Source organism: Bos indicus x Bos taurus, chromosome 15 (assembly GCF_003369695.1).
Source record: "Bos indicus x Bos taurus breed Angus x Brahman F1 hybrid chromosome 15, Bos_hybrid_MaternalHap_v2.0, whole genome shotgun sequence".
Classification (NCBI taxonomy): Eukaryota; Metazoa; Chordata; class Mammalia; order Artiodactyla; family Bovidae; genus Bos; species Bos indicus x Bos taurus.
The window spans coordinates 14,454,091-14,742,448 of record NC_040090.1 but is presented as its reverse complement, the minus strand read 5'-3'; positions in this window follow the sequence as shown (position 1 = coordinate 14,742,448).

The following is a 288,358-nucleotide window of genomic DNA, read 5'->3' as shown; positions in this document are numbered from 1 at the left end:
TCGTGTCTGACTCTTTGTGACCCCATGAATCGCAGCACGTCAGGCCTCCCTGTCCATCACCAACTCCTGGAGTTCACTGAGACTCACGTCCATCGAGTCAGTGATGCCATCCAGCCATCTCATCCTCTCTCGTCCCCTTCTCCTCCTGCCCCCAATCCCTCCCAGCATCAGAGTCTTTTCCAATGAATCAACTCTTTGCATGAGGTGGCCAAAGTACAGGAGTTTCAGCTTCAACATCATTCCTTCCAAAGAAATCCCAGGGCTGATCTCCTTCAGAATGGACTGGTTGGATCTCCTTGCAGTCCAAGGGACTCTCAAGAGTCTTCTCCAACACCACACTTCAAAAGCATCAACACAGTCCAACTCTCACATCCATACATGACCACAGGGAAAACCATAGCCTTGACTAGATGAACCTTTGTTGGCAAAGTAACGTCTCTGCTTTCGAATATGCTATCTAGGTTGGTCACAACTTTCCTTCCAAGGAGTAAGCATCTTTTAATTTCACGGCTGCAGTCACCATCTGTAGTGATTTACACACACACATATAAGACATATATATATATATATATATATATATATATAAGACATTCTTCTTCTATTCATCAGTCTTTCAAGGAAAAAAAAAATAAAACTCAAGATGTAAAAAGAAAGGAAAGACAGTAATTGTAAAGCATAGTGGAGTAAAATGGTCAAGATTTTAGCTTCTTACTCCCTCTTATTTTTTCAAGTTTGGTAACCTTGTACATGTTACTTAACCTCTCACTGTAAATATCATTTTTCCAATCTCTAACAGGAAGAAGGTGGCCTCTAACTATAAAGGATTGCTACTGCTGGATCATATAATAGTTCTGTTTTTAGTTTTTTAAGAAAGTTCATAATGTTTTTCACAGTAGCTGCACCAATTTACATTCTCACCAACAGTGTACCAGAGCTCCCTTTTCTCTACATCCTCACCAACATTTGTATTTGTAGACTTAAAAAATAATTTTTTTTATTTTTATTTTTTGGCTATGCTGTGTCTTGGTTGATATGCGTGGACTTTCTCTAGTTGCAGTCCATGCGCTTCTCATCGTGGTGGCTTCTCTTGTTGCGAATCACACGCTGTCTCCAGGCCATGCGGGCTTCAGTACCTGCTGTGCATGGGATCCATAGTTGTGGTTCACAGGTTCCGGAGCACAGTCTCAGTAGTTGTGGCACATGAACTCAGGTGTTGTGCAACACGTGGGACCCTCCTGGCCTAGGGATTGAATCAATATCCTCTTCATTGCAAGGCAGACTCTTAACCATGGGACTACCAGGGAAACCTTGTAGACTTTTTGACGACAGCCATTCTGACAGATGTGAGGTAATGTCTGGTGCTTGTAATTTGCATTTTGTTAATGATTAGCAATGCCGAACATCTTCTCATGTACCTGTTGGCCATCTGTATATCTTCTTTGAAAAAATGTCGATTGAAGCTTTCTGCCTATTTTTAAATTGGCTAACATTTTTTTATATTGAGGTGTTTATATATTTTAAATATTATCAATTGGTCATGTCATTTGCAAATATTTTGTCCCCTTCTATATGTTGTCTTTTCATTTTGCTGATGGTTTCCTTTGCTGTGCAAAACCTTTGAAGTTTAATTAAGTCCCCTTTGTTTATCTTTGCTTTGTCTTAAGAAATAGGTCTAAAAAATATTGCTACAATATGTCAGTGTTCTGTGTGTATTTTCTTCTAGGAGGTTTATGATTTTTACTCTTACATTTAGGTCTTTAAGCTACTTTGAGTTTATTTCTGTATATGTTGTGAGAAAATATTCTAATTTCATTATTTTTCATTCTTGTGCATCTATCTGAAGAAAATGAAAAGACTAATTCAGAAAGATACGAAGCACCCCGGTGTTTGAAGCAACATTATTTATAGCAGCCGTGATATGGAAGCAAATTAATTGTCCATCAACAGATGAACAGGTAAAGAAGATATTTTATAAACATATATATATATATATATATATATAGACAGAGAGAGAGAGAGGGTCCCTGATGTCCCTGATTCTGGGAAAGATTGAGGGCAGAAGGAGAAGAGGGCATCAGTGGATGAGATGGCTAGATGGCATCACTGATGCAATGGACATGAACTTGGACAAACTTCATTAGATGGTGAAGGACAGGGAGGCCTGGCATGCTGCAGACCATGGGGTCACAAGAGTCAGACATGACTGGGTGACTGAACAATGACAGCAACAATATCACACACACACACTTATATATACACAGACACATATATAGACATATATGTATGTATGTATGCTGCTGCTGCTGCTGCTAAGTCGCTTCGATAGTGTCCGATTCTGTGTGACCCCATAGACGGTGGCCCAGAAAGCTCCCCCGTCCCGGGGATTCTCCAAGCAAGAACACTGGAGTGGGTTGCCATTTCCTTCTCCAGTGCATGAAAGGGAAAAGTGAAAGTGAAGTCGCTCAGTCATGTCCAACTCTTCGCGACCCCATGCACTGCAGCCTACCAGGCTCCTCTGTCCATGGGATTTTCCAGGCAAGAGTACTGGAGTGGGGTGCCATTGCCTTCCCCAGTATGTATGTATACACACACACACAATTGAATATCGCATGACCATAAAAAGAATGAAATTCTGGCATTTTCAGCAGCATGAATTGACCAAGAGGGTATTTGCTTAGTGAAGTATGTCAGATAGAGAAAGGTAAATACTGTATATTATCACTTATATGTGGAATCTTAAAATACATGAATGAATGTAACAAAACAATGTAACAAAGCAATAGACCCACAGAAACATGTAAGAAAATAATGGTTACTGGAGGGAAGAAGAAAGGAGGGAGCATTAAGATAGGAATGGAAAATTAAGAGGCACAAACTTCTACATGTAAAATATGTAAGCTGCAATGTATATTGTATAATACAGGAAATACAGTTAATATTTTTAAATGACTTTAAACGGTGTACAATCTATAAAAATATTGAATCACTATATTGTACACTTGAAACTAATATTATATTGTAAATCAACTGTGAAAGTGAAGTGAAAGTGAAAGTGACTCAGTTGTGTCCGACTCTTTGCCACCCCATGGACTATATAGTCCATGGAATTCTCCAGGCCAGAATACTGGAGTGGGTAGCCTTTCCCTTCCCCAAGGAAATCAACTGTACTTCAATAAAAAATAAAATTAAAAGGGTTGTTCTTAAGATTAAATAATAATATATGTTGTAATCTAGAATATGTTTCAAGCACATTTTGATTCTTTATTTAGAACTTCTTTTTATAATCTATAAAATAGTCATAATATGCACAGCACAACTACATCAGAGAGAAAAGTAAAATAATGCATATAATGTCTTTGGAAGATTTAAAATGTAATTATTTTAATAAAATTTAACTCATTCTCCCCACATAGCAAAGTCTTAAGTGATTATTATATCCCAATGAAAGATAGCTATTAAAACTAAATTAGTCTGACTATAAAGTCTCCTTTAAATGGGAAATTTTGTTAGGTTTATAATGATAGAAATATTTATTTTAGTATTATCCTGGCCAAAAAAAATCTGTGTTCCTGGAACAAGAATCTTCATGTCAGAAGGAAAATTTGAGTTCTTTCTTTTGTCTAATTCCTTTATTTTACAGTTGACAAAAATTGAAATTCAGGTAAATTTAATATTAAGGTCTTGCAGCTAGCAGATTTTGCATTAGTCTTTTCATTGTTTATTTCCTCCCTGAGTAGTATCTGAAAAATTTTAAAAAGCCATTAAAACATAAAAAGCAAGATATTACAACAGCAAAAATTACTATAAGATTACTATACTTACTCAGTTATTATAAGATTAACAGAAACTCATTAGAGGGAGTTTCCTTAAGCGAGTAAAGTACTTTACAGAATGCATGTTGATGTGAAATAAATTTCTGTTATTTTCCCAAGTATTTATAACTGTGTATTTTATGGTCAACTTAGATACAGGCAGGGTCTTAATCAAATAGTGATGATCTGACTCATTTAGAGCCAATAGAAAAAATACACACGCACACAACACACACACACACACACACACACACACACAGAGGCACCCACACCTGACCCACCGCACGCTGGAATACTCTAGAACATAGAGAAAATAAAAATATATGTAGTAATACCGTGTGAATCCTATCCAGATGTCGATTGTAATTATTTTATCCACAAATAAGAATGGTGTTAATGCCAATCGAGTGTGTATAAAGATATGTAGGAAATCTCTTGCCTTCAGAAATGACTGAATCAGAACCCTAAATTCAAGCATGTATGTTTTCAAACTCCCTGTTTTCCCCATTGAACTGCACTCCCTCTGTGAGTAGGTGAGCACAGGCTCCCCCACCCCTGCTTCTGCAGAAACACTCCTCCATTGTCTTTGCTCTACTGGATTTTGCAAGTTCCTTCTCCTGTATTCCAGTTCCCTTAGTGTCTTTCATACCTACTCTGTTTCAAGCTGTTTCCTATATCAGCCATTAAATTTACTTTGGCAGCAACTGTATTTCCACTTTAGCTTATCCCCGTAAAAGTTCACTCTGGTTTATAATACAGAAAAAAGATTAAATAGATATTGGGTTGTTTTTAAAATGCATAAGAGGACTTGCCAGTTTTGCTCAAGGCAAAGCTGCTAGCAACAAATCCAAAACCACAGCCGTGAACTAGTCTGAAGAGGAAACACCTGCTGCTGCCATCGGGCTGAAGAACTTCCAAACTTAGATTGGCTCTCTAATGTGAGCAGTGGTACTCAATGAAAATGCTCACACTTTATGTTATTTATTATTATTTTCAATTTTCTGTAACTTAAAATATGTGTTCTCTGAAATATTTTTAAAATATAGTAAATTGCAGACTAATGTAATACCCTATCACCAATCTATTCAACTTTACCATAATCTAATAGTTTGCTATTTTTTAAAAGAAATAAAACATGAAAACTACTGTTAAATTCCTTCTTAGAGCTTGTTAACTGGCCTTCTATTTCTCATTCTTTATTTCTCCTTATTAATATTCATATGCATTATTATAATGTATTATTGTACTTTTACTGCATATGTATGTGTCCCTGATGTTACTTATGTTCTTAGCTCTTTGTTTGTTTGCTTGTTTTTCTAAATTTTCTAGTAATTGTCATGAGATACTTCTCAGTATGGTCATACATCCTTTCCTCTGAAAACCTGAGTGTAGTTACTACTGATTCTTTCAACATGGCTGGAATGGAATACATATATTTTTGGTATATCTGAATCTCAGGCTTACAATTCCAGGTCGGGACTTGGTACAGCTGATTGGCTAAATCATTTGAGGTGTCTGTTTTAGGTGTAGGAGAACTTGGTAAAATAGATGCCCAGCTTTACATCTTCTGTTGAGAGGGAGACTCTGTTTTAAGTGACTGGGGATTTCCACAGTATTGAACGGGACATCAGTTTCTGAGTGGCTAAAATAATTGTGAATGGCCACTACATTCTGATACTGGCTTATTTTTAGGAAACCTCTTGTCATTCATAATCAATTGTATTCATTCATCAAGATTCACACACAGAAGCAACATAATTAAGTGAAAAGAAATTGGGAAATAAAGTTTTAATCCCATCTCCAATATTTATGATATTGATATTGATCTCCAATATTGATCTAGATGATTGAATGTCATGAATGTGAAAATCAATATCAAGTTTTAATTTTCACTTAGAAAGTCACCAGTTAGATACTTTTTTATGAATTATCAGCATTTTACAAGCTTTCATTTGATAGTTATGCTTCAAAAAATTAAGCCAAAGTCTAATTGAAATGTTTCAAAATAGTGAATTTCTGTCATTTAATCTTCACCAAACAAGGGGAAAATGTATGGACAAAATGTAAGATATAGTGAAGAGATGGAGATTAAAAGATTATCGCCTTTGTATTCAAGCTGAGTTTTGAAAGTTCTGAGTGGAGTTATATTAGATTCCATCCATAATGTACCCATCTATATTTTTAATACATCACAGTCTCAAATTCCTCAAGAGAGCATTCTGGCTCCATGTCTACCTGTCCACTTATTATTAAAATGTGTAGTATTAAGATAATTAATATTGATAGAAAATAACAAAAATAAAGATGTGTTGATTTACTTCAAGTTCAGTTAGTTCAGTTCAGTTCAGTCGCTCAGTTGTGTACGACTCTTTGCGACCCCATGAATCACAGCATGCCAGGCCTCCCTGTCCGTCACCAACTCCTGGAATTCACTCAGACTCACATCCATCGAGTCAGTGATGGCATCCAGCCATCTCATCCTCTGTCGTCCCTTTCTCCTCCTGCCTCCAGTCCCTCCCAGCATCAGAGTCTTTTCCAATGAGTCAACTCTTCGCATGAGGTGGCCAAAGTACTGGAGTTTCAGCTTTAGCATCATTCCTTCCAAAGAACACCCAGGGCTGATCTCCTTCAGAATGGACTGGTTGGATCTCCTTATTTAAGAGTTAGAAGTCTGATTAGGATTTTTAATTTATGTATTGGATATTGGATTGAAACAGTTGACTACAGGAAGGAATTATACTTAAGACATTGGTGAAGAAGTAATCCGTGAACATATCCTTTTGCTTTAAAAGAATGTGGCATACTTTACAAGATGAAATGAGTCCCTTTTTTATGAGTATACCTCAAACTGAATTTGTAGGAAGAAAATGTGTTACTCACTAACAGAAACTGCAGAAATAAGTTATTAGCTGATAGAATGTATTTATCCAGTCAGCCAACAAATATTTTGGACTTTATATGCTGTGGAAAATGCATGCATATACTCTGCTTGACCTACTATAATATTACACTCAAAAGTATAATATGTGATACTGGTTTGACTATCTTAGGGAACATTTTGAACAGGTGCTCCTTTTTTTGCAAAATAGGAATTCTAATTATTATAATTATTTAGAAAATAGAGGTGTCCATAATAACCCATTATAAGTTTGATGTTCATGTGTGTTCAATTTTCGAGGAAGTGTTCCATGAATAGATAATATTTCATATACCTATGCCTGGAGAATCCCAGGGACCGGGGAGCCTGGTGGGCTGCCGTCTATGGGGTCGCACAGAGTCGGCCACGACTGAAGTGACTTAGCAGCAGCAGCAGCAGCAGCATGTACCTAGGATACCAGTTCAGATTGAAAATCAGCACAGTGCAGTGATATTTTTTCAAATTCTAAGGTGATGAGGGCCATATATTGTAAGTGAAGGACAACTGCTAAAAAGTGATTGCTTTGTGAGGGAAAGATCTTTGAGAAAAATGCTTACATTCACTCAAGTATATCACAGTATTACATAAGTGGTGCAGTTTGTATTGACAGCATCTGTTCTTTGTCAGTCTAGAGGGTGTCAAACCCAGGTATAAATTCAAAAATGCAAATTTTATTGCTCCTTTTCAAAGCTAAATTTTTACATGATATCTCAAGCCATGAATAAATTCTATAGATTTATACTTTCTTCCCCTTCATCCGATCATTAATCCTCTTTATTCATGGAAAATATGCTTGACTCTCTCTATAGATATACTTTTAATTTCAATTTTATTAACATACTGAACAGAGGTACATTTGTAATTCTAAAAATGATGATGATGGCAGTGATCATAATGATGATAAAGAAAAATGATTTTGAGGAAAACAATTAGAATAATGATGTTGTTTCTGATAGCACTTCCAAGTTCTTTCTTGTGTCTACACTGTTTGGAGAGAGGCTAAAAACACATTAGTATTATCAGATGGTGTGGCGAATTAGCATATCAGGAAGAAGACACTCTCATAAATATACTTTATATCCATTTTTATGATTTTCACTGGCATCATTAATTTCTCTGCACATAGTTTGATTCATTCATTCATCCATTCAATACACACTTTTCAGGCACAAATGAGGTGTTGGAATAACACGGAAAGCAAACACAGCCATAGCAGTTATCTTCATGGACCCTTAGTCTAGTGAAGTATGTGGAGCTTAGTTCTGTACTAACTGAGAAGGTGCCTGTGTGTTAGATGCTCTGAGTGAAAGTGACACCATGCCTCTAAAGCTTATAAAAGAAGATTTGGGTACAAATGTGAACAAGGAATAAGTGAAGTGTAGAAGTTAAGAGAAGAGCAAAGGCCCAGAGGTCAGAGAAAGCATGATGTGAATATTAGCAATTGAAAGTTAATAATTTGAATTAGAGAAAGTAAGGGAGTAGTGGTTCTATCAGTAGATATAGCTAGAAAAGTAGGTAGAACCATACCAAGCAGAGCCCTGTTGTCTTACATTACAGGAAAGGGGAAATGATCAACTAGTGCCCTGATAGGATTTGCGTTTTGAAAAGGGGGGGCTCTGGCTTGATTACTCTCTGAAGAATTAGTTGGAAGTGGACAAACTTATTCTATGAAAAGTTACAGAATTATTATTTTTTAAATCTTGGATTTGGCATGGCCAAGTACTCTCTTTTAATAAAAAAAAATTAAAAACAGAGAGAGAAAATAACTTTTATAATTAGTGTCAGAACTTGATTTAAAACAAACCAAACTTACATTATTAATTTCAAAAAGGTCCTTTCCATGAGACTCAGGCATGCATTGATTAAATATTCTAGCCAAACTTTCTTTCTGAAGAAAGTTATCATGTGTGTCACCTTTTACCCTGTATGCTCAGTTGCTCAGTCATGTCCAGCTCTTTGAGACCCCATAAACTGAAGCCCATCAGTCTCCTCTGTTCATAGAATACTACATGCAAGAACACTGGGGTGAGTTGCCATTTCCCCACCCAAGGATTAAACCTGCATCTCATGTGTCTCCTTCATTGCAGATGGATTCATTACTTACTGAACCATCAGGGAAACAACTTTTACTTTAATGTCCTTTATACTTTCTTTTTTTCCCTACCATCTCTTGCTTATCCTCTCCACTGCTAAACAAAAACATCATCTTGCCATTCTGAACTATAAAGAAATTTCTGTCACCTTAAGGCTGGGCTGGAAGAAGCACAAGATAGAATCAAGATTGCCAGGAGAAATATCAATAACCTCAGATATGCAGATGACACCACCCTTATGGCAGAAAGTGAAGAGGAACTAAAAAGACTCTTGATGAAAGTGAAAGCGGAGAGTGAAAAAGTTGGCTTAAAGCTTAACATTCAGAAAACAAAGATCATGGCCTCTGGTCCCATCACTTCATGGGAAATAGATGGGGAAACAGTGGAAACAGTGTCAGACTTTATTTTTATTTATTTATTTTTTTTCTGGTCTCCAAAATCACTGCAGATGGTGATTGCAGCCATGAAATTAAAAGATGCTTACTCCTTGGAAGGAAAGTTATGACCAACCTAGATAGCATATTCAAAAGCAGAGACATTACTTTGCCAACAAAGGTCCATCTAGTCAAGGCTACGGTTTTTCCAGTGGTCATGTATGGATGTGAGAGTTGGACTGTGAAGAAAGCTGAGCACCGGAGAATTGGTGCTTTTGAACTGTGGTGTTGGGGAAAACTCTTGAGAGTCCCTTGGACTGCAAGGAGATCCAACCAGTCCATTCTAAAGGAGATCAGTCCAGGGTGATCATTGGAAGGAATGATGCTGAAGCTGAAACTCCAGTAATTTGGCCACCTCATGTAGACTCTAGGAGTTGGTGATGGACAGAGAAGCCTGGTGTGCTGCGATTCATCGGATTGCAAAGAGTTGGACACCACTGAGTGACTGAACTGATAGAACTGTGAAATGAGAGCCTTTCAGTTCAATTCAGTCGCTCAGTTGTGTCCGACTCCCAGAGTCTACTCAAACTCATGTCCATCGAGTCAGTGATGCCATCCAGCCATCTCATCCTCTGTTGTCCCCTTCTCCTCCTGCCCCCAATCCCTCCCAGCATCAGAGTCTTTTCCAATGAGTCAACTCTTTGCATGAGGCGGCCAAAGTATTGGAGTTTCAGCTTCAGCATCAGTCCTTCCAATGAACACCCAGGACTGATCTCCTTTAGAATGGACTGGTTGTATCTCCTTGCAATCCAAGGGACTCGCAAGAGTCTTCTCCAACACCACAGTTCAAAAGCATCAATGCTTCTGTGCTCAGCCTTCTTCACAGTCCAACTCTCACATCCATACATGACCACAGGAAAAACCATAGCCTTGACTAGATGGACCTTTTTTGGCAAAGTAATGTCTCTGTTTTTGAATATGCTATCTAGGTTGGTCATAACTTTCCTTCCAAGGAGTAAGCGTCTTTTAATTTCATGGCTGCAGTCACCATCTGCAGTGATTTTGGAGCCCAGAAAAAAAATAAATAAATAAAAATAAAGTCTGACACTGTTTCCACTGTTTCCCCATCTATTTCCCATGAAGTGATGGGACTAGATGCCATGATCTTCATTTTCTGAATGTTGAGCTTTAAGCCAATTTTTTCACTCTCCTCTTTCACTTTCATCAAGAGGCATTTTAGTTCCTCTTCACTTTCTGCCATAAGGGTGGTGTCATCTGCATATCTGAGGTTATTGATATTTCTTCTGGCAATCTTGATTCCAGCTTGTGTTTCTTCCAGTCCAGTGTTTCTCATGATGTACTCTGCATAGAAGTTAAATAAGCAGGGTGAGAATAGACAACCTTGACATACTCCTTTTCCTATTTGGAACCAGTCTATTGTTCCATGTCCAGTTCTAACTGTAGCTTCCTGACCTGCATATAGGTTTCTTAAGAGGCAGGTCAGGTGGTCTTGTATTCCCATCTCTTTCAGAATTTGTTTACCTTCCACTATTTCTGATTTGATGCATGTAATAGATGTATAAATAGAGATGATACTGAAAAATTTCAATGTTTTTTATAAATGTATTACTATATATTGTATTACTGTATATTATGTAGTTCTGTCTAAATTATTATGTTTCTGTCTAAATTAAACATTTTTCCTTAATAAATAACAAAAAATAAGTTACCTTAGTTTTATTAGTGAAAAATGAACCTAATGCTAAGGTGTGTGTTTGTGTTAGTATTCATGGCCAAATCCGAAAGGCCTAGAGGGAAAAGATAGGATCTATGGATTCAGTAAGTCCCTTTTGGCCTCATAACGATTTGTTGAGATGTCATATATTTTTTTGACCTTTTCATAATTTGAGAGAATTATAATATAGCCACAAAATTCAGTTATTCTAAAAGATCAAATAAATTTGGTTAAATAAATATTTTTAATAAATAAAATAAAAAGGTGAATGAATTAACACTATGAACCTACTTAAAACTCTTCAGAGAATTCTCAAAAGATGTACCTAAAATCCAAATTCTTTGCTACATGTGAAATACCCTTCGGGATGAAGCCTCCCATCTCCTGTTCTATGGCTCCTCCCTCAATCACTGTGCATCAACCAGTGGATCTTCTCTCAATTTCTCAAACTTTATGAGCTCACCTCTGCCTCAGAGTCTTTGTACTTGTTCTTTCTCACTCAACTTTTCTTCCTACCAGCCTCATGGGTCTGATATCTCCTCATCATTTAGATCTCCACGGAGTTATAAGTTGCTCAGGGAAGATTTCTCTGACCACCTCTCTACTTCCAATCATACTCTGTCACATTCTACCATTATATACTCTTCCCAAGACTTATTATGTGAAATGATCATATTTATGCATTTGGTTATTATCTTTTTTCTATGAATATAAATTCCATTAAAACAGAAAATATGTCTGTCTTGTGCATTATTTTATCCAGAGAACTGAATATCACCTGACACCTGGAAGGTACTCAGTAAATATTTTTTTAGATAAGGGAATATTCTAATGAGCAGCTAAAGAAATATTTAAATAAGGCTTCTGCTGTATCTCCACACCAAAGCAGCTATCAGCACACAAGATTCCAGCTCTTTCTTTCATCGGTAGAATTCACAACACCTACATTACTTTTCAATTTATGATGAGATGGGTTCAGAAACAAATATACAGAATTTTATGGCATTGCTTGGAAAAAAAAATCAAAGAGCTCAAAATAATAACTACTTTCCTCTAATGGTGGTTCAATTTATGTTAACATACTTTAGAAAATTTGACTATTAAGCAGTCAGTGCCTTTACAGAAGTACGAAGTGTTGCTGTTAAAAATAATGTGACTTTGGATAATGTGACTTTGTATTCACAAGTGTATATTAACAGGTTTACTCTTTATAAGAACTCTTCAGGAAAACTGTTATTATCTCCATTCAACAGACTAAGGAACTTGCCTCATCTAAAACCTTGTAGGAGCCAAAATTTGAATGTTGACAGTCTATCTAGAGATCTAGACCCTTGGTCATTGTTCTGTACCACCTCTCACACAATCCTCTTCTGTCTGAAAATCAATCACATGCATGTAAAATCAAGTTAAACACAGCTAATGATGTGGGGGATTTTAAAGTCAGATACAGAACATTGGAACATTGGGAAATAGAATAAGAACATAAACTTTTAAATGATGCAAAGAAATTCAGTTGAGTTTCAAAGAGATTGTCTTACTTTAGGCTGCTATAACAAAAATACCACAGAGTGGGTGACTAATAATCAACAGAAATTTAATTCTCAGTTTCTGTAGGCTGGAAAGTACGTGATCAGAGCACCAATATATTTGATGTCTGCTGGAGTTGGTGATGGACAGGGAGGCCTGGCGTGCTGCAATTCATGGGGTTGCAAAGAGTCGGACACAACTGAGCGACTGAACTGAACTGAACTGAGGATACACATCCTATGTTTTCCCATGAAAGAAGGGATAAGGAAGCTCTCTGGGCTTTCTTCTAAAAGGGTTTTTGTATCATTCAGGAGGACTCCACCCCATGACCATTCACCTCCCAAAGACTCTACCTCCAAGCATCCTTCCATTGGAGATTAGGTTTCAACATACTAATTTTAGGAGGGTCACAAACATTCAGTCTAGAACAGGGATAGATTTTGGTCGCTTTCTCTGTAATATGCACAGTACAACCTAGACTTATGAACAGATTTGTTAATTTTTGCAAAGGAAAACATGTCACTTTAAGATAACTATGCTGTATCTGTTACTTTAAACTCCTCAGTCATAAATTCAAAACCACTTTGTAATAATTACAATACCGTGGTCTAAACACATTTATGAGACTATTATTCTTGAAAAAAGTATGTGATCTATTTTACTTGATTTTATACATATTTACAAATACACTCCTCATTTGCATCTATTGAAGATATATTCAAAATTGCATAGTGGGATGTGAAAAAAACTATATATGCCAGCTCCAGCTCTGTTACCTACAACAAATGAAACTTTTAACAAAATACTTAGCTGAATTCAGACTCTAATTCTCTTATATTTAACCATGAAATATTCTTTCTTACTTTCATCTGTTCAGTAATTTTTTGGGGGAATTTTCCATATTTTTTTCTTTTTATTCTGTTGGGTTTTATACTGATGAGATCACTACATCTTACAACATTAAGATGTTACTAAGGCAATCTAATTTTTTTCTGTCTTTAACTCATTCTGTAACTTTCTAGGAAATTTCATTTGTTGGGATACACCCAGGACAAGAAAACAGCTAGAAATAAGTTAATTTGTAGCGCTGTGGAATAAGGTGCCCTAGTCCCTGATACTATGCTCTCTAAACATATCCTATGTCTTCTGTTTCCGAAAGACTGAGTGATTCTTCCTATTCTGTGATGTATACCATATCTTTCCTCAAAGTCACTATATTTATGCTTAAATAAATTAGGACACTTTCTGTTACTTGTTGTCAAGGAAACAGTGATACTTGGGAAATAATTCCTATCCTAATGACCTTCAGACTAATTTGTAGTGTAATAAAAAAATTTAATATTTATACCAGGGAAATAATTTTTATTTTTGTAAAATTTAACCATTAGAGTAGTTGGATACATTTCATTCACAGTTATAAAGTGTTGAGATTGAACAATGCTAAAATTAACTAATATATACATAAATATATATATATATGTATATATAATTCTCAGTAACTAGCTGCATGACACCAAAATAGTTAAACATTTTTGTATTTCTCCTTCTTCATATCTTGAAAACTTCAATTTTTGTCCTTTAATCTCATTGGGCAGGGGTGAGTATAAAACGTGAATTCCTTGAAAATGTGAAAATACTGTAAAGTTATGTAAATCAATATTATTGCTCTTATTATTGTAATTATATTCTTAATCATTCTTTAGCCATCAAATATCCAGGATGGGCCAGTCAGCTAAACTTTTAGAGTTTGAAGTTTTTGCTAAAGCACTTTTAATTAAATATAATTAGAGAAAAAATTTTGAATGATTTATAAATTCCAGATAATAAGACATATGTTTCTGACCAGAGATTCTGTTTTGATAATTTGACATTATCAGAGATGCCTAGTATATTTTTGGGCATGTGATACTAACTAAAATCACTAAAACTTTGTCCTATGGTACCTCCTTTATCTAACATTAAAGGTGGTACTTTGCTTAAGGAAATGGGTTCATTTATGTTCATATATATATTGGTTATTACTTAGAAACTTTGAGTGCATGCTTCTTATTGCTACATTTTGACTTGCCATACCTTTGAAATTTCTCTGATTCTTTATTCTTGAAATGAAGGTTTAAACTCCCTAATTTTTCTAAGGATATGTAGCTATAAAAGAGCACTGCAGGATAAATTTTTTCATATGTTGAGTTAACACCATTAGGTACTGCCATGAAAGCTGGTGAGCAGCATTAATCATAGAATCCTACAGCTGGAAGGGAACTCCAAAGGTCACATAGTTAATTCTCTTGACTCCATGTAGACTGCCTTGAAATTAACTTAGACAAATAGGTGTCTGTCCAAGAACTTAAAGGTCAAATGGCATCATGAATGTATGAACATTTGTAGCCAAGTGGAGTATGAGGGGATAATTTAGGTAATTCAAGTACAATATCTTCATATTGGTTCAATCTTCTGAATATATGAATATTTTCATTTGGACAGCAGTGTAGTTTAACAAGAGAAAATGATTTGAAGTATGAAAGGCTGTATTAGGGACGTTTTCTGAGACTAGCAAGAGAGACTACATGTGTAATGCCTGTATCTACTTGTGTGTGACAAAGTACCACAAAACCTCATGACTTATAAAAACATGACAATTTATTACTTACGATTACACCACTTAGACAGGGCTCACTGGGAATGAATCATCTCTACTCCACGTGGTATTGGCTGCGGCATGTTGACTCGAATGGTAGGACATGTGATAGCCTCACTCACTTGTCTGGCACAACAGATGGGATTGTTGGAATTAGGGGGAGCTAGCTGAATCTCTGTGTCTTTGTGGCCTCTGCAGAAGAAGAGTCTTCACATTTTACATGGAGGCTTACTATCAAAATGACAAAAATGGAATATTCAGGCCTTTTAAAACCCAGGGATGGAACTGTCAGAGTGTCCTATCTGTTGTACTGCATTGGTTCAATAAGTCTTAAAGGTCAGTGGTCATTCATAAGAGAAGTAGAATACCTTTCTTAGGCAAGCAGTCTGGGGAAGGGTCAGAATTCTAGGATCCAATCCCAGGAAGATCTACCACAAGAAGCCATGTCTTTGTCATGCAAAACAAACAAACAAACAAACCTACCTATTTGCTTCCAACACCTCCACAAAACTTATCTCATTATAACATTAGGCTTGTTGTAACAAGTCCACAGCTTGTTACCTGCATCAGGACTGGGTTTAGATAAGGCTTCCTGGGTATAAGTTCAGTTCCTCTAGAGAAATGATAATTTAAAACACTAGTTATCTGTGCCTAGTGTTATTCATGAGATAGGGGAAAAACAGTAGAGACACTCTTTTTCAAAGAGAGGAAGAGTAGGTGGCATACAGTACTTTCTGCTCCATAGTAATTCTAAAATCTAGCCATCACTTGATTTCAGAGCCTCCTCCTGCGCACAGGAAATATTCCTCTAATAAAACCTAGTTTTGATCTGTGAGGATGAATCACTGACCCATGGCCAACCCCAGCCTTTGGCTTTATCTTCTGAGGTATTAGCCTTGCTCTCTTAATATGCCATTTCTTTATCATAAGAAATAACTGCAATTTGCTGCTGAGTAGTGTTTTCTTCCTGATATACTAAACACTTGCTGGCTGCATGCTAGAAGCCTCCTTTCATTTTGAGATGTCTTAATCTCCTTTAGTCGAAGCTAGTATAAGGAGTCTAATAACTTTGTATTAAGTTAATGCATCAAATTATAATTCATTTCATTAGATAAAAGCCATACCTGCAACACCTTCAAGACCAACCCTGCTCAGCTTTGGGCTGCAAGCCATGTTTCTAAGGGGTGTTGCCCTTAGTATTCTAAGAAGACATTTTTTACTCTGGGAGAATGCAATATAAAACTCCTTCAGTCTTTCCGAGGTTTTAAAAAGAGTCTTACAGAACAACCCTTGATTTGATCTTTTTACTGCCAGTGCCCTGCATTTGATCTTTGCTGGAGGCTATTTCTATCTTTGAGGCTGGAGATTAGAAAAATATTTATTTTCTAACCTAGAAAGTCCTAAAATGGAATATTTTCTCTAAATTCTGTTTCAACATTGAATATTTCCTCCTTTAGCTCATAAAACTTTTTAAAAATGTTTTCTCATACACAGGTAATCAAGTTAATTGGCACTGTTGAAATTCTGCACAGATATGTCCTAAATCAGATACATTTTTTTTTTTTTTTTTTTTCTGTAATTTGTACTAAGTCAGCAACTTTGCCAGTTTCCCGTCAATACTTAGCACTGGATTTCTTTCCTCCTAGCACAGCCACTTTATTGCTTCTCTTGTCTCAACCAACAGTCTCCTTATTGCCCATCCAGCTTCTTGCAATCACCTGGATCCAAGGCCTGTGTTATGCAGTTTCTGTTATGCAGCTCTTCACTTCCAGGTATCAAAGTCTGCCTCATTTATATATTACTGAGGAGATAATCACTAAATACTTGGTTACGTAAAACCACTGTAATTTGCCATTTCTGATAATTGAGGGTAAGACTCTGATAGGTGTGTTTTCTGCTCAATTTTGTGTTGGCTGTAGTCACTTACCTACTTAGTGACTGGTACATATAACTGGGAGGAAGGTTGATGCAGGAATTTGTAAGATGACCTTAATCACATATGCAGTACTTCAGCTAGGGCAGATGGAATATCTGGTATTGACCGGGGCTGTCTCCACATAGTCTATAAGTATTCAGTAGGAGAGCTTCTTTACGTGGCAGCCAGATTCCAAAAGAATTAAACTGGATGCTGTTAGTCCTCTGGAGATATAAATGCAGATCTGGCAGAGTGTCTTCTTCACTGCCTTCTATTGCTAAATGATAGCCACAAGGCAAGGTTAAATTCTAGAGGAATTACCATATCCACCTATTGATGAGATTTAGGTATGTACATACAGAGGGTGAGGAATTCTTAGAAGTCATCTTTAAACACCAGTCACCACCGGCCAGTGTAATTCTGGATGTACAGTTGGTGATTAACAAGTGTCAGTTGCCTCTCAGTCACACCCCCATGTGATGCATGTGTTACTCCTCTTTTATAATGAGCATATTTATGAAATAGCAATTTATAAAATAAAATGAATTTTGCTCTCAGTTTACTTGTTATAAAAATCATACTCAGTTTTAAATTTCTCCTTTTTTAAGTAAAAAGGAATATCTTCAATGACAAGTGATTTTGGGGAGATTAAGTAGTATGCTAATTTCAAAGATGATCTGGGATTTTGCAGTTACAAGGTCATTGTACCACTTGTCCTTTTATATGTCCTGAACCTTTTCATTATGCTGAGAGGTAAAGAAGGCTGAGAGCTGGTTGAATCTGTGAAGAAGAACTCTTTAAACTATAATACTTAATGTAGGATACGGGGGAAAGGATTTATTGTGAAGGAAGTCTTATTTCATTCCCTCAGCTTTATCTACTTATATGTAAGGAATTTAAATTTAACAATTTAGAAGTTATGTGAGCTTCCCACTCCCTCTTTGTTCGTTCTTTGATTATGTTACTTGTTCCAGCCAATAAAGATATGTACTGTGTAGGTGAGATGGAGTCATCTAAATAATGATGTAGGTGAGATGAAGTCATCATTATATTTTATACGGACATAGGCAACACTTGAGGAGAAGGTAGAATTTTAAACTAATCCTGTATGTCCTGATTTTTATGCTTTTTTCATTTTTAAACAGGGAAGTTTTGTTTTGCTTAATTTTGTTTCCTAAACATTCCTTCAGATTATAGGCTAAGAAATTTCTAGACGAGTATATTCAGGAGTATTGACATCTTGTTCTATTGCTGTCAAGCTTCAGGGAATGAGTTTAAAGGTTCTGGAAACACCATGGTTAGGCAACTCACGCTGACATATTGGCCACGACGAAAGAAGCTCTATGCACAGTGTCAGCAGTAGTGGCAGTAACTGGTTCTGGCAGGGTGGTCTCTGCCACCGAGTGATGAGGCACTTTTGTCTTTATGAATGTCAGAGGCATTTCAGAAAGTATTTAGAAAGCTCTGTGTTGGCAATACAGAGAAAGAGAACATCAAAATGTGTTTTCAGGAATGACAGCAGAGATCGCCTCTGCTCACCAAAAGCTCTACAGGGAGTAGGGAAGAGAGTTTTGTGTTTTTGTCGTTTCCCCCACTTGTGTCACTCAGTCTACACAGTGGTGTTCACAGGTGAAGGGAAAGAGAAAGGAGTAAAGGGGGCCCTAGGACAGGGATAAGGGTAGTGATATGCGCCAACTGGAGTCTTCACTGAATCCAACTCAGGTGCACAGATCAGAAGCAGCTTAGAATGATGATGATAATAGATCATGCATTTTAGGTTATTGGAGAGCAGAGGCTGAAAGGACATTCCTGTAGAGTTAAGTTGAACCAAAGACTGAGGCTTCAGGTACATCAGTGGAAGGAAAGGAACTTTCATGAACTAGCCTCTGAGTTTATATAAGTGATATGAGAAACCACAAAGGAAAGGATCAGTGTAGGATGTGAAGGGAGTGGGGAGTGGACTCTGCCAAACTACTGAAAATAAAATGCATGGTGATTAAGAAAAAAGCAAAGAGAAGTTTGGGGAATGATGAAAAATAAACAAATGTAAAGGCTCTTGTGTTTTATTCAGGCAACACATATATTAAAGTTCTTCCTTTATGTCAGTTACTGTACGTGGCAAAAAAGAGAACAGTTCTAAAATTTTAGGTACGTAACCCTCCATGTTATAAAGATGGGCATGCAAACAAATAATTATAATTCAGTGCTCAGAATACTAAAACATATAGAATTATAAATTATCTCCATTCTTAGTTCACATCAATGTGCAGCATCTTCTAAGTATTTTTTTCCTGGAAGAGATTATATTTGCAAACATAAAAATGTCAGTAAGGAAATGAATTTATGCAATGTTCGTGAATTTTTATCTTCTAATGTGGGTGTCATCCCATACTTCTTTTCATTTGTTATTTGTGGGATGAAATTGTTGACAATCCATTTTATCCATGGAGTTATTTTCACCCTGAGACAGATATATTTTTAAAATTTTCATGTTCATGTTATATATTTCTGCCTTTATAAATAACTTACCTCTACCAGGCCAGTGTTTTTTAGTTAATCACATATAGGCATAAATCTGCTGTTGATACTATACACTTGAATTTTCTTGAAACTTTCCTTTCCATTCTTAGGTCAAGTTGCTATTTCAAAAACATATTTGAATGTTTATAAACACAAATAATTAATATCATCAAAAAGAACACAAATAACAAATGTTGGAACAAATATAGAAAAAAGGGAACCCTCATACACCACTGGGGGGAATGTAAACTGGTACAGCCTCTGTGGAAAACCGTATAGAGATTCTTCAAAAAGCTAAAATTAGAATGACCAGAAATTTCACTCCTATGTAAATATCAAAAAAAAAAAAAAGAAATCAAAAGCACTTGTTAAAAGATACATGCACCCCAATATTTATAGCTGCACTATTTAATAGCCAAGGCATGAAAGAAATCTACAAGTCCAGAGGAATGAGTAAAGAAAATATGGTACATATATACAATGAAACACTACTCAGCTATGAAAAAGAAGGAAATAATGCCATTTGCAGCAATGTGGATAGATCTGGAGGGCATTATGCTAAGCGAAATGTCAGACAAATATTGTATGATATAACTTATATGTGGAATCTAAAAAAAAATACAATAAACTAGTGAGTATAACAGAAAGGCAGACTCACAGATAGAGAGGACAGGTTAGTGATTCCCACTGGCAAGCTGGGAGGCAATACAGGTATGAGAGCATGAGAGGTGCAAACTCTGGGGTCTAAGATATGCTACATGGATGTATTGTACTACATGGGCAGTATAGCCAGTTTTCTGTAATAACTGCAAATGGAAAGAAACTTTTAAAATTGCATATACATGTTTTAAAAATCAAAGTTAAATAAAAGGAATAGAATAAAGAACAAGGTAAGTTATATAAAAACAACAATTTAGCATTTATATCCACTGTGTAGATGGCTGGATGGCATCACGGACTCAATGGACATGAGTTTGAGCAAAACTCCGGGAGATAGTGAAGCACAGGAAAGCCTGGAGTGCTGCAGGCCATGGGTTTGCAGAGTCAGACATGACTTAGCGACTGAACAAAAGTGCAATAACACGATAAAAGTCCACGTGTCATCATATCTAATATTTCCAACAACCTGAGTATAATGTTAATTTTCAGTCTTATACATGAGGAAATAAAATTTAGGTGAGATAAAGCAAGTTGACCAGTATTAAAGATCCAATATGTGATGCACTGAACTTAAAGACTTACACACTGTGTCATGCATAGTTACCTTTTCACCAAGCGTAACATTCTGTCATGTAAAATTGAGAATATAAAAAGATGGTTGAGGAACACTATCTATCAGTCATAATTCTATTTAAGTGCTATGTAATGCTTAGATCTCCAGCAGCAGCACAGTTCAGGCCAGTGAAGAGAAGTAGTTTGGCCTTCCAAACCAAAATGTTCAGTTGAAGCTAATAACTATTCATTTTTAAATAAAAGTATATTATATTTCTGCTTCTAGGAATGTGGAGCAGATGTACTTTCCCCATTCCTCTTCCTAAACAGATTTCAGTTTTAGTTCAACTAAAAGCCATGGGCCTTTATTTTTTCTTTCTTTAAAAAAGAAGAAAGATGAAGAGAAGAAAGAAGACCAGCTAGAAATTTCAGGACCCAAAGATCAACATGGGGTTTCTCTTTGCATCATATCACAGGCTTGCAGAGGAAAGACTGACACCACCAACGGACACAAATAAATGTCTCCCCAACAAACACTTGCTCTCTGTAGCCAAAAATTAGGAAAGAGATTTTAGACCATAATGCTCAACTAGAGCCAAGAGAAAAATCTATGACTACCATACTCCAAGATTCGAGAAATTTTGCTTTGCCTTTGAGTGAAGCTAATTAGTAAACACACATGGCCTGAAATCTGCCCCACATTCCCAGCTCTTGAAGATCCCCTACTTTTTCCTTTCAGTGTGGCTGAGTGTACATTGCAGTGTGGTCTTTCTGCTCTATTGCAATAGCTGTGAAGTGTTCCTTGCTCATTGAACTTTGATGTAATCTTTGTTTCAACACTGGCTAAAACATGCTGTCTCATAAAATAGTACAACAATGTTCAGGTTTAAAGCAAAAAGCACACATCATATCATGAACCATGAAGATATAAAGAGAATGAGAAACAAAGCAATAAATGCCAGGAGCAAGATAATAGAAACATTAAAATTACTGATACATATTTTAAAGTAATCCTGAAAAGTTTTAATGGACAATTAAGAACACACTTGAAGCAAAAGATAAATAAATACAAATAAGAAGTTTCAGCACATAAATAGAAATTATTAGCAAAGAAAATATATAAAGACCGATCTGAAGGAAATTTTAGAACTGAAAATACAATAGTCAAAATAAAAATTTAGTGGATGGTCTCAGTAGTATAGTATAGTCTCAGGAGGTATAGTATTTCTACATTTGTTAGAATCATTGTGCTATTGGTACTTATTTTATTTTACCAAATGCTTAAAAGAGGGATACTATAACTGGCCTATCAAAGTAATCAGAACTTATTAAAAGAATTATTGGGAAAATGGCCCCTAGATGAAACTGCTCTATTTAATTGGACTGATGAAGATTTTTAATTTGCTGAAACTACTATTTCAAATTTGTGTAATTGTCAAAATGCATTGGCGGGTACTGTATTAAACATTTTATGTTGATCATTTTAATGTTTCACAAAGTATGGGACACATTTGTTGTTATAGGATATACACAGACAGAAAAAGTACTTCTTTCCATTTTTCTGACCTTATTGAGTCAAAGAGAACATCTCTGTTTGGTACCACAGTTTCTTTATAATTTTTCCCTTTTGTAACAAAGTTAAATCTTCAGGCTCAAAATCTTCAGCTGACTCAATATTTAGGTATTTAGATAGGACTTTGTAGCATTGCTTCATTTTCAAAATGTTAATTTTTTGGTTGTCTGCTGTTTATGAAAGCATCCTTGTTTCCCATTGTAATGTTAGTATAATTTTTTTAATGAAATACCTTTAATTTTCTAAAAATTAAGGTGAAACAAAAATAATAAGCAATAAGAATTCATATATAATGAGAACATAGCAAAACTCATGAGGGCATTATGCTAATGCAGAATTTTAATTACTATGTGTTAACTCATTGTTTTTCCCATTAACTATGAGATTAATGTCTCAGTTTCATAAGTGTGGGGCCTGAAGCTAAGTGATTTATTCCAGATTTTTCAGAGAGTTATAGATAGTTCCTGCGTCTTTAGAGACTCAGTTCAGTTCAGTTTAGTCACTCAGTCATGTCCCACTCTTTGCGACCCCATGAGCCGCATCACTCCAGGCCTCCCTGTCTATCACCAACTCCTGGAGTCCACCCAAACCCATGTCCATTGAGTCACTGATGCTATCAAACCATCTCATCCTCTGTTGTCCCCTTCCCCCCCTCCCCCTCTCAACCTTTCCCAGCATAAGGGTCTTTTCAAATGAGTCAGCTCTTTGCATCAGGTAGCCAAAGTATTGGAGTTTCAGCTTCAACATCAGTCCTACCAATGAACATCCAGGACTGATCTCCTTTAGGATGGACTAGTTGGATCTCCTTGCAGTCCAAGGGACTCTCAAGAGTCTTCTCCAACACCACAGTTCAAAAGCATCAATTCTTCTGCACTCAGCTTTCTTTATAGTCCAACTCTCACACCCATACATGACCATTGGAAAAACCATAGCCTTGACTAGATGGACTTTTGGTGACTCAGCTTGTCAGCAAATGCCCCTTCTTTACAACAATGCCTACAAAAATTAAGACACTAAACTTCTCCTCCATAGAAATTCTAGCCCCAGTTATGTGGTTCGTCGTCTCTGACGTTGACAAAATGACTGTGGGAATTGTCAATCTGTAACAAATAGTCTGTCAGATATTTCTTCAACCAATATTTGTTTATTCAGGTTCCATGGAGAACTGCGGTCAAGGGTCTGCAATCATGACTAGCTAAAGGCAGTTCTCAGAAAGGCAGGGGAAAGAGAATGCTTTTACAGAGGGACAGAGAAGTTGAGAAAGTTGTAGTAGACAAAGAGTCCATGGCTTCTTACTGGATGAGTTTTGCTCAGAAAGAGGAGGAGTCTTTCTTCTTCCTGTTGGGCTCTACTGTCTCAGGGCATGAGAGCGTCCCCTTATGGATTTTAAAATCTGTTTAATTTAAGTTTCTATTAATTTTTTAATGTAGCTTTAAGTAACTCTATCTTTTAAAAAAATGTAATTCAGAAGTAATCACTGACCTGGGGGTATAAATAAATGGAAATGGTTTATGTATAATCCCTTTAAAAACTCCTCAGATAAACTTATTTTGTTGATTGTAGCAATGCATATCACTTGCATGTCAGGCAGATAACTTAAGGGATTCTCATCTTCTTTCTTCTGATATCATCCATTTGTAAAGATTATAACTCAGAAAAAAAATTAAATGAAGATACTATTAAAAGAGAAGTCCTAAATAAGTCTAAAACTTTCCATTTAATAAATGACTCAATAAAGTCTACAAGATTGAAAACCTTTGGCTAGATGGGTTAGGAGAGAATGCAAAATAATATATTTGCATAAGTTTTGCTCCAGAATTGAATTAGATGTTACATCTTCTCAAAGTTCAGGGCAAAAATCACAGATGTAGCTATCACTAGAGAATTGAGATGGATAGCTTTTATTATTCAAAGAATAGATTGTGATATTACTCAAAAGAAACCAAAGAGAATACATTTCACTTATTTGATGAGCATATTTGGACAGATTTGAATGTACACAATGGAAACAACCATATAAAAAATTTCAGTTCCATTCATCCCAGCTCTGTTGATACATAAATCATGTTTGGTTAAAATACTCATTTAAGTATTAAAGTCTTAGGTTTTTCTTTGTAACTATAGAATTGTATTGAAAGACATTTTTAATGGATTGACTTTTACCAAAATTCCATATCATATCTCCTGAGATGAGGGTTTTTTTTTTTTTTTTTTGACCCTTTTTTAGAAAGTCATAAGGACAAGAAAAATGGTATCTGGTTATTGTTTTCATCATTTGTTTACATTCTTTGCTTCAAAACGACTAAGAGCTTTGCCTACATGAGGAAAATAGCTTGCCTGTGTTGCTCCAATTAAGGACAGAGAAAGAAAGCAAATCAGTTATTAGGTTTAAGCAACTATAGTAAAAATTTCCTGAATTTATTCTTTTACCTCTGTGGTGTACTTAGGATGCATGCTATGTTATCATCTGTTGAATATATAGACTATAAAAGATATGGGACATAATTTGGGGTTTTATTAAGGACTATTGGTAAAAATAATAATAATAATAAGACCTACAAGGTGATGTAAATTCATTGAAAGTGTAGTGGAACCACTTTACTTAGAGGTCTGTAGTTAATAATTATATAATGTGGTCAAATGCCATCTATATAGTATATGTGAGATTCTAAGGCATTAAAATCAAATTAATGTTGATACTGGTACTCCATAAATCTTAAGGAAATTCTAGTAGAACAATTCTAGTAGAAATTTAGCAGACTAGCAAAGGTATGTGAAGAGTTGAAGTCTTTCCCAAGAAATATGAAATGGATGTGATCAATCTAATTTTCAGAAACATTCTCAGTTAAGTAAATTAAATGAAAAAAAAAAAAACTAAGTGCAGTTAAGTTTTTCTAAGAGGGCACCCCCCAAATAATGTTTCTACTGCCTTAATTATGATATTTAAGAGGAACTCTGGTCTACTTTATTATGTATCCTGTGTACAAGCTTAAGCTTATTTCTTTTCTGATGTCAGGCAGCATTTCAGAACAAAATGAGGATAGAATTAGAATAAGGATTTTCAGCATATAAGATCAAGTTCTTATTAATAACAAAGTTTGGGACCAATTAGCCAATTTTGACCCAAGACAAATGGAAAACTTAGCAGGCACATGAAAATGACTGGGGTAAGTTAGAATCATCAGGCCTCAAGTTACAAATGAGCCATGTCACCCATAGCTTTAATTCAGAATCCATCTTCTTATCACTATCTCAACACATAATAAATACATATCAGTATTGTGGCTTCGTTTATATTGACTAGCCCTAGCCAAAGAGAAGAAAAAAAATATTTTAAAAAAGAGAGCAAATTTTTGCACTTGAAGAGAGAAGCGCAAAATTAGTAGGAGGACAGAGAGAAAGTCATTTTCTGAAAACCACAGAAGTCTGTGGGATAAAGAGTGGAACACCAATATGGTTTAAATATATTTGAGATACTTATAGAGGGTATCAAACATTGCTACTTTTTTTAGGTTGGTTAGATGTCAATACCTGTTTTGGGTAAAGATATCCTGACGTTAATTATATATGTAACATAATGACTGATGACAGTATAGTATTGAATGACATAAGCTTGTAGCCATTACCACCTAACCTAAACATTATTTCAGAAGAAAAAGAACAGAGTCCAAGAATTTTCAACTAAGGATGTGGTCTTACCATTTATTGATAAATAATTGACTAATCCATAAGGATTTGAAAAAATAAAGAGGCAAACAAAATACTAATGGCTGTTAATACCCAAAATTTATATATTTAACTCATATTAAACCTGAATATTCAGAAATAAAGAGCATCAGAAAGGAAGATCCAGAGTTCACAGTTTCAGTTTTATGTTTTAATCTTTTCTTATGCTTGGCAGTGTGTTCTTTGTGCCTGGCAAGAACCTCATCCCCTGCAGCACTGTGCTGTTATGCATGAAGAGGTCTAAGTAAGCCTTTCAAGAATATGTAGTACTGTTTTCAGTGTGCCAAATAGTTTGGGAAAGGTCACATACTACAAAAATAAGAAAAATTAACATAATGTAAAAGTAGTAGATTTTACATTATATTTTATATAAGATAAAGGTACATACACTAGAATTGTTTAGTTTGTATATAACATAAGCATAATATCACCATTCTCTTTTTTTTTTTGCCTAGCTCTTACTAGAGCATTGTCAATACGATTTCAACTATCCATGCGTGACCTATTTCCTTTCCAATAGCCTGTGTCTCTTACAGACCTTCATATTTCTTAAATTTTATACTTACCACCTTCCTCTTAAAACATTGTGATTATACCTGAATCTTAAATAAGGTACTGTTTGTTTTTACTTGTATTAGATTTTTATGTAAATGGTATCATATTGTGGTTATATTCTGTGACTTTTTCTTCAAGAGTATCTTTATATGATACCTGTTATTTGTGTCTGGTTGCAATTCATTTTTCATTTGTATGCAATATTCCACCAAATGACTTGTCTTAATTTACTTTTGGATTTTTCTTATGATGTTTCAGTTTTTTATTAAAATTATATGCTTTAATAAATTGTGCTTCTAAAACCTGTCCAATGCATGTTTGTTGGTGTTCACATGTAAGAATTCCCACAATACATGTGTAAGAAGAGATTGTTCTTGTTTAGTTGCTAAGTTGTGTCCCCAGAGTGGGGAGGAGCAATGTGGAAGCAGGGACAACAGTTGTAACTAGGTGACCCGGAAAGATGTCTGTCATATTTGGTAAGAGCTCAGGACTAAAACCTACACCCTCATCCCAGTCCCAAACTCCCAATCCCTTTTATCCTTGTTTTTCAGTTGCTTTGTCTGACTCTTTGCTACCCCATAGACTGCAGCATGCCAAGCTCCCCTGTCCTTCACTATCTCCCCGAGTTTTTGCTCAAATACATGTCCACTGAGTTGATGATGCCATCTAACCATCTCATCGTCTGCTGTTCCCTTCTCCTTTTGCATTCAATCTTTCCCAGCGTCAGGGTATTTTCCAGTGACCTGGCTCTTTGCATCAGGTGGCCAAAGTATTGGAATTTCAGCTTCAGCATCCTTAAGGAAATCAGTCCTAAAGGAAATAAATCCTGAATACTCAGAATAGAATCCTGAGCTTCAGCTTCAGCATTAGTCCTTCCAATAAATATTAAGGATTGATTTCATTTAGGACTGACTGATTTGATCTTGCAGTTCAAGGGACTCTCAAGAGTCTTCTGCAGCACCATAATTTGAAAGCATCAATTCTTCATAACTCAGCCTTCTTTATGGTCCTACTCTTATACCCGTGCATGACTACTGGAAAAATCGTAGCTTTGACTATACACACTTTTGTCGGAAAAGTAATGTCTCTGCCTTTTAATACACTGTCTAGTTTTGTCATAGCTTTTTTCCCCAAAGAGCAAGCATCTTTAAATTTCATGGCTGTAGTCATCGTCCACAGTGATTTTGGAGCCAAAAGATAATAAAATCTGTCACTGTTTTTACTTTTTCCCCTTCTATTTGCCATGAAGTGATGGGACCAGATGCCATGATCTTAGTTTTTTGAATGTTGAGTTTTAAGCCAGTGTTTTCACTCTCCTCTTTCATCCTCATCAAGAGGCTATTTAGTTCTTCTTCACTTTCTGCTGTTAGAGGGGTATCGTATGCATATCTGAGGTTGTTGATATTTCTCCTGGCAATCTTGATTCTTGCTTAGTGATAAATTATAGGATATATTACTCCTCTATTTTTTAAGATGATGTCATAGTGTTTTCCAAAGTATTCTTCTAATCTACCTATCGTCCATGTTGTGTAATAGTTTCCATTCATTTACAACGTTCTCTATAATTGGAACTAGGTTTCCTCATTGAAGACTTTCAAGTTGGTATAAAATGGTGCTTATTATGGTCTTCATTTGCATTTCCTTTATAACATGTGTAGTTGAAAAGGTTTTTAGCAATTAGTTAATTATTCTTGCTTCCTTTTTTATAAAATTCCATCTGGATCTTTTATCTATTTTTCTATTAAGTGCTTTGTCTTTTTCTTTGTGATTTATAGATATTCATTATGTGTTTAGTTTGTTACATTTTTGTTAGTTAATAGTGTTACAAATATCTTTCCCCATGTTTTATCCAGTCTTTTCACTTCCTTTATGATTGAAGTATGATAAAATATCAATTTTTATTAAATTGGATTTACCAACATTGTTGTGATTAGCATTTAGTGTCTCTTGTTAAAATGAACTTGTCAAATATGATAAGATCATACTTATGTAATTTCTACTAAATGATAAACTACTACTTTTACATTTAAGTCTTTAAGCTGTCTTACTTTTTTCTTGAAAGTGGTCTGGTAGGATACAAAACCCTATTTTTCCTATTGAAATAAATAATTTTCTCATCTTCATTTACTGAGCATATACTCCTTGATCCAGTAATATGTGATGTCTTCTATATTAAATTCTATATTTCCATATGTAACTGACCTTTCTCTGTATCCTCTCATCCTTTTCCTTTATTAATCTCTGTGTATCTTCAGAAACAACCATTATCTTAGCTTCTAACAACATAAATTAATCCGTCTGATTTTGAAATCCAAGTATGTTTGATAAATATTTACAACTGTATACAGATTACTTCCTCAGAATTATGTTTATGAGACTCAGTCATGTGTGTAGGAGTAGACTTTCTACTTATGACTGTATGCTAAGTCACTTCAGTCGTTTCCGACTCTGTGCAACCCCATAGACGGCAGCCCACCAGGTGCCCCCGTCCCTGGGATTCTCCAGGCAAGAACACTGGAGTGGGTTGCCATTTCCTTCTCCAACGCATGAAAGTGAAGAGTGAAAGTGAAGTCGCTCAGTCGTGTCCGACTCTTAGCGACCCCATGGGTTGCAGCCTAACAGGCTCCTCCGTCCATGGGATTTTCCAAGCAAGAGTACTGGAGTGGGGTGCCATTGCCTTCTCCGAGTGTATAGTATTTAATAAATAGAAGAGCATGCTTGAACATCCTGCCATTCACAGACATTTAGGCTGTATTGAGTTTGGAGCTCTGGCATATAGTGCTTCCGTGAGCACTTTTAAACATGCTTTTTGGTGCACGTATGTCTGCATTACTGTTGGACGCATCCTTATTGCTTTAGCGTTATTTTGTGTTCATTACATTTTTTAATGTAGGGCTGCTGACAACAAATTCTTTCTTCTTTTTCTTTTTGTCAACCTAGGGATATCATTATTTTGCCATACTTTTGAGGGATATTTTCATTGTATATAGAATTCTAAGTTATGAATCATTTTCTTTCAGATTTTCAAGAATTTTATCAGCTTATATTCTGGTTTCCATTATTTCCATTGCGGTAAGTCTTATTGTTGATTCTTTAAATATTGTGTCTTTTTCTCTGGCTACTTTTAAGAATTTCCTTTTGTCTTTTCAGCAGATTTGCCACGATAAGCCTAGGTGTGATTTTCTTTGTTTATATTATGTTTACCCTTCATAGTGGTTTTGAATCTCTGGCATGGTATTTTGTCAGTATTGAAAAATTCTTCATTTTACCTTCAAATATTTTTCTGGCTCATTCTCTTTTTCCTCTTCTTGGACTCTGGCTGAATTTATGTTAATATATTGTTCACATTTCATATATCTCTTGCTTCTTTTATGTTTTAATCATTTTTTTTTCCTTTCATGCTTCAGATTGTTCTCTGTTGTCCTATCTTCCAGGATATGTATCTTCTACCCTGCTGTATTTTACCTACATTAAATCCTTTAGTTCTTGGTGATTGAGGTTTTAGCTATAGAATTCCCATTTACTTCTATTTTTGCAAATATCTGCTTAGATCCTCTGAGATTTTAATATTTTCACAATTTATTCTATTGCTGTTTTTTCCCTTTGTAAATTGCTCTTGCATCTTGGTATGCCTGATTGACAAGTATTGATTGATTAGTGGATCCTGGGCTATGAAACTGAATGGAACATTTAAGGCCCTGAATGGAGTTCTGTTTGACCTAGTAGAACTTTCTTTTGATTTTGGCAGACAAATTATAGCAGTTGCCTCTCTCAATCTGAGTTTGATCTGATTCCAAGCAGGTTTTTAGGCTCTCTGAGGTGTTAACATTTATGCATATGTTGTTTGCTTTCAAGAGTCCCAAAGGAAAGCTGGAAAATGTTTACTAGGTCTCCTAAAAAATGATATTTGTGTTCATCAAGCATTAACAGAAGGTCAAAAGCCCTGTCAGTTCTCAGATTTGTAGCCTACTCAGCTTCTAACCTCTCAGCTGCTGTTTAAGTATTAGCAAATACAAGGAGAGAAGCTAGCCGGGATGTACAGAGATCAATTCAGTATGCATCCCCTCCCTCGAGGATGTTTGCCTATCAAGTCCTTGCCTTCTTAGTTCTCCGATGCCATAAAGTGCTCATTATTTCAATTTATCGAATTTTTCTACTCATCTTCAGTGGAAAGACCCATCATGAATAAGCTATCCAACTTTTTCAAAAAGTGGAAGATTTGACTCTTTAACATACTTTTGAGAATCAACTTGTAAAACCATAAAGTCCTGAAGAATATTATTTGGAATCACATTAAAACTGTAGATCAATCTGTAAATAATAACAGTGTTATAATATTTAATCTTTATACTCGTTAACATGATCTGACTCTATCACTGGCATCTTACTTACCATATCCTAATAATATTTTATAGTTTTGTCTAAGACATAGAAGTCTTAGAGAATTTTTTTTATGATTTAATCCAAAGCACTTTATATTCTTGGAGACTACTTAAATTATTTCTTCTTTCAAATGACCTTTTCTAGTTGTTTGATGCAGCCCTAACTTTATCCTTGTTGATCTTAGACCAGCTGCCTTATAAAACTCTGTTATCTCTTAAAAATTTGTAATTATTTTATGTACATTTATGTGTATAAAAATATTATCCTTAAATAATTAGATTAATTTTAATATATTAGTGCTACAATTTTTACATGCTTTATTTATAGTAACACACTCATAATTATGAGTTTTGTATACTAATATGTTTATCATATTACATCGGCCCATTTTTACAATTTATGAAAAAATATTTTTCAGTCTCTTACTAAACCCATTAGTGTCTTCAGCATTACATCAGCTACTTTTGAATAGTAAAAGTATTACAAAGTACATCCTGTGGTCTTCCGTTGGAGATGTTTGATATACGGAAGTGTTTAAATTCCTACGTGATGCTATCACTTGAAAATTTATCCAGTGTTTTAAGTACCCATCTGCATGTCTTAAAACAATAATCTTGAATAGCCTTGTATACATATTCATTATTTCATGCTGTTAACAACTTGAATTAGGATGATGTGCATTTGTTATAAAGTTGATGAGCCAAAATTGTTATATTGTTATTAACTGACATCCATAGTTTACATTCCAGTTCACTCTTTGTGTTTTATTAATACATACCCTGGGTTTTGACAAAGATATAATGGTATTAATCCATCACTACAGTATCATATAGAATAGTTTCACTGCCTGAGAAAGCTCCTGTGCTCCATCCTTCCCCGCCTTCTTCCTGAATCCTTCACAAAACCCTGATCTTTTAATTATGTCCAGAGTGTTGCCTTTTATAGAAAGTCATATAATGGGACTCATACAGAATGTAACCTTTTCAAATTTGGCTTCTTTCACTTATCAACTAGATGCATTTTAAGTTTCTACTGTGGCTTTTATTCTACCATGTCACTTTTTTATTGCTAAATAATATCTTATTGTAGGGATATACCACAGTTTACCTATTCACCTACCAATGGACATCTTGGTTGCTTCCATGTTTTGGCAACTATCAGTTCAGTTCAGTTCAGTTCAGTCGCTCAGTCGTGTCCGACTCTTTGCGACCCCATGAATCGCAGCACGCCAGGCCTCCCTGTCCACCACCAACTCCCGGAGTTCACTGAGACTCACGTCCATCAAGTAAGGATACCATCCAGCCATTTCATCCTCTGTTGTCCCCTTCTCCTCCTGCCCCCAGTCCCTCCCAGCATCAGAGTCTTTTCCAATGAGTCAACTCTTTGCATGAGGTGGCCAAAGTACTGGAGTTTCAGCTTTAGCATCATTCCTTCCAATTGGCAACTATAAATAAAGCTAAAAACATTAGAAAGTATGTTTCTAGGGTATGTTAGTTTTTGGCTAATTTGGGTAAGTACTAAGAAGCTTATTTACTGGATCATTTGATGAGTACATTTAGTTTTGTAGTAAAGTGTCAAACTGTCTTCCAAAGGAGCTATATAACATTTTGCATTCCCACAAGCAGTGATTGAGAATTCCTGTGATTCTACCTGCTAACCAGGGTTTGATATTGGCAGTGTTTTGGATTTTATTCATCTAACAGGCCCAACAGGTCTATAGTGGTATTTTGTTTTAACCTGCAGTTTCCTAAGGATATATGATGTTGCTCTTTTTTTTCATATGCATGCTTGCAATTGGCAGGGGATTTTTTTAATGAGATATCTGTTTAGATCTTTGATCCATTTATAATTTTGAATTAGATTTTTTTATAGTTGAGCTTTAAGGGTTCTTTGTCTATTTTTGGTAATAGTCCATTCATGTTTTGCTAATATTTTCTTCCAGGCTGTGGCTTGTATTTCAATTCTCATATAATGCTCTGACTTTTTGAATGTTATATATGAACTTTATAATTGTTATCATTTTATACAAGTCATTATTTTTCTATGTTTACGTTTTTATTAGGGCTTCCCAGGTAGCTAAAGTGGTAAAGAATCTGCGTGCAATATCGGAGACCTGAGTTTGATACCTGGGTTGGGACAATTGCACAGAGAAGGACATGGCAATCCACTCCAGTATTCTTGTCTGGACAATTCCATGGGGAGAAGAGCCTGGTGAGCTACAGTCCATTGGGTTGCAAAGAGTCATACATTACTGGCCAAGTAACTTTAACTTTCACCTTTTTATTTAACATTTCTTATTTTCCTTCAGACTGTCCTTCTAGAATTTCCCCCTTTTTCATGAAATGAATTGTTTAGATTCTATTGTCATAGAATCTGCTTGTGATGATCTTTTTAAATTTGCTTATCTGAAAGTGATTTTTCTTTTATCAAAATTCTCTTTTTAAAGTGTATTAATACACATTTAAACACATTAATTTGAAAAAATTACAATTACTCTGAATTTCTCTGTGCCCAGTATTCTAAATGCAACTTTCTCAAGGTTAATAGCATCTCCTTTTTCTGTCTTCTAAATCTCATATTGGTTCTCATTGATAAAATTTTAATCCAATAGCTCTGGGGAAGGTAATTCTTTACAATGTAGTTCTTTTGTTTCTCGTGCCATGCTAAGGCTAACTTAGAAGCAAATGATAAAGCAGCATTTAACCCAATACACATTGTAAGGTTAAGGCCTCACTGAAAAGGTGACATTTGGGCAAAGCCTTGAATGATTTAAAGAAGTAAATCATTAAGTTGTCTGGAGAAAAAGCATGATGCACTGCATGGATCCTGAGATGGGGGCAGTCCTAAGTGTGTTTTAAGCAAGGAGTCTTTGTGGCAGGAGCAGAGTAAGCCAGGGGGAAAGAAGTAGTGGACATGTTCAAAGAAGTAATAGGGACCATAGCATGCAGACACTTCTATGCTTTATTTTATTTTTGCTTTTACTCTTAGTAAGATGGGAAGCTGTTGGAAGGCTTCAAGTAAAGGAGAGATGCTGCTGAAATAATAATTTTCCCTTCATTTGTAAACAACTAATAATTTATCTTTGCATGTGATTAAAAAATTAGTTGTCAAAAACAAGTTTAAATCTCAAAGCAGGCATTAAAGATTTTGATAAACAAAAAGTATGAGTGTTTATTACATTGAAGTATTTTCTTGGATTCTTTCTCCTCAGTAAATGATTTATAAGCTCATGTGAGGCATCAACCCAGTCTTGCTGACTTTCTGTATTAAGTGACAATACAAATATCCCTCTCTTTTTAGAAGTTAGCTTCATGCCACTTCAGTTTTATAAAAGACTTAAATTGGTACCTGTTTTTGCCATCTGGAAGAAATTGTAACAGGAATTTAGGAAAAAAGAAATAAAAATTGCCTTCAGCATTTGTTCTTTGATCTGTAATACAGGTAGTACACACCTTGAGTCTGATTCTGGCATTACCAAGCCCCTCCCCAAGGCCTAGGCTCAGCATCTCAGCACCAAGCCACCATGGCTTTGAATTCTGTGAGCATCTGTGTTTTATCTTGATTTATTATTTTCATCCCATTCTTTAGCAAGGTATGTTCTAAGATGCGTTGCTTCTTCCCATCACGCTGTTTTGGCTCACTGAAGATATTATAGGAATGCTCTTCTTTCAGATAGAGGGGGAAACCTGTAATGATGTTGATGATCATGATGACAGTAATAAAAGCCTTGTGTCACTATTATCACATCTTAGTTACTGATTTCCTACTTTATGCATACATCAATATCTATATCTACATCTATCTGTATCTCTACATTGAGTTCAGCTGGCTAATAAGAAATCAGTAATGAGTGTGCCATACTAATAATAATCATATACATATGTATACACATATACACATATGTATACACTTATACATATATATGTATGTCACAAAGACAGACACCTAATTTTAAGAATATGAGTCAATATGGCATATATACTATTTATATTTTCATAAAGGAATTAATAAAGTAACATATCCAATAGCTGGTGGACTTTGAACAAGACAACCTGCATTCTACCTCCCGAGTTACTTGTGATCACAAAAAATTTTCCTTTGACATGCTGCACATCTTAGTTTTCCTCTTGAGACTGTGACTACGCAATTTGTAGGACAGAAAAAGCTTCTTTTAGGAAATACTGGAAATCTCATCAGCATATTTACACATTCATCACAGAGGATATGCTGCTTTGCCTAAAGTTTAAAAATAATAATGCATATCACTTAGCTAATGAAGATACAGTCTGAAAACTTGGCATTTCTGCAGAGTAAGTTTTATATTATTAGCATTCCACTTATTAAATAAGCATCTTTCTGTATCTTTAAATGTAAATATAAATTACCTAAAGGTTCAAAATTACTATTTTAAAGAAAATAGTATTCAGTAACTCTTTTCATCATGTTGAGCCAATGTAAAATCTGGTGTCTAAAAAATTCTTCTTCATATCAAATTGATTGCATTTAGGTAAAATTTTCTAATTCGTGTACTTCTAAAAGAAGAAATTGTTTCTATGTAATGTTGACAAATATGGTAATAATTTTATAATTATATATATTTTATTTATACTTAAATATAAAGCTAAAAATGAGGAGAATGGCTAAGAAAATACATGTTTGTTTTCATTTAAATATTGGATATCACATACTTATCCATTAATAATGTTTGCTCCATACTTACTCTTTACTTAATCACTCATGATTAATATAAGCAACTTGTTCAGGCCATACTTCTGTTTTAGCGATAGAAATAAACTGTGTTAAGAGAAAGACCATCCCCAGGTTTGGCAACTAATTATGACTACATGATAACCACTTGATTGTGATTTTAATCAGTTAGAAAGCAATTAAAAAGGATCTGGATACTATTTAGTAGGGTTTGAGGAAAATGCATTTACAACTTTTATTTTGTCTTCTGTCTAATGCCACCTGTGTTTAGTTGTGAAAGACAGACACCCAACATGAAATAACTTAAGAAAAATAATTAGCATATTATTCTGGAAATAACTGTAAAAACAGACGGCTTGAGAAATTGTGATTCTACCAAGCACTGCTTTCTTAGGGTACAGAGAGGTATGGTACTAAGGTTATTAATTTTATTTTTGGTCACACCATATAGCTTTTGGGATCTTAGTTCCCCAACCAGGGATTGAACCCCAGGCCTACAGAAGTGAATGCACCAAGTCCTAATCACTGGACTGTCAAGAGAATTCCCCTAAGATTGTTAATAGTTAATTGTTAATTACATATCACGGATTAGACTCACCAGGATTCCTGGAGTTAAGCAGACAAATAACTAGAATTTGAACAGAAACATAACATATAACCTAGCAGTTTGGCTGTCACATGCATTTCTATATAATATAATTATTTAAAAATGATACCTGTAGGTCTGACATGAACTTGAACTGAACTTTTAATTATGAGCGTGACTATTACCATGAAAGCAAACATTTGAATAAGAAAAAAACAACTAATCCATATGATTATTTACACACATGCCTAATATATTAGTAAAAGAAGTTGTGAAAGTTAAATGCTACAGTAAGATTTTTTCTCTGAAGGAAATGAAAACACTAAATCAAAAAGATATTGTATCTCCATGTTCATAGCAATGTTATTTAAAACAAGCAAGATATGGAAACATTCTAAGAGTCCATTGATAGATGAATGAATATATGAATATATATATATGTATAAAGAAATATTATTCAACTGTCAAAGAAACCCTGCTATTTGCAATGATATGGATGGACCTTAGGACTTTATGCTCAATGCAATGTCATAAAATGACTGATACTATACGGTCTCACTTATGTGCGAAATCTGAAACAAAACAACGACCCAGCCCCACTCAAACTCATAGAAAAAGAGATCAAATTTGTGGTTATAGAAGGAGGGGTGTATGGGGGGATTGATAAAAAGGGTCAGAAGGAACCAACTTCCACTCATAAGGTAAATAAATGTGAGGGATATAATGTGCATTGTGATTATAACGTACAACATGCTACACGATATATTTGAAAGTTGCTAAAAAAGTAAATCCTGAAAGTTCTCATCGCAAGGAAAAAAATTTTTTTCAGTTTTGTTTTTGTTTCTATGTGAGGTTATGAATGTTAACTAAACTTAACGTGGTAATCAATAAACAATATACTAGGGCAAGTCAATATGCTTTATACCTTAAACATATACAGGGCAGTCCATTAGCTGTGTCTCAATAAAACTGGAAAATAATGCATTACAATAAAAATTTAATTGTTTTCATCAAACTATTGCATATTAAAAGTTAGGATTCCTATGGCCCAACTTCATTCTGAAGATATTTGTGGATTGCTTAAAGCCAAAAGATTTTGAATAAGGTTAAATAAAAATGTAAAATTTTGTTTCACCAGCATACACCATTCCTAATATTGTTTACATCTTCTTTCTGAAGGGAAAATAGCAGAGGAATTGGGATGATTCCTTTTCTCTATTAATCAATCAGTGACTGAATTGAATGGCCAAACATGGGCGCAGCCAGGGCTTCCCCTGTAGGTAAAGCATTAATAGAAAAAGAAATTAGAAAATAAAATACAATAAATATACTAAACCAGTAACAAATTAAATCTACCTCAAGTATTAAATACATTAAAATACTCCTCAAAACAGTTGTCAGGTAGGTTTTAATTCTTACGTCTATTGATGATTGTCTGGATCTGTACACACAGCAATCAGAAACTTTGCTTTGATTCCTGTAAATCTTGTAGATAATCATCAATTAAAATGAACCATTTAAACATATTTAGCACTAAACAGTGTTTTCAGAAATGCAGGTTACAAATAAATACACGCTGAATGAACAAATTTAAAATATTAAAGTTTTAGTACAAATGCTAATTCTTTGAGCAATTTTATAAACATTTAAAGATTGGTGTGGCTTTCATGTTTCTTTAAATTTTTGCAGTTTTTGTAATTATGTGAATTTGTTGTTGTTGTTTTCATTGCTAAGTCATGTCTGACTCTTTTGTGACCCCATGGACTCTAGTCCATCAGGCCCCTCTGTTCATGGAATTTCCCAGAGAAGTGTACTAGAGTGGGTTGCCATTTCTCCTCCTGACCAAAGAATTGAACCTGTGTCTCCTGTGTTGGCAGACAGATTGTTTACCACTGAACCACCAGGCAAGCCCAAATATGTGAATAGGGCTTATTAATTCTTTGTTTATATTTAAAGAAGTTGAGATTCAGAGAATAAAAGATATTTTACTCAATGGTATTAAACATCTCTTTGGGAACAGGAAGGCTTAGAAACATAAACAACAGTCAAACTAGGGAAGTGAGTTGTATAGAAATATATCTTCTTATAGCCAAAGCATAAAGTGAATTTTATGGACATTTGGGTATTTTTGAAATATATGTTCAACTTGCAAAGTTCTTGAACATACCCAATTGCCAAAAAAATCAATTTGTCTACTACCTCTGATACAATCTTTGTCTCTGAAATTCACAGTAGAAAAATATCAACCAATGATGCATTCTGAACATTTCTTATAAATCCCAGACATTTCCTCACGGCTTTCAAGTCAATCATTGACCTGGCCTAACCTTCTTAGTTACTGAACTGAAGAGATTACGACTCAGGATAGACTTGCCCCAGGCAGACATCAAAAGAGAAGCCACTGAAGAAAATTGGAATTTAGTTACTTGATCTTCATGAGATTGAGGTCTAATCCTTTCCTTTGCCAGAGTCAATGGGCAGTTGTCTAAATTTCAACTTATTTTTAGAGTGATGTAGAGCAGAGATGTGAAACACCATGAAAATATTTCAAAAAAGACACAGTGCAACTGAAATATATATCCAAAAGTAAGATGCTTTCATTAACTTGATAAAGGCAAAGAGGACACCAGTAGACTACAATAGTGTGAAGTGTTAAAAACTATTTTTCTTTGATGATGCCAATAAAGTCCAACCAAAACCATAAACATAATAATAATTTTCAAAATTGTAAGTACATCATAAAGTTAAAAATGACTTTGACTTTATATAGAAGAACTCGAATAGTACATTTAAACAGCACCAGAAATAATATAAGTATTATTATGGACATTAACTTGAATACACTCTGGGAGTTGGTGATGGACAGGAAATCCTGGCATACTGCAAGTTTGTGGGGTCGTAAAGAGTCAGACATGACTGAGTGACTGGAAAAAAAAAACATGTAAGGATAATTGCCTTTGAGACTTTATAGTTTTTTATATTGAGAAAAACATCTTAGTTAAGAATTTTTGAGTCTTCATAGACCAGGCTTTGTGAAGCATTATTTCATTTAAGCCTCAGATAAACCCCATATGGCAGGTATTTTGCCATATGGTAGGTAATATTTTCATGCCCCATTTATAAATGAGTAAAATAAAGCTGAAAAGGAATTTTGATATTGCTTCAATTCTTAAGAGTATGTGGTGAAGGTAGACTGGAGTCACATCACACAGAAGGGCCTGAGGTCTTGACTAGATATTACAGTATAATGTCTCATATGTAAAGAGCTTGTTCTTTATTATTTGTTTTAACTATATTAACTTTAAAATTTTATATGTGTAATACTTTTTCCTAGAAATGATTCTTGCCAATAAATCTTAAAAATTCATAAAATAAAGTAATTAGCCTCTACTTAAAATAAATAAATTTTAAAAAATTCATAAAATAACCAAAGTTAAAGAAAATATCTATTTCTGGGGGAGAGGAAGAAGAACTAAATGATAGGAGATAAAGAGTACAAAGAAATATAGACTCCTGGGGCAACTAAATTCTAATATTCAAATATGTAACATTATACTAATAAAATATATACAAAGGAAAATAAATTGTTTAGGATTTGAAACTTTAAAAAGAAGAATTTTTATGCTATGTTGTATTGTTATCATATTTTTCATTAACAAGAAATTCATGTTTTTAACAAGTCCCAAACCTCATAAGATTTTAATAAGTAAATAAATAAAGTAGGTATTAAAAATATAAGCAATGTTGAAGGACCTTTTTCCTAACTGGCCAGAGAAATAAGGTATAACTGCATTTTTACATTAGGTTCTACAAATTTATAAGCAAGTTAACTGGTTTTTGTTTTCACATTAGAAGACATGTTACTTGGGACAGTCATAAAAGTTAATGTGAGATAATATGAGATAGAAAATACGTACAATTTAAATATAAATCAACAAAGAAATTTTAAAGAAACCAAGATCTAATAAAGCAATAGAGGACCAAAAAATTCCATTATGATAAAACTAATAATTATTCTGAAAGTCACACAAAACAGAACATATGTGACAAAAGTAAAATAGCTAATGAGGAATCACAAGGAATATGAATGAAAACAGAAACTGAAAATGCTTGAGAGATGCTTATATATGTGGATGAAAAAGGAGACTTGACAAGTGTTCTTATAGAGAAAAATAAACTGTAAAAGAACAGAAAAAATATTCAGAAACCAAAAGTATTAAAGAAGGGAGAAAGAACTGAAAGAAGAAATTGAGTATATCTCATTTCAGGAAACATGTACACAGAGTTTGATACAGAGAAATATATATGGAACCATGTTTCTTGAATTTACTGAACTTTTTGAATCATTTAAGTAAAATAAGGAATGTACCTCTTACATTTAACTCAGAAAATACAGCATCTGTGACTCTGTCCTGGAGAGATGGAATCATTTCTTAGAGAAATTGTGAAATCTAGGAAACTTTGTCAAGAAAAAAATAGGTCATTGTAATGGTAAGGATGATTGAAACATTTAAATAACAAAATGTAGATTAAACGACTGGATATTATGAGTCAAAACTAATAATTATTATAAACATTGACAGTGAAAAACTGGCAATAAAGAAAAAAGTCCTCATAAGTTCCTGAATCAGATGATTTAATGATGTATAAAACTGCGAAAAATCCCTACTTGTAGTACATAAGCATAATTTTGTTTTTAATTCAGAAAAAAATTATTAGGACAAACATTTTAAACATGGATATACTTTTATCTGTCAAGTAAAAAATCACCTAGAAGGTAAAATATCACTGAAATATGAAATTACAATTTAGATGGATTTCCAAGAACTCTGGATGTTTTACAGACATAGTTCAAAAAGAAACAATGATTCCAGCATGTTAAAATTTAAAATAATTTCTTTTCACAGCCCAAAAGAAATTCTTTATAAAATAGTTGCATTGTTGAAGAAATAGTCAATTGAAATAGAGTGATATTTTCAACTTCCCAATTGTATGATTTCAAATAAAGATAAATGTATCACTCTGCATTTAGAAACTGAATGTACAGTACAGTATGTTATAAAAACATACCTGTCTGTCTTTCACTTTCTGTTTGTATCTCAATAGATAGATTGAGCAATCCTATCCAAAATTAAAAATGCTAGTTTTAATCAGGGAGAGTTAGGGTGATTTAATTTTTACTTTTCTGTATCCCTTGAATTATTTTAATATGCATTAATTCTATAAAATAATTTACCATATTCAATATGAAAGAAATAATATAGAATAAAATCAGTCACTAAGTCGTGTCTGACTCTTTGCAACCACATGGACTTTAGCACATTGGACTCCTTTGTCCTCCATTATCTCACAGAGTTTTATCAAATTCATGTATATTGCATCCGTGATACTATCTAACCATCTCATCCTCTGCCGCCCCTTCTCCTGTTGCCTTCAGTCCTTCCCAGCATCAGGGTCTTTTCCAGTGAATTGGCTTTGACTATCAGATGGCTTTGACCAGCAGGTGGTCAAAGTATTGGAGCTCCAGTTTCAGCATCAGTCCTTCCAATGAATATTCAGGGTTGATTTCCTTTAGGATTAATTAGTTTGATCCCCTTGCAGTCCACAGGACTTTCAAGAGTCTTCTCCATCACTGCAATTCAAAGGCATCAGTTCTTCTGTGCTCAGCCTTCTTTATGGTCCAACTCTTAAATACACTACTACTGTAAAAACCATAGCTTTGACTATACAGACCTTTGTTGGCAAAATGATAGCTTTCCTTTTTAATATGCTGTCTAGGTTTGTCATAACGTTCTTCCAACAGTAAGTATCTTTTAATTTCATGGCTGCATCACTGTCCACAGTGATTTTGGTGCCCAAGAAAAATTCTGTCACTGCTTCCACTTTTTAATCCATGACCCAATGAATACTGGTAATTTGATCTCTGGTTCCTTTGCCTTTTCTAAACCTATCTAGTCCATCTGGAAGTTCTCGGTTAACGTACTGCTGAATCTTAGCTGGAAGGATTTTGAGCATAACCTTGCTAGCATTTGAAATGAGTGCGATTGTATGGTAGTTTGAACACCCTTTGCATTGCCATTTTTTGGGATTGAAATGAAAACTGGCCTTTTCTAGTCCTGTGGCCACTGCTGAGTTTTCCAAATTTGCTAACATATTAAGTACAGCACTTTAATAGCATCCTCTGGAATTTAAATAGCTCAACTGGAATTCCATTACCTCCATTAGCTTTGTTCACAGTAATTGTTCCTAAGGCCCACTTTTCATGCTCTAGGATGTCTGACTGCAGTTGAGTGACCACAACATCATTTATATTTGGGTCATTAAGACCTTTTAATTGTATAGTTCTTTTATGATTCTCTCCTTACTTAATCTCTGTTTCTGTTATGTGTTCCCAAAGTATTGAGCAAATTATCCAAATATTTAATATTAGAATGCACTTGTAAACAATGAAGTGTAAAACAGTTGTTCCCAGACAGAGTAACTTACATTTATTATCTTTGAAAATGATAAACTTGGATTATGTATGTACAGCCCATGCTATAGCCCATAACGAGTCTCATTATAGGCAATATAGTCAGCTCATCCGTGTATATGATGCTTGGTCATGCAGCAAACCTGCACTTTTTAAAGCTATGGACAGTCATTAACAGTGCTCTGACATAACCCTTTTGCCAAAATGCCAAGTAGCTGTTTCATTTAAGCATAAATTGAGTGACTATTTATTCATTCCAGACTCCATACTCTAAAGAGAAAAGATGCCAAGATTTTATCAACCCTCATTATAAACATTGGTCCACCATTTGTATCTGTTGTGTGATCATTTATTCTATTAATGATCATACACGTTTCCATCAGAGTCAATTGGATGAATAACTAACTACTCTTTAAACAAGGTCATTCTCCCATTACTGAATGCCTTAGCCTCATTAATGATAATAAGAGGGAGGGCTGCTGGCCTGCATCAGCATGAAATAGGCTTAGTGGGAAACATTCAGAGATCAACAATAAAATTATAGCTTTCTAAAAGTTATTATTAAAGAATTCATTCTCTCTAGGAAGCAAAAGTCAAAGCAATTAAACGGCTTATTTTTATTGGATATCAAACTGTACATATTCACTGTATGATACTACATTCAAAAGTTCAAAGTAAATAGCCTGGCTCTTTTATTTTATTGCTATTAATACTTCTGTACTAAAAGAAAAAGAGGAAATTGTTCCTTCTCCTCCATCTTTCAACCCTTATGTTTTTGCTTTTTAATTCAATGTCATATATTTTGGGCCCTAAGATACAGTTAAACTCTAGTGAGCTTTGTTTCTGGCCTGAGGGCCTTCGGTCTAAGTGTCGTTTTTATATTTAAGTTTAGATGTGAATTGAGTGAACACAGATGGGGGTTAATGGCTTACAAGTCTTCATTGTGTGAAACTGAAAGCTTCTTTTAATAAGGTGCCTGTTAAATATTTCCCAGTTGCTACATTTTAAGATAGTTTAATCTAGTTGAATGTTAATTTTACCTTAGAAGTTTACATCATTTGTTCTCAAACAAATACATTAGTGTCACTTGGGGTGCTGGTTATTAATCTACACTTCTAGGTCTCAAACTCAGTGATTTTGATTTAGTAGGGCTTAGGATCAAAAATCTTAAAAGAAGAGGACCATATTTTGAGAAACACTGGTTTAGACGTGTAGTTGTCAATCATACATTATATGTTTTCTGAAATAAAAAATGCCTAATAGTTTTGTTTCTTTAAGATCCAGTTTCTAGCACCCCCTTCTTTTTCCTGCCTCTTCTGAAACTTTGTTTTTGGTAATACATCTGCCAAGGGAATACAAGCATTTCTAAACTTAGCTAATTTTTCCTAGGAAGAAACAATAATGTTCATAAAAATTGACAACTCCATAAAGTCACTCATAGTATATTTGAAATAATTGACTTAATATTTATAGGTTTTGCCCCAACACATGCAGAAAAGTTCAGCCTCTAGCAATAGCTTTTTCATAAGAAGTATATTTGGGTTCCTCATGATCTGAGTGTTCATTTTCCTTTCATATATTATCATGCATACATAGATCTCTTACTCTTATACAATTTAATTAAAACTAGTAATTTGTGGTAATTAGAATTTAGGTGATTTCAGGGGCTTCCATGGTGGTTCCACTGGTAAAGAATCTGCCTGCAATGTTGGAGACGGGGGTTTGATCCCTGGGTTGGGAAGAACCCTGCAGAAGGGAAAGGCTACCCACTCCAATATTCTGGCCTGGAGAATTTCATGGACTGTATAGTCAGTGGGTCACAGAGAGTCAGACACAACTGAGCAACTTTCACTTTCACTTAGGTGATTTCAGGACCCTGGACCTGCCATTTACTAGCTGTGTGAAATTCTGTATATTAATTTACTTTTCTACCAATTCTTCTTTCAAAAATGAAGTTGATAATAACCTATCATAGGATTGCTGTACCTATTCCTGAGGTATTTTATTAAAGCATCTAACAGTTACTAGCACATACAAAACACTCAATAAACATCACCTAGAGTTAATATAATTGTCACTTTCTTAATTATTAAAATGTAATTTTATGATTATATTGATTATATTGAAATTATGTATAGTACATAAATTATTTAAGGAAACTAAACACTCTCTTAATGTAATTAGGTAACATTAACCTCCTTTTTACTGAATGATCCATCCACTACAGAAAGGGTGCCTGCCCTGTTTTGAAGTCCAAAATAAGAAAAACAAGGCAAATGTCAGGCTATATATTGTCACTTGGCATATTTAACTTATGTACAGAGTACATGATACAAAATGCCAGACTGGATGAGTCACAAGCTGGAATCAGCAACCTCAGATATGTAGATGATACACCCTTATGACAGAAAGTGAAGAAGAGCTAAAGAGCCTCTTGATGAAGGTGAAAAAGGAGAGTGAAAAAATTGGCTTAAAACTCAACATTCAAAAAACTAAGATGGTATCCAGTTCCATTATTTCATGGCAAATGGATGGGGAAAAAAAATGAAAACAGTGGCACATTTTCTTTTCCTGGGCTCCAAAATCACTGTAGATAGTGACTTCAGCCATGAAATTAAAAGCTGCTTCCTTCTTGGAAGAAAAGCTATGATCAACCTAGACACCATATTAAAAAGCAGAGACATACTTTGCTGACAAAGGTCCATCTAGTCAAGACATCTTCCAGTAGTCATGTATGGATGTGAGAGTTGGATCATAAAGAAGGCTGAGCACTGAAGAATTGATGCTTTTGAACTGTAGTGTTGGACAAAACTCTTGAAAGTCCCTTGGACTGCAAGGAGATCAAACCAGTCAGTCCTAAACAAATGGTGAAGTTGAAGCTCCACTACTTTGGCCACCTGATACTGGATGGAAAAGACCTGATGCTGGGAAAAATTGAAGGCAGAAGGAGAAGGGGCTGACAGAAAATTAGATGGTTATGTGGCATAACCCACTCAATGGACATGAGTCTGAGCCAACTCTGGGAGATAGTGAAAGATAGGGAAGCCTGGCATGCTGCAGTCTATGGGATCACAGAGTTGGACATGACTTAGTAACTGAACAATAACAAAAATTTTTAAATGACATGAATTCTATATTTATATTACTTTCCAGTAGTCATGTATGGATGTCAAAGTTGGACTGTAAAGAAAGTTGTGTGCCGAAGAATTGATGCTTTTAAACTGTGGTGTTGGAGAAGACTCTTGTGAGTCCCTTGGACTGCAAGGAGATTCAACCAGTCCATTCTAAAGGAGATGAATCCTGGGTGTTCTTTGGAAGGACTGATGCTAAAGCTGAAACTCCAGTACTTTGGCCACCTCATGCGAAGAGTTGACTCATTGGAAAAGACTCTGATACTGAGAGGGATTGGGAGCAGGAGGAGAAGGGGACGTCAGAAGATGAGATGGTTGGATGGCATCACTGACTCGATGGACATGAATCTGAGTGAACTCCGGGAGTTGGTGATGGACAGGGAGGCCTGATGTGCTGCGATTCATGGGGTCACAAAGACTTGGACATGACTGAGTGACTTAACTGAACTGAAGATGGAACATGTTAGAGACATACTTAGAATGTAAGAGGATATAGTGTTAAGCAATGATTACATGTGGTAACATGGTCTGTTCCTGCTGCAGTTTGTATCTGTTACCATATAGAAACTGTCAGGCCATGTAGCAAAGAGGCACAACGTGCTTTTGAGTGATACTCGTAGCAATTTGAAAAGTAGAGACGTGAGTTAGAAATTATTGAAAACAAGATTAAAATTATTCATTTTTTAAATGATTAAAAACAGAAAGAACACTACCCCCCCTCCCACCCCCCTCAAAAAAAAGTAGCTAGAACTAAAATTTACTGTTGTGCTCAGTTGCTTCAGCTGTGTGTTTGACTCTTTGCAGACCTATAGAATGCAGCCTATGATGCTCCTCTGTCCATGCGGTTCTCCAGACAGGAAATCCAGAGTGAGGTGACATTCCCTTCTCCTGGGAATCTTCCTACCCAGGAATTAAAACTGCATATTAAATTAAAAACACAATCAAGTTTAAAGGGATGTTTGTGTTGAAACTTGCTATTTAAATTGTCTTCCTCAACCTTATGGCTGGCGCAAGTACCCAGACAGACATACATATACATGATATGTGTGTGTGTGCTCAATTACCCAGTCATGTCTGACTCTTTGTGACCCCATGGACTGTAGCCCGCCAGATGTCTGTCAGTGTTCTTCCAGGCAGGAATACTGGAGTGGATTACCATTTCCTGCTCCAGGAGATCTTCCTGACCCAGGGATCACACCCGCTTCTCTTTGTATCTCCTGCATTGGCAGCAGATTCTTTACCACTGAGCCACCTGGGAAGATTTCACATATATATCACACTAGTTGCTCTCTTTTCTTGAGTACTTTTAGGAACACATGAACTTTTATAAAATCTAGCATGCTGCAATCAATTGCAATTAGTATTTTTGGAATATTTTGGCCACTGGGAAATAGTGGAATACTTACACATTCCCACCCAAGACCTGTAATTGAATGACTTATACATGATGAGATAAAATATCTTTAATTGTTTAAGAAAGACAATAGTAATTCTGCAAAGAGCAATTTAGAAAACAAACACACTTCTTAAAGGAGAAAGTGGCATATGACCAAATAGTTAATCACAGAGCCCAGTTCAGCCTAATGAGGAACAGCTGTCGACTCCTCTCTTATTCCATAGAAGCATCAACATTTTAACTGAGAAATGTGTCTGGAGATGAGGTTCTCAGAGATTGGTTTCCAAGAGAATCTCCATGGAAAACTCTTGAAAATACAGATTCTAAGCCTGTATGTCTGGGTTGGTGTCTGATAATCCAAAATTTAACAAATATCCCCAAATAATTCTGATGCTGATGATCCATACTTGGGGAAAGATCCAGGAAAACTGTTGGTAAGTTAATAATATTCAGACCACTCGTAGAACGAACAGACTTCAATCTCCTGTCACTTCTCAAGCCTGTTGAGCTCACTGCTCTTAATCCCTGTTTGTAAACCTCCTCATGAACATAGGCTGCCTCAGTTTTGTATCCATCTTCTTTTATTTCTCTGTCTATTCTAGGTAAACCAGACTTCAAGGATCTTGTAGGTCCACTTATCTTCTTCAACTCCCACAGTGGAAATTCCATTTATATTCCCTTAAGCACAATTTGCAAAATGGGATATGAACTTAGTATTGGACCAGTGATTAAAGAATATCTCTATATAGTGTTTATTAAGAAATGTTAGCTTTGATGGCTAGAAAAAGAGATTGAATAGGGATGGGAAGATTCTTTTCCTATAGGTAGCCACATTAGGCATTACTGACAAAATGGAGGCATGGCCCCAGGCCCCCTCTCATTCTGCAAGCTTGGACCTGGGATGAAGGAGTTAGGCCTTGTAATTCTGATTTGTTTTTTTCCTCTCCTTGGCTGAGTTGACTGAAAAGGAATGTTAAGGTGCTTATTGTTCTTGAGAGGAGCATGAGAAGGCACAAAGCCTTCTGCAGCTGTGCTCAGAGAACAATTCATAAACTTAATCTTTGATATTTGTTTAAGGACTTTTACAAAAGAGTGTTCCAGGATGAGCACATAGGCCGCAGCTCAAGGCCATGGGAGAGATTGCTATCTGAAGTCTATTTGTGAGGAAAATGTTTATGGCAAAGGAGTTTACTGACTTTAGGGCTTAGAAATAATTAAAATAGTTAGAAGTTAAAGATTTAAGGAATGTTGTAAAGTTAGCATATTTTACTATAGTTTACAGAAGTTAGGAATTTTTAGAGACACTATAGCTAGAAGCCTTTTTAAGAGACAGTGAGCTCAGGATGTTAGGGGCAAACAGGATTTAGGAAGATAAGTAGTAAACTGAGGAATGTACCATGAGTTACAATGTAATCACAAATTAACTATAGGACACATTAGAGGAGATAGATAATAGATGATAAGGCTGATACCGAGAGAATCCCTGAAGCAGGAACTCTGTTTGAAGAGCATCAGTGATTTATGGAGATAATAAATCTGAGAGAGGGACAACTGAAAATGTCAAATCTCTGACCTAATGTTTTTGTAAAAGTATAAAAGAGAATCTTAAACTTGAAACAAATAGGCAGTCCAAGAAAACTGAGAGACTGCCTCATCGCCAACACCGTTCATCTCTTCAGGTTGAATCCCTGGCTGCTGGAGGTGGACTCTGGCGTTTTCCAATGAGTCAGCTCTTCATATGAGGTGGCCAAAGTTTTGGAGTTTCAGCTTTAGCATCATTCCTTCCAAACAACACCCAGGACTGATCTCCTTTAGAATGGATTGGTTGGATCTCCTTGCAGTCCAAGGAACTCTGAAGAGTCTTCTCCAACACCACAGTTCAAAAGCATCAATTCTTCAGCACTCAGCTTTCTTCACAGTCCAACTCTCACATCCATATATGACCACAGGAAAAACCATAGCCTTGACTGGACGGACCTTTGTTGGCAAAGTAATGTCTCTGCTTTTGAATATGCTGTCTAGGTTGGTCATAACTTTCCTTCCAAGGAGTAAGCATCTTTTAATTTCATGGCTGCAATTACCATATGCAGTGATTTTGGAGCCCCGAAAAATAAAGTCTGACACTGTTTCCATGATTTCCCCATCTATTTCCCATGAAGTGATGGGACCAAATGCCATGATCTTCATTTTCTGAATGTTGGGCTTTAAGCCAACTTTTTCACTCTCCACTTTCACTTTCATCAAGAGGCTTTTTAGTCCCTCTTCACTTTCTGCCATAAGCGTGGTGTCATCTGCATATCTGAGGTTATTGATATTTCCCCCGGCAATCTTGGTTCCAGCTTGTGCTTCTTCCAGGCCAGCATTTCTCATGATGTACTCTGCATAGAAGTTAAATAAGCAGGGTGACAATATACAGCCTTGACGTACTCCTTTTCCTATTTGGAATCAGTCTGTTGTTCCATGTCCAGTTCTAACTGTTGCTTCCTGACCTGCATATAGGTTTCTCAAGAGGCACATCAGGTGGTCTGATATTCCCATCTCTGCAGTATAGGGGACACAATTGAAAAAGCACTGCAGCAAAAGAGATTTGGCTTTAGCATTAAAATGATATATTTGAGAACCTTGTACCTACAAACAAGATGATGGAAAACTAGAATACTACTCTTTGATATTTTTCCTATACCTCAGTATTCTTGCCTTGAGAACCCCATGAAGTGTGAAAAGGCAAAATGATATGACACTGAAAGATGAACTCATTAGGTCAGCAAGTGCCCAATATACTACTGCGAAAGAGTGGATAACTCCAGAAAGAATGAAGAGATGGAGTCAACTGGAAAACAGTGCCCACCTGTGGATGTGACTGGTGATGAAAGTCCAGTGCTATAAAGACCAATATTGCATAGGAATCTAGAATATTAGATACATGAGTCAAGGTAAATTGGAGTGGTCAAACAGGAGATAGCAAATGTGAGCATCAACATTTTAGGAATCAGTGAACTAAAATGGGCCAGAATGGGTGAAATTAATTCAAATGGCCATTATATCCACCCCTGTGGGCAGGACTCCCTTAGAAGAAATGGAGTAGCCCTCATAGTCAACAAGAGAGTCCAAAATGCAGTACTTGGGTGCAATCTCAAAAATGACAGAGTGATCTCTGTTCATTTTCAAGGCAAACTGTTCAATATCACAGTAATTCAAGTCTATGCCCCAACCACTAATACTGAAGAAGTTGAAGATGATATTCTTGACCCAGATAACCATGATGGTGTGACCACTCACATAGAGCCAGATACCCTGGAATGTGATCTCAAGTGGGCTTAGGAAGCATCACTACAAACAAAGCTAGTGGAGGTGATGAAATTCCAGCTGAGCTGTTTCAAATCCCAATAGATAATGCTGTGAAAGTGCTGCATTTAATATACCAGCAAATTTGGAAAACTCAGCAGTGGCCAAAGGACTGGAAAAGGTCAATTTTCATTCCAATCCCAAAGAAAGGCAATGCCAAAGAATGTTCAAACTACCTCACAATTGTACTCATTTCATATGCTAGCAAGGTAATGCAAAATTTTCCAAGCTACACTTCAGTAGGATGTGAACTGAGAACTTCCATATGTTCAAGCTGGATTTAGAAAAGACAGAGTAACCAGAGATCAAACTGCCAACATGTGTTGGATCATAGAAAAAGCAAGAGAATTCCAGAAATACATCTACTTCTGCTTTACTGACTATGCTAAAACCTTTGACTGTGTGGATCACAAAAAACTGTGGAAAATTCTTAAAGAGATGGGAATACCAGACCATCTTACCTGCCTCCTGAAAAACATGAATGCAGGTCAAGAAGCAACAATTAGAACTGGACATGGAACGACAGACTGGTTCCAAACTGGGAAAGGAGTTTGTCAAGACCTTATATTTTCACCCTGCTTATTTAACTTAATGCAGAGTACATCATGTGAAAAGCTGGGCTAGATGAAGAACAAGCTTGAATGAAGACTGCTAGGAGAAATATAAATAACCTCAGATATGCAGATGACACCACTCTTATGGCAGAAAGTGAGGAGGAACTAAAGAGCCTCTTATTGAAAGTGAAAGACGAGAATGAAAAAGCTGGCTTAAAACTGCTGCTGCTGCTGCTACTGCTAAGTCACTTCAGTCGTGCCTGACTCTGTGCGACCCCATAGACAAGAGCCCACCAGGCTTCTCTGTCCCCAGGATTCTCCAGGCAAGAATACTGGAGTGGGTTGCCATTTCCTTCTCCCAGCTTAAAACCAGACATTCAAAAAATGAAGATCATGGCATCTGGTCCCATCACTTCATGGCAAATAGATGGGGAAATGAAGGAGATAGGACAGACTTTCTTTTCTTGGACTCTAAAATCACTGCAAATGGTGACTGCAGTGATGAAATTAAAAGACACTTGCTACTTGGAAGAAATACTATGACCAGCCCAGACAGCATATTAAAAAGCAAAGACATTACTTTGCTGACAAAGATGTGTCTAATCAAAGCTATGATTTTTCCAGTAGTCATGTATGGATGGGAGAGTTGGACCATAAACAAAGATGAGTGCTGAAGAACTGATGATTTTAAACTGTGGTGTTGGAGAAGACTCTTGTGTGTCCCTTGAACTGCATGGAGATCAATCCAGTCAATCCTAAAGGAAATTGATCCTGAATAGTCATTGGAAGGACTGATGATAAAGCCTAACCTCTACTACTTTGGCCATCTGATGCGAAGAGCTGATTCATTAGAAAAGACCCTGATGCTAGGAAAATTTGATGGCAGGAGGAGAAGGGGACAACAGAGGCTGAGATGATTGGATGGCATCACTGATTCAATGGACATGAGTTTGAGCAAGCTCTAGAGTTGGTAATGAACAGGGAAGCCTGGTGTGCTGCAGTCCATGAAGTAGCAAAGAGTTGGACATAACTGAGCGAGTGAACTGAACTGATGCTTATATATCATAGAATTAGATGCAAACCTTGCAAATCCTTGAGGCTTCTTTCAGGATGCATGATGGAAGTTTAAAGTAAGAAAGAAAGGGAAAAAAACACCACCAACAACAGTGAAACCCAAAGTGTGTATAATTGCTGCTAAAAAATCCTTTCATAAAGCCAGCAAAGTCAGGATAGTTCCAAAGCTAGACTCATATTCCGAAGAACTCCAAAGCTTTGTAATCCAGGTTAGAGCACAGAGAATACTTTAAGAATTTAATCTGTCAATTTTCTTGCTAACACTAGAACATTAGAAGTCCAACCTTAATGACAGTTTCTTAATAGCTTTTTTCTTTTTCTGGAACAGCAACTTTGAACTAAATCAAACTCCAAACTGAAGATGGAAACAGAATATATGATGGTTGCCAGTTGAATCTTTGTTTTTGATTTGATTGAATGAATCATTAAATAGTCCAATTTTAATGTATTAATACTTAAATTTTATTAAACCTACTTGGAATTTTTCATGGCTGCTGTGACAACCAAAGATAAAGCATCCTCCTGTCCTATGCACACTATATTTTACTATTTAATTGTACAATGTGTTTTCAGAAACCAAGAACAAACTACAGATAGCAATAGTGTATTGAATTTAAATTATTTTTTGTCAAAATTATGATGCATTGAAGGTTAAGAAAGGTAATGGTGGTTTGTTTCTGGTGAAAATTAATAATCATAATATGAACAAGATAAAGAATAAGAAAAACAATTGAAAAATTTAAGTGACCTTAAATACCCATAATTAGAATGGCAACCATAAATATAAAACCCTTTACTTACACAGATTCTCAACAATGTATTACACCAAAGTATAACTGTTATTTATAAGAACGTAATAGCAAGTAATGCTAATCAAATTTTGCAAAGTTTAGCTTCAATTATAATTTCTTACTATTGACTCATGACATCAGGTTCTCATTCATAGTCATTTCATAAAAATGTTGGCACCACCAAACTTTTAGGAGGTATACACAACTTTAAGTCTTTCTTGTGCTTTTTTCTGTGTATACTTGACTTTTCCTTCACCATAACTCCTTTCCACTTTTTTTTTTTTTCCGCTCAATCAACTCAGCACATCTACCATTTTACGAATCTTCCCTCAGTAGATGGAAAACGATTTAATGATGATTCATAAACAGGAAACCCCCATGTCTTAATTCACTAACCTAAAGCTTTGTTAATATAAAAAATAGACCTGTAGATATTTATACAGAACAGGGCTTCTTTTGAAGTTTTCCCAGGCAATTTGAATTCCTGTGAAGCCTTATACATGCCTTTGAGGTTTTCATGTTTCTGTGCCTGTCTCCTTCCTCAATGTCTCTTTCCCATAATACCTTTATTTGCATGTGCCCAAACCTACCTTCTTAGTCCACTCCCAGAAGAATATTTCTCCAAAGGAGATGGCTTTTTCCTTTGTCCCATTCTGATCTCCTATCTTAAGGTTATTTCAGTATTTCATCATTATTCTAGGCAATCCCATCCGTCTACCCCTTGGTTGTTTTTAATCTTTTCTGGCTTAGTGGGAAATAATTGATGAATAATAATGAAATACTTCCTAAAATGATTAAATGGCAACATGTTTTAAGATAGAAAAACAAGCTCACTCTGACCTCTTAATGATTTTCAGATTTGTAAGAGTACTGTCAACTCAGTAGTTCAGAAATAAAATGAGGTTTATTCAGTTGAGAAACAAGTATATTTTTGATGTTCTTTGGAATAGCACATATACACAAAATCACAAATTATCAATACTTAAAATAGTTGGAAATGTTCAAGAAAACAAGTTCAAAAACTAGAATTATATCTAATGGATTTTATTGTATATGGAGGGTTTTGAATTTTTTTTTCACTAATTCAGCACTTATGCTTATTGAACATAATTTTAGCTTATTGCTTAGTATTTCTACTTCTTTGTATTTAAGAGTATTTGAGAATGATAGGTAAACAGTTATTCAGATGTTTTGTGGATTTGTTTTGAACATCAATTATAAGTATTGAGAGAAATGGAGAAGGGATAATTGTCAAATTGGTTGGAGAATGGAGGAGCAACATCAATTTCCTCTTTTTCTAAGTTGAATTCTTGGCAGGTAATTTGTTGTCAGAACTTTTGTACTGTCACCAATAGATAAACATAAATCTATGGAATTGTGCTATAAAACACTCTGACCATACAAACTAGAATGTAGTTTGATACTTTTTGTTGATACCCAAGTTTCTCAACAATAGTATATTTCCTACCTAAAACAAATTGTTCTAACATAGAGCTTATGACTTATAATAGTTCTATGAACCAGTGCAGCAGTAAGCTTCAGAGATTTGATGAAATACAATGGTGCTGACTGCTGTGTACAAAATAATTGTTTTCACTTGTACTGTCCAAGTTATTTAAATGGAATAAAAATAGTGAGAATAATATATGAAGTATTTCTGGTACAAATATCTCATTATTGATAGTGGGCATTGATTTCGCCAAAAGACTTTAGACGTTTGATAAATCAATTGCCTGGCTGAGATACGGAAGCCTAGCCCTGGCTGCGACTCCAAGGGAGTGCTTAAAAGATATTCAGAATTATTTGTTAAAATAATCAAGTCACATTAATGAATACTTTTTCATTTCATAGTGTATTTGTCCTCGGGCAAACTAGAAGGACTCTCCACCCATACTTTACCATTACCTGAGATATTTTTACCCTGAGCTACTTTTTTTTTTTTTTTTGCTGTTAGAGACTTCTTCCACAGCAATGGCTACCAGAAGCACAGGCTATTTTGTAGTTGTCACTTATCCCTGCTCTTGGGTAGACTTCTGAATTAAATCAGGCAGCAAACATTGATAGGAAAACCCACAGAGGCATTGCTCTGATTATATAAATATAACTAGCAGATTTTATGCAGGGCAGTAGGGGGTGACATACAAATTAATACAATTATGAGAAAACAGGGACATTTGAAATCTTAATTGATGACACAGAAGGGGTTTATTTATTTTGCTTGAAAATGAGAGAGAAGAAAAGGCTGCAGTGCAGATTCAGTGTATCTCTTTTCTAATGCTTAACAAAATGAAGGAAAATAGGCATGAGACAATGGTGACCTGGGTATAAGATGGGGTAGTGGAATCTTTTTTGCTCTTTGGATATTGCCTGGTGAGAACAGGACATGGTAAGGCGGTGGTTGTGTTGGTTATGTGCTTGTTTCTTTTTTTCTTATGGCTAGATTGAGCCCCCATTATTTTCGTGTTTAAATCCTGTGTCCTAGCATAGAGTAGCACCTAAGAGGGACATATCATGAATTCCTGTGACCACTCCTTTTGAATTTCCTTATCAAACACATGCTTTAAGGCTGAAAGTCCTTTTTCGGAAATTAATCTCTGAGTACTGAGTTTAAATTAAACTTTTTTTTTTTTAAACAACAACTTGTGGGCTTATCTGTCTGTGGGGGCTTAGTAGTGTCAGCATCGTTTCTTGCACTAGCAAAGTTTCATCCACTAAATGAAGAAATGCAGGTGAAACAAATGATTTTCTCATGGTTGCATCATTTGGTTTTATCAGACTCAGAAGATCAAGGTTAGTTGATACTGAAGTGGAAAGATCTTAAGGCAGAGAAAAAACACAAAACGTGTAACTCTAAGTTCTCTCTATTTAGCAGCAGATAGGTACAAGTCACGTTGCATTAAGAGTAGTAGCAGAAATTTTATTTGTTTGTGTCTGTAAGGCAGGCAGATCTTTACCTCTGCTCTTTTAGGATCTTCATTTGGACCTGAGAATTAAACTGACATAAGAAAGATTAACAGGGGAAAATGTACCTGTATATAGGAGTTTCATAACAAAATAAAGACCCAGAGAGTGGCTGGACCTAATTGTTTATCTACTAGGCCTAACAAAGAGAGGCAATATGGAAACGTAACTGAAATATTAGGAAGACCACAGGCAGATAAGAGTTACTTTCAACAAGGTCTGTTTGAACAGATTTCTCTCAGCCTTGACTTCCTGTCTCTGGTGATAAGAATGTTTCTTTGCTCCTGGTAAAAAAGAAAGCATCTTTCACGTGGGAGTTTTTTATCTCCTGCTTTCCTAAAGAAAAGGAAGGTCAGAATATCCTTCTTGCATCTGCTGTTTTTCAAGTGTCTTTAGCTCAAAATAATCCCTATGCTAAAGATGCATATTTTGGGGTGGGGGGCATATTCTGCCCCCTTTGGTGTCCCTTTTGTGTACTTCTTAGTTTGTCAAGTCCTCAGTGGTAGCAATCAGTGCTTCAGTCTCTATTTCTCGCTAATTAAGTAATAAGGCCATCTCCTTCTGTTCTTTCCTCAGCCCCTCATGTTGCACAAATGAGAACATACATTAAAAGTACATGTACACATCTGTAAGACTAATGGGGTAGGAGCAAACCGCTTAATGCCCCCTGCCCCATTAAATCCATGGCCCACCTGCTCACACGTCCCTGAAATGATGCACACCAAACAGTACGAATAAATGCTCATGGTCACATTCACATACACACATTTTCTGGGATACCAATTTAGGTTCAGTTGTGAATCTATGCCTAGAAGCACATGAAATTAGATATCTCAGAAAGAGAACATTGGAAAATACACATTAAATTATTCCATTGCAATATTCTGTTCTGGATATCTGTATCATAAATATAACACCGGTAAGCCTATTTTCCTTCAACATAGTAGTTACTGCTGCTGCTGCTGCTAAGTCGCTTCAGTCGTGTCCGACTCTGTGCGACCCCAGAGATGGCAGCCTACCAGGCTCCCCTGTCCCTGGGATTCTCCAGGCAAGAACACTGGAGTGGGTTGCCATTTCCTTCTCCAATGCAGGAAAGTGAAAAGCGAAAGTGAAGTCGCTCAGTTGTATCCGACTCTTAGCGACCCCATGGACTGCAGCCTACGAGGCTCCTCCGCCCATGGGCTTTTCTAGGCAAGAGGACTGGAGTGGGGTGCCATTGCCTTCTCCAGTAGTTACTAAATATATGTTATTGAAAGAATTCTGTATACAATGACTCATATATAGTGTCATATATAGAATGTAATATATTCACCTACTCCTTGCTTCTTCTGGGTCAAAACCCTTTTAATAATATACATTATTAATAATGGTATGGATTGTTGTTCTTTAGTTGCTAAGTTATGTCCTACTCTTTCTGAACCTGTGAACTGTAGCCTGCCAGGCTCCTCTGTCCATGAGATTCCCCAGGCAAGAATACAGGAGTAGGTTGCCATTTCCTTCTGCAGGGGGTCTTCCCAGCCCAGGGATTGAACCTGCATCTCCTGAATTGGCAGGCAGATTCTTTACCACTGAGCCACCAGGGAAGCCAGTGGTATAGATACTGTTTATAAAAAAAGAAAGTGTACATATAGCTCACAAATTTCTTAGAAAGTATTCGTAAGCGATAGAACCCAAGATAAGTTCTCTTAATTTAGTAAAATATCCTTACTTCTCAGAGAATGAAGCAATGACTTTGTTAAGCTACTGGGATAAATTAACATGTCTGGGGTATGAGCCCTAAATCCATGAGATTCAATTTGTTGCCCTTTCTGCCCTACCATTTTCTCTTCCTTCCTTTTGAAGATGAAAAGGAACTTAGTAAAGTAATTCTTAGGATGTCCTAGTAGCAGTAGTCACTCAGGTCTACTTGTGACCTAAAACAAATATTATAATTTTTTTTTTTTTGATCGCTTAGGATAATTTTGATGTCACACATCATTCTCCTTTAAACAGAGCAATAACACCTAACTGGCCAAAATATCCTGAACATGAGGCACTTAATTATTGTATTCATCTCTGTTTCATGTGGTGGTTTAATCACTAAGTCATGTCAGACTCTTGTGACCCCGTAGACTGTAGCCTCAGGTTCCCCTGTCCATGCGATTTCCAGGCAAAAATACTGGAGTGGGTTGCCATTTCCTTCTCCAGGGGATCTTCTTGACCCAGAGATTGAACCTGGGTCTCCTGCCTTACAGGCAGATTCTTTATTGACTGAGCCATCAGGGAAGCCTCTCTATCCCATATATTGAAGAAAAGACTTCTCCTTGCCGGTAGTGGGAGGTGGCAGGGCCATTTAAAGATTTTTGTGGGCTTTACTTACTGGATTTTATAGCCTTACCTCGTATCATATTAAAGTGCAATCATATGGACCATGAAAGAACACTTATGTGTAATTATGTAAGATTTAGTTTGTGATACAAATGTCTGATAGATATAAGTATTACATTTCATAGGCATACAATAATATGTTTATGAAATTTAATTTTGTAATGCATTTCTAGTCCTGAGCCAATACCTTTTTTTAAGCACATTCAAACATTTTTGTGCATCTGTGAAAAGCAACCAGGGCTCAGCATATGCTCACATGACCAGTGAATGAAAGAGTCATGAAGGGAGCTGGCTATTAACTGGAAGGAATGTCCAAAGACTTTACAGTTTAGTGTAGATTGACATCCAGAATAACTGATTATAACTATATAGAAGTGAATATTTTATTCTGCTCAAACACTGGGTGCAATCAAACAAGGTTCTGATTGCAAACATCAGTCTATAAAGACCAGAGAGCTAAAGCTAAAGCTACTTTAGAGTCCTGAACTAAGGAAGTATGTTAGTCTATGTTCTCCAGAGAAATTGAACGAGGAGTGATGGAAGCTGAGAAGCCTTGTGACCTGCAAACTAGAGACTGAGAAATAAAAATGATGTACCCTGGGTACAAAGGCCAAAGAACCTGAGGAGCTGATGGTGTAAATTATAGTCTGAAGATGAGAGAAGATGAGATGTTTCAGCTCACGTAGGCAGGCAGAAAGCGAAAACAGGCAGCTTCTTCCTCTTTTGTTTTATCCAGGCCCTAATTGATTGCAGGATTTCCATCCACAATGTGGAGGGCAGTTTACTGAGTCTGCTGATTCAGATGCTAGTCTCATCCAGAAACACCTTAACATGCAAACCCAGAATCAGTGTTTAACCTGAGCACCCTATGGTCATTTAAGTTGACACATTAAAAACCAACCATCACAGTGAGCAAATATAAAATAGAGGTAACTCAAATATCTGTAACTATTCTATTTGTTAAACATTCTAATCAGGCCATGGGCTCCCCAGGTGGGGCTCGTGGTAAGGAGCCTGCCTATCAATGCAAAAGACATAAGAGATGTGGATTTGATCCTTGGGTTGGGAAGATTCCCTGGAGAAGGAAATGGCAACCCACTCCAGTATTCTTGCCTGGAAAAACCCATGGACAGAGGGGCCTGGTGTGCTACAATCCATAGGATCACAAAGTGATGGACACGGCTGAAGCAGCTTAGCATGCACACACACAATCAAAGCATAATGAGGGCAGACCTTATACATATTCATCACTGAGCTCATTGTTCATGGCAGTTAATAAAAGTGTTTGATATCATATTGATGTAAATTTTAAGGCACTCCAGTCTCCTTCCATTATATGAAAACATAATGAAAACCAGGGTAACCAAATGTTGTGGGCTTGTTGTATTAAACATTGCTACTACTTTACTACTTTACACCAAGACTACCAGTCTCACTCACTACCACATCTGTGAGCCTTGGTAGGTTATTTTAAGTTATTGAGTTTGATTTTTTTCATCAACAGTGGATCAATGTCTTTCCTGCCTGGTTGGTGCAAAGCTTGGGGATAGCATTCAAAGCAACTGGCACCAGGACAGGACTAGGAGGACAGATGTGCAATAAAGGATGGTTACTGTTGCTCTTTTTTTGGATGGGGAAGTTTGACTGAGTGCAGGTTGACCCTTTCTTCTGGAATTGATTCTCCTACTCTTCCTTAGCCTGTAGCCATCCAGATAAGACCACATCTTCTAGCTTCCTTTGCAGCTGTTTGTGGTCTTGAGACTGGGTTCTTGCTAATGAAGAATTACTTGGGAGGTGTGGGCAGCTTTCAACTGACTTAATCAAAATATAATTACTTGCCCAGGGCAATCGCTAGTCTTTATGCAGATTTGAAAATGAATCAAGAGAACCTAACGCTAACCATGAAAATGAACATATTGTTCTATAGGAGGATAGAACAGCATTAAGACAGGAAGAATGAGCATATGCAGAGTACATAATGAGAAACACTGGGCTGGATGAAGCACAAGCTGGAATCAAGATTGCTGGCAGAAATATCAATAACCTCAGATATGCAGATGACACCACCCTTATGGCAGAAAGAGAAGAGGAACTAAAAAGCCTCTCAATGAAAGTGAATGAAGAGAGTGAAAAAGTTGGCTTAAAACTCAACATTCAGAAAACTAAGATCATGGCATCTGGTCCTGTCACATCATGGGCAATAGATGGGAAACTGGAAACAGTGTCAGATTTTATTTTGGGGGGACTTCAAAATCACTGCAGATGGTGACTGCAGCCATGAAATTAAAAGATGCTTACTCCTTGGAAGGAAAGTTATGACCAACCTAGAAAGCACATTAAAAAGCAGAGATATTACTTTGCCAACAAAGGTCCGTCTAGTCAAGGCTATGGTTTTTCCAGTGGTCATGTATGGATGTGAGAGTTGGACTGTGAAGAAAGCTGAGTGCCAAAGAACTGATGCTTTTGAACTGTGGTGTTGGAGAAGACTCTTGAGAGTCCCTTGGACTGCAAGGAGATCCAACCAGTCCATCCTAAAGGAGATCAATCCTGGGTGTTCATTAGAAGGACTGATGCTGAGGCCGAAACTCTAATACTTTGACCATCTCATACGAAGAGTTGACTCATTGGAAAAGACCCTGATGCTGGGAGGGACTGGGGGCAGGAGGAGAAGGGGATGACAGAGGATGAAATGGTTGGATGGCATCACCTACTCGATGCACATGAGTTTGGGTGAACTCTGGGAGTTGGTGATGGACAGGGAGGTCTGGCGTGCTGCTATTCATGGGGTCGCGAAGAGTCGGACACAACTAAGCGACTGAACTGAACTGAAGACAGGAAGATTAAAGTTCTGTGTGATGTTATGGAGTAAGGCTTCTCCATCTGTCTAAACAAGGAAGTGAAAATTAATTATTCTAAATCCATCCTTTTCATATTTTCATGAAATTATAATTATTTATCTCATCAAATTTTATAAAAATTTTATTTTAAATTAATTTATTGAAAGTTTATAATCAGATTAGCAATGATCTTTCTGTACTTTATCCCTTTCATTACTTTTCCTTGGACAATAATAATACAACAGTGACAGATACAGCCAATATAATTTCTGAATATTTATTCTATGTGGGAAATGGTACCTATTACATGTATTGTTTAATTTTCAGAATAATCCTGTGTGGTAAACACTGTTATCATCCTTATTTTACATATGAGGAAATTAAGTCACAGAAAATTTAAATAAATTTCCAATGGTTATTCTGCTTTAAAAAGAATGGGCTTAGGCATCAGAGTGCCTAGGTTCAAAATCTTCAGTTCAGTTCAGTCACTCAGTCGTGTCCAACTCTTTGTGACCCCGTGAATCACAGCATGCCAAGCCTCCCTGTCCATCACCAACTCCCGGAGTTCACTCAGACTCATGTCCACCGAGTCAGTGATGCCATCCAGCCATCTTATCCTCTGTTGTCCCCTTCTCCTCCTGCCCCCAATCCCTCCGAGCACCAGCATCTTTTCCAATGAGACAACTCTTCGCATGAGGTGGCCGAAGTACTGGAGTTTCAGCTTTAGCATCATTTCTTCAGAGAAATCCCAGGGCTGATCTCCTTCAGAATGGACTGATTGGATCTCCTTGCAGTCCAAGGGACTCTCAAGAGTCTTCTCCAACATCACAGTTCAAAAGCATCAATTCTTCAGCACTCAGCCTTATTCACAGTCCAACTCTCACATCCATATATGACCACTGGAAAAACCATAGCCTTGACTAGATGGACCTTTGTTACTATTCTATTTTTTAATTCTTTATTTATAACCTGGGGCTTCATAGGTGGCGCTAGTGGTAAAGAACCTGCCTGACAATACAGGAAACACAAGAGATGCAGATTCAATCCCTGAGTGGGGAAGACCTCCTGGAATAGGGAATAGCAAACCACTCCAGTGTTCTTGCCTGGAAAATCCCATGGACAGAAAAGCCTGGTGGGCTACCATCCATGGGGTCTCAAAGAGGCAGACATAGCTGAGCAACTAAGCAGAAAGCACATGGCACTATTTTATAAGCTGAGTCATTTGAAATTTGCTCAACTTCTCTGTTAAAGAAGCCATTTCAATTTAAATGACTCTGGTATAAAATCATTTTATGAGGTGGGTTTACATGATATAGGCTTCCCTCGTAGCTCACTTGGTAAAGAATCCGCCTGCAATGCAGGAGAGCTCGGTTCAATTCCTGACTCGGGAAGATCCCCTGGAGAAGGGATAGACTACCCACTCCAGTATTTTTGGGCTTCCCTTGTGGCTCAGCTGGTAAAGAATCCACCTGCAATGTAGGAGACCTGGGTTCGATCCCTGCGTTGGGAAGATCCCCTGGAGAAGGGAAAGGCTACCCACTCCAGTATCCTGGCCTGGAGAATTCCATGGACTATATAGTCCATGGGGTCGCAAAGAGTCGGACATGACTGAGCAACTTTCACTTTCACTTTCTTACATGATCTAAAGACAAGACAAATATCTCAATGGCATTGACACTTATAAATATTAGTCCTGATATGAAAGTAGAATTTCTCTGTGTTGCTCCAGAAACTAGAGTAGAATACATAGTAAACTGACAGGGAAGGTGGTTAATGATGAGATACTCTAATGAATAGTGCTGTCAGAAATTACTTGCCTTGTCACAGAGCTGTGAGTTACTCTTCACTGTATTTATTTAAAAATAGTATGAAAATCAGCAAATACTTGAAAAAAGGAATGATTAACCAGAGAGAAAGTAGACCTGAACTCTCACAATCCTGATTTCACAAACATTAATTTTTAGTTGTTGTCTGATCTAACATGCATGGAGCAGGTGTTATCAGTTTGCAAATATACATCATTCTCAATTCTATGCTAGATGAAGGGAACTCCATCTTTTCTGGTTCAGTTGTGTTTTCCTTCCCTGAGCTAAAAGCTGCTGCAGCTGCTAAGTAACTTCAGTCCTGTCCGACTCTGTGAGATCCCATAGACGGCAGCCCACCAGGCTCCCCCGTCCCTGGGATTCTCCAGGCAACAACACTGGAGTGGGTGAACTAAAAGGCTATATTGCTAAAATCTTTAGAATACATTGTATTTTTTTTTCAAAGGGATGGAATTAGTTATGGTTTCATCTTTTGTTTTATTATTACTATCTGAGCTTTCAATTTCAAGATATATTTATTTAATCATATACTATGTATATATGTATGTGTGATACTAATATACATATATATATATATATATATATATATATATATATATTTGTGTATGAATGCTTAATCACTCAGTCTTTTCTGACAAAAGTCCATATAGTCAAAGCTATGGTTTTTCCAGTTCCAGAAGTCATGTAGGATGGGAGAGTTGGACCATAAGGAAGGCTGAGCACCAAAGAATTGATACTTTTGAACTGTGGTATTGGAGAAGACAGACTGGTTCCAAATAGGAAAAGGAGTACGTCAAGGCTGTATATTGTCACCCAGCTTATTTAGCTTATATGCAGAGTACAGCATGAGAAATGCTTGGGCTGGATGAAGCACAAGCTGGAATCAAGATTGCTGGGAGAAATATCAGTAACTTCAGATATACAGATGACACCATCCTTATGGCAGAAAGTGAAAAAGAACTAAAGAGCCTATTGATGAAAGTGAAAGAGGAGAGTGAAAAAGTTGGCTTAAAGCTCAACATTCAGAAAATGAAGATCATGGCATCTGATCCCATCACTTCATGGCAAATAGTTGGGGAAACAGTGGAAACAGTATCAGACTTTATTCTTTTGGGCTCCAAAATCACTGCAGATGGTGACTGCCGCCGTGAAATTAAAAGACAGTTACTCCTTGGAAGGAATGTTATGACCAACCTAGAAGGCATATTAAAAAGCAGAGACATCACTTTGCCAACAAAAGTCTGTCTAGTCAAGGCTATGGTTTTTCAGGTAGTCATGTATGAATGTGAGAGTTGGACTATAAAGAAAGCTGAGCACCAAAGAATTGATGCTTTTGAACTGTGGTGTTGGAGAAGACTCTTGAGAGTCCCTTGGACTGCAAGGAGATCCAACCAGTCCATCCTAAAGGAAATCAGTCCTGAATATTGATTGGAAGGACTGATGCTGAGGCTGAAACTCCAATCTTCGGCCATATGATGCGAAGAACTGACTCATCTGAAAAGACCCTGATGCTGGGAAAGATTGACGGCAGGAGGAGAAGGGGATGACAGAGGATGAGATGGTTGGAAGGCATCACCGACTCAATGGACATGAGTTTGAGTAAGTCCTGGAGTTGGTGATGGTGATGGACAGGGAACCCTGTGTGCTTCATTCCATGGGTTGCAAAGAGTTGGACATGATGGAGCAACTGAATTGAACTGATTGGAGAAGACTCTTGAGAGTCCCTTGGATTGCACAGACATCCAAGCAGTCAATCCTAAAGGAAATGAACCCTGAATATTCATTGGAAGGACTGACGCTGAAGCTCCAGTACCTTGGCCACCTGATGCAAAGGGCTGACTCATTAGAAAAGACCCTAATTATGGGACAGATTGAAGGCAGGAGGAGAAAAGGATGACAGAGGATGAGATGGTTGGATGGCATCACCAACTATATGGACATGAGTTTGAGTAAGCTCTGGGAGTTGGTGATGGACAGGGAAGCCTGGCACGCCTTAGTCTGTGGGGTCAGTAAGAGTTGTACCTGACTGAGCAATTGAACAACAAAAAGTGGCTCAGTCCTGTCTGACTCTTTTCGACTATGTGGACTGTAGCCTGCCAAGGTCCTCTGTCCATGGGATTTCCCATGGTTTTCCATTTCTTTCTCCATACATATATATATATATAAAACTTGGTAGTGGTAAAGAACCTGCTTGCCAATTCAGGAGACATAAGAGATGCAGGTTAAATCCCTGGGTTGGGAAGATTCCCTGGAGGAGAAAATGTCAACCCACTCCAGTATTCTTGCCTAGAGAATCCCATGGATAGAGAAGCCTGGTGGGCTACAGCCCATAGCATTGCAGAAAGTTGGACACAACTTAAGTGACTGAGCACATATATAATTCATTTAGATCATGCAGAATTTCGTAAAACAGTAATAGGCCAGATTTTTGTCTATCCTTGAATTTTATTTATTTGAAAAAAAAGTTCATTTGCAGTATTGACCAATTCATCGCACAATATATTGATTCAGAGTTATTCTTCTTTTCATGAAACTTGAATATGGTAGGTATTAAAACTTAAAACTTATGATAGGGATCAGAAGATGTGGCACATGCAAGAAAATAATGTTTTCACAGTTTTAGTCTAAAACCCAGGGTTTGGTTTTTTTGTTTATTTCTTTTAGTATACATAGTTGCATGTAGCATATTCATGTCCCCAAATCAGATTGTTCTCAGCCCTGTATAAATATGGGATAGTGGACGAATAAGTGTTGAAAAGATACATGCTTGTTATTATCTTTGTTTTGTAATATATGACAGTTGTTTTGTTTTGTCTCTAAATAGTATGAAGTCTCAAAGCACCCAGAAATGACGTTCAATGACTTATAATATTTTTAAACTCACAAAAAATCAGTTGCATGAGAATATAGTTTTCCTTATCTTCCTGAAAATTTAGCATCTGCTAAAATTTCATAAATTTCTTTATTTATAAATGAGCATTTCAATCATAGTTGAAGGATAAAGTGGAAACAATAACATAATTCACACATTGGTTTTCTAAAGTGTCCCCCTTCCTGTTTCAAAAAATTATTAACCTCCTATGAGAAATCTTGTTAAATTATTACCATAGAGTATAAAGAAACTGCAAATAAATCAGTAGGTCATCTGAACTTTGCCCTGATCTCCACATATATTATTGACCACTCAAACCACAGAAGTCTGTTTTCCAGTTAAGATCTGAAACTAACTAGTGATAGTTGCTCAGTCGTGTCTGACTCTTTACAACCCCATGGACTATAGCCCAGCAGGCTCCTCTGTCCATGGAATTCTCCAGGCAAGAATAATGGAGTGGGTAGCCATTCCCTTCTCCAGGGAATTTTTCTGACCCAGAGATCAAACTTTGATTTCCCACATTTCAGGAAGATTCTTTACTGTCTGGGCCACCAGGGCAAATGAAGAAGAGTAAGAATCAAAGGGTACTGAAAATGAGTTCCATATTTCTCTGGATTCTTGGAAATGTGATTGTGCTCAGAGTTTAAAACCCTGATGGACGGTGACACTTGCTACAATGAAAGCATCTACATAGGCAACGATAGCACATTATTACATCTGATTGTCTTTTTCTCTCCAGCGAAAGAATTGAGTTTGTTTGTTACTTTCCTCTCTACCACCTTTCTTCAGCTATTCAGAATTATTTTAGCAAAGTGAATTAATCTCATTATTGAAAAAGATATACAACACACTTCTGTTTTCTTATATTTTGAATAGCCATATTCCTCATACCTGAAGTATATGTTCACAGACAGAAAAAAGGTCATTTATTTAATATCTTTTATAATTATTGAATTGGATCAGTTAAAAAATTAATAGACAAAAATTCAGTCTTCTTTTAGGGTTTTGAAATATACATGCCAATGAATTATAAATACATAGTTTCATTGTGCAGTTTTATGAACTCATGAGAATATTTTCACTAATTTTGATGTACCTATTTATATCATGGCATTGCTTTGTCTTCATAAATAAATTACATACATATATATAACTTAAACCTAAATTGTGTTCTCTAACAAAAAGAGAATTTCTGATGTGAGGTAATAATATTTCCTTTAAAAATGTTTAAATATACATTTAAAACTTTAATAAGTGTCTCTAGGTGCTTGTTCATGCTGTCTTCCTCAACATTTGTCAAAATTCTTTCAGTGAAACTTAATAAATTATGATAAATCATATTGAGTGTTTGAGATTTTAGCTCTGTTGATCACACTAAATCAGAGGGAAGTCTGAAGTAAAAAATGATTTTTTGTGTGTGTGAGAATTTTTATTTTCAAAGGGATAATTGATAAATTGATTTAAAATACTCGACTTTGTGTATAAACTATTCCCGTTAGTGGTGATGTGTAAAATCTCTGTCCACTGCTGCTGCTGCTAAGTCACTTCAGTCGTGTCCGACTCTGTGTGACCCCATAGACGGCAGCCCACCAGGCACCACCGTCCCTGGGATTCTCCAGGCAAGGACACTGGAGTGGGTTGCCATTTCCTTATCCAATGCATGAAAGTGAAAAGTTAAAGTCAAGTCGCTCAGTCATGTTCGACTCTTCGCGACCCCGTGGACTGCAGGCTACCGTAGGCTCCTCCATCCATGGGATTTTCCAGACAAGAGTACTGGAGTGGGGTGCCATTGCCTTCTGCACTCTGTCTACTAGTTTCTATTTAATATTTTGTATTCTCAGATCAATGGAGTAGGTGCCCCACATAGATCATTGCTTTGGGACAACATCCTTGATTCCACAGAATATAATATATGCTATCAAAACCATTCTGTTAAATAGGTAAAACTCCTAGGGGTTATTTATAAGCATCTGTATGTTAATTTCCCATCATTCTTTAACATTGATTTGATGCTGCTCTTTCCTTGACTTTAGATGTGAATGCAGAAAATTTCATTAGATATTTTGGGCATATTTATTGAATAATATCTTCAACTAGTAATAACCAAATTAAGCTCCATGTAGTAATCAGATCTCTGATCTTTTCCTTTTACTCTCCCTTGACTCAGGCTTGGATATGAAGCCTGCCTCACTCACTGCAGTTCATGACTCATCAAAATCTGGGGGTAGACATAGGGGGGTTGCAAGGACCTCAATGTTTACATCCGTTCAACGTTCACATGTAGAAATCCTAATGCCCAGTGCGATAGTATTAGAAGGTGGAGATTTTGGAGATGCTTAGATCATGAGGGTGAAGGCCTCAGGAATGGGATTAATGTTCTTAGAAAAGGGGCCCCAAAGGGCTCCCCAGCTTCTTTCATCATATGAGAGCAAAATTAGAAGTCTCTGATCATGAACCCAGTTGTAACTTATATGCAGAGTACATCATGAGAAACGCAGACTGGAAGAAACACAAACTGGAATCAAGATTGCCGAGAGAAATATCAGTAACCTCAGATATGCAGATGACACCACACTTATGGCAGAAAGTGAAGAACTCAAAAGCCTCTTGATGAAAGTGAAAGTGGAGAGTAAAAAAGTTGGCTTAAAGCTCAACATTCAGAAAACGAAAATCATGGCATCCGGTCCCACCACTTCATTGGAAATAGATGGGGAAACAGTGGAAACAGTGTCAGGCTTTATTTTTCTGGACTCCAAAATCACTACAGATGGTGACTGCAGCCATGAAATTAAAAGACACTCCTTGGAAGGAAAGTTATGACCAACTAGATAGCGTATTCAAAAGCAGAGATATTACTTTGCCAACAAATGTTCGTCTAGTCAAGGCTATGGTTTTTCCTGTGGTCATGTATGGATGTGAGAGTTGGACTGTTAAGAAGGCTGAGCACCGAAGAATTGATGCTTTTGAACTGTGGTGTCGGAGAAGACTCTTGAGAGTCCCTTGGACTGCAAGGAGATCCAACCAGTCCATTCTGAAGGAGATCAGCCCTGGGATTTCTTCGGAAGGAATGATGCTAAAGCTGAAACTCCAGTAGTTTGGCCACCTCATGCGAAGAGTTGACTCATTGGAAAAGACTCTGATGCTGGGAGGGGTTTGGGGCAGGAGGAGAAGGGGACAACAGAGGATGAGATGGCTGGATGGCATCGCTGACTCGATGGTCGTGAGTCTGAGTGAACTCCGGGAGTTGGTGATGGACAGGGAGGCCTGGCGTGCTGTGATTCATGGGGCTGCAAAGAGTCGGACACGACTGAGCAACTGATCTGATCTGACTGTAGTGTTTTTCAAGTAGCCATGTGTTGGCCAGTCATGAGGAATGAGACTTGATAGAAAAATACATCCATCATGAGGAGTGAGATTTGATGGAAAAACATAACCATCATGTTGATATAGCTCAGAGGCTGGATGTTTTAGCTGGTTGAGAATTTAGATAACTCCTTGGATGGAAAGTGAATTATTTTATTGTTCTTCTTGGAGTGAGATGTTTACATTATATATATATATATATATATATATATATATATATATATATATATATAAAACCCATCTTCCCATTTATTCTCAAAATAATGCTATACATATGTATAGCTATACATATGTATACATACATATACATATGCTATACATATATGTATACACACATATGCTCTACATATGTATAGCATCATTTTGAGAATAAATGGGAAGATGGGTTGATGGGCTTATGTAAATGTGTTTCTGTTAGGGAATGGAATGTGAAGCCATTAGTTATTTTTGCCCACCCAAGACTCCTTCTCCTTTCCTTTGTGTAAAAACATTCTAATCATGCTTTAGAGGACTTATTTGTCATTTTTTCACTATACATATATCTTGTATTGGGCTCATTGTATCTCTGAATTTTTAGGATAGGACCATGACTTTAGGCCTGGCTAATCAGAAAACCTTATCTCTGAGCCATAGAAATGAATGTGTGTGTGTGTGTGTATATGTATATATATATATATGTGTGTGTGTGTGTATGTGCATACACATACGTACTTATATACACACACACACACACACACACAAACATACACATATATTATACACACACACTTGGGCAAATTGCATACCATAGGACAATATCAGTGATATTAACCAGAAATGATATTTCACAGTGCTTGAGTTGTGATATGTATATAATGGTGACAAACTGCACATGCATAAAAGCAATCCTTGTAGTAAAATGTACCAGTGAGATAAAGACACGTCTTTATAACAATGTTCAGAATGACTTGATAATGCTTGAAACCTCATATTTCTGTTATAGGGCCCAAATTTCATGCGTTTTGCTTTGCTTTCCTTCTATAACTATGGGTGTACTATCTATCTTCTTATCTATGGTAAACCACCACACGTGTACCTGTCACATGAGTGAAACAATGGCTTCATTGTTGCTTGATAGACACTCCTAAGTTAACTTTACAAAGGTATTGGCTTTAAATTCCAGTGTCCTGAGAATAATGGTGTGTTATCAAGCAATTTCTTGAGATTAACCAAAAAAAAATCTTATATACATTTTAGGTATGTTAGAATTCACACTTTTATTAATAATATTAAATATTAATATATTTGCTTTCTACGTAAAAGAAGTATAAGTAACAAATATTAGTTCATGATGCAGATATATATGTTCCTTGGGCTTCCCTGGTGGCTCAGGGGTAAAGAATCCTCCTGCAGTGGAGGAGCCACAGGAGACATGGGTTTAATCCCTGGGTTGGGAAGATCCTCTGGAGGAGAACATGGCAAATCACTCCAGTATTCTTGCCTAGAGAATTCCATGGACAGAGAAGGCTGGCAGGCTATAGTCCATAGGGTCACAAGCAGTCAGACATGACTGAAGCGACTTAGCTTGCAATCATATATAATCTTTAATAATCTTGAAACTTTGAAACGTGTGAAACACATTTGAAACATCCATATTTTTATTTTATTTATTTTTTTTGAAACATCCATATTTTTAAAGTATAATTCATGTAATCCCTAATAGTTTGAATTTGTTGTATACAATTTACCAATTCATTTTGTTCCTCTACTGAAATATCAGGTTATTTCAAAGCATGAATTTATTGTAAAAAATCAAAGATATTCCATATTTATTTAATTATTTTAATAAGGAATGACCATGACAATTTTTTATATTTAAATATATGTTAGCTGTTTTTAGTACACATGAGAATATTCATTTAAACAAGTAATTATTCAAAGATTAAATTATAGATAGACTATTAACGTTAAAACAAGGGACTCATATACAAATAAACCAGATTACAGAAAAATCATTCTTTATGTAGAACCACAGTTGCTAACACATGCATATTCATATATTTGAAGACAAATATATTGGCTATTTCTTCATCTTTCTGTTCAGTTAATATCAGTCGCTTAGTCGTGTCTGACTCTTAGTGACTCCATGGACTGCACCACGCCAGGCTTCCCTGTCCATCACCAACTTCAGGAGCTTAAACAAACTCATGTCCATCGAATCACTGATGCCATCCAATCATCTCATCCTGTGTTGTCCCCTTCTCCTCCTGCCTTCAATCTTTCCCAGCATTAGAATATTTTCCAGTGACTCAGTTTTTCGCATCAGGGGACCAAAGTATTAGAGTTTCAGCTTCAGCATCAGTCCTTCCAATGAATATTCAGGACTAATTTCCTTTAGGGTTGACTGGTCTTATCTCCTTGCAGTCCAAGGGACTCTCAAGAGTCCTCTCCAACACCACAGTTCAAAAGTATCAATTCTTTGGCGCTCAGCTTTCTTTATAATCCAACTCTATCTTTATCACTTAGAAATGTTTAAGAAAAATCTTGAGCGAGTTAAGTTTTGTGTCTCACTTAAGAACATAAAGGTAACTGAGTATACATAGTATAATCAAAGAACATACATGTTCATATGGTAAAAATATAGGCTTTTTGCATCGTATGTTTGGTCTTTGAAAATATCTCTACTACAGAGTGGAAACACATCTATAATCCCACTTCTGACATGTTATTCTTTCGGCTACCCTGGTGGCTCAGAGGTTAAAGAGTCTGCCTGCAATGCGGGAGACCTGGGCTCAATCCCGGGGTCGGGAAGATCCCCTGGAGAAGGAAATGGCAACCCACTCCAGTATTCTTGCCTGGAGAATCCCATGGATGGATGAGCCTGGTGGGCTACAGTCCACGGGGTCGCAAAGAATCGGACACAACTGAGCGACTTAATTAACTAACTAACAGAGTGAAAACCCATCTATAATAGAAGCCCAGTACTTATTTATCAGTGTTTCAATGTGGCAGTTGTATAAAATTTATTTAGAATATTTAATTTTATCCTTTTAATTTTTATCACTCTTACTGAAAACACTAGGCAGCAGCTGTCTGCACATCTTCTAATTGTTTTTTAAGGCATATTTGTGCCTGTTTAATTGTATACATTCCCAAAGATATCTGTTAGCAAGAAAGTCAATAAAGGTTTTACAGTCAAATTATAATGGTTATAGTCTAGATTGAAAAAATCAGCCATAATAAAAATTATGCCATGGTTTTGTTTTTAAGATATAGATTTTTCTAATGCTTCTAAGATATTTGGAGAATATTGTTGCAAAATGAAATAAGCCATAGCAGATCAATATTTAAGGTAAATAGTCTTCCATCATTTGGTGTAATTGGGTTTTAAGAACAGTGAAAATAATCAGATTTAGAATGCTTAGGCACTTGACTGTTTAAAAGTCTGGCCCAAGTACATCTGAGCATTTTACTTTAAGACTCAATAAATGGAAGAATTTTAATTCATTGCTTTTATGCAGCTTGGAGCACTTCATTCAGGTAATTGATTTCAGTAAATGGAAGAAAAACTGACTTGATTAATTCATGAAATTAGGGCTAGTTTTGGGCACTTGAACCAAAAGAGTTTCTTAAACTAGCTGAGATGATTATGTTTTTGAAAGTAAAAGAAATTCCTCAAAATTGCTGACGAGTACTTCTTAAATACGACAGTGATTATCTTTGCATAGCATTAGACATTAGTGGTTAACTGAGAAAATATGTAGACTACATACAGTTAGCTCCAAAGTGTCACTGTGTTTACTCTGAGTTATAATACCAGGAAATAACTAAATACATGGCGTCCTTACAAGCATTTGCCTGGCATTTTGCTAAGGTCTTTATGTATCTTCTTCACTTTTCCAACACTGCCTTGGAGATGGCACAACATTATCTCATTCTGAAATACAGTCAGCTTTTGATGAAATTGAGAAGATACTAAATGGCTAATGTGGGGTCTGCAATCAGAAAAACGGTGTTATTAATTTCTATGTCCTTAATCACTATTCCGTAATACTATTCACCTTTAACATGAAATTTAATGTTGTAAATAGTATAGAAGGTTTTTTTCCTTGACCTCAATAAATAAGTTATCCATTTGAAGAACTTACAATAAATACAGTCTTATGAGGATCATTAGCAAAAATCTGCTATTTCCTGATATGGAAGAGGAGTGTGCCTAGAAAATGGGGGCCACCGTCTACACACAGGGTGATATGTCCCAGAAGGCACACAGCAAGGTTTGTCTAGAATGAATCGTTACCAGTGCATAGAAACTTAACTGTTCTGGGAAAACATTGTGCCATACTCACCTCTGGAAGGAGGTAAAGTGAAATGAGACAAAACTTTTTACCTTAATTTTTCAACTTTGTAGCATGTCTCTTTGCTTATTTCTAACTCTCTTCTACCTTGTTATAGCCTCAAGTAGAGTTCTAAGTGGCATGGAATTAGTAGAGAAAAGTCATAGCAGACCTTCAATAGAAAATGGAATGGAAGAAAAGACAGAGAGATGGAAGCAGCTGTAGCAGTGGCCCACTAGATATTAAGAAAGTATCTGTGGTGAAACTCTTAAGCCTGATGCATGATTCTGGTTATCATACTACAGATTATTCTAAGGAAAAAAAGTCATCCTAAAGGATCTGAATTCTGCTTTTCAACTGAATACTCCTTTGAAGCTGATGTTGAGAACTTTTTGAAGCCCAACTTTTTCCTCAGCAAAGCACTGTGCTATAATTGTGTGGTCATTGTATGCACAGATAAAATAAATAACTAATTCCATGCTCAATTACTCATTTTCATGGGCAAAGGCCATTTTGCAAGAAATAGCCTCTAGCAGGTGTAAAGAATATTGTTACAAATGCATAGAGAGAAAAAAAATTAGAAGTCTAAATGTTTTAGATGTATGTATTAGAAATATTGGAGAAGGAAATGACAACCCACTCCAGTATTCTTGAGTGGGGATTCCCATGGACAGAGGAGTCTGGCAGACTACAGTCCATGGAGTTGCAAGAGTTAGACACAACTTAGCGACTAAGCCACCACCATTAGAGATATATAGACTGATGACCATTTTGAATATAAGCTAGATCTTTATGCCAAGTTGGTGTCATCAATAATTTTTATCCATCACCAGAAAGTTCAAGAGCTGACATTTTATACTATCATGTGGGAATGTCACAGAAATCTCACCATATTTTACAGGTAAAACTGAAGACCTCAGTTCTGGCTGTTATATGAAGGACAGTGCTATCAACTGAATGTTTGTGCCCCCTGATTTTATTTTGTTGAAATCCTAAATCCTGGTGCTATGGTATGGGGAGGTGTGGACTTCTGTATTTGATTGTCACAAATTGGATTAATGCCCAACAGACCCCAGAGAACTCCTTCACCCTTTATTCCACATGAAGACACTCTGAGAAGATGGCATCTATGAACCAGGAAGTACCAGACACCAAATCAATATCCCCTTGATCTTGGACTTCCCATCTCCAGAAGTGTGAGAAATTAATTTCTGTTGTTTGTAAGCCACCCAGTCTATGGTGTTCAGTTGTAGCAGTCCTAAAGAACTAAGACAGGCAGTGACCTCAGTCTATTGCTTTCCACCAATAAACCCTAAGTCTCTTAGATGACTTGAATTTAAAGAATACTGTTCACAAATCTATAGGGTCTATAAGAGTTGTCAAGTTTCATATTAAATTTTAATTATAGAAATGATACATATTTTATAACAAAATGAGCATATATACGCAGAGATGGTAATTGATAATTCAGCTTTTTTTCAATATTATTTAGTGTTTAGAATAACATACTAGACTGTTTTTAGGTCTCTTAGAGCATTAAAAAGATAAGCTCTCTCAAAAAAAAAAAATTCAGAAGACACGCAGTGTTAAAGCCTTTTATAACACAAAGATGCTCTTTGTAAGCCTCAATGTCCTCATTATGAAGTGTGAAAAACTAAGTGTGTGGGTAAAATTTTGTAGGACCAGGCTGTAAATCATGGTATATCCATCAGGACAGTGACTACCAGAGGAGACCCCATTTGCTAGCCTTTCCTCAAGTATAAATCTTAATTTACTCACTATGTATCACATGCTATCATGTTCAGCTTGGCAATATTAAGTTCTTGCTTTAAAATCAGTAAATGACATCTTATGACCTCAAAATATCAGTCATTTTTATTTTTTGTGATGCATGGTTTCTCTACCCTGAACACTTCACTGTCAGATAATTTTTGCCATTTTAAAGTGAAATTCTAATATTATGCATTATGAAAATCAAAATATTTCTTATATTTTTATGAAAGCCACAATGCCTTGAATGCACTGAGACTTAATTTTATCAGTATTTTTTGGAACAATCTAAATGAATAGTCCTCACATAAAAAAAAAAAAACAAAACAGCTACTCCCTTTTGAATTTACCCATTGAATAATAAAAATGAAACAGGTGCTATATGCTATGTGAGGTACATTTAGAGTACCCCAATACATACTATTGTCTTTGAAGTTCACAATTATTATAATTAAAAAGAAACTTCCATGTATATATATGAACTTAATATATACAAAAATAGTGTAGAAAGAGATAAAAGAAAATATGAAACAAATATGTTAAGCTCTACTACTCCGAAGTGATTTTAACCTACCTCCTCTTATTTGCCTTGAGAAATCTATGTATTAACATTATCATCAACATTTTATGGTTTAAGAAATGATATCAGACTAATTTTAGCTAATTTAGAAATTCACAACTGGTAAGCAACAGAGGTAGGACTCACATTTTCATCAAATTAGTGGTCTTTCTATTCTAGAATGTTAGCTGACTGAAAATATCACACTAAATGAATAAGTGGACAGCTCTAGGACTCGGCAGAGGGGAATAATAATTACATCTAGATGATGAGAGAACTGTCTCTGGAAGAGTCAGTATCTCATCTAAATTGTGAAGGATGAGTTCAAGATTGATAGAATAATCCAGGTGAAAGGATTAGTAGGTTATGGCAATGGTATGGGAATAAATATGGAGACACAACATGTCAATATATTGGAGGAAATCTTATGCATTATAATGTAGTTTTGGCTGAGAATAGGTAATGAAGTCAGGAGCGGTGGGTGATGTAGAGTCATTTCATGGAACCATGTGGTAAGGAAAATGTTTGAAGGCTGGGAAAGGTAATTCAATATTATTGTATAAACAATCATAGAAGGATTTTAGGTAGACGGTTGGTATAAATTGCCTTCAGTTCAGTTCAGTTCAGTCGCTCAGTCGTGTCCGACTCTTTGCGACCCCATGAATTGCAGCACACCAGGACTCCCTGTCCATCACCAACTCCCTGAGTTCACTCAGACTCATGTCCATCGAGTCAGTGATGCCATCCAGCCATCTCATCCTCTGTCATCCCTTTCTCCTTCTGCCCGCAATCCCTCCCAGCATCAGAGTCTTTTCCAATGAGTTAACTCTTCGTATGAGGTAGCCAAAGTACTGGAGCTTCAGCTTTAGCATCATTCCTTCCAAAGAACACACAGGGCTGATCTCCTTCAGAATGGACTGATTGGATCTCCTTGCAGTCCAAGGGACTCTCAAGAGTTTTCTCCAACACCACAGTTCAAAAGCATCAATTCTTCGGTGCTCAGCCTTCCTCACAGTCCAACTCTCACATCCATACATGACCACAGGAAAAACCATAGCCTTGACTAGACGGACCTTTGTTGGCAGAGGAATGTCTCTACTTTTGAATATGCTATCTAGGTTGGTCATAACTTTCCTTCCAAGGAGTAAGCATCTTTTAATTTCATGGCTGCAATCACCATCAGCAGTGATTTTGGAGCCCCCCAAAATAAAGTCTGACACTATTTCCACTGTTTCCCCATCTATTTCCCATGAAGTGATGGGACCGGATGCCATGATCTTCGTTTTCTGAATGTTGAGCTTTAAGCCAACTTTTTCACTCTCCACTTTCACTTTCATCAAGAGGCTTTTGAGTTCCTCTTCACTTTGTGCCATAAGGGTGGTGTCATCTGCATATCTGAGGTTATTGATATTTCTCCTGGCAATCTTGATTCCAGCTTGTATTTCTTCCAGTCCTGCGTTTCTCATGATGTACTCTGCATATAAGCTAAATAAGCAAGGTGATAATATACAGCCTTGATGTACTCCTTTTCCTATTTGGAATCAGTCTGTTGTTCCATGTCCAGTTCTAACTGTTGCTTCCTGACCTGCATATAGGTTTCTCAACAGGCAGGTCAGGTGGTCTTGTATTCCCATCTCTTAAAGAATTTTCCACAGTTTATTGTGATCCACACAGTCAAAGGCTTTGGCATAGTCAATAAAGCAGAAATAGATGTTTTTCTGGAACTCTTGCTTCTTCCATGATCCAGCGGATGTTGGCAATTTTATCTCTGGTTCCTCTCCTTTTCTAAAACCAGCTTTAACATCAGGAAGTTCACGGTTCACATATTGCTGAAGCCTGGCTTGGAGAATATTGAGCATTACTTTACTAGCGTGTGAGATGAGTGCAACTGTGCAGTGGTTTGAGCATTCTTTGGCATTGTCTTTCTTTGGGATTGGAATGAAAACTGACCTTTTACAGTCCTGAGGCCACTGCTGAGCTTTCCAAATTTGCTGGCATATTGAGTGAAGCACTTTCACAGCATCATCTTTTGGATTTAAAATAGCTCAACTGGAATTCCATCATTTCCGCTAGCTTTGTTCTTAGTGATGCTTTCTAAGGCCCACTTGACTTCACATTCCAGGATGTCTGGCTCTAGGTCAGTGATCACACCATCATGATTATCTGGGTCATGAAGATCTTTTTTGTACAGTTCTTCTGTGTATTCTTGCCACCTCTTCTTGATATCTTCTGCCTCTGTTAGGTCCATACCATTTCTGTCCTTTATCGAGCCCATTTTTGCATGAAATGTTCCCTTGGTATCTCTAAATTTTTTTGAAGAGATCCCTAGTCTTTCCCATTCTGTTGTTTTCCTCTATTTCTTTACATTGATTGCTGAAGAAGGCTTTCTTATCTCTTCTTGCTACTCTTTGGAACTCTGCATTCAGATGTTTATATCTTTCCTTTTCTCCTTTGGTTTTTGCTTCTCTTCTTTTCACAGCTATTTGTAAGTCCTCCCCAGACAGCCATTTTGCTTTTTTGCATTTCTTTTCTATGGGAATGGTCTTGATCCCTGTCTCCTGTACAATGTCAGGAACCTCATTCCATAGTTCATCAGGCACTCTATCTATCAGATCTAGGCCCTTAAATCTATTTCTCACTTCCACTGTCTAATTATAAGGGATTTGATTTAGGTCATACCTGAATGGTCTAGTGATTTTCCCTACTTTCTTCAACTGAAGTCTGAATTTGGTAATAAGGAGTTCATGATCTGAGCCACAGTCAGCTCCTGGTCTTGTTTTTGCTGACTGTATACAGCTTCTCCATCTTTGGCTGCAAAGAATATAATCAATCTGATTTTGGTGTTGACCATCTGGTGATGTCCATTTGTAAAGTCTTCTCTTGTGTTGTTACAGAGATATTATTGGGCCTTATGGTAGAGGCAGCGACCTGGCATTTTGCCCCATGGATTACAAGATTGGTAACAAGGATTTGATTTTTAAAAGATTGATATGGGTTGATTGTTACATATAGTCTGTTAACTCTAAAGATGTACTCAGTTTACCCCACCACGACCCACCCACACCTGGTTCAGCTTTAAAATTCAACAGCTACACTGAATTATGTTTGCTCTATAAATCCATCTTTCTACTGAATGAAATATTCAAGGGGATAGGCTTGAGTGAAAGTGTTAGTTTCCCAGTTGTGTCAAACCCCTTGCAACCCCTTAGACTATAGGCTCCCAAGCTCCTCTGTCCATGAAATTGTCCAGGCAAGAGTGGTGGAGTGGGTTGCCATTCCCTTCTCCAAGGGATCTTCCCAATCCAGGGTTTGAATCCAGGTCTCCCACATTGTAGGCAGATTCTTTACTGCCTGAGCCACTAGGGAACTGTTTGCTTTATTAGTTCAAACTTTCTACTGAATGGGTTATTCAAGGGGATAGGATAGAATAGGTTGGGTATCATAGTTCAATTGCCAGAACGGGCTCCAAACATGTATACATATGATCACCTTCAATGATTTAAATATTGTGAGGTAGGAAGCCAGGCTGAACATTGTATGGCAATATCACTTAATCCAAGAAGACTTTCAGAAATTCAAGTGAATGTATTCCTAAATTAGCTACGTTTTTTCCATTTGTATTGTTAGACCAGTTAGAGCACATATCCCAAGGCATATGTTGAAAGACATTATGGAAATATATAAATAGATGCAAGAGTTTATGTTTTGAAGTATATTAATAACTCATTAAAGTCATAGTTTATCCAAAACAAATAATTACATCCGTGTTCAATTAGTTCAACAAATATTTGTTGACTGCAGTTAGCTGGACAAAGGGCGATGGGGAAATAGAAAGGAAAAGACTGTAAATATCCTGCGGACGTGTAATGTGTTTATCTTCTGCCTTTATTTGATGGAGATACAAAAAAGTTTATACATTCTGTAAAAATCTTTCAAAAATGACCAAAAAAATGAACATTGGTATAGAAATCTGATATACTTGATTTTTTAAAATATTTTTATAAATTTCTTTATAATATTTATAATTTCTGATTTTTATAATCCCTCCTGGCACACCTAGCTTAAAAGTCTGCTTGATGTTGATTTTCCAGAGTGGGTGTAGGACTTTGGGAACACTACATGGTGTAATGTGATTCAGCTGAATATATTCGTATTCGTATGTATGTGACATTAGTTTTCCATCAATACTGAGTACCAATCTAGAGGGAGAAGACATATTAGAAAGATAAGAAAAACTTGGAAATCATGGTTGGAGAGTTGGAACATCTTCAGTGTATTTCCTTGGGATTAATCCTTGGGTACTTTGTAGATATTGCCAATTCTTTCCTCTTTTCGCATCTCCACCCAGTCCCTTTTTCTCTTCATACTGATTCAGTCCAGGGTCACTCACAGTCCCTTTCAATTTGGACCAGACATTGTAATAAGAAAGCTAATCACAGCTCTGACTGTTTAGCTAGTGGCTGTTGATGATTTGAGAAATTCTGAGAAATTTCTGAGAAAAATTGATTTTTTATGAAGTTTTCAGAGGGGATGTTAAACCACTTCAAAACAGAATTATCTTTGAGCCTGTAAATACAAAAATGATACAGTGTAAGTTAATATTATTTTTCATTCCTCATTCATAGTAGTGACTTTAATTGGCCACATTTAATTTCTTTTATATATGTTTGAACCAAAAATTTGGAAAATTTATGACACTGTATCATATGTAACAATAGTGTACTTTATTATGATTATGTGTATTATCTTGTGTTTAGATGAATAGAATCAAAAGTGCCTCAAATTTTATTATTTTCCCTAATAAGGTAAATGATTAAATGTCAAATGAAGCTAATAAATATAGTCCTCTGAGATCACAGAGCCATATAGAAAGCTGAATTGCATTTTCATATAAAAAGTTAATTATTTTCTTTTAACATGGATAGCATAGTACCTCAACTTCTTCAAAATATTTTAGAAAAACTAGTTGCAGTCAGAAGTCTGCATTTTGAAAAACAAAAGAATAGTGAATATACATTCAAGGAAAGACAATAAACCACACTGCAGTAACTTATTTTTAACATCCAGAGACAGATGACAGATGGCTTTGATCTCATCTTGGCATTAATAAAACTTTAAGGAAGTTAGCTCCTCCCACCTAATAACATGCCAAAGGTCACTGTCACACTCAAACACCTCCCTATGCAGCCCCTCTTCTGTGCATGTTGATTTTTATCTAGGAATGGTTTCGCTGACTTTCCCACAGGCAAGTTACCCCTTTCACTGTGTTGAGTGTTATTTTAGATGTCTCAAAGACTTCGGCTAGATTGTCTTTTTCTGTTTATCAGTGTAATGGTTTTTCTGGTGTGATATCATTCACCTTATCTTTTAATTTCTTAGAGCCACGGGGTACAACTGTCTGTGATTGTGTCTGTCATGAATGCCTCAGACAGGAAAGATTGTAGTTTGGGACAAGTGCCACAAAGCAGCTTTAGTTCTGCCATCACTCTTATTTCACGGAAATGAGGGCAAGGGCTTAACATTTTTGGATTTCATCTGAATTGGAAAATGTAAATGACCACCTTCAGCATCATATCAATAAAAGGACATATACAAGACTAAAATGGGCTTACCTGGTGATGATGGACCTTCCAGAAATATACAGTGAAATAAAATATCAGTCCAAATGAACAATGAACACTAAATCCTTGTAGGAAGTGATTTGATATGAAAAAGAAACCACTTTGAATGTGATGCTGTCCCTTACACTCTAATTCTGTAGTGGAAGACAATGGGAGCATCAATTTGTTTTTATTTTTATTCTATAAATGTATTGACTTTCACTTTAAAACTTTAAAAAATTGTCTCACATCATTCTCCTTTAGAAAATTCTTCAGCAGCTTTTCACAACATTATTTTCTTTTCTAAATACATATCCTAGTTTTAAAAATGTTGATATCTTAATTTACTACATTTAGGTCTGTCAGTTTCTATTAACTGTTATAGCTATATATGGGCTTCCCTAACAGCTCAGTTGATAAAGAATCTGCCTGCAATGCAAGAGACCCCAGTTTGATTCCTGGGTCCAGAAGATCCCCTGGAGAAGAGAAAGGCTATCCCCTCCAGTATTCTTGAGCTTCCCTTGTGGCTTAGTTGGTAAAAAATCTACCTGCAATGTGGAAGACCTGGGTTTGATCCCTGGGTTGGGAAGATCCCCTGGAGAAGAGAAAGGCTACTCACTCCAGTATTCTGGCCTAGGAATCCCATAGACTCTATAGTAATCTAGTAATACTATGTACTGGGCTTCCCTGGTGGCTCAGAGGTTAAAGCGTCTGCCTGCAATGTAGGAGGCCTGGGTTCGAACCCTGGGTTGGGAGGATCCCCAGGAGAAGGAAATGGCAACCCACTCCAGTATTCTTGCCTGGAGAGTCCCATGGATGGAGGAGCTTGGTGGGCTACAGTCTACAGGGTCGCAAAGAGTCGGAGACGACTGAGTGACTTCACTCGCTCACTCAATGCTATATGGTAAGTTGCTAAGAGGCCATGGAGTGCTGCATATCAGCCTTCCCTATCCTTCATCATCTCCATGAGCTTACTCAAACTCATGTCCATTGACTTGCTGATGTCATACAACCATCTTGTCCTCTGTCGTCCTCTTCTGCTCCTGCCCTTAATCTTGTCCAACATCAGGGTCTTTTCTAATGAGTTGGCTCTTTGCAACAGGTGGCCAAATATTGGAGCTTCAGCTTCAGCATCAGTCCTTCCAATGAACATACAGGGGTTGATTACCTTTAAGATTGACTTGTTTGATCTCCTTCTAGTCAAAGGGACTCTCAAGAGTCTTCTCCAACACCACAGTTCAAAAGCATCAATTCTTCAGCACTAAGCTTTATGGTCCAACTCTCATATCCATACATGACTACTGGAAAAAAAACATAGCCTTGACTAGAAGTACCTTTGTCGGCAAAGTGATGTCTCTGCTTTTTAATATTCTGTCTAGATTTGTCATAGCTTTTCTTCCAAGTGGCAAGCTTCTTTTAATTTCATGGCTGCAATCACCATCTGCAGTGATTTTGGAACACAAGAAAATAAAACTCAACTGTCACTGTTTCCATTGTTTCTTGATCTATTTGCCATGAAGTGATGGGACCGGATGCCATGATCTTTTTTTTTTTTTTTTTTTTTGAATGTTGAGTTTTAAGCAAGCTTTTTTCACTCTCCTCTTTCACCTTCACCAAGAGACTCTTTGGTTCCTCTTCACTTTCTGCCATAAGGGTGGTGTCATGTGCATATCTGAGGTTATTGATATTTCTCCTGACAGTGTTGATGCCAGTTTGTGCTTCTTCCAGCTCGACATTTCTCATGATGTACTCTGCAATAAGTTTAATAAGTAGGGTGACAGTATACAGCCTTGACGTTCTCCTTTCCCATTTTGGAACCAGTCCATTGTTCCATGTTCTTACTGTTCTAACAGTTCTAGCTGTTGCTTCTTGACCTGCATACAAGTTCAGGAGGTAGGTCAGGTGGTCTGGTATTCCCATCTCTTTAAGAATTTTCCACACTTTGTTGTGATCCACATAAAGACCTTAGCGTAGTCAGTGAAGCAGAAGTAGGTGTTTTTCTGGAATTTTCTTGCTTTTTCTTTGATCCAATTTATGTTGGCAATTTGATCTCTGATTCCTCTGCTTTTCCTAAATACAGCTTGAACATCTGGGAGTTCTTGGTTCATTTACTCTTGAATCCTGGCTTCAGGAATTTTGAGCTTTGCTTTGCTACCATGTGAGATGGGTGTAGGTGTGCTTCACAACAAAAGAAGCCACCTCAATGAGAAATCCACACACCATCGCTTGAGGATAGCCCTTACTCCCTGAAACTAGAGAAAAGGTATAGGTGAAATGCACGCAAAGCTGTAAGACTAAGAATCTGTCACCAGTTAACTGATGGTTTGCCGGAGATTGTGTTGCCTCTGCCTCCTAGACGGCTGATGTGTGGGTTTACAGGGAGGGAGGAAGCCTGTCTGTGCATGGAAAGTGGGGGAGTCCCCTTGAGACCCTCTTGGGCAGCTGGGCTTTGGAAGGGTATGTCATCTGTGTTCCCTGGCACAAACTTACATCCTTGGTTTAGGGCCACCTCTGAGTTCACAGCACTCAGAGAGCCGGCCATAGTAAATGTGGCATCTGGCACAGAAATGGTGCATGGATGGGTATGGAGCATGGGAGTGTGGACAACCCTTGGCAAGTACCCCAGCCCCCTCCCCAGTACTCCAGAGAGCCTCTTTAAAAAAAAAAAAATCTATTTATCTGTTTACACCGGGTCTTAGTTTCATCTTTACCATCTGAGCCACCAGGGAAGCCCTTCCTTTTGGGACAGAGATCTTTGTTCTTTGCTGTGGCATGTGAACTCTTGGTTGCGGCATGGGGGATCTAGTTCCCTGATCTCGGATTGAACCCAGGCCCCTGCATTGGAAGCATGAAGTCTTAGCCACTGGACCACCAGGGAAGTTCTCAGAGACCCTCTTTTTAAAATAGAACTGCACAGAAGTGGGCAGCCCCTCCATCAATTTCCTGAGTGTTCCCCGTTTCCACTCTCTGTCCTTCCTGGGCCTGCTCTATCCTTTATGCACTAGGCGATCAACCCAGGAGCTGAGCTCCAACCAAGGGCACCACACCCTGGAGTCAAGTCCACGGCCACATCCCTGCTTGGAGTTGGGCCAGGTTATGCTGACCTGTTGCTGAGGGTTAGGCTTCCAAAACTGACCACACTGGCTAATTGGGTTTTCTTCATTGCTTCTGGGACATTTTACACTAAACCTTTCAGTTGCATTAGATGGCTCCATCCTTCTCTGGGAGGCAGGTATGTATCTTCATTTTCCATAAGAAAATGTAAAACTCAGAGCAGATGCCACACTGATTGAGAACCCAGTACTGGAGTGTGAGCATTGTGACCACAGGAACGGTCTGAACTCATTCAACACTGCATCCATCCTGCAGGGTCTGGGGTGATAGGCAGTGCAGTAACTACTTGTCAAATGCAGGAATGAATGTGTTCGCTACTATGCATAGCGGTGCTGTTCTTCCTCATGATGTGACTGGCCATGACCACATCTGCACCTCCCTTCCCATTCTCTGACCACATCTGCCCTTCCTCCCTTACCATTTCTACCTCACTGGCCTATGTTCAAATTCTCCAAAGTGCCTGACTCCCATGCCAGGACCTTTGCACATGCCATTCCTTCCACCTGGACTGCTTTTTTGCCTCTTGAGCTAACTTCTGTCTGTCCTGCAGGTCTCAAGGTGTTGTTCCCATACCCTCCACCAAAGTAAAAGTCCTCGTTTTAATCTCTATTTTTTTCTTTGTTATTTTTAAAAATTTTACTTTAAATTGAAGTATAGTTGATTAGCAATGTTGTGTTTCAGATATACATCAAAGTATATATATATTTGTATGTGTCCTTTTTCAAATTGTTTTCCCATTTACATTATCACAGAATATTGAGCAGAGTTCCCTGTCCTCTATGGTAGATCCTTGTTGGTTATCTTTTAATTTTTTTAATACATAAAAAATATTTTTATTGGAGTAATGCTATAACTATATATATAACTGTATAAAATATTTTTCTTTCCAAAATGGAGCATTCTTTACTAACATCCAGTCATGAAATTTCCATTGCCAACAGGCTGATAAATACTTGACTTTCCATGTGGTCATTCTGATATGTGTAATGTTCAGACAATTAAGAGATGGTTAATTAGATGTCATTTTATGTTAGATTTAAAGAAGCAGATAATCTGCATCACAAGTCACTCCTTAATAGCACTATAATCCATTCAGGAGAAAGAAGATATATTTCAATTAAAAATAATAAGTAATAGGTATTTTACATACTAATTGATAGCCAGATTAAAGATAATTATAATGGCATCCAAGAAATACATATTTGAAGATTGGAATAGTTTAAGAAGCATTCAAAGATGAGGCTATACAGTTGACCCGTGATCAATACAGGTTTGAACTGTGAATTTTTTTCACTAGTAATTGCCATACTACTGTATGACCTGCCATTGGTTGAATCTAAGAATTCAGAATTTTGGATGCACCAGAAGTGTAGATCAGATCATATCAGATCAGTTGCTCAGTCGTGTCTGACTCTTTGCGACCCCATGAATCACAGCACGCCAGGCCTCCCTGTCCATCACCAACTCCCGGACTTCACTCAGACTGACGTCCATTGAGTCAGTGATGCCATCCAGCCATCTCATCCTCTGTTGTCCCTTCTCCTCCTGCTCCCAATCTCTCCCAGTATCAGAGTCTTTTCCAATGAGTCAACTCTTCACATGAGGTGGCCAAAGTACTGGAGTTTCAGCTTTAGCATCATTCCTTCCAAAGAAATCCCAGGGTTGATCTCCTTCAGAATGGGCTGGTTGGATCTCCTTGCAGTCCAAGGGACTCTCAAGAGTCTTCTCCAACACCACAGTTCAAAAGCATCAATTCTTCGGTGCTCAGCCTTCCTCACAGTCCAACTCTCACATCCATACATGACCACAGGAAAAACCATAGCCTTGACTAGACGGACCTTTGTAGGCAAAGTAATGTCTCTGCTTTTGAATATGCTATCTAGGTTGGTCATAACTTTCCTTCCAAGGAGTAAGCGTCTTTTAATTTCATGGCTGCAGTCACCATCTGCAGGGATTTTGGAGCCCAGAAAAATAAAGTCTGACACTGTTTCCACTGTTTCCCCATCTATTTCCCATGAAGTGGTGGGACTGGATGCCATGATCTTTGTTTTCTGAATGTTGAGCTTTAAGCCAACTTTTTCACTCCCCACTTTCACTTTCATCAAGAGGCTTTTTAGTTCCTCTTCACTTTCTGCCATAAGGGTGGTGTCATCTGCATATCTGAGGTTATTGATATTTCTCCTGGCAATCTTGATTCCAGTTTGTGTTTCTTCTAGTCCAGTGTTTCTCATGATGTATTCTGCATAGAAGTTAAATAAGCAGGGTGACAATATATAGCCTTGACGAACTCCTTTTCCTATTTGGAACCAGTCTGTTGTTCCATGTCCAGTTCTAACTGTTGCTTCCTGACCTGCATACAAATTTCTCAAGAGGCAGATCAGGTGGTCTGGTATTCCCATCTCTTTCAGAATTTTCCACAGTTTATTGTGATCCACACAGTCAAAGGCTTTGGCATAGTCAATAAAGCAGAAATAGATGTTTTTCTGGAACTCTCTTGCTTTTTCCATGATCCGATGGATGTTGGCAATTTGATCTCTGCTTCCTCTGCCATTTCTAAAACCAGCTTGAACATCTGGAAGTTCACAGTTCACAAATTGCTGAAGCCTGGCTTGGAGAATTTTGAGCATTACTTTACTAGCGTGTGAGATGAGTGCAATTGTGCACTATTTTGAGCATTCTTTGGCATTGCCTTTTTTGGGATTGGAATGAAAACTGACCTTTTCCAGTCCTGTGGCCACTACTGAGTTTTCCAAATTTGCTGGCATATTGAGTGCAGCACTTTCACAGCATCATCTTTTGGATTTAAAATAGCTCAACTGGAATTCCATCACCTCTACTAGTTTTGTTCATAGTGATGCTTTCTAAGGCCCACTTGACTTCACATTCCAGGATGTCTGGCTCTAGGTCAGTGATCACACCATCGTGATTATCTTGGTTGTGAAGATCTTTTTTATACAGTTCTTCTGTGTATTCTTCCCATCTCTTCTTAATATCTTCTGCTTCTATCAGGTCCATACCATTTCTGTCCTTTATCGAGCTCATCTTTGCATGAAATGTTCCTTTGGTATCTCTGATTTTCTTGAAGAGATCCCTAGTCTTTCCCATTCTGTTGTTTTCCTCTTTTTCTTTGCATTGATCACTGAAGAAGGCTTTCTTATCTCTTCTTGCTATTCTTTGGAACTCTGCATTCAGATGTTTATATCTTTCCTTTTCTCCTTTGCTTTTCGCTTCTCATCTTTTCACGGCTATTTGTAAGTCCTCCCCAGACAGCCATTTTGCTTTTTTTGCATTTCTTTTCCATGGGGATGGTCTTGATCCCTGTCTCCTGTACAATGTCACAAACCTCAGTCCATAGTTCATCAGGCACCCTATAAGGATCAACTATTAAGTTATACATGGATTTTAAACTTTGCAGAAGCCTGGTTCCCCTAACCCCCAAGTTGTTGAAGAGTCAACTGTAAATTGAAAATTTAAGGAAAAAAAGAGAATTTTATGGGCATTCCAAGTGGGATTTACTTTATAGCCAACTACAGTAATAAAACTACAAATGATAATTCAAGAATAAATATACACACCCAGTTCAGTGAAATAAATGACAGTACAAAATTCAAATTCAGAAGAGGGAATGATTGCAAGAGTTGAGGGAGAAGGGCAAGATACCAGTGACTGCAGAGAATCAGGCAGAATTAGAGACTATGTGTCCTATCCAAATGCATCAATACAAATATAGTTTAAACATCCTTGTGAATATTTGGACCCATGTTGAAAAATTTGTGACATTATAATAGAGGTGAAATACAGATGGTTGTAGGAAATCTTTTAGAAGTTAAATTCCAATAGTTAATTTGAAAACAAAACAAAACAAACAAAACTGGTGAAAGCAATGCAGATTATTTCTCTAAGCAAAGTCTTGCATTGTGGTGGTTTAGGGAGTAAGTTGTGTCTGACTCTCTGCATATCTATAGACTGTAGCTCACTAGGCTCCTCTATCCATGGGATTTCCCAGGCAAGAATACTAGAGTGGGTTGCCGTTTCCTTCTCAAGGGGATCTTCTTGATCCAGGGATTGAACCTGTATCTCCTGCATTGCAGGCAGATTCTTTACCGACTGAGCCACCAGGAAAGCAAATCTTGCATATGGACCGTTATTTTGTAATTTCACCTGTATATGATAGAAAGAAGCATTTTGACAAGCAACTACCATGAAATTTCCCATCACCCTAGAGAACTCCCCTGCAACTTTTGTAATATCAGCATCACTCCACTCCACATCACTCATGTTAGTAGCAACTGGTTTTTCCATATTATCAATGTTGTTCTTTGTTTACTGTTGTCCAATACTTCATTGTGTAATTTCATAATAATATATACATTCATTCTCCTGTTCATTAATATCAAGATATTTACGAGTGGGAGACGGTATTTAGACAAGAACATATAGGAAACAACAACAACAACAAAATAGTCCCAGAACTCTGAAAATGTAAGGCAATAAGGTGAGACCCTTGCTACCAGAGTATACACACATATTATAAGGCTTCAGTGATATAATTAATGTAAAGCAAAAAGATAGGACACTGGAAGACGAACTCCCCAGGTCAGTAGGTGCCTGATATCCTACTGGAGATCAGTGGAGAAATAACTCCAGAAAGAATGAAGAGCCGGAGCCAAAGCAGAAGCAACACCCATATGGGGATGTGACTGCTGATAGAAGCAAAGTCCAATGCTGTACAGGGCACTATTGCATAGGAACCTGAAATATTAAGCCCATGAATCAAGGCAAATTGGAAGTGGTCAAACAGGTGATGGCAAGAGTAAATGTTGACATTTTAGGAATCAGCAAACTAAAATGGACTGGAATGGGTGAGTTTAACTCAGATAACCATTATATCTACTAATGTGGGCAAGAATCCCTTAGAAGAAATGGAGTAGCCATCACAGTCAACTAAAGAGTCCAAAATGCAGTACTTGGATGCAATCTCAAAAACAACATTATGATCTCTGTTCATTTAAAAGCAAATCATTCAATATCATGATAATCCAATTCTATACCCTAACCAATAATGCTGAAAAAGCAGAATTTGAATGGTTCTGTGAAGACCTACAAGCCCTTCTAGAACTAACACCCCAAAAAGATGCCCTTTTCATTATAGGGGACTGGAATGCAAAAGTAGGAAGTCAAGAAACACCAGGAATAACAGGCAAATTTGGCCTTGGAGTACAGAATGAAGCAGGGCAAAGGCTAATAGAGTTTTGCCAAGAGAACACACCAGTCATAGCAAACACCTTCTTCCAGCAAAACAAGAGAAGACTACACATGGACATCACCAGATGATCAATACCAAAATCAGACTGATTATGTTGTTTGTGGCCAAAGATGGAGAAGCTCTATAAAGTCAGCAAAAACAAGACTGGTAGCTGACTGTTGCTCAGCTCATGAACTCCTTATTGCCAAATTCAGACTTAAACTGAAGAAAGAAGGGGAAACCACTAGACCATTCAGGTATGACCTAAATCAAATCTCTTACAATAATACAGTGGAAGTGAGAAATAGATTCAAGAGATTAGATTTGATAGACAGAATGCCTGATGAACTATGGACAAGAGGTTCAAGACATTGTACAGGAGACAGGGAGCAAGACCATCCCCAAGAATAGGAAATGCAAAAAAAGCAATATGGCTGTCTGAGGAGGCCTTACAAATAACTGTGAAAAGAAGAGAAGCAAAAAGCAAAGGAGAAAAGGAAAAATATACCCATTTAAATGCAGAGTTCCAAAAATAGCAAGGAGAGATAAGAAAGACTTCCTCAGGGATCAGTGCAAAGAAATAGAGGAAAACAATAGAATAGGAAAGACTAGAGATCTCTTCAAGAAAATTAGATATACCAAAGGAACATTTCATGCAAAGATGGGTTCAATAAAGGACAGAAATAGTAAGAACCTAACAGAAGCAGAAGATATTAAGGAGAGGTGGCAAGAATACACAGAAGAATTGTACAAAAAGGATCTTCATGACCCAGATAATCACGATGGTGTGATCACTCACCTTGAGCCAGACATCCTGGAATGCAAAGTCAAGTGGGCCTTAGGAAGCGTCACTACGAACAAAGATAGTGGAGGTGATGGCATTCCAGTTGAACTAATTCAAATGCGTAAAGGCGATGCTATGAAAGTGCTGCACTGATTATGCCAGCAAATTTGGAAAACTCAGCAGTGGCCACAGGACTGGAAAACATCGATTTTCATTCCAATCCCAAAGAAAGGCAATGACAAAGAATGCTCAAAGTACTGCACAATTGCACTCATCTCACAGCCTAGTAAAGTAATGCTCAAAATTCTCCAAGAAAGACTTGAATAGTATGCGAACTTGAACTTCCAGATGTTCAGGCTTATTTTAGAAAAGACAGAAGAACCAGAGATCAAACTGCCAACATTGACCAATTATTGAAAAAGCAAGAGAGTTCCAGAAAAGCATCTATTTCTGCTTTATTGACTATGCCAAAGCCTTTGACGGTGTGGATTACCAGAAACTGTGGAAAATTCTGAAAGAAATGGGAATACTAGACCACCTGACATGTCTTCTGAGAAATCTGTATTCAGGTAAGGAAACAACAGTTAGAACTGGACACGGAACAACAGACTGGTTCCAAATAGGAAAAGGAGTATGTCAATGCTGTATAGCGTTACTCTGCTTATTTAACTCACATGCAGAGTACATCATGAGAAATGCTGGGCTGGATGAAGCACAAGCTGGAATCAAGATTGCTGGGAGAAATATCAATATCCTCAGATATGCAGATGACACCACCCTTATGGCAGAAAGTGAAGAGGAACTAAAGAGCCTCTTGATGAAAGTGAAAGAGGAGTGTGAAAAAAAATCGCTTAAAGCTCAACAATCAGAAAATGAAGATCATGGCATCTGGCATCACTTCATGGCAAATAGATGGGGAAACAGTGGAAACAGTGGCAGACTGTATTTTGGGGGGCTCCAAAATCACTGCATATGGTGATTCCAGCCATGAAATTAAAGGACGCTTGCTCCTTGGAAGAAAAGCTATGACCAACCTAGACAGCATATTAAAAAGCAGAGACATTGCTTTGCCAACAAAAGTCTGTCTAGTCAAGGGTATGATTTTTTTCAGTAGTCAGGTATGGATGTGAGAGTTGGACTAAAGGAAAGCTGAGAACTGAAGAATTGATGCCTTTGAAGTGTGGTGTTGGAGAAGATTCTTGAGAGTCCCTTGGAGTGCAAGGAAATCCAAAAAGTCCATCCTAAAGGAAATCAGTCCTGAATATTCATTGGAAGGACTGATGCTAAAGCTGAAACTCCAATGCTTTGGCCACCTGATGTGAAGAACTGATTTATTTGAAAAGACCTTGATGCTGAGAAAGACTGAAGGTGGGAGGAGAAAGGGATGGTGGAGTACAAGGTGATTAGATGGGATCACCAACTCAATTGACGTGGGTTTGAGTAACCTCTGGGAGTAGGTGATGGACAGGGAGGCCTGGTGTGCTACATTCCATGGGGTCGCAAAGAGTCGGACACGACTAAGTGACTGAACTATCTACCTAACTAACTAATGTAAACCCACACATAGATCAGTGAACCTAAATTCAAAACTCAGAAAAGTATCCTAGAACACAGAAAATATTTAATATGCCTGTTAATAGGAAAAGTTGGATCATTTTGTAAATGATTTTGGAGTAAGTGAATAGCATAAATATAGAAGTAAACAAAGTTCATTGCAAGTATCATCCCTTATAAAAGAATAAGTTACGAAAAGAACAAGATTGAAATATATTTTATGTATCTTCTAATGCAACAACAAAACCCACAGCTAAGTAGATATAATTAGGCATTTCAAAGAAAAGGAAATACAAAATTCTAGTCTATGTTTATATCTGTATCGATGATTAACCACCATGAGGAAAATGCAAAAATATCCTATTCTCCCTCTCAGATTTGTAGAGATCAAAATGTTTGATACCACTTTGAACCAGTGAAAATGTGAAAAACAAACTATAGAAGATGGTCAATTCAGTAGTATCTACCAAAACCCAAAACACAGACAACTTTTCAACCAGTGATTTTTCTTAAATCTTACAAATGTAAAATGTGAAATCCTAGAGATGAAATTTTTTCCCAATCACTTTGTAATAACAAAATTTCGACTGGACTAAATATTCATTAGTAGAGCAATGGATAAATTAATTACAATACATCAGTAACATAAAATACCATGTAGTTAGGTAAAATAATGAGAAAATCTGCATACTATTTTAATATGAAATATTCTCTAAGATTTAAGATTAAATGAAAATGAGGGAGAGGCAAAGTTGTCTCTTATGTTTCCATTTGTCATAAAAGGAAAAATGATACATATTTGATTTTGTATTGAAAATATTCTGGGAAAATACAATAATTTTTGTAATAACATTAGCTTTCTCTAGCAAAGGAGCCTGAGATACTCAAGGTCAAGATGAAAATTTCTCACATAAAATTTTGTATTCTTTACATTTTAAATCATATGAATTATTTTTAAAAGTTATGTATTTTTTACAAGATTGCCATGAGAAATTTTAATAACTTCAGATATGCAGGTGATACTACACTTATGGCAGAAAGCAAAAAAGAACTAAAGAGCCTCTTGATGAAAGTGAAAGAGGAGAATGAAGAAGTTGTTTTAAAACTCAGTATTCAGAAAACTAAGATCATGACATCAGGTCCCATCACTTCATGGTAAATAGATGGGCAAACAATGGAAACAGCGACAGACTTTATTTTGGGGGGCTCCAAAATCACTGCAGATGGTGACTGCAGCCATGAAATTAAAAAACGCTTGCTCCTTGGAAGAAAAGTTATGAACAAGCTAGACAGCATATTAAAAAGCAGAGACATTATGTTGCCAGCAAAAGTCCATCTTGTCAAAGATATGGTTTTCTAGTAGTCGTGTATGGATGTGAGAGTTTGACTATAAAGAAAGCTGAGCACCGAAGAATTGATGTTTATGAACTGTGGTATTGGAGAAGACTCTTGAGAGTCCCTTGGACTACAAGGAGATCCAGCCAGTCCATCCTAAAGGAAATCAGTCCTGAATATTCATTGGAAGGACTGATGCTGAAGCTGAAACTCCAATACTTTGACCACCTGATTCGAAGAACTGACTAATTTGAAAAGACCTTAATGCTGGGAAAGATTGAAGGTGGGAGGAGAAGGAGATGACAGAGGATGAGATGGTTGGATGGCAGCACCGACTCAATGGACATGAGTTTGAGTAAGCTCTGGGAGTTGATGATGGACAGGGAAGCCTGGCATACTGCAGTTCATGGGGTCGCAAAGAGTCGGACATGACTCAGGAACTGAATTGAACTGAACTGAACTGAGTAAGTAAACTGTAGTGATAAAGCTTTTTTTAATTATAAAGCAGTATGCAAATGTAGGAATTCATTTCATGCTTTATTGCCATTAGGCACTACCTAGTTGTGAATTTTTTTAATGTTTAGGCAATAGAAATTTTAAATTATATCTATTTTATTATAAAAGCTATATATGTTCATTCCAAGAAATGTAGGATTGAGTAAGGCTAATAACTTTAATATACAAAGAAATCTCTGCAAATTGCCAAAAACAATTCCAACATATAAAAAGACAATTTGCAAAGGAGGTAATGCAAATGGATAATAAACATATGAAAAGATATTTAACACCATTAGTAAACAAGATAAAATCATAGCAATGATATAATCCATTTCACTCTTTAAAATGACAACTAAGAATAAGAGTATGGAGAGTGAATAGTGTTTAGTGAAACAGGTAGTCTTATGAATTACCGGCAGACTAAACTGCTATCACAGATTAGGGTGGTTGTTCAGTTGCTAACTCGTGTCTGTCTCTTGTGACCCCATGGACTGTAGCCTGCCAGACTCCTCTATCCTTGGAGTGGGTTGAATACTGCAGTGTGCTGCCATTTCCTTCTCCAGGGTATCTTCCTGACCCAGGAATCAAACCTAGGTCACCTGCATTGCAGGTAGATTCTTACGAACTGAGCTACAAGAGGATGGGAGACTGAACTAAATTGGGACAAAAATATTTCTTTCATTTTTTCTTTTTGGAAAAGTAATACATTCAGATGATTGATATAATTCAAAATTCAAAAGATACAGAGGACTCACAGTGAAAAGTTGTCGCACACTGTTTTTCTTTGGTACTCTCTCAGTTCCTCCTTCTGAAGGCTACTAATGCCGTTATTGTTGTTTAAAATTTTTAGAAGGATATGAATGTGTATTTCTGCCTTTTTGCATCCTAGCCCTCTAAAAAAACCATATGAAGACACGTGTGTATATATAACTATTTACATGTAATATAGCCATGTATATAACAAATTAACTTCTGTCTTATACTTATGATAGCATGCTATATATATTGTCTACAATAATCTTTTTTTTTTTTTTAACCTATCAACATCATTCTATTTTGGGGAATGGTGTAGGGGGTGGCTGTACTTTACAATGTGTGAAAGTACCATAGTTTATTTGTCATTGTTTTTGTGAATATTTTGGTTTTTACAACCTGCTACTATTTTGAATAACTTTGCACTGAGTAACATATACATATTAATTTCAAAAGGAAAAAAATACGGAGAAAGCAAAATTTAACAACATTAGGAAAGAATCTGAGAATATAAACTCAGAGTAAATTTAAAAAGCAAAAGTTATAACTTTGCTCAATTTATATTAATGGAGTTTAATACTTTAAAGATTCATATATTGGCTATGTAAAGTGTTGACTCACTCAATATAATTTAGAAAAATCTATGCAGACTATTGAAGAAGGCAATGGCACCCCACTCCAGTACTCTTGCCTGGAAAATCCCATGGACGGAGGAGCCTGGTAGGCTGCAGTCCATGGGGTCGCTAGGAGTCGGACACGACTGAGCAACTTCACTTTCACTTTTCACTTTCATGCTTTGGAGAAGGAAATGGCAACCCACTCCAGCGTTCTTGCCTGGAGAATCCCAGGGATGGGGGAGCCTGGTGAGCTGCCATCTCTGGGGTTGCACGGAGTCGGACACAACTGAAGCGATTTAGCAACAGCAGCAGCAGCATGCAGACTATTACCATAAGAATATTTACGAATAGTATTTGAAAAATTTCTCACTAACTTTACTTACTATTTCAAATTTATGATCTATCCTCTACTAAAATAAAAGGAACATACCTAAAAGATTTTGTTAGTAAATGCTTACCAGGTTTTCAATGAGTGGATAATTCTAAATCTATTTAATCTCTTCCAGGAAAGAGCAAGGAAAACAATACTCCCAAACTGTTGTTGTGAAGTCAGGAGAATAATAACTGCAAAACCTATACCTAAGAGTACAAATAAGTATGATACCGAGAGCAAAGTCATAGATATTACTTAGATGTTTATCTAGCTATTACCTAGATAAAAATCATATACAAAAATATAGAACATTATGTAGATATTTATCATAGATATTACTTTGAATTATCATATTCAAAAATATTATATTTTGTGTAAATACTGCATGTATAGGTGAATATCCTAAAACATACCCAGGAAGTTTCTAAAGTTCACATTAATAGGCACTTACATGAAGGGAACCAAGAGGGAAAAAAAAAAAAAAGGAACTGTGCTTTTATTTGCAATGTTTTACTTATTTAAAAATTATTTGAAATAACTTCTAGAAACAAAATCAACAACTAGACACAAAGTCAATAAAATATGCATGTATGGTCATAAAAAGCATAATGCAAAAAATCATAACAGCATCATGTTAAAAAGGAAAACAGGAATGATGTCAGAAACATGCAGAGTGAAGAACTACCTTTGTTCTTCCCCTTCAGTCTGCAACTGGTAAAACAGCCACAGCGAAGGTACACACAAGTGTGCTGGTGCCCGAAGATGTAGGTGACTGGACGCCAGCAGCAGTGGGGCCTGGGACCTGTCCCTCTGGGTACTGAGGTGCCCACAATACTGGCTTCCACCCTCTCCCACCATCTGCAGAAATAGAGCCCCCAAACTTCACAATAATGTATGGCTTGTTGTATGGTTTCCCTCCCCCAACAGCTCCCTCCTCCATGGGAGGAAGGATGCAGATTCTGTGTTTTAGTGGATCTTTAGTGCAGGGAAAGAACACACAACCTGGTGATGGCCGTGACTTTGGCAGAAGGAAGACAGCAAAGGATCCCAGTGGCATAAAAAAAAAACAAAAACAAAGGCTCAGAACAATAAATGTTACAGAGAGAAATAAGGGTTAGAAAATCTCACTCTCAAATATAACCAGAGGCAGCTCAGGGAAGAAAAAAAAAAAAAAACTTGTGTGATGGTGCCAACTACGGGAAAATGAAAGAAAGGACTCAAATCCTAACCTGCCACTTAGTTTCAAACGAGCCAGCAGAGAAACACTTCATCAAGAAACATGAAGAGCCTCAGTAATGCTATACCTCAAAAAGAAAAATATAATTCTCCAGAAACCAAATGTAAAGTCATAGTATGCAATCTAACTGATGAAAAAATTCAACAGCTGTCATGAAAAATCTCAGTGAGATATGAGAAAACTGAAAAAGACAGTTTCATGAGTTTAGGAATAAAATTCATGAACAAAAACTATACTTTACCAAAGAGATTTAAACTCTGAAAAATAATCAGGCCAATTCTGGAGCTAAGAACATAATAAACAGGGTGAAGAATGCATTAGAAAGCATTGGGAATAGAGCAGACTATATGGAAGAGAGAATTGTTGAGCTTGAAGATAGAAATCTAAAAATATAGAAGTAAGGCATGAAAAAAAAAAAAGGAAATCAGATAAGAGTGATATGACTCTTTTAGGAAGGGCAACATTAGGATAATGATATCCCAAATGGAGAAGAGAGGGAGAATGGAGCAGAGATATTCAGTTCAGTTCAGTCACTCAGTCGTGTCCTACTCTGCGACCCCATGAATTACAGCACGCCAGGCCTCCCTGTCCATCATCAACACCTGGAGTTCACCCAAACTCTTGTCCATCGAGTTGGTGATGCCATCCAGCCATCTCATCCTCTGTCGTTCCCTCTCCTTCTGCCCCCAATCTGTCCCAGCATCAGAGTCTTTTTCAATGAGTCAACTCTTTGCATGAGGTGGCCAAAGTACTGGAGTTTCAGCTTTAGCATCATTCCTCCCAAAGAAGGAAGCAGAGATATTAAAGCAATGATAACTGAGAACTAACCTAATATGGGGAAGGAACTGGATATACATAGGCATGAAGCTAAGATAACACCTAATTACCTCAATGCAAAAAGACATTCTCCAACATATATAATATTAAAACTGCCAAAAGTCAATGGCAAAGAATTTTAAAGGCAGCCTGGGGGGTGGGGTGGGAAGGGATGGTAATCTACAAGCAATTCCTACTAAACTATCATTAGATTTCTCAGCATAAACCCTGCCGGCCAGGAAGGAGTAGAACGGCATTCTCAAAATATTGAAAGAGAAAAACTGTCACCCAAGAATACTCTTTCCAGAAAAGTTATCATTCAGATACTAAAGAGAAATAAGGACTTTCCCAGAAAAAGCAAAAACTGAAGGAATTCATCAATAAGTTCATCTTACAAGAAATGTTGAAAGGAGTTTTTTTACCAAAGGAAAATGACAAAAATATGTAAAACTTTTTGTAAGATAATAAATAAATAGAACCATTAAATTGTAACTCCTTATCAGATTAGGTTTTAAGACACATTATTATAGCATAAAGTTTAAAGAGGGAAAATTAGAAACCAGAAGTGTAACTATAGCTGTCCCAGTTTGGTAACAAACTCATAACATTAAAAGAGATCATTTAAGATAACAAAAGCTTAGAAGGGGAAGAAGAAAAAGATGGAACTTATATAAATAAATGAAGATAAGATGCTATTAGCAGGAGAAAGAAAACTATTTTATCTATGAGGTGCTTTATGCAAACTTCAAAATGTAAAGAAAAAAAGAGGAAACTGAGAAAAATGTCATAGAATACCACCAAACAAAAATGATCGACATGGAAGGGAGTTGCTCAGTCATATCTGACTCCTTGCAATCCCATGGACTATACAGTTCGTGGAATTCTCCAAACCAGAATACTGAAATGGGTAACCATTCCCTTCTCAGGAGATCTTCCCAACCCAGGGATCAAACCCAGGTCTCCTGCATTGCAGGTGGATTCTTTCCCAGCTGAGCCACCAGGGAAGTCCAGAATGATAGAAACATGAGAAAAAAAAAACAGTAGAGATACAGAGAGAGCAACAAGAAAATGAAAGATAAAATGGCAGTACAAAGTCCTATTCTATCAAGTCACCTTAAATGTAAGTGTAATTGTATTCATCAGTCAGAAGACACAGAGTGGCTGGATAAATCAAAATCAAAACGCAACAGTATTCTGCTTCCAAGAGACACATGTCAGCTCTAAAGAGAAACATAGATTAAAAGTGAAGGATAGGCTATTGTGCTACTAGCAAATAGCAGCCAAAAGAAGGTGTATGCAGCCATATTTATATTAGATAAAATAAACTTTAAACTGAAAAATTTAATAAGAGATAACACTAAATGGTATAGAAAATAAAGAGGACAAGTTATCAAGAAGACCTAACAGTAACTTCTATATGTGACCTAACATAGGTGCACCAAAATATATAAAACAATTATTTAACAGACATAAAGGAAGAAATTGACAACAGCAGAATAATAGTAGGGGACTTTAACACCCTACATATGTCAATGGATAGATCAGACAGAAAATAAACAAGGAAACAGTGACCTCAAATGAAATATTACACCACATAGACTTGATAGATTTGCAATGCACATTCAATCCAAATATACAGTAGCATACACATTCATCTCAAGTGACCATGGAACTTTCTCAAAAATAGACTATAAGCAGGGACACAAAACAAGATTTAATTAATTCAAGAAGATTGAAATCATCTCAAGCATATTTTCAACCAAAATGGAATGAAACTAGAAATCAATTACAAGAAGAAAACTGGAAAAATCACAGATATGTGGAGACAGAGAAACATGCTACTGAACATGTTGGGCCAACAAGGAAATCAAAAGAGAAATCAGAATTTACCTGAACACAAATGAAAATAAAAATATGATGTACCAGAATCTATGGGATACAGCAAAAGTGGCTCTAAGGGGATAGTTTATAGAAGTACAGGCCTATCCCAAGAAACAAGAAAAATCTCAAATGCACAGACTAACCTTACATCTTAAAGAACTAGACAAAAAAGACCATATGAAGCCCAGAGTCAGCATAAAGAAGATGATAACAAGTCAGAGCAGAAAGAAATATATAAAGAACTCATACCACTCAACAGCAAAAAAAAATAACCCCTTTTAAAAAAAGGAGCAGGAAGACTGAACAGACATTTTTCCAAGAAAGACAAATGGATGGCAAACAAGTAAATGAAACAATGTTTACCATCACTAATTAATAGGTAAATGCAAATCAAAATCACATTGAGATATCACCTCAAACCTGTCAGAATGGCTATCATCAAAAAGGCAAGAAATAGTGAATGTTGGCAAGCATATGGGGAAAAGGAAACCCTCAGACACTGTTGGTGGCAATGTGAAATGGTGCCCCCCACTGGTGGCTCAGATGGTAAAGTGTCTGCCTACAATGCGGGAGACCCGGGTTCAAACCCTGGGTCAGGAAGATCTCCTGGAGAAGGAAACGGTAACCCACTCCAGTATTCTTGCCTGGAAAATCCCATGGACCTAGAAGCCTGGTAGGCTCCAGGCCATGGGCTCGCAAAGTGTCTGACAGCACTGAGCGACATCACTTTCACTTTGGAATGATTAATAGCAAAAACAAGTTGCAGATTGATCTAGTAAGATTAATAAGAAAAAAATGCAAAAGAAAACAGAACTTGATAAAGGACATAATCCAAACATAAAAAGTTTAAAAATTCTATACCATCAGAAACAAATGTAGTATTTTCAAAACAAAATTGAAATCACTGATAAAATATCAAAATGACACAAGAATAAATAACTTGTATAACTAAACACTGCACAGTTTTACAGTTCAGTTCAGTCCAGTCCAGTCACTCAGTTGTGTCCAACTCTTTGCGACCACCTGAATCACAGCACGCCATGCCTCCCTGTCCATCACCAACTCCCAGAGTTCACTCAGACTCATGTCCATCGAGTCGGTGATGCCATCCAACCATCTCATCCTCTGTTGTCACCTTCTCCTACTGCCCCCAATCCCTCCCAGCATCAGGGTCTTTTCCAATGAGTCAACTCTTCTCATGAGGTGGCCAAAGTATTGTAGTTTCAGCTTTAGCATTGATCTCCTTTAGGATGGACTGGTTGGATCTCCTTGAAGTCCAAGGGACTCTCAAGAGTCTTCTCCAACACCACAGTTCAAAAGCATCAATTCTTCGGCACTCATTTTCTTCACAGTCCAACTCTCACATCCATACATGACCACTGGAAAAACCACAGCCTTGACTAGGCAGACCTTTGTTGGCAAAGTAATGTCTCTGCTTTTTAATATGCTATCTAGGTTGGTCATAAGTTCTACCAAACTTTTATAGGCTTGAAAACTTTGTTTCAGTCTTATATAAGTTAGGCTGAAGGATTTTTCAAAAGTATGATCAACTCTCCTCATCATGTGGATTCCAGGACAGCTTTTGTGATTATATGGAATATATCCTGATAGGGTCTACTATTCATGGAATTTCCCAGAAAGAATACTGGAATGGTTTGCCATTTCCTCCCCCAGCCTCATCATGTAAGGCTGATGAAATATCGCCTCCAAATCAAGAGCAAGCGGGTTGATATGTCTTTTCTATCCAAGTAAAAGTGAGCTCATTGTCAGATTTCTTTTTTTAACACATATAGATTGGCTGAACCTGTCTGGAACAATTTTATTTTAAAGGCATAAAATCTAGAAAGAATATACTACTAACCATGACTTGGAATATGACTTGGAGGGTTATATCCTAAACAGCTGAGAGAAACCGACTGGAAAAAGAGCAAAAAAAATAATATTTATTCAGGGTCAAATATATACCAAGAATTTTGTATACAGTATTGCCTTTTACATTACCATAATTTTTTTTATCATAAATGATAATATTACTAAGCCATTTTACAGGGAGGAAGGAAACTGAGGCTTAGAGAAAGTTACATATCCTACATATTACTACATAGGTCATTAGTTTAATGGATAGAGCTTGAGCCTATGTATAATCTATATATTCTTTTTTCACTCCCTATATAGTTCATGTTGTCATTAGATTTGAAACTTGAAAGGATCATTTATTCATGTATAAAATCTATTAATCTAATAAGAATTAATAAAGGATTCAGTATCATAGCAGAAAATGGAATTTCTACTTTAAAACAAACACTTCAGTAAAAACAAGTATTTTTTCAAAGGTACAAATATTGCCACTTTAAGAGCTTTAATATGTGCTGAAAGGACTAAAGTATTCGATTTCTAAGCAATCCATTAGTATTTGCGATTAATTAGCATGAAGAGTAATGAGGGGACTGAGACCAGAGTACCCTTGCCTTAATTGATTGCTTAAGTTCCTGGATTAATAAAATCCAATTATTTTCTTATGTAATTGGCACAAAGTTTATTTGTTTCTCCTTTTTAATAAGTTTGCTAATGATATAAGAGCATAAACAAAACAAACATTGTAAATGAATACCAAGTTCAGTTAAATCCCCAGGCTTTACCAAATACAAGTTAGTTAAAAATCCTTGTTTATCTGTAAAATGCATACCAAGTTAATGGCCCCTGTTTCCCTGACTTTTGTGTTAAGATGGGAGCAAAAAAGCATTATAGCGTTTTAAATAATAATGAAAGATTATAGCACTCTGGAATTAGAGAAAGGCCAATCAGAGGGAAATCCCCAGTGTTTCAGAGACTGAACTTTAACTAAGAGAAAAGAATGGAGTATTCTTGAGACTGACGTCAAGATGTCTCTCAAGTGACCCTAATGGGGCCTTCTGGAATTATGTGCCAAATCAGTCCCTGCTCCTTCTGCGCCTTGCCTGTCCTTGTCAGATTTGCATATTCCCAGTCCTGCCCCATGGAGAAGGCAATAGCACCCCACTCCAGTACTCTTGCCTGGAAAATCCCATGGGTGGAGGAGCCTGGTAGGCTGCAGTCCATGGGGTCGCACAGAGTCGGATACGACTGAAGCAACCTAGCAGCAGCAGCAGTCCTGCCCCAAAGTAGGCCATTTTATGCATACTCTAGACTCAAGTTTGACTATTTTCAAACCGCTTAGAGCTGTAGACTCTGACCTTCAAACATACGCCTGGAATCATTTGAATTGGGGTGAGCCTTGGGCATCTCCATGCTCAGTAAGTTAGTTATTCATCAGGCCATCATTATCCTTTCTCAACTCCTCTTATTTCACTTCTGTAATGTTATCGCTCTTAACCTCCATTTCTGCTGTTTTAAGTGAAAGTCACTCAGTCATGTCCTACTCTTTGCAACCTCATGGACTATACAGTTCATAGAATTCTCCAGGCCAGAATACTGGAGTGGGTAGCGGTTCCCTTTTCCAGGGGATCTTCCCAATCCAGGAATCAAACTCAGGTCTCTGGCATTGCAGGCAGATTCTTTTCAGCTGAGCCACCAGGGAAGCCTGTTTTAATAGAAATTCATCCTTAACCCCAAATCCTTTCGTTGAAGCAAAATCATAAGTAACTTACAAGCTGTCTAAGAATTGTAAGGAAGTATGCTAGATGTTATAGACACTCTGAACCTAGCTGAGTCTTTAAAACAGCTGTTGAACAATACATATTTATTTAAATTTAATGGATGAATAGAGTACTGTGGTAAAATTGTTTTTGAAAACCAGGATTTGTGTGGCTGTACCTTTAAACATCATTCATACTGTGACTCATCTATTCATAGCTTTAGCTCATACTTCTCTACTTGAATTTTAGGCTTGTATACACGCTAGTAAAGTAATGCTCAAAATTCTCCAAGCTAGGCTTCAGCAATATGTGAACTGTGAACTTCCTTATGTTCAAGCTGGTTTTAGAAAAGGCAGAGGACCAGAGATCAAATTTCCAACATCCACTGGATCATGGAAAAAGCAAGAGAGTTCCAGAAAAACATCTATTTCTGCTTTATTGATTATGTCAAGGCCTTTCACTGTGTGGATCACAATAAACTGTGGAAAATTCTGAAAGAGATGGGAATACCAGACCACCTGATCTGCCTCTTGAGAAATCTGTATGCAGGTCAGGAAGCAACAGTTAGAACTGGACATGGAACAACAGACTGGTTCCAAATAGGAAAAGGAGTATGTCAAGGCTGTATATTGTCACCCTGTTTATTTAACTTCTATGCAGAGTACATCATGAGAAATGCTGGACTGGAAGAAACATAAGCTGGAATCAAGATTGCCGGGAGAAATATCAATAACCTCAGATATGCAGATGACACCACCCTTATGGCAGAAAGTGAAGAGGAACTCAAAAGCCTCTTGATGAAAGTGAAAGTGGAGAGTGACAAAGTTGGCTTAAAGCTCAACATTCAGAAAACAAAGATCATGGCATCCAGTCCCACCACTTCATGGGAAATAGATGGGGAAACAGTGGAAACAGTGTCAGACTTTATTTTTCTGGGCTCCAAAATCCCTGCAGATGGTGACTGCAGGCCATGAAATTAAAAGACGCTTATTCCTTGGAAGGAAAGTCATGACCAACCTAGATAGCATATTCAAAAGCAGAGACATTACTTTGCCAACAAAGGTCCGTCTAGTCAAGGCTACGGTTTTTCCTGTGGTCATGTATGGATGTGAGAGTTGGACTATGAAGAAGGCTGAGCGCTGAAGAATTGATGCTTTTGAACTGTGGTGTTGGAGAAGACTCTTGAGAGTCCCTTGGACTGCAAGGAGATCCAATCATTCCATTCTGAAGGAGATCAGCCCTGGGATTTCTTTGGAAGGAATGATGCTAAAGCTGAAACTCCAGTACTTTGGCCACCTCATGTGAAGAGTTGACTCATTGGAAAAGACTCTGATGCTGGGAGGGATTGGGGGCAGGAGGAGAAGGGGATGACAGAGGATGAGATGGCTGGATGGCATCACTGACTTGATGGACGTGAGTCTGAGTGAACTCTGGGAGTTGGTGATAGACAGGGAGGCCTGGTGTGCTGCGATTCATGGGGTGGCAAAGAGTCGGACACGACTGAGCAACTGATCTGATCTGATCTGATCTGATACATGACTTCCCAACTGATATCTCCACTTTAATAAACATCCACAGCCATGCTTCTGGTTATCACCAAAAACCTAACCATTTCGACAGTTTTCCAACAATGATAATGGTTGCTTCTACATAGCAGTTGCTCAGATCAAAAATTTTGAAAGCAAATTCTTCCTCCACCCTTCATCCAATCTTTCCTCTACAGACCCTGTCAATTCTCTTTTAGAATAAATCCAGATTTGGGTAGCCTATTACCACCATCACCACTATAGCCCTGGCCTAAGGCTCCAAGTTGCCTTCCTACCTCATACAAATTATTGCAATAGCCTCTCCACTTCCTCCTCTGCCTGCCTTCTCTTATTCTTAGTGAAACAGGAAGAATGAGCCTATTAGAGCTTGCATCTGATTGTGTCACAAAAACTTTGATTATTGTTCTCACTGAGAGTAAAAGTCAAAAGCCTTTGCATTGGCTTATAAATGTGCACATGATTTTTCCCCATTCACCCTTATATCATATCTTAGTAGTTACTCCTCTTCTTTGAATACCTTGACTTTGTTTTGGGGTCTTTGCATTTACTGCTTTCTTGATTTTGAATACGAGCTGAAATTCTATCTTATCTGTATTCTGTATAGATAGCAGCCTTACCTCCTTTAGGTCCTTAGTGACTTTTCTCTTCCCTCTGTCTTTCTTTTACCTCCCTATTTAAAACATTATCACCCTAATATCCTCATCCCCTTTCTATGCTTTATATTGTTTGCTACAAAATTTGTCATGATCTAATAAGAACTTTGTATATTATATATATATGGCTTCTTCCACAACCACTCCACAGATCATTATAATTTCTGTTTCCTTCACCTAAAACATTGATTCTATGAGTCTAGAGATTTTTGCATTTTATTTTCAGCTACATTCCCTGCACTTATGTCATTTTACTGCATATTAGTTGCTCAGTAATCATCTGTGGAGTGAATGACTGGATATAACTGTGGTGGACAAGATTACATTATAGTTTTTCATATCTTCCCAGTAACAGGATTAGACATCTATACATTTCCTCCTGTAGCTTTATAATGTTCTCCTACTTTGGGGATGAGGTAAAGGGACTTTCTGTTCCTTAACTAAGCATTTTCATGTAATTTTCTTTGACCAATGGGTTTTAGCAAGCATAGTACAAATACTGACAGTCATGTACCTGTCTCCAGCACCTTTAACATCACATGAGAACATTCCCTAGGCTAGCCAACCAAACATAACCGACATCAAAAGAGTGGACCAGCTGAGCCCAACATACATCACCTAACCATAAGAAGCCCCACAGATTCATTTTGATATTTGGCAAAACTAATACAATTATGTAAAGTTTAAAAATAAAATAAAATTAAAAAAAAAGAAACTAAATTAATGTATATTGTTTAAAATAATAAGCCACTGGGTTTAGAAACATTTGTTACACCATAATAGCAATTTAAACAATGGGCCATAGAACAAATATTTGCAGACTCCAAAAATGATATAGCAGCTTCCCAATGAATTAACTTGCTATAATAAGTGAAATGATAAAGATTAAACAATATTTTATCTTTTTACATGGTTAGTGGGAAGCTCAAACTATGTCATATCAGTTCAGTTGGTTAGTCGTGACTAACTCTTTGCAGTCCCAGGGACTGCAGCATGCCAGGCTTCCATGCCCATGACCAACTCTTGGAGCTTACTCAAACTCATGTCCACTGAGTTGGTGATGCTATTAAACCATTTCATCCTCTGTTGTCCCCTTCTCCTCCCACCTTCAATCTTTTCCAGCATCAGGATCTTTTCCAATGAGTCAGTTCTTCACATCAGGTGGTCAAAATATTGGAGTTTCAGCTTCAGCATCAGTCCTTCCAATGAACACCCAGGACTGATCTCCTTTAGGATGGACTGGTTGGATCTCCTTGCAGTCCAAGAGACACTCAGGAATCTTCTCCAATACCACGGTTCAAAAGCATCAGTTCTTCAGTACTCAGCTTTCTTTATAGTCTAACTCTAACATCCATTCATGACAAAAATAGGGGAAAACCATATTTTCACTAGACAGAACTTTGTTGGCAAAGTAATGTCTCTTTTTAATATGCTGTCTATGTTGGTCATAGCTCTTCTTCCAAGGAGCAAGCATCTTTTAATTTCATGGCTGTGGTCACTGCCTGCTGTGATTTTGGAGCCCCCTCCCCGCACAAAAATAAAGTCTGTCACTGTTTCCATTGTTTCCGCATCTATTTGCCATGAAGTGATGAGACCAGATGTCATGATCTTAGTTTTCTGAATGTTGAGTTTTAAGCCAACTTTGTCACTCTCCTCTTTCACTTTCATCCAGAGGCTCTTTAGGTCTTCGCTTTCTGCCATAAGGGTAGTATCATCTGCTTATCTGAGGTTATTGATATTTCTCCCACCAATCTTGATTCCACTTTGTGCTTCATCTAGCCTGGTATTTCTCATGAAGTACTCTGCATATAAGTTAAATAAGCAGGGTGACAATATACAGTCTTGATGTACTTCTTTCCCAATTTGGAACCAGTCTGTTGTTCCATGTCAAGTTCTAACTGTTGCTTCTTAACCTGTATACAGATTTCTCAGGAGGCAAGTAAGGTGATCTGGTATTCGCATCTCTTTGTTATTATATACTCACTAGTAATTTATTTTATACTGATTTCAGAATATGATCATTCTCTTCTATCATATTTTGTTCATTTGCTACTTGGTTCTTTAAATCTATTTTAAATTGCATTTCCCCCATTTTATTTTAACCCACTTCACTTTTTTTTTTTTTTACAAATTAGAGTTGTGTGAATTAAGAATAATAACAACTATATAATAGCATCCTCTGTAGAATTTATATTTTGATGCTGCAATATAATGTTTGTTAATTTTTAATCAGTCTTATGGAATCTACATTCTAGTTTATATAATATTAAGAGGTTACATTCTATTATCTATTTTCTGTGTCTTAATAGCTTAGTATTGAGCTGAACTGTAAAAGGCATAGAGGCTCTGAAATGACACTAAATATTTTACATACACTTAAATCATAAGTCTTCTAACTGGTCTCTATGTTATGGTTGTTAAATTAGTTTCTATAACAATTAATATGATAAAACATATTGTCATCTCCTGGAACAGTAAATTCTGACATGTACAGTAAATTATAACAGAATGCTCTAAATCACTTTAAGCTCTATTCTTTTATTTGAAGTGAGTTGCAAATTTTTTCTAAAATAACAGGCAGTCAAATATTTCTAAAATGTTATATTAGCCTATAATTTTCACAACTAATTCACAGCAACAATTTTTATTCAAACGGAAATATATCCTACACACAGACACAAACACGCAACTATAAATTAGCTCACCTGAAAATTAGTTCTTGAAATTTTCCTTTTACTTTTTGTGATTATTTACTCCCTAACTATCTTGAATAAATCCTAGGAATGTACACAGAATTATTAGCTGTAAGTATCAATAGATCCATCATCTCATTCATTATATCAGCAGACTGGACTGGTGTAAGTATAATGTAAAATTCAATTCAGGGATAAAAAATGAAGTTAAACCAAACAATTGATGCAAACACTGTGAACTGAATATTAACTTATTATGTTGACTTTTTTTTCAGTTTAGTCATGTTATTTACTCATTAAAGATTTTAGAAAATTAAATTTACTATTTTTGAGCTTAACATTTTGAATTCAAATAAAGGTTGTAAGATGAAAATAAAGTGTAAAAGTCACTTTGTTTCTAAAGTTTTATCATGTTTCGTCAGATTATTTCAGTTTATACTAGTTCATTTTCAGCATAGAGACTAAATTTACTTGAAAATGTATATCACTTATGTCCTCTGTATGAGTACTGAGACCACATTTGGGAAGTTTGGTGCTAGTAGAAATGAGGCTGATAAGGTCAAAGCTAAGAAACCAAACTGGAAATGGAATGAACTACCAACTTATGGTAGCCAGAAATACCACTAGATATACAAATGGAGCAAGTGAATCGATCTAATTTTCCATAGATAGACATTAGAGGGACAAGAAAGAATATTATGTTAGGGAGGGAACAGAATGTGATAGAATTGACAGGGATTGGTTCATGTCCTTTTTCATTGTTTCCTTTTCATTGTTTTGTCAGTGGCTATTTCATGAACATCATCACTGTACTCAATTCTACAGATTGCATAACTGGCCTACCCTAAGTGTACATCTATTAGGGGGAAAGAAATAGAATGTTATATATACTGATTCATGATATTGGGAGTACTAATAGTATACGATCTCTTCCATGGTGAAGTGGAAACTCATAAAGGACTTTTTACATCCACGGCCAAGGTATGGTAATGGTCTGATTTACTTCAGTGGGTAAATTGCTTAATGCTCTAACCTTGTATTATCCTGTTTATAAAATGGGTAATGATAATAAGTATATTTGTGCATTGAGAGGGATTAGCAGAGTGCTTGGAATAGTTTAATTGGGCAAAGTTTATTGGGATTACTGTTTAATAAGAATTACTAGTATAATTAGCTACAATTGAGCAAAGCTAAGGAAAGAGGAATTAGTGTTCAATAGAAAATGTTTTACATAGCTATATGCAATATCTGGAAGGTAAGAGTTAAAAACTCAAGAGTTTGCTATAATTCATGTGAATCTCTTTAATGCTGAAATGCAAAACTAATATTCTTCATAACCTGATCACAAAAATATCAATAAACACTTTATCATGGATTTGCATCCTTTATATCTTTATTTAATTCTTGATTGCATGAACTGTGCAAGTTGCCCCAACCTCTTTTTCCTCATGAATAAATTCATTCCCTATTTAACTTTCCTTCGCATGACACAGCATATTACATTTTGGAAATATGAGGTTCCAGAAGTATCACACAAATATAGAGCTCTAATGCTTTCTAATCATTCAAAACCTGTGGTTAAAAAAATAATAATCCTAAATAGAGATGGACTGATAGGATGCTAGAAGATATTACTGCTGCTAAGTTTAATAAAATATGATTGACATGCTTAGATTTATCATGGGAAGGATCACATTTTTATAGCAATCCAAAATGACACAGAGCAAAATTTGCTGCCAGTGGGTGGAATGAGTAGCACAATGCTGTGTGTTCTATGGCAGAATATTAACAAACTAATGCTGGGATAGATGATGCTTGATTGTCACAGACAACACATGCTCTCCTCCCTGAGTAAAGCTTCCAGGACCTGCATCTGTTATCTAACCACCTTCCATTATTGCTTTGCGCCCTGCTTCCTCTCCCTGACTCCAGCTGTTACAGCGCTTGCTTGGAGGACAATTTTTCTTATTCCTAAAACCTTACAACTCAACAAGTTGATTTTCAGAAAGATTACAGAAGGTTGAAATTCCCAAAGGTTGGAAAACATCTTGATAGAAATTAGTTCAGAGTGGAAAGGCAAGGTTTTCTCTTTCCCCTTTTTAACATTCTTGTTTATCTATAGCCCTATTCTCTGTTTCGATTCTCCATTAACTTCCATTAATCCTCCATTCTCTAAGGAAACGGGAATTTAAAAGGAAAAACTCGAAGCCTTTATAACTACCCTTACTCGTACTTGACCTTTTTCACTGATATAAACAGATCATTATCCCATCATTCTCATGTGATATTGGAAATCTGACAAGAGCATTATAATAATTTTCACACTATTTGGAGAATTAACTTTGCTAAACTTTGTTGTTGTACTTAGAAATATTGTGTTTGCTGCCATTAAACACAAAGAAATAATTTTTAAGTGTAGGAAATATTTCAAGAAGTAGATAGTCTTCTCAAACCTATTAATAATTAGAGGTGATTCATTTGTTTTTGTTTTTTAGTCTCTAATTCGTGCCCCACTCTGCTACACCATGGACACACCAGGCTCTCCTATCCTTTACTATCTCCTGGGATTTGCTCAAACTCATGTCCATTGAGTCTGTGATGCCATTCAACCATCTCATCCACTGTCATCCCCTTCTCCTCCTACCCTCAATCTTTCCTAGCCATCAGGGTCTTTTCCAGTGAGTCGGCTTTTCTCATCAGGTGGCCAAAGTGTTGGAGCTTCAGCATTAGTCCCTCCCATGTATATTCAGGATTGATTTCCTTTAGGATTGACTGCTTTGATCTCCTTGCTGTCCAGGGGACTCTCAAGCATCTTCTCCAGCATCACAATTTGAAGACATCAATTCTTGGTGCCCAACCATCCTTATGGTCCAACTCTCCTATCCATACATGACTATTGGAAAAACCATATTTTTGACTAAACAGATTTTGGTGGCAAAGTGATATCTCTGCTTTTTAATATACTGTCTAGGTTTACTATATTTTTTCAGAGAAGGCAGTGGCACCCCACTCCAGTACTCTTGCCTAGAAATCCCACGGACCGAGGAGCCTGGTAGGCTGCAGTCCATAGGGGCGCTAAGATTTGGACACGACTGAGCAACTTGACTTTCACTTTTCACTTTCATGCATTGGAGAAGGAAATGGCAACCCACTCCAGTGTTCTTGCCTGGAGAATCCCAGGGATGGGGGAGCCTGGTGGGCTGCCGTCTATGGGGTCGCACAGAGTTGGACACGACTGAAGCGATTTCGTATTACTATAGTTTTTCTTCCAAAAAGTAAATGTCTTTTAATTTCATGGGTGCAGTCACCAACCACAGTGATTTTGGAGACCAAGAAAATAAAATCTGCCACTGTTTCCACTTTTTATCCATCTGTTTGCCATGATGTGTTGGGACAAGATGCCGTGACCTTCATTTTCTGAATGTTGAACTTTAAGCCAGCTTTTTCAGGTGATTGATAATGTATTAGGTCCTTAAGAAATAGACTCTAGGGACATAAGTGCCTCAGATGGATCATACTTGATTAATTAGTTGTAAGAACTTGAGCAAGTGACTTACTGTTTCTGATCCTATTTTCTTCTTCTCAAAAGACATTGATAATGCATACAAGTTTGAGTAAAGGGTCTCCCAAATAAGCAAAAGATGTACAAATAGTCAATAAGCACATGAAAATATGCTTGATTTCATCAGTCATCAGAAATCAAGTAAAATTCAGAATGAGACACCACTTGATATCCATTAATACAGCTTTAATCAATAATATAATAGCAAATTTTGGGGGGATGTGAAAAATTGAAACTTTTATATACTCCTGGTTGAAATGTAAAGTGATATAGCCACTTTAGAAAACAGCATGGATGTTCCTTGAAAGGTTAAACATAGAGTTATTGTAATAACTCAGTAATTCTACTCTTAGGTATATACCCAAGATAAATGAAACATATGTCCATAAAAAAAAAAAACTTGTAGACGGTTGTTCATAAAAGCATTATTTGTTATAGCCCCAAAGTGGAAAAAAACTTATATTACCATCAATGATGAATAGATAAAGTGTAGTATATTCAATCCAATGAAATTTTATTGAGCAGTAAAAATAAATGAAGCACCAATACATGCTACAACATGGATGAAATTTGAAAACTTGGCAATGAAATAAGCTGGTCACAAATGACCACATATATGATTTGTTTATGTGAAATGTTCCACATAGGCTAATCTATAGAGATAGAGAATAGATTAGTTTTTTCCCAGGGCTGGGGGATGGGAGTGGAATTAAAAAAAAAAAGAAGAAGAAGAAGAATGAGGCTAAAGGTTATGAGAGTTGGGAAGAGGAGAGATAATAAAAATGTTCTTAGACTGTTTATGTTGATAAGTATATTCTATGAATATACTTAAAATCATTGACTTATATACTTTAAATAGTGAATTACATGGTTGCCAGGGTCCAGCCCCAGTGGATCCAGGGAACTTGAAAGGGGGGACGGTGTTGGTGATGACCAGGATATGATAGAATTAAAGATATAAAGATATAAATAAGGATAGCTCAGTAAGAAAATTCAGTGAAGAAAAGAGGCTGAATAACTTGGTTTATGTGGAAAGCCAATAAAATTCCAAGACAAGGAATTTGCACCACCTATGTAGGCCACAGGTGTCTTCCCATTCTCCCGAAGGAGAGGAGACACTAAGGCCTCCCCGGTCAGATCTTAGAAGCCCAGGCAAAATTAGTAGGCTTGGCGAGCCTCCACTCTCCAGATGGGAATTCAGCCAGAAGGTGAGAGAAAGAACGACATGGGGAGATGAAGCTTCGGTGAGCAAGGCCCGCACTTTATTTTCCAAAGTAGTATTTATACCTTAAGTTGTGCATAGAGGATAATGGGGGAAGGTCAGCAGTCCTTGATCCTTATCGAAGCCAGGCTTTCAAACTTATCATATGCAAAAGTTTAGGTGATTTACATCATCTTCTGGCCAGGGGGCCTGTTAACATTTTAAGATCCTTTCTTCAGAAAACTTATTTTTCTCTAAAGGTGATTATTCTAAAGTCAGGTGCCACCCTCCAAAAGCATTAGATAAAGTTGCATTCCTACAGGGCAAAGGTGTGGTGGGCTATAACAAGAAAAGAATTAACTCAAGGGTCCCAGGTTACAAACATTAAAGCTACTACTTACATTCCTATATACCAATTACATTAATCAATACACTCCCAGGGACACAGTAGGTAAAGGATATGGAAACTTAGCAGCAAACATTGGCCCAAGAAGTGAAAAACCCTTCACCAATACAATTTCTAATCAATCTTTTAACTGCTCAAAGGAATCTGTATTTAGACAGTTTAGAACATCTCATGCCTCTCATGGTTGGGAGGCTGTGAACAATCACATGTGGCCAGAAGAAACTGTTCAGGCAGGCTAGAGGACTTCCAAAGGAGTTTGTAGGTTAAAATACTCTTGTCACGCCCAGGAACTTTATTAACTGGAGCTGTAAGTTAACTCTTTTTCAGAGAGAGGTGGTGGGGGACAGCCCCCCATAAAGTCAGAGGTGTAGGTGAGAGCACAAAGCAGTAAAGTAAGCAGACTCTAGTTTTGGGGGTAGGTGCTTGAGAATTTCCAGGGAGACTCCTGAGACTCGATCCCGCCTTTGCGTATGCCGAGCTTCCTTTCTAATGACCTTTGCCAAGGGTGGAGTTCCTCACGCTGGCTCCCGGCACATGGTAAATTAATTATGTCTCAATAAAGCTGTTCTTTGAGCTTCCCAGCTTCCCTGGTGACTCATCTGGTAAAGAATCATCCTGCAAAGTGGGAGACCTGGGTTCAGTCCCTGGGTTGGGAAGATCCCCTGGAGAAGGGAATGGCTACCCACTCCAGTATTCTGGCCTAGAGAATCCCATGGACTTTTTATTCCATGGGGTCACAAAGAGACAGACACGACTGAGCAACTTTCACTTTCAGGTAGCACTAGTGGTAAATAATCCACTTGCCAATGCTTGAGATGCAAGAGACTGTGTTTGATCCCTGGATCATGAAGCTTCTCTGCAGAAGGGAAAGCAACCCACTCTAGTATTCTCCCCTGTAAAATTCCATTGACAGAGGAGCCTGCTATGCTACAGTCCATGGGGTCCCAAAGAGTCAGACACAACTGAGCTACTAAGCACATTTTGCACATTTGGCAGAAACAAGGGCATATAAAATGCAACACCATGTCTAACAAATGTGTAACAAATGATATTATTTTTCACTTCTTTACTACCTAACTTCCTAGCTGTTTCCATGGGCTTCTCAGGTGGTACTAGTGGTGAAGAATCCACCTGCTTACACAGGAGACATTGGATCTCTAGGTCAGGAAGATCCCCTGGAGTAACAAGTGGCAATTCACTCTGGTATTCTTGCCTGGGAAAGTCCATTGACAGAGGAGCCTGGCAAGCTACAGTCCATGGGGTCTCAAAGAGTTGGGCATGACTGAGTGACTAAGGACACACACACATCTCCATAAAAGACTCTTAAGATTTGAATCAGTACTCTATAACAACCTAGAGGGGTGGAATGAAGTGGGAGGTGGGAGGGCATTTCAAGAGGGAGGGGGCATATATATAATTATGGCTGATCTGTGTTGTTGTACAGCAGAAACAAACAAAACATTGCAATTATCCTCCAATTGGCGGATTCATGTTGATATATGGCAAAACCAATACAATATTGTAAAGCTAAAAAATACAACAAAATAAAAAAAAAATAAAAATTTTTAAAAAGAACTCTGAGATTAAAAAGCAGTGGTTACCATCTTTCTAAATTCCATATATAGCCTCCAATTAAAATAAATAAATTTATATTGAAAAAAAGCAGTGGTTATATTTTTTAATGCCTTGTAAACTTAGATTCAAGGATAATGTTGAATTGTGGTGGTGGCGTTTTTTAGTCGCTGAGTCGTGTCTGACTCTTTTGCAACACCATGGACTGTAGCCTGCCAGGCTTCTCTGTCCATGGGACTTCCCAGGCAAGAATAATAGAGTGCATTGCCATTTCCTTCTCCAGAGGATTTTCCTGACCCAAAAATCAAACCCATGTCTCCTGTATTGGCAGGCAGATTCTTTACCACTGAGGCACTAGGGAAGCCTGTTGAATTTTGTAGGGTCATGCAATTAGCACTTAATAGATATTAATCTTCAACTACTTTTTCTGATTATGCACTATTTAATTTTTTCCACTATATCACAATAAAGCACGTTTAACACAATCCATGGTTTTCTTCTCTCTTACGATTTTCTTAAAATCCTATACATTGATTCTTACATTGATAATACTAATGATAACTTAACTTTCCTATGTGCCACATGGCATTTCTGACAATTTATACATTGTCTTTTAATTATGCTCCCTTTTTGCCCTAATTAGATTTTGTTCAATAAATTACTTATAACTTTTTATCATTTTACTATTTTATTGTCACATATTCTTAAAATTCAGATTGTCTAGTAAAGAGGCATTCAGTTTTATTCTGTAGTCTTAAATTGAAACAACCATTTTCTACAGGTACAATGTTGCTTCTGTAAAATATGCTAAATTTGATAAGGCTTAATGGAAGGTGAAGCTCTATGAGATTTCTTAGGGTTGCTTTAGTTTGATTGCATCATTTACTTCCTTCTTTTCTTAAAATCCTTCATTTTCATTCTCTAAACTGTATATTAATGGTAAACGTTGTTAATTTTTAAAATAAATATATCTTTAGATATCAAAAAGCAGGCATTACTTTGCCAACAAAGGTCCGTCTAGTCAAGGCTATGGTTTTTCCTGTGGTCACTTATGGATGTGAGAGTTGGACTGTGAAGAAAGCTGAGCACTGAAGAATTGATGCTTTTGAACTGTGGTGTTGGAGAAGACTCTTGAGAGTCCCTTGGACTGCAAGGAGATCCAACCAGACCACCCTAAAGGGGATCAGTCCTGGGTGTTCTTTGGAAGGACTGATGCTGAAGCTGAAACTCCAGTACTTTGGCCACCTCATGTGAAGAGTTGACTTATTGGAAAAGATTCTGATTCTGGGAGGAATTGGGTGCAGGAGGAGAAGGGGACGACAGAGGATGAGATGGCTGGATGGCATCACTGACTCAATGGACATGACTTTGGGTGAACACCGGGAGTTGATGATGGACAGGGAGGCCTGGCATGCTGCAGTTCATGGGGTCGCAAAGAGTTGGACATGACTGAGCAACTGAACTGAACTGAACTTAAATATCAATGCTATTGGGTTTTATTACCATGAAACTTTTATTATTTTTTATTTCTATCATTAGAATAATCTTACTTTTGAGACCTATATCAGGCTGTGACAAAAGGGAAACATAAAATTGAAATCATCATAGTGTTCGTAAGTTTAAATAAAGTAGTTGCTCAGGAAAAGCACACTTTCTCCTGATACTGTGCCCAGGAAGAAACATCATTTGTGGACTGTCACAGAGAGGGGAATGTGTAAAAAAACTGAGAACCCTTATCAGTAAAATATGGAGCTAAGACTGATTTTTTTAGGTTATTCCTAAAGATAGATCTCTGGGTTCATGTATTCATAGATTCACAACTTATTCAAATTGATTTCTTTAGATTGCAAGAGGACATGATGGCAAGCATTGGTTCATTTAGGGATAGATCCCTCAACATATGCCTTTCTGTATGGTAGCCGCTAGGCCCGTGTGGCTATTTAAATAAGTTAAAATTAAGTAAAATGTAAAATTCCATTTCTCAGTAGCCTTAGACACCTTTCAGGTGCTAAGGGATATTGTGCTGAACATAGATATAAAACACTTCCCTCACTGCACACAGTTTTTTGGACAGCATGCCTTGATTATCTAGAGTGCTGCTGCTGCTGCTGCTGCTAAGTCGCTTCAGTCGTGTCGGACTCTGTGCGACCACATAGACGACAGCCCACCAGGCTCCCCCATCCCTGGGATTCTCCAGGCAAGAACACTAGAGTGGGTTGCCATTTCCTTCTCCAATGCATGAAAGTGAAAAGTGAAAGTGAAGTTGCTCAGTTGTGTCGGACTCTTAGCGACCCCATGGACTGCAGCCTACCAGGCTCCTCCGTTCATGGGATTTTCCAGGCAAGAGTACTGGAGTGGGGTGCCATTGCCTTCTCCTGATTATCTAGAGTAGTCATTCTTAATTTTATCTGGATTTGGTGTTCTTTTGAAAATTCAATGAAATTGTATTCAAAAGGATAAATATATTAAAAGCCTACCCTCTTCAGACAATCATTCATAATATAGTTTGCTAAGTTGGGTTTGGAAAAGTGTGGAAATTGTTGTTTCAATGTAATTTTTGTTTGTTTGAGGATTAGCAGAAGCTCAGCTGTTTCCCTGTGGCTCAGTCAGTAAAGAATCCACCTGCAATGCGGGAAAATTGGGTTTCATCCCTGGGTTGGTGTGATCCCTTGGAGGAGAGCATGACAACCCACTCCAGTGTTCTTGCCTGGAGAATCCCCGTGGACAGAGGAGCCTAGCATGCTGCAGTCCATGGTGTCATGAAAAGTCAGACTTCACTGAGTGACTAAGTACACCACAGCATAGAAGCTTAATTACCCAGTTTTGTCACCTAAAGATTGAGCTATAAATATAAAAAGACCTTAATTTCAGATTTCATGAAGTCCCATCACTTCATGGCAAATAGATGGGCAAACAATGGAAACAGTGACAGACTTTATTTTGTGGGGAGCTCCAAAATCTCTGCAGATGGTGACTGCAGCCATGAGATTAAAAGATGCTTGCCACTTAGAAGAAAATCTACGGCCAACCTAGACTGCATATTAAAAAGCAGAGACATTACTTTGCTGACAGGGGTCCACTTAGTTAAAGCTATGGTTTTTCCAGTAGCCATGTATGGATGTGAGAGTTGCACTATAAAGAGGGCTGAGTGCCAAAGATTGATGCTTTTGAACTGTGGTGTTGGAGAAGACTCTTAAGAGTCCCTTGGACTGCAAGGAGATCCAACCAGTCCATCCTAAAGGAAATCAGTCCTGAATATTCATTGGGAGGACTGATGTTGAAGCTGAAACTCCAATCCTTTGGCCACCTGATGTGAAGAACTGACTCACTTGAAAAGACCCTAATACTGGGAAAGACCGAAGGCGGGAGGAGAAGGGAATGACGGAGGATTAGGTGGTTGGATGGCATCACCAATTTGATGGACATGAGTTTGAGCAAGCTACAAGAGTTGGTGTTGGACAGGGAATCCTGGCATGTTGCAGTCCATGGGCTCACAAAGAGTTGGACAAAACTGAGTGACTGAACTAATTTCAGATTATAACCAACATCATCCCCTGAAAACTAAAGTATTGTTAATGAAGAATAGAGCAGAAGCTTTTTAACCTCTGCTAAAGAATTGATAATATTAATCATTGTAGCAATAATCACAAAATTGAATATTAAAGTACAGAGTAAAGTACTAAACTATTTACATTTATTACCTCATTTTATTCTCAAAAATCCTAATATGTCAGGTACTACTTTTGTATCAGTTTCAGGGAAAAAAGACCCATAAAGACTTAAAATAAATAGCCCAAGATAATTACAACTAGTAAAAGATGGATCAAATATTATATTTACTTCTGTTATATTCACTTTACTTTTAAGATCTGTCATACACAGAAAAATTGGTACCTCCACGTATGTCTCAATTACAAACATTTTACTATTGGAGATGTTAGAACAGATATACATATATGCCCCATTGACCCATTAAAAGAAAAACAAATATTTGCAAATCAGCTTAGAACACTAACTTGAAAATCTTTTCTTCTTAGATTATTTTTTAAAGTGTTAACAAATAGCAGAACTACATTCTAAATGAATATCTAGAGCACTGTATGAATATTTTCCATTGAAATTATCAGTCGCAATCCAACAATTTCCCTTGTGACTTTGCTTTTAATATATTTTACCTGATATCCTTTCCTTTTTACTTAAATTGAGATATACACATACATCTCCTTTTTCACATTCTTGAGATTTTCTTTAGAATATATCTTAACTATCTGTGTTTAAATCCTCTTCTATAAAGTAGAGGGGATAAGTGAATATGTTATACTAATCTTTTATATTGGTTTCAGATAGATAAAGCTGAATCTCAGATGGCATATGTGAAAGTATTAAACAATACTTTAAATCAATATTTGGATTACTATGATTTAAGATTCTTGTATTTTTTTCCAGTTCACTTTAACTGCCCAAAAATTTTTGGTGTAAAAATTTGGAAAAAATGCATCTTATGAATCCACTTATTCTTTTTTAAACAGTCAAGATATCCTACTGTTCAAAAACAAATTTAGCACACAAAACAGCATGAAATATATGTTAGGACTCAATTCATACACACACACACAATTTTACATGTAATTCATTCATTTGATTTGTTTTATATGTAATTCTAAGTTATGAATGTTCACTCAGTCATGTCTGGCTCTTTGCGACCCCATGAACTGTAGCCTGCCAGGCTTCTCTATCCATGGGATTTTACAGGCAAAATACTGGAGTGGGTAGCCATTCCCTTCTCCAAGGGCTCTTTCTGACCCAGGAATCAAACCCAAGTCTCTTGCATTGCAGGCAAATTCTTTGCAGTCTGAGGCACCAGGGAAGCTCCAATTCTAAGTTAAGGCAACAAGAGAGAGAAACACTTTGACAATAGCCCAATAGCTAAAAATTACTAAGAAGTTTATATTTTCCCTACATTTTACTATGCTAAGAATGGGGCTCCATTTACTTATAAAGATGGAAGTTAAATCCTTTTTAGTGTTTTAAACATATATTTTCAGTTCTACAAAATATCCCTCTGTGGTCTAAGTTATACATATGTAAGTTATACAAGAGATTGGTTTTTATCAACCAATTGCTTGATAAAGAGATTGGTTTTATCACTGACATTCTTCTAGAGAACTTCACAATAATAAGTCATATCACCTCCAAGATGTTTTTCCTATCCAAATATATTAAAACTCAAGTCTCCAGGTGTCTTAACATACTGAAAAATCGCTGAGGGAGGAGACAGAAAAATTGAGCTTAAGTATCATTTTATTTCTATACTTGTTTCAAAGTGACTGTTTTCTCTTCAATATTATGGGGCTATGAAGCCTTTCTAAAAAGACTGTCTTATGGTTGGAGTGAGATGAGGTACATGAAGCAGCTCTGCAAATGTTATCATTATCGTTGTGGTAAAGGCAGTATTAGGAAAAGCGGAGTGGAAATAGTTATGACGGATTAGCTTTTGAAAGGGACCTAGCAGCCATACAGCCTGCACTTACTTTCTTCTTTTTTATGTTCAGAGTCCAGAGATCACTGTAATTCCTCTAATTGCACTATATGTGGTATCATATTATTCCAGAATATCATGAAAAATAGCTTTTCACCATCTTCAACATTTTTTAAATTATTTTATTTTCATTAAATGACATTGGTGAATTATGAAATTCTGTAATGTAATAGAGGCTAAAATTACTAATAGAATTGACTCTGCAGATCATGAGCTAATTAGTTAACTTCTTGCATGCCCAATTTTCTTATGGTTTTCCACAGCAGTAGGCCTACTGGACATGCAGTCAACATCATTCAGTAACAACTCAGATATAGACAGGAGTGTAAACAAACACACATTTCAGTGAGCAAGCTTTTCTTCCTCTAAATCTGAGAGTAAAATCTAATCCTTGAATTAAAGAGAATGGTGTAATGGAAAGAGCTTTAACCCGATTACCAGGAAACCTAACAAAATATGTAGTAATCGTGAGGGAAAATTTAAACGAATATTGACTATAAAAATTCACAATAACAATTTCTTGTGTGATTAAAAAGGAAAATAAGAATTAAAACACGTTATAACAGTTATGTGTTTTTTGAGGTTGTTCTTTAGTATGGTAATAAGTCAAAATGAATGATTGTATTACATTTAGCTCAGGGACTGTGCACATTATAATATCTCAGATAGCCAACATGGGTAGAGTAAATATATTCTAAATTGTGGGTAGGGAGAAGATGAATGTTAAAAATGTCTAGTCAACAAAAAGGAAGGTGAGAAGGAGAGAAAAAATAAGTAGAGAAAAAGCATGGTACTTCTTGATAATTATCAAAAATATTTGAGAAATTATATTAACTGTATACAGGTTACATCTTCTGATTAAAGTATAAAGATTATCACAAATCAAAATCCAACTATATGCAGTTTTCAAGAGATAAACTCTGTATCCCACAGCTATAGACATTAGGCTATTGTTAAGATTATAAGGTAATAGATTTGGAATACTTAGTAAAGTTTTCAGAAAATAATTTACAAAAAATCAGTGCTATTACCATTATGGTTTTAAAATATTTCTGCTAACTGTTTGCTACCTACTTCTCTTAACATTTTTCTTTCCAGTTCATTATGATTTAAATATTCAAGCAAATTTTTATAAAGTTTATAGTTCCATAGCATCACATTTAATTTCATGCTTCTCTGACTTTACCCTTTCAGATCCCTCTGTTGGAGATATTCTAGGTTATTCCTACTCTTGTATACACTGTACTGTGATTCACCTTTATGGAAATGAGTGCATCAGTCTCGTAGTGTCTTACCTTTTTCTAGCCCATGAACTGTAGACCCGCCCCCGCCCCCCCCCCCCCCCAGGCTTCTCTGCCCTTGGAATTTTCCAGGCAAGAATACTAGAGTAAAAAAAAAAAAAAAAAAGAATACTAGAGTATACATTTCCTACTCCAGAGAATCTTCCTGACCCGGGGACTGAAGCCACATCTCTTGCATCTCTTGCATTGGCAGATGGATTCTTTACCACTGTGCTACCTGGGAAGCCCTTTATGGAAATCTCTCTCTCTCTTTAAAAAAAAAAAAAAAGATTGTGCTCTATACCATTGCAAGAGACGTAATAGAAATGCTATTCCAATACCTAATTTACCTGATAATTCATACTGTGTTTAAATAGAAATAGTTCCTTAAAATTGTTGCTCAATTGAATACAGCAAATAACTTTCACAAAATTTTCCCTCATCCCAGTGTTGAATTTGTATTCTTAGAACCCATCCTGCTCCCAAATTTAGAAACTTTTTCTAATTCACACACGCACACATGAACAATATAATTTCTGTTGCTGAGATTCTTCCTCATATCCAAGCTGAGCCTTCTCTTTTAACCTATGATTTTATTAATTTATATTCAAAATTTACCCTTCTGTGTCTCCTCCTAGGACTCAACAGTTCAGCTTTCTTCCAAGGTACAAGCAGCTCCCCAAATTATGCCTCCCACTGAAGTAAACTCTGATTATTTGGAAGATTGGCCATACTACATCCCACCTTTTCAGAAACATAATGAAGAATACAGGTATATTTTTCTTGCCAAATATATGAAACTGTGTTTAATGTATATTTGTAACATGAATAAATTATGTAACATAGGGTGTAAATTCATGCAAAACATAACAAAATAAACCATGCCTTACATATTCCTTTAAACATTATCTACTATATGTTAAATTGTTCATTAATGTTGGTGGATCTTTTGTAATGTTTATTTAATCATGACCTCTGTCTTCATTCTTCTTTTTTCTCAAGAAAGGATAATGTGGCAATTCCTAGTCTCTGTTCCTTATATTATTATTATACTACTTTATATTCTTGTTATGCATGATTTTAATTGCATGATTTTAAGACAAAGTGTAGGTGAAATTGGAGGTGGAATTTCCATGAGTTTTAAAGGTATTGCAAAGGCATCTCTGAGTCTGTAAGATAAAAGAAACATTCATTTTGATCCATGGGTGATAATTATGTCTTTTCAGTTTAAGATTATTAAAATACTTGGAAACATTTTATTATTATCATTAAGTAGGAAACTGTACTATTTGAAATGCCAGGTTTAAAATATTTAATTTTAGGAATAATGCCAACTCCTGTGTCTCTGTTAACATTAGGACAGAGAAAATCAATAGATCCTATCAGAGTGATATGTCACCTGAGAAAGGTTATCTTTACTGCCAATGTATTAAATGTTTTTCTTATTATTCTCGACCAATGCTATAATTAAGTTCATAAACCTGTGGCAGCTGGGATGGTTTAAATTTAGTTTCCCTTAGATGTAAGTTTGGAGAATTAAATATTGAACTGATTCTACTAAAGTACCATTTGAAACATCAATGACTCCACTTATTCATGTATTTACCCTTAAACCCTTCTTGCCTTTACTTCTTCATCATAGTCAAGATTAACTGTACCCACCCACTTGCTCAAACCAAAAACCTGGGGTCATCTTTCATTTTTACTTTCCTTCACATACCACATTTAATCTACTAGTAAGTTTCTGCTTCTACCTCCTGCTGCATACTGTATCTCATGGCTCCTCTTCATGTTCATGGCTCCAACTTTAACAAAGGCTCTTATCATCTCCCACCCTGTTGTAACAGACTCTTGGCTGCTCTCAGTGAGCCTCTCTTGCCCTCATGTAATAGTTTCCTTTGTAAATAAATGTCACCGAATTCTTCCACGTAGTATCCTCTATTGGCTTCTTAATGCGCTTAAGATATATAATTAAAATCTCCTTATTGAAGCCAACCAAGGAGTGACTACAACATGGGTCTTGCCCATCTGTTTGACCTCATTTCTGCCAACCTCTCACCAGCAACAGTTGGGCCAGCCACACTGGTGTTCTTTCTTGAACATATACAACTCATTCTCATTTTTCCCCTTTCTTTTCCCCCTAAAGAGGATGCTTTTCTCCCAAATAGTCTCTTTCAGGTTCTTTCTCAAGTGTTAACACTTCATAGAATTATTTTACTTCATCTATAGTCAACACCCACAGAGTAGTCAATTTCTTTACTATATCGTCTTGTTTCATTTTATACATTGTAAAAGTTACTGTCTGACATTAGTATCTTTCTTGTTCACTGTCGACATTCCGTCCACTGGAAATCTTTCTTGTTTCACGGACCATTTTGCTCAGAACTTCGGGGTAAAGATTTGCATTATGACAGAAAAATCATCGCACACTTCTTTCATGAATGTAGTCTAATATTTTCATATGTTAAATTTTAACTTGATTTTTCAATAGAAAGCATAGATACTACAAGAAAAACTTAGATTCTGAAAATCTGATATCTCGGTTTGTACATCCCCAAAATGAAAAGCTTATAAGACATTCAACTTTCTCAGCATAGCAGTAATAGACACTGAGACATGACAGCTGCCTTGAAGCCTTGATTCCAGTTTTGCTGTGTGGTAAAGAAAATCATCATACAATGTAGAGCACATCACTTCACTAGGTTTGAATGTTGTGGATAAACCCCAAACCTCTGAAAGTGGCAGAGAGCCTAATTATGTACAGAACATGGTGAAAACAGATGCTCCCTCCTGTACAATGGATTCTGTAAACTCACAATTCACTGCAGCCGACAGCATCTGAATGACAAGACTTGGCTCTTTTGGAAGCCTGGCACATGATGACAAGCAGGACTGTAGGATGCTTCTCTGAGTGGGCAATATGAATGATGACAGTCCAGCATTTCTGGACCCAGTTGTTCCCACCACTTAACACTGTGTACTTATGACAGTGGAACTACTCAATGTTGCAAAGGAATAGTCAAAAATACCAACAGGAATCCTCTATTTTCTAGCAAATGCTCTGAAAATAAAAAAGCTAATACAGCTTATGTCACAGGATCAACTGAACTCTAAAGAGACACATCAGTTTTTTAAGCTCTATTAATACATAATTAACATATAAAATTGCATATATTTAATATATATCTTATTGTATAAGATAGTTGTATATAATTTAGATGAATTATATATAAATATATTATATTATATATAACAGCAAATCTAGAATTTTATCATCTTGCATAACTAAAATGTTATATTCATTGAACAATAGTTGCCCATTTCTCCCTCTCCTCAGCCTCATGCAACCACCATTCTGTTCTCTGCTTCTGAGTTTCAGTTTTAAATGTCTCATATAACTGCAATCATGATGTATTTGTCCTTTTCTGACTAGCTTATTTAACTTAGCATAATGTAGTTCCTTCTAGATCTATCCATGTTAGCACAAATTGCAGAATTTTCTTTGTTTAAGGCAAAGTAATATTTTGTTTTATATGTATATCACATTTTCTTTATCCACTAATCTGCTTATCAATATCTGTTTTGTTTCCATACCTTGGATATTGTGAATATTGGTACATTGAACAAAAAGGCACATATATCTCTTTGAGATGCTGATTTCAATTCTTTTGACTATATATCTTGAAGTAGGATTGCTGAATCAGTTGGTAGTTCTTACTTTAACTTTTTTTGAGGTTCCTCCATACTGTTTTTCACAGTGGCTGCATCTTTCTACACCATGCTACATTTTCATCCACAATATATAGGGTGCAAGTTTTCATACCTACGTCAATATTTGTTTTATCTGTTTTTCTTATGATAGTATACTCATAGATTTAAAATGATATTTTATTGTTTGATCTGTATTTTCATGTTTATAGTCTTTGGAGAAAATTCTACTCAAGTTCTTTATCCATCAAATCAGTTTTGAATCAAGCCAGAACTAGCCTCTGTTCTCCTCATTTTTCTCTCTGTAATGTTCTTTTTTCTCAACATGTCAAAGTTGATTTCTTTGAAATAAACTTAATTTTTAAAATTCCATCACAAAATTCTGAAAATAAGTCACATGACGCATAGATAATTGACTCATCATATTACAATATTTTGTGTGTATGTGTGCTCAGTCATGTCCAACTCTTTATGACCCCATGGACTGCAGCCCTCCAAGCTCCTCTGTCCACGGAATTTTTCAGGCAAGAATACTGGAATAGGTTGCTATTTCCTACTCCAGGCATCTTTCCAACCCAGGGATCAAACCCATGTCTCTTGTGTCTCTTGCTCTGGCAGGTGGATTTTCTACCACTGTGCCACCTGGGAAGCCCCATATTACAGCATTACTATGGTGAAGAGTGAAAGTGAAGTCGCTCAGTCGTGTCTGACTCTTTGCTATCCCATGGACTGTAGTCTACCAGGCTTCTCAGTCTATGGGATTTTCCAGGCAAGAGTACTGGAGTGGGTTGCTATTTCCTTCTCCAGGGGATCTTCCTGACCCAGGGATCAAACCCAGGTCTCCTGCATTGCAGGCAGACGTTTTACCCTTTGAGCCACCAGGGTACAGACTCTAAAATTCCTTCTCATGTTTGAATTTGCATGTAATAAAATAAGCTAACCGTAATGTAAACTCATAGAATACAAGTTCTATCATTGCTGATACGTTAATTGCCAATATCAAAACTTTTTTGCTCTTTCTCCCCATCTGCCTACCCCTCCAACTTTGGTTGGATTAGGTATTTTCCAAGCAAGATAAAATAAAAGAAGTTATATTTTTGTAAAAGCAGTTGAAGTCCAGAGTAGAAATTAGAGAATTTTGGTGGTGGTGTTGGTGGTGAGAATTAGATATTAACCAGCAGTTATGGGTATTGATGGGAATTGGAGAGACAGGATGTAGCTGTAGCAGTTTGACTATGGTTAGGCTGTCCTGGGAAAATAACGATTGGCTCAGGGCTTCCCAGGTAGCTCAGCTGGTAAAGAATCCACCTGCAATGTAGGAGACCCTGGTTCGATTCCTGGGTCAGGAAGTTCCTCTGGAGAAGGGATAGGCTACTCACTGCAGTATTCTTCGACGTCCCTTGGTGGCTCAGACGGTAAAGAATCCGCCTGTAGTGCAGGAGACCTGGGTTCAATCCCTGGGTTGGGAAGATCCCCTGGAGGAAGTCATGGCAACCCACTCCAGTAATCTTGCCTGGAGACTCCCCATGGACAGAGAAGCCTGATGGGCTACAGTCCATGGGGTTGCAAAGAGTCGGACATGACCGAGGGAATAAGCACAGCATAGCACAGCAGAGCTCTGAAGAGCCATTGTACCATGTGGGAGTCAAGAGAGGAAAAGAGTTTACCACAGGGGATAATTTGCATATCCCCATGAGGCATGAGTAACACTGAGAGAAAAGGCGGCGTTACCTAGTGATCTGGACTACTGAAGAAGAGCTCCATCAACATTTTTTAAATTAGAAATTACAGAATGACATTCAGACTAGTTTATGCAAGGAAAAATATAGTGATTCATTATGTTCTAGTCTAGGATTAGGAAAGGTAAACTCCAAGGCCATTGATTATATTTTCTCTACCTGGTTTCTTCATCTGCAAAATGAGAAAAATATTAGCATTTGCCTCATAGGGTATTTGTGAAAACTGAATGAATTGGCACATGTAATGTACTAATACAAATTATTACTATAAAAATGTTAGCTATAATTCTTTTTTTATTAGCAAAGATATTTTTCAAAACCTATAGAATACTTTGTACATCCTGTTTTTTCTTTCAGGAGAGATTTTTCTAGTGAAAAAAATTTCAATTAAAATATGAAGATGTTTACCACAGTTTAAAAAAGACAGTTTGAATGAAAATAATCAATAAAATATTTAATAATTATGCCAACTTTGTGGAATAAGATTCGACTTCCTTGTCCAAAATGTGAAGAGAAATTATAGCTCAACAATTTAATTTTTTTATATCTGAAGCATATTATTAAAGCATTCCATTTTAAATATGCTTTCCTGTTTTCCAACTGCGTGACTTTCACTTTTTTCCCTGTTTTAATATTCACCATCATTGATATTTGCAAATACATGAGCAAAGAATGTGGATGAAGCAAATGAGAGGGATGTATTTTCTACAAGTCTTATGGGATAACACCTTACATGTGTTCAACAATAGCATCAACAAAATATGTAAGCAACGGCAGGCAAGTGATAAAGCACGTGCTTATAGCACAAGCTTTAATATTAATACTCAGTCAGGTATAAGATATCTTAACTTTCAGTCTTCTCTGCTCAAAGACATCACCTGCCCTAATTTATTTCCCAGATTTCCCTTCTTTTCCATTTTAATAAGAATAGTCTCTCTTAGACCAAGTTGAATTCTCGATATGTGCATTAATTCCAGTCCCCTCCCAGTCTCAAAAAAAAAAAAAAAAAACATCAACCTTTCTTCTCTCTTTCCTTTTGTCATGTTGCTTTAAATTCTCCCTTTCTGTGTGCCTTTTCATATTCTACTAATCATGATAAAGCCTTTCTCATATTAAAAATTATTCCTTATCCTACTTATGTTGTGATTATATCATTTGTCTCTATATCTTGTCAAATCTAAATACTTCAAATGATGGTTCATACTCCCTACCTCTTCTGCTCATGTCGTGCTCCTTTTTCCCCTTTTGCAGCCTGACTTCCATGTCCTCCGTCACATGAGCATACATACTCTGACCTTGGACAATGGGCCTAACATCTCTAGCTTTGGTTTTGCTATCTGCAAATCACAAAATCAGCATTTACTTTTTAAGAATTTTTGAAGACTTAATGAAATAACATAAATGAACTTTTATGTATAATGCCCAGCACATAAGAAACAGTAAATCTCCATAAATTAATAATGGTGATGTATTTATTGAACAAATTTAAAGTTGTTCCTGTGAAATTTCACTAATAGAATGTAAGTGGAAGACTATATGTAGGAAGTGGATAAGGCATGAAGGTGAGCATATTTTCAGGAAAGAATTGTCTACATCATGGTGGTGCTAGTAGGGAGATCATTTTATTTAGGAAGATCGGCACTCTATGAACCTCTTTGAAGAGTGGCCAAGATGGTGGAGTAGAAGGACCTTAAATTCACCTTCTCTCCCTAGAACATCAAAATCACAAAAATGTACAGAAAAATAAAAGTTGAAAAATTTATGAAACTTACCAGAAAAGATCTACAACTAAAGATGTAAAACAAGAACTGCATAGGGCTTCTCTGGCGGCTCAATGGTAAAGAATCTGCCTGCCAATGCAAAAAACACAAGTTCAATCCCTTATCTGGGAAAACTCCACATGTCACGGAGCAGCTAAGCTACCGTGTGTCACCACTGTTGAGCCAGTGTTCTAGAGCCTGGCAGCCACACTACTGAGCCCGTATGCCTCAGCAACTGAAGCCCATGTGCCCTAGAGAGGGTGCTGCACAGTAAGAGAAGCCACTGCAATGAGAAGCCTCTGCACCACAATGTAGAGTAGCCCACACTTTCCGCAAATGGAGAAAAGCCCACACAGCAACAAAGATCCAACACAGCCAAAACTAAATAAATATTTTTTTAATTAAAAAAAAAAAAAAAAAGAGGGGCCATGTAAAGGAGAATGGTAGAAGGGGTGGACTTGCAGTATTATCAAATCCTGTATTCTCCCATTAGGCAACCCACAAGCTGGAGAATGATTACATTTCAGAGCTTCTCCCATAAGAGTGAGAGTTCTGAGCCCTGTGTCAGGCCCCCTCAGCCTGGGGTCCAGCACCAAGAAGAGGAACACCCAGAACATTCGGCTTTGAAGGCATATGGGGCTTGATTGCAAGAACCCCTCAGGACTGAGGGAGGTAGAGCCTTCACTCTTAAAGGGTGCACACAAATCTCAAGTGCACCAGGACCAACGACGAAAGCTGTAATTTGATAGGAGACTAGACCAAACCTACCTGCTGTCTTAGAGGGTCTCCTTGAGGAGGAGATGTGTGGTGGCTTTGACTCACCCTGGAGACACAGACACTGGTGGTAGACATATCTGGGAGCATTCATTCATCTGCCTGAACTCTCCTAGAGGCTGACATCTTTCTTCAGTCATTAACACTAAGACCTGGCCCCAGTCAACTATCAGTAGGCTCTAGTGCGAAGATGTTGTTGTTGTGCAGTTGGTAAGTCTTGCCCAACTCTTCGTGACCCTGTGGACTACAGCATACCAGTTTCTCTGTCTTTCACTGTCTGCTGGAGTTTATTCAAATTCATGTCCATTGAGTTGGTGATGCAATCCAAACATCTCATCCTCTGCTGCCCCCTTCTCCTTTTGCCTTCAATCTTTCCTAGCATCAGGGTCTTCTCCAGTGAGTCAGCTTTTTGTATCATGTGACCAAAATATTGGAGCATCAGCTTTAGCATGAGTCCTTACAATGAATATTCAGAGTTGATTTCTTTAGGATTGACTGATTGGATCTCCTTGCTGTCCAAGGCACTCTCAGCACCACAGTGTGAAAGCCTTAATTCTTGAGTGCTCAGCCCTCTTTATGGTCCAGCTCAAACAACTAACTGAATGGGTATGTGTCAACAGACAGATTGCCTAAAGACTTACTGAGCCCAGAGCTTTCTCTAGACATACCCTTTGACATGCCCAGGCCTACCAGAGGGCAGACATTCGCCCCTATCACTAGGAAGCTTGCACAATCTTCTAGACCAGCCTTACCCAAGAGGGGGAAGACACCGGAAACAAGAAAACTACCATCCTGCAGCTTACAGACAAAATCTGCAAACGCAGGCCAGACAGTACCCTGGAACCAGCTGGCCTCTGGCTCTTGGATGAGAAGGGAATGCACTGCTGAGACTCATAGGATATCTCCTACAGAGGGTCATTTGTCCAAGGTCAAGAAGCATACCTAACCTGTTACATATATAAAAATACAAATAGCAATTTAAACAAAATGAGATGACAAGGGAATATTTGTCAAGTGAAAGAATAAGACAAAACCCCAGAAAAAGAACTTAGTGACATGGAGATAGACACTCTACCTGAGCAAGAGTTCAGAATTATGATAGTAAAGATGGTCAAATAACTTATAAATAATTGGAAAGTATAAAGAACAACAAAATAAAACTTAAGAATACAATAACTGAAATGAAAAATACATGAGAAGGTATAGGAGACTAAGTGAAAGTGAAAGTCACTCAGTCATGTCCGACTCTTTGCAACCCCATGGACTGTCCATGGAATTCTCCAGGCCAGAATATTGGAGTGGGTAGCTTTTTCCTTCTCCAGGGGATCTTCCCAACTCAGGAATTGAACCCAAGTCTCCCTCATTGCAGGTGTATTCTTTACCAGATGAGCCACAAAGGAAGCCCAAGAACACTGGTATGGGTAGCCTATCCCTTCTCCAGTGGATCTTCTTGACCCAGGAATTGAATCAGGGGTCTCCCAAATTGCAGGCAGATTCTTTACCAACAGAGCTATCAGGGAAGCCCTTAGTGAAAGTTGTTCAGTCCTGTTAAACTTTTTGCAACCCCATGGACTTAGTCCATGGAATTCTCCAGGCCAGAATACTGGAGTGGGTAACAGTTCCCTTCTCCAGGGGATCTTCTCAACCCAGAGGTCAAACCCAGGTCTCCCACATTGCAGGCAGATTCATTACCAGCTGAGCCACAAGGGACGCCCAAGAATACTGGAGTGGTTAGCCTATCCCTTCTCCAGTGGACCTTCCCGACCCAAGAGTCGAACTGGGGTCTCCTGCATCACAGGTAGATTATTTACCAACTGAGCTATGAGGGAAGCCTATAGGAGCCTAAATGAAGGATAAAAAGAGATCACTGATCTGGAAGACAAGAGAGTGGAAATCACTGTTGCCAAACTAGAAAAAAAAATGAGGACAGTTTATGAGACATCAGACTCACTAATATTCATATAATAGGAGTCCCAGAAGGAGAAGAGGAACATAAAGGGCCTGAGAAAGTATTTGAAGAGACAATAGCTGAAAACTTCTGTAACATGGGAAAGGAAGCAATCACCTACATCCAGGCAGAGTTGAGAGTCCCATATAGGGTTATCCCACAGAAGAAAGCACAAGGACACATTGTAATGAATTGCAGCAGAGATCTGTACATGTTCATCGAAGATTCATATCCATCTACTTTTTTCATGGATGGGTTTCTGAGAAGCATCTACCCAGACTGGGGCTATGTTATGGTACATTTAAGTGGTATCTTTGAACCAATTTTCTCCCCAAACATTGTGAGTTAAAGTGATGGGTGAATTTTTTTTCAGAATTGGAATTATTAAGAAGTAGTTGTGTTTCTCTTTACCCTCTCTTTCCCTTTCCATTGTTGCCTAGAAACTATCTGTTGAAAGCAGCAGAGCCCGATTATGCAAGGTCCCTTGATCCTTAAATGATGTGAAACATCATCTGGCTTTCACCAACATGGGGCTTTTGTGTAAAGGGAGAGAAAAAGTCTTTTTGTTTTAAATCTATAGAGATCTTTTGATATGTCTGACTTACCATAACTAATATACCTTCTGACCTTTTTGAGAAAACATTCACAACTTCATGAATTTGAGTCTAAGGTTTCTGTCTTTAGGTTGTAGAGTAAATATTTATATCTCTACCTAAATTGACCAAAATATTATGGAACCAAAAGCTCTTTAATTAATTATTGAATCATCCTTCAAACATATAAGCCAACAAAAAATCTATACAATCATATATTTGGGCAGTTAAATGGAGCAATCCTGATTTCTGTCAACTTTCTTTCCTAGGAAATACTGAACTCATATTTTGGCTAAACAAGCCCAATGTTAAGTAGCAGAGACTGAGCATTGCTTTTAGGAGAACAAATGTGTTTTTTGAAGCAGGAAATTGAAATAGTAAAAATATGTTAGTTTATTGGAAAGTCATCTGAATTGACAAGGAGTGCAGTGAGCATAAAGCAGCAGACCTTAGAGTTGTTTATCAGCTTCTGCTTTCTCCAGTTTATTCCTACTGATTATAGAAAGATGGTGTAAGTGCCATTTTAAAATAATGAGAAAAATGCAAATGAATATCATTTTAAAATAAACAAATGCAAAATATAAGCTATAAGAATGTATTTTATGTAGATGTATTGAGTTTTTATGTTTGGGTATACAATCAGGTAAATAAATTCTTTTTCTAAAGTTAGAAGAATGGCATAGGACTCATAATCCCATATGTCACTTTATTTTTTTCTCTTTTATTGTAGAAAAATTGTTCATTTGATTAAACTTTGTCAGTTTTCTTTGGATGTCACCAATTTCCTAGGTGACTATTATTCTGAAAAACAATAAAGAACTTTATGCCAGGTTTATAGTTTTGGATTTTCTACACACTACTTTTGAGAATGGAAAGAAACAAATAGATGAGAACAATATAAAACTATTTTTGTACATAATTATTTTGTTCTCAGACCCTCTGCTCCTAGGAATAGGGATTTCACTATGTTCCATCTGGCTAATGTAATCATGTGTCCTTTCACTACCATTTTGAGTGTATATATTTATTTACTTAATATGTGTGTGTTAGTTGCTCAGTCCTGTCCAACTCTTTTTGACTCCATGGACTGTAGCTTGCCAGGCTCCTCTATCCACAGAATCCTCCAGGCAAGGATACTGGATTGGATTGCCATTCCCTTCTCTAGGGGATCTTCCTACCCAGGAATCAAACCTGGGTCTCCCTTATTTCAGGCAGATTCTTTACCATCTGAGCCACCACCACCAGTCTCCAATGTGGTTTTTGATCTAGCACTTAGAGAAAATACAGAACAAAGAACAAGGCAAACCCTTCAAAACCCAATAAGGCAATGAACACCATATGAGACATTCTATAAGACTACTGGTATGATCCCTGAATGAAGTCAATGTCAGTTTTAAAAGCACGGACTGTTATAATGGTAAAAAACCAAACGAATAGTTTTGAGTATCCTTATCAGGTAATGGTGAAAAAGAAAAGGAAAACTTTACAAAAGATACTTGGCACATTATTACAAAAGATATTTCAGAATATTTACATATAAATTCTGCAATAGAAGTCATTAGGGAATTATTGCTAATATTTATTTTGATAATGCTATTTATGTGGAAGAGTAGTCTTATTTTTCAAAGACATATGGTGACTTGGAAAGCAGTGCTATGTCCACAACTTAATTCCAAGTGACTCAACAATATGCACACACACATACGTGCACACAAACAATGGAGGAAATTATAGCAAGGTATGAAGTATTTTATTGTTGAAGCTAGAAGATGCAAATGTATGTATATTAGTCTACCATCTTTTTGCATGTTTTTAAAAATTTTCATAAAAAGCTTTAAAAGTATAAAGCCACTGCTTAAGAGTTTATACTGGAGAATTGAACAAGTAAAAATCTCTGAATCAAGTAATTCATATGGCATATTCCCAGTTTATACTTAAAGTGTTTGCAGCAGCCATTCTTAAAATTTTAAGATCGGTTCAGAATTTCTACACCAGTAAAATTTTACCTGAACTTTCCAGGCTCCCTCCTTTGTTATTGTCCAGTGGTGAACTAATCCATGTGTCTGCAATTAACTTTTCAAAATAAAGATCTCCCCAGACCCTTATATTTTTAATGGTAGTTCCCATTTTGTTTCTAGATAAAATTATCAGAAATTCACAATTTTGTGAACTTTTTAAACCATGAACACAATGAACACAGAGAAGCTCTTGAGTCTCTTTTGATTGGGGATATCTTATTTACTTCTTCATCCATTTCATCTGGGTCAGTTGATATCTAGATTCATTATATTACTACAGTAGAGGTAAAATATTTTAATGTAGAGAGCCATAAACATGATGAAAGTTTTCTTTTTTCCTTTGGAAATTGTTTATATATTCTCTGACGAGTGTCACATCTCTAGTAATTTTGTTGTGTTACTGTTCAGTCACTAAGTCATGTCCCACTCTCTGCAATCCCATGGACTGTAGCACACCAGGCTCCCCTGTCCTTCACTGTCTCCTGGAGTTTGCTTAGATTCATGTCCATTGAGTCAGCAATGCCATCCAGACACCTCATCCTCTGCCTTTCTCTTCTCCTCCTCCCCTCAATCTTTCCCAGCATCAAGATCTTTTCTAATGAATCAACTCTTCACATCAGGTGGCCAAAGTATTGGAGCTTCAGCTTCAGCATCAGTCTTTGCAATGAATATTCAGAGTTGATTTCCTTTAGGATTGATTGGTTTGATCTCCTTATAGTCCAAAGGACTGTCAAGAATATTCTCCAACACCACAGTTCAAAAGCATCGGCACTGTGTCATTAGGTGACTTCTGTCAATATATAGTGCAAGTGTTAGAAACAGGATTGAAGATCAGGCAAGGTATTGAAAATTTAATCAACAGTGAAGATATAGAGTCTAAAATGACACTAAACCAAAGAAAAAGTTATTATTAAGTCTCTTATGACAGTATTTAATGATAAAGAAATTAAATATATTAATAATTTAAATACAAATAAAGTGCAACTTCATTGATTAATAATGAAATGGATATTACTGGTAGTTTTTATATGCTTATGATAAAAAACCCAGAGAGCAATAAATATAAAATTATACATGATGTAATAAATGGAAAAGTAAATAAAAACCATTTCTCATAACTGCCAAAATAATCATGCCACTCTTAGTCATGGATAAATTCTAAGATTTAGTTTGTTTTTCTTTACAATATTTCAAAACCTTTACCAAATAGCTGATTGATTTCAAATAACCATCCTTAATTTTTACATTACTTCATCAATAGTAAATGATTCAGTTAGTATTTAAAAATAATTGGCTTAGGTAAAATATATAGGAAGAAGAGTGTAAGCTCAATCCATTTTCTATTAGAGGATTTTGTTAGAAAAGTGTCACTTGTTTTCAGTCACATTTTAATAATGGAAATTGGTTTTCCTGTCCCTAATCTGACTTAATGGAAAGGAAGATCAAGTTCTTGACATATCTGATAGGATATCAACACAATTTTCTGGAACACTTGCCACTTGATGATGATACTGTCAGAAATGAACTAATGAGAAAGGGGTGTTTTGATTAGGTGCCCTGTTGAATGTTAATTATAAAGTTCAGGAAAATAGAGACTTTATATTCTGTCATGAAATTCCTAGTAGAATAAAATGGATTAACAAAGGGTCAGGAAGTCAAGCTGAAACAAAGTACCATTTCCACTATGTTGGTCAAATACCTTCAGTCTGACCTTGAAAATTCATGTAACTTACTGGTATCAGTAAATAATGTTCATTTAGATTCTGAACCCTAATGCTTAGAAGGGAAGGTTTTATTAATGTTAGTTCCAATATTCGAAGAAGAAGAGTTGCAAGTTAATATAGGGTTATGTGTTAGTCACTCAATCATGTCTGATTCTTTGTGACCCCATGCCTCCTCGGTTCATGAAATTTTCCAGGTAAGAATACTGGAATGGGTAGCCATTCCCTTCTCCGGGAAATCTTCCTAACTCAGGGATGGAACCTGGGTCTCCTGCATTGCAGGCAGATTCTACCATCTGAGTCATGAGGGAAGCCCCATGTGGAATTACAGATAAGCAATTAGAATGAAAAAATGTAGCAAAGATGTTACATAAGAAATATAGAATGTGATATACTTAGCTTAGATACATAAATTTATGTGAGCCATCTTCAAATATTTGAAACTCTATCATGTACAAGAGAGATCTGGCCTAATCTCTGTTTAGTTAAATTTCCAAACAGTGCTGCTATCTAAATGCAAATAACTGTCCAAAGATGGAAAGATTGGACTGGAAGAAGCACAAGCTGGAATCAAGATTGCTGGGAGAAATATCAATAACCTCAGATATGCAGATGACACCATTCTTATGGCAGAAAGTGAAGAGGCACTCAAAAGCCTCTTGATGAAAGGGAAAGAGGAGAGTGAAAAAGTTGGCTTAAAGCTCAACATTCAGAAAACGAAGATCATGGCATCCTGTCCCATCATTTCATGAGAAATAGATGGGCAAACAGTGGAAACAGTGTCAGACTTTATTTTTTGGGCTCCAAAATCACTGCAGATGGTGACCGCAGCCATGAAATTAAAAGACGCTCACTCCTTGGAAGGAAAGTTATGACCAACCTAGATAGCATATTCAAAAGCAGAGACATTACTTTGCCAACAAAGGTCCGTCTAGTCAAGGCTATGGTTTTTCCTGTGGTCATGTATGGGTGTGAGAGTTGGACTGTGAAGAAGGCTGAGCGCTGAAGAATTGATGCTTTTGAACTGCGGTGTTGGAGAAGACTCTTGAGAGTCCCTTGGACTGCAAGGAGATCCAACCAGTCCATTCTGAAGGACATCAGCCCTGGGATTTCTTTGGAAGGAATGATGCTAAAGCTGAAACTCCAGTACTTTGGCCACCTCATGTGAAGAGTTGACTCATTGGAAAAGACTCTGATGCTGGGAGGGATTGGGGGCAGGAGGAGAAGGGGACGACATAGGATGAGATGGCTGGATGGCATCACTGACTCGATGGACGTGAGTGTGAGTGAACTCCGGGAGTTGGTGATGGACAGGGAGGCCTGGCGTGCTGCAATTCATGGGGTTGCAAAGAGTCAGACATGACTGAGAGACTGAACTGAACTGAACTAAACTGAAAGAAGAGATTCTGTGTTAGGATAGCCTCCGTTAAGTGGGTCCATAACACCTTTAAATTTGATTTTCTATGATTTGCTGAAGTTAAGAGTCCTGTTTTCTGTAAGTTACAGCATGATTAACAAAAACTAGTAAAAGTATTTCAGAAGTGAGTTGACTGTTAGCTTCAAAACTGTTATATTTTTACTAAAAATTGTACATTTGGTTCCATTCAGAAATTTATCTTTGACTGATTACAACCCTTTTATCTTTTAAAAAATAGTACAGTTTCCTACCAGTTTCAGTATGATAAAGTATGAGATAATGATAAGACCAGTTTTTTATTTCATAATCATTCAGGGAAAACAAAAAGATTGTGTCTACAGGAAAGCTGAGGCAATTTTCTAGTTAATTTAATTTGCAAACCACTTTTACTTGATATTTCAGGTAACTTGGGAAAAAGCTATTTTATTTTCAGTTTTACTTGTGGAAACACAAAGTCACTTGAATATTGCACTCCTGCTTTGCAACTGAAGCTTTAATCAACTTGGATAAGTTGATAATATTGTGCCTACAAAGGGAGATTGTTGTATGCATGCCTGTGAATATCTTATGCTTGTTACTCTTGATAATGTCTGAAATCTGAAGGACTATGCAATAATCTCCATATAATATCTTCATGTACACCTACTGTAGCAGTTTCATTTACATATTCCAAAAACACTAATTATTTTCATAGAATGTACTTAATTAACTATATCCCACTGCAGAAATCTCATCTAGAGGGATGATGAAACTGAGTTAATTACAATCCAGGAGAGTATATACCTTAAACAGGTGCAATCTTCTGCATCTATTTTGTGACTCTGTTTATGAATAAACATAAATTTTAGGCTCTCATGTTTAGTCTTGTTCTATCTTGTTCTATACACAACTGATAATTTATGGATTTTTTTCATCTAAACCTTTGGTTTCTGGTATCAGGTTATTACTAGAAAATAAGTAAAATTAAATCATATCACATAACCTATAAAGGATATTTATAGATATTTTAATTTAAGCAATTTTCTATCAGCCTGCTTTTAACTTAGACTGAAAATAATCAAATCAGTGTACTTTAAAGTCATGGCTGGTGAATTGCTGTTGCTCAATACTTTTGAAAAATGCCTCTAAATTCTTTGCAATATTGAACATTAGAAGAAATTGAAATCATTCTTCCATAGGTCATTGGAAGTATTTTGAATGCTTTTCACTATCTATAAACTCTATACCTTATCAACTTTAATATTTAATATTTTGACCTTATAAAGTATGTCTTCTAGAGCAGGTCATATTGACAACCTTATGTATTTTTGTACGTAAGTGGAAAAAAAGAGGAAATTCTACATATTTTGGAAGGTTGTAAATAAATAGCTTATCTACTGGTCTGCCAATGGTGTCAGAAATTATATTTGTTTCCTCTCTATGAAATTTAAAAAAATAGATAGCCAAAGCTAAAGTCAAAACAAATGAAAATAAAAGCAAAGCAAACCAATACACACACATAAAATAAGTATGCTGTTGCTACTGCTGCTAAGTTGCTTCAGTCATGTCCGACTCTGTGCGACCCCATAGACAGCAGCGCACCAGGCTCCCCCGTCCCTGGGATTCTCCAGGCAAGAACGCTGGAGTGGGTTGCCATTTCCTTCTCCAACGCATGAAAGTGAAAAGTGAAAGCTAAGTTCAATGAAATCTTGGTATTTTCCATAAAGATACATTCGTTTTTTTGACATTTGAGATTTCCAAAATACTTGTATTGATGCCACTGTTTTGTTGACTCCATGGCCTATATTAGCTTATATGAGAAAGAAGGTTCTAAAATATCTCCCAACATTCTGAGCCCTCTGGTGTCCATGTTACACAAATCTCTAGGAGGGTAAATATGAACAGATTTTACTTCCATGATTAGATTATGTGACACAGTTGACCGAAAAGTTTGTCCAGGTGGTCCAAGCTTAATCACAAGTCCTTTAAAGAGCAGGAAGTTTTATCTGCTAGAAGCACAAAAAATTTTCCTCTGTGTAGAAGCAGAAAAGGAAGTCAGAGATTCACTGCCTAAGAAGGATTCAATATGTCATTGCTTACTGGAGATGTAGGGGGTCAGGTGAGAAGGACTGTGGTTGCCCTCTAGGATCTGAGAGCAATCCCTGGCCGACAGTTATTAGTTCAACAGAGGGAATGAGCCCTTCATTTAATTCAAAGGAACTGAATCTGCTTAACACCAAGGATGAGGTTGGGAGATTTCCCCCAGAGTTTTTAGATGAGAAATCAGCCTCGCCAACAGCTTGATTTGAACCACTGGATTCAGTGCTAAACATTTAACCCAGTGGAGCCGACTAGCCTTTTGACCTATAGAACTTTGAGACCAGATACAGATTTTTTTTTTTAAGCAGAAGTTTGTGCCAGCACAAAAAATAATAACTATAAAAATCACAGTATACAAACCAAGAAAAGCTCATGCAACTAATATTACAATATCCCAGAGTATTTGATGCTTCAGGTCAAGGCATTAATTTTCTAATTTATTTTTAAAAGCATTATTCTCTTTTGAGAATGAAACTGATATGTACTCTCAAAACCTATAGTAAGCAAAAGTGCACCCCTATAATTGAATTGAGACAAGTCTGTCTGCATTAAGGCAGGTTCTGCTCAATACTAATTTAACAGAATATTAATTTCACTAATATTACATTACAAGTTATACTTTATTCCATGTCCTCAATTACCTGGTATTTATATAGCATTCCCCAAAGTTCACATACTAAATGACATAGGAAAACAATACAATGCAAAGCAACATGATAAAGGATAATTAGCATTTAGGGGACCACGTTTGATGAGATATTTAGGGAAGGCCTGGGTGGGAAAGTAATATGGAGATGAAGCATACTGGGTAAATCCTGTGATAGAGAATTCTAGGTAATCTTCCATTCATCAATATGAGATACCTACTACCAATTCTCATTCCTTAAAATAAGATGGAAAATCATTGACTTAAGACAAGAAATAATTATAGGCAAAAATTACAAACTATGTTTTTTCCCCCAGAACCTAATACTATTAAGGTCACAGAATGATTAATTATTGACTATTAAAACTGTTCTTGTGAATCCATGCATACTGTCACTCTCTTAATGTCATTGACTTAGCTGGAAAGGAGTGTAAAGGACAGTTTACAACTGGAAGCAGAGTTACTTTCAGCATTTAATTTTCCACGACTCCCATATGAAGACTGAGCAAACAGAGATATACTGAGGAACTATAAATTGAGTGATACTGAAAAAAAAAAGCCAGCTATGATAGAACTATTCTTATGCAAAAAGGGAGTAATATCGTGCTGAACACACCATAAAAATGTACTTTTATATGCCCCCTATTCCACTTGAGAAAAAGTAGATCATGCTTATCATTGTGAGATTTAGTGTGACTTCATCAGTCTTGAGAAGACTTGAGGGCCAGACTCCGTCCCTGTTCACTTAGCTCCTTCAATCTAGGTAACACCTATTTCATTCTATAGGGGAAATCTTTTTCTCTTTAGCAAATTCCATAACATATTAATATTATGCTAGTTGAGAAGGGAAAGAAAGGTCTAACATAACTTCTCCTTTGATTCTCCTTTGCAGAGTTTACTCTCTGTGGCTCTTTGTACAAATGCATATAACATATTTTTTTTGTTATAATTAGTGATTTATACATTTGAGTCCCTCCCCCACAGGATGGTTCATGTTGCCAAGGCAAAGAGAATATCAGTTGGGTATGATCCAGATTCCAGGGTATCAGTTTAACAATACAGGTTTGTTAAATAAACTTAATTTGCTCTGTAATGTTATTAGCTGATGAGAGTTCCTTATGTTAGTACTTTCAGAGTAATGAGGGGTTGACATAAAGTTGGCCCTTAATATAAGTATGTAAACTGAATGAAGATAATGTAGATAAATATGGATCTTCTTGGGTTTTTTTCCTATTAAGTTGATATGATAAATATAAATATTTCTTCCTACATGTGTAAGTAGGGAAGAATGATAACAAGAAATTATAAGTAACCTAGAAACAACAAATACTCATCATTGTAATTTGACTCACAAGCATACTCTACACACACAATTATGTGTACATGTGACTCAGTGTATATTTGTAGGAGTACAATATTTTGTTTCTAATCCCAAAGGATATACATTGAGCTACATATAATTTAGTTCACAATGGAACCCATTTTAATTAATCTCTGATTAGAGCTGAGGTGGAACAATTCAGGAATAGATACTATTTCAAATCTATTTAGAACAGTGTGTATGCAGAAATATTAGAAGGATCAGGGATTTTTTTTTTTTTTGTCTTATAGAACAGTCTTATGGACTTTGTGGGAGAGGGAGAGGGTGGGAAGATTTGGGAGAATGGCATTGAAACGTGTATAATATCACGTATGAAATGAGTCGCCAGTCCATGTTCGATGCATGATACTGGATGTTTGGGGCTGGTGCACTGGGACAAGCCAGAGGGATGGTATGGGGAAGGAGGAGGGAGGAGGGTTCAGGATGGGGAACACATGTATACCTGTGGCGGATTCATTTGATATTTGGCAAAACCAATACAATATTGTAAAGTTTAAAAATAAAATTAAAAAAAAAAAAAAGAAAAACAGGGAATATCTCAGATGCCCTCATTGGAAAAGAAAAAAAGAGGAAGCTGAATGCTTTCTAAAGATCAGATGTACATCATAAACTTTGAAATGTTTGCTGTCACAGCTCTGATTTGCTGTATAAATAAAGCATTGTATATTTCTTTCTTGTTTTTCATTTTCATTTGAAATGGCTCTGTTTTCTACCATTTGCCAAATGTTAGCCTCTCCAAAATGTAGTGCTTGATAGTCTCTCAAAGGGAATTTCTTGCAGAATAATCCACTAACATTAATGCCAAGGGAAAAGTAATGCCCATGTCAAAACTATAGAGCAGAGTACAATTAAGTGAGAGAGTCTCTATATTATAAAATGAGAAATAGATTTTTTTCATTATTTTAAACCTTCTCTATCTCAAGGCAGGATTTATTAGTCACTCTTTTATTTTCTATGAGGTCTACAAAAAGGCATGGATCAATGAGAAAACAGACATTGGCTTCTGTGTCATCGATTTTGTACACGTTAGTATTCTAAAATTTTCACTGCTAATAGACTGTTCTTCGTTTTAAAAACAAAGAAATAAGGACATCACAATTTATACACATTTGGATTTTTCTCATAGAAGTAGATAAAAATCTCATAGATTTTTTTAGAATCTCAAAAATATTATACACATATACTAGAAAATGTAGAGCATGTAGGAAAGTGTGACAAGTCTGACAGTGGGTGCATAAGCATCAGTACATAGACATGTGCAAGAAATATTCCGTTTCTTTGGGTATTAGAAAGCAGGGCTTCCCAGGTGGAGCTCGTGGTCAAGAACCCACCTGAAAAATGCAGGAGGACTTAAGAGACTCGAGCTCACTTCCTGGATCAGGACGATCCCCTGGAGGTGGGCATGGTAACCCACTTCAGTATTCTTACCTGGAGAATCTCCTAGACAGAGAAGCCTGGCTGGCTCCAGTCCACGGGGTTGCGCAAAGTCAGACATGACTGAAGTGGCTTAGCACACACATCAGAAAACAACGTCGAGCTCCACAGCTCAGCACAACAATGGAAAACTTGACCTTTCTTCCGGATGGCACCACAATTTAGGGATCTTTTATAAAGTGAGATCCAGGGTGGTTCTTGAAAACTGTAATTTGTCCATTCAGGTTAAACCACTGAGACAGTCATTAGCCCATGGGACAAGTCAGTTTACACCCAGCACTTTGTTGCTTGTTCTCTACAGTCACTGAACAAGGCAAGTGTCTATATGGCTGCTTCCGGTCCTGTCTTATTGAGACTAGATGTCCTTCTCAGAGTCTCATCCATCACTGAAGGGCAATCAGCTAACAAGTCTTGCTGATACACCTACTCTCTCCTCTCCACAAATTCTGATGCTTCAAATCTTCGAATGTCTTCTTCAGGTTGGGAAATTTTGTCTTCTGTCTTCTCCAGGCCTCTTCTCCATCTCCTCAGAAAACCTCTTTGTTGTTATTCTTCTACAGTAAACCTCTATGGTCTATTGACTTCCATTTCCAAATGTATAAATATATTATTGGTTGTTTGCTTTCCAGACTAAGGAAAGGAGAGTGGACTTGTAATTATTTCTAAATTGACAACAACAAAAATGGGAAAAAGTTAAATCTCCGTATTAAAATAGATGGATCATTCAGATCCTGTAACAGCATCTACCTTATTTGTTCAATAAGAACATTTTATTTTCACTCCAGTTTTTACTGCCTCAGTTATGTCATGAAGTGGGAACTAGGTGAAGGAGGGACCTGCTTCGTGAATCCCATGGGCTCCTTTATGGTGGTAATAACTCCCGAGTAAAGTGGAGCTTGTCTCTGTGGCTGGTATAGTTCCCAGGCTCCTGGGGTCTTTTGCTATCCTGACTTCTATATGTCTTTTTTTGCCCTCACCTTCTAAAATATTGACTTCTCTGGATAATTTCTCTCCCTCCATATTATGGCTGCATTTCCCAGGGAGCTAAAATTTTGGCACAAGCAGAATGTGCTATAGTTTTGCACAGGGCTGTGTTATTTAAGAATTTGATTTGGGGCATATAATATGGGCTGGTTCCCCAAATTTTTTGTTGCAGCCTTTTCTTCCTTGGAGTTCCTTTCTTCTCTCAAACTCTGGGACACAAAAGCCAGGATGACATCCCTGCTTATGCTTGGTCATATAAAGATGAATAGTGGGCAGCTATTATCCCTGTTCAGCTTCCTTCAGGTTAGTGACACTTCCTGTTCTCTCCACTTGCCAGAGTTCAACTGTCGGATGACAGACAACACACATATTGCCAGCAAAATTTGGGCTCTCATGATCTACTGAGCTCTCGTGAAACGTGAGCAATTCCCCTCTCTGTCCTTTCTCTGCTTCCCAAATTCTCAAGTTTTCAATGTCTTCTGCATTGGTACTTGTTTTTTCTCTTTAGGGAGATCATTGTGAATGCTCTACCATCAATGTAAAAAATATGTTGGTAGTTATTACTAATGTCGTAAAAATAGTAGCTGTCAATGGGTAAACACAATAAACACTTGGTTATATCCTTCTAGTATTTATATATTTTACATAACTCAGGTGAATTTTCTAAAAATGTATGTATAATTTTGTCTTTATCACTTAAGAGTGTAACAGAAGTTTCAAACCAAGAACCTGAGTTTTAAAGGAATATGGTTAGCATAGTATTTTAAAAATTAAAATAGTTTCTGATATTTAAAATAATAGGGAAGTTTCCAGATACGTGTATTTTCTTGAAGAAAAAAAAAAAAAACTGGCAATACTGGATCAGAATTCAATTCTTGCATTAACTGACAATAGTAAAGTAAGGACTGCAGCCCCTTCTGGTTAGAGTGCATTCTGTGAGTTCCCTGGTTTACCCCAGTCTCCACTGGTGATTTCCACTGACTTACAATTTATCATCCTGTCCCATAGAGCTGTGTCTGTGATTTCTGTTATTCGTAGGTTTTTATAAAATGAAATATCCTCATGACAATAATGTATAATGTACAATAATGTCTGAGACCAATCTATATATAAAGCTGTGGTTCTCATGTGGGTTGGGGAAATTGTCTTGCTAGGGAACATCTGACCATGCTGGAGCACTGTTGTCTGTACACTGTGGGGGGGATTGGTGGATGATTATATTAGAATTTTGTGGTAGAAACCAAGGATGCTGCTGAACAATCTACAAAGTATGAGACAGCCCTCAGAACAAGGAATACTCCAGCTCAAACAACAATTATACTTATGTGAGAAAATCCTTTATGTGGATGGTACATATAGTGATTAATTCTCAAATAATAAAGAAGATTTCTATAAAGGAGATGAAAGCATATGGGCAGATTTTATGTAATTGCTGGCCACTGCCAAATTTCTCTCAAGAAAGGCTTTTCCAATAGATGCTGTTTTAATTTCTTATTTACTTATCTAATGATAAAATTCATAAATAAACACAAGATAGAGTATGATAGAATTTGAGAAAAAAAAATCCTGGATATGTAATCTTGCTTTGATGTAATTCTGATCTCAAGAATGTCTTTGAAGTAGAAACTTTTCCCGTATCTTCTTTGCAGTGTTGAGGACACACCTCAAGTTCAATAAATATTTATTCATGATAAGCTGAGAAGTTATGATGTATTTTTAAAAATAAGTTCAAAATAAGTAAATAATTTCCCGTTCTTTCATTTTTTTTTTAACTTCATCCCCCTTAAAAAATATTGTAATATTTTCCTCTAATGATGAAGTTCTAGATTCAGGATTTGAACAGAGATAAAATTTCAAGAATATTTCATTTATACAGATAAGGAAATTGAGGGCTAGAGAGAGCTGTTTCAGTTTGACCCATGATTATAGCCCAAATTCTGATGTGGATACAAAGGAACTCAAATAAAATCAAATGGAGTGAAGTGTATGCCACTGCAGGGGACTTCGGGTGCAACAACAATCGGAGAAGTCAGAGAGCAAGCAGAATAAGGAGGAGCTCCAGTACTTTGGCCACCTCATGTGAAGAGTTGACTCATTGGAAAAGACTCTGATGCTGGGAGGGATTGGGGGCAGGAGGAGAAGTGGACGACAGAGGATGAGATGGATGGATGGCATCACCGACTCGATGGACGTGAGTCTGAGTGAACTCCGGGAGTTGGTGATGGACAGGGAGGCCTGCTGTGCTGCAATTCATGGGGTTGGAAAGAGTTGGACATGACTGAGCGATTGAACTGAACTGAGAGAAGGTGGGGTGAGGAGGGGCATTGTATTGCCCGCTGAAGCCAAAGAGGTTGAGGAGGATGGGTCTGGAGAAGGGAGTAGGGGTAGAAAGGCATCGTATGCAGTTGTGGCCTAATGGTGGTTGTGGTTCGGTGCCATGTGCCATAGGCTGAAGCAGGGGGACAGATACTGTGCACGGGCATGATAGCAGCTGTCTGGCTGAGTAATGCAGTGTGCTCAGGGTTGGGGGCATACATATTTGAGTGAGTGGCAGTGGCAGCAGCAATCCAGCATCATGTGTATCGTAGGTGTAGAATGTTGGAGCTTGAGCAGGTATAGAGGGCTCACCTCTGGTGATGCAGATGGTAGATGGTCAGAAGGTCACAGTGGTGGTAAATTATTTCCATGTATGTGGAAAATCAAATAGGTAAATATACTAAAGATAATGTTGTGTTTAGTCGCAAAGTCTTGTTTGACTCTTTTGCAACCCCATGGATCCTCTGTCCTCTGTCTCCTGTGTCTTTGTAGCCTACCAGGCTCTTCTGTCCATGGGATTTCCCAAGCAAGAATACTGGAGCAGGTTGACATTTCTTTCTTCAGGGTATCTTCCCAACCCAGAGATCAAACCTGTTTCTCCTGCATTGGCAGGTGGATTCTTTACCACTGAGCTACCAGGGAAGCCCACTAAGAATAATAGAAGCCGATTTTCTGCCTGCCATGAAAGGAAGTTGCAAATATGCAAAGGGAGAAAATTACAATGAATCCTGTAGAGAAGATTGAAATAGAAAGTATATACTTTGGCCACCTCATGCAAAGAGTTGACTCACTGGAAAAGACCCTGATGCTGGGAGGGATTGGGGGCAGGAGGAGAAGGGGACGACAAAGGATGAGATGGCTGGATGGCATCACTGACTCGATGGACATGAGTTTGAGTGAACTCCGGGAGTTGGTGATGGACAGGGAGGCCTGGCGTGCTGCGATTCATGGGGTCGCAAAGAGTTGGACATGACTGAGCGACTGAACTGAACTGAATTGAATGTTCAAAATTTGTAGTATATATGAATAGATATTAAAATTAATTCTGATGTACATGTGTTAAGTGTCTGTTTTCTGAAAGAGTTTTTTCCTTGGAGTAAAATATCATTACAAAAATGGAAAAAATAATTAAAGTTATGATCAGATTTCAACAATTATCAAAGTAATAACTAATTTAGACAGGTAATTTCAATGAATGCCAAAAGAAGCATATGAAAGTTTGATAAGCTATTGGATATTTACATAGTCATAAAACATTTCCCCATAAAACGTCTAATAATTATAATAGCAAAAAGTGTAATTTTTAAAGGAGAAGCACTGAAAACATTTCTTATTTAAATAATCAAAGTTAATATGGGAAAAAACAAAATGGAATTTGGTGTAAATCAAAATTACAATGTATGCCACATAGTAAAATACAGTGTTGCTTGCTTGAATATCATCATGAAGAAACATTAGACAAACTAGAGATGTTCTACAAAATAACTGGGCTAAAATTCTTAAAATAGTATCAATCCTGAAAACCAAGGAAAGGTTAGGTGTTTCAGATTGAAACAGAGCAAAAGAAAATGAGAACTAAATGTGACACATTTTGGAATAGGTTATTTTGTTATAATGGATATTATTGGGTAAACTTGAATTAATTCTATGAATTATTTGATAGGTTTAGTTTTAGTATATTGAATGTACATTGTAATTATATAAGAGATAGTCTTGATACTATAGCATCATGATTGCTACATATATTCAGATAGTTCAGGACAAATAATAATTTTATTCCACTGCAATTTTTTTGTAGGTTTGAAGCTATTTCAAAATATACACAAAATATTTACATTTAAAATAAAATTTAGATTTTTTTCAATATATTATGCTAAAAATAGAAATGTAACTGACAGAAATACCTTTTATGATTATCTTCTTTCACTTACTAGCATGCATTTAAGTTTTCTTGATACCTTTCTGTGGCTTGATAGCTAATTTCTTTTTAGTCTTGAATAATATTTTGTCTGGATGTACCACAATTTATTTATCCATTCACCTACTGAAACACACCTTGGTTATTTCCAAGTTTGGGTAACTGTGAATAAAGCCGTTATGATCATCCATGTGTGGATTTTGTGTGGGCGTTTTTTACTACTTTGGATAAATACCAAAGAGCACAATTGCTGGATCATATACTAACGGTATCTCTGTAGGAAACTGCTCTGCTGTCCTCCAGGGTGGCTGTACCATTTTGCTTTTTCACCAGCATTCAATGAGAGTTCCTGCTGCTCCACATTTTTTCAGCATTTGCTATTGTGTTTTCTAGATTTTAACTATTCTTATAGGTGTGTAATGGTATCTCATTGTATTTACTGTTTAAAAAACAAAATAGACAAAGTAACATAAATGATGTACAATGTTACCAAGGAAAAACAAAATCAAAAGTGATTAATTATAAATGTGAAAACATATAGTGTTTAAAATAAATAAATCTCACACTGTAGTAAAGTAATGCTCAAAATTCTCCAAGCCAGGCTTCAACAATACATGAACCGTGAACTTTCACATGTTCAATCCAGTTTTAGAAAAGGCAGAGGAACCAGAGATCAAATTGCCAACATGTGCTGAATCATGGAAACAGCAAGAGAGTTCCAGAAAAACATCTATTTCAGCTTTATCGACTATACCAAAGACTTTGACCGTGTGGATCACAATAAACTGTGGAAAATTCTGAAAGAGGTGGGGATACCAGACCATCTGGCCTGCCTCTTGAGAAATCTGTATGCAGGTCAGGAAGCAACAGTTAGAACTGGACATGGAACAACAGACTGGTTCCAAATAGGAAAAGGAGTACGTCAAGGCTGTATTGTCACCATACTTATATAACTTATATGCAGAGTACATCATGAGAAATGCTGGGCTGGATGAAGCACAAGCTGGGATCAAGATTGCTGGAAGAACTATCAATAACCTCAGATACACAGATGACACCACCCTTATGGCAGATAGTGAAGAAGAACTAAAGAGCCTTTTGATGAAAGTGAAAGTGGAGAGTAAAAAAGATGGCTTAAAGCTCAACATTAAGAAAACAAAGATCATGGCATCTGGTCACATCACTTCATGGCAAATAGATGGGGAAACAATGGAAACAGTGGCAGACTTTATTTTCTTGGGCTCCCAAATCACTGCAGATGGTGACTGCAGCCATGAAACTAAAAGATGCTTACCTCTTGGAAGGAAAGTTATGACGAAACTAGACAGAATATTTAAAAGCAGAGATATTACTTTATCAACAAAGGTCTGTCTAGTCAAGGCTATGGTTTTTCTGGTAGTCATGTATGGATGTAAGAGTTGGACTATGAAGAAAGCTGAGTGTGGAAGAATTGAGCTTTTGAACTGTGGTGTTGGACTGAAACTCTTGGACTGCAAGGAGATCCAACCAGTTCATCCTGGAGGAAATAAGTCCTGAATGTTCATTGGAAGGACTGATGCTGAAGCTGAAACTCCAATACTTTGGCCACTTGATGCAAAAAGCTGACTCATTTGAAAAGACCCTTATGCTGGGAAAGATTGAAGGCAAGAGGAGAAGTGAAAGACAGAGGATGAGATGGTTGGATGGCATCACTGACTCAATGGACATGAGTTTGAGTAAACTGGGAGCTGGTGAGGGACCAGAGGCCTGGTGTGCTGCAGTCCATGGGGTCACAAAGAGTCGGACACAACTGAGTGACTGAACTGAAATGAATAATGTCTTAAAGAGACACTAGTCATAGGTTTAATTTTCTTTTTAACCAAAAGACACAAAAATGCTTAATAATAAGTGAATAAGATAGAATATTTAGACACAAATGTGTATGTAATAATCATGCTTAAAAAAAAAAAAAAAAGGATGGATCCTCACCATAAATTTGGTTCAGATATTGAGAAAAGAAAAGAAAATGAAGTCACTCAGTCATGTCTGACTGTTTGAGACCCCATGGACTGTAGCCCGCTTGGGTCCTCCATCCATGATTGAGACTATTGTTAAATAATTAAAAGCAGTAACTCTCCATTGAACTCTATCAGCGTGATGGTGATGAATCCTTCTATAAAGTAGATGAACTCACAGACCTTGACACACTTGATCCTAAGAGGTTTCCAAGTGGTCAATGGGTTTGGAAGAAGCTGACCCTATCCAGGACCATGGCATCTAGCCAGGAACTAAGAATAAGCAAGGTTTCCCCCTTTTGCAAGTGGGATATACCACAGGGCTTATCTTCCACTACATCTTTAGCAAGGAAATCTTGCTAGCCTTGATGGATCTATGGGTACTGCTTTCATGACCCAAAGAATAATAGGCTGGGTACAGAGTGCCACATGTTCAGAACCCACAAGAGCCTGTTTCAGGAGATCTACTTATGTGTTTAGCAATTGCTGCATTTACTGTGTATGGCACAGGGCTGAGGATGACGGTTTCTTGTATCAGAAGTCAGTGGGAAAATTATGGTCCTCATAGATTATCTAGAGATCCCAGGAAGCATGAGAGGATGTTGCTAAAGCATCTACAGACAGCAATATCTAGGGTTATTAATGGAATGCATCTTGTACTACAATTTAGTCAGATTCTAGAGACTTTAGTTGGAGGAAGACCCATTCAAAATGAGTCAATTTGTAAAGTAACAGTTCAAATAGGCTAAAGTCAAATTCATTAATGAGAAATATGTCACCTCTCAAAACAGAATTGTCTAAAAGAAGTTGTGGATGCTGAGTCAGTAGATAATCAGTGCTGTTTCTTAGCAGTGTTGGGGTGCAGCCCTCAGTTTACCAGATAATTTCCATAAATCTAACCACGGTCTTGGGGTCTTGTAGTATGTATAGAGCAATGGCTTGTCTTCTTTCTATGAGCTCCTTTGTCAGTATTTTTTGGTTTATGATCGAATGACAGTAATTTCAATAATATTGTCTAGGGAGGTCTTAATGGGTAAAAACATAGCATTAATGTTGCTGCTGCTACTGCTAAGTCGCTTCAGTCGTGTCCAACTCTGTGCGACCCCATATACGGCAGCCCACCAGGCTCCCCCGTCCCTGGGATTCTCCAGGCAAGAACACTGGAGTGGGTTGCCATTTCCTTCTCCAATGCATGAAAGTGAAAAGTGAAAGTGAAGTCACTCAGTCGTGTCCGACTCTTAGCGGCCCCATGGACTGCAGCCCACCAGGCTCCTCCGTCCATGGGATTTTCCAGGCAAGAGTAGTGGAGTGGGGTGCCATTGCCTTCTCCATTTAATGTTGCTAAAATGTACTAATTAGCAACCTTCATGGTCTTAATTCATCTTGAGTCTTAATTCATCTTGTCAAATTACAGTTATAAAATTGGAGTTCCACTAAATGTTTCTTAAATTTTCAAAATTTTCAAAAATTTTCTACTGATTTCACAAATTTTAAGACTCAAAGTATCTTTAGCCTAATCATATTCAGAAAAATAAGTACTAATTTGATTCTTTTTTGACTTACACTCATGATGTTTCCCTGGTGGCTCAGAGGTTAAAGCGTCTGCCTCCAATGCGGGAAACCCGGGTTCGATCCCTGGGTCGGGAAGATCCCCTGGAGAAGGAAATGGTAACCCACTCCAGTATTCTTGCCTGGAGAATGCCATGGACAGAGGAGCCTAGCAGGCTACAGTCCACGGGGTCACAAAGAGTCGGACACAACTGAGCGACTTGACTTCATGAAGCTCAGTCTCAGTTCCAGGACTGGTGACACCATACATATAACCAAGAAGATAAAGAATGATTTTTTTACTTACACAGTGGAGGGTTTCTGGGGAGAACAAGGCAGGTTTCCAAAGATGGACCAAAACTGACTTGAGAGAACAGGGAAAGGAGGCTGACTTGGAGCCTTAATTGTGCTTTGTGGGTGGAGATCATGATTTTCACATAAGCAGAGACTTGAAGTTTGAATCTCCTGCTAGTGCCAAAGTGGGGAGCATCCAGGCTTTCTTGCCAGCTTACCTACATGTAGGACAGAAAGATAAAAGAGTGATTAGGTTAAAAACTGTGAGTGGTCAAATATCAAAACATGGAGTTAGCTCTTTAATAGAATATAACTAATTTCTTACTTAATATATTCTTTTAGAATATAATTCATACTTTTTGTTGTGAATTTATTTATTATTATTTTTTAAATTTTATTTTATTTTTAAACTTTACATAATTGTATTAGTTTTGCCAAATATCAAAATGAATCCGCCACAGGTATACATGTGTTCCCCATCCTGAACCCTCCTCCCTCCTCCCTCCCCATCCCATCCCTCTGGGTCATCCCAGTGCACCAGCCCCAAGCATCCAGTATCGTGCATCGAACCTGGACTGGCGACTCGTTTCTTACATGATATTTTACATGTTTCAATGCCATTCTCCAAATCTTCCCACCCTCTCCCTCTCCGACAGAGTCCATAAGACTGTTCTATACATCAGTGTCTCTTTTGCTGTCTCGTACACCAGGTTATTGTATTGTTGTGAATTTATTGTATCACAAGAACAATATAATGAGTTAGTTCTAAGATTATAGTGAAAAGCAGGGTTCTCTGAACCATTTGGAATCAGATCAGATCAGATCAGTCACTCAGTCGTGTCCGACTCTTTGAGATCCCATGAATCGCAGCACGCCAAGCCTCCCTGTCAATCACCAACTCCCGGAGTTTACTGAGACTCACGTCCATCGAGTCAGTGATGCCATCCAGCCATCTCATCCTCTGTCGTCCCCTTCTCCTCTTGCCCCCAGTCCCTCCCAGCATCAGAGTCTTTTCCAATGAGTCAATTCTTCCCATAAGGTGGCCAAAGTACTGGAGTTTCAGCTTTAGCATCATTCCTTCCAAAGAAATCCCAGGGCTGATCTCCTTCAGAATGGACTGGTTGGATCTCCTTGCAGTCCAAGGGACTCTCAAGAGTCTTCTCCAACACCACAGTTCAAAAGCATCAATTCTTCAGCGCTCAGCTTTCTTCACAGTCCAACTCTCACATCCATACATGACCACAGGAAAAACCATAGCCTTGACTAGATGAACCTTTGTTGGCAAAGTAATGCCTCTGCTTTTGAATATGCTGTCTAGGTTGGTCATAACTTTTCTTCCAAAGAGTAAGCGTCTTTTAATTTCATGCCTGCAGTCACCATCTGTAGTGATTTTGGAGCCCAGAAAAATAAAGTCTGACACTCTTTCCACTGTTTCCCCATCTATTTCCCATGAAGTGATGGGACCAGATGCCATGATCTTCGTTTTCTGAATGTTGAGCTTTAAGCCAACTTTTTCCCTCTCCTCTTTCACTTTCATCAAGAGGCTTTTGAGTTCCTCTTCACTTTCTGCCATAAGGGTGGTGTCATCTGCATATCCGAGGTTATTGATATTTCTCCCGGCAATCTTGATTCCAGTTTGTGTTTCTTCCAGTCCAGCATTTCTCATGATGTACTCTGCATATAAGTTAAATAAACAGGGTGACAATATACAGCCTTGACAAACTCCTTTTCCTATTTGGAACCAGTCTGTTGTTCCATGTCCAGTTCTAACTGTTGCTTCCTGACCTGCATACAAATTTCTCAAGAGGCAGGTCAGGTGGTCTGGTATTCCCATCTCTTGAAGACTTTTCCACAGTTTATTGTGATCCACACAGTCACAGGCTTTGGCATAGTCAATAAAGCAGAAATAGATGCTTTTCTGGAACTCTCTTGCTTTTTCCATGATCCGGTAGATGTTGGCAATTTGATCTCTGGTTCCTCTGCCTTTTCTAAAACCAGCTTGAACATCAGGAAGTTCACAGTTCACATATTACTGAAGCCTGGCGTGGAGAATTTTGAGCATTACTTTACTAGCATGTGAGATGAGTGCAATCGTGCGGTAGTTTGAGCATTCTTTGGCAAGAAGTGTGTTCGACAAAAGCATCAAGACTCCTGCCTGAATATATTGACGAGCACTCTGTGAAACAGTCACTGAGTTTGTTCTTTGGGGAAAATAAAAAATAAAAATAAACAAATAAAAATAAACCCCAGGGGCACTTTTCTCACTATAAAATGCCATTTGGAATAAACTCCTAATTTTATAGTGAGAAAATGGCCCCTGGGGTTGTTTTTTTTTTTTTTTTTTTCCCCAAAGAACAAATTCAGTGACTGTTTCGCAGAGTGCTTGTCAATATATTCAGGCAGGAGTCTTGATGCTTTTGTCGAACACACTTCTTGCTCTCAGATACTTAGCAGTGTAATAGAGGAGACAGACCACAAATAGAACAAAATAAGTTCCAACAGAAAGAGATGTAAGGAATTCACATGCACATGCTATTTGAGCAAAGAGAGAATTCTGTGTTAGCAAACATGGTCAAGATGTGCTTCACAAAGGAGGGCATGCATAGAAGGTGACTCATAATATAGAGCCCTTGGAGTCAAGAGTTCTACCTTTGGTAGTGGATCCATTACATACAAATAGTCATTCATCCTCAATATGAGAGAAAGGAAGAGATAGTGAATTATTTCTCAGGCACACGATTTATATGAAAAACCACAAATTATTGTCAGGCTACTCACTTTCTTAATTTAATGAAGTGTATGTTTATTTTCTTACATTTGCATAGTGAATATATTAAATTTAATGTAATTTAAAATTTAAAAATGATATTTGTATGTTTCTGTGTACAAGAATTTAAATATTCAACTAAAGAAAAAATTTTATCTGATCCATGCATGCGTGCTCAGTCGCTTCAGTCGTGTCTTCTCCTTGCAACCCTCTGGACTGTGGCCCACCAGATTCCTCTGTCCATGGGATTCTCCAGTAAGAATACTGGAGTGAGTTTCACTGCCCTCTTCCAGGGGATCTTCCCAACCCAGAGACTGAAGCCAAGTTTCCTGTAACTCCTGCATTACAGGTGAATTCTTTGCCTCTGTGTCACGAGGGAAACCCCATTTGATCCATAAACAAGCAAAACATTCATAAAGCCATTAAAGAAGTTGAATGTATTTTTTTGCCCATGGGGAGAGTACCCAGTGGGATTTCAGTCTGAAATCATGAGCTAACGCCACTAACTCCTGCCAAGTTATTGAGAAAATGTTCTCAATGCTACAGTTTTATCACCCCTCTTTTTGCATTTTTCTTTGTTAATTAATCCACTCATCAAACAATGATAATAACATGTATAGAAATTAAGTCAAAGACTTTGTATGTGCATGGTAATGTACTACAAAGTGAAAATAAATGGAAGAAGAAGACATAATAATCTCCTTCTAATGAAATTTCTATAGCATACAAAGATAAAAAATCTTATGAAGATATACAAAGAAGCAAAATAAAAGTTATAAACTCAAATCAGTACTTTAATATTCTAATTAAAACTAAAATTGTTTGAAGTTTTTCGTTCTATACTTATAATTTATGAAATAAAATTTCTAACCACAAATAAGGAATACCTTATTTTTTAATCCAAAAGAAAATTTTCAGAGTCAAACTATCAACTCAGTTAACTGTAAGTCAATTACCTTTTCCTCAATAAGGATTTTCTAAGCACACCCTCATCTATCCTAGCACATTTTTTCTCCAGACTGAATGTGTGTGTACTCCAGCATGCAACCAGGGGAGGGAGTTATTGTAGAAATTTATGTTATCTATGGTTCAGTAAAAAAAAAAAAAATAAAACATCAAAATTTATTGGCTTAAAATATACCTTTATTATCTCACATTTTCTATGGGTTTGGAATACAGGTATCCCTTACTTGGTGTATAGTGCTTAAGTCTCCACTGAAATTATGATCAATTTGTTGGCTAGGATGTTAGTCATCTCAGGACTCAACTGAGGATAAAAAATATGCTTCCAAGCTCCTTCACATGTTTGTTGGCAAACGTTAGAAGATCTGCTTCCAAACTCATTAACTTCATGTTTTCACAGGGCTGTCTCACAGCATGGCAGCTGGTTTCCTGTAGAGTCAGTGATCCAAGAGAGAGTGAGATAGTGGCCAAAAAGGAAGTCACAAGTCTTTTTATAGCCTTACCTCAGAAGTTGCATCCTTTTACATGTCCCATATTCTGTTCATCAGAAGCAAGTCAGTAGGTCCAACCCATGTTCAAGAGAGGGGACCTATGTATGCACTTAAATGCAAAGAGGTGGGGATCATTCAGGGTTTTATATAGACTGTTTATTGCAATCTTCCCTCTGACCACTAGTGATTCACATCCAACCTGCACACAGCATACACTCACTTTCTCCTAAGTTCTCCAAAGTCTCAAATCACTATAGCATCAGCTCAAACTCTAGAATCCCATTTTCTAAATCAGGTCTAGCTGTGGAGGAGGTCCCTTGGTAATAGTTCCTCACATACAGGTCCTCATGTTAAACCACACTTTAAATGTGTATCTGAGATAATAAATAACAATTACTGACTCCACGAACACCCAGTCTTCAGTGGTCAAATGGCACAGGATAAATATTATAGATATCCTGTTCAAAAGGAGTTACATAGAACAGTCCTGAGAGTGCCTAAGATTCGATGGAGAATATCGGGCAACCTGACCTGTCTCCTGAGAAACCTGTATGCAGGTCAGGAAGCAATACTTAGAACCTTAATGGAACAACTGGTTCAAAACTGGGAAAGGAGTATGTCAAGGGTGTATATTGTCACCCTATTTATATAACTTATGTGCAGAGTCGATCATGTGAAATGCTAGGCTGGATGAATCAAGATTGCAAGCAGAAACATCAGCAACCCCAGATATGCAGATGATACCACCCTAATTGAAAGAGGAGAGTGAAAAAGCTGACTTATAACTCAACATAAAAAAACTAAGATCATGGCATCTGGTTTCATCACTTCATGGGAAATAGATGGGGGGAAAAGTAGCAGTGACAGATTTTACTTTCTTAGGCTCCAAAATCATTGCAGATGGTGACTACAGCTATGAATTTAGAAGACTCTTGCTCCTTGCAAGAAAAGCTATGTCAAACCAAGACAACATATTAAAAAGCAAAGATAACTCTTTGCCAGCAAAGGTCTGTAGAGTCAAAACTATGGTTTTTCCAGTAGTCATGAATAGATATAAGAGTTGGGACCACAAATAAGCCTGAGCACCAAAGAATATGAGCACCAAACCAAAGATGCTTTCAAATCATGGTGCTAGAAAAGACTTTTGAGAGTCCCTTGGACTGCAAGGTGACTAAACTAGTCTGCCTTAAAGGAAATCAACTCTGAACATTCTTTGAAAGAACTGATGCTGAGGGTTTCCCTGGTGGCTCAGTGATAAAAGAATCTACCTACAGTGCAGGAGACACAGGAGACATGAGTTCAATCCCTGGGTCAGGAAGATTCCCTGGAGAAGGGCATGGCAACCCACTCCAGTATTCTTTCCAGGAAAATCCTATGGAAAGAAGAGCCTTGTAGACTACAGTACATGGGGTCCCAAAGAATCAGACATGACTGAAGTGACTGAACACACACAGACTGATGCTGAAACTGAAGCTCAAGTACTTTGGCTGCTTGATATGAATAGCCAACTCATTGGAAAAGACTCTGATGCTGGGAAACATTGAAGCAAAAGGAGAAGAGGGTAGAGGAAGATGAGATGTTTAGATAGCATCACCAACTCAATGGACATGAATCTGAACAAACTGCAGGAGACAGTGAGGGACAGGGGAGCCTGGAGTGCTGCAGTCCATCGGGTTGCAAAAAGTCAGACACAATGACAGAACAACAACAAGATTTGATATAATAAGGTATGGTAAGACATACAAAAATGGAAATGATGATCATAAAGAAGTTTATACTCACAGTTGCTTAGTAGGAAGCACAGCACACCACATTAGAAAACACTGGAGTCAGTGAAAAGGCAGAGTGAGCAAGGGAACGCTTGGGCTAAAGCTTTTATTGTGCTTTCTATGGGAAAGAAGTGGTAGGAGAGGGTAGGTAGACTGAGTGGCTAGTTTAAATAATTTCTGTGGCTTTGAGTTGTCTTTAGTCGTGTGGTAACTGGTCTGGAGTAATTAGAGCAGGGAGTAGTGATCCAGAGTATAAAAGCTCTATAATGGACATTCTAGGGTTGTGAGCTCTGGATTGGTTGGTTTGCATTTGAAAGGTACAATTAAGAATTAGTTGTTCATTGTTCAGCCTCTTCATTCAGCACTTTCTCTACTTTTTGCATAATAGTAGGCAAGAATGTGGAGAAGGCAATGGCAACCCACTCCAGTACTCTTGCCTGGAAAATCCCATGGATGGAGGGGCCTGGTGGGCTGCAGTCCATGGGGTTGCTGGGAGTCGGACACGACTGAGCGACTTCACTTTCACTTTTCACTTTCATGCACTGGAGAAGGAAATGGCAACCCACTCCAGTGTTCTTGCCTGGAGAATCCCAGGGACGGGGGAGCCTGGTGGGCTGCCATCTGTGGGGTTGCACAGAGTCGGACACGACTGAAGTGACTTAGCAGCAGCAGCAGCAGGGAAGAATGTTGCTAAATGTCTGCCTTTTTAAAACAGTTACCTACCTATCTCTTGCTTTCAAGCCTTTGCACTTAGCATCCTTAAAGTCCAAATTTCTACTAAAAAATCTGCTTAATGAAATTTAAAATTCATCTAACAAGTTAATCAGAATCCTCCCAGCCTCTTTTTCTTCCTGGTTCCCAAGTTATTTCCACATTTTTAGGTAATTGTTGTAATGGTACACCTTTCCTGGAACCAAAATCTGTGTTAGTTATCTATTTCTGTATAACAAATTGCTTCCATATTAAGTAGCCTAAAATAGCAAATATTAATTATCTCACAGTTTCTGTGATTAAGAGTCTAAATCTGGGTTATCTGTGACTCAGGCTTTCTGCTGTGATTGAAGTAGATCTGTTGACTGAGGGAAGGACACCTCAAGACACAAAGGAGGCCAAAGGACTGTCTCCAGCTCTCCCTTTGGGTGACTGGCAATCTTCAGAAAGTCTGCTTCCAAGCTCACTCATGTGCATCTCTACACAGGGTTCCTTTGTGATGTGACTGCTGGCTTCCCCAAAACTAGTAAGCAGAGTGACTGAAAGAGTGTTCAAGAAGAAAGCCATTGTCTGTTGTAACTGAATAACAACAGAGGCTTCCTGGCACTTCTTCCCTATTCTGTGTGTCAGATGTGAGTAAATAAGTCAAATCAAAGGAAGACATTATAAATGTACATGAATACCAGGAAGCAGGAGGCAGCTCCGTACACTGTAAGGGTTCCCAACGAATATTAAAGTTTACCAGTGAGTTATATGAGGATCTTTCTATCTCAGGCAAATTCTTCCAATCTATTTGTGGGAATCCACTTTAGAATTTCTACAGATCTCAGAGGATTGTCAATCAAAATGGCTGTTTGCATTGTCAATATGAGCATCTCGAAGTAATTGTTTCTCTAATGGCTTCGGAATGGGAATGGTATTCTTAAGTCAAAAGGAAAGACTAGGATTTGCCACTGCTCTTACCACCTTTAATTGGTGTCAAAAGCAAGATTTGGTTAAACAATGTGCTACCACTGGCCTTATTAAGAGAATATTTTGGGAAAACCAGATATCATGTCTGTAATTCTGTATACAATTATAGAGCACTTCTGTCACGCGATCCATCGCAGCTGGCACAGGAGGGCCGAGAGGAGCTACTCCACATTCAAGGTCAGGAGGGGCGGCTCTGAGGAGATACCCCTTGTCCAAGGTAAGGAGCACTGGGTGCGCTTTGCTGAAGCAGCCGTGAAGAGATACCCCATGTCCAAGGTAAGAGAAACCTAAGTAAGACAGTAGGTGTTCCGAGAGGCATCAGAGGGCAGACACACAAACCATAATCACAGAAAACTAGTCAATCTAATCACACAGAACACAGCCTTGTCTAACTCAATGAAACTAAGCCATGCCGTGTGGGGCCACCCAAGATGGGAGGGTCATGGTGGAGAGGTCTGACAGAATGTGGTCCACTGGAGAAGGGAATGGCAAACCACTTCAGTATTCTTGCCTTGAGAACCCAATGAACAGTATGAAAAGGCAAAATAATAGGATATTGAAAGAGGAACTCCCCAGGTCAGTAGGTGCCCAATATGCTAATGGAGATCAGTGGAGAAATAACTCCAGAAAGAATGAAGGGATGGAGCCAAAGCAAAAACACACCCAGTTGTGGATGGGACTGGTGATAGAAGCAAGGTCCGATGCTATAAAGAGCAATATTGCATAGGAACCTGGAATGTCAGGTCCATGAATCAAGGCAAATTGGAAATAGTCAAACAGGAGATGGCAAGAATGAACATAGACGTTGTAGGAATCAGTGAACTAAAATGGACTGGAATGGGTGAATTTAACTCAGATGACCATTATATCTACTACTGTGGGCAGGAATCCCTTAGAAGAAATGGAGTAGCCATCATGGTCAACAAAAGAGTCTGAAATGCAGTACTTGTATGCAATCTCAAAAATGACAGAATGATCTCTGTTCATTTCCAAGGCAAACCATTTAATATCACAGTAATCCAAATTTGTGCCCCAACCAGTAACTCTGATGAAGCTAAAGTTGAATGGTTCTATGAAGACCTAAAACCTTCTAGAACTAACACCCCAAAAGATGTCCTTTTCATAATAGGGGACTGGAATGCAAAAGTAGGAACTCAAGAAACACCTGGAGTAACATGAAAATTTGGCCTTGGAATACGGAATGAAGCAGGGCAAATGGTAACAGAGTTTTGCCAAGAGAATGCACTGGTCATAGCAAACACACTCTTCCAACAACACAAGAGAAGACTCTACACATGGACGTCACCAGATGGTCAACACCGAAATCAGACTGATTATATTATTTGCAGCCACATGGAGAAGCTCTATATAGTCAGCAAAAACAAGACTGGGAGCTGACTGGCTTAGATCATGAACTCCTTATTACCAAATTCAGACTTAAATTGAAGAAAGTAGGGAAAACCACTAGACCATTCAGGCATGACCTAAATCAAATCCCTTATATTATACAGAGGAAGTGAGAAATAGATATAAGGGACTAGATCTGATAGATAGAGTTCCTGATGAATGATGGATGGAGGTTCGTGACATTGTAGAGGAGACAGGAATCAAGACCATCCCCATGGAAAGAAATGCAAAAAAGCAAAGTGGCTGTCTGGGGAGGCCTTACAAATAGCTGTGAAAAGAAGAGAAATGAAAAGAAAAAGAGAAAAGGAACGATATAAGCATCTGAATGCTGAGTTCCAAAGACTAGCAAGGAGAGATAAGAAAGCCTTCTTCAGCAATCAATGCAAAGAAATAGAGGAAAACAACAGAATGGGAAAGAGTAGAGATCTCTTCAAGAAAATTAGAGATACCAAGGGAACATTTCATGCAAAGATGGGCTCGATAAAGGACAGAAATGGTATGGGCCTAACAGAAGCACAAGAAATTAAGAAGAGTTGGCAAGAATACACAGAAGAACTGTACAAAAAAGAGCTTCACAACCAAGATAATCATGATGGTATGATCACTCACTTAGAGCCAGACATCATGGAATGTGAAGTCAAGTGGGCCTTAGAAAGCGTCACTATGAACAAAGCTAGTGGAGGTGATGGAATTCCAGTTGAGCTATTTCAAATCCTGAAAAATGATGCTGTGAAAGTGTTGCACTCAATATGCCAGCAAATTTGGAAAACTCAGCAGTGGCCACAGGACTAGAAAAGGTCAGTTTTCATTCCAATCCCAAAGAAAGGCATTGCCAAAGAATGCTCAAACTACCACATAATTGCACTCATCTCACATGCTAGTAAAGTAATGCTCAAAATTCTCCAAGCCAGGCTTCAGCAATATGTGAACCATGAACTTCCAGGTGTTCAAGCTGGTTTTAGAAAAGGCATAGGAACAAGAGATCAAATTGCCAACATCTGCTGGAAAAAGCAAGAGAATTACAGAAAAACATCTATTTCTGCTGTATTGACTATGCCAAAGCCTTTGACTGTGTGGATCACAATATACTGTGGAAAATTCTGAAAGAGATGGGAATACCGGACCACCTGACCTGCCTCTTGAGAAACCTATATGCAGGTCAGGAAGCAACAGTTAGAACTGGACATGGAACAACAGACATGGTTCCAAACAACAACATGGTTCCAAATAGGAAAAGGAGTCTGTCAAGGCTGTATATTGTCACCCTGCTTATTTAACTTGTGTGCAGAGTACATCATGAGAAAGGGTGGGCTGGAAGAAGCACAAGCTGAAACCAAGATTGCTGGCAGAAATATCAATAACCTCAGATATGCAGATGACACCACTCTTATGGCAGAAAGTGAAGAGGAACTAAAAAGCCTCTTGATGAAAGTGAAAGAGGAGAGTGAAAAAGTTGGCTTAAAGCTCAACATTCAGAAAACTGACATCATGGCATCTAGTCCCATCACTTCATGGCAAATAGATAGGGAAACATTGGAAACAGTGGAAGTCTTTATTTTTCTGGGCTCCAAAATCCCTGCAGATGGTGACTGCAGCCATGAAATTAAAAGACGCTTACTCCTTGGAAGGAAAGTTATGACCAACCTAGATAGCATATTGAAAAGCAGAGACATTACTTTGCCAACAAAGGTCCGTCTAGTCAAGGCTATGGTTTTTCCTGTGGTCATGTATGGATGTGAGAGTTGGACTGTGAAGAAAGCTGAGCGCTGAAGAATTGATGCTTTTGAACTGTGGTGTTGGAGAAGACTCTTGAGAGTCCCTTGGACTGCAAGGAGATCTAACCAGTCCATTCTAAAGATCAGTCTTGGGTGTTCTTTGGAAGGACTGATGCTAAAGCTGAAACTCCAATACTTTGGCCACCTCATGCGAAGAGTTGATTCACTGGGAAAGACTCTGATGCTGGGAGGGATTGGGGGCAGGAGTAGAAGGAGAGGACAGAGGATGAGATGGCTGGATGGCATCACCGACTCGATGGACATGAGTTTGGGTGAACTCTGGGAGCTGGTGATGGACAGGGAGGCCTGACATGCTGCAATTCATGGGGTCACAAAGAGTTGGACATGATGAGCGACTGAACTGAACTGAATTCTCTATAGAGAGTCCTCTCATCATCTCTTTTATGGTACAGAATAGATGCTTTTAATATAGGAAGGACTAATTTGTGTGTGTGTGCAAGCGTGCTCAGCTGTGTCCCACTCTTTGCAACCCAATGGACTGTAGCCCACCAGGCTCCTCTGTCCCTGGGATTTTCCAGGCAAGAGTACTGCAGTGGGTTGCCAGGTTCCTCCTCCAGGGGATTTTCCTGCCCCAGAGATCGTACTTGCATCTTCTGTGTTTCCTACATTGTCAGGTGGATTCTCTACCAGTGAGCCACCTGGGAAGCCCCAATATAGGAAGGAGACGGATGATAAATCATGCAGGCATTCAAATGGGAAGTTGCCACATATGTAGGTCATAGTGGTTGATGGCAGGCAAAATGACTAAAGCAGGGTTTCTGGCTACTATAATTTTTGCACAAAGTATATCAGCTAAGGATTATTTTCCAATGGAACTTATGGAGACAAAGAGAAGTAATTATTTCTGTTCTCAAATATGCTCTACCATTCCCTACACTTAAAAGGATTTTCTGAATGACAACTGCAAGCATGTCAACCTGATACACTGTGCATAGGACACTTTGGAATATGCTCAGCACAGATTTTTGAGAGGTTGGTGTGTGTGGTACTTTGCTAAGAGCAGCATTGTCTTTACAACAAAGTAGATAATGGTTTAAATTCTGGCTTTGTCATTTATTTTAAATAATGAATACTAATTCTGCCTTACAGATGTTTATAATGATTAAAGGAGAAAATAACACTAAAGTGTCACCTAGAGCTTGTTTCACAGAAAATGCTTAAAAAACAGCAATTGATTACCCTCCCTCTCGTTAGTAAAGCATTAAGAGAAGGGTCTTGGTTTTGTGTTCCCTGTCTGAATGCCAAATTTTTATTTTTAAATTCAATCATTTTAAACATATGTCATAATTCCTGAGCAAGATTTACCATTTAACATATTTCACGCTCATTTCTTTACAAAACAAAGACTAAATAATTCTGAGTAAGTTGCATTTAAACATAGTTTAATTTCTTGACAAAGAGTATTTTGGTAGGTTTGGTGTGCATTGTCAACATTGAAAAAATTGAAATCTTGGAAGGTGGGGCACTTCAATTTCAAAATAACAAGGGAGCACAGATAAGTCTAATCTTGTAGATCATGCTTATATGCATGTTTATTTATTGAATTAAATTTGAACTTGAATTTAATATAACTTTAAGTTTTAATCTATTTTAGGTGTTGAATAGGTAAACGCGTACATGGAAAATGTAGTTCAAAGATTTTTTTTTCTATTAGTTTTGAGTACAATGAATTTGATAAAGGTAAAAGGCAAGAGAAAACTGGAAAGCTGACATAGCAATAACTGGAAAAGGGAATAGATACAGCAAATGGTGCTTAAATCAGAAGTAATTATGATTGCTAATAATAAATTAGTAATTCATAAATCTATTTTAATCATGTTAGCTGCAGTTGATTGAAAGAATAAGTCATATAAATAATGCATCTACATTAACAAGAACTGTGTTTATGTGTAATTTTAAGGTATATATATTTTGTGATATCATATTATACAGTACATACATACAATAAGGTATTCTATTGGAAATTCAATTATGACATCTAAATGGCTTATTGAGGGAACTCTGACAATACTTTTTATCTTAGAAATTCTAAGGATTAAGTAGATGATTCACATAGTCCATGAAATATGTAACATTTTTTTTCAGTAAGCAAACTGAGTCATTATTTCCATAGATTTCTCTGAGAGAAATTGTTGACACTGTAAAACCTCATACACTTACTGATAGACTGCTCTACTAGAATTGCCTACAAGCTTAAACTGTTGAGCTGACCAGCAGAAAAATACACATAGGAGTGGGTAAGATTGCAGATGACCATGCTGTTCAAAAATAAATATAAGGCATTTTATATCTCATCCTCTTAGGGTGTTTAGAATCATCCATTTCTAAAACAACAAATATTCTTGGGTTGAAACTCAGCTTGATATATATTTTTAGATCATTATGACTCTGTTGGACATATCTTTTATGCCAACAAAATGCTTGAGAAATAATCTTCCCTCACTCCCATTGAATTTTTCCATCTCTGTTTTTCAACCCCATCACTTTTCGTGGATAGTCACAAAATTCTCTTCCAATGTTTTTTGGACAGTTTCCAACAGCTCTTCCAAAGTATTTTCTCCTTCACTTGCTCTTGGCTCAAAATAAAATGCCTGGGAGTCCCTAATGGCTTTAGTGTTCACAGTAAGTCTTTATTTTCTCTCCTAGTTTTGACTGTAATTTATATCAGTATCGTCATCCTTCAAAGTTTCTTGGAGTTATATTTAACTGGATTTTTCTCCTGTTTCATTTAGTATTTCTTTGTAAAGGCAAGTCATAGAATTCAGCCCTTCTCAGACAAGTCATTAGAGTCAAAGGTATTTACTTATTTCTACAGCCCCATTCATTGTACTGTAATTATCTAGTGAAACATGAAGCCAAATCTAGAGGTTTAAACATATCAAGAATAAAATTCTAACTTTTGAAGAGTACTGTCTCATCTATTTGAGTTTAAGCAACTCAAATATGATTCATAATTCTAATCAAGAAACTAACATTTTGGTAAATTCCTATCGTTACAATAATGGACAGTATTTTCTACTTTATATTATTACCTTCAGTAATGTTTCCATCAAAGGTAGGTTATTCTGGGAAAACTCCAGTGAAACATGTAGGAACTGTGATTGATTTATTTTTGACATGAGACATTCCTTATCATAATTGAATATTGGGAGATTATAAATTTTAAAAGGGCAATGAATCTATAATTTTTGACATGAAAGGGACTTACTAAAAAGATAGTCTGATCTATTAGCTTATTTTATAAATGAGAAAGTGAGTCCAGAGAGGTTAAGTGATGGTCAAAGACTACCTATTATTAAGTAAAATAGGAGAATCCATAACCCTCTGTGATTTTTTCCTCTGGGGCTTTTGGCCATGAACTTTTTACTGAGATTACTGGCAGTGTTGTAGATAAGGCCACTTTGAATGTTTATTTGTGTTCCAGTCATCCAGCAAACTTAACTCTTGTTTGTATGAAACAAATACAGAAGCCTGGAAAATGGCAGCCAGATTTGCTTCTATATATATGTGTGTGTGTTTGTGTGTCCATATATAAATATATATATATATATATATATATATATATATATATATCTCACAACACCAAATGGACTTCTTTATTAGCCAACTCTTTATGCATTAACTCTTATTTGATGGAAATAAGACTGCTTTTCAGTGCAGTGAAATTTTTGAAGTATTCCTAGAGGTAGGAATTTTCCTAAAAGCTCCTCTTTAACAATGCTACTTCATCGTATGGTCCTTAGTATGATGTTTCTTTGTGAACTTTATGTTGCTGGCATATACAAAACAAGCACAGAAATTGGAAGAATGTATATAGAAAATGTATAACACTTGGACGTTTGTTGAAACTTCCAAGTGTATTATCAGATACATTTTATTGTAGAGTATAGAATCATTCAGCTGTTGTTGAACTCATCCAATGAGGCATATGTGGTCATCTCAAGTTGGAGACTGTTTTTCAGTCCATTAAAGGTAGAGTGTATTTTTTAAATGGCCCTTTACTGCGTAGTTTGAGCAGCACTTGTCTGGAGATTTGAGAATTCCAGGTTGGTAGGTTCTCACAAATGACTGCTTAAATATTTATTTGGTTTCAACTCCCCATAGCCTTGTCTTCTCAAGGAAGCACACACTTCAGTTTTCTCTGTGCTTATGGAAATCATTGCCTAAGGGACAGAAAATGCCAGTGACTACGGACTTAGTTCACCCATGAGCCAGCAGAAGTTACTTATTATTAATGGATATGTTGGTCGGGTAGCTAAAAACTATAACACAGCCCAAGAGATTTGTTTTGATTTTCTTCCTGACTGAAGGAAACCATGGGAAATATTGTATTTATTTGCTAATTCCTAGGATAAAACATACATTTTTCCTGAGAGTGGTGCACACTAAATATTTGCAGCTTCTCAACAATGCAGTTTTTCCCAGGAGAGAAAATAATGGGTGAGGAAAGCAGAGAGGATTCCCCTTAGGGACAACATTAAATACTCTTTGAGATGACCCTGGAAATTAGGGGGTTTGAAATATGCAAGTGACCTCTCATCCATCTCTAAAAATGTGCTGAGCTCTAGGGATTTTGAAAAGTTTCAAAATATGCTCTTGAAAAAATTAGGAAAATAAGTAATATCAGGACCAAGGAAATATTCTATAATTACTCTAAACTATTCTATAATGACTGTAAAAGTTTGTGACAGCTGGACTGTAAAGAAGGCAGAGTGCCAAACAATTGATGGCTTCAGAATGCGGTGCTGGAGAAGACTCCTGAGAATCCCTGGGACAGCAGTAGATCAAACCAATCCATCTTAAAGGAAATCACCCCTGAATACTCATTGGAAGGACTGATGCTGATGCTGAAGCTCCAGTATTCTGGTCACTTGATGTAAACAACCGACTCATTGGCAAAGTCCCTGATGCTGGGAAAGATTGAGGGCAGAAGGAGAAGAGGGCGTCAGAGGATGAATTGGCTGGATGGCATCATTGATGCAATGGACATGAAATTGGGCATGTTGATAAATTCCGGGAGATGGTAAGGGACATGGAGGCCTGGCATGTTGCAGTCCGTGGGGTCACAAAGAGTTGGACACAACTGGGTGAGTGAACAACAACTGCAAAAGTCAGTAGAGAGGGTCAGGGAAAGTGATGGAACATCTGTTTTAGAGCTGAGACGGTTGAAAAACTGTTCTTCTTGGGCAGCAAGCACTTTTAGGGAGGTTGTTAGAGGTGTTTGAAAACACTAAGAAGGAGAACTCAGAATGGAAAATTTAGGGTAAGGATGTAAGAAAGGCTTTTTGAATGATCTAAAGTTTTCCTAGACTCTGTAAGAAGAAATGCAAAATTTATAAAAATAAATTTCATTTGTATGCTTCATTACAGTTTGGAAGAACATTCATGTTGATTTTTTCTCATTTCCTACAAATAACAGGCAAGTTAGAGAGTTACTATTTCCATTTCATAGATGAGGAAAATGAATTATCAGTATCAATCAAAGAATCAGGACTCCACATACCAAATTTTGCAATGTACTTTTCCTATAATACTCTGCAAGGAGACATATAATATATATATTTTTCTTATCCTCTCTGCTTCCAAATTCAGGATATATGACAGGTGTTCTGCCATATAATAGTTCTGCTATTCAAAAATGTGTAGACTAATTTGACTAACCTTAACCATTATCTTTTACATTCTTATAACTTTTCTCAAGGTGTCCTGCTTTTAGTCACAAAGCACTCCTTCTAAAGATATTCTAAATATTCAGTCAGCTATAGACATTCAGTCAATCAGAAGACTGTGACAGACCAAATTACATGTTGTTTCACTTTTTAGGTTGTTGTTGTTTTGATGTCTTTACTTCACAAGTTGGAAAAACGGTAACCTGAATAAATTCAGGGATGTTTTAAGATTTTTGAAAAGTCAAGGGCATATTATTTTGGAGATATCTTACAACTTATCAGAAAATATGTAGAGGCATAAAATATAGCATTTCTGGCAAAATAAATAATAATAATAGGATATAATAGCTGTTTTATTTAAAGGTTATTTGGGAACTCATAAAAATTTGTAAGAGAATTTAGAAATATTTAACTACAAAATAATTCACAAAACTCTGGCTTATTTTTTGTTTACACTGATATCATTTTTGAATGAATCTTGAAAAAAGTATTACATTGTTCAAAAAGTAACTCAGAAGCATAAATGATTTGATTGAAGTCAATAAAACCTATATTGTGTTTTTGAAATTCTGTGGGGGACTTTTTGCTTTAACTTAAGTATCTCATGATTTATGATATTTCTGATAGTCATTGACTGTGTTACATTTTAAAAATTTTGCTGTTAGCTCTAATCGTTTTCCTTGCCTACTAAATGTCCTATTTCCATGTCACTCTTTCTCTCATAACTATACCAGTTTGATGAACTGCATTGAAATCAACATTACCAACATGCTAGCTATCCACAGCTATAAAAATCTATTGCATATTTTATGATTAATATGTCAACCCTTAAGATACATTTCCAACAAGTAGAAAATAATGATGGGGTGTTTTATGTATAAAGTCTGTGAGTGTCTTTTCCCACTGAGATATAGTCAATTGATTCAAATCCTTACCCTTATCTCTTCCACGTGGAAAGTCATGGATCAGTTCAGTTCAGTTCAGTCACTTAGTCGTGTCCGACTCTTTACAACCCCATGGACTGCAGCTTGCCAGACCTCCCTGTCCATCACCAACTCCTGGAGTTCTCTCAAATTCATGTCCATTGAGTCGATGATGCCATCCAACCATCTCATCCTCTGTCATCCCCTTCTCCTCCCACCTTCAATCTTTCCCAGCATCAGGATCTTTTCCAGTGAGTCATTTATTCGCATCAGGTGGCCAAAATATTGGAGTTTCAGCTTCAGCATCAGCCCTTCCAATGAATATTCAGGACTGATTTCCTCCAGGAAGGACTGGCTGGATCTCCGTGTAGTCCAAGGGACTCTCAAGAGTCTTCTCCAACACCACAGTTCAAAAGCATCAATTCTTCGGCACTCAGTTTTCTTTCTAGTCCAACTCTCACATCCGTACATGACTACTGGAAAAACCATAGCCTTTACTAGATGGATCTTTGTTGGCAAAGTAATGTCTTTGCTTTTTAATATGTTGTCTAGGTTGGTCATAAACTTTCTTCCAAGGAACAAGTGTGTTTTAATTTCATGGCTGCAGTCACCATCTGCAGTGATTTTGGAGCCAATAAATAAATAAATAAAGTCTGTCAATGTTTCCATTGCTTCCCCATCTATTTGCCATGAAGTGATGAGACCAGATGCCATGATCTTAGTTTTCTGAATGTTGAGTTTTAAGGCAACTTTTTCACTCTCCTCTTTCACTTTCATCAAGAGGCTCTTTAGTTCTTCTTTGCTTTCTGCCATAAGGGTGGTGTCATCTGCATATCTGAGGTTACTGATATTTCTCCCAGCAATCTTGATTCCAGCTTATGCTTCATCTAGCCCAGCATTTCTCTAAATGTACTCTGCATATAAGTTAAATAAACAAAGAAAGCACAAGGGCTAAACCCAAAGGAAGCACAGAAGCTTCCCTTGTGGCTCAGCTGGTAAAGAATCTGCCTGCAATACAGTAGACCTGGGTTCAATCCCTGGGTTGAAAAAACCCCCGGCGAAGGGAAAGGCTACCCATTCCAGTATTCTGGCCTGGAGAATTCCATGGACTGTACAGTCCATCGGGTTGAAAAAGTCAGACCCAACTGAATGATTTTCACTATCCACTCACTATGGCAGTTCTATTTCCAGTTTTAAAGGAATCTCCACAGTGTTCTATGTAGTGGTTGTATCAGTTTGCATTCCCACCAACAGTGTAAGAGGGTTCCCTTTTTTGCACACCCTCTGCAGTGTATATTGTTTGTAGACTTTTTGATGGCAGCCATTCTGACCAGCGTGAGATGATACCTCATTATGGTTTTTATTTACATTTCTCTAATAATGAGTGATGCTTAGCATCTTTCCATGTGTTTATTAGCCATCTGTATGTATTCTTTGGAGAAATGTCTGTTTAGTTCTTTGGCTCACTTTTTGATTGAGTTGTTCGTTTTTCTAGTATTGAGCTACATGAGTTGCTTATATATTTTGGAGATTAATTCTTTGTCAGTTGCTTCATTTGGTGTTATTTTCTCCCATTCTGAAGGCTGCCTTTTCACCTTGCTTATAGTTTCTTTTGGTATGCAAAAGCTTTTAAGTTTAATTAGGTCTTATTTGTTTATTTTTGTTTTTATTTCTATTACTCTGGAAGTTAGGTGAAGAACTTGCTGTGATTTATGTCAGAGAGTGTTCTGCCTATGTTTTCCTCTAAGAGTTTTATAGTTTCTGGTCTTACATTTAGAACTTTAATCCATTTTGAGTGTATTTTTTTGTATGGTATTAGAAAGTGTTCTAATTTCATTCTTTTACACGTGGTTGACCAGTTTTCCCAGCACCACTTGTTGAAGAGGTTGTCTTTTGCGAGTAAAGTATATGGACTGTACAGAGTCATACAGCCATACAATCCTGGCAGCAAAAAAGAGAAAGAATATTATGTTGATAGGAAGTGAAACCCAAAGAAAAGAGACAGAAATCTTTTATATTTTGGCTAGCCAAGGATGAGGGGGTTGGAGAATAGGCAAGAGTTGCTAGAAATGTTCTGTCTTCCATATGGAAATCCCAATTCAGTATTCCAACAACCAATACTGACAATCTATGATGTGCTAAGCATTGTGTTAGGTAATACAGGTCCACGTTCAACAGAACACTTTTTCCACAGCCCTTATTTCTGGTCAGATAGGCATTCACATCCATCCTACCTTTATCCATTGCTGTCATTTCAGTCACTGTCCAATCCTTCATTATCTCTTGTATAGATCATTATACCTCCCTACATTTTAACTCTCCAGTGTCCTCCCGATTTTAAACTTCCTATCCCTGATCACTTTTTTAAAAAGACAGACATAATTGTATTTAAGAATAAAGCCTAAGGATTTAGATAAACACATCTTTTTATAAGATCTGGATCAGACTCCTCAGTATTGCATCTGAAGGTTTTCAAACCCATTCTACATTTTCTATACCTCTGTCATCTCATTTCCAAATGTTTATCTCCTGATACTCTCCTGCATTGGCCATATGTAAATTGGTGTCAGTGCCTTAGGGGCTATGTATATCTTTTTGTTTCTGTTTTCATGACTTTGATGATGTTCTTTTTGCCAAAAATATTCCCCCTATGTCACCATCAAGGCTTCAAATGTGTCCTCTTTTCAGTGACTCTTTCCTGACTTCCTTATACTGAATTAATTGCTCTACATTATGGACTCCATCATAATTCTGCTAACTCCAGTATTTCAAAGCACATTGTGTTACAATTATACTTTCTGACTTCTGTGAATTTCTGTAAGTTGAAAACTCTATATTTTCTCTTATTATTGCAGGTATCTAATTATCAGATACCTTTTTTTTTTTTTCCCCTCTATCTTTTTTTTTTCTTTCCTCTAGGCCAGAATACTGGAGTGGGTAGCCTTTCCCTTCTCCAGGGGATCTTCCCAACCCAGGAATTGAACCCAGATCTCCCACATTGTAGGCAGATTTTTTATCAATAAATGAATGAACACATCTTACTAGTAGCTTTAGTTTTGTGTCTGCATATGTCAGTGTCCCATAAAGAAAGTATGTTGATCCTTATAGGTTTTATAAGGCATGTAATTGAGCTTAACATATAGCTTTTATTTTATGCAGAAAGGGAAAAGAGACAAAACCAGGTAAATCTTTCTACATGTCTTACCCTACACTCTCTCTCTCTTTCACACACACACACACACACACACACACACACACACACAGACTCACTCACTCATAAAAAGAACCATCTGGAAGAGGCAATCTCCTCAAGTTAAACTATCAGTCCTAAAGATTTGGAGAGTGAAAGCGTGGAGAATTGTCTGCGTTGGGGAGACCAGTCAGCCCCCAACAGTCTTCATCATTTCTTTCTTCAGCAAGGCTTTTATGTTGCCCTGATAACATCCTGCCCTTGCCAGGAAAGCACCTGGGCTGTTGCTGGTGATCTTGATGAAGAAGCATGCAATGATTGTCTCAAAGTAGCAGCGTTGAAAAGCAAGGGAGCAGAATGTAATAATTTTATTTCAATTCATCTGTTCTCCCTTCAGCTTCCGTCTGCTCCAAGAAGCAGGCATTACCCACCTGTCTCCACAAACCAAAGACACACAGCAAATTCAGGATAGACTTCAATCTGTGAAGTCCTGGGATTTATAATTCTGTTTCACTTCTCTAATTTCTACGGTGCAGCATTCAGTGGGGGGAGATGACCGCCCACAGTAGATTGCTAGTCTTGAAAGAAACAACCAAATGTTAACAATCATGATGCATGGGTGGAAGGACCTTAAAGAAATTTATATATTTGATTTTTAAAAAACAATCTAGTATTAAGATAACTGATTATCTTGAATTTTCATGTTGTGTGCTAAAAGGTTCTGTAGTGATTATGGAGTTTATCATTTCATAAATTTTTGTCTGTATTTCAGTTTTGTCTATAACTAAGCTGAGACCAAAGAAATAACATTAGTTGACAAAATTCAAGGAGCTAGTTAATGACAGGGCTTGAGCTTGATTTGCGTTTTCTCCAGCTGGGCAAGAACACTTTCCACTGTATTGTTTTACTTTAATTAAAATGAGGTCACTTCTTAGAAAAACTAATTTAACTCAAGTGAATAGATGAAGCCTGAAATAAGCAACTTGAAGCTATATGATATCCTTAGACAAGCAGACCCTATGTGATCCACATCAGGAAACTTTTAGCTGTCTTGGACTGTGCTCTAATGAAACCTTTAGACTAAAAGGGACCTCTTAATTCCAGTGTTTTCTAATATATAAGATTATTTATTTTTTTCCACCTATTTTTAATGATATATGAATAGTATAATATTAAAGCTACTCAAAAATTACAATAAAATCAACTCACATGTAACAGTTTAAAGTGACAATATCATCCAATAATGAATTGAATAAGCATATGTTGTTCAATGCAATTACCATCTATTTTATATGATAAAGTGTTTATATGAGTTTCATTGTAGGGTAAAGCACAATTATAAACCCTGAACTATTCTATTCCTGTCCACCCCACTGGTATTTATTTTTTCTTGAGGGGGTGCTTTGGAGGAGGTGAGGGTAACAAGAAATTATCAACTAGTTCTTTTTTAGGTGCACAGCTTTTGGTTCATTGCAACTGATTATGTTTTATACAAATTACTGTGGAAAATGATTCTTTGATAGGTGATTGCAATCAGGATGATAATATATAATTTTGATTAATCAAGGAAGTTTGATTAATTTCAGTGTTGATCGTGGCATAATCCCACACTAGAATGAAATGCTGTTTACTGTCATTTGAAATGAATAATATCCCATAGTGAATTGAGTCCCTGAAGTTCTCCAAACTTTGAAATTATGTAAAATTTCCAGTTATTTCTGTTGATGAATATAAATAATGTTTCAGTGCTTTCAAGAGTCTAAATCTTCAAATTCATCATACTATATAATAGCATTCTAAGAAGGTTATCTCCCAAAAGGTAATGTTAAATATTTAAGACTATTGTTTTCTTCTTTCCTTCCACCAAATCCTTGCATCTCCATGGTATTATTCATTTCCTCTTGAAATGACTGGAATTTTACTTTATTATGTTTAATTAATTTAATATTTTATTTAAAATAGCATTTCTGTTTTTATTTCACTGATATTCATACATGATTTTCATCTCTTAGGGTTTCAAGTTAGGTTTTGTTAACCCTAACCATTAAAACACAACAAATCAACTTTGATTTTGGTTAACCCTCATCTCTGTTAGGCAATACTTCCTTAATTTGGGTTATAACATGGGTCATTACCACTATATCTATTTTAGCATTGTTTATATTATTTTTCTCAGTCACCAGATCCTCACCCAATGACACAGTTTCCTACCTTTTGCAAAGTAACTGTGCCCTGGATCATCCCAAGGCCAAATCTTTTTCAGGGTTTAAAAAAAAAAAAAATTGTTGTTCGTAATAAATCCTTGATTGTCTTATTAGCACTTTAGCATGAATTTTCCTAAAAAAGAGATATAATCAGGCTACCTAGGGATCCATGAGGTGTGGGGGCCACTGAGGAGGCCTACAAAGTCACTAACTCCACTTTACACACTTGGTGACCCAGTAGAATGAGGCTGACAGAATGTGAAGAGAGAGAAGAGGAATGTAGGGTGAGGAAAAGACAGGCCCTGGCTAGTATCTTGCCTGCAGGATGGAGGAAGGGAGGGCAGAGGACTCGCCCTTCACGGAAAGGCAGGAGCTACACGTTAAAGCTCTCCACCTCATTGTCTGCAGAAAACAGATGAGCCTCTGTCCATCTGTCTTGTATTAGGACCCGCTCCCCAATCAGTCCTTTCTTATCTTGGTTCTATCTTCCTAAGTCTGTAGTCCAAAGTTTGCATTTGAACCCAAGTTCTGCTGTACTCTATCATTATTTATCTAAAGTGTTGCTTCTCCAGTTATCAACACCATAGCACACTGTCGAATTATTATTGTTCCAGCACTTATCTTTTTCCATAATTTGTGCTGCTATTAATTTTGCATTTGTTTGTATTTGGCTTTTCTGTCTACATATCAACTCGATGAGTGCAGAAAGCTTCCCTTGTGTGTTTACTGCCCTATTTCCAGTGTCAAGGAGATGATTTCACCTATAGTGGATATTAAAAGAGAATGTTGAATGAATGAATAAATATTCTCATGTTCTCTTATTAATCCTCATTTTTATCTCTGTGAGTAGTTCAAAGATTATCTACTTTTTACTTCTAATAGAATCTGCAGATTTACTCAAAGTTCAATGTATATGATGAATTCCAATTTCCTAAACATAATGACCTTCATATAATACCCTCCATTTTAATGTCTTTAAATCTCTTCTTATCAATTTTTAAAATAGAGTTCATGACATGGGCACTGAAGTCAGACTGCTTCTAGTATTCCACAGCTTCCTAGCAGGGGCACTTGGACACATTCCTCAGGCTTCTAGCATCTCAGTTTCTCACCTTCTTTCTTGATGTTAGTACTGCCTAATAGGTTTATTTTGGATATTAAGGGTTCAGTCATCACCATGCTCAGAAAATCACCTGATTCACTATAAATTCATATTAAATGTGAGTATTTTTATTGTTAGAAATTCTTATTTCACTTAAAAAATTCTCAATAGATTGAGAGAAGATGAGAGAACTTGGGAAAATATTTAGATGACTTTCTTTTCCATAGTATGAGTACTTTTCTGTGACCCTTCTGCATTTCTCCCTTTTAGATATATGTAAAAAACCCCTATGATCAAAATATTATTTTATTTTTATACCAGAATATCTATGGCTTTTAAACATTTGGAACTACAAGGATCTGAATGAAACAGCAACTGGACTTTGCTTAAGGCCCTAGAGTAGTAGTAGTGTTAGTTGCTCAGTCGTGTCCAACTCTTTGTGACCCCTTGGACTGTAGCCTGCTGGGGTTCTCTGTCCATGGAATTTTCCAGGCAAGAATACTGGAGTGGGTTGCCATTCCCTTCTCCAAATGATCTTCCCAACCCAGGAATTGAACCTGGGTCTCCTGCATAGCAGGCAGATTCTTTACCATCTGAGCTATAGGGAAGTCCTTAAGTCTCTATACTTTCAATTGATTATTCCAACAGCCTATACTACCAGTTTTATTTCCTTGTCTTTGTACCCTTACTCCTCACGTCTAGCTTCTTTATCCACCGTATTTTATTTTTCTGGTAAGAGTATCATAAATATCTTCCCTAAAAACCCAAAGACAGCATCTTCCTTTGTTCTATCAGAAGGATAATGAGTATAGACTAATGTGTGAAATCACTGGAGAGCAAGTAACACTTTTCGCTCCAAGGCCCAGAAAGAAATTACAGGACAAGATGACACACAAAACAAATACCAGATATAGAAATAATTTTGAATTAAACATGTTAGATGATGTTAAAATAGTTTTTACTCCGCATGTATATGAAAGATTAATTCCTAGAAACTAATGTGATAAATTAGAGCCGAGTTAAGGAGCTGCATTGTTTCCATACAATACTAATGAATTTATCAAAAAGGAAAAAAAAAACAAACTTGGAGTACGGAACAACACTACTCAGAGAGCAAATCGTAGAGTAGAATATAAATACAGGTGAGAATAATTCTCCAGTTCAGCATGGTGATTTTAGCTGGCTCATACTGAAAAGTAGCAAAGAATATTACACAAGAGGGAGGGCACTGATGGCAGAGCCAGTTCCTCTATTGTCTGAGAGCTAGGACAGTCAGCATCTGTTCTCAGAAGCCAGTAAAGTGAAAAGTGAAAGTGAAGTCGCTCAGCCGTGTCCGACTCTTAGTGACCCCGTGGACTGCAGCCTACCAGGCTCCGCTGCCCATGGGATTTTCCAGGCAAGAGTACTGGAGTGGGGTGCCATTGCCTTCTCCGTTATTGACTATAACTCTTATCATTTTTCCTCATACCTATCCTTCATCCTGTTGCAGCCTGTCAGATTGCCACTTGTCTCTCTTCCCTTCTGCCTAATATTTCCTGAACTTTTTATTTGTCTTCATTTTCTCCCTCTACTAGAATGCAAAATTTCTGCAACCCAGGCCATAGTCATTTTTTTTCTTTTATGAAAATTAGCCTTCTCTTGCTTCAGTCATCACCCCTGAAGAAAGGCTACCACATTCACATGTCTGACTTTGATCAAGTCAATAATTTCTAATTGTGTTTGGAATATTGTCAAGAATCTATTTTTTTTTTTTTTGCACAACAATGAAATAATTCTAATTGTTTCCTCTCATGAAATCATTCTCTGTTTTCCAGCTTCTGCTATATGCTATACTCTTTTCTTTCTTCTAAATCATAATCCCTTGACTCAAATGGCTTCCCCCCTTTTTTTTTTCCTCCTTTCTACTGTCAGTCTCCTCCAATCTTTTAGTCGCTTTCTCAGATTTATCTTTTGTTTTCCACTGTGCTGTTTCATGAGCTGTTTTCAAATCTGAAATGTCCTCCCCTCTCCTATATCCAACAATTTCAGTCCTTGAAATTTTAATCTAGTCTCCATCCTTCTTAAATATATTTCTAACCTACCTCAGAATCATTTTCTCTAATTCCTTTTGACTTATTGATCTTATTATTAATGTGTTATTTACATGTATGATCTTGTTGCTGTCCAAACAGTGTATGTTGAAAGGAGTACATTTTCTTTGTGGATAGATCCTTTATATTTGATTATTTTTTTCTCTTTCTTTTTATATTGACTAAAAGATGTTAAGAGAGTTACAGTACTGAGTGCTAAATGGTTTTATTTATGTCCAGCTCTTTGCAACCCCGTGGCCTATAGCCCGCCAGGCTCCACTGTCCATGGAATTCTCCAGGCAAGAATACTGGAGTGGGTAGCCATTGCCTTCTCTGGGGGATCTTCCTGAACCAAGTATTGAGCCTGGGTCTCCTGCATTGCAGGCAGATTCTTTACCATCTGAGCCACTAGGTAAGCCCAGAAATGAGAAAACAGACAAATATTTACTTAAAGGCAGTAATCTCAGTATAACTTTATTCAAATCCATTCATGAAATGAATCATTAGTTAATATAAATGCATCCATTTAATGATTGATTCATTTATTTTTGAAAAATACATCTGTGTTGAACATGTATTGTGTGTCCTGTGCTGATGCTGACACTTTGGGTATTAAGAAAAGAGTGACATAGTCCCTGACCATATGATTTTCAATATCTAGTAAGGAAAACAGTAATTAAAACTGATTTATACTATTATCATAATTGATATACAGTTAAAACATGTTCTGTGAATAATAGGAAAAATATTGAAACTTCAGATAACCATATTATTATACTTTACAAACTTTTTTAACATATTCAAACTTTTGATGATCTTTAATTAAAATCATTAGTAAAGACACCATCTCCAATTTTTATCTTAGAAAATGTGTATAAACATAGATATAGTTTCTAGCAATAATTGATACCAGTACATATTGTTTTAATATTAAATGTTTGTAATGTTATCATAGGTTATGTGAAATAATTAATAGGTTAACTAAAGAGTTAAAGCATAAAATTACTATCACATTAAAAGACGCTTACTCCTTGGAAGGAAAGTTATGTCCAACCTAAACAGCATGTTCAAAAGCAGAGACATTACTTTGCCAACAAAGGTGTGTCTAGTCAAGGCTATGGTTTTTCCTGTGGTCATGTATGGATGTGAGAGTTGGACTGTGAAGAAGGCTGAGCACCGAAGAATTGATGCTTTTGAACTGTGGTGTTGGAGAAGACTCTTGAGAGTCCCTTGGACTGCAAGGAGATCCAACCAGTCCATCCTCAAGGAGATCAGCCCTGGGATTTCTTTGGAAGGAATGATGCTAAAGCTGAAACTCCAGTACTTTGGCCACTTCATGTGAAGAGTTGACTCATTGGAAAAGACTCTGATGCTGGGAGGGATTGGGGGCAGGAGGAAAAGGGGACGACATAGGATGAGATGGCTGGATGGCATCACTGACTCGATGGATGTGAGTCTCAGCGAACTCCGGGAGTTGGTGATGGACAGGGAGGCCTGGCGTGCTGCGATTCATGGGGTCGCAAAGATTTGGACACGACTGAGAGACTGAGCTGAACTGATGATTATTTGAGAAGAATTTTGCTATTACTAACTTTTAAAGTTTTTATTAAACTGCTTATAATATATGTAATAATTTATTTTTCCATTAGAGATATTGCTAATAAATTATAGAAATTTGTGTGATTAAAAACAATATGACTTGAATGGTAAATTATCTTTATCTCTTTCTATATAACAACACATTGTAATTGTACTTTCCATCTCTGCAAACTAAGATTTTGCATTTTTCTGTATATTGACTTTTACTATGGAAACTAAAGGAAATTAAGGTATGTATGATGTTTTAACTGCAACTATGATGCCATTCCAAGAAGTTCTAAATAAATGGACTTGAATCTATTTTTTATTTTTTATAGAACCAATTTGCAGAACATTTTCTCCTATCATTTATCTTTTTAGACTCGTATTCTTTTTTTAAAATTGTTTAATCTTACAATTTCATGTTACTTTCTGAAGCTTTATCCTCTTAAAAAGTATCAATAAAAAAGTCCTCTTTAGTTTATTTCTATTTATCATGTATGGGTAAATCCAGTGATGAGTAATGCTGAATAAAACAATGAAATCTTTTGATCTTCATCAGCTTTTTCATGTTAATGTTTTAAGTTGTTCAGTCCCATCTGACTCTTTGTGACCCCATAGATTGTAGCCCACAAGGCTCCTTTGTTCATGGAATTCTCTAGTCAAGAACAGTGGAGTGGGTCGCCATTTCCTTTTCCAAGGGATCTTCCATACCAAGGGATCAAACCTGGGTCTCCTGCATTGCAGGCAGTTTCTTTATTGTCTGAGCCAAATAGCCTTGTCATTTTTCATGGTAAATCTTATGCTAAAGAAACTGACATGAATCCTATACAAAAACTATTTGCATAATGTTTCATTAAAGATGAAAAAAGTAAAGATTTGTCAAGAAAATAGTTCATCGTAAGCAAAGAAATTACTTAGAAAAATACTCTTAGAATAAAAGTTACTTTCTTGGATATCTAAATATAAACTTTTCAAGCTAAAAGTGATTTACCCTGGTTCTCTTGGGTGTTTTATACTGAATTTAACTACTATCATTCCCCATCTTCAAATTTGTCTCTTTTTCTTCTTCTTTAATTAATAGAGATTAGTTAGATTATGAGGTTATGAACTTGAAGCAACCTTCTTCACCTCAAGTCCAAGTTTCTGTTATTCAACAAATCCTGGTGATATTGAGTTTCATTTTATTCATTGGTGAACATATTACACTCACCAACCGAGATCATCTAACTAGTATTATCTTTATATCTCAGAATAGTTTGCATAAATACCATAAAGATCTTCCTTTGAGCAAAATTTCACAGAAGTTAAGTGTACTCTGAATCCATAAATAGGCATGGAGTTTGTTTTCTAAAACATCAGACAAACTTATTATGGGCCAGTTTTATTTTTGGCACGTTCCACAGATCAGTGTACAGTAAATTCCCACTTTATTCTTAAAAGTGAGAATCCAACAGAATAAAAGTGTTTTGGTAAATGTCATTTAATTATATCTTCAAAGAGATGAAATACTCCTTTAGAAATGAATACTACTATCTGAAAGCTACTTTATGTTCAGTTTTGATATAAGAAAAATAGAAGTTGATGTAATATCACTATTAAAAAACTAACATAAGAATGTTAGAATTTCACACACAAGTGAATATCTTTTTTCTACATGTTTTATTTTCAATTGGAGTTGCTATTTCCTTGAACAGGTGCTTGTCAAGAAAAGAAAATGATTTAAGTGGATATTTTGCAATTTAAAACAAATTTAATTGCATTCTCATTGCAGTAGTTTTATGAATGCTGTATATATTACCGTAAAAGATAAAATATAATTGAACACAGAAAAAAGTCTTTATGACTAAATTATAACTAGAAAATTGGCATACAGTTATGTTAAAACAAAATTAAAACATTGAGAACAATTTTTTTACCCTCCACACCTTGAAATTCATAATTTTAACTTAAAGTAAAATATTCTTTACTTCAGAGAATCTTCCACTACTTAATTTGCAGTCAATTTCACTAGAAAAATGTAAAGAACAAGCAACTAGAAGGAAAAGTTTAAGAAAGTACCTAAGTTCACATGATGTGTCAACCGAATCCCTTTCAGCATTACAGTAAATCACCCTTTGGAGGAAAGATGTTTGATATTTTAGAAATGATTAAGCTTCATGTCTGACTATCTGTGACCCCAAGGACTACAGCCTGCCAGGCCTCCCTGTTCCTTACCGTCTCCTGAAGTTTGCACAAGTTCACATCTATTGTATCGGTGATGTCATCCAGCCATCTCATCCTCTGATGCCCTCTTCTCCTTCTGTCCTCAATCTTTCCAGCATTAGGGACTTTTCCAGTGAGTCAGCTGTGGTCATGTATGGCTGTGAGAGCTGAATTGTAAAGAAGGCAGAATGGCAAAGAATGTATGCCTTCATACTTTGATGCTGGAGAAGACCCCTGAGAGTTCCTTGGACAGCAAGCAGATCAAATTAGTCTCTCTCTCTCTCTCTCTCTCTCTCTCTATATATATATATATATATAACTAGTCTATATATACATATAGATAGATATGCTTCACAGGTGGTGCTAGTGGTAAAGGAACAGCCTGCCAATGCAGAAGACATAAGAGAAGCTGATTCAATCCCTGGGTCAGAAAGATCCCCTGAAGGAGGGCATGGCAATCCACTCCAGTATTATTGCCTGGAGAATCCCATAGACAGAGGAGCCTGCTGGGCTACAGTCTACAGGGTCACAAAGAGGCAGACATGATTGATGTGACTTAACACACCTTCACCCATAGTTATATATTCATATACATACACACACATAGATATATATGCGTATGTATAAATATATATGTATATGACAAGTAGAAGCAGTGACAGATTTTATTTTCTTGGGCTCCACATTACTGCAAACAGTGACTGCAACCATGAAATTAAAAGACATTCCTTGGAAGGAACGCTATAACAAACCTAGAGAGCATATTAAAAATCAGAGACATCATTTTGCTGACAAAGGTTGATATAGTCAAAGCTATGGTTTTTCCAGTAGTCATGTACAGATGTGAGAGTTGGACCATAATTAAGGCTGAGCGCCAAAGAATTGACGCTTTCCAATTGTGATGTTGGAGAAGACTCTTGAGAATCCCTTAGACTACAAGAAGATCAGACCAGTCAGTCCTAAAGGAAATCAGCCCTTGATATTCATTGGAAGGACGGAAGCTGAGGCTGAAACTCCAATACTTTGGCCACCTGATATGAAGAGCCAACTTACTGAAAAAGACCCTGATGCTGGGAAAGGTAAAAAGCAAAAGGAAAAGGGGGCAGAAAATGATTAGATGGTTAGATAGCATAACCAACTCAATGGACATGAATTTGAGCAAACTCTGGGAGATAGTAAAGGTCAGGGAAACTTGGCGTGCTGCAGTTCATGGGGTTACAAAGAGCTGTACATGACTTAGGGACTGAACAATGAAAATATCACCAGTGTTAGTGATATGGGAATTTCAGTAAGCTAATTCATTACATGTAAATAGCTTGCAACAAAGTAAGTGATACATTTCAATTATCACATCATGGTCATTATTACTTCTCAAAATAACTCTGCAGTAATTATCATTATTTCCTTCATTTTATAAATGATAAAGCTGAAGATTAGAGATTAAGACCCTATCCACAAATCATAGCTAGTAATTGGCAGAACTGAATGCCAAACCCATATTCATCAAAAAGATTCCTTTATGTTCTTTAAATTCCTCATGACTAATGATCTTGTCCTTCATGCCACCTTAGCCATAATATGAACTTAGCCATAATTACATTCATATTATGTATCTTAAAAATGGCACCTTAATAATAATGAATTGCACCTCCTCTACAAGCAAGATTTCAAGTTCCTCACTCTGACCACCGCCTTGTGATTTCCTGCTCTTCTCTTCTATTACTAAAAATTATTTGAAACCACCCTACTTGATAAAGTATACAGCCAATACTGGGCTTCCCTGGTAGCTCAGCTGGTAAAGAATCCACCTGCAATGCAGGAGACCCCGTTTTGATTCCTGGGTCAGGAAAATCCCCTGGAGAAAGGATAGGCTACCCACTCCAGTATTCTTAGGCTTCCCTGATGGCTCAGATGGTAAAAAACTTGTCTGTAGTGTGGGAGACTTAGATTTGATCCCTGGGTTGGGATGAGCCCCTGCAGGAAGATATGGCAATCCACTCCAGTGTTCTTGCCTGAAGAATCTCCATAGCAGAGGAGCCTGGCGGGCTACGGTCCATGGGGTCGCAAAGAGTGGAACATGATTGAGCAACCAAACAGAGCACAGCACAGCACAGCAGAGAAAATATTGTAACCTCTTCCTGTCCATTAGCAGTTTCATGGCTTCACCTTCTTTTGCACCCACTTATAATTCACATACATCTTTCTCCTTCAGTTATATGCAGCCTCACAAAGTTTTAGCTGTGTTTTTAACTTGAGTCGTTGCTATTATACACATGCAACATACCTATGTTTACCCATCTTCCTTTAAGTGTGTTTTCTTAAATTTAAATTCTCCCCTCAATGATTCCTGACAATCTTAGTTTCCTTAGTTAGTCAGTTCTTCCACACTCTAGAGGTGATCAGTTCATACTTTCTGTTTACTCCTCAAACATCCAAAGCTATCTGCCATTTCCATCTTCCCTGTTCCTGGCTGTTGATGTTGATTCTTGCAAATATGAACAATTGGAAGGGATGTCCCACATACCTTCAGAAATAACGACCTCACCTCCCTGCATCTAAATGTGTGTCCATTCTTAGCTGTTGATGTTGATTCTTGAAAATATGAACAATTGGAAGGGATGTCCCACATACCTTCAGAAATAACGAGCTCACCTCCCTGAATCTAAGTGTGTGTCCCATGCCTCACCTCCTGATTCTATGGCTGCTTCCTCCTCTCTTCCCTCCATTTACTCCAAGACTTTATTTTTTAAATGGTTGATTGTTTCTCTTATGTTAACTTTTTTTTCCATTCCTACTGGGTCATTTCTATCATCAAACCATTAATCTCTGTACTATAAAAAAACTCACTTAACCTCACATCACCATCCAGTTACTACTACCTGACTCTTTCCCTGTCTACAGTCTGACTTCTAGAGGTTGGAAATCTGCTTGCATACCCCCAGGTCAATCTTGAAAACACTATGATCTGATTCTTATTCCCAGCACTACTAGAATCACTTATTTAAGAGTTATTGATAATCTCCATGTTAGTATATCTAAGGTTTGTTTCAGTCTTATTTTTCTAAATTCTCATCCGCACTTGTAAGAACTGATCATTTTCTCCTATGATAGTCTCTCTTCCTTGAATCCTGAGTTCTCTTCCTACCTCTCTGACTGGTCTTTCTCAGTCTGCTTTCTTGGTTCAACTATCTAGATGGCCAGAGAGCTCATTCTTCAGAATTTGTTTTCCATGTATCAGTTCTTGCCTAGACAGTCTGATCCATTCTGCTAATTGTCTTTAATGATTATGTTGACAACTCCCATTTTACATCTACAGTCTCCTCTATGCTGACCTACAGAAAAATATATTTATGGCTGACCTGATCCTGTATTTAGATATCCACCCAGAACCTGTCAATGTGACTTTATTTGGAAATAAAATTTTGCAGATGTATTTAGATAAGATAAAATTAGGTTATCCTGGATTAGAGTTGGGTCAAAATGCAATGTAAATGATGCTCTTATAAGAGGGAAATTTGAGTACAGAAACACAGGCTCTCAGGGCAGCAAATCATGTGAAGAGGGGGCCAGAGACTGGGTTGGAGTGATGTGTTTTCAAGCCCAGGAATGACAAGGATTGCCAGGAAACCACCAGCAAATAGGAAAGGCAAGGAAGATATTTTCCTAGAGTCTTTAGAGGAAATACGGCCTCGTTGACACCTTGGTAGACTTTAAGCCTCCAACATTGAGGAAATACCTTTTCTGTTGTTTTAAGCCTTCCAAATTTGTAGTAGTTATTATGGCAGTTCTAGTAAAGTAATTGTATCTATACTCTAGACATAGATAAATAATATATATATATATATATATATATGTGTGTGTGTGTGTAAACTATTATATGGATAGATGCATGCATGCTAAGTTGCTTCAGTCATGTCCAATTCTGTGCAACCCTATGGACAGCAGCCTACCAGGCTCCTCCATCCACAGGATTGTCTAGGCAAGAATACTGGAGAGGGTTGCCATTAGATAGTCTCCAGTATATCTCAAGTTTAAACTTCTGTGACTTTTTTGAAGATTAATTTTTAAAAATTGTTAATAATGCTGATTACCATTAGCAATTAATAGTTAATAAATATTAAACATATCAAGTGGTTTGCTAAGTACTTTTACAAATGAATGTTATTTAAAGGTAACATTATCACGTAGGGAAGAAGCTATTGTTTTCATTTTTCAATTAACCAAATTGAGATTTAAAATATTTAAAGTAATTTCAGAAAATCAGCAAGAGGCAGGGCATGAACTCATATTCTGGTCTCTGTTGTTCCAAAAATCAGATTTCCTATAGTAACACTCCATTTAAAGTAAGATTTTCAAGATGCAGTTAAATATTCTTTTTAAATGAAGCATGTTTAAATGTATTGCCACATTTAATTTTTAACAAATGTTAGGCACATTTAAGCAGTCTATAAATACTTGTTGAATGAATGGATACACATAACATTGCAGAATCTTTATATGATAATATTTCTTTAAAAAATCATTTTGGCTGCAATGTGTAAAACTACATTTTAAAATGGATGCAGGGTACTGGATGCTTGGGGCTGGTGCACTGGGACGACCCAGAGGGATGGTATGGGGAGGGAGGAGGGAGGAGGGTTCAGGATGCGAAACACATGTATACCAGTGGCGGATTCATTTCGATATTTGGCAAAACCAATACAATATTGTAAAGTTTAAAAATAAAATAAAATTTAAAAAATAATAAAAAAATATAAAATGGGAACAAAAACTGACTTTATGTCATAGTATCTGTTATCCCAAACAACTTTTTCCTAATGAAAGCAGCTGTTTCCAAAAGTACAGAAATCAACACAAACATTTCTAAGGGCCTCTAAGACCCATAAACTACTCACCAAGCAGGAAGAGCTTTTCTTCTAAGATGCTCAAATGGATTATAAAACAATGCATTACTTTTATGTTCTCATGGCTCATTAAATCTTTTTTAATGCAATATTCTTTTAAATCAGTAAGTTTTGAATATGCCAAAACAGTGACACTCGCTCTGGTTTTCATTGCAGTGGGAGATTATTGCTCAGTTGCTTATATTCTTTGTTGTTACCTCCATAAATGATATTAATTCATCAGTTTATAAACATTGAAATGAATATATATATATATATATATATTTTTTACTAAAGCAAGGAAAGATTTTTAGTCTTGTTGCCTTCAAGAAAATGTTAATTCTGTATGCTTAAGCCTACCCTCAGAGAAAAGCTGCATGCAGTTGATTAAATGCCTCACTTTCTCAATATTATGAATTCTTAGTTGGAAATTTATCATATAAAGGAAACATCTGATGTGGGATGAATTATGTCCCCACAAAATATATATTGAAGTCCTAAGTCCTCTAATTATGACCTTTTTTGGAAAGGGAGTTTGACTGATGTAGTTAAGATAAGGCTATATTCCACTCGTGTGGGCCCTGATCCAAAATGACTGGTCCTCTTAGAAGAAGAGAAAACAGAGACAGAGGTGAAATCTATGTGAAGACATATAGACACAAAGGGAAGATGCTTATCTGGAGATGGAGGAAGACACTGAGGTTATGTTGCCACAAACCAAGGAATAGACCGGGCTACTGAAAAGTAGAAGAGACAAGGAAGTATCCTCTCATAGACCCTTCAAAAGGAGGAGGATCCTGCCAAGACCTTGAACTTCTTATCTTCAGAACTTTGAGTGAATGAAACTTTTGTTTTTGTTTTAAACCATTCAGTTTGTGATACTTTGTTATGGGAGCTCTAGGAAACTAAATAAAATCTAAAACTTTGCTTGTATTTCAATGTTGAGATGCTTATGTATGTTAAGAATCTTAGTGCATATGTTTCTTATTATTCTAAGGAATGTGGGGCCTTAAATCTAATTATAAGAGTTTGTGGCTGCTGAAGAATTCTTGTTTCAATCATTAAGTATTTATTATACAATATTAATGGCGAGCTAATATGAGGGAGCAAACCATAGGACATGCTCTTCAGGAAAATTATGAGAGGCATGCACGAAACTTCTGAAACATACTCATTTAAAAAAATGAATTCCCTTAGGTAGTTGTTATCCTGACATATTTCTTGCAGCACATTGCCCTCTTTCACATTGCCTTCTTCCTGCAGTCTGGGTGGTGTGTCCAATCTAATATATTGAACAAGTAGTATTACTTCCAATTCAACTAGCAGAAAATACCCACTGCACTTACTATCAAATATCAATCATATTGTTTGAATGTTGCAGTGGAACCCTAAAGAAGATGTCAAGGCGATTGTGGCTTGCTAATTCAGGTTATTACTGTCCAAGGAAGACAAATTGTAAACAAACTTCAGTCTCTGAATAAGCTAGACATGTCTTCCAATCTTCCAAACAAAATGTTTCCTACTTCTGATCTTCAGACGACATCTAAGAGGGAGGTAAAGTCAGCCCTAAGTCTTACATAAATGGTCCAAGGTTTTTAGTAAAGAACCTTTAACAGAGACACATGAACATCAGAAAAATCAAGGACAGATGCCTCATCATAAGTGGGACTGACCAAAAGTAAAGAAAGCAGGGATTAAAGAGAAACATCTACTTGTGCTTCACTGACCACACTGAAGCCTTTGACTGGGTGGATCACAGCAAACTGTGGAAAATTCTTAAAGAGATGAGAGTACCAGACCACCGTACCTGTCTCCTGAAACACATTCAGGTCAAGAAACAACAGTTAGAACCAGACATGGAACCATGGACCGATTCAAAATTGGGAAAGGGGCATGTCAAGACTGTATATTGTCACCCTGCTTATTTAACTAATATGCAAAGTACATCATGAGAAAGGCAGGGCTGGATGAATCACAAGCTGGAATCAAGATTGCTGGGAAAATATTAACAGCCTCAGATATGCAGATAATACCACTCTAATGGTAAAAAGTGAAGAGGGACTAAAGAGCCTCTTCATGAGGGTGAAAGAGTGAAAAAGTTGGCTTGAAACTCAGTATTCAAACAACCAAGAAGATGGTATCTGGTCCCATTCAGATCAGACCAGATCAGTCGCTCAGTCGTGTCCAACTCTTTGCAACCCCATGAATCGCAGCACACCAGGCCTCCCTGTCCATCACCAACTCCCAGAGTGCACCCAGACTCACGTCCATTGAGTCAGTGATGCCATCCAGCCATCTCATCCTCTGTCGTCCCCTTCTCCTCTTGCCCCCAATCCCTCCCAGCATCAGAGTCTTTTCCAATGAGTCAACTCTTCACATGAGGTGGCCAAAGTATTGGAGTTTCAGTTTTAGCATCATTACTTCAAAAGAAATCCCAGGGCTGATCTCCTTCAGAATGGACTTGTTGGATCTCCTTGCAGTCCAAGGGACTCTCAAGAGTCTTCTCCAACACCACAGTTCAAAAGCATCAATTCTTCGGTGCTCAGCCTTCTTCACAGTCCAACTCTCACATCCATACATGACCACAGGAAAAACCATAGCCTTGACTAGATGAACCGTTGTTGGCAAAGTAATGTCTCTGCTTTTGAATATGCTATCTAGGTTGGTCATAACTTTCCTTCCAAGGAATAAGCGTCTTTTAATTTCATGGCTGCAGTCACCATCTGCAGTGATTTTGGAGCCCAGAAAAATAAAGTCTGACACTGTTCCCACTGTTTCCTCATCTATTTCCCATGAAGTGATGGGACCGGATGCCATGATCTTCGTTTTCTGAATGTTGAGCTTTAAGCCAACTTTTTCACTCTCCACTTTCACTTTCATCAAGAGGCTTTTGAGTTCCTCTTCACTTTCTGCCATAAGGGTGGTGTCATCTGCATATCTGAGGTTATTGATATTTCTCCCGGCAATCTTGATTCCAGCTTGTGTTTCTTCCTATGCAGATTTGGAGAAGGAAATGGCAACCCACTCCAGTATTCTTGCCTGGAGAATCCTATGGACAGAGGAGCCTGGCAAACCATGGACCATGGGGTTGCAGAGAGTCGGACATGACTGAAGCAACTAAGCACGCAAGCATGCATGCAATCTAGCAAAAACTTTGCCAATTACCTTAATCTTTTCAAAGAACAAATTGTTGGCTTCATCAATTTTTTCTATAGTTCTCCTCTTCTCCATTTCACTGTTTCCACCCTGGTCTTTTCCTTTAATTTTGATTGCACTAGGTTTTGTATTCTCTTCTATTTTTGTTTCTTAAAGTATATTGTAGGTCATTAATTTGAAATCTAATTTGCATTAATGAATAGAATTTAGACATTGTTTTTGCTATAATACTTCAGTTTTGGACTTTATTTTACCATTTTCACTCATCTCAAAGTTATTTCCCATTTGCCCTTGTGATTTCTTTCTTGATCCATTTGCTATTAAGGAGCTGCAACAATTTGGCTGTTAAGTATCATATTGTTTGATTTGCACATATTTGTGAGTTTCCTAAATTTTCCTCTAATATCCAATTCCACTGTGGTGAGAAAACACATTCTTTATAATTTCAATACTTTTTAGATTAATAGAGGCTTGTTTTAAAATCTAACATATTTATGTGTCCTGGAAAAATTCATGTATGTTTGAGAAGAATATATATTCTGCTGTCATTGACTGACTAGTTCTTCAGGTATTTGTTAGGTCTGCATGTTTTCTAGTGTTGTCTAAGCCTTTTATTTCCTTATTGCTCTTTTGCCCAGTTGTTTTATCCATTGAAAGTATAGATATCTATATTATTTTAAATTATTTATTCTCTTTTCAGTTCTTCATTTATGTTTTATGTATTTTTGAGCTCTGTTTTTATGTGCATAAATTATTACAGTTGCTATGTCTAACTGATGGATTAATCCTTCATTACAAAAAAAACCCTCTTCTTTATCTCTATCAGTAACATGTCTTGGAATCTATTTTGTTCAGTTCAGTCGCTAAATCATGTCCAACCCTTTGTGACCCCATGAACTGCAGCAGGTCAGGCCTCCCTGTCCATCACCAAAACCTGGAGTTGACCCAAACTCATGTCCATTGAGTCGGTGATGCCATCTAACCATCTCATCCTCTGTGGTTCCCTTCTCCTCCTGCCTTCAATCTTTCCAAACATCAGGGTCTTTTCAAAAGAGTCACCTCTTCGCATCAGGTGGCCAAAATACTGGAGTTTCAGCTTTAACATCAGTCCTTCCAGTGAACACCCAGGACCAATTTCCCTTAGGATGGACTGGTTGGAGATCTCCTTGCAGTCCAAAGGACTCTCAAGAGTCTTCTCCAACACCACAGCTCAAAAGCATCAATTCTTCTGTGCTCAGCCCTCTTTATAATCCACCTCTGACATCCATACATGACCACTGGAAAAATCATAGCCTTAACTAGATGGACATTTGTTGACAAAGTAATGTCTCTGCTTTTTAATATGCTGTCTAATATGTCTAATATGGTCATAACTTTCCTTCCAAGGAGTAAGCGTCTTATAATATCATGGCTGCAGTCACCATCAGCAGTGATTTTGGAGCCCAGAAAAGTAAGGTCAGCCACTATTTCCACTGTTTCCCCATCTATTTGCCATGAAGTGATGGGACTGGATGCCATGATCTTAGTTTTCTGAATGTTGAGCTTTAAGCCAACATTTTCACTCTCCTCTTTCACTTTCATCAAGGGGCTCTTTAGTTCTTGACTTTCTGCCATAAGGGTGGTGTCATCTGCATATCTGAGGTTACTGATATTTCTCCCAGCAGTCTTGATTCCATCTTGTGTTTCCTCTAGCCCAGCGTTTATCATGATGTACTCTGCATGTAAGTTACATAAGCAGGGTGACAATATACAGCTTTGACGTACTCCTTTTCCTATTTGGAACCAATCTGTTCTTCCATGTCCAGTTCAAATTGTTGCTTCCTGACCTGCATACAGATTTCTAAAGAAGTAAGTCAGGTGGTCTGGTATTCCAATCTCTTTAAGAATTTTCCTCAGTTTATTGTGATCCACACAGTCAAAGGCTTTGGTATAGTCAATAAAGCAGAAATAGATGCTTTTCTGGAACTCTCTTGCTTTTTCGATGATCCAGCAGATGTTGGCAATTTGATCTCTGGTTCTTCTGCCTTTTCTAAAACCAGCTGCAACATCTGGAAGTTTACAGTTCACGTATTGCTGATGCGTGGCTTGGAGAGTTTTAAGCATTACTTTACTAGTGTGTGACATAAGTGCATCTCTATTTTGTTAGTTTTAGGGTTTTTTTTTCTTTCCTTATTTATCTTTTAGTATTAATATAGCGAATATTTCTTCGGTTTGCTGTTTACACCATATACATTTGTGTGTGTGTGTGTGAGTTTTACTTAAAATCAATGTGTCTTTGAATATAAAGTGTGTTTCTTATAGATATTATATGGATTTTTAAAATCCATTGTGTAAAGTTGTCTTTCTATTGGATTGTTTAAGCCATTCTATTTACATTTAATGTAGTTACTGATAGAATATGATTCACATTTTCCATGGCTATTTGTTTTCTTATATCTTTATTTTTCCTTTATTACATTTCTGGATGTTTTTAATATTAAATACATACATTTCTTGTATACCATTTTAATTTTCTCCTTGTTTAATTTACTGTATGTTATAAATTATTTTCTTTTTATGTTATATGAAATAAATTATATGTATTAGTTTTTCAATAATAGTTACCCAACCAGGGATCTTAGTTATCCAACCAGGGATCAAACCCATGTCCCCTGCATTGAACACAAGTTGTCTTAACCACTGAAATGCCAAGAAGTCTCTAACATTGGTTTTTAAGTCAAATTTTAAAATTTTAGAACAATATTTCTTAATTCTTATCTTTATCTCTCTTCTTTATTTATGGACTTCTTATCATATTTATGTTGGTGTGCTTTGGGTGTCCCACAGGTCTGCATCTTGTTCATTTTTCTTTATTTTTTGAGACTAGCTAATCTCAGTTGAACTATATTTGAGTTCACCGGTTCTTTCTTCTGTCAGTTTAAATCTTTTGAGGGGCTACTCTAGTAATTTTTTTTTTTCATTTTAGCTATTATACATTGCAACTCTATGATATTTCTTTGATTCTTTTAAAAATAATTTCACTCACACATAAGCCTGCCTATATCCTCCATTGAGAGGCTGACCATTTACGTGGTCAACAATTACCTTGAGGTTACCAACACTGGATCAACAGAACCTAATCTTAAGAATGTTATTTGGTGGGGAGAAGGGGATGACAAAGGATAGATCATTGGATGGCATCACCAACTCAATGCACATGAGTTTGAGTAAGCTCCGGGAGTTGGTAATGGACAGGGAAGGCCGGCATTCTGCACTCCATGGCGTCGCAAAGAGTTGGACAAGATTGAGCAACTGAACTGAACTGAACTGAACTGAACTTCTCAACCAATGATATTTTCTTCTTGTGGGAATTTCTACTTGTGGGATACATCTGGCCCCCATTTTAACCAATTTTCATTACACCTGAGAAGATGAATAACTTAGCTGATTATTGGGTTTGGAAGGAGATACTATGTATAGCAGCCCATGCCTCTTTTTTATCCTTCCTTTAAGAAACAGATGTGCCTATAGAAATCAAGATTTGCTCTGTTCCTCCAAGCTGTGAGTTTTATTAGAAAGTTACTCCTTGGGGAAGCCCTTCACGAGTGAATAAGTGATTGCCTCATTATTACTTGCTTCTATATTTATAGACCTTGGCTTTAGACCAAATGTTACATTCTTAAATATCAGTGTTAATTTTCAATTGATTCAGAACTTATGCAAGAAAGTGGGCCATTTTTTTGGGACCTCTTTGAAGCCCCACTGTTAGAGTCTATAGTCAATATGAAAAATAAAAAATATAGAACCACAACCAACCAATGTTATAAGAATTCATAAAAAATTATAATAATTTAGGAAATCTTTTGTTCCCAAAGATATAAGCTTGACAACAAATCCTGCACCTTCCTAGTTACGTGACTGAGCAGTTCATAAGAACCCTTGAAGTCTCCAGTTTCATCATCTTTCACATAAGAATATAGTGATACTGACTTTATCAAATTTGGAGGTTATCAAAATGAGATAAGAGTTCTAAAACTGCATTCTGACAATTAAAAAGTAACCTCATAAAGCATATTGGCTATTAAAGTTGGTGGATAGAATATATCTGATCAAAATTAATAAAATGGAGAATAGTCAAAAAAAAATTGTTTATACATGAGCAAAGAATATGAATGGAGAAGGCGATGGCACCCCACTCCAGTACTCTTGCCTGGAAAATCCCAGGGATAGGGGAGCCTGGTGGGCTGCTGTCTATGGGGTTGCACAGAGTCGGACACGACTGAAGCGATTTAGCAGCAGCAGTAAAAAGAATATGAAACATGAATGGTGAATCTACATGAGCTGGAAGAGAGGCATGGGTCTTAAGGAATAATAGTCATATTGAACTTTAGTTATTTTTTAATGTTTCTCTTTCATACTAGATTATTAGCACAAATGTCTTACTTATCATTATTTTCTAAGAGCCTAGCACAGAGTAAGCACTCAGTAAATTTGACTTCACTGAATTGACTGGCTGAAGGTAAATAATCTGGTTAATGAATGCATGCCAAGTCCACTTATCTGCAGATTAAGCCAGGCAGAGAAGCCATTTTCAAAAATACTAGAAATAATTCCAAGCTTCAGAAAGACAGATATGAGGGAAATAGTTTATCCTGTGCTTTTATGCTGCCTATACTCTGGTCTTACTTTATTTAAATTATCTATTGTATTTTAGATACTGTGTCAGGTACTAAAGATACAGAGAAGATTAACAAGCACTTTTTCTTTTTGCCTTAGAAAGTTTTGATTCCTGCCATATGGAAATTGTACTAAATGTAGTATTCAAAATATGCATGAGAACACCAATTTACCAAGCAGTTTTTGTGTGCTGCACACTGCATTTGGATATTTATCTCTTCAAATACACACATTAAGCCCATGTGATTGGGAGCTAATACTCTGTTTTACAGCTGAGGAAACTGAGGGTTAGAGAAGTTATTTCATCTTCACCTAGGTTATCAAGTTTTGGAAATAGCTTTACCAAAAGGGTTGTTGAATTCTAAATTTTAGTGCTCTTTCTCATGCTACATATTGTTTTTCATGAAGAAATTGTGAAGTGCTTTGGGAACACAGAGATGAAAAACGGGAAAATATAGTTTGATAAACTCAGTGATGGGGAAGAACAGCATGGTCCTATGTAATTCTCCTCAATGAATATGTATTTAAAAACAGGATCATGAATTGTCAATGACTACCCATTCCAGTGTTCTTGCCTGGAGAATCCCAGGGACGGGGGAGCCTGATGGGCTGCCGTCTATAAGGTCGCACAGAGTTTGACACGACTGAAGCGACTTAGCAGGTAGCAGCATGATAACTAGATATATTTGTCATAGAGGTGCCTTGATGAGGCTCTCAAACCATTACATATGCATCCAGGTCCCACATAGACCAGGGTGGTAAAGGTCATGAGAGCAAGTTAGATTGCTTCCTACATTATTCCATGAATTTAGAGGGGCTCCTTTATCCCTTGGAAATGCTGGTGGTCAGAGAACAGTGCCACTGGCAAGAAAAGTTTGTTTCTAAGCCCTGGTATAGAGGATTCCTTCCTGGATTTCCTATGACCATAGCTGTCCCATGGTAAATTGTCCATGGGGTCAAAGAACCATGATCATATTGTCACATGACTGCTACTTCTGTTCTTTGACAGGACCCCAGAATTCCCAGCCTAAAGAGTCCTTGGCCTACTTCCCAGAGCCTCTCTTCTGAGACAGTAAGTCATCTAATACTAGGCCCAAGAAGTGGCAAGTGAGCAATTAGTTATTTGTGGAGTATGTGAGCTTGGATGAGTGGACTGTGGTATCCATGCATGTACCTGAAGCCATTTGCAGTATTGAATGTAGTTCATGAAGAGACAGGGGCTTTGGAGTAAGTGGCTAAGTTCGCTATCTGGATTACTTACAGAAGACTTGAGAATTCTAATCTTGGGCTTTTCGAGTTATTTTTAAGACGTACTTTTTTTTTTAGCATTTTATTTTGCATTGGGGTTTACCTGGTCAGCAATGTTGTGGTAGTTTCAGATGAACAATGAAGCCATACATAGTATACTAAGATGAATTTTTAAAATATCCTAAGATTAAGATAAGAGTTAAGATTACAGAGAAGAATATTCACCTGATGTATATTTTATATACATCAATTTTATATAAGCGTATTGCTGTTGTCAGTAGCTAAGTTGTGTCTGACTGTGCAACCCTATGAACTGCAGCATGCCAGTTCATCGGGCTGCAAAGGTCCCTGTCCTTCATTATCTCCTGGAGTTTGCTCAAACTCAGGTCTATATATATATATATGAGTGTGTGTATATATATATATATATATATATATATATATATATATGAGTGTGCGTATAAATATATATATATATATATGAGTGTGTGTATATAAATATCTAGATATAGATATATAGATATGTATATGTATATAAACACACACTGGACTTCCCAGGTGGCACTAGTGGTAAAGAGCCTGCCTGCCAATACAGGAGAAGTAAGAGAAATGAGTTCAATCCCTGGGTCGGGAAGATCCACTGGAAGAGGACATGGCAGCCCACTCCAGTATTCTTGCCTGGAGAATCCCATGGACAGAGGAGCCTGGTGAACTGTGGTCCACAGGGTCGCAGAGTTGGACATGACTGAAACAATCTAGCATGCACATGTACACACTAATTCCATGCTGGCCTATAAATGTCTGGAGCAGAAATATTAGAAAGAAGTCTGTTAAGTCCACTAAGGAAATATTGGCCTGAGCCTCAGAATTTGAACCAGAGAGCCATGGTACTGAAATGTTAAATACCCGAAGAGGGATTTTCTGAATGCTTCCCTCCCTTTAGGGCCTAAAATTTAAACCTATACCAGGGAAGAATTTCTTACAACTTAGGTTGCATCATTTTACTTTTATTTCATTTATAAATTCTAAGTTACTCTTTCCTCTGATTAATTTTTAATATGTTATTTACTTGGAAATTAAGTACAGTGTAAAGTAACTGCCAAGAAGTAGGCTAGGGAATGAGTGAGTAGTAGTTTTCCTGTTAACATTTTTGCATTATATATAGCATGGAAAAGTAATCAATTTTGATTGGAGATATTGTGTCTAGGGAAGCTAGTAAAAATGAGCTTTCTTTACTTCTTGAAATAATATTATTGAAGCTACTGAAATTGGGGTCATAAAGGGTTGATAGTTATTCTTTGGGAGCTTCCTCCTCGTTACATCTCTAACTCTACACCCTTTTTCGAAATGTGTTCTTGGTTCATTGTTTCAGAGACTTTCAACATGTCTCAGACAGAATATGAAACAGTTTGTGTCTTTAGTTTTATTTTCCCTTACATATCAGAGGAAAAGGACATATCAAAAGTGAAGTATTTACTGTGACATAATTTGTGACTAATGCTTGAGTTATCACAGAGTAAAAAGATTTTATAAACATGAAATTCACAGCATCTAACATTAAAACACAACCAGGAAAATAATCCAAGGCATCCATTCCGGGTATCTGTCTGGCAAGAGATTGTCTATGTAGGCAGGGTGTGCATATTGAATCTTCTACATATGTGGAGACCTGGTCATCTTCAGCTTCATCTCATATTATACTAAAAGGAGGCTCTTTCTTTGCCTATGTAGCATCACATACTTCTAGTTTTCTTTACATCATGAGACATTAGACACAAAGCTTTGTCTGAAATTATTTAAAAGATCTAGCCTCAGTCTCTGACTATAACATGAGCAGTTTGAGGGCTCAGTTTATTAGTGTAGTCTCCACCTCCCGTATGTAAAAGCAGGGAATCCTGTCATATTACCTGTTAAGTCTCATCTAGATAGAAATATCCGATACCCCAAATCACTGCAGATGTTGACTGCAGCCATGAAATTAAAAGACGCTTACTCCTTGGCAGGAAAATTATGACCAACCTAGATAGCATATATTTGGCAAAACTAATACAATTATGTAAAGTTTAAAAATAAAATAAAATTAAAAAAAAAAAGAAATAAAAATTCTATGTGCTTAGTTTAAAGTAAAATAAAATAAAAACCAGAGACATTACTTCCCAACAAAGGTCCATCTAGTCAAGGCTATGATTTTTTCAGTAGTCATGTATGGATGTGAGAGTTGGACTAGAAAGAAAGCTGAGCATCGAAGAATTGATGCTTTTGAACTGTGGAGTTGGAGAAGACTCTTGAGAGTCCCCTGAACTGTAAGGAGATCCAACCAGTCCATCCTAATGAGATCAGTCCTGAGTGTTCATTGGAAAGATTAATGTTGAAGCTGAAACTCCAATACTTTGGCCACCTGATGTGAAGAACTAACTCATTGGAAAAGACCCTAATGCTGGGAAAGATTGAGGGTGGGAGGAGAAGGGGACAACAGAGGATGAGATGGTTGGATGGCATCACCAACTCAATGGACATGAGTTTGTGTAAACTCCAGGAGTTGGTGATGGACAGGGAGGCCTGGCATGCTGAAGTCCAAGGGGTCACAAAGTCAGACACGACTGAGTGACTGAACTCAGTTCTAGTATCTAGAACTGATCTGATACTAATATTTTTTTCTCTCTAGATTAAGTAACAAATCTTGAGAGGGATTCATGCAGACCTCCACATACCTTGGGAGTATATTCTAAGAAGGCTTCTGTTATACTGTTTTAGAACTGAATTTGGGCTGCATTATTATTTTCACTTGTCATGTAAAGAAACTAAGATGACAGAGTAAATGATTTAAAGATCCCTCAGATTCATAAAAGGCAGAGCAGACCTTGATAACAGGTTTTCAGATTCTAAATCTAGTGTTTTTTCCCCTATTTTACTATTATTTCCCATTTTGTCTGAGCATGCCATGTACCCTGATTTATTTTACAAATTTTTTAGTGGAAATAATGACGTATTGCATTCACTTAAGGGATCTTATAGTATACTTTTTTACTATAGATTATAATTTATTCTAATAAATTATTAAGTATAATATTATAAATATTGTAGTAGAACTTTTATAGTACTTATAATACTTATTTTCAATAAACTTAGAAACATTGCATCCAGATAACTACCCAGCCGTGGTCTGCTGCTGCTAAGTGCTTCAGTCGTGTCCGACTCTGTGCGACCCCATAGACGGCAGCCCACCAGGCTCCCCCGTCCCTGGGATTCTCCAGGCAAGAACACTGGAGTGGGTTGCCATTTCTTTCTCCAATGCATGAAAGTGAAAAGTGAAAGTGAAGTTGCTCAGTCGTGTCTGACTCTAGTGACCCCATGGACTGCAGCCTACCAGGCTAATCCATCCATGGGATTCTCCAGGCAAGAATACTGGAGTGGGGTGCCATTGCCTTCTCCGAGGTCTATTCCTCACCTTATCTTGACACATATTGAATATTTACATCAGTCTAAAGATAGGTCCAAGTTTCATGAAGGTGGGAATATATTCGGGCTGGATTTATAAAGGAAGCAATTTTTGGGTAGCCATCAGTCAGTTCACTTGCTCAGTCATGTCTGACACTTTGCAAACCATGGACTGCAGCACGCCAGGCTTCCCTATCCATCCCCAACTCCTGAAGCTTGCTCAAACTCATGTCCATCGATTTGGTGATGCCATCCAACCATCTCATTCTCTGTCATTCCCTTCTCCTCCTGCCTTCAATCTTTCCCAGTATCAAAATCTTTTCCAATGAGTCAGTCATTTTCATCAGGTGGCCAAAGGATTGGAGCTTCAGCTTCAGCTTCAGTCCTTCCATGAACATTCAGGACTGATTTCATTTAGGATGGACTGGCTGGATCTCCTTGCAGTCCAGGGGACTCCCAAGAGTTTTCTCCAATGCCAGAGTTCAAAAGCACCAATTCTTCATGTCTCAGCTTTCTTTATAGTCCAACTCTCACATCCATTCATGACTACTGGAAAAACCAAAGCTTTGACTAGACATACATTAGTTGGCAAAGTAATGTTTCTGCTTTTTAATGTGCTGTCTAGGTTGGTCATAGCTTTTCTTCCAAGGAGCAAGTGTCTTATTTTCATGGCTGCAGTCACCATCTGCAGTGATTTTGGAGCCTTGGAAAAAAAATTTTTGTCACTATTTCCATTGTTTCCCCATCTATTTGCCATGAAGTGATGGGAATAAGATGCCATGATCTTAGTTTTCTGAATGTTGAGCTTTAAGCCAACTTCTTCACTTTCCTCTTTCAATTTCATCAAGAGGCTCATTAGTTCTTCTTAGCTTTTTGCCATAAGGGTGGTGTCATCTATGTATCTGAAGTTATTGATATTTCTCCCAGCAATGGTGATTCCAGCTTGTGCTTAATCCAGCCCAGCATTTCACATGATATACTCTGCATATAAGTTAAATAAGCAGGGTGACAGTATACAACCTTGATGTACTCCTTTCCCAAGTTGGAACCAATCTGTTGTTCCATGTCCAGTTTTAACTGTTGCTCCTTTACCTGAATATAGATTTCTCAAGAGGCAGGTCAGGTGGCCTGGTATTCCCATCTCTTTCAAAATTTTTCACAGTTTATTGTGATCCACACAGTCAAAGGCTTTGCCATAGCTGATAAAGCAGAAGTAGATGTTTTTCTGGAACTCCCTTGCTTTTGTGATGATACAACAGATGTTTGCAATTTGATCTCTGATTCCTCTGCCTTTTCTAACTCCTGCTTGAACATTTGAAAGTTCACAGTTCACTTACGGTTGAAGCCTGGCCTGGAGAATTTTGAGCATTTCTTTGCTATCATGTAAGATGAGTGCAATTGTGCAATAGTTTGAACATTCTTTGGCATTGCCTTTCTTTAGATTTGGAATGAAAACTGACTTTTTCCAGCCCTGTGACCACTACTGAGTTTTCCAAATTTGCTGGCATATTGAGTGCAACACTTCCATAGCATCATCTTTAAGCATTTGAATTAGCTCAACTGTAATTCCATCGCCTCCACTCACTTTGTTTGTAGTGATGCTTCGTAAGGCCCACTTGACTTTGCCTTCTAGAATGTCTGGCTCTAGGCAAGTGATCACAGCATCGTGGTTATCTGGGTCATGAAGAACTTTTTTGTATAGTTCTTCTGTGTATTCTTGCCATCTCTCTTAATTAGCTCCATACCATTTCTGTCCTTTACTCTGCCCATCTTTGCATGAAATGTTCCTTGGTATCACTAGTTTTCTTGAAGAGATCTCTAGTTTTTCCCATTATATTGTTTTCCTTTATTTTTTGCATTGATCACTGAGGAAGGCTTTCTTATCTCTCTGTGCTTTTGTTTGGAACTCTGCATTCAAATGAGTATATCTTTTCTTTTCTCCTTTGCTTTTAACATCTCTTCTTTTCTCGGCTGTTTCTAAAGCTTTTTCAGACAACCATTTTGCCTTTTGCACTTCTTTTTGCGGGGGATGGTCTTGATCACTGCCTCCTGTACAAATTCCCAGACCTCTGTGCATTGTTTTTCAGGCACTCTGTCTATCAGATCTAATTCCTTGAATATATTTGTCACTTCCACTGTATAATTGTAAGGAATTTTATTTAGGTCATACCTGAATGGCCTAGTGGTTTTCCCCACTTTTTTCAATCTAAGTCTGAATTTGGCAATAAGGAGTTCATGATCTGAGCCACAGTCAGCTCCTGGTCTTGTTTTTGCTGACTGTATAGAGCTTCTCCATCTTTGGCTGCAAAAAATATAATCAATCTGATTTCCATGTTGACCATCTGGTGATGTCCATGTGTAGAGTCTTCTCTTGTGTTGTTGGAAGAGGGTGTTTGCTATGACAAATGTGTTCTCTTGGCAAAACTCTGTTAACATTTGCCCTGCTTCATTTTGTACTCCACGGTCAAATTTGCCTGTTACTCCAGGTATCTCTTGACTTCCTACTTTTGCATTCCAGTACCTTTTATGAAAATGACAAATCTTTGGGGGTGTTAGTTCTAGAAGGTCTTGTAGGTCTTCATAGAACCATTCAATTTCAACTTCTTCAGCATTACTGGTTTCAGCATAGACTTGGGTTACCGTGATATTGAATGGTTATACTTTGGTAATGAACAGAGATCATGCCAAAAAGGACAGAATGATCTTTGTTCAGATGGCCATAAATGATTAAATTTTGGAGGCAAGCCAAAAAAATTCCCTAATTGTGTCAGGCATCACAGTCAACCATAAGCCATTATTATCATCTTTTGGACATTCCTTATTTTGAGCTCTTCAAGACCTTCCTTCAATGCTGCCCAGCACCCAAAAGATTCCTTTTTCTTCCTCAATACTTCCTTACATTGTTAGTTCACAGATACTCTTTATTATAAAATCTTAAATACTTCCATTTACACCCAAAATGAAGCTTAGACCCTTACTGTGCTCTACCCACACAAAACCTCCTGATCTTTTTTTTTATTCCTTAAATGCTTTAAATTCATTTTCACTTAAGGCTTATACACCTTTCCCCCTGCCTACAGTGCTCTATAATCAGAGTTTCATGTGTCTCTCTTCTTAATGTCATTACTGGTTGAACACAAATATCTTCTTTTCAGTGAGCCCTTCTCACCCACTTAATCCAGAGCAAAGCAATTCTGTTTTACCTCCTATTACTTTCACTCCTGTGCATAATCCTTTTATATTATTTGTTTACTTGTGGATTGTATGTCTCCTGTATTTTCTATCTTTCAAAAAGTTAGTCTTTTCGAAATAAACATTTGTATTTATTTTTATTTTTTAAAAAGATATCCACTAATTCATATTTAATTCAGCCATTTTTCAAAAACCCAAGAGATGTCATGAAATATGAAGAATATTGAAAATACAGAAATACATATTATGACAAAACCATACCCCTAAGAAGTTTCAACCTTATTAAAGAAGGAAATAAAAGCACAGGATTATAAAACAAAGCAGGAAAATTGAGAGAAGTAGCCCCATAAGAGAGTCTCTACAACAGTACTTTAGAAACTTAGAAGATGAGTAGACAATGAAGAAAGCAATTTTGAGGCAGAACACTTTGGAGGATGAGAAGTCAAGGGAGGGATTGGAGGTAGGAGAGTAGAGGTAAGAATTTCCATGAAAAGGGGATTAATTAAAAGCATCGGTGCAGACATTTTGCCTTTGTAGCACATTTTAAAATACAAGATACTTTTTTAGTAGCACGCATAAAGTGATCAAAAGTCTCATAAAAACATTTTATGAGAGAGTAACAAACAAAACACAATCACCAAACACTATAACAACATCCCAAAATTGTCTATGAAGTTATCCACAGTTACCACACTGTTGAACTGGTGGTCTTTCAATATTGTATTGCTCTTTGAATTGAACTGTTAATTACCCTGACCAAGCTTTCTTATATACTTATAATGCAGTTATTATTGATCCCAGGGGGCAAAGGTTCATCTTAACTTGATTTGACATTATATTTCTTATCTCTTCCTTGTAGCTAATCACATTCTCTTCTATTCCACATTGCATGACCTCTGCTAAACAGGCCCAATCATAACAGTGCATATTTTTAGTTATACCAAAATAAATTTTTAAGTGGATCAAAATTTCACTGCATACATCTGAAAAATTGCTGCTCAGTGATAAAGAAACACTGTACTATATTTAACGCATGCTGAGAAGTTCAGTTCATCTGAAACCTTTCAGAAGCTGAATGGTTGAATCTCACTTAGAGTGTATATGAAGTGGAGTAGTAGAAGTTTGAATGAGAATAAAAAGGGGTCAGATCGTAAAGTTTCTTGAATGCATGACAAAGAAAATTATATTCTTTCTACTAAGCAGTAGGAAATACAATCAAGCAAGGAGACAATCTACTCAAACTGTCCTTTAAGAAGATTAATCTATGAAGCTGAATATAATGTGTAAGCTAAGATAAATGGAGAAATCAAAGACAAGTTGTTGCATTACAATGTTGTCTTTGACAGCAAGTACTATTAGCTTAAATAGAAGAGATGGCTGAAGGAATAAAATGGAAGGGTATGTCTATAAAAGCTACAACAAGCTAGATCCAACTCTGCATGGGATGCAGAAAATCTACAAAATATGCTTTATTTGGTAACATTTCCTTTGATAATGAAGTGAAAACTATCGTTTCATCATAATCACCCCAACATTTTAATTATATCTAAATTTTTTTTCCAGATTATAACCAAGTTTGAGGATATCAGCAAATCATGTCTAAGAATATTTTTTCTATTACTCTTTAGAGTGAGTTACTACTTTCCTGTATCCTGGGGTGGGGGGGTGGGTGATGCTAATCTTTGAGACTGCCCAGCTGTGATGCAATCCAGAGAACTAAAGCTAATAGCGTTGTTTCCTCTATTTAATGTGATTTAATGGTAATCAATGTCACTCACCAACTCATTAAAAAGCCTTCTTCACAGCTCATCAAAAACTAAAACCTGGGGGATTTGAACTTTTAAGTCAATTAAAAGACAACAGTACCCAACATTTTTTTCCAAGTACAATTTAAAATGAGCATATAAAAGCATAGCTAAGTGAAAATATTTATTTTTGTATTTGAAAACTCTGCTTTAATTTCACATCAATTTTATAAAGAGGCTTAGTAGCAAAAAAGAAAAATATGTAAATTGAAGGCTAATTTTCAAAGAAAGGGAACTCATGACTTAAACCAAGAAATTTAGAACAGTCATGTAACATTAACTCTCTGTCACGGAGGGGGAGATTTCCCCCAAACCCGTCTTGAGTTCTTATGACTGGACTAATAATACATTTGGCACAAGACAGGTTCGATGCAAGATACTGGATGCTTGGGGCTGGTGCACTGGGACGACCCAGAGGGATGGTACAGGGAGGGAGGAGGAAGGAGGGTTCAGGATGGGGAACACGTGTATACCTGTAGTGGATTCATGTTGATATATGGCAAAACCAATACAATATTGTAAAGTTAAAAAATAAATAAAATAAATAAAAAACTAAAAAAAAAGGAAAAAAAAAAAGAAAAAGAAACATATTTTAATTCATATTCATGGAGGTCCCAAGAAATAGGCCATAAGAAGTGGCCAAAGCAGGCAACTTTTGTACCTTTTAGATAAAGAAACAATAAATTTGTGAGCATTTAACAGGAAAAAGAAACCTAGGTTTTAGGTGTCCAATTAATGAAGAATCCGAACAGAGTTTGCTTATCAGGTGGTAAATTAATGAAGTAACAAGGTTTTTTATAGAGGCTTCTAACACCCAATTCCCTATCGTTGGTAAGAAGTATGTCCTTCTGGGCTTCCAAGATGGTGCCTCAGATATAGGGATGCACCTTTCACATGGGAGATTTAATTTCTCTTTTCAGGGAGGAATAAAGGAGAATTGTTGGAGAAGACTCTTGAGAGTCCCTTGGACTGCAGGGAGATCCAACCAGTTCATCCTAAAGGAAACTAGTCCTGAATATTCATTGGAAGGACTGATGCTGAAGATGAAACTCCAATACTTTGGTCACCTAATACAAAGAACTGACTCATTAGAAAAGATCCTGATGTTGGGAAAGATTGAAGGCAGAAGGAGAAGGCGAAACAGAGGATGAGATGATTGGATGACATCACCAACTCAATGGACTTGAGTTTGAGTAAACTCTAGGAATTGGCACTGGACAGGGAGGCCTAGTGTGCTTCAGTCCATGGGGTCGCAAAGAGCAGACACGACTGACTCAACTGAACTGAATCACTATGTCATTGAGGCATATTTTGGGGTGAACTTCCCTGGAACCCAATGCTCCCAAATTTTCCAAAACATCTCATTCTTAAGAGCATTCCCAGTTTGATCTAAAAAATGTTGTTTGGTCACTAAATTGTGTCTGACTGTTTGCAAACCCATTAACACCAGGCTTCCCTGTGTGAACTATCTCCCTGAGTTTGCTCAGACTCATGCCCATTGAATTAGTGATGCCATCCAATCTCATCCCCTGTAATCCCCTTCATCTACCCTCAATCATTCCAGCATGAAGATCTTTTTCCAGTGACACAGCTCTGTGTATCAGGTGACCGAAGTATTGGAGCTTCAGCTTCACCATCAGTCCTTCCAATGAATATGCAGGGTTGATTTCTTTGAATATTGACTGGTTTGATCTCCTTGCTGTCTCCTTGCTCTCAAGTGTCTTCTTCAGCACCAGTTTGAAGGTATCAATTTTTTGGTGCTCAGCCATATTTATTCTCCAGCTCTCACATCTATACATGACTACTGGAAAAACCATAGCTTTGACTCTAGGGGATCTTTGTAGGCAAAGTAATATCTCTGTTTCTTAATATGCTGTCTAGGTTTGTCATTGTTTTCTTCCAACAAGCGTTTTTTAACTTCATAGCTGCAGTCATCATCCACTGTGATTTTGAAGCCCAGGAAAATAAAGTCTGTTACCATTTCTGTTGTTTCCCCATCTATTTGCCATGATGGGGCCAGATGCCATGATCTTCCTTTTTTGAATATTGAGTTTTAAGCTAGTTTTTTCCTTCTTTACTTTCACCTTTATCAAGAGGCAGTTTAATTCTTTTTTACTTTCTTCCATTAGGGTGGTGTCATCTGCATATCTGAGGTTATTAACATTTCTCCCTGCACTCTTGATTCCAGCTTGTGATTCATCCAGCCTGGCATTTCACATGATGTACTCTGCATACAAATTAAATAAGCAATGTGACAATATACAGCTTTTATGTACTCCTTTCCCAGTTTTGAACCAGTCTGTTGCTCCATGTCTGGTTCTAACGGTTGCTTCTTAACTTGCATACCAGTTTCACAGGAGGCAGATAAGGTGGTTTGGTATTCCCATCTCTTTAAGAATTTTCCACAGTTTGTTGTGATCCACAAAGTCAAAGGCTTTAGCATAGACAATGAATCAGAAGTAGATTTTTTATTTGGAATTCCCTTGCTTTTTCTGTGATCCCACGGATGTTGGCAATTTGATCTCTGATTCCTCTGACTTTTCTAAGTCCAGCTTGTACATCTGGAAGTTCTCGGTTCATGTACTGCTGAAGCCTAGCTTGAAAAATTTTGAGCATTACCTTACTAGCGTATGAAATGAGCACAATTGTAAAGTAGTTTGAGCATTCTTTGGCATTGCCTTTCTTTGGGATAGGAATGAAAACTTACCTCTTCCAGTCTTGTGGCCACTGAAAAGTTTTCCACATTTGCCGGCATATTGAGTGCAGTACTTTTACAGGATTGTCTTTTAGGATTTGAAATAGCTCAGCTGCAGTTTCATTACCTCCACTAGTTTTGTTTGTGGTAATGGTTTGTCAGGCCCACTTGACTTCACACTCCAGGATGTCTGGCTCTTGTTGAATATAATTCTTCTCTGTATTCTTGTCACCTCTTCTTAATCTTTTCTGCTTCTGTTAGATCCTTGCCATTTCTTCAAAGTAGGGAGACAGAATTAAAAGAGCATGGTTATATAATTAAAAAGTTGATAATAACCTATAATTGGTAAAAACAAGTATAATACAACCTCCATCCCCAAATATGAATTAAATTTCCTGATCAATCCAGTCAAGCTACTTTTTTCATTGTTTTGGTTTTATTGCCTGTTTGGTCTCTGTAATCTACATTACCATACATCCATAATATTTTCTTGTAAATGTGGTCTTCAGTAGGGGAAGTATTTGTGAGATTTGTGGAAAAATTAAATAAAATTTACTTTTTCTTACTCTATGAGTCTTTATGAACTTTTTTCCAGAGGGAAACAAATTTTCAGAGGGGTGAAATAAAGGGATTTGAAAGCTACATAACTCAGCTACTGTTTGTGTACCTGAAGGCTCTCCATTGCATTCCAGTTAGGAGAACTACTGGAGGTGAAATAGGAAAGTGATTTATTCCCTACATTGAAAGAGCATCTAGTCCTACAATAGTTTCACTGGAGCAAATCTTCTTGTTTTATTTGTAGGGAAATTTAAATCCTGAATGCACAGTAAACTTTTCCTGTCTCCCCAGCAAAACAAAACAAAAAGCAACAACAAAACAAGGTTTCCGAAATAGCAATTCAGTATTACAGGAAACTTTCACTTATAGGCTTTTCTTCTATTTCTAGCCAACAAAATTTTAAAGTAAGTATATAGAATATTATTCTTATAGTAATTGTGTTGATATAATTAAAAGTTAAAAACAAGTATTGAAACATTGCGTGCCTATTGATTCAGTTCAGTCCTGTCTGACTCTTTGCGACCTTGTCAACTGTAGCTCACCAGGCTCTTCTGTCCATGAGATTCTCTAGGCAAGAATACTGGAGTGGGTTTCCATGGCCTCCTCTAGGGGATCTTCTAGATCTAGGGATTGAACCCACATTTCTTAAGTCTCCTTCATTGGCAGGTGGGTTCTTTACCACTAGCACCACCTGAGAAGCCCAACTGGAACATTAACTTGCAATAATTCCATTCTTGGCAAATATAAACACATTTTTATTAAAGACCTTGAGTGGTAATATTCATCTCCCTCTTGCTACGTCTTAAGAGAGAACTAGTCTTTTAGTCTCGGAGAAGGCAATGGCACCCCATTCCAGTACTCTTGCCTGGAAAATCCCATGGATGGAGGAGCCTGGGTGGCTGCAGTCCATGGGGTCGCGAAGAGTCAGGCACGAATGAGCAACTTCACTTTCATTTTCCACTTTCATGCATTGGAGAAGGAAATGGCAACCCACTCCAGTATTCTTGCCTGGAGAATCCCAGGGACAGAGAAGCATGGTAGGAGGCCGTCTATGGGGTCGCACAGAGTCGGACACGACTGAAGCAACTTAGCAGCAGTCTTTTAGTCTAAACTATTTTTTTTTTTGAAGAATGGGAAGACACTAGAATGTTTTTAAAGTTATCACTTTCTTATTTATGTTACAATAGAGATTGTATGGAAATCTTTTCTGATAGTTTGAAATTAAATACAGACTTCTGGAATACCTAGTTCAAATTTCATTTTTGTCTCCTCTGGTAATTAGGACAAAACCAATGGCTCTCCCACAGGTAAAAAAATACATATTTCTATTTGTAGAAGCATGTTCACAACTGGCATACTCTACAGAGCCAATTAGAGGAAATGTCTTTAGAAATCTATTTGAATTCCTGATAAACACTTCTGATTTGAGTAACAAGTTCAGTAGCTAAGAAAAAATTCACAGGCTCAGATAACGGAATTCATATTAATGTAATGCTAATATTCAAGCAAAATTGTGTTTTGTTATTATAGATAACTACATTAATTAAGGTTTGGAGAAGTAGCTATTGGATTTAAAATATAGTCAAGCAAGGTAACATTCTCTATGACAAGTGAAGACACACTTATCAATGCCTCTGCTTTCATCATTTCATGTTGGATCACGCTCTCCACTGTAATTAATGTCATTATTCAACAACAAGTTGCCTCCATTGTATATGTCTCTGCACAAGAAGTGAGGGATGTGTCAAACAGAGGAAGAGAAAGAAAAATTAGATGTTACTTTCTCATGCATGACTAAGGTTGAGGAATTAAACTTTAAAAGTTTTTACCACTCCCGATTTTTCCAATGATGTACTTATTTTTGTTTCTTTTCAAGTTATTACCAGGAAAATGTAGTCTACTAAAATACAATCATTAAGTAACATTCGACTTTGTTTCTTATTTCTCTTTGTCAAAGCCTTATACATCTGTCAATCTCAGCACTTGGTTAGAATGAGATCACCACTTTTGCCACCTCAATAAATTCTATCATTGAGAGTAATAACACCAGCTGATAAGAATCTTACTAATCGCAAGTACGGATGCAATATTTTAGTAAGTCATGAAAGAGAGAAATAAAAGGATCTGAAAAATAGCTCTTCTGTGTAACAGGCAGTGTAAGTGATGATTTCATTGAGTCATGTCATCAACCAATTGAACTGAGTACTGATTTTCCTGGGTTGGGAAGATCCCCTGGAGAAGGGAAAGGCTACCCACTCCAGTATTCTGGCCTGGAGAATTCCACGGACTACCCATGGACTTGCAAAGAACTGGACACGACTGAGCAATGTTCACGTTCACGTTCTGACTTTCCTGGTGGCTCAGACAGTAAAGAATCTGCCTGTAATGCGGGATACCCAGGTTCAATCCCTGGGTTGGGAAGGTCCCTGAAAAAGGAAATGGAAACCCACTCTAGTATTCTTACCTGGGAAACCCCATGGACACAGGAGCCTGCTGGGCTGCAGTCCATGGGATCACAAAGAGTCGGACATGACTGGGCAACTAACACTTTCACTGCTTTTGTTGAGATTTTACAGTTGAAGAAACTGAGGCTTAGAGAACATGTCTTCTAAGATTCTGGATGTAGTGAATGTGTGCTACAAGCTTAAAACCTTTGCAATTTGATGACAGGACCCCGCATTTTACTGAGTAAGATACATTGACTTGTACAGATTTATCACAGATAAACATACTCTTTCCATTAGCCCTTGACATATTGGAAAATGTCTTTAAAACTCACATTATGAGTGCACAATTCTTAGGAGAATCAATACTATGAACTGCTAAGTAAAAGGACTGCTACTCCTTAAACCCTCATTTCTCACTGAAAAAATAAATTTGTTTAAGAGACAACCTGTAAGTTTTTTATTAAGATTTTTTGGCTTTTGTTAGAGTTATAGTTTTTTTTTTTCTTTCTTTTTTTTTTTTTTACATGAACAAGCCAATTATTAGGCAAGGACACAAGTGAACAAGATTTATATAGTGAAAACTTTTTCCCACAAAAGTTTTTTTTTTTTTACATGAACAAGCCAATTATTAGGCAAGGACACAAGTGAACAAGATTTATATAGTGAAAACTTTTTCCCACAAAAGTTTTAGACAGAAAATGACAATAAAAAACCAAACCTTTATAATTTATGAATTGGAGATACATTTTACAAAAGTGAAATTAGTTTGAGAAATTGTTAATAATGAAATTTTGATCTTTAAAAAAAATTGACATTTAATATGTTTCTGAAGAAATGTTCTTTCACAGAAAAGCACTTGACATAGATAAAATGATTTTACTGCAAAATAAAACCTATTTTTTATTATAATTTCATTTACTTTAGATGCAGCATTGGTGTTTATTTTTTAAGACAGTCTTTTAAGCCAACAAGGGCTTTGATACTAAAATGTATTCAATATAACATTTGTAGTGACTGTAAACCATTCATTTAATTAAACTTTAGCTCTAAAATATATGGAGCATTCTTTCACTTGTAAGTCATTAAATAATCAATTATTGATCATGTCTTAGACTTTATACTACACAATGTGGATGCAATGAAGTAAAAATTAAAATCTCATTAGTGGGTGTTATTGTTTTATAGAGTAGACAGTTAAACAATTATATAATATAGTAAAATTTCATGTAGGATATTATGAGAACATGCAAATGAGGGGAGCTGATTCTGTTTGGTGTTTGTCCTGGGTTGCATGGTGCCCCTTACCTGCCCCCCAATTCACATTTATCTGGAAACTCAAAATTGTGATCTTACTTAGAGTTTCTGCAAATATGGTTAAGATGAGGTGATACTGGATAAGGATACACTCTAAACTTGAGGAGTTATGTCTTTATTATGAAGGGAGAAATTTGAATACAGGAAGAGAGCCTTTGAAGAAGGAGGTAGAAATTGGAGTGATGGTGTCCCAAGTAAAGGAATGTCTGGGGTCTGTAGAAACTGGAAGAGGCAAGAACTTCCTCCCTAGAGCTTTTGTAGAGAGCCTGGCCTTGATTACATCTTAGTTCCATACTTCTAGATTCCAGCACTGTGAGAGAATAAATTTCTCTTGTGTTAAGTCTCCTAATTTTAGGTAATTTTTGACAGTAGCTCTCAGAAACTAATACAGATCTTGGTAGCAGAAGCTGTATAGCTATACACAAACACCTGAAAATGTGAAAGCAGCTTGAGATTGGGTAATGGGTAGAAAGGCTGGAAAAAAAATTTTTTTTTTTTTTTTAGGCTGGAAAATTTTTGAGATGCGTGATTTAAAAACCTTTTAGATTGCCTTGAGGAGACAGTTTATAGAAATATGAATGTAAAGGCAAATCTGGTAAGAGATCAGAAAGAAATAAAAGAAATACTTTATTATCTTAACTAATCATATATATCATCATCAACAAAATCAGCAGATAGAAATATGAACATTAAAGGTGTTTCTAATAAGGTCTCATAAGGAAAGAAGAAACTTACTGGACCTTAGATGACAAGTGATCTTTGATATAGGGGCAGAAAACTTGACTGAATTGAGTTATAGTATTGTGTGGCAAGTATAACTTGTAAGCTATGAACTTCAATATTTAGCAAAAGAGATTCCCACCAGTCTCTGAAATGGGGAGCTTGTTTCTTCTTTGAGTTTACTGCAAAATCCAAAAAGAAAAAGAGAAACTGAGGAAGGAATCATTAAGCAAAAATGAACCAGTCCTTGATATTTTGGAAAAATTTCACCTTATCCAAATAGAATGCTATGGAGACATGTTCATGACTGTGGCTTTAATAACTTTGCTGAGGAGATTATGTGTGTGACATATGGATACAATCATCCAACTCAAAAGAAGCCAGGAATAGAGATCGATTACGTGCTACAGAATCTGTAGAGAAGCTTCTTGTAGGATGGTATGGATTGCCTCAATATACATAGAAAACTGATAAGATATTTGAGAAGGTTTTATCAGCAGAGGCACTGTCAGCTTGAACTGAATGGGGGCAGAGACAGCATGAAATGAAGGAAGGTTGTTGGTCTATAGGCAAGAAATAAGTTAAGAAAATTGCCCAGGTACAAATACATACTACTCTTCAAGAAAAAGAAAAATTACTTTGAGGAAAGAGGCAGAATCCAGGATTACTGGCCCAGAAGCATAAGATAATGGACTTAGTTCTGTAGGCCCAGAGGATGAATTGTTGAGACCCCCTGGTACCCAGAAGACAGACTCTCCAAGAATCCAAGGGAGATAGAATGAGAGAATCATTCTCAAACTGTGTAACCTAATGAAATTTACCTTGCTGGATTCTATATTCTTTACATCAATAATTCCTTCATTTGTTTAAGTTCTCTCATTAAAATATAAATGTCTGTCTTATGCCTGTCCCACAACTTGTACTTCAGCATCAGATAGTATTTCCAGTTTCACAGGTCCAAAGGGGGTATTAAATTCTGCTCCAAGATTGATCATAAACAGAATCTCACCTGTGGATAATTTAGACTATCACTGATTTTTCTTAAAATTTCAAGTACTTAGATGATGAAATTTGAAACTTTTAAATTTTATATGTATGTGAGATTTTGGTATAGAGTTAAAGCTCAAAGAGATTAAAACTCTGGGGATTTTGGAACTGAATGAACATATCTTGCATGTAGGATGGATGTGAATTTTGGTGGCCATGGGGTGGACTCTACCGGGTTGAATAGCATGTCCTAAAAATTCATGTACACCCAGATACTCAGAATATGACTTTATTTGAAGTTCAGTTCAGTTGCTCAGTCATGTCTGACTCTTTGAGACCCCATGGATTGCAGCACACCAGGCCTCCCTGACCATCACCAATTCCTGGAGTTTACTCAAACTCATGTCCATTGAGTCAGTGATGCAATCCAGTCATCTCATCCTCTGTTGTCCCATTCTCCTCCTGCCCTCAATATTTCTCAGCATCAGGGTCTTTTCAAATGAGTCATTTCTTTGCATCAGGTGGCCAAAGTATTGGAGTTTCAGCTTCAAAATCAGTCCTTCCAATGAATATTCAGGACTGATTTCCTTTAGGATGGACCGGTTGGATCTCCTTGTAGCCCAAGGGACTGTCAAGAGTCTTCTCCAACACCAAAGTTCAAAAGCATCAATTATTTGCAATTAGTTAAGATAAAGGCTTCCCTGGTAGCTTAGCTGGTAAAGAATCTGCCTGCAATGCAGAAGACCCCTGTTGATTCCTGGATCAGGAAGATTCCCTGGAGAAGGGATAGGCTACCCACTCTCATATTCTTGGGCTTCCCTGGTGACTCAGCTAGTAAAGAATCCACCTGCAATGTGGGAGACCTGGGTTTGATCCCTGGGATGGGAAGATTCCCTGGAGAAGGAGGGAATACCCACTCCAGTATTCTGGCCCAGAGAATTCCATGGACTGTATAATCCACGGTGTCACAAAGAGACATGACTGAGTGACTTTTACTTCTCAATAAAGTCAAATTGGTTAAACTGACTGTAACTTCAGTATGACTCTGTTCCTTTAAGAAGAAAATATGTATACAGAGACATAGACACACACAGGAAGAAGATAGCCATGTGAAGACAGAGGTTGAAATTGGAGTTCTTCTGCCCGAAGCTAAGGAGTGCCTGAGACCACCAGAACCTGCAAGAGGCAAAGGGGGAGTTTTTAAAACTTTTGCAAAGGACAGGTCCCTGTCAACACCTTCACTTCAGACATAGATTCGAAAACTGTGAGAGAATAAACCTCTGCTATTGTAAGCCACCAAGTTTGTGATAATTTGTTATAAAAATCTGAGCAAACTAATACTGTGTAGAACAGATCAGGGGAGGCTTCACAGAGGAATGTTTGAATTGGTTTTCAAAGAATAAATATGTTTTTTTATAAGCAGAAAATAGTAAGATGTTAAGATAAATGGATGTTCAAATCTTAAAAAAAAAGAAAGAAAAAAGAGAGAAGTTTAATTTCTAAAACAAATTGTTGCTTTAGAAGTTTCACAAGAATAATATGAAAATAACAACAGACTGGTTCCAAATAGGAAAAGGAGTATGTCAAGTCTGTATATTGTCACCCTGCTCATTTAACTTATATGCAGAGTACATCATGAGAAACGCTGGACTGGAAGGAGCACAAGTTGGAATCAAGATTGCTGGGAGAAATATCAATAACCTCAGATATGCAGATGACACCACCCTTATGGCAGAAAGTGAAGAGGAACTCAAAAGCCTCTTGATGAAAGTGAAAGAGGAGAGTGAAAAAGTTGGCTTAAAGCTCAACATTCAGAAAACAAAGATCATTGCATCCAGTCCCATCACTTCATGGGAAATAGATGGAGAAACAGTGGAAACAGTGTCAGACTTTATTTTTTGGGGCTCCAAAACTACTGCAGATGGTGACTGCAGCCATGAAATTAAAAGACACTTACTCCTTGGAAGGAAAGTTATGACCAACCTAGATAGCATATTCAAAAGCAGAGGCATTACTTTGCCAACAAACGTCTGTCTAGTCAAGGCTATGGTTTTTCCTGTGGTCATGTATGGATGTGAGAGTTGGACTGTGAAGAAGGCCGAGCGCCGAAGAATTGATGTTTTTGAACTGTGGTGTTGGAGAAGACTCTTGAGAGTCCCTTGGACTGCAAGGAGTTCCAACCAGTCCATTCTGAAGGAGATTAGCCCTGGGATTTCTTTGGAAGGAATGATGCTAAAGCTGAAATTCCAGTACTTTGGCCACCTCATGCGAAGAGTTGACTCATTGGAAAAGACTCTGATGCTGGGAGGGATTGGGGGCAGGAGGAGAAGGGGACGAAAGAGGATGAGATGGCTGGATGGCATCACTGACTCAATGGATGTGAGTCTGAGTGAACTCTGGAAGTTGGTGATGGACAGTGAGGCCTGGCGTGCTGCGATTCATGGGGTCGCAAAGAATCGGACATGACTGAGTGACTGAACTGCACTGAACTGAATAACATGTCAGGTTTATAAAACTGAATACCACTGAGGCAAATTTGTCATGAAACACCCAGATATATAGCCTTTGTTATGTTTGAAACTTTAAGAAACTGCCAAACTGTTTTCCAAGGTGGTTCAGTTCAGTTCAGTCTCTCAGTCATGTCCAACTCATTGCAACCCCAAGGACTGTAGCCTGCCAGGCTGCGCTGTCCATCACCAATACTTGGAACCTGTTCAAACTCATGTACATTGAGTCGGTGATGCTATCCAACCATCTCATCCTCTGTTGTCCCCTTCTTCTCCGGCCTTCAATCTTTCCCAGCATAAGGGTCTTTTCAAATGAGTTGGTTCTTTGCCTCAGGTGGCCAAAGATTGGAGCTTTGGCTTCATCTTCAGTTATTCCAGTGGATATTCAGGACTGATTTCCTTTAGGATGGACTGGTTGGATCTCCTTGCTGCCCAAGGGCCTTTCAAGAGTCTTCTCTAACACCTCAGTTCAAAAGCATCAGTTCTTTGGTGCTCAGCTTTCTTTATGGTCCAACTCTCACATTCATATGTGACTACTGGACCTTTGACTATATGGACCTTTGTTGGCAAAATAATGTCTCTGCTTTTTAATATGCTGTCTAGGTTGGTCAAAGTTTTTCTCCCAAGGAGAAAGTATCTTCTAATTTCATGGTTGCTGTCACCATCTGCAGTAATTTTAGAGTCCAAGAAAATAAAGTCTGTCACCGTTTCCATTGTTTCCCCATCCATTTGCTATAAAGTGATGGGACCAGATGGCATGATCTTCCTTTTTTGAATGTTGGGTCTTAAGTCAGCCTTTTCATTCTCCTCTTTCAATTTCATCTAGAGTCTCTTTAGTTCTTCTTTGCTTTCTGCTATAAGGGTGGTGTCTTGTGCATATCTGAAGTTATTGATATTTCTCCCGGCAATCTTGATTCCAGCTTGTACTTCATCCAGCTCAGCATTTCTCATGCCGTATTCTACGTATAAGTTAAATAAGCAGCATGACAATATACAGCCTTGACATACTCCTTTCCCAGTTTGGATCAGTCTGTTATTCCATGTCCGGTTTTAACTGTTGCTTCTTGACCTGCATACAGATTTCTCAGGAGGCAGGTAAGATGCTCTGGTATTCTTATCTTTTTAAGAATTTTCCACAGGTTGTGATCCACACAGTCAAAGACTTTGGCATAGTCAATAAAGCAGAAGTAGATGTTTTTCTGAAATTCTCTTGCTTTTTCAACAGATGTTGAAGCCTCGCTTAGAGTAATTTAGCATTACTTTGCTAGTGTGTGAGATGAGTGCAATTGTGTGGTAGTTTGAACATTCTTTGGCATTGTCTTTCTTTGGGATTGGAATGAAAGCTGACCTTTTCCAGTCCTGTTGCCACTGTGGAGTTTTGGTGATATAATTTAATATCCTCAACTTCATTACGTGGTGTTGTTCAGCTGATCAACTGTATCTGACTCTTTGCTATCCTACGGACTGCAGCACACCAGTCTTCCATTTCCTACACTATCTTCCTGAGTTTGCTCAAACTCATGTACACTGAATCAATGATGCCACGCAGACATCTCATCCTCTGTACCCTGCCTTCTCCTCCAGCCTTCAATCTTTCCCTCAATATGTAATAAGTTCCAGTTTTTCCACATTCTTGACAATTCAAGGTATGGATAGTCTTTTTAATTTTAGCCATGTTAGTGAAGGAATAGTGGTATTTTATTGTGATATTAATTTGCTTTTCCCTATGACTAATGATGTAAATGTATTTTTTATCTTTGCTATTTAAAAACAAAATAAAGTAAGTTGAATTCAAAGATAAGGTTCTGACCTCATTAGAAATAAAGGGAGATAAATCCATCTTTTTAAGATCAATGAATTCCTGTATTTTTTGTTTGAATCCCTCTTCTCTTGATCTAAACAGTCCCTAGATTTTAGCAAAATTGAAAAAAAAAAAACAGTAAAGTGATGAGTTAATATTTTTACAACTGTTTTACACTTGAAGACTTGTCATTTGTACTCACTGAAGGCTCCTATATGCAATTTCTCAATTTGGGTCCTTCCTGCTAGGTTATATTTTGGATTACATCTTGATTACATGCTGAATTTAGATTATATCAAGAAGTAGGGAAGTTATTCTCAAGTATTTTGGTGATGCAGCTTTTCCAGGTTTAGACAATGCTACAGCCCCCCACTGCTCTGAATGAACATACTGTGGTCCCTAGCATGCATTTGAATAGAATGATTAAGTGATATGACCTTGATTTTTTAAAATTCCATCTATTGCATTTTCTATAACTTTGATTGACTGATACACAAGGGTCTTAAGTTCTATCACTTTTTGACTAAGTATGGAAATACTGATGAAGGCGCCCTGGTTTCAGATTCCATCTCTACCACATACTAGATGTGTGACTTTGGCTAAGTTGCATAACTCCTTTATGCCTTGGTGTCCTCATTCATAAAAGGGAAAATAATCAAGCATGCTAAAAAATAATATATGTAAGTCACTTAGAATATGTAATAGGTACTAAGGACATGGTATTATTTGTCTTTTTTACATAAAATATAGTCAGTGATTTCACTTTCTGGATACTTGTGTAGAATTTAAAAAAAGTACATGGTCTGTTTCCAATAGGTGAAACATATCTTTTCTTTACTCTGCCATTTCCATTGCAAGAATAATAATAAATAATAAAAAGTTTCTCAGCTTATATTTTTGTGGCAGGTTACTGAAAATCTTATCCATATGAAGAAATAGTGATGCACAATGATCTATATTGTCTTCGATTGTAAAGGCAATTCAGCCTATAATAAGGCAAATATTGGTAGATTTTTTATTAGACCCTTTTAACATTATTTTAGTTCAGCCATAAGGGGCCAAGTGTCAATTCCAAAGTATTTCCTGGAATGTCAGCTCATTCAAAATACTTGATGTTCTCCCCACTTTTTCAATTTATGTATATGGACATTAGAGATGAAATAAATGAAAAAATGAATCAACTTTCTTGATTGCTAAATGAGTTGTAGCTTTGTGTTTCTTAATTTCCATACACTTAAAAGATCAGGTGTAATAGTATGTGGCTCGGATGGTAAAGAATCTGCCTGCAATGCAGGAGACCTGGGTTTAATCCCTGGGTATGGAAGATCCCCTGGAGAAGGGCATGGCAACCCACTCCAGTATTCTTGCCTGGAGAATCCCATGGACGGAGAGCCTAGCAGGCTACATCCATAGGATCGCACAGAGTCAGACACAAATAAAGCGACTTAGCAAGGCTAGCACAACACTATGTGTGAAAGGATGAATACACACTAAAATGATCCGTGGTTAATTAAAAGAGGGACGAGAAATTTTAATTTTTACTTTTTTACTGCTTATCTTTTAATTAAGTGGTTGGTCAAATGCTTTTTGATGCCAGTTGAGGAAGGAATTGAAAGACAGAATGAACTTTACTTGAAGAAAAACATTTCAGATGGAAATACCTCATATTGTTTCCCCGCAGGTAATTTTTACTTACAAAGAGCTCTGTAAAAATGTATTTTTCCAATTTTAATTATATGACCATTAAGAAGAATGGTTTTCTTTTGCAGGCAGCTAAGAGAATTTCCAGTGGTTTAATGTGCTTGGAGAACCCAAAACAAGTTATTATTTTATTTTTAATTCAAACTTGGCTTAGATTTGTTCCTCTAGGAGACATATTAGAAGACATTTGGTTTTGAAAAAATAATAAGAGTAACAATATTAAGGGTTTATGTTATCCGCTAATTGTTTTTTTTCCCATCCCCTAATGGCTGAAGAGGCCTCTTGGTGAATTTTGCAAATGTTTGCAGGTGCCGAATGTGTCAAAGTTGCACCTGCAGATTTACATGATTGTGCTTCCATAAGCTTCATGCTGCACAGTATATGGTGAATGCAGTAAAAACAGATGGACCTAGGGACAGCTGGAGTCTGTGAAGAAAAATGAAAATAACAAAGCAACAGCAAAAAAAAAAATCAACAAATATATCAGTGTAGTTCTCATCTTCCATTGGATTAAGGAGTGCAGTAGGTATTTTTCAGCATAGAATCAGCAGCAGTTGAATTATAACTGGGAGAGTAATTGTGCAGACTCCTCGAATCAATAATTCAACTGAAGTAACCTGGAATACTGATGTACAATTTTAGGTGCCTCTATGATAAACTGGGCACACATCTCCCAGGCCAAGACAATCGCCACCATCGGTCTCGCCTTCTCTAAATTCATTATCTGTTGTGTATGTTCATCAAGTTCTATAGATTCTTCCTTCAACTTGACCCTCTAATTACAGAAATTTCCCATTCCCATAGCCAGCAATTAGCCTCATCTTTATTTAAAACCTGAATTATTGCAAAGATGTCCTGCCACTAGCAAGACAAGATGGTATAATGGAAACCATACATATTTTAAAGATATAGTCCTGATTGTGACTGTGATTTATTTGTTTAAGCCCTCCAAACCCTATGTTGTTGTTTATTTGCTGTGTCATGTCCTACTCTCTGTGACCTCATGGATTGTAGCCTGCCTTTCTCCTCTCTTCATGGGATTTTCCAGGCAAGAATACTGAAGTTGATTCCATTTCCTTCACCAGGGGACCTTCTTGACCCAGTGACTGAACTCACATCTCCTGCATTGGCAGTCAGACTCTTTATGGCTGAGCCACCAGGGAAGCACTCAAACTTTCAGTTCAGTTCAGTTCAGTCACTCAGTCATCTCAGTGTCCAACTCGTTGTGACCCAATGGACTGCAGCATGCCAGGCTTCCCTGTCTGTCACCAACTCCCGGAGTCCACCCAAACTCAAATCCACTGAGTTGGTGATGCCATCCAACCATCTCATCCTCTGTTGTCCCCTTTTTCTCCTGCCCTCAGTCTTCCCAGCATCAGGGTCTTTTCAAATGAGTAGGCTGTTAGCATCAGGTGCCCAAAGTATTGGAGTTTCAGCTTCAACACCAGTCCTTCCAGTGAACACTCAGGATTGATCTCCTTTAGGATGGACTGGTTGGATCTCCTTGCAGTGCAAGGGATTCTCAAGAGTCTTCTCCAACACCACAGTTCAAAAGCATCAATTCTTCTGAGTTCAGCTTTCTTTATAGTCCAACTTTCACACCTATACATGACTACTGGAAAAACTATAGCCTTGACTAGGTGGACCTTCGTTGACAAAGCAATGTCTCTGCTTTTTAATATGCTATCTAGGTTGGTCATAACTTTCCTTCCAAGGAGCAAGAATCTTTTAATTTCATGGCTGCAGTCACATCTGCAGTGATTTTGGAGCCTAAAAAAAATAAAGTTTGACACTGTTTTCACTGTTTCCTTATCTATTTGCCATAAAGTAATGGGACCGGATGCCATGATCTTAGTTTTCTTAATGCTATGCTAAGTCACTTCAGTCGTATCCGACTCTGTGCAAACCCATAGACGGCAGCCCACCAGGCTCCCCTGTCCCTGGGATTCTCCAGGCAAGAACACTGGAGTGGGTTGCCATTTCCTTCTCCAATGCATGAAAGTGAAAAGTGAAAGTGAAGTCGCTCAGTCGTGTCCAATTCTTAGCGACCCCATGGATTGCAGCCTACCAGGCTCCTCCGTCCATGGGATTTTCCAAGCAAGAGTACTGGAGTGGGGTGCCATGTTGGGCTTTAAGCCAACTTTTTTACTTTAGGGGGCTAATATAAAATATAAGGCCTAGAATTACTTTCTAGAACTGTGTACGAAACAAAGGAATAAGACAAATGAAGTTTGTTCAAGTTGCATAGTTAGGAATATAATAAACCAAGTTTTTTTAAAAGAAAGTTTATGCTAACAAATGCAATACAGTCCTAATATACTATGAAGATTCCTTCCTGTTTCTGACTCAAGGCGAAGGTTGATTTCACAAAAAATATTCTGTATCTCAGACACATGAAAAGATGCCAAAATTAAGAAACACACATGAAAAGATGTTTAGGGAAATAGAAATCAAAAATATCTCACCCCTGTCAGATTGGCTATTATAAAAAAAAGGTAACAAGTATAAAGTGTTGGTGAGGATGTGGAGAAAAGGGAACCCTCATGCACTGCTGGTTGGATGGTAAATTGGTGCATCTAAAACGGTATAGAGGTTCCTCAAAAAATTAAAACCAAAATTGCTCTGTGGTCCAGCAATCCACTTTGGGTATTTATCTAAAGAAAACAAGACAGTAATTTGAAAAGGGTGGTAGCTAGAGGGGAGGGTCATAAAGGTACAAAAGAAATGAAGGGGATTAAAAGGTACAGACCTTCAGTTTATGAACCCTGTGTGCTTAACGCTCAGTCATGTCCGACTCTTCGCAACCCCATGGATTGTAGCCGGCCAGGCTCCTCTGCCATGGGGATTCTCCAGGCAAGAATACTGGAATAGGTTGCCTTGCCCTCGTCCAGGGGATCTTCCCAACCAAGGAATCAAACCCAGGTCTCCCACATTGCAGGCAGATTCTTTACCAGCTGAGCCACCAGGGAAGCCCAAGAATACTGGAGTGGTAGCCTACCCCTTCGCAAGGGGATCTTCCCGACTCAGGAATCGAACTAGGGTCTCCTGCATTGCAGGCAGATTCTTTACCATCTGAGCTACCATAGAAGCCCTTATAAGCCATAGGAATATAACATACAGTATAAGGAACATGGTCAATAATATTATAATAACTTTATATATATGATTACTGAGTTTATCATGGAGATCATTGCATAGTATTGCAAATGTCACATTATTATGTAGTACATCTGAAATTAATATGTGTCAACACACACACACACACACACACATATATATATATATAGTCTACATCTTTTTTTCCATTGAGGTTTAAAAAAGACAAATATATTAAATTTTAATAGAGATATAACAATGAATATTTTAGTTATCTTCTACTGCCTCTCCAAATCCATTCCTCATTATTCCATAAACTTCCACCTATCCTGAAATAGGAGCAGTGAAAGTGTCAAGACTAATTAGAAGGCTATTGTTATGATTTGGACAACAAATAATGATTGCTTGAACTATAAATAGATATGCTCAACTATGGTCAAATTCTATATATTTAAACAGTGAAATAATAACCCATTGATGAACATTACTGAGGAAAAAGAGGACTACTTTAGGTTAATAAAAGGGTCAATTCATCAAGAGAACACAGCAGTCCTAAATGTGCATAAACCTAGAAACATTGCTTCAAAATATATGAAAATATCAAACACTGATATTGCTTGAAAGAAGACATAGAAAATACACAATTACAGTACAGAATCTCATCACTCCTCTCTCAGTAATTGAAAGATCAAGTTGATGAAAAATCAATAATCACATAACACACTTGAAAAATATCAGCAGAAACACTTCAGCTGCTCATGAGAGAATGCGTGGTCTCCTCTAGTGCACATGGAATACTTGCCAAAATAAATCATATCCTGTGGGATAATAGTCAGTCTTAATACATTTAAAAGAATTAAAACCATGGAAATTGTGTTCTCCAACCACAATAAACCAAAGTGTAAATCAACAGCAGAAAGATGACTGGCAAAATTGAAATACATTTTAAAATTAAACATCATCTTTTAAAATTAGATATATTTTGGAGAAAAAAAATCATAAAAATTTAGAAAATGTTTTGAACTAAATGAAAATGAAGCCACATCCTGTGAAACTTGTGATATTTAGCTAAAGCATGGCTTAAGAGAAATTTACAGTAGTGTTGATATTAAAATCCAAAATCACTGCAGAAGGTGACTGCAGCCATGAAATTCAAAGACGCTTACTCCTTGGAAGGAAAGTTATGACCAACCTAGACAGCATATTCAAAAGCGGAGGCATTACTTTACCAACAAAGGTTCGTCTAGTCAAGTGTATGGTTTTTCCTGTGGTCATGTATGGATGTGAGAGTTGGACTGTGAAGAAGGCTGAGCGCTGAAGAATTGATGCTTTTGAACTGTGGTGTTGGAGAAGACTCTTGAGAGTCCCTTGGACTGCAAGGAGATCCAACCAGTCCATTCTGAAGGAGATCAGCCCTGGGATTTCTTTGGAAGGAATGATGCTAAAGCTGAAACTCCAGTACTTTGGCCACCTCATTTGAAGAGTTGACTCATTGGAAAAGACTCTGATGCTGGGAGGGATTGGGGGCAAGAGGAGAAGGGGACGACAGAGGATGAGATGGCTGAATGGCATCACTGACTTGATGGACGTGAGTTTGAGTGAACTCTGGAAGTTGGTGATGGACAGGGAGGCCTGGCGTGCTGTGATTCATGGGGTTGCAAAGCGTCGGACACGACTGTGCGACTGAACTGAACTGAACTGAACTGGTGTTAAAAAAGAAAAAAGAATACAAATTAATTATATAAGCTTCTACCTTAGGAAACTAGAAAAATGAGCAAATTAAATTCAAAGTGAGCAGTGGAAAGAATATATTAAAGATAAGAATAGGTATAATGAAAGTAAAATAAAAAAACAAAGAAATTAATGGAATAATTGGGATGGCAAATGTAATTGATTAAAAGGGGACATGAGAGTGATTAAAATATTGTTAAATGTTACATACCTTTGTCAAAAACTAAACAGACTATATCCTAAAAAAATGTATCATAAACTAAACATATCCTAAAATAAATTTAAACTATATCTTGCATTTTATTTGTCAAAAAGTGTACTTTAAAAATTATTTACATTATGCCAATTATAAGGCTTTTGTTGTTAATATGTATTTTAAAACAGCCTCACGTTCAATGACTGGACTTTTTACTTTCCTGGAATATTTTTAGTAAGCTTCTTATTGGAGAATAGTTTTAGAAACATAGAAAAGTTGCAAAGAGAGTTTCTGTACATCTCACAGGTTGTTTAGCCTATTGTTACTATCTTACCTTGGTATGGTACATTTGTCACAACTAATGAACTGATGTTGATATATTATCATTATACAAACTTGCATACTTTACTCATATTTCATTAGTTTTTTAACTAATGCCCTTTCCTGTTCTAGAATTCAGGATGCCACAGTGCATTAGCTGTCACATTTGCTTAGACTCCTCTTGGCCATGGTGTTCCTCAGACCTTGCTTTTGAGTTTTGAGGAGTGCTGGTCAGTATTTTGTAGCATGTCCCTCAATTGAGATGTCTCTGATGTTTTCCTTTTGTCTGGGGTTATGTATTCTTTGGAAGAAAACTATAGAGGTAAAGTCCCATTCTTATTGCATTATATCAAGGGTATATACTATCAATATGATTTATCCTGTTGATGTTGACACTTATCATCTGGCTGAGGGAATATTTCTCATGTCTCTCCATTGTAGAGTCATTGTTTTTCCTGTCTTTCCAGACTGTACTCTTTGTAAGAAAATCACTAGGAGTAGCATATTTCAAAGAGTGTGGAATTACACTCATATGCTCAAAATCCTTGGGGAAAGACTAACTATATAGATAAATGTTTTGAAATTATTTTCAACAAGAAATCTGTCTTGTTGGCCACCATGCTGTAATCTGAATATTTGTGTCTCCTCAAAATTCATATGTTGAAATCTTAATGCTCAATATGGTGGATAGAAGGTGGTACCTTTAGGAAGTGCTTAGGTCATGAGAGTGGAGCCCTTGCTAATGGGATTTGTGTCTTATTAAAGAAACCACACACTGCTGTCTAGCCTCTTCTGCTGTGTGAGGACACAGTGAAAAGATATATCAGTTCAGTCACTCTGTCGTGTCCGACTCTTTATGACCCCATGGACTGCAGCATGCCAGGCTTCCCTGTCCATCACCAACTCCCAAAGCTTGCTCACACTCATGTCCATTGTGTTGGGAATGCCATCCAACCATCTCATCCTCTGTCGTCCGCTTTTCCCATCTTCAATCTTCCCCAGCACTGGGGTCTTTTCCAATGAGTCAGTTCTTCACATCAGGTGTCCAAAGTATTGGAATTTCAGCTTCAGCCTCAGTCCTTCCAATGAACATTCAGACTGAAAAGATATATAGATATCTGTAAAGCACGAAGTCCTAACAGTGATTCTGCTGGCATCTTCATCCTGGACTTACCAGCCTTCGGGAGTATATGATTATATGTTTGTTATTTATGAGCTGCCTAGTTTATAGTATATCTGTTATGTGTGTGTTGAGTTAGTCGTTTCTGACTCTTTGTGACTCCCTGAACTTTAGCATTCCAGATTCCTCTGCCCACAGAATTACCCAGGCAAGAATACTGGGATTACTGGATTACAAGAATACTGTCATTTCTTACTCCAGGGGATTCTCCTGACATAGGGATCAAATCTGCCTCTCTTTAATCTTCTGCATTGGCAGGCAAATTCTTTACCATTGTGCCACCTGAGAAGCCCATTTTTGTTACAGCAGTCTGAGTAAACTAAGATACCAACATTAAATTATTTATGTATTTAATCATTTATTTATCTCTTATGAACGCATGGATATTAACTTTGGGTGACCATCCAATACATTATTTATTTTGTTGCTTAGATTGTTACAGCTTTGGTCACTGAGAAACCTTTCAATTGATTCCTGTGCACTTTTGACATGCTATTTTGGTTGTATCTTTGAATGTGCTGTTTTCTGGAACTAAAAGATGTCCCAGGTTTATCTTATACATCCCCTATCCTAGCCCGAGAATTCACTATTTCTCCAAAGAACTGTATTTCCTTGTATTGAAGAATGATATTAGAAACCAGTATCTGGGCACTGGTTGTAATCATTGCTCCTGGGATGTATCAATAGTTGCTTTAGGCAGAGCAAGAAAATATTAAATTTTTTGAGATATTTAATTAACAGAATTAATTAATTAATAATGGTAACAGTGAGAGACTTTATTTGCTTGGGCTCTAAAATCACTGCAGATGGTGACTACAGCCATGAAATTAAAAGATGCTTGCTCCTTTGAAGAAAAGCTATTACCAACCTAGACAGCATATTAAAAAGCAGAGACATTACTTTGATGACTAAGGTCTGTCTAGTCAAAGTTATGGTTTTTCCAGTAGTCATGTACGGATGTGAGGGATGAACTATAAAGATAGCTGAGCCCTGAAGAATTGATTCTTTTGAACTATGGTGTTGGAGAAGATTCTTGAGGGGCCCTTGAACTGCAAGAAGATCAAACCAGTCAGTCCTAAAGGAAATCAACCCTGAATATTCCTTGCAAGTACTGATGCTGAAGCTCAATATTTTGGCCACCTGATATGAAGAGCTGACTCACTGGAAAGACCCTGATGCTATAAAAGACTGAGGGCAGGAGGAGAAGGGGATGACAGAAGATGAGATGGTTAGATGGCCTCACCGATTTGATGGACATGAGTCTGAGTAAGCTCTGGGAGTTGGAGATGAACAGGGAGGCCTGGCATGCTACAGTCCATGGGGTTGCAAAGAGTCGGACATGACTGAGCAGTTGAAATGAAACTGAACTAAATTAACAGAATTTTATACTTTTAATGTGCAAGATTTAATTTTTGTTTTTTTTTTTTTAGGTTGCACTGGGTCTTCATAGCCTTGTGCAGACTTTCTCTAGTTGCAGCGAGCAGGGGCTACTCTTAGTTGTGGTGTGTGGGCTTCTAGCTGCAGTGGTTTCTCTTATTGTAGAACGCAGCCTTTCCAATCAGTGGAAGCCCTGGGTCACTGATAGATGTGCAGGCTTCCGTAATTGTGGCATGTGGCCTCAGTAGTTGTGGCTGGTGGGCTCTAGAGCTTAGGCTCGGTAATTGTGGCACATGGGCTCAGTTGCTCTGTGCCATCTGGGGTCATCCTGGACCAGGGATGGGACCTGTGTCCCCTGCACTGGAAGGTGGATATGTATCCACTGTGCCACCAGGGGTGTCCTGAATTTTAATTTTAATAAATCTTTCACCCATGATAAGAAACCCATGATTCTTACACTATGATTATTTTTTAATGCATGTTATTTTATTTTCCATACTTACTTACATTTTGATTTTAAATATTTCTGACTTTGTTATTTATGTACATCATGATTTATGAGTCAAATTGTATCTTTATATGGATTTCTAATTAACCTAGAATAATTTATTAAAAAGATTAACAGTTTTCCATAAACAACAGGTAATGACTTTGTATTCAGACTACAGAAAAACTCTGGCAAAGCAGTAATATTAGAGACAATAACCAAAAAGAAATCTGGTCACGAAACTTTAATTTTTAAAAAATATAATTTAAGGGTTTATTACAAAGTACAAAATATTAGTTTCCCATTGCCAGTGATTCAAGATAACAAGGCTAAGAGCTCTGGCTTGAGCTGGGGGTTAAAAGCCAGCCTGAAGAGAGAGCCTGTCGCAGTCCCCAGCTGGTGGGTTCCCTAGGGCAGCTGCTATCTGTTCATTATTCCCGGGGGGCTTGTTCACTGCATGCTTTGAGTCACGAGTCCCTGTTATAATGTGCATGTCCATCCTGAAATGCTGAGGAAATGAATGAATGAAGCATGACTGGCCAATAATGGTGGCCATGCTGCAGTGCAGAACAATGATTGTGAATGCCATGGCCACTGTTCTCTCGGGGTTTCTTGCCTGAATGTAGACTTGCTCTACTGTGTTAAATTCCTCTAACATCAGTGGGTGCCCTGGATCATTGATAGAACTAATCAGATTGAAGATCTATCACATTAGTGCTGTTTAGACCTGCTCGTCCTCACTCCACAGGGCGTGTATAGATGAGGGGATTGCACTGAGTTTCTAAAACAATCCTTGAGAAATTGTTATCTGATTAAAATATTTGTTTCCCCCAACTTCTAACTGTAGATATAGATATATTTTCAAAATTTAGTTTTCCCCATATTCCATTCTTATAAATAAAGTCTTCATTGGGAAATATTAAGTGTTAACATGGTTTGGTGTTTTTTGTGGATTTTTTTTTTTTTTTTTTTGCTTTTTTTTCCTGATATACCTAATAGATAAATAGATATCAATGTTTATGTTCATAAAATTTTATATATAAATACGGATACTGCATATATATGTGTGTGTAACAAGGATCAGTTCAGTTCAGTTCAGTTCAGTCAGTCATGTCCGACTCTTCGTGACCCATGAATCGCAGCACGCCAGGCCTCCCTGTCCATCACCAACTCCCGGAATTCACTCAGACTCACGTCCATCGAGTCAGTGATGCCATCCAGCCATCTCATCCTCTGTCGTCCCCTTCTCCTCTTACCCCCAATCCCTCCCAGCATCAGAGTCTTTTCCATTGAGTCAACTCTTCGCATGAGGTGGCCAAAGTACTGGAGTTTCAGCTTTAGCATCATTCCTTCCAAAGAAATCCCAGGGTTGATCTCCTTCAGAAGGGACTTATTGGAGCTCCTTGCAGTCCAAGGGACTCTCAAGAGTCTTCTCCAACACCACAGTTCAAAAGCATCAATTCTTCGGTGCTCAGGTTTCTTCACAGTCCAACTCTCACATCCATACATGACCACTGGAAAAACCATAGCCTTGACTAGACGGACCTTTGTTGGCAAAGTAATGTCTCACAAGGATACCAAGCCATAAAATACGTATGACATGAAAACTTCCTCTACTTTGTGAGTTATCAAGTAAATGAAAATTAAAATCACTATGACCTACTATTACATGATGATCAGAATGGTTAAAGTTTGAAAGACTAAAAACATATGTAGTGGTGAGTATGTGGAGCACCAGGAATTCTTAATCACTACTGTGAAAAAGAATTAGCATAACCTACTAAACTTAACACACTTAGATATGTATCTGGTAGAAATGATTATACCTGTGACCAACAGATATGTACAGAAATGGTCATAGTAGGCCATATCCTGTGTGGGAAACAAGCTAAGTATTCGTTAAGAATAGCATGAAGAAATTGATCATGTTATAGTCATAGAATAATACTAAACTGCAATGAAAATAATAATCAAGATGTGCCGACTTTAAACAAAACATATTATGATTCCACTTAAACTTCAAAGATTGCCATTGTTGTTGTTCAGTTGCCAAGTCAAGTCAGACTCTGAAACCCCATGGACTGCAGCACACCAGCATCTTCTATCCTCCACTATCTCCTGGAGTTTGCTCAAATTCATGTCCATTGAGTCAGTGGTGTTATATAACCATCTTATTTTCTGCTTCCCCCTTTTCCTTTTACCTTCAATCTTTCCCAGCATCAGAATCTTTTCCAATAAGTCAGCTCTTCACATCAGGTGGCCAAAGTATTGGAGCTTCAGCTTCAGCAACAGACCTTCCAATGAATATTCAGGGTTGATTTCCTTTAGGGCTGACTGCTTTAATCTCCTTCCAGTCTATGTGCAAAGTCACTTCAGTCGTGACCAACTCTGTGCGATGCTATGGATGGTAGTCTCCCAGGTTCCTCTGTCCATGGGATTTTCCAGGCAAGAATCCTGGAGTCGGTTGCTATTTCCTCTTCCAGGGGATCTTCCCGACCCAGGGATTCAACCAGCACCTCTTATGTCTCCTGTCTGCATTGCCAGGTGGGTTCTTTATCACTAGTGCCACCTGGGAAGCCCCACTTCAGTGAATGAGACTCACAAACGTCTCTCCAGGACCACAGTTTGAAAGCATCAATTCTTCTTTATGGTCCATCTCTCACATGCATACACGGAAAGTTCAAAGATAAGCAAAGCTTATATATTTTGTTAGGAATCAAGAGAATGTTTCCTTTGGGGCATAAAATAGGCATGTGCTTAGGAGGAGGCTTGTCTATCTTCTTGGGTGTTGGCAGTGGTTTATTTCTCACTTTGGTGATATTTACATGAATGTATTTATGTCAGTGATAACTCATAAATCTGTAGGCTTAAACTTGTGCACTTTGTTCATGTGATAGTTCAACTTAAAAATAGAATGTATTATGTAAAAATAGGAAAAATGGGAATTAGAAAATCTAGAACAAGGTAGCAGAGAAGGCAATGGTACCCCACTCCAGTACTCTTGCCTGGAAAATCCCATTGATGGAGGAGACTGGAAGGCTGCAATCCATGGGGTCGCTGAGGGTCGGACACGACTGAGCAACTTCACTTTCACTTTTCACTTTCATGCATTGGAGAAGGAAATGGCAAACCACTCCAATGTTCTTTCCTGGAGAATTCCAGGGACGGGGGAGCCTGGTGGGCTGCCGTCTATGGGGTTGCAGGGTTGGACACGACTGAAGCGACTTAGCAGCAGCAGCAGCAGCAGAACAAGGTAGTATGCCTTGGTGTCACTGAATATTAAGGGATTTGCCTCAGCTGCAAAACAAAAGAGGTGTCACTTGGAATAAAGATGAATTTAGGGTCTTGTGAGACAAAAATGCCAAAGCCATTTAGAGATAGGGTGTGCTACAGAGAAAGGGATCAGAAATTAAACAATTGTGTGTACTCTGATTTCAAGTATGCATGTTTTAAAGACTTTGCAAATGTTATATCCCTCCCTTTAAAATAACTCCTAGATCCAGAGAACAGCAATAAAGGCAATAATTACAAAGATTTTTTTTTCTTTTAAATCCATATTTCATGTGCATTAATAACAATTTAATTCATAAGGATTAATGATATTTTGATGAACACCAAAGCTATTAATGATTAATATAGTTATTATAGAGTGCTTCTGCTTGAGATAATGTTTTGCAATCCTGGCATTAGCACAATCCATCTGGCTCTTACATTTATGCATATTTAGATGGAAGTGCATAGAATGTTGAATGCTGAACACTAATCATATATTTAACAAATGCATTATTACCAAATGAAATATTCTTACTCGCTTGTTAAAAATGTGTCTATCAATAAATATCTTCATCTTTTTAGTCCTTCTAGAACTTAGGTGACTTTGAATTTATTTTTTATCATGAGTTTAAGATGTGAAGCACTTTTATTTTTCTAGTAATATAAGTTCAGTTTTCCAATTTTTACCACCTATTGCCTAAGCATGAATTAATTCAGTTGGATATTGTTCCACACTATAATAGTAATCTTGTCTTTATTTAACAATACAGTAAAAGTAAATTCTGATAACTGCTGAAGTATATATGATTGCTTTTTCCACAATGCAGATAGTATTGATATCTTTGTTATTTTCTCTAATATCTCCATATTTATTATTTTAATATGAATATCATCATTAAACATCCAAGTTTATCCAATCACTTATCAGTAATAGCATCTTTAAAGCAATGTGGAGCTATTTAATTGAAAGTGATAAATAGTACAAAGGTTTCTCAAAAAATTAAAAATAAAACTACAGGGACATTACTTTGCCAACAGAGGTCTTTTTAGTCAAAGCTATGGTTTTTCCAGTAGTCTTTTATTGATGTGAGAGTGGACCATAAAGAAGGCTGAGATCCCAAGAATTAATACTTTTGAATTGCAGTGCTGAAGAAGACTCTTAACAGTCCCTTGGACAGCAAAGAAATCAAACCAGTCCATCCTAAAGGAAATCAACCCTAAATTCTCATTGGAGGGACTATGCTGAAACTGAAGCTCCAGTAATTTGGCTACATGATGCAAAGAACCAACTCATTGAAAAAGACCTTGATGCTGGGAAAGATTGAAGTCAGAAGGAGAAGAGGGTGGCAGAGGATGTGATGGTTGGATGGCATAACCAATCAATGGACATGAACTTGGGCAAATTCTGGGAGACAGTGAGGGATTGGAAGACCTGGCATGCTACAGTCCACGGGGTCACAAAGAGTCAGATATGACTTAGTGACTGAACAACAATAACAAAATGTACACATATTTTCTAAAATTATGAATTCTTAGTAAATTCAAAACTAAATATTAATTAAATTTTGGTGACTTTTCTAAATTTTCTAGTTACTCTTTGGATCAAAATAATGTGTTATTTTTATTATATTGCTATTAAGTTGATATTTCACAAAATGGTAAATTTAAAATCTATAGCAGTCATTATATGACAATATATGAATATATATAAATAGCCATCAATATATGACAACATAAGTTATAACATTTCTATTTTACTTTTATTAAATAAGATTTATTATTCATTTTTCAAATGATGAAAGACTGCCTCAAAGTTTCAGCAACTTACCCCAAATTTCTTAACTAATACACTGAAGAATTGGCAATGATTCAAAGACTATCTTACTAAAAATAATGTCCTTCTCAGTTAAAGGTATTAAAAAGTATATTCGTACATTAGTGGTACTGCTGAGTATTCCACACTCGCCAAGAGAGTTCTGTAATCAAATACATCTTAGAAATGCTGCATAGAACCTCATCCTCTTGGAGATGTATATAACATAGACTGTTATTAAGGTTCTGAGAATTTCCACAATGACAAACTTAACTTTGCTTAACCAAGGGAATTTCTAACATGTTTTACTCCAAGTCCTTTCACCAATTAATATCCCAATAAAACAAGTTTTCTAAGGAAAATGGTGGAAAACAGTGTTACATTACAGTTGCCTGACTTAAAATTATTTATTATAATCATGATTGGAATACCAGTACTTGGTAGAACATAGATGTGATTGAAAATATTATGTCAGGTGAAAGGAGCTAGATGCAAAAGGCCATATATTGTATGATCCCTTTTGTACAAAATCTCCAGAATAGAGAAATAATACACAGAGATAGAAAGCAGATGAGAGATTACTAGAGGCTGAGTGGGAGGGAGAATGAGGACTGACTGCTAGGGAGTATTGTCTTTCTTCTTTTTGTGGTTATGAAAATTTTCTGGAATTATATAGTGGAAATTTATTGTATGAGGAGTATATTTAAGTAAAGCAGGTATTGAAAATTTAACAGAAGCAAGAGAAAATATACATGGTTATGAAGCATAGTAGTGAATGAAAGTGAAAATGTCAGTCACTCAGTCATGTCCCAACTTTTTGTGACCCCATGGACTGTAGCTTGCCTAGCTCCTGTGTTCATGGAATTCTCCAGGGAAGAATACTGGAGTGGGTTGCCATTTCCTTCTCCAGGGGATCTTCCCAACCCAGGGATCGAGCTGGTGTCTCTTGCATTGCAGGCACATTCTTTACCGTCTTATCACTTAGATAAGACCCCCTTGGAGCTTAAGGAAACACCACTTTTTTGTTTGAATTGACCAAACAGGCCTTAGCTCAGGAACTCCAAAGCATTCTACTCATGAGCCCTAAGGCATGCACCAAGGGTCCTAGCTCTCTCTGGCTGTGCCTGTCAGGACCATCTGTGTTGTCCCTCAAGGCATATCTAGTACTTATTCCAGGACCAGTGAGTGATACATCTTTCTCTTTCAATTTATCTCCTCGTCTTTTGTTGAACTAGTCTTTTACATTCTGCACCTTGGGGCATGACCTAACAAACGTTAATTTAACAAATTAATAATGACTTAACAAATGTTAATTTAACAAATTAATACCATAGGTTACTTACAATGATAAAATGGAAACAGATTAAATGACCAACAATAGGAATATGATTAGTCAAATTATGCTTTGTTTGCTAGATGGAATATTGTGCACTCACTGAAATATTTCTTTAATGTGATGATATACCAAAATGCTTTAAAAAAATAAATTTATTTATTTTAATTGGAGGCTAATTACTTTACAAAATTGTATTGGTTTTGCCATATTTTTTTTCCAAAATGCTTTTTAAAAAAATATTAAGTGAATAATTACATTATAAAATCTTGTATATAGAATGACTTAAATATGCAAAATATTGATGAAAACTATGAATGACAAGAAATCAACAAAATTACCAAATTTGAATAGTGATGATTTTTTGATTTTTGAGACTCTGCTCTTCCCTTATTGATAAATTTATTTCCAAAATTTGCACAGTAAATATGTATTTTATAAATACACAAAATATTTTAGACACCAAATAGAAGAGTTACAATCTAACATAAGAGTATCTAATAAGGTCAAATCAGATGTGCTTTAGGAAAGTCCAAGAAAATAATGTCAAATACCAATACAAAATAAAATGCTGTCAGTGATTTATTTAATACATTTGCATAAGTATTACAACTATGCTATGCTAAGTCACTTGTCGTGTCCGACTCTGTGTGACCCCATAGACGGCAGCCCACCAGGCTCCCCCGTCCCTGGGATTCTCCAGGCAAGAACACTGGAGTGGGTTGCCATTTCCTTCTCCAATGCAGGAAAGTGAAAAGCGAAAGTGAAGTTGCTCAGTCGTGTCCGACTCTTAGGGACCCCATAGACTGCAGCCTACCAGGCTCCTCTGTCCATGGGATTTTCCAGGCAAGAGTACTGGAGTAGGTTGCCATTAGAACTTTATATGCATTAGTTATCTACATTATGACAACCACCTTATGACATGGTACTGTCCTCGGCTTCATTTAACATTTTGGGAAGAAGAAGCAATTTATGAATATGAAAAATTCTCAACTAGCAAATGTTCATGTCAGCGTTCAAGCAAGCCCAGGCTCCGGAAAGCTAAATGCTGCTAGAATAAAATTGCAATGTTTGTGCTCAATATATTCCAGTAGTCATAATAACTTTTCTTACAAATTAAAAAAAGTACTAACAGTATTTTAACCTTCAGAGCTTTAGTCACTGAAAGAAACTAAGATTTATACACACACAAACACAAACATAAACATAATGATTAATTTTTGTGACTTTCTAGATGCCCTTTGTGGATAATTTATAATGAATGACTTATTTGCTCTGCAGAAAAGATATGCATTTGTTAATTAAACCTGACTTTATATGACTTCTACTTTAAGGGAAAATTTGTGCCATCGAGCTTGGGGTAATCAAGGGCATTTAGAACCAAAAATGGTGCCTTGAAAAGGTAAGGATAAAATAAAATAAAACAGAAAGGTTCAAATGTCTATTCTAGACAATTAAATATCACATTATGCCACATCAAGACAACATTGGTCACCTTGCTTGCAGCATATGATAGGGTTTATTTTTCTTTGTCAAGCATGGTATACTCTGTTTAAAACTCTTTTTACTGTGTATCTATTTTGAACATAGCACTCCCCCAAAAGACAAAGGACCCCAGTATATGTATTTATGGCATATAGTCCAATAGTAATGTTTGATCAGAAAGTCAGGTAAACACAGAATGCTAAATAGAGGAGATAAAGCTACAATTCACACAAAAATAGCATGATAATGAAACAGACATGAATTGAAATTCTCGTTCACTGTCTTAATTGTGCAAGCTTAGATTATTAAGCTCATTTATTCTTGATTTCCTCTGTTATAAAAGATAGCTGATAATAATAGAGTTATAAATTTTTATGTAAGGACTAAAATGGGTAATGTATAAAAAGTGTTGGCATATAATAAGGATGTTGCTTCTAATTTTCCTGATTTTTCCCTTTAGAACTTCTTCTTCCTGAGCTTAGTAAATGGCAACTGCATCCCTCCAGTTAGTCAGCCCAAACCTGGAGTATTGACTCCTGTCAATCACATATATCACATACCATCCCCATAGGAAACAACTTTCACTTTCTCTGTATTTTGCTGTATCTACTACAGTTACCTTGGTCCACCCTTCCCCCACCTCTTATGTAGCCGTATTCCTTTCTATACTGTTTATTCTCAATGCAACCATTAGGATGATGTTTTAAAAATATAAATCTGATCAAGTCACTTCCTTTCTTAAATCATTCTGCCATCTTCTCAACATATTTAGGTTGAAAATCAAAGTTCTTGAAATGGCATATAATGCTTTAAAAGGATTAGACTTACACCCTCAATATCCCTACTTTTCTGTAATCCCACTATCTACCTTGTTATCTCTCTTCTCCTTTTCCCAGCCAACATGAACACATTCCTGTATATACCAAACAAGCTCCCACCTCAGGACTTTTGCACTTGCTCTTCGTCTGCTTTAAAGGCCTTTGCCGTATGACTCACTTCTTTCAGGCAGCAGTTAAAAGCTACCCTTTAGAGAAATCTCTTCTGGTCATGTTATTTACACTAGTAACTTGTCCTATATCACATTTTCTTTACCTGGCCCTAATTATCTCCATAGTTCCACCTGACAAAGCAAACATACTTACTGGTTGATTCTCAGTCTTTTCTATACAGAATATGAGTTCCATGAAGACAAGGTCTTTTGCTTTGCTTTGTTTTGTAACCAGGCATCTGATTAACATCTATAGATGATAGGAGCATGATGAATATCTCTTTAAGAATAAATGAGTAGATCATACGGTAGAATATATATTTGTAATAATGTTTCGTGTGTAAAAGAAAGAATCTGAAACAAATGAACTCAAGAGAAAGTGATTGTATTTGCAAAATATATTCAAAGAGATTCAGATTTTAGAAGAACCAGTCAATCAGATAAAAACAGAAACACATACATACATTCATGCACAAAACACTGAAATAATATCTTCTTCCTAAACATTAAGCAGAATGCTACTAGCACAAAGAAGATGCTCAATAACCATTTGTTGAATGGATGGTGAAGTAAAAGATGAGTAAACGTGGATGGATGTATCAGTGACAAATGGAAGACACTACATTAAAATGTTATTGCTGTATGTCTCAGGAAACTCAAACAGGGGCTCTGTATCAATCTAGAGGGGTGAGATGGGGCGGGAGATGGGAGGGAGGTTCAAAAGGGAGGGGATATATGTGTACCTATGGCTGATTCATGATGAGGTTTGACAGAAAACAACAAAATTCTGTAAAGCAATTATCCTTCAATAAAAACATGAAAAAAAGAAAGCAGGAACATAAGTGGAAAGTAAAAAAAAAAAATATATATATATATATATATATAATTGAGTTTAAACTAAGTGAGGAACAATGAGGAGACATGCAAGCTACATTTTCTTCTGTGAATAAGAACATGATCATGAGATAGGCATGAACATAGTAAGGATACTATTTTGACTGCTGGCATAAGTTTATAATAAGAAGTACTTATACACAGAAGAAAGAGTATAAGCTTGGAAGTTAAATCAATTGATTTCATTTCACAGGTCTGCAATTTTATATCTAGATAACAGTAAGTTCACTTTTTAGCCTATAAAAGCCTCAGTGTTCTCATCTGCAAACATAGGCATTTATTTTGTATTGTTGTCATAAGGTCTTGATATAGTGTATGAAATGTGCTGAAATATAACAGGTCCTTATTAATTGATGAGGGTGATTTTTGCTAGTACTCTGTTGTCTTTGGTAAACCACCTAGCATTGAACTCTATGATGCCCCTTGAAAACAAACTTAAAAAAAAAAAATTAATGAAATCAGTGGAATGTCTAATTTGAAAGAAAAAAAAAAAAACTCCTTTAATATACTTCTACATTTTTCAGAACTGTTTGAATATTGCAGTACTTTAGGGAATATGGTATTTTACACATTGGCTAGTTTCAGGTTACAATGTATCATGTTGGTTAAAGTCTTTATAATCACTTGTGTTTCATTTCCTGCTCTGCCACACACACCTGTTTGACATTGGGTAAGTTAATTAACTTTCTAAGCTTCAGTGAACTCATCTCTACAATAAGAATTAAAAACACCTATATTTTAGGGTTGTTGTGAAGCCCAGAAAGTACATTTTATACAAAGCTCTAGCCTTATGTAAATAAGCTTACATGTGGTTATTCTTCACACTGAACTCGAAGGTAAGTAATATTATTATCCCTTTTGCAGATGAAAATAGGAGGCTCTGAGTGAGAAAGTAATTTGCTCAAGGTCACAAATCTAAGGAATGGAAAGGATTAGATTTGCACTAGAGAATCTGGGTTCTAGAAGACTCTTAACCACTTACTCACACTACCTCTCCATGCTCTCTTTGTAGGAATGTCACGCGAGTGTATGTTCCTCGGTTCTTTGTCTCGTCACAACAAAGATTTGGAGCAATGGACATTAAAGCCCTCGGCACATCACAGCTCTCAGGTCTTGGACAAACCGTGTTACAGCTCCATTTTATTTAGAAGATAGCAGGAGAATCCAAGACTTGAAGAGAAGAGAGTGGAGGAGTGCGTGGGGAGGGAGGGAGAGAGAGTGAGAGAGAAAGAGAGAGAGAGAGTGCATGCACGCAGGAGAGAGAGTCCGTGAGAAAGCGCTTTGGCTCCTCCTTTTATATGTTTTTTCGTCCACCTGGGCCTGCCCTATGCAAATTGGGCTTAGCCAGGAGTGCTGTTGGTTCTGCCTGAAGTCTTCACTCTGGTCCTCGGACCTTCCTTGTCTTTTAGCCACCGCCATTTTGGACTCCTTTTCCCTATTCTACCTACTTAACAGGAATATGCAATGACATTGAAGCCATTTGAAAAAGGCAGGAGTGGTGTCATTCTTTATATTCTTAGAAACTAGAAAAAAGCCCCACTTCTACTGCATTAGCTGAAGGGATATGACTTAAATTCAGTCTAAGCTTCTCTTAACAAAAGTTGGAAACTCGGAATAATGCAGATTGTTTTTCCCATGGGAAAGTATTTTCAGTTTCATCTTAAAATTCAAAGGAATAATACAATTTACTGTAGTAAGCTGTGACTTTCATTTAACTGCTGGATGTTATCTAATCTATAATGTGAGATATTCATACTGATATGCATAGTATCTGGAGAAATGGGAAGTGGCAGTTTTTAAAGGAAGCTCTAACACATTTACTTTCACAACATTTGAATCTAAGGTCATATTTTATCATTTATCAGCTCTGGAATTTTTGTGATTCCCTTCATCCCTTTGATCATCAGTGTCCCCGTGGGTAAAATCTGAACAAACACTCCGGAGTCATCAAATGCAATCAATGTATTCTAACAGTTTTCAAAATGTAAACCCTGACTGCTGGCTAGCATGATTAGTAATAAATCATTCCAATTTCAATTTTGAATAAATGGCATATTCACCCTACAAACAACCACTTTACTTCTGCATTTTTGAGAGATGATTTTCTTTTTTTTAACCTGTGCAACAGTTCCCAAAAGACACATTTAAGCCATGAAGCTTGAAAGAATAGCTTATTTCTCCCCTGGGAGATATTAATCTCTAATATTTGACACACTGCCATGTCTCTTTAAAGATAATATATGGAACCTAACTTAGCCTTTCTCTAATGACTCATGGTTATGAGAAACAGGAGTGACTGAGGCCTTAATACATGCCATGATCTTGTCAGCAGTGATGAAAGTGAGGAGCCAGCTGCTAGGGTACTAAATGCTCTTTGTGTATAGTCTTTATTTTTTGTTCCTTTGATCAGGATGTCACCCATTTCATCTTCTGAGCCTAGGATCTTTAGTAATCAGTGTAACTTTCTGTCAATTCTTCTAATTCATTCTCTATAGTATTCTGTGGAAGAGAATATTTCAAAAGAAGTTCATTAAGATGATTCTAATAGAGTCATAAAATTAAGGTTGGTGTGAAAGGCAAGAGTCTTCTAGAATAAAGCAGGTGGGTTTTGGCAAAAAAAAAAAAAGAAGAAGAAGAAGAAGATTGGATGGTCGGGGAATCTTCACAGACATTGGGTCTCAGTTGGCTGGCTAATTTTGCAGGAAATCTTATCTTCAGATAAGGGCTTCCCAGGTGACACAGAGGTGAAGAATCTGCCAGCAATGTAAGAAATGTGGGTTTGATCCTTGGGTTGGGAATATCCCCTGGATATGACAACCACTCCAATATTCTTACCTAGAAAATTCCATGGACAGAGGAGCCTGGTGGGCTACAGTCCATGGGGCCACAAAGAGTTGAACATGATTGAAAAACTGGACACAATGCATTCCCAAAATATTAACAGCATCAAATAGCTTGGTGGGGATTAAAAAGGTTTATAGATTACTCCTAGGAAAAGATTATACAATAGTTCAGAAAACTGACAAAACCCTAGGCTTTGTTATGAAAACTGCTCAGTTACATTGAGCCAGAAAGAATCCTGACATTCAGGGCATTCAGAGAATACCCTGCTCCAGCTGAAGATGGTTGCTTAAAGAGGAGACTGATTTAGTTTTAGTATCTAGAAACAAACCTGTTTAAAAAGGAGTGGATAACTGATTTGTTTAAATATGTATGCGGCTTGCCTTAAAAACAAATATTTTTAGATACTGCAAACATCATTTTCAACACATTTAGATATTTGGACTTAATATATGCAAACAACTTTCTGAATTCCAAAACAAGGGAAGCAGGGAAACATTTCTTTTAAAAATATATTTGACAAGTTTAGATTCCTGGGAACGAAACCCCTCTTCTGGGCTTTCGGAATTGTCTGCAGCATATGCCTAACTACCCCCTCTCCATACAGAAGGAGGGTTTTGTTTAGCCATATTTACAACGTGTTGTTACTTCAAAATTACACACTTAACCACAGAAATGATAAGGCACAGAGAATGTCATATCACTTTCATCCCAGAGAGAGAAGGGAATACAGATGTAGATGAGTGCATATACTTCAGTTATCAGGTTGAGTTCTGCTACTTTGTTTTTCTATAAATTCTCCAAGTTCTGTTATGCTCCATGCTTCTGTACTAATGGAATATTATAAAGCAAAGTAATTTTTGTTTGTCAGGATTGTTTTAAAGGTACAGTGAATCTTCTTGTGACTAATTTTTACTACAGCAATATCCTGAACTGCAGGAATGATCTGGAAAAGTTTGGGGATAATAAATGGACCAAAAATAAAAGCTTTCTCACTAATGAGAGAAATGTTCAGTTCTGCTGATCTGAAGTGGCTTTTCTTTTCCTTCAGAAGAAGTGAATTGACTTGCTTTACTTTTCAAGCTGTTATTAATTTTGAAAGATTTTGTAAATGATTATATATATTTTGAGGTCAATATATTCTTAGGTGATGTAGAGTTACCTAAAATATAATGGAACAAATTATGTCAAATCATTGGTGTCATGAATCATTGAATCTCACAGGTATTAGTCTATTTGTGATTTGTCAATAATGTTGAAATATCTCATTTCTTACATGTTAATCATTCACTTGATAATAAATGGAAGTTTTAATAAAATTTTTGAAAATAGTGAATGGATATAGGTGTTCCTAGATCTGAACCACTCGGCTTCCCAAGTGGTTCAGTGGTAAAGAATCTGCCTGCAATGCAGGAGACTCGGGTTCCATCCCTGGGTCATGAAGATCCCTTGGAGAAGGAAATGGCAACCCACCCCAGCATTCTTGCCTGGAGAATTCTATGGTCAGAGGAGCCTGGCAAGCTACAGTTCACGGGGTCACAAAGAGTCAGACATGACTTAGCAATTGAACAATAACAACAAAATCTGTCCTTACATGACCAGTTTTGATTGAAAAGATCTTTAGCTACACTTGCAGAACATGCTCTTTAGTCGTATTATGTCTGCCTTGTTAAACAATTATTTATTCAAGTTAAAGGTGAAGTGAAGAAAGAAAAGAGATATATTGAGTTCATTATTACATATGCTGCCTCTTTCAGAATGTAAGCAAAGTGATATTTATCACATGCTATAACCCTCCTGGACCCACTCCAGTGTTCTTGCCTGGAGAATCCCAGGGACCAGGAAGCCTGGTGGGCTGCCATCTATGGGGTCGCACAGAGTCGGACACGACCGAAGCGACTAAGCAGCAGCAGCAGCAGCAGCATAACCCTCCTGGAAGTACACAAAGAGAGACCTATGGGAAACATTAAACTGAGGAATACATTCTAAGAATATTTTATTTATTTAGTACATTAGCACTTAATATTAGTTCAGGTTTAATTTTTGTCTTTAAATTTCTGCAAGAAGTTTTAAGTATTTGAGTTATCAGAAAAGTAATTTCCAACTAAGATCATGCCATTGTAAAATTAAAGCTACAGAATTTACTGTTTAAAGTTGAGTAATGTATGAAAAGATCCTCCTTACTTTTCCAATATTTACTATAGAAATGCCTGTTAGTGATTTTATAATTGAGTAATTCTTGTGCTGATTCATACAGTTAACCTCTTCCAGATTATTCTTCCCAAAATACAACTACTCTCAAAACAGAATTTCTCTGATCAAATATTTTCAGATTTCCATTTTATATTAAATACTTTAAATTAGCATATTATCCTAGTCTTCAATGATATCTCTATTTATTTTTCTATTCATATTGACCATTACTCCTTTTCATGTACACCAGCTCTTTAGCTAATTCATCTACTTGCCCTTCTGCAAATATACAATTTTTGTGTGTGTGCATTCTGGTAGTGCTACTTGAAGTCTTCATACTCTACATTACATAGATAAGCTCAGCACATATAAATGTAATATATGAATATATAAGAAATGTAGGTTCAATCCCTGGGTCAGGAAAATCCCCTGGAGGAGGGCATGGCAACTCATTCTAGCATTCTTGCTTGGAAGATCCCATGGACAGGAGTAGGCTAGTGGGCTACAGTCCATAGTGTCACACAAAGTCAGACATGACCGAAGGGTCTTGGCACACACACACTCATGCATATATGTGTGTATATATGTGTATGTATACATTTTTGTTGTTGCTTAATCGCCAAGTCATGTCTCACTCATGAGACCACATGGACTGTATAGCCCACCAGGCTCTTCTGTCCATGGAATCTTCCAGGGAAGAATATGGCAGTGGGTTTCCATTTCCTTCTCTAGGGGATCTTCTCCACAGAAAGATCAAACCTCTGTCTCTTGTGTCTGCTGCATTGGCAGGCAGATTCTTTACCACTGTGCCACCTATGAAGCTCGCATATATGTATCAATACTTCTCATCAGATTGTTTTATACAAATGTCCTTAAGTATTTACACATAGCCCAAAATACATTCTTTTACATTTATAAGAAGTTTCAAAGAGCTAACTGAGAAAAATTAAGCTCATGTAAAATTTTATCAAAAGCAAATACCACTTTACTAATAGGCATGATAAGAAAGCAAACGAAGCCCATGCACATATTGAGACAATCAGTAGTAACTAAATACACAAAATGCTAGTGTGCACCAGAAACCAACAGCCCAAACATATCTTTAAAGGCAAACTACCAAGTTCCAGGTGTTCTGAAGTTATGTGAAGTCATTGAGCTCTGGGCGCAACCACTGTTTTCCACCTGTGTCATCACCCTTGGTGGCGTAGAAGAGAGGCCAACAGAGCTTCATATCCTCCATGGTAGGGCCAGCTACTGAGCCACCTCCCAACACCAGACCTCCACACTATGTCCTGTCTGCTATAAATAGAATAAAATATCCCTACCACTTAATTGCAAGACAATTAAGGTATTCTTGGTGTACATACTTATTTAACCCAGTCCTGACTCAATGCTCTAATCCCTCACCTGGACTTTTGTTCCCTCTTTACATCTCTTAGTCTGAGACTCTTCTTCAGCCCCAGAACTGTTCCATGATGCCCTCTAATGTATATGGTCTTCACCAGACTGTCTACCCGTTACAGCTCCTTTCCAAATGTCCTTTCTCATAACAACTCTAAGTGAAACCTGAGGAACATTGCCCCTATACCTCCCTTCAGGGAGGTATATTTCACTCACACCAGACTTTCCAGGTGTGCTAGTGGTAAAGAATCCATCTGCCAGTGCAGGAGATGTAAGAAACTTGGGTTTGATCCCTGGGTCAGGAAGATTCCCTGGAGGAGGGGATGGCAACCCACTCCAGTACTCTTTCCTGGAGAATCCCATGGACAGAGGAGCCAGATAGCTTACAGTCCATGGGGGTGACGAAGAATCAGACAGGACTGCAACACCTTTGCATGCAGGCAGCACGCAGCACACTATGACGTAGCATCATAGACTAGCTGGCATAAACAATAGACATTCACTTCTCACAGCTTTGGGGTCTGGGAAGCTCGGTGCCAACAGATTTGGTTCTTAGTGGGGACCTTCTGCTTTGCTTTCAGATGGCCACCATCTCACTGTGTGCTCATATGATCTCTTGTTTGGGCACTCAAGGCAAGACAGGGCTCCATTGTCTCCTTCCCTTCTATAATTTATAAAGGCACTAAGGCTATCATGATCTTATCCAATCATAATTAACTTCCAAAGGCCTCCACTCTCCAGATACCATCTCAGTGGCAGTTAGGACTTCAACAAATGAATTTTGGGGAAGAGACAAACATTAAATCCATAACACCCCCTTAAATCACAATTTTTTTTTGAAAATCGTGGACTTCACTGGTGGCTCAGAGGGTAAAGAACATGCTTGCAATGCAGGAGACCTGGGGTTCAGTCCCTGGCTGAGAAGGAGTCCCTGGTGGACAACAGTCCATGAGGTTGCAAAAAGACAGATATAACTGAGCAACTAATACACTTGAAACTCATGTTATCAGAATACACTCCATTATATTTCTAAATTTTGTCATCAATATAAAACATTCACTTACATTTTAAAACTCATCTATTTTCTCTTTACTGCTTATGCTGCTGCTCCTGCTAAGTCGCTTCAGTCGTGTCCGACTCTGTGCGACCCCATAGACAGCAGCCCACCAGGCTCCCCCATCCCTGGGATTCTCCAGGCAAGAACACTGGAGTGGGAGGTGTTTCTTATTAGGTAGTCTTCAACATCAGGTTGGTTAAAGGTACATGCCACTGGGAACGGTGCATCCTTGGTGTCCTCATTTGAAATAAGTTTTTGCTCCGTGCCATGTATCCATCTCATTTCATAGTCATTTCCTAGACTTCTTTTTTTTTTCCACTACCAATACATATATGGCATTCAGAATATTTATTTAAAAGAGACTTCTACTATCACTTTCTAACATTTCAATTCATTTTGCACACATTTCAAAAATGCTTTGATTTCCTTGCATCATAACCCAGGGACTTTACCGGCTTTTAAAAAATATTCTACTACTGTCCACAGGTCTGTATACAGCTTTATTTTTATTCTTGCACAAGCTTATATTCCTTGGTCCTTATGACTAAGAATTTCTTGCTTAGTACGCTCAAATAAATAACTCACTTTCCTTCTGTGTTTCTCAATTGGCAAAACCTCAACTATAATTACTTTCAAAACTATACCTAATTTACAGAAACAAGCAAAGATGCTGACTTGCCTGCCTTTAAATTTATGACTACAAATTTGGCATACATGATTGTATGTCTATTGATAACACTTATTTTCATTGGCAGTTCACTTCTCCAGTATCAAAGACAATAATTCTACACTTTCTCCTTAAGGAGAAATCCTCAGATTGACTCCTAGAATTACTTGTAACTGTGCAAGAATCACTGCAGATGGTGACTGCAGCCATGAAATTAAAAGACACTTGCTCCTTGGAAGAAAAGTTATGACCAACCTAGATAGCATATTCAAAAGCAGAGGCATTACTTTGCCAACAAAGGTCCGTCTAGTCAACGCTATGGTTTTTCCAGTGGTCATGTATGGATGTGAGAGTTGGATTGTGACGAAAGCTGAGCGCCGAAGAATTGGTGTTTTTCAATTGTGGTGTTGGAGAAGACTCTTGAGAGTCCCTTAGATTGCAAGGAGATCCAACTAGTCCATTCTGAAGGAGATCAGCCCTGGGATTTCTTTGGAAGGAATGATGCTGAAGCTGAAACTCCAGTACTTTGGCCACCTCATGTTTAGAGTTGACTCATTGGAAAAGACTCTGACGCTGGGAGGGATTGGGGGCAGGAGCAAAAGGGAACGACAGAGGATGAGATGGCTGGATGGCATCACTGACTCAATGGACGTGAGTCTGGGTGAACTCCGGAAGTTGGTGATGGACAGGGAGGCCTGGCGTGCTGTGATTCATGGGGTCGCAAAGAGTTGGACACGACTGAGCGACTGAACTGAACTGAACTGTGCAACAATATTTTCTCCATGTGTTTTGGCATTGTCATTTCTTCTTACTCTGTGTTTCTGAAGATTGTATTGCATATGATTTTTATATTCTGAGACTAAACGTTTGTATCTCATTGTAGCATCTTTCACATGCTATTCTCTCTTTCTCTCACCACATTGAATGTGAAGCAGGAGAGACAATAAAATTACTTGTTTAGAACATCATATTGATCCAATTCCATTCTTTCTGGATTAAACATTTTATGTATTTTATATATTCTGAATATATATATATATATATATACACACACACTATTATTTATAATTTCATTCTCTTATTTTTCTTGTTGACATTTTCACTGACTAGCAGACTTTATATTTCATTTAGATCTCTCTTGTTATACATATATTTCTTCCTACTTCAAATATATATACCTTGATCATGGGGTTTTTGTCTATTTTGTTCATTGAGGTACTCCTAGTATCTAGAATGGTGCCTCACCACTCATTTTGAGGACTGAAGGAAAAGCTCTTTTTGTTCTAATATTTGATGCAGTCATGTAAGGATGCGATGCTTGGAGCTGTCTCAGGCATCTCTACCCTATGGAGATAGAGCTGATATTTTATGAATAGCAGGCGGAGTGGAATGTTATAAAAAGCCTGCTCGAGATTGCTGAGCAATTTAACAAATCCTTGCATCACCTACCTTCAGCTGCCTTCTTGTTATATGGGATTTATTAATGTGTTATTTTTATACCACCTTTACTTGTCTTTTGTTTTTGAAAACAAATCATGCCATAACTACCATGACTACAATGGGCACAACTGAACAGAGCCTTAGTGATAAGGAAGACAGGTTAAAAGATAATACCCAGACTGAAACAAAGATTGTTTTGCTTGACTCACCACTATAAATATAACAACTAGTATAATTTTTTAACATGGTAGGCATACTACTACCTTTAATACTACTAGTACTTATTACTAGTACTTACTGTTAATGCTTGTATTGCTACTACTATTATTTATACCATTGAACTTATCAGTTAATAATTATTGGACACTCACAACGAATTCAGCATGATTATTAAACCTTTAATGTTTTAATATATTTGATTTATACTGCAGTCTTATTAAGAGAAAACTAAAACAACCTCCAATTTGTAGATGAGAAACTAAAGCACAAAAGATTAAGTTGTTTCAGGTCATATATTTAGTGAATAGTCAATATCAACCCTCAGTGTCTTTAGAATGTGTGCGTTAGTCACTCAATTGTGTCTGACTCTGCAACCTTATGGACTGTAGCCAGCCAGGCTCCTCTGTCCATGGATTATCCGGGCAAGAGACTGGAGTGTAGCCATTCCCTTCTCTAGGTGGTCTTCCCAACCCAAGTATCAAACCCATGTCTCCTGCATTGCAGGCAGATTCTTTACCATCCTTGAGTATACAGTTTCTTAAAAAAGATAAGTTTTGATAGAGTGATGAAAGAAAGCAAAAATATTTGGCAGATGAGAAATTGGGAATGTGAGGGATGCTGATGCAGACCATTCCTTGCAGCCTCAGTACTTTCTGACTTATCGTATCAAAGTTTTGCTTCATTTTTCTCTATCTAGGAGGAAGTGTTCCTATGAAAGTAAAATCTTGGCCACATTTACTGCATGTTAGTTTAGGATGGGGAAAGGGAAATGGCATTGATCTGTATTTCTCATTTTGCCATCTATAATATTATTTAACAAGTTCTAATTCCTACAAATGTAATAATAAACTGATACCAATTTTTACTGTGGATTTTTGTACTAGGCATAGGCTCACTTTTCCATGACTTGTTAGAATATTAGCGAACTAATATTACTTTGGCCACCTCATGCGAAGAGTTGACTCATTGGAAAAGACTCTGATGCTGGGAAGGGTTGGGGGCAGGAGGAGAAGGGGACGGCAGAGGATGAGATGGCTGGATGGCATCACTGACTTGATGGACGTGAGTCTGGGTGAACTCCAGGAGTTGGTGATGAACAGGGAGGCCTGGCATGCTGCGATTCATGGGGTCGCAAAGAGTTGGACACGACTGAACGACTGAACTGAACTGAACTGAATGCAGGAGACATGGAGTTCCTGCATTGGACACAATTTAGTGGCCTAAGAGCAACAACACTGATGCAGTATGTAAAATGCAAAACACTAGATTTCTTTAAAAATGAGTAGAGTTCTTTTGAAAACATGTGGACTGTAAATATGCTGAGATAAGTAGTGACAGTATCTTCTAGTTTCTTAGCATACTTGGCTTTCAGTTTACAGTTCTGAAAATTAAAAAGCCCTGACAAAAGAAATAATGTTTATTTCTACATTTTATGCTCTGAAAATGTTAGTATTTGGAATATTTCATCACAGTGTTTAAAATTGGGAACTAATTAAAAAACACAGAGAGCTACTACAAGTAACAAACTATGTAACTAATGTTTGGGATTGTGGGGGGAATACAGAGGCTTAAAACTTCCAGGTCTCATTCAAAGAATCATATTTTATTTCCCTTGGAGCCTTAATATATACCTTGTATTTTTGTTGACTTTCCTAAAAGTATCTACTCACTTTCAATTTTTTAACAAAGTACCCAATAAGAACCATTAATCTAAGAAAGAATATTGACACTCTCAAAAAATGCTTGTGAAAGGTTTTTTTTACTTCTATCAGTTATATTCATTGCATATTCTTATGTCATTTAAAATATATTTTATTTTACTTTAAAATATATTTCATTAAAAAGTTAAATTGGAAATATATAATCAAATGATTAAGAGTCACTATATTATATACCTAAATAAAAATAAAATACAAATAGGCAAAATGCAATTATAAGAACAGAAATTTAAGAAAAATAAATAAATTTAAGAAAAAAATTTAAGAGAAATTTAAGAAAAAATGAGTGAGATCATTTTACTCTTTTTATAGTTATCTGGATTTTAAATATGCAGGGATATTTAAACATGACAAATGATTAAAATCTTATTTAAAACTATTCATAGCATTCTAATTACTTTTTTAAATCATTTCATGTGTTAGTTAATCATAATCATCATTAATATTTTCTATGCTTCTTTACCTCCTAAGGTCAAAAATAGAGATGAAAGACAGTTCAGTTGTGCTTTGTTTCTTCTAAATTCAAAAAAATTATGTTCTTATTGGAGTACATAGTTGATTTATAATATTAGTTTCTGCTATGTAGCAAAGTGAATCAGTTATTCATATATTGATTCATATCAGTTATTCATATCTCCACTCTTTTATTTTTTTTAATTTTATTTTATTTTTAAACTTTACATAATTGTATTAGTTTTGCCAAATATCAAAATGAATCTGCCATGTAAAATATCATATATGAAATGAGTTGCCAGTCCACTCTTTTTTAGATTCTTTTCCCACATAGATCATTCTTGGATATTGAGAAAGGTTCCCTGTGCTATACAGTAGGTCCTTATTATTTATCAATTTTATATATGCTAGTGTATATATGTCAGTCCCAACCCTGCAATTTTGTTTAATACTCAGAATCAGCAAATTAAACTCATGAAAATATCCATTTTTCCAAGTTAAAGTGAAAGTCACTCAGTCATGTTGGACTCTTTGTGACCCCATGGATTCTATAGTCCATCGAATTCCCCAGGCCAGAATACTGGAACAGGTAGTCTTTCCCTTCTCCAGGGTATCTTCCCAACCCAGGGATCGAACCCAGGTCTCCCACATCGCAGATGGATTCTTTATCAGCTGAGCCACAAGGGAAGCCCAAGAATATTGGAGTGGGTAGCCTACGCCTTCTCCAACGGATCTTCCTGACCCAGGAATCGAACCAGGGTCTCCTGAATTGCAGGCTTATTCTTTCCCATCTGAGCTATCAGGGAAGCCCCACGTTTCTAAGAATCTCCTCAAAAAGCTTGTTCCTTAGTTTAGAAAATATTTGTGAGAGTCCATTATATGTCACTAAAGTTTTTGACTTGAACTCTAGCAGTAAATAATATAGGGAAAGCCCTGCTCTCATAGAGCTTATGGCCACTCAAGGCAAAATAGACATAAAGAATTGTTATGAAGACTTTAACAAGGATAATGTGAGAGAATGTGAATTGGGTCAGGGGCTAATTTAAATGGAATGGTCAGGGAAGCCTTTCTTAAATGGTGAGCTATGAGTAGAGACCAGACTGGCAAGAAGCCAAGCATGAGAGTATGTGGTGGCAAGGCACCTCAATCTGGGGGCACTCAAAGGAATTTGCGTGTTCAAGTAACAGAAAGAAAGCCCCAGTGGCTGTAGCACAGAGAGCGTGGAAAATGTATGGAAATACATTTGCAAATAGCACAGCTATACGGAAAATGGATTATACAAGAACAAGAAAGGCAGCAGTCAGACGATTTAGGGAGCTCTTGGCATAGTCCAGGTGAAAAATGATGACACATGGACTAGGCAGTAATGGTAGAGATAGAGCAGAGCAGTTGATATACAGAGCAGATTCATTTGTTGACTTTTAAGTCTTTAATTAAATTGAACCTCTGCAAGTATTTGCTATTGATATTACATTTTTAGATTCTAGTGTATCCCTTCATTTGGTTTTGCTTTCTAATTAATACAGCTTATTTGTTTTTCATTTAATCATTGACAATATTTACAGGTTGGGAAAAAACATATCTGGAAATTAATAAAACAGTAAGCTGAGACTATTGTTGCTTTAACTTGTAAGCATGACAATAGAAGAGGAAGAATGCAATTTAAAAAAAATACAATTATCTTTCATATAAATTAAATATGGTGAGTTTGGCAGCTCAATAAGTTCTTTTGACAAACTGACTGTAATTTGACATATAAGCTAAGAAAGTTATTTGTGATTTTTTAGTTTTTTCCTTGAACAAAGATTTCCAAATGCTTCTTTTAAAACTCTAACAGGAGATAGTTTTAGTAGAACACATTTTATATGTCAGTATTATTATACATAATTCTACTTTTCTATAATGTACACCAATGGTCCCTTTTTAACTTTTAATATTAAAAGATGGAAATTCACATTATGTATGAAAGAAAAATGGTCTATGCAGGTACAATATATACTTTCATGCAGAAGACCAAAAGTCTTGTATTTAGAGTGCTAAAATCAGCTTCAAGTCTTTACTTTAGCTCCTTTCTTTGAGGCAGAATTTTCTTCAAGTCATTCTAAATAGTTTGCTACTTTAGTTCAAGTTCTATAATGTTTATAATAATAGTCATGTACAGAATAAAAGAATACTAAGAAACAGTGTCAGACTTTATTTTTTTGGGCTCCAAAATCACTGCAGATGGTGACTGCAGCCATGAAATTAAAAGATGCTTACTCCTTGGAAGGAAAGTTATGACCAACCTAGATAGCATATTCAAAAGCAGAGACATTACTTTGCCAACAAAGGTCCATCTAGTCAAGGCTATAATTTTTCCTGTGGTCATGTATGGATGTGAGAGTTGGACTGTGAAGAAGGCTGAGTGCTGAAGAATTGATGCTTTTGAACTGTGGTGTTGGAGAAGACTCTTGAGAGTCCCTTGGACTGCAGGGAGATCCAACTAGTCCATTCTGAAGGAGATCAGCCCTGAGATTTTTTTGGAGGGAATGATGCTGAAGCTGAAACTCCAATACTTTGGCCACCTCATGGGAAGAGTTGACTCATTGGAAAAGACTCTGATGCTGGGAGGGATTGGGGGCAGGAGGAGAAGGGGATGACAGAGGATGAGATGGCTGGATGGCATCACTGACTTGATGGACATGAGTTTGAGTGACCCCCGGGAGTTGGTGATGGACGGGGAGGCCTGGCGTGCTGAGATTCATGGGGTCGCAAAGAGTCGGATACGACTGAGCAGCTGCACTGAACTGAACTGAAGTCCCCTTAACTAACTTTGATTTTTTTAAAAAATATTTAATTCAAAGAATAAAATAGTAAATATAGCATAAGGAGAAGATCTGGATGAATAATACCTCTTTACATCCAAGTTGTCACTTTTATAAAACTCCATATCCTCCATCTTCCACATCTTCAATATACCCTGACAATTTAAAGTTCCTCTGACTCGATGGACGTGAGTCTGAATGAACTCGGGGAGTTGGTGATGGACGGAGAGGCCTGGCGTGCTGTGATTCATGGGGTCATGAAGAGTCGGACACGACTGAGCGACTGATCTGATCTGATGTGATTGATAGTTTCAATAAAGTTTCACAAGATCTCTATTTTTAATTCATTTCAAACCAACTTTATCTAGATCCTTTTTGCTCAGTCTACACAAACTTTTCTGGAAAAAAAAAATCACAAATATTTCCATTTCTGAAATTGTGTATCTTTCAGTTATATCTTTCACTTAAAATATCCCTGTTCCTCTAGGACCTTCTAAACACTAATCCGTGAAAGCTGAACTATGTTCTTCCTCCTCTACGACACCTTTCTTGACTATTCAGTCAGTAGTAACTCTTCCTCCTCCTTATATTATTTATTTTATAAAATTCATGCAAGGCTTTGTGGATAACGGCTCTTTTCACTTTTTTGTTTTGGTACATGTTTATCTCCTGCTTTTGTACATGGAGAGTGCATTTATCTTAAATTAATTCACAAGGGACATAACACTCTCCATTTGAGCAGAATCCCTAATACCTCTATTGGCTTATACTTATTTATTTTCCTTCTGACCACTGCAGTTACCTAAATTTGAAGACTCCATTCTGTACCCATTCCTTAGCATACAGAAAGGAAATATTTTTATCACTCAACTAAACTTAGAGATGGATAGGGTTTTATACTTCTTCATGTCATCAGTCAGTGTGACAGATAGAAATAAATGGGTCTTAAAGTGAAGAAATGTTTTGCCCAAAGATACACAGCAACATGGGCTTCCAAGGTGGCTCAGTGGTAAAGAATCTGCCTGCCAGTGCAGGAGATGTGGGTTTGATCCCTGGGTTGGGAAGCTCCCCTGGAGGAGGAAATGGTAGCCCACTCCAGTATTCTTGCCTGCACAATGCCATAGACAGAAGAAACTGATGGACTACAGTCCATGGGGTTGCAAGAGTCAGATATGACTGAGCATGCCCACACAGAGTAGGGACTAACATGGATCTATCTGCTCTTTGTTTTTTGCTCATACTCCAAAAATACCATTTGTCACACTATAAGTACTGGTTAATATGGCCTGTCTCTCCATTAAAACAAAAGCTACAGAATCACCTTTTATCAGCCCAATGCCCAGCATATAGTAAGTGTTTAATAAACAGGTGTTGAATTATTTTTCCACTCTCTCAGGTAGAAATTAATTTGCTTCAATGTTCCAATCATTATCTAAGTTTTCCCTTTTAGTCCTCATTTGGTTCCATTTTTAAATCTTTTTTCAATTTGTACTATATTTCCATTGACTTTAATGTGGCAAGGAAATAAAAAAAAAGGAGATTGTTAATTTATTTGAGGCCTTTCATCATCCTGGTGCATCAACTGGAAAAGGCCAAATGCAGAAGTGCTTGCCAAAGCGGCTTATGTATTCCTGTCAATTTCTGCCTGCTGAAAACATACTTCTTCCACAGCAGCCAGCAATGAAGGGGTTTGGAGCCAAATAGCAATGAGTCTGCCATCCTTTCCAAATTGTATCATGTTGTGCATTTGGAATCAAAAGCTAAGATATTTTATTCATCTCTTGTCACCAAAAGAAGCTTAAATGTTCTGTGATGGCTTTCAGTGCAGGCAAGTCAATCAGTGAAGCTCAAAGAAGTGTTAACTGTGAATTGACCATGAAATCTTCAAACATTTCATCAAGTTTTCTGAAGATTCATTGTTTCTGAAAAGAATGATCCACTTAGCAACCCTTAAAGGACAGAGTCTATAAACCTACTAATCAAGAAGAAAACAAATAGACAGTAGGGGTATGCAAATTTCAAATTAGACCATAGTCCCAATGTCCCATGATTGAATCCTTGTGATGGATGATATCCATTATGTAACAATAAGCATGAATCTGAAAAGTGTGTGGTAAACATCATGTTGTGACTCTGAAAATAAGTGTGTTAAGTTTAGCATTAAAAATGTATTTTGACACATATGTGCTTTTAGTAATTGTAAACCAACTTCAATTTCCAGTTCCAATAATTCAATATTTCAAATATTGAAATCCAATATTTAAAAAATATATAGCAGAGCCACCATGCTTGCCTGTACAATGTATATTGCTTGTGTGTACATCACTCCCTAAAGTATGATGATATGGTAACCTTAATGAACATAAAATAGGATCCAAAATGCTTATCCTAAATATTTTGTCTTTTAAATATGCAATCATTTCTCTTCTCTCTATAGATATAGATGTTGTTGATCTTGTTGTTCAGTCGCTCAGTCATGTCAAATTTTTGTAACCCCGAGGACTGCAACACTCAAGGCTTCCCTGTCGTTCACCATCTCCTGGTGTTTCTCAAACTCATGTCCATTGAGTTGGCAATATCATTCAACCATCTCATCTTCTGTTCCCCACTCGCCCTTCTCCTCCTGCCTTCAATGTTTCCCAGCATGAGTCTTTTCCAAAGAGCTTGCTCTTCCATCCGGTGGCCAAAATATTGGAGCTCCAGCATCAGTCCTTCCAATGAATATTTAGGGTTGATTTCATTTAGGATTTACTGGTTTGATCTCCTTGCTGTCCAAGGGACAGCAAAATCTGAGATATATAGATATATATCTATATATATAGAGAGAGACGTATACGGCAAAATCTCAAAAATCTTCTCCAGCACTCCATTTCGAATGCATCAATTCTTCAGCACTCAGTCTTTTTACTGTCCAATTCTCACACCAGTACATGAATACTGGAAAAACCATAGCTTTGACTATGCAGACCTTTGTCGGCAAAATAATGTCTCTGCTTTTTAATATGCTGTGTAGGTTTGTCATAACCTTTCTTTCAAGGAGCGGGTATCTTTTAATTTCATGGCTGCAGTCACCATCCACAGTGATTTTGCAACCCAAGAAAATGAAGTCTGTCACTGTTTTCATTGTTACCCCATCTATTTGCTGTGACATGATGAGACTGGGTGGTGCCATCTGCGTATCTGACGTTACTGATGTTTCTCCCTGCACTTTTGCCAGCATTTTGCATGATGTACTCTACATATAAGTTAAATAAGTAGGGTAACAATATACACCCTTTACATATTTCTTTCTCAATTTTGACCTAGTCTGTTGCCTCATGTCTGGTTCTACCTGTTGCTTCTTGACCTGCATACAGGTTACGCAGGAGGCAGGTAAGGTGGTCGGGTATTCCCATCTCTTGAAGAATTTTCCATTATTTATTGTGACCCACACAGTCAAAGGCTTTAGCATAGTCTATGAAGCAGAAGTAGATGTTTTACTGGATTTCTCTAGCTTTTTCTATGATCCAGCAAATGTTAACAATTGGATCTCTGTTTCGTCTGACTTTTCTAAATCCACCTTGTAAATCTTGGAAGTCTAGTTTGAAGGTTATAGATACAGATAAACACAGATGCAGATGCAGATGTAGATATACGTATAGACAGAGCTTCCCTGGTGGCTCAGAAGGTAAAGCATCTGCTTGCAATGTGGGAAACCCATGTTCGATCCCTGGGTTGGGAAGATTCCCTGGAGAAGGGAATGGCTAATCACTCCAATATTCTTGCCTGGAATTCTATGGAACAAAGGAGCCTGGTGGGCTACAGTCTATGGAGCCACAGAGTTGGACATAACTGGGAGACTGACACACATAGATATACACACATATACACATGCAGTTAAGATATAGATATCTCTCTATATATACCTGTATCTTACCTGTATCTATACTTATATTTATATATTTATTTACACCTATACCTCTGTATCTCTCTCCATCTACCTTTCTTGAGAACCAAGCATCATGTTTACATTTCAAACAAGGAGACAGTGCCCAATATCATTTCTGTTTATTACTTTTTACATGTTTTTATTAAAAATTGCTCATTTAATTTGCTTCCAATTTTTATTCAGCATATTGTTATTTTCATCAAAAATTTAGCAATAGTAAATGCCATAAAGTAATGGGACTGGATGCCATGATCTTTGTTTTTTGAATGTTGAGTTTCAATTCAGCTTTTCACTCTCCTCTTTCACTTTCATCAAGAGGCTCTTTAGTACCTCTTTGCTTTCTTCCATAAGGGTCGTGTCATCTGCATATCTGAGATTGTTGATATTTCTCCAGCACTGTTGATTCCAGCTTGGGATTCATCCAGCCCAGCATTTTGCATGATATAATCTGCATATAAGGGCTTCCCTGGTAGCTCAGAGATTAAAAGCATCTGCCTGTGATGTGGGAGACCAGAGTTCGATCCCTGGGTTGGGAAGATCCCCTGGAGAAGGAAGTGGCAACCCACTCCAGTACTCTTGCCTGGAAAATCCCATGGACGGAGGAACCTGGTAGGCTACAGTCCATGGGGCAGCAAAGAGTCGGACACGACTGAGTGACTTCACTTTCACTAATCTGCATATAAGTTAAATGAGCAGAGTGACAATATACAGTCTTGTCATTCTTCTTTCCCAATTTTGAACAGTTCATTGTCCCATGTAAGCAAATTACTTAGTCATGACTATATGACCAAGACAGCCCTTGCTTCCTCCATTGAAAAAACACCTTTATTCCTCAAACAAGTACCAGATAAACCCTTAGCCTGTATTTAATAATTGTGTGGTATAAAAGTTACTTATTTTCAACACTAGAATAACTTAGAATATGGCAAAACGTGGGACTTCCCCAGTGTCTTAGATGGTAAAGAATCTTCCTGCATTGTGGGGGAACTGGGTTTAATCCCTGGGTCTGCAAGATCCCGTGGAGAAAGAAATGGCAACCCACTCCAGTATTCTTGCCTGGAGAATCCCATGGACAGAGGAGCCTGGCAGGCTGGAATCCATGAGGTCACAAGAGTAGGATGTGACTTAGTGACTAAACACACACATCCTTCAGCTTAGCTGTAAATATATATTCCTTTTCATCTTTCCTGATAGGAAAGCCATCTAATCAATTTCACTGCTCTCATTTCAGACCTAAATTCAATACAATCTATAATTTAACTCTCGTGAGAGAGTTGAACAGACTGAATGCAATGCTTTTTAGTCTGAATTGGAAGATTTGAGGGCACATTTACTAAACACTCACCACTGTAACTGTGTAATGGAGATTAACCTGAAAGACTTTGATTTTTATCTTCATATATATTCTGGAGCTCACTAGTATTTCCTTGCCTCTCAGGAATTAATGAAGCTTCCATGTCCATCATATTTGAGCATGATCAGTAAACTTCAGGTTTTTAAGACTGCTGTAATACCTGTCAGAGATAATGACTATTTGCATGTTTCATGCTTGAGCACTGGATTCTATGGCTAATGATTCTCAAGAAACTGAGGGACAAATACAACAGGGAAGCTTATGTAGTAATTAATAAAGCTCTGTAATGAGATTTGTGAATTTTATTTTACATGGAAAGATGTTTAGAGATATTTGTTGATACCTAAATTCACAGTTCAGTTCATTTCAGTCACTCAGTTGTGTGCGACTCTTTGCCACCCCATGGACTGCAGCACGCCAGGCTTCCCTGTCCGTCACCAACTCCCGGAGCTTGCTCAAACTCGTATCTGTGCCATCCAACCATCTCATCCTCTGTTGCCCCCTTCTCCTCCACCTTCAATCTTTCCCAGCTTCAGGGTCTTCTCCAATGAGTCAGTTCTTTGCATCAGGTGGCCAAAGTATTGGAGTTTACAGCTTCAGCATCAGTCCTTCCAATGCATATTCAGGGCTGATTTCCTTTAGGATTGACTCGTTTGATGTCCTTGCAGTCCAAAGGACTCACACAAGTCTTCTCCAACACCACACTTCAAAAGCATCAATTCTTTGGTGCTCAGGTTTCTTTATAGTCCAATTATTTCATCCTTATATGACTACTGGGAAAAGCATAGCTTTGACTAGATGGACCTTTGTTGGCAAAGTAATGTCTCTGCTTTTTAATAATCTGTCTAGTTTGGTCGTAACTTTTCTTCCAAGGAGCAAACATCTTTTAATTTCTTGGCTGCAATCACCATCTGCAGTGATTTTGGACCCCCCCCCAAAATAAATTCTGTCACTGTTTCCATTGTTTCCCCATCTAGCTGCTATGAAGTGATGGGACCAGGGGCTTTGATTTAGTTTTCTGAATGTTGAGTTTTAAGCCAAATTTTTCACTCTCCTCTTTCATCAAGAGGTTTTTTTGTTCTTCACTTTCTACCATGAGGATGGTGGCATCTGCATATCTGAGTTTATTGATATTTCTCCCAGCAATCTTGATTCCAGCTTGTGCTTCATCCAGCCTGACATTTCTCATGATGTATTCTGCATATAAGTTAAATAAGCACAGTGGCAGTACTGTGCTTGATGTACTCCTTTCCCGATTTGGAATCAGTCTCTTGTTCCATGTCTGGTTCTAACTGTTGCTTCTTGACATGCATACAGATTTTTCAAGAGGGAGGGAAGGTGGTCTGGTATTCCCATCTCTTTAAAAATTTTCCTCAGTTTGTTGTGATCCACAAAGTCAAATCCTTTGGCGTAATTGCTAAAGCAGAAGTAGATGTTTTTCTGGAACTCTCTAGCTTTTTGATGATCCGATGGATGTTGGCAATTTGATCTCTGGCTCCTCTGCCTTTTCTAACTCCAGCTTTAAAATCAGGAAGTTCATGGTTCGGTACTGTTGAAGACTGCCTTGGAGAATTTTGAGCATTAATTTGTTAGCATGTGAGATGAGTGCAATTGTACAGTAGTTTGAATATTCTTTGGCATTGGCTTTCTTTGGGATTGGAATGAAAACTGACCTTTTCCAGTCCTGTGGCTACTGCTGAGTTTTCCAAATTTAGTGACATATTGTGTGCTATACTTTCACAGCATCATATTTGAGGATTTGAAATAGCTCAACTGGAATTCCATCACCTCCACTAGCTGTGTTCATAGTGACGCTTTCTAAGGCCCACTTGACTTTGCATTCCAAGATGTCTACCTGTAGTCCAGTGATCACACCATTGTAATTATCTGGGTCATTTAAGATCTTTTTTGTATAGTTCTTCTGTGTATTCTTATCACCACTTCTTAATATCTTCTGCTTCTGTTAGGTCCATACCATTTCTGTCCTTTATTGAGCCCATCTTTGCATGAAATGTTCCCTTGGTATCTCTAATTTTCTTGAAGACATTTCTAGTCTTTCTCATTCTATTGTTCCCCCCTATTTCTTTGCATAGATCACTGAGGAAGGTTTTCTTATCTCTCCTTGGTATTCTTTGGAACTCTGCATTCAGATGGGTGTATCTTTTCTTCTCTCCTTTGCCTTTCACTTCTCTTACTTTCTCAGCTATTTTAAGTTCTCCTCAGACAACCATTTTGCCTTTTTGCATTTCTTTTTCTTGAGGTTGGGCTTGATCACTGCCTCTTGTACAATGTCACGAACCTCTGTCCATAGTTCTTCATGCACTGTGTCTCTCAGATCTAATACCTTGAATCTATTTCTCACACCCATTGTATAATCATAAGGGATTTGATGTAGGTCATACCTAAATGGCTTAGTCAGAGAAGGCAATGGCAACCCACTCCAGTACTCTTGCCTGGAAAATCCCATAGACGGAAGAGCCCGGTAGGCTGCAGTCCATGGGGTCATTAAGAGTCGGACACGACTGAGCAACTTCACTTTCACTTTTCACTTTCATGCATTGGAGAAGGAAATGGCAACCCACTCCAGTATTCTTGCCTGGAGAATCCCAGGGATGGGGGAGCCTGGTGGGCTGCTGTCTATGGGGTCGCACAGAGTCGGACATGACTGATGTGACTTAGCAGCAGCAAATGGCTTAGTGGTTTTCCCTACTTTCTTCAGTTTAAGTTTGAATTTGGCAATAAGGAGTTCATGATCTGAGCCACAGTCTGCTCCTGGTCTTGTTTTTGCTGACTGTCTAGAGCTTCTCCATCTTTGGCTGCAAATAATATAATCAATCTGATTTCGGTATTGACCATCTGGTGATGTCCATGTGTTGTCTTTTGTGTTGTTGGAAGAGGTGTTTGCTATGACCTGTGCATTCTCTCAGCAAAACTCTGTTAAACTTTGTCCTGCTTCATTTTGTACTCCAAGGCCAAACTTGCCTGTTACTCCAGGTATCTCTTGACTTCCTACTTTTGCTTTCCAGTCCCCTATAATGAAAAGGACATCTTTTTTGTATGTTAGTTCTAGAAGGTCTTGTAGGTCATCATAGAACTGTTCAAATTCAGCTTCTTCAGTGTTACTGGTCAGGGCATAGACTTGGATTACTGTGATATTGAATGGTTTGCCTTGGAAACGAACAGAGATCATTCTGTCGTTTTTGAGATTGCGTCCAAGTACTGCATTTCAGACTCTTTTGTTGACCATGATGGCTACTCCATTTCTTCTAAGGGATTCCTGCACACAGTAGTAGATATAATGGTCATCTGAGTTAAATTCACCCATTCCAGTCCATTTTAGTTCATTGATTCCTACAATGTCTATGGTCATTCTTGCCATCTCCTGTTTGACCACTTCCAATTTACCCTGATTCATGGACCTGACATTCCAGATTATTATGCAATATTGTTCTTTATAGCATCGGATTTACTTCCATCACCAGTCACATCTACATCTGGGCGTTGTTTTTGCTTTGGCTCCATCTCTTCATTCTTTTCAGAGTTATTTCTCCACTCTTCTTCAGGAGCATATTGGCCACCTATTGACCTGGGGAGTTCATCTTTCAGTGTCATATCTTTTTGCCTTTTCATACTTTGCATGGGGTTCTTAAGGCAAAAGTACTAAAGTGGTTTACCATTCCCTTCTCCAGTGGGCCACGTTTTGTCAGAACTCTCTACCATGACCGTTCTGTCTTGGGTGGCCCTCCAGGGCATGGCTCATAATTTTATTGAGTTAGACAAGGCTGTGGTCCATGTGATCAGTTTGATTCATTTTCTGTGATTGTGGTTTTTCATTTTGTCTGTCCTCTGAGTGATAAGGATAAGAGGCTTATGGAAGCATAATGGGAGAGACTGACTGTGGGGGAAACTTGTTCTTTTTCTGATGGGCGGGGCCATGCTCAGTAAATTTTTAATCCAATTTTCTGTTGATGGATGGGGCTGTGTTCTCTCCCTGTTGTTCATTTCAGCAGCTCAGTCCTGTCTGACTCTTTGAAGCCTGCAGTACGCTAGGCTTCCCTGTCCATCACCTGCTCCTGGAGCTTACTCAAACTCATGCCCATTGAGTCTGTGATGCCATCCAACCATCTCATCCTCTGTTGTTGTTGACCTGATACCAAACTACATTGGAGGTAATGAAGATAATGGCGACCTCCTTCAAAAGGCCCCATGCTCGCACTGCTGCACTCAGTGCCCCTGACCGTACAGCAGGCCACTGCCCACCCATGTCTCCGCCAGAGACTCCTAGAGACTCACAGGCAAGTCTGGGTCAGTCTCTTGTGGGGTCACTGCTTCTTTCTCCTGAATCCTGCATTGCAGGCAGATTCTTTACCAACCGAGTTATCAGGGAAGCTCACCTAACTTCTAGATCACACACACACACACACACACACACAAATATTAATAATGTCATGTGACAAAGGGGTACTGAATCCTATATCTTTTCCACAAGAGTGGGTGATTTTTTATTTTTGTATGTTTTGTTTTGATAAAAGATACCTTCCCTCTTAAATATATCTATATATCTATATAATCTTTCACTAGCCATCAGGACTTGTCCTGCACTCTCCGTATGTTTGTCGGTGGGTAAATAACCTCCTAACTAAAAACCATGTTCTGGTTCAAGACATCTGTTAAGAAAAATTTCAAAGGATTTTGTTAATGATTATCACTGGCCAGAACATTTTTACTTTTACTAATGTGGCCGGGTTTGAGAAAGTCTAAACTAGAGAGTGACAGAAATTATGTCGTTACAATGGAATCAATATGTTAATAGTCTTAAAATCAGGCTGACCCGGACATGAACCCTTCCTTTGTATTTGATTGGAGAAGGAAAGAGCAACCCACTCCAGTATTCTTGCCTGGAAAATCCCATGGATGGAGGAACCTGGTAGGCTATAGTCCATAGGATCGCAGAGTCAGACATGACTGAGCGACTTTCACTCACACACTTGGTTCTTGATAGTTGTGTGATCTTGGATATATTAACTTAGATTTTCTGAGTTCGGCCATCTTCTTTTAAAAAATACAGATAACATGATTTATCCCATACACTTGTTAAAATTGTAAGCAAAGTTCTGGTATACTGGCTTGCCCCTGATATTTATTTCACAAACATGAACTGTTAATCTTAAACGTTTGTAATTTTTTACTTTGATGAAATGTTTTATCAAATCCCTAAATAAAATACAAGCAAATATCTTCTGGGCAGTCAGTTAAGAAAACAGGGGTGAATTATAAAGATACCCAATTGCTGACCTCATTTTTGTTTTTAAGATGGTTCCTGAAGAAGGTCAGTGGAAATCTTTGGCTCAAAGAACTGTTATCACATGCATGATTTAAAGAAGTGATCCCTGTTCTTTTTGGCACCAGGGACCATTGTCATGGAAGACAATTTTTCCATGAGCTGCAGTTGTGTGTGTTGAGGGGAAGAGGATGGTTTCGGGATGATTCAAGTGCATTACATTTATTGTGTACTTTATTTCTGTTATTATTACACTATGATATATAAAGAAAGACTTACTCAACTCACCATAATGCAGAATCAGTGGGAGCCCTGAGCTTGTTTTCCTGAAACTAGACATCCAGTCTCGGGGTGATGGGAGAGTGATGGGGGATTCCTGTAAAGACAGATGAAGCTTTGCTCAATTGCCTGCTGCTCAACTCCTGGTGCATGGCCTGGTTCCTAACAGGCGACGGACCAGGGGTTGGGGTTCCCAGTCTAAAGTACTTTCTACATCCTGCCATAGCTGACATAATCTCCTCTTTGAATTTTTACCACTTTTTCCCTTACTCCTACTGTTCCTGGAACATTTCAGTCCATTACAACTTCAGCTTTTGTGCTTGTCTCCCCTGCCTTCGACATTTTCCCCATTTTCAGTTCTAATTTCCTAACTTAAATAATGTGTTTTCTCTAACGTTTTCTTTCTGTAGTGACTTTCCATAAGTAGCCCATTTTAAATGACACCCCACTATTCTCTATTCTGATACTAAACTCTAGTTATCATTTAAAGTGCAGATTTTGAGGACAAAGGATTTATCTCTCTAGCATATCAATATATTCCTTGTATCTAGGAAATTGTCTGAAACAAAGTAGATGCTCAAAAATTTATATCACATAATATTTTCACAAATAATTGTTCAATATTGGAGGACTTAGGGATAGATACATCATTTATTTATATATTTTTGTATATATGTATACATGCTTGCTGCTTGCTAAGTCGTTTTAGTCATGTTGACTCTGCAAATCTATGGACTGTAGCTTGCTAGGCTACTCTGTCCATGGGATTTCCCAGGCAAGAATCCTGGAGTGGGTTGCCATGCCCTCCTCCAGGGGATCTTCCCAACCCAGGGATCGAACCCATGTCTTTTACATCTCCTGTATTGGTATGCTTGAGTGTATTTATTTGCCACTGTGAATTAAAATCTGGCTTGATATATGCTATCAAAAAATGAAACATTCATTTAGGTATAATCTACATATCAGAAAATGCTCCACTCTAAGTGGACTTTTTAATGAGTTCAAAAAAATTCATATACTCATTTATCCATCACCATAATCAATAAATAAGCTATTTTCATTACTTCATAATGCTCCCTTGAGGCTCTTCCCAGTCATTCCCTACTCTATACCTGGTTTCACACAACCACTGATCTCTTGACTCTATGGATATTTTTCTTTTACAGAAAGTCATATAAATGGAATCATACAGTGTGCATTCTTCTAGGTCCAATTTCTTTCAATCAAGCCTAACATTCTGGTAAACTCTCCACATTTTTTTGTATATGTAATCCATTACTTTGTATTGTTTAGTAGTGTTCCAGGGTGCCAGTATTCTACCTTTATTTATCCTTTCAATGATAAAGGACATGCAATTTGTTTCCAGTCTTAGGATATTGTGAAGAAAACTGCTTTGAATAATCATGTCTAAATATTGGGCTTACCAGGTGGTTCAGTGGTAAAGAATCCACCTTCCAGTGCAGGAGATGCAGAAGAGTATGGTTCTATCCCTGGATCAGGAAGGTCTTCTGGAGGAAGAAATGGCAACCCACTCCAGTATTCTTGCCTGAAGAGTCCCATGGACAAAGGAGCCAGGCAAATTGCAGTTCATGGGGTCACAGAGAGTTGGACATAATTGAGCATGCACACATAACATATAAATTTTATACAGACGTGATTTTGCAGTTTGCATATGTTCAGTGAATGGTTGCTGAGACAGTTAGAGGTGTGAGCACCTTATTGGGAGGCGCTGCTAAGTCACTTCAGTCATGTCCGACTCTGTGCGACCCCATAGACAGCAGCCCACCAGGCTCCCCTGTCCTTGGGATTCTCCAGGCAAGAACACCGGAGTGGGTTGCCATTTCCTTCTCCAATGCATGAAAGTGAAAAGTGAAAGTGAAGTCGCTCAGTCGTGTCAGACTCTTAGCGACCCCATGGACTGCAGCCTACCAGGCTCCTCTGCCCGTGGGATTTTCCAGGCAAGAGTACTGAAGTGGGGTGCCATTGCCTTCTCCGTATTGGGAGGTAGTACCTATGAAAATATAAAGGGTTCTGCAGATGGGAGATTGTGGAGGGGAAAACTTTGGACTGCAGAAACTTTTAAAGAGAAATAAAACAAAACTGGGCAGGGTGGGCCTCAGACTAAAATATAGGTCTGACAATATTTCAACTTAGTGAAGCCATGCTGTATCAAGTTAGATGTTCTGAAAAACAGGTGCCAAGGTAGGATTAAATCCCCCCAAAATGTATTAGATCTCCTGATTCAGGTGGCAAAATTCTTTTCACTTCTGCCTGTATCTTATGCAAAATTATTTCCTTGTGTTCCAGCACAAGCTGGAACAGAATACCCAGATGTAATATATATACAGAGAAAGCAATGGCACCCCACTCCAGTACTCTTGCCTGGAAAATCCCATGGATGGAGGAGCCTGGTAGGCTGCAGTCCATGGGGTCACTACGAGTCAGACATGACTGAGCAACTTCACTTTCACTTTTCACTTTCATGCATTGGAGAAGGAAAAGGCAACCCACTCCAGTGGTCTTGCCTGGAGAATCCCAGGGATGGGGGAGCCTGGTGGGCTGCCGTCTATGAGGTCGCACAGAGTCGGACACGACTGAAGCGACTTAGCAGCAGCAATGTTATATACACGGGCTTCCCCAATGGCTCAATGGTAAAGAAGAAAGAAACAGTAACCCACTCCAGTATTCTTGCCTGGGAAATCCCATGGACAGGGGAGCCTGGTGGCCTACAGTCCATGGCCTGACAAGAGTCAAAACACATGCGCGCACACACACACACACACATACACACATATGCTTCTGGAATTTATGTGTGCATACCAAGGATTTTGCTTCCCTTATTGTGGCAAAGAACACATAATTCAGGATTTTTTTTTTTTAATTTATAGTGGATACTCTACAGTTGGACTCCTAAGACCTTTATTTATGTTTCAGGAGCCTAAATGATCATAGGATACATTCTACTCTCTGTGGTCCATTTTTCTCACCAAAGCTGCTCATCCTGTCCAGTTATCATGTATCATTTATTTTAACGGTTCAATGTGACTTCCAGATTTCTGCATTATGACAGAGCAGGAGATGTACATAGACCTGGAGCAAGATTCTGATGTCCCTGCTGTGCCAATACCAATTAAATATTTTTTAGCATTCTCTTTTCATTTTAATCATTTATATTGTTATACTCTACATAATAAAATTGTCCCATTTAAAGCATGGAGTTAAATAGATTTTACAAATACATGTGATCAGTTACCCATCACCACAAAATATATGTAACATTTCTGTAACCACAAAACATTTCCTAATAACTTGTTCCAAACCCTTAAGAACATTAATGAAAAAAAAGAGACTATGCACTGTTTTGTGTAATGTTTTTCCCACTTAGATTGATAAATGACTTTGAGATTCACACATCAATCATCTGTGCCTTCATAATGATGAGTAATGTTTCCTTCTGTGAATATCTTTCTATCTAAATGGAAATGGGCTATTTCAGGTTTTGTTTTTTTAGGCTGCTATGATTACTTTGGGCAACTTTTATGTGTCTTTATTTCCTTTGGATAAATAACTAAATTTTGCATTTCTGGTCATAGAACAGGTAGATTTTTAATTTTGTAAGAAACTTGACAGAACTGTTTTCAAAGCAGTTGTATTTTTTAATTTTTGCATGAACAATGTATCAGAGTTTCACTTGCTCCACGTTTGGTGTTATTATTGTATTTTTAAATTCATCCATCTGAAATCTTGGGAGATGTTTAGTAGTATCTCATTGTGGTTTTATTCACTTTTCTATCATAATAATAATATTGAACACTTTTTCTGGTGCTTATTGCCCATGCTTACACCATCTTTTCTTAATTGACTATTTAAATTACTTGTCTATTTTTTACTAGATTTTCCCCATCATTTTATTATTGAATTGTAAGACATTTTCATTACCAAATATATTCACTTCTTCAGGAAAACAGAAAGCACTTTATAGATGATCAAGGAGATTTCAAGTGCAAAGGAAAAGTAAAAGTGTGCAATTCTAGAATTCACAATTATTCTGAAGAAGCTATAGGATTTTGAGCAGAATGACATAAAACTTTATTTACTTCACAATTTTAGTTTAGAAGGAAATCACATCAGTGAACGCATAATAGCAACAGTAGCATGCTGCATAAGCAGAATAGCAACGAAAGCAGTGGAACTCAAACTCTTTCAGTTTTTTTGAAGTTACTTTTTTTTTTATTCAAATTACCACCTTATTTAATGCTTGTAAATACTATTTTTGTATAATGACATATGGAGGAATCCTCTTCAGCTGTGTTTTATTTATTGTGTTCCCACTAATAAAAGCTATCACTTATTACTTTCTAATGCCAACTGTTTCTTAAGCCTGTACATTATTACTTATTATAAATAACAAAAAGTGTTTTACTAATAGGTTTTTAATGAGAAGTAAATAATTACTCCATTAATATAAAGAAAGTGAAAGAAAGTGAGGTCGCTCAGTCGTGTCTGACTCTTTGCGACCCCATGGACTGTAGCCTACCAGATTGCTCCATCCATTGGATTTTCCAGGCAAGAACACTGGAGTGGGTGGCCATTTCCTGCTCCAGGAGATCTTCCCAATCCAGGGATTGAACCCTGGTCTCCCGCATTGTAGGCAGATGCTTTACCGCCTGAGCCACCAGGGAAGTGCCCCCATTAAAATAAGCACACTACTATTTATTTCTCAGGAACTTAATCCTCAACTTGCCTTGCAATCTAGTTATTGGATTATAAATTATGTTTATTGGTTTTATTTTACATGCAAGCAATGATCTTATAAATATATTTAAGTTTACGATCATTGTTTACACGGCATAAATTGCTGTATTTTTTCCAATCTTTGGAAATTGATCCCCTAATTATGGGATAATTACTATTCAGTGATAGAGTAATTATAGAGTAATTGCTAAGTCATTATTGAGTAATAACATTGTAACACCATGAAATTATAGGGTAGATAAATGCATGCCGATTTATACATACTAAACCACAGTATAGAAAATCCAATAATTATATTTCATCGTATTTAAGGAAAGCATACACTAAATCACACTAATCAGTTTTAGTATTCATGTATATTAGTGAAATTGCTTCACACCAATTCCTTTATTTTCTCATGAAAGCAAATAGCTTAATTTTTGTGGGAAAGTTAATAGTGGAGACAGATTGTGTGATAGGAATTTATGTTTTCTCTTTAAATATCTCTGTGCACATTACCTTTCATGTTTATGTGATCACAAATGTGATTTTGTAGGGGAAAAATACTATTATTTTAAATGTACCTATCCCACTGAATTGAGAAGAAACAGGAAAGAACTAGCTTCTATTATTCTAAATTTTTATACACTAGATTTACATACACATTCCCCCTTATATTAAACAAATAAACAAGCATGCTTTTGTGGGAGGAATAGATTCTGAAACTTCAATTACATATTTTTATGGCTCCAGTGTCATGAAAGACAAAAAATTCTTGTGGAAATTATTCTAAATTAGAGAAGAATTAAATTCATGACAAGTAAAATTAATAAATGATTCTAGCTTAAGTTCTTTGTCATAAAATGTCACAAATATGTGGTATTATTAAGAAAATTAGAGAAATTGGAATTTGGGTTTTATATTGAGCAAAAGTATTGCATCCATGTTAAATTTGCTGATTGTGTACATTATATTGTTTTATGTTGGAGGATATACTTGATTGTTGATAATACATGCTTTGATATTAACCACTATGCACTCCCATTCCAGGAAAGGTGTTTGTTTGGACACACATACACACACTCACATTCACACACATTTATGGAGAGAAAGAGGGAGAAAAAAGAGAGCAAAACTAACAAAATCTTGATAAGAAAGAGATAAATACATGAATGATAAATACGTAAATGCTCCTTGTAGTATTCTTGCAACTGTTTTACTGAATGTAGTTGATTTACAAGGGTGTGCTAATCTCTGCTGTATAGCAAAGTGACTCATAGCACATATATACATTCTTTTTTAAATATTCTTTTCTATATGTTTTATCACATGATATTGAATACTGTTCCCTGTGTTATACATTAGGACATTGTTGTTTATCCATTCAAAATATAGTAGCTTGCATCCACCAACCCCAAACACCCAGTCCATCCTCTCCCTCTACTCCTTCCCTTGGCAACCACAAGGCTTTTCTCTATGTTGCTGAGCCTTTTTCTTTCATTTATGTTCATTTATGACATATTTTAGATTTCATATGTAGCTGATATCATATGATAACTGTCTTTCTCTTTCTGACTTACTTCACTTAGTATGATAACCTCTAGTTTCATCCATGTTGCTGCCCAGGGCATTATTTTGTTCTTTTTTTTTGCTAAGTAGTATTCCATTTTATATTTTGTGCATCTTCCATTGTATTCTATTTTATATATTGTACATCTTCTTTATCCATTCCTCTGTCAGTGGGCATTTAGGTTGTGTCCACGTCTTAAGTATTGTGAACAGTGCTGCTCTAAATATAGGGGTACATGTAACTCTTTGAATTATAGTTTTGTCTGGGTATATTCCCAGGAGTGAGATTGCTGTTTCTTAAAAGAAGCATGTCAGCTTTATAATATCTCTAAAAATATGAATCCCAAATTATAAAGAAATGTAGTACTTTTCTGTTAAATTAGCTCTAGCAAAATCAAATTTTAAAGATCCAACTATTTTTTCCTCCTAATTCTCATGGTGTCATTCAAATCAAAGTCTGGTTTCTGAATAATTCTGCATTTATTACTTGATATAAATGTCCATATGTTGTGGGAAAATATATAATATAAAGTTGGCTTTCTATTGAGAAATAAATAATTTCAGAGGAAAATAAAGACTTGAGAAGAGTTTTGAAAAAAACAGCATTTGACATGAAAATCATTTATTGAAAAAATAACATTCACAAATTGAATATATAATCATAAGTATTAGAGAGAGTTATCCATCTAACCTCACATCAAATGTATTACATTTCAAGATGAGAGATGTACTTGGTTATTATGTAAAAACTTCAAATTAAACTTAATTATAAAATATTATTGGTGCTAGTTTTACTGCTATATCACTTAGTGATTATCTTACTATCAAATGCATATTCAGTTTATATCATTTTTTTCAACTCATAATGAAGTGAAGAAGTGAAGTCGCTCAGTCGTGTCCGACTCTTTGCAACCCCATGGACTGTAGCCTATTAGGCTCCTCCATCCATGGAATTTCCCAGGCAAGAGTACTGGAGTGGGTTGCCATTTCCTTCTCCAGGGGATCTTCCCAACCGAGGGATCGAACCCGAGTCTCCCGCATTGCAGGCAGATGCTTTACTGTCTGAGCCACCAGGGAAGCCAACTCATAATAAATGTTTTTAAAGAAAATAAGACAGTTTTTTAAAATAAAAATTCTCCATGTAAGATAGAAATAATAAAATCTCCTTTTTGTTCTTTGAAGGCAAGTTCTTCATAGTAAATGTGATGTACTGAATATTTAGTAGTTAGTATTAAATAGTGTTGTTAGTATTCTTATTTTAATGATTATAATATACACATTCAAAATCATATGAGCTTATGACATTGATACTCTTTTGAAAATAAAATTACTTATTAAAATATTAACTATCTGAGTTAAATTTCTTTTTTAAAATCTGTCATTTTTTCCTACACAGACTCAAAAAAAAATTCTTATTTACCCCTATTATATATCTAATGCATACTTAGTCCTTTTATTCTTCAACTCAGTAATAATAAACTGATATTTTAATTTATTACTTAAAATAGTTTAATTAAAATCACCTATTTAGTATTGCAAAAATTTTCAGAAATGTATTCTATTTAACAGACTATATTATTTTCCATTCAAACTTATGTTCATTTTCCACATATCACAGAGAAGGCTAGAAGGAATTTAATGTGTCTGAATTCTGTGACTTCATCATCTCTGTACTATTATAGAGCTTTAAAAAGTCTTCCAAATGCTATATTTTCTTTTTATTTGTGAGATATATGCGTGGTGGTTGTTTAGTTGCTAAGTCGTGTCCGACTCTTGCAATCCCATGGACTCTAGCCCGCCAGGCTCCTCTGTCCATGGGATTCTCCAGGCAAGAATACTGGAGTGGGTTGCCATTTCCTTCTCCAGGGGATCTTCCCTACCCAGGAATCGAACCCTGGTCTCCTGCATTGCAGGCAGATGATTTACCAACTGAGCTATGAGGGAAGATGAGATATAGTATAGAGTTATTCAAATTTGAATTTAAACATTAACATTAATGCCAAAAATAGGCATCCTCTCTGTGTTTATATGCATATATATGTATATACATATATATGCACACATATAAAATACATTTCCATATCTACAAATATTGGTGATCTTTTAGATAACACATTAAATTTATGACATTTTCAACTAGGGCAAAGTATATTTCAATAATGATTAAGAGAAAACTAGCAACCTCATTATTACTAACACTTGCAACCAATCATGTGAAATGCTCATTTGGATGTCATGTTTTTTCAGATTTTAACAATAAAGTCATTAAGTTTGGAGAAAATTATGTCAGACATCTTTTGATCTTTCTTTGAAGATATCAGTTTTTCCTATCATAGAGAAAGAGGTGTAGACCTGTCCTGTTCATGTTTCTGCAGTCAGCAATGCATTAGGCACTAGATAGTAATGAATAACCAAACCCATATGACATAATACCACCCTGTAAGAAAGAGTATTCATTTGCAGAAATAACCATCGGGTATGCAGAAATACATAGAGAATGCAGAAATACCATAGGAAAAGCATGTAAAACATGACATCATTCTCTAAGAAATAGAATTAATTTGTAGAAATACCATAGAGACTGCATTGTAATTATAGAGTCCTTAGATGTTCATAAATGTTTAACTGATGACTTGTAATATTTTATCATTACCTTTTGAATTCCTAATAAATGTTTAAGTAGTATCTAGTTTATATTCCTCAGTTTTTAATGTGAGACGGGACCCAATAACTTTCTACATCACACAACTGGCTAAGCTAAGGCAAAAAGTTAGGACTCTTGAATCCTAGGCAGAATGCTTTCAATTATATAGCTCTGAGATATGATTTAGCATTAAAAATTAATTCTACCTTGTATAAGCTTTTGTTTATGCTGTTTTTAATGTTCACAGCAGCAAATAAAAACCGACAAATTAATGAAATTCCATTCTTTAGCATGTATATTTGTTTAATACAGCAAATCCTCTTTCTAATATAAAACTTATTACTTGCCTTATTAGAATTTTTAAATAATGAAAGTCTCTCTAACAGAGTAATACATCCTAAAGGATGAAGACTGCATCCACTTCACTGTATTCTCAGCACATGGCACAAAGTAAAAGATAAATATTTGTTCAGCACCACTGTACCCTTGTCTAAGATTGACTATGATATTCAAACACACAAAGTATTCATGTTCTTTCCAATAACTATAGTCATTCTGACATGCTAAAAGAAAGTATGTTCACTTATTTATATAAAATATTTCTTCTATGAATTAACAGAACAAATGCTAACTATGCTTTGCAATTGGTAACCCAGAAGGGTACTTTTATCAGTAGGTTAAAGAGGTATTGTATGATTGGCTTGAATTGTATGATTGCATCCGCTTCCTGATGAAATATATTTGGGATTTTTGGTAACAATTATTCTTTGAATAAAAGATATATAGTTCTGCCCAAGAGCTCCATATCCATCATGTTTCTGTGTCATATCAAGAATCAACCTTATCTTGATAACCACCCTGATCTATTAAAATACAAGGCAGGAAAATAACAGGTCTTGGAGATCTGGACTCTAATTGTTGCTCTTGTTTTACTAGCTACTAAATAACTTCATCTCTTTGAGAAACTGTTTCCATATAAAATGTAGAAAGTAAGCTTTCCACTTTTATCATTTACATTAAATAGAAATCCCATATAATAGCATTGAAGATAAGAAAAAAATCATGATATGTGTGGTATAATTAATAATTGCACAAGAATGTTAAAGGGAGCACAGAAAATGAATGCATTTGCTACATTAAACAGAATATTTTTATTTTTGCATTTTGAACAAGCTTTTTGATCTGTGTTTGAGACCAAAACAAACCAAACCAAAATGGTAGAGTTGGAGAATGGGATAACTGGTTCTTGTGAAGCTGTGACACTGGGCAGTTTTTAATACATCTCTAAGCTGCATTGTGGAACAAAAGAGTATAAAATGAATGAAATATTGATTGTGCAATTTAATTGAGATAATGCATGTAAATAATTTAAAAATTGATGCAGGGTCAGTAAATGAAGGTTAGTCCTTTTCTTTTTTCTCTGTTTTAGTTTATTTTAGATCTACAAAGTGACAGTATTTAGTAATTCAAATAAAATTAGTACTCAAATTCTGACCTTGAAGAAGAAAAGAAGTCCATCTTAGTTTTTTGCCTCTCTACTAAACATAAGTCATATCACTTGTGCAGTGAGTCAGTAATGCTAATGCTCACGAATAATTATGCAGCAAAAATTTTAAAGAGCTTTAGTTTCCAGAAAGTGTGCTCTATAATATTTTTGAAAAGACCATTTTGGATCAAAAAATCTTAAATATATTCTTGATGTTTTTAAGAAAAATGATACTGCCTGCTTGTAAGAGAAGATTGAAAGTTTGAACCCTATTTTTGACAGTGTTGTTTCTGGTAAAGTCTGTCTACAATGCGGGAGACCTGGGTTCGATCCCTGGGTTGGGAAGATCCCCTGCAGAAGGAAATGGCAATGCACTCCAGGACTATTGCCTGGAAAATCTCATGGACAGAGGAGCCTGGTAGGCTACAGCCCATGGGGTCGCAAAGAGTCGACACGACTGAGTGACTTCACTTTCACTTTCACAAATTACATAGACTGGGTGGCTTAAACAATATGCATTTATCTCTCACAATTCTGAAGACTGGGAAACTGAAGATTAAGATTTTGGTAGATCCAGTGGCTGGTGCGAGTCCGCCTCCTTGTTCATGGATGGCCATCCTCTGCCTGTGTCTTCACTTGGCAAAGAGCAGAGGAAGAGAAAGCAAGAGCTCATGGCTTTTTACAAGGGCACTAATCCCATTCCTGGAGGCTCTACCTACCTACCTTCATGACCTAGTTATTACTCACTTCTGAATATCATCACATTTGGGTTAGGATTTCATCATATAAATTTGAGGGGAGATATAAACTTTAATTCTACAATATACAACACCATAGAGCTAAGACAGAACAAACAGAATGAAGAAAAGGCCAATGAAGAAAACAGGTCTTGGTAGACCATTTTCCTCTAGACTCCAAAGTCTTGACTCTAAAGTTGAATGGAATAAAATCAGCCTTCATACATAGTAAAGTCATTTTTTTTCTTTGTGATTAGTAGTTATCTTTAAAGAACAAAATATATTTGGAGTATAGTTGATTTACAGTGTTATGGTAGTGCCACAGCAAAATGATACAATTATAAGTATACATATACAACCCCCCCCCACTTTTTTTAAAGATTCTTTTCCCATAGAGGCCATTACAGAGTATTGAATAGAGTTGCCTGTGCTATGTGGCAGGTTCCTATTAGTTATCTGTTTTATATATAGTAGTGTGTACATGTCAATCCCAGTCTCCCAGTTTGTTCCTCCCCACTTATCCCATCGTAGCCATAAATTTGTTTTCTACATCTGTGACTCTAATTCTGTTTTGTAAATAAGTTCCTCTGTACCCCCCATTTATTGGGTTCCACATATAAGTGATACCATATGACATTTGTCTTTCTGTGTCTGACTTCATTCAATGTGACAATCTCTAGGTCCATTCATGTTCCTGTAAATAGCATTGTTTTGTCCTTTTTTATTATTATTACTAAGTAATATTTCATTGTATATATTATGGTAAAGCATCTGCCTACAACGCGGGAGACCCAGGTTCAGTCCCTGGGTTGAGAAGATCCCCTGGAGAAGGAAATGGCAACCCACTCCAGTATTCTTGCCTGGAAAATCCCATCGATGGAGGAACCTATTAGGCTACAGTCCATGGGGTTGCAAAGAGTTGGACACGACTGAGCGACTTCACTTTCACTTTTCACTACATTTTCTTTATCCATTCTTCTGTAGATAAACATCTAGGTTGCTTCCATGTTGTAGCTATTGTAAATAGTGCTGCATAAATATTGAGGTGCACATATCTTTTCAAATTATGTTTTTCTCTGGGAATATGCCCAGGAGTGGGATTGATGGTATGGTAGTTCTGGTTTTAGTTTTGTTTTTTTTTTTTTTCTGTTTGATTTTTTTTTAATTTTATTTTATTTTTTAACTTTACAATATTGTATTGGTTTTGCCATATATCAAAATGAATCCACCACAGGTATACATGTGTTCCCCATCCTGAACCCTCCTCCCTCCTCCCTCCCTATACTATCCCTCTGGGTCATCCCAGTGCACCAGCCCCAAGCATCCAGTATCGTACATCGAACCTGGGCTGTTGACTCGTTTCATATATGATATTATACATGTTTCAATGCCATTCTCCCAAATCATCCCACCCTCTCCCTCTCCTACAGAGTCCAAAAGACTATTCTATACATCAGTGTCTTTTTTGCTATCTCGTATACAGGGTTATTGTCACCATCTTTCTAAATTCCATATATATGTGTTAATATACTGTATTGGTGTTTTTCTTTATGGCTTACTTCACTCTGTATAATAGGCTCCAGTTTCATCCACCTCATAATAACTGATTCAAATGTATTCTTTTTAATGGCTGAGTAATACTCTATATTTACAATAACGTTCTAGTTCTGTGGAAAATGTCATTGGTAATTCTATAGGGATTGCATTGACTCTGTGGATTGCTTTGGGAAGTATAGTCATTTTCATAATATAGATTTTTCCAATCCAAGAACATGATATGTATCTCCTTCTGTTTCTGTCATCTTTGATTTCTTTCATCAGTATCTTACAGTTGTCTGAGAACAGGGCTTTTGTCTAGTAAAAAGTCTATTTTGAAAAAAAAATATGAATATCCCAGAGAAATCTCAAATCATGTGGCTGCATTAGGTTAAACAAAGTTTCTAAAATCTACAGATGACAAGCAGAAGCTAAATAAGAATCCTTTTCTAGAGTAAAACAATGATCACAAATGACGTCATTCTAATCCTCAAATTACTTCTACAAATAGTTTTCAATGACAACATGTTATATACAAGATCAAATGTAACCACATAAAGAGGTGGCAGGACAACATGAACTAAATGTTTAGAACTAAGAACAAAGTGATATATAGAAAGTATAAATATTGGAAAAATCAGACTCAGACTGAAGATAAAAAAAATGCATTTATGCATTAAAGGAGATAAAAGCAAAGCTTCAACAACTGGGCAGAGTACCAGAAACAGTAAAAAGGAACTTAAGCATATTGAAGAAAAACCTTTATAGAATTTATTTCTGTGAATAATATAATAATCTAAAAGAAGGGCTCAATGAACATACTTAATAACAGATTATACAAGATGAAAGAGAAATCATGAATTAGAAATTTTGCCAGAACAAACAAAAGATGAATGCAGCAGTTGGAGACAGAAACTGGAAATTTTTATATAGGAGAAAAAAAACACAGAAGGTACCAAACAATCAATAGCATATGTTTAATTAGAGATTCAGAAGTAGAGACGCATGTTAATAAGACAGAAGTAATATAGGAGGTAGCGTTTAAGAATGTTCCAAAATTCCTGAATTGTATTAATCCATTGTTTCAAGAAGTTTTATGATGCTAAGCAGGGTGAATGCAAAGAAACCTATACATACACTATCAAAAGAAAACTAGAGAAAACCAAAATCAGGCCACTCCTCGGTTCTGGGCAGGAGTCCTGCAGGACTGTGACACTGAGGAGTAGCAGTCAGACACAGAGGCCGTACTCAGGGACCTGTCCAGTTGGAAAGAAGTTGTGCACTGCAGCCACAGCCTGTGTAGGATCAAGAGGAGGCTGCTGGTGTGGGAGGGCATTTTGTGTTCCTAAAGGTTCAGACAAGGCCCTCAGATGTGGCCAGGGAGGGTCTGTGGTGCCTGGCCTAGTCTTACCCCCTGCCTTGCAGGACACTGGGGCTGCCTGGAGGGAACACTGGCAACCCATCTGACCAGCCCACATCACATGTTCCGGCTCTGCCTGTCTTGCTCCTGCTGTTGGCTAAGGGCCAAGGGCACGTGCTGCCAGGGCTCTGGACAGGGCTACACCCCTAGTGTACCGAAGCAGGCTGCAGCCAGCGTGCTCCTGTTGCCTTTCATAGCCCTCTACCTTCCCGGTATGGGACCAGAGCCTTCCCCATGACTTCTGCAAATGAAACCCAAAGCCCACCCAGCTGTGTTCATTCCTTCCTGTCCTTCAAAGCACTTAGCCTTCTCCAAGGCCTGTGTGAGTCCTGGACATATGTTTTTGTTGGTGAATGAGGTATGTATAACTATAACTATATATATATGACTGCATATATAACTAACAACTCATATATGCAACTTTTAGTAAATAGATATATGAAAATGAAAAGAAAATTCGTTGGTAGTAGCAAAAAAAAAAAAAAAGGCAGGGGGAAGGGTCTAGGACAGATACAAAAAGAAAACTATTACCTGATTTCAATTATGTGAAATATCTAGAATAGATGATTTCATAGGACAAGAAATAGATTCGAAGCTACTAGGGACAAGGAGAAAGGAGAGAAAGAAGAATTATTGCTTAATGGTTCTCTATTCTCTATTCTTAATAGAATCTTTATTCAGATTGATGAAAAACTTTTAGACACAGTCTTGATAGTTGTACACCATTGTGAATGTAATTAATGTCACTGAATTGTACACTTAAAAGGCTAATTTTTATGTTATAAAATTTCACCACAATAAAAAGTATACATAATAAAATAGTCCTATAAATATTTGTATAATTATCTATAACTAAAAATCTTGTCACAATAAAAACTCAGAGCCTCACTGCCAAGTTCTACCTAATATTTAAGGAATAAATAATGCCAATGATACTGCTTTTTACAAACTCTTCCAGACAGAAGAGAAGCAATATATATTCTCCCATCATTTATGAGCTAACATAACCTTGATCCTAAAACTCACAAAGACTATAAAACACACACAGAAAATACACTCTAAATTTACTCATAAAATTAGATACAAAAATCTTAGCTCAAATATCACAGAGTAAATATGATAAATATATAAAAGAAAACGCATCAAGACAAAGTTAGGGCTATCGCAGGTACACAAGTGTTTAGTGTTAGGGAAACAATGCATTTAATTCACTACATAAATAGTCTGCTGTTGCTGTTTAGTTGCTATTGGTGTCCAGCTATTTGTGACACCATATACTGTAGCCCTCCAGGCTCCTTTGTCCCTGGTATTTCTCAGTCAAGAATACTGGAGTGGATTGCCATTTCCTTCTCCAGGGGATCTTCCCACCCAGGGCTTGAACCCACGTCTCCTGCTTTGCAGCTGTATTCTTTCCCATTGATTCACCTGGGAGGCCAAATAAACAGAATAAAGAATACTAAATCATGTGAACATGCCTAGTAAACATAAAACAATCCCATAGCAACTAGTCATAGGATGCTGCTGCTGCTGCTGCTGCTAAGTCTCTTCAGTCGTGTCCAACTCTGTACGACCCCATAGACGGCAGCCCACCAGGCTCCCCCATCCCTGGGATTCTCCAGGCAAGAATACTGAAGTGGGGTACCATAGCCTTCTCCGAGTCATAGAATAGAACTTTCTTATTCTAGTAAAAGAATATGTAAATATTACTTCCATCCCTAATTATAAATGATAAGATTGTGTAAGCAAACCTAAATGTAAAAGGTAGAAAAGTAATCTTTTATAAGAAAACATCTTCATTAAGCAAAACAAGGAAGTACTATCCGTAAAGAAAAGTTTGATAAATTTGATTTATAAATCAAGATTTATCTCTTCAAATAACACCATTAGAATCATTAAAATCCAAGTTAAGACTGGAAGATGTTTGCAACATGTGTGTTAGTAAAGAAATATCAATAATATATAAATTGATCTGCATAAATTATGTATACATGTTAGGAAGATAATGGGAGACCCAATAGAAAAGTGGGCAACAGACTTAAACAGCTACTTAAAAAAGCAGAACTATTAATGATCAATAAATATGGGTAAAAACCTGACTTTCCATGTCAGACCCATAGTAATTACTCAGCAATATTTCTTCAGCTTCTTGTCGACATGTGCGATGATGTCTTTAGTAGCAACTTGAAATGTAGGGGCTCATAAATAGATTTCCATAATGAGAAGAGCACACTGACTAAAAATTCAGGTGAAGTTTAGACAGAACAGAATTGTTCCTTGATAGGTTTAAAACTGATCTGATCTCAGTTCCTTTCTAAGTAATGGAAAATATGCAGGCCTATCTAAATGGAATAGGACTATCTATCCGATTGCTGTTACATGAGGAGAATCATCATGCATCAGGTTTTATTTATCCTGTCTTAGATATGGCTCCCTTAGTAAGGAAACATAAAGCCTATGCATCATTCTGTTTTCTCTGTTTTTATGCAATTTTCCTCCATTCTGTTTTTATCTACATTTCATATATTTGCTAATACCTGCCTGCTTCTCTTTTCACTGTCAGTTACTCGGCAATATAATCTTCATTGCATTGTGATAATTTTAATACCTTCCATACCTAACTTGCAAGACCTCCTCATACATTACAGGATTTGTGCCTCTGACATATTTGTACTAACACCATTTTCCATCCTGGTTTCTCCATCTGTCTCCATCACCTGCCTTTTTCTTCTTGTACCTCTCTATCTTGTCTGCCCCCTGGTGTTTTACTAATGTTTTTCAGCCTTTCCTGTCTTTCAGAATAATCTATATATCTCCTCTTTCCCAGTGAATTTTCCAGCAATGGGTTTCTAATAGTTGAAACTTAGTCAAAGACATTTTAACTTGAGGCAGGAATGAAACTTGGCGATAGAAACACATACCCTTAAAATGGCCTTGGGAACAGCCTCAGATACATCGGATATTCTTGGACAGGGGTTTCTATTGTTCCAACTTCAGTGGTGTTTTTTAAAAATATTCTTTATTAGTTATTCAGTTCAGTTCAGTTGCTCAGTTGTGTCCGACTCTTTGCGACCCCATGGACTGTAGCATGCCAGGCCTCCCTGTCCATCACCAACTCCCAGAGTTTACCCAAACTCATGTCCATTGAGTCGGTGATGCCATCCAACCATCTCATCCTCTGTCATCCCCTTCTCCTCCCACCTTCAATCTTTCCCAGCATCAGGGTCTTTTCAAATGAGTCAGTTCTTTGCATCAAGTGGCCAAAGTATTGGAGTTTCAGCTTCAACATCAGTCTTTCCAATGAATATTCAGGGCTGATTTCCTTTAGGCTGGACTGGCTGGATCTCCTTGCAGTTCAAGGGACTCTCAAGAGTCTTCTCCAACATCACAGTTCAAAATCATCAATTCTTTAGTGCTCAGCTTTCTTTATAGTCCAACTCTCACATCCATACATGACTGCTGGAAAATCCATAGCCTTGACTAGACGGACCTTTGTTGGCAAAGTAATGTCTCTGCTTTTTAATAGTATGTCTAGGTTGGTCATAACTTTTCTTCCAAGGTGTAAGCGTCTTTTAATTTCATGGCTGCAGTCACCATCTGCAGTGATTTTTGGAGCCCCCAAATATAAAGTCTACCACTGTTTCCATTGTTTCTCCGTCTATTTTCCATGAAGTGATGGTATCGGATGCCATGATCTTAGTTTTCTGAATGTTGAACTTTAAGCCAACTTTTTCACTCTCCTCTTTCACTTTTATCAAGAGACTCTTTAGTTCTTCTTCACTTTGTGCCATAGGGTGGTGTCATTAGTTACTCAAATGACATATTTATTTTTTCTAAAACTACACTTAACAGTGTTTAATTAGAGCCTGCTTTCTTTTGCTCCATTTTTCCTTTTGACCCATTTCTCTCTCTCTTTTCTTTTTCCTTAAAGAACTATGAGTTCCTTCTACAGCATGGAGTCATACAAATACAACTCTATTAATTTCAGAAAAGGTTGATTTTTACACTTTCATGAAAAAAAAAATGGAATCATCCTAATGCAGTTTGTCCCCTCTGGGTCTAACAAAGTCTAATACTTCTAGAAAATGATACAATAATAAATACACTTTCATCTCTTAGGAAAAGCATCAATAATTACAATTTATGACTAGATTCTGTGTTTGGAACACAAATGTAGTACAAGGAAAATGAGATTAAAATATGATGCAAATGTGAGCCAGTGAGAACTGAACAAAGCCTCTGACATAATAGATCTAATAGCCAAGAAATGCCAAAGATCCAAAGCTTCCCATTCATGTGGGAAATAGGTTCAAATACAGATCCTTGAGAAGTCATGACCCTGCTGTATGTGTGAGAAAACTGGTCATCGTGCCTTTGAAATTAAGAAAAAGTTGATCTTCATTGAACAAGTAGAGATCACTGAGAGCTGTCTGGTGGCTCAGACTGTAACGAATCTGACTGTAATGCTGGAGACCTGGTTTCGATCCCTGGGTCAGAAAGATACCCTGGAGAAGGGAATGGTGACCCACTCCAGTATTCTTGCCTGGAGGATCCCATGGACAGAGGAGACTGGCAGGCTACAGTCCATGCTGTCACAAAGAGTTGGACACACCTGAGCGACTTACACTTTACTTTCACTTTCTGGAGGAAAAGATACATTTGGCAAAGTCAAAAGACATTCTAAAGGTCCCTTATCCCCTTTATTCTCCTGTTCCCCACTTCCATTTGACCCTTTACTATCTCCCCTTCCTTACCACCTTCTCCTATTCACTCACTCTCTGTCTCTTTCTGTCTCCCACTGGTTAGAATCTTATCAAATGTGAAAGTGTTAGTCATTTAGTGATATCTGACTCTCTGCCACCCCATGGACTGTAACCTGACAGGTTCCTCTGTCTATGGAATTCTCCAGGCAGGAGAACTGGAGTAGGTTACCATTCCCTTCTCCAGGGAATCTTCCCAACCCAGGGATCAAACCCAGGTCTCCATCTAAATTTTAACTTCTGGGATACACACTTTTCAAAAGCCACTAACCCTAAAGTGATAAGCGGAGAATTAAACCCAAGGGGATTTTCATACTAATGTGGTTGATTTCACCTGGAATAAGAGGTAATGTTATGTTAAATTTAAAAATAGCTGTCAATCAAATGTTGTTTTTATAATTTATTGAAATAGTTTAGTATTCCAGTGTCACAAATTTGTCTGTCCCTTTTTGATTACTGCATTGTCAGGTGGAAATGACACCAGCTGTGACAATTAGCCTCATTTACTCTATGGGTGATATCTCAGTGGATAAGCCTGTATCATATTCCACTTCATTCTTACTGGAATAAAATCCTTTTCAGCAATCAATATGTGACTTTTTGCAATCATATTCTGTTATTAATTTTAAGTTGTTGCATATAATGAATATTTTTCTGAAAGTGTATCTTTGCTTTTTTTAAATCTTTCATGCAGGAAACAGAATAATAATTTCAGACATCTAATTTTATATGGTAAACTTGTGACTAAGATTTATTTCAGCTAAAGTTTATTCAGTTATGCCTTCCCTAATAATTTCATTGTATCAATAGTTTATACACTGTAAAAATAAATCACTTCAAAAGTCCTTAAAAAAGAGTGATACCAAAACTGAACTGTATATAACTTCTAGATCTACAATAAAATACCCATTTTAATTTCACTACTGTACTCAATAGTTGCAGTGGATAAAATATTGACTAATTATACTTAGTTTTCATAGGGGCTAATATGGTAGCTTCATTGTAAATGGATAGGTCTAGAAATAGCCAAAGTCTGGAGATAGGTTTCTGCCAAAATAGAATATTCTGAAATTGCCAACAAGCAGAAATTATGGTTTGTGGATGGGATATCAGAGTGAAGAAGGAAGGGTGATATTTTAGCAGTAGGGTATAGATGAGTGGTGAGGATGCTAAACTGAAATTTTTTGATTTTGGATATCTTATGAAAAAAACACAGGAACTCAGTGAGTGATTTACAAGTTAATCAACATGCTCAGTAGAAAAAGGCTAGAATTTGTGTATCAAGCAAGACTCCAAGAGTAAGGGAAAATAAGATGGAACTTGTTTTACCTGTTTTAGAAGTGGAATACATTGGAGCCTAACAAGTTAGGTTGTCTATACAACTATTATAGCCAATAGTGGAATGTGGATGTCAACCCGTATCTTCTAACTATAAATCCCAGTCAAAATCAATTATATCAGTTTTCTCTACTTAACAATAACAGCAATAATAATAGTGGTTACTGAATGAAAATGAACTCACTATTAGACATTACACATATTCTCTATCTAATTTATATAATGACTCACTAAAGATAAAACATTATCCCCGTTTTGAATACAAGTAAACTAAAGATTAGAGAAGGAAATAACTAAATCCGTGACCACCTGATTCCAAAGACCAAACTCATAATCACTTATAATAAAAGTCTCTAGTTAGTAAATCTCAGGAATACAATCTGAGGGTGGTCTATTATGAAAATGCAATTTGTAGTCATGCCTTTTAATATATGTTCCCCTTGGCTTGGTGGAGAGTCTGTGTTCCTCTTTTAATAATTATGATCAAAATCAACTGTTTAGTTCCTGTAGTCCCTACTGTATTAACTGAAGTAATCCAAATAGCCCACCATCCCTTCCTGTCTTAGACTCATCAAATGAATTTTCTTTATAACATTCTTTTAACTGGCATGATCTTATTTAGATAATTGCTTGTATGCCCTGTGTCTTTCTCAACTAAATGTAAGATCCAAAATAATTGTATCTGTTTATTCATTATTTATATGTATACTGCACTCGTTAAGTCATTTCACTCGTATCCTATGACGAACCTGGACAGCATATTAAAAAACAGAGACATTACTTTGTCAACAAAGGTCCATCTAGTCAAAGCTATGGTTTTTCCAGTAGTCATGTATGAATGTGAGAGTTGGACTATAAAGAAAACTGAGCACTGAAGAATTGATGCTTTTGAACTGTGGTGTTGGAGAAGACTCTTAAGAGTCCCTTGGACTGCAAGGAGATCCAACAAGTCCATCCTAAACGAAATCAGTCCTGAATATTCATTAGAAGGACTGATGCTGAAGCTGAAACTCCAATACTTTGACCACCTGATGTGAAGAACTGACTCATTGGAAAAGACCCTGATGCTGGAAAAGATTGAAGGTGGGAGGAGAAGGGGACGACAGAGGATGAGATGGTTGGATGGCATCACCGACTCAATGGACCTGAGTTTGGGTGAACTCTGGGTGTTGTTGATGGACAGGGAGGCCTGGCATGTTGGTTCATGGGATCGCAGAGTCGGACATGACTGAACGACTGAACTAAACTGAATTGAATGATAAAATGATTTCACATATGTGATGGAAACAGCTATATAATAAATGGCTATTGCAAAAATAAAATACTATGTGATATCAGAAATCAATTTTAGATCAATTAAAATGGTAAATAATAAAAGTAAAATCATTGAGATGTAGAAATATGTATTTATAAAATCTCTAGATGAAATTTTCCTAAATTTAAAAGCAATGAAGGAAATTAAAAGAAAAAGTTTAATATTCATGTATATATAAAAAGCAATTACCATTATTAATTAAAAAGATAAAAAACGGAATATAAGAAATTTTACCAAAAGTAAAACACACCCTAAATAAAGGACACATCTAATTCCCTGCTTATAAATTATCAAATATAAAAAATAAAAATATATAATGTTGTTGTGATAAATCTTGCATCATTGCGGGAAGGTAAATACTTGGAAAAATGAATTTGCATCATCTAATGATGGTTTGAGTTTTTAGTTCCATTGAATAAATACTAACCTAATAAAATAAAATAAAACTAGAAAAAAAAGTTCATTTCCAAGTGTGATTTGGAGGTAATTATTTAATTTTAAAAGGAAACTTCATAAGTATTTAACTATAGGTGAGTAGTTAAGTAAATTATGATACAGAAGCATAATTTATCTCCAAATTTATTATTTTTAAGGAATAAATGTGCTTAATATTTTAAAAAATAAAAGTAAAATGGGACTTAACATTTCATATAAAGTATATATTATAAAATAAAAAATTGTATAATTGTATCAAAATGTTCACAGTGGTTATCTGTGGAAGTCAACTAAGACATATATATATATCTTAGTTATATATATATGTATATAACTACATATATATATGTATAAACATACATATATATATGTTTATATATATACGTATATAACTACATATATATATCTATATATATGTATATATATATATAACTATATATGTATATATGTAGTTATATATATATATATGTATGTATGTTATATATATACATACATATGCATACATATATGTATGTATATATACATATATATGTATGTATATATGTATGTATATATATGTTATATATACATATACAGTTATGTATATAACTATATATATACATATATATATATGTTTATACATATATATATAACTTTTATGTGCTTTCATGTATAATATGTGTAGGACTAAATTTAATATTTTAATCTAAAATTCTTAATATTTAGGTAACATTTCTAAGTCAGCATCTATTCTTATGTTTATCCTCAAGAGCATCTTTTCATTTTGTGTGTGATTTTATATTAAGAAGTCTGCCCTAAATATATTTGAGGGAGCTCACCAACAGTATCCTGATATCTAAAGGCTGTATTTTCAGTTTATGATTTTTGGCATATAATTGTAGCTTATGCCATAAGGATCGGGTGCATACAATATGCTACTCCTTCTGTTACAATTTTTGTGTTAAGTGATTATTTATCTTTTCCATTACAATCAAGGTTAAGAAACATTGGCATCCCTTTCCTGAATCCCTGCCAATGGAAACTACTTCACATTTGCTTCTGACTAATGTTCTTGTCACTAGATTTAGATAACTTTCTTAAAAAAGAAGTGAGCATCCTAGAACCTTATTAGCAAACTACTTAATATAATACACAAATTATTACACATAAATTAATGCATCTAATTGTGACTGTCTACTCAGGGTACACTTATCTTAGTTCCCTCTTTTCATTTTTATTTTTTGTCTTTGTTCTGTGATTTTCACTCTAGTACATTATCACTATAGAGAAGCAATGGAAAATAAGCATGTAGTATATCTAACAGCAGTAATATGATTACCTAATTCTATGGGTTGAAATTAACAGAGTATTTGGATTTGCACCCACCACATCTCAAGACTTTAGTTTCCTATAAACTGAATTATGAAAACCAAAAAGGGAAAAAAAGCTGTATCCCAAAGTTCAGGGTTACAGTGAGTGATGGAAAATGGTATTGAAAAACCTAGAAATTAAAGTCAGTGGAAAAACTGGAAGAAATGAAAAATATTTTATAGAATATATGTGTGACAATTATTTGAAACAGGAAACTGGGTGTTTAGATGGCTGAATAGCATTGAAATAAAATATTTTATCTAAATATAATAGTTAATGTTTTTAAAAACCTATTTAAATATAATTTCAACTGAGCTTTGGAAAATAAATTATGCAAGTTATTATGTTAACATTATGTAAGTTATTCAACTTTATAGTTTTAATACCCAAAGGTTGGAATTTTACACCAAATAAAGTAACAGATAATGGATACAAATACATCTAGGAATAACATGGGCTGTAAATTTCTCATCTTTTCCCCACCACAAGTAAAACAACTAAAATGTCTTTTATATTGCTCACTCTTATGTCTATAAAAATAACTTTCCAGATAAGTGGTGTCACAAGCAATAATTTCACAGACCAGGGAAGAGATACAAAATGGAATCGAATTGAAGATTTGATAAATAACAATTTGACACACAATCAAAATAGCTAGTTTCTATTTGAGAAGAAGGAAAGGACAAAACCTTAAATATGTAGGAAAAAATAATCCTCAAAGAAAACATACCACTTCCTTATTTAGTCTGAAAAATTCACAGAACAGAGCCCATGGGAATTTATAATGAGATTTCAAGAGGCTAAATAAAAGTTTATCAAAGACTAAGGGAAATTGGCACAAAAGTGTTCTTCAAATAAGCTTATAGCTGAGAACTCAATAATTTGAGCTCCTTTACAGCCAGCAAGGGGTTTCCCTGAAAGCTCAGTTGGTAAAGAATTTGCCTGCAATGCAGGAGACCCCAGTTTGATCCCTGAGTAGGGAAGATCCCCTGGAGAAGGGATAGTCTACCCACTCCAAAAGTCTTGGCTTTCCCTGGTGGCTCAGATGGTAAAGAATCCACCTGCAATGTGGGAGACCTGGCTTTGATCCCTGGTATTGGAAGATGCCCTGGAGGAGGGCATGGCAACCCACTCCAGTATTCTAGCCTGGAGAATCCTCGAGGACAGAGGAGCCTAGCAGGATGCAGTCTATGGGGCCACAAAGAGTCGGACATGACTGAGCAACTAAGCATACACACAATGACTATGATAAGAATGCGACTGATATTTTTTAAAGTAATAATTCAAGATATTTTACTTCATAACTCTTAGGAGGACAGTTATAAGTGCTTAATAAATAACAGCAATTTGGGGCAAAACATTTACTTCTGCTTTTTTACTTCATTTTCTTAGGACTTGCTCCATCTGTTCCCTAGGGAAGGATTATATACTGAAACCTCAAAAAAACAAATGAAATTCATGGTAGTATATGTATCACATAGCAATGTTGAGAATGACTCTAGCAATGTGATTTTCACTAACATAGCCAAAAATATTATATGTATTATAATTCTATGATAAGCAACCTAAAGAGAATTTATGATCATTCATTGCATAAAATATCACAGAAAGCAGTGTTTGAAGATTGCTTAGGGGAAATCCTTCACATAATTACATTCAAATTTTGTTTTACAGTAATTTTGAGTTACAAATAAAATAATTTATTATTATAGTAATATTTGTTGGATGGAATATTAAGATGGTCATGTTAGAGAAAGAGTTAAGTTAGGATAAGAGGGTTCAAAGTGACATATATATGTTTATATATATATATATATATATATGCAATGAAAAGTTGTGAAGCTGACTCCTAAGGCTTTAACTAGTGGAAGTAGAGTTCAACTTTAAAAAACATATAGTGATGAACAGCTACCAGATAAACAGTGTGATCATTCTTTATGCACATTTTATTTTTTCAAACATGATACAAAATTTAAGGGTTTTGAAACACACTTAAGGGTTAAAATACTTTGAAACCCTCAACATGAAAGTAGTGGTAAAGAAGTAGAACCAAAGAAATTCAGAAAACATTGTCAAAAATATAGTTAAAATTAGCAAAAACAAAAATAGTGATGTTCTCCTTTTTGGGGTTTTTTCAGTATATGAGAGTATAGGTTTCATAGGAAAGATGTATAGATGTGTGATTTGGTGACTAGTCTCAGAATGAAAATAAAAGGAAGACCATGGAAAAAAGAAAACAAAACCAAAAAATATGTCA